The sequence below is a fragment of the Anopheles gambiae genome, chromosome 3 (assembly GCF_943734735.2).
Source record: "Anopheles gambiae chromosome 3, idAnoGambNW_F1_1, whole genome shotgun sequence".
In the NCBI taxonomy this organism is placed as follows: Eukaryota; Metazoa; Arthropoda; class Insecta; order Diptera; family Culicidae; genus Anopheles; species Anopheles gambiae.
In genome coordinates, this window is record NC_064602.1 from 74,918,554 (window position 1) to 75,204,669 (window position 286,116).

General features: G+C 46.0%; 11 protein-coding genes across 33 annotated transcripts; 6 read left to right on the forward strand and 5 right to left on the reverse strand.

Moving 5' to 3' along the window:
* Nucleotides 1-8,782: 8,782 nt before the first annotated feature.
* LOC1270808 (uncharacterized) lies at nt 8,783-10,002 on the reverse strand. The gene is made up of 2 exons (XM_309529.4): nt 9,896-10,002; nt 8,783-9,805 (listed from the first exon to the last, which is right to left on the reverse strand). The coding sequence occupies exons 1-2, from the start codon at nt 9,916-9,918 to the stop codon at nt 8,935-8,937; spliced, it is 894 nt and encodes a 297-aa protein (XP_309529.4). The 5' UTR covers nt 9,919-10,002; the 3' UTR covers nt 8,783-8,934.
* A 13,452-nt stretch (nt 10,003-23,454) lies between these two features.
* On the forward strand, nt 23,455-49,830 carry LOC1270807 (uncharacterized). Of its 4 annotated transcripts, XM_061657665.1 has the most exons (15): nt 23,455-23,783; nt 31,792-34,368; nt 38,250-38,536; nt 39,888-41,678; nt 41,760-41,892; nt 42,365-42,497; nt 42,661-42,802; nt 42,872-43,076; nt 43,151-43,284; nt 43,351-43,480; nt 44,273-45,647; nt 46,209-46,540; nt 46,616-46,954; nt 47,031-47,141; nt 47,214-49,830. In XM_061657665.1, exons 2-15 carry the CDS (start codon nt 32,111-32,113, stop codon nt 47,938-47,940), a joined length of 8,097 nt encoding a protein of 2,698 aa, XP_061513649.1. In that variant the 5' UTR covers nt 23,455-23,783; nt 31,792-32,110; the 3' UTR covers nt 47,941-49,830. The 4 variants fall into 4 exon arrangements, with proteins under 4 accessions (XP_061513649.1, XP_061513648.1, XP_061513646.1 ...); XM_061657664.1 differs by lacking the exon at nt 44,273-45,647 and having other exon boundaries at nt 23,458-23,783; nt 43,351-43,481; XM_061657662.1 differs by lacking the exon at nt 44,273-45,647 and having other exon boundaries at nt 23,460-23,783; nt 38,247-38,536; nt 43,351-43,481.
* A 1,599-nt stretch (nt 49,831-51,429) lies between these two features.
* LOC1270806 (lysozyme) lies at nt 51,430-55,369 on the forward strand. Its single transcript, XM_309527.5, has 4 exons — nt 51,430-51,806; nt 54,607-54,798; nt 54,867-54,940; nt 55,026-55,369. The coding sequence occupies exons 1-4, from the start codon at nt 51,728-51,730 to the stop codon at nt 55,182-55,184; spliced, it is 504 nt and encodes a 167-aa protein (XP_309527.4). The 5' UTR covers nt 51,430-51,727; the 3' UTR covers nt 55,185-55,369.
* Nucleotides 55,370-57,784: 2,415 nt separating this feature from the next.
* LOC5667995 (secreted protein C) lies at nt 57,785-107,884 on the reverse strand. 2 transcript variants are annotated; one of them, XM_061657669.1, is made up of 7 exons: nt 107,713-107,884; nt 99,614-100,527; nt 63,307-63,509; nt 62,800-63,211; nt 62,613-62,716; nt 61,131-61,626; nt 57,785-61,042 (listed from the first exon to the last, which is right to left on the reverse strand). In XM_061657669.1, the coding sequence occupies exons 2-7, from the start codon at nt 99,761-99,763 to the stop codon at nt 60,914-60,916; spliced, it is 1,494 nt and encodes a 497-aa protein (XP_061513653.1). In that variant the 5' UTR covers nt 99,764-100,527; nt 107,713-107,884; the 3' UTR covers nt 57,785-60,913. The 2 variants fall into 2 exon arrangements, with proteins under 2 accessions (XP_061513653.1, XP_061513652.1); XM_061657668.1 differs by having other exon boundaries at nt 107,707-107,884.
* LOC1270804 (lipase member H) lies at nt 75,605-94,263 on the forward strand. Its single transcript, XM_061657670.1, has 4 exons — nt 75,605-75,691; nt 88,658-88,757; nt 88,841-89,253; nt 93,715-94,263. The coding sequence occupies exons 1-4, from the start codon at nt 75,637-75,639 to the stop codon at nt 94,233-94,235; spliced, it is 1,089 nt and encodes a 362-aa protein (XP_061513654.1). The 5' UTR covers nt 75,605-75,636; the 3' UTR covers nt 94,236-94,263.
* A 5,831-nt stretch (nt 107,885-113,715) lies between the features above and the next one.
* Nucleotides 113,716-138,422, reverse strand: LOC1270803 (NAD kinase). 12 transcript variants are annotated; one of them, XM_061660978.1, is made up of 7 exons: nt 128,252-128,493; nt 121,431-122,547; nt 116,635-116,718; nt 116,014-116,557; nt 115,663-115,920; nt 115,505-115,587; nt 113,716-115,424 (listed from the first exon to the last, which is right to left on the reverse strand). In XM_061660978.1, exons 2-7 carry the CDS (start codon nt 122,072-122,074, stop codon nt 115,214-115,216), a joined length of 1,824 nt encoding a protein of 607 aa, XP_061516962.1. In that variant the 5' UTR covers nt 122,075-122,547; nt 128,252-128,493; the 3' UTR covers nt 113,716-115,213. The 12 variants fall into 12 exon arrangements, with proteins under 12 accessions (XP_061516962.1, XP_061516965.1, XP_061516964.1 ...); XM_061660981.1 differs by having other exon boundaries at nt 128,194-128,454; XM_061660980.1 differs by having other exon boundaries at nt 128,176-128,454.
* Nucleotides 138,423-142,282: 3,860 nt separating this feature from the next.
* LOC1270802 (tuberin) lies at nt 142,283-151,211 on the reverse strand. Of its 2 annotated transcripts, none has more exons than XM_061660977.1 (6): nt 150,832-151,211; nt 149,851-150,749; nt 147,095-149,772; nt 143,593-146,266; nt 143,359-143,526; nt 142,283-143,275 (listed from the first exon to the last, which is right to left on the reverse strand). In XM_061660977.1, exons 1-6 carry the CDS (start codon nt 150,902-150,904, stop codon nt 143,000-143,002), a joined length of 6,768 nt encoding a protein of 2,255 aa, XP_061516961.1. In that variant the 5' UTR covers nt 150,905-151,211; the 3' UTR covers nt 142,283-142,999. The 2 variants fall into 2 exon arrangements, with proteins under 2 accessions (XP_061516961.1, XP_061516960.1); XM_061660976.1 differs by having other exon boundaries at nt 147,065-149,772.
* Nucleotides 151,212-151,863: 652 nt separating this feature from the next.
* Nucleotides 151,864-158,066, forward strand: LOC1270801 (uncharacterized). Its single transcript, XM_061661887.1, has 9 exons — nt 151,864-152,074; nt 152,185-152,389; nt 152,460-153,603; nt 153,662-154,647; nt 154,713-156,433; nt 156,514-156,628; nt 157,088-157,335; nt 157,402-157,498; nt 157,581-158,066. The coding sequence occupies exons 1-9, from the start codon at nt 151,965-151,967 to the stop codon at nt 157,929-157,931; spliced, it is 4,977 nt and encodes a 1,658-aa protein (XP_061517871.1). The 5' UTR covers nt 151,864-151,964; the 3' UTR covers nt 157,932-158,066.
* A 138-nt stretch (nt 158,067-158,204) lies between these two features.
* On the forward strand, nt 158,205-159,963 carry LOC1270800 (uncharacterized). 2 transcript variants are annotated; one of them, XM_061661886.1, is made up of 4 exons: nt 158,205-158,424; nt 158,535-158,788; nt 158,860-159,678; nt 159,741-159,963. In XM_061661886.1, the coding sequence occupies exons 2-4, from the start codon at nt 158,658-158,660 to the stop codon at nt 159,835-159,837; spliced, it is 1,047 nt and encodes a 348-aa protein (XP_061517870.1). In that variant the 5' UTR covers nt 158,205-158,424; nt 158,535-158,657; the 3' UTR covers nt 159,838-159,963. The 2 variants fall into 2 exon arrangements, with proteins under 2 accessions (XP_061517870.1, XP_061517868.1); XM_061661884.1 differs by having other exon boundaries at nt 158,205-158,788.
* Nucleotides 159,964-160,110: 147 nt separating this feature from the next.
* Nucleotides 160,111-161,512, forward strand: LOC1270799 (spermidine synthase). The gene is made up of 3 exons (XM_309520.5): nt 160,111-160,344; nt 160,461-161,058; nt 161,141-161,512. The coding sequence occupies exons 1-3, from the start codon at nt 160,217-160,219 to the stop codon at nt 161,276-161,278; spliced, it is 864 nt and encodes a 287-aa protein (XP_309520.3). The 5' UTR covers nt 160,111-160,216; the 3' UTR covers nt 161,279-161,512.
* Nucleotides 161,513-162,210: 698 nt separating this feature from the next.
* Nucleotides 162,211-172,412, reverse strand: LOC1270798 (protein suppressor of sable). Of its 6 annotated transcripts, none has more exons than XM_061661880.1 (5): nt 170,373-171,276; nt 169,474-169,547; nt 168,050-168,947; nt 166,109-167,968; nt 162,211-164,575 (listed from the first exon to the last, which is right to left on the reverse strand). In XM_061661880.1, the coding sequence occupies exons 3-5, from the start codon at nt 168,908-168,910 to the stop codon at nt 163,295-163,297; spliced, it is 4,002 nt and encodes a 1,333-aa protein (XP_061517864.1). In that variant the 5' UTR covers nt 168,911-168,947; nt 169,474-169,547; nt 170,373-171,276; the 3' UTR covers nt 162,211-163,294. The 6 variants fall into 6 exon arrangements, with proteins under 6 accessions (XP_061517864.1, XP_061517865.1, XP_061517866.1 ...); XM_061661881.1 differs by having other exon boundaries at nt 169,632-171,276; XM_061661882.1 differs by lacking the exons at nt 169,474-169,547; nt 170,373-171,276 and adding an exon at nt 171,816-172,412.
* Nucleotides 172,413-286,116: the final 113,704 nt, after the last annotated feature.

Here is a 286,116-nt window from a genome sequence, read left to right on the forward strand (position 1 = left end):
ATATCTTTGGCATTGTGTGTTTGTTTGTTGTAAAGAGCGTGCGCGCGCGCGCCCTCGCGACAAAACTTCTGATTAAACATTTCACAGCCCCATCAGCGTGAATGTTTGGCGATGTTGGAATGTGCTTGTGCTTCAGGGTTATGGCACAGACTCCTCCGGATGGTCCGCAAGAAGCGTGTAAAACGTGGAAGGAAAAAGATATATTATCTGTCAAACACAACGAAACGGTGCCGTTTGTTTGTTTCTATTTGAGAGGCGATTTTTTTTTTGCACCCGCCTGATCCTATCAGCCCATATGTTGGAGTTTGGGAAACCATTAGAAAGGAATTCGGACGAAAAGGTTTCGTATGCTTGGCGTAAAACTGTATGTATGTGTGCCGAAAAGATTAGGTTCCCTTCTTGGCGAAATCCGATAGAAAGGGCATGATAAGGAGAGGGTTATCAGGAAGGAACCATCATCGAAACGGTTTGCTTGAAGCGTCTCTCAAAATCTGATATGTACACAGGATGTCATTTCTTCCAACGGCTTCCAAAAAAAACCTTTAAGACAATAGCGGATTCATCTCGTCCAATTTCACTTTGATCTGCTCATAAATTATATCGGCTTGATCTGATTGATGGCCGGTGGTAATGATGCCTTTCCGGTAAACAAATCTGCTTGATCGTCGACTAGAATCAAGCTTCTTTGGCCTCCAAAAACTGCTTTACACACCTTTCCTACCCTGTTCTTTGCCAGCAGTCTAAGAGCACATTCAGAGCGCACCCGCACACTCACTTCAACTGAACTGAATTTGCATTCACAGTACGCTGCTGCTACACTACTGCTCCAACTGTGTACCGGCAGGTTGAAGTTGAAATCGAGGTTAGTAGTGTTGTGCCAAAGATTGTAAAGTAAGCAAACCGATGATGGCTGGCAAACCAAACTCGTTTTCGTGCGTTGCAGCCCGGACCAAGCGAGAGTGAACACATGGTGCTGTTGCTACTACTGCTGGTGCGGATCGCTGTTCGTGCATGAAACGTCTTCGGGGTTGGGAAGACCAAAATCCCGGCATCGCCCCCCTTACGGTTCTCCCAGTCCGGTAGAGGTGATAAACATGATTCTTCGAAACGCTATTAATAACCAGCTTTGAACCCATCCAGCAGCAGTGTAGCTGAAGCTGCAAAACCTTTTGGATTTCCTATTGCACCACAACGTAACACGTAGCAGCAGCATCTGCATGAAACCCGGTGCTGTTTCTTCATGCCCTGGGGAAGGATTTATGTCTCTCACTCGACTGGCCAGTAGGCTAATCACGCGCACACCGCTTCCCACTCTCGCGCGATGCTTCTCTTCGTAGAAGTGCAGCAAAGTATCGATTATGATCGACATCCCTGCACGTTCTCGAGTCTTTTTTGTTGATGGCGAGGGGTGGACAAGAGAGGAAAGACGATCAATGATTCATCTCGTTGTTCGGTCTCGATTTTGTTTTTTGGTTTTTGAAGATGCAACCCGGGGATACAGTGAGCCGTTCGCCATTGTGTGTTGAGGGTTCTATTTTTAATAATTTTCCTTTTGGAAGGTTAGAGTTAGAGTAGCGGCTGAAAGCGAGTTTTATTTCTGATCGTGACTTCAAGCGTTTAAGTAAGATTGTTGCTCTTTTGTGTGTTTGTTTGTCACAGAATGTAACATATAGTCTTAAGATTGAAAATTCATATATTTTAGTTCCATCATGTCCATCATGTTCTATCATCATGATTTCAAATCAATTATTAAATGTATTCCAATAATCCAATAGTGTTACAACAAAAAAGACAAACTTATTATTCCTTTCATTATTTCCTTTCTTGGCCTATTTGGTAACATTGAGCCGAGAACGATTTTAAGGGCTCGTTTGGGTCAACGCCGAATGTTGTAGCAGCGCATTACGCAACCGCAAAGCGCATAGCCGCTGGTTAATTGGTTAATTTGATATAAAACATCTGCGCTGCTCTCGGTTTCGGCTTGGCCAGGCATGCCAAGAAGGGCAGGCAGGCAAAAAACGCTCAGTCGCAATCGCAAAGAAAAAACGCTACACACACACACACAGAGGCACCCGCGCAACATCCCGGAAAAGAAGAGTACGGTCGTCCGCTGCGCGGCCGGTTCGCCTCTCTATGTGGACCAGCGCGATAAAATGGACCTTTTGGCCCTGTGGCTCGTTTGCACTCTCCCAGGGGTTTTTGTGTATGTGTGTGTGTGTGTGTAAGATTCTTTCTTTCTCTTTGTTTTACCCCGTCCCCGTTCTGTTTGTTTACTTTCGATTTCGAAGGCCCAAGGTTTGGTTGGCCTGTGCTTGTGCCCCCGACGACGAGCTGTGTGCTCGAGTGTGCTGTGAAGCGGTCCTGATTATGCTTTTCGGCGCATCGAAGGTTTGGGTTTTATGCTTGGCCGTGCGTGCCCCGAGAGTGCTTCCCGCGCACAGCGGCAGTAGTGGTTGTGCTGTGTGACTTCTTTACGCCATCGCCACTGCGCGGGTTTTAGCGAATGTGGATGCCAAAGGGAAGAGCAGAAGGAAGGCAAAGTAAAAAAAGTCTAATGTTTGGCCATTCGCCGGCGGTGTTCCATCCTCAACTCGGGGGCTGCGGGGTGCAATAAACGGTTTGCCGGGCCGGAGAAGTTTAATGTTTATGTGGATTGCATTTTTGTACGACCGGTACGACCGAGCGCGGGTCTGGCCTGTTTGTTGGTGCATTATCAGAATCAGAACGACCCGGACGCACGAGCGCTGCTGCTTGTTGTGGCACACAGAAGCGATAGTTTGAGGTTGTGGTTGGACAAACAAACTGTTTTTTCCAAAGTTTTGATCCAGTTAGAATTTTTTTGGGTTGGGGAACAGTTGAGTTGTTTGTTGTTCGTGTAAACGATGTACAATAATTGCTTAATAGTTCATACCGTCTTGTCTCCAACTTGATAAAATGCGCCTTCAATCTGTAGAGATCTACAGCTGAAATAATTTAAAATCAGAACCCGAAACCCCTGCTCGTCCCATGAATTTTTGATGAAACAACTAGACGAAACAGAGAGTGTCATTTGTTCCGCACGTTGCAACTGTCAGGTCTGTGCGGACATTCCACGTGTCCAGAGCAGAGCTCGATTGCCTAGAGAGGTCCAGAAACTCCGAGAGAACGAGATTAGAAATCAGCATCAAATCTTCCAACAGTGTGCCCTTCCTGTCAGTTTCCTTCCCTGACCTGATTAAGTTCTGCATGCCTATCTGGGCTTCCGTTTGGGAGCTTTTGAACGATGCGCCGCACAGGCAGACGCCAGGAAGCATAAAAGTCCATCGCAATGCGGTCAGGTGTCGTACGGTTTTGATATGAACTTTCCAGAAAACGGCCCTGTTTGGAAAGTCTGCACCACGTTTCCGTGCACGTTCTGTGACGTCCGACAAGCAGCCCCATGGTCGGCAGAAACACGTTTTCCGTCCGGAATCGACTGGAGAGAGCCCTTACGGCATACGGAAGGCTAATATTTTTTGCATCACCACAATCACACGATCCACAACACCACATGCCTCGAAGTTGCACCAACCGTCACGTGTCAAGCTGAAGCGGGGTGGAGCTGTTGGTAAAGTTGGCGAACGGTTGGAGAAAGCAGTAGCGTAGCAGTGGAGCTCTCTTGGTTATTCTTGTTTCCAAATGTTCTGAATCTTTACTTCGAAAGTGAAGAAACGGGTGGTCCGTTGAGCGCTTTGTGTTGATGCAATGTTTAGTAGGGTTGGAGGATCTTAAATTCACTGCGCAAGTTATTCGAAACACGTAATCGAAATGGAAGCTACAAACACACAGACCACACAGCATCCAGCAGCAGGCCTGAGGTTCTGCTTCTGCACATATCTACCCAGCTACCTAGGAAGGTGAGGTGTGTTGTCTGTGCAGAGTAGGTAGTCCATATCTTTTTGTGTTGCCGTGCACGTCATCGACTCGGGAAGCGATTGGTGTGTAATTTTACAAGAGCACGGACAGAAAGATGCACTGACGACGGAGTCTTTTCGTGGGTAATAGTTAATGGAAGGTTCGGACATGGCGAAGGTGCTTGTTGACTGCAGTCAGTTGATAGCAATTTCCAAATGCACTGGGAATGCTCCCGTTGGACGATGCATTGGACTTGCATTGGAAAATGGGCTGCCGATTTCTTGCCTTGAAGTATTTCTTCTAAGTCTTGAAGACTTAAAAGTGAAGCTTTAATTGCTGTCCTCTTCTTAACAGAAATTTCTTTAAGTACATTGTTTAAGAGTTTAGCGAACATCAACATTATAATTACTACGACCATTAAACATCGTTTCGGGTTGTTTGGTTTGATAAATTAATAATAAATCCACGATGCATTACTTGTAAACAATGCCCAAACAACATGTCCTCCCCGACCGGGGCGCACACGACGGGGCTTGTTAAACTCTACTCAAGCAAGCATATTTCAGCTTGTCGAACAGAGCACCACTGCAACGAGAGCTTGTTTATCTCACCCAACCCGAGTACATGCCGCATAATTTCGACACATTGAAGCGCACTGTACGAACACGACGACTCCGACGACCCCTCGGGGTGTCATTGCGTCCAAGCACTATGCATCATCGTCATCACAGCACAGCAGTGCACTTCTCTTTGATCAGCTGCTTCAGTCTGTCGCATGGAATGGAAGTGCAAGTCGGGAATTGGGGCCAATATTAAATTTAACGACTTGCACCACACAGTGCGTGCGCATAAATTAGTGTGTTTCCTCTTCGTATGTGGAAGCTCGTTCGCTTCTAAGCAAACTCTGTTAGCTTGGCGAGGGGTGGTAACTAGGTTCCTGTACTGAAACGCACATTCGTGTCAGCTGTTTTCGCTCAACCACGTACACGTGCTGCCATCTAGCGTATTGTAAGGGAAGCGCGACGCGATGCAGCAGCAATTGCCTGGTGGCCCCGACGGCAGCGTGTGGATCTGTGCGTGCCTGATCCCAAATAACCCCTAGCAGGCGCAGAGTTTGTATTTATTCTACCCTTTCAGACGAGTGGAATCCGTTGTGGTTGATGGTATTTTCTGCTACATTTATCATTTGCCTTCATCTTACTTTGCCCTCTCTCTCTCTCTGTCCTATTGCTGGGCACACATTTCGGTGCACGGATGTTGTCCCTTTTCGATGAGTCATGGGATTTGGATGCAACATGAAAGGCATAGGTACAATATCAGATCCTAACAGAGTAACCACGGTGACACACTCCCACTGCCGCTCTGCTCGGCATGCCAGCCGATTGTAGCAATATGTGTGTTGCATAAGCCAACGGGAGACCAAACCGTAAGACGAGATGGGATTTTTGTTCGCTCGGCTCGGCGTAGCACCAGCACTGGCGGCGAATGTAATTATGACTTTTGTTTTTATGTTGATTCGACAAAGCCACTCCACGGCAGCGAAGGTCTTTTAGGGACCCGATCGGACCGAACCTCCCATTTCTCGCCATCGCTTTTAACCCCCCCGGGATGGAGGGAGAGCAGAAGAGAGTGTATCTATGAAGCACTTTGCAGTGAACTTCACTCACTCGGCTCTGTGGCATCCGAATATCATAAATCAAGATCTTTTAAAGGGTGTTCGAGCGCGAAGGTTAACCCCGCTGCCATGCACAGAGAGAGAGAGAGCGAGTGAGCACAAAAGTGACATTCTACGTTTGGTTGACTTTTTACGTCGTTACAGGGCCGCCCCGGGTTCCAGATTTATGGGTCACAATAGCTCCCCAGCCCAAGCCAGTGTGACTCGCTTGCTAAGAACAGAAAGATCGGTTCGTACAGACACACCTACGGGTCGGGAAGGACGGGGTCTTTCTTGATGGCGTCGTTGCGTCTCGCTGGAACGTCGTAGCGTTTGTTGGGACCAAGGTGGAGGAATATGAAGTTCAGCCGATGTATTTACTTTATTGCCACCATTCTTGGGGTGCAACTAGACGTCCCGACGGCTTATCTCGTGCCTGCGTGAGCATGGCACTGTCAAATGTAATCTTATCACTGTTGCATACCTCAAGAGAGTTTCAAAAATGGGCAACTGGAGGCGCTTTGTGATGGCGGCGTGTAGTTTATGGTTTTATAGCGAGCTTTCATCGACGCTGATTCGCCACTCGCCACCACTCGGAGTACAAAGCGAGGGGCTCCAAATAGATGGGATGAATTATTGGTGCTCAGATTTGTTTACGTTTGCTCTCCACATTTCGGAGTGGACGTCGGGGACGGAAGAATGCTTAATGGACCGGTGGGGAGCCTGTGGTCAAAAAGGTTACGTAATTCCAACATTCCGGCAAACTCGCCGCACTACCAATGTTTGGGACAGTTTGCCCTGCTCCTCCGAGTGTGCCGAGTGAGAAAAAGAATTATGGTGTGGACATTGTGGTTTCTTTTTATGTTTTAGCAATCGTTGGTTTGTGAGAAAACAATGTGACCTACTCACCGTGCTGGTTGGCACAGTGCCCACTGCCGAATGGCATTTTCGGCTGTGTTATTGGATGTAATTGTATGTGTGTGTGTCTCTGTTTTAAATACAAACAAACCAAAGCCAATTAGACAGACTGGTGGACAAACCAGTGAACGATGTTTTTGCGACATGTTACGATTTGCTTAACAGCAGAACTCGAATGGAAATGTGTTGTTGAATTGACATTGAATTTCATAACGGATGTGGCTGTATTTTGAGGTCTTTGTTTCGCTTTCAGTATCGTTTTCGATTGCTTGATAAAATCCAGCAAAAAGTGTGCTTGTGAGTTTGGTTAAAACCAAGCGAAACAAGGCGATAGCATACAATCAATCATTGGCCTTTTTACGTCTCCAGCGCGGACTATAGTTAAGCTACCGTATATTGTTTCGACAAAGGGATTGCTTTAGCTTTAGGATAGAACCCTTCCAGCACAAAGTTTTGGGGCGTTGCCCTGGGCTTGGCCCGTTAGGAGTTTAGGTCCACGATCGATCTGACCGCTCGCGCGCTCCTTCGTGCGCTGCTTGTGGAATCTATAATTTCCAGATCATTTGCTGCAGATCTTTTGCTGCGCTTACGCCACGCCAACCTATACTCCTAGATGAGTGGTGCACAATGAAACCGATCCCGAATAGATATATCGGTGCTCTGGCTAACCTATGTTTGGGCGATGGCATACAATAACAATATTCTACCGTTCGGGGTGAGTCACTGCCGCATGTAAATGCGGCGAACGAAGAATTTGCAGACCAGCGTGTGGCCACCGCTTGACTTACCATAATTTGGCAATTACATTTACGGCTAAGCCGCTTAGCCTCTACCGAACTGTGTTGGCGATTAATTTGTGCAGGTGTATGTGTGTGTGTTTGCATTCTATGAATGGAATGTGGTGTCGTGGACAAGTTCAAGCTTTTGCTAAGTGAGTGCGAATTAGAATTTTGAAGTCCAACAAAACAAGCGTTGGTGTTTTCAAAAATTTGAATACTAAATTGATGATGAAGTGTTTGGGATTAATTTAATTTTGTTTTTTTTTTCACGTTAGACTTCTTTTACGGATGATTCCACAAACAACACGCAATAAACAGTGCGTTAGGCGCTAATGCTATGCGTAAGAGAGTATCGAGTATCCGTCGCTTGTTTTATAGACTTCTGGAGACAAGCTGGTTGGTTGTACTTTTATACGATTAAATTTCAAAGCTAGACACAGAACACTACTTTTTACTATTCACGCTCTGCGCTAAATAAGGCCATTTGTGTGCAAAACCCTCCTCCCAAACCTATTCAAAGTTGCACCGCGCGCAACAACGACGAACGAGTGTAATATATTGCGCCATTCGGTGCGAGCAGAAATCGATCGGATTTGCATATTTCTTTATGCGCACACAGAGAGAACAAGAGAGGGAGAGAGAGGGAGAGAGAGGGAGAGAGAGAGAGTCATTCCTTCTGCGACTTCTCAGTCTGGAGGAGGGTGTATGATGGACGATGCTGAATTTGCTGTGTGGTGTATGATACCATGGGAAAAGCACTTTCGAAGCGGATGTTCCATTGGACGGAGATGATTGCAAACTCGGTTCACGTTTTGGATATCGTGTGGAGTGTTGTTGTAAAAAAAACACTATATGGCAAAATAACAATTTATGACAGATGACAGACTCGCTCACATTTGGAGTTGGGAATATTCTTTTGCTTCTCAACAGCATCAGTGAACGTGTGGTGGAGATTGGGAGGAACAGTGATCACATCATGGGCAGGATACTCCTTGGCATTTTACTTGGATCACGTATAGAATGGAGAAAAGAGCGTAAATTCTTTCGGACTATCAAGAACTTTGGACGACAATATGTATTCCTTCATCTCTAACAGAGCCAGACTGTCAGGAATTTTTGTGCGATGACTATTTTGGTTGTTCAGTTTAATTTACGGTAACATCACAGGCGACACTCCACACAGTTCAGCAGGATCTCGTGATGACTCGTCTTGTAAGGGTGTATTTGTTTTTTGTTTCTTTGTGGTGAAGGCTTAAAGCAAATTGCATTTCCATGTTAGACGTGTGCTACACTGCAAGGTTAACAGGCTGCACCTAGGTAAGGCCTACGATCTTTGGCGAATGTAGGGGAAGGTGCACGATTTTTCGAACCACACTTCATTCGCAGCCAACAATGCAATGCACAGCACGTTAATGCTATAGACAAAGAAATTGCTTCTTCGATTGTTCGTGCTGCAGCTGTGACCTCTGTTGCTTAAGAGATCCTGATAAGCTGGTTGATGCGCCACACTCAAGCAAGTGAGATGAGGGCAATAAATCATGTTTTAAGATGCCACCAATCGATTGGACCCGACGGTCCGTCAAGCCCGTTGATCAATTTATTAATGCAGCAGCGACAGTGACAGAAGGTGAAGCGATACAAAAAGCGTGTTTGTGTGTGCAATCGACCAAGAAAAAGAGGGCGCCTCTATTGAACCGCACACTAACCCGTCTAGTAGCAGCAGATTTCGTCGATCGCCGTGTTGCAGTGCTCCTGGTCCTCCGTGTCGTAGTACGCCATCGCCTTGACGCCGAGCTGATGGAGCTGGCGGATGGTGGCGTTCAGATGGCCACACTCCCACCGATTCTCGTCCAGGTAGAGCGTCTGCAGGTGCGGGAAGGAATGGTTCACCTCGCACATGCTCAGATAGCGCAGGCGATTGCGGGCGACGTTCAGCTCCTGCAGCATGCTGAACCGCCACTCGCTCGCGTCCAGCACGCTCAGCAGGTTGTCGTGCAGCAGCAGGGTCGACAGGCGCGGCAGATGCAGCGACCCGTCGGTCGAGATCGTCTGGAGTCGGTTGTTGGCCAGGTTCAGCTTCCACAGCTCGGTCGCCATATCGAACAGCGAGAAGCTGAGCGATTCCAGATAGTTGTGGCGCAGATCGAGCGTGCGCAGGGCGGGCAGCGCCTGCACGAACTCGATCGACTGGAAGCGATTGTAGCTGAGGTTGAGCTCGCGCAGCTGATAGTTCTGCCCCGGCTCGACGATCAGCTCGAAGAAGTAGTTGTGGGACGCATCGAGCGAGCGCAGGTTCGGCCAGAGCACCATCGTCTGCAGGGAGACGTTCTGGATCTCGAGCTTCTCGGTCGACTGGAGCCGGTCGGCCAGCTCCTTACCGATGGTGACGACGTACGTCGAGTCGTCCGAGTGCGGGTAGGTACCGAACGCCAGGTGCGGATGGTCCGGGAACTCGTACTCGGACAGGTCCATCGACTCGACGATGGTAAAGTTGGAGATTTCGCACTCCATCTCGCGATGTTCGCTGCACTCCAGCTTTCGGCCGTAGGCGCTGGCGCCGCAAGCAACCGTCACTAGAAAACTGAACACACAGAAACGAAAAGAAAAGGGGGAAGGAAACTGTCACTACTACATTCAAGGGAGCAGATCCCGTTCACGAATGAAAACCCACCACAACGCGATGTTCCGGGACATTTCTGCGCCCAAGATCAAGTTTTGCTTTCACCAAAAACACTGCACACAGAACTGCAACCAACCTGACCGCACCGGTGCCACGGATTGGACTGGTTCGGGCGGCTGGTCAGCATTTATACTGGGCGAAACATTCCGAATGTCCGCGTGAATGTGGAGCGCGCGCTCATGTAGGTTGCCCAGCGGAAAAGATGTCCCCAATTAGCTGGACAAAGATAAAGCGGGCTAGATATCATTTGCGACCCCCGTCCTCCCTGGTGTGAGTGATTCTTCTTGCTATTTGCAACAATGCGGCAACTTAGCAAGTGCGTGATCCAAGATTTAGGAGTTACGCGATCACAAATGAGCGGTAGAGGGCAACCTTGTAATTTTGGAATCTGTGGCAAATCCTCGCTAACATGGCGAGCTTTGCGGCTAATTTTGTTTTGGCCCCGATCACTATCTTGAAGGTCTTGTGTTTTGGATTGGATTTCATCGCGGGCTGGGACGCTGATGTGATTAGAACACTTCCTGCTTGGTACATACTTTGCCCCGACGTACTACGACCTTTCACTATTTCTGTGCGCACAAAAACGATAAATTTGAGATAAAGGAAATTGCATTTCAAACTTCTCCATAACCTTGCCAGTGTTGCTGGTAGGCCCTTGGGAACGACTGCATCAGAACCGCGCGACGATTGCCTAACAAACAACAGCATTCGCCTCAATCCTCGGCCCGAGCGCCAGCATGAATAGCGGAATAAAGTCCAACTGCAGCGAAGCGAGTGGAGCGAACCGCGTGATTGAATTTAAATTGAAATTAGACACGGCGCTGGAATGACCGTCATGCCATCATGGGTCGGATGGTTGTGAAGGGGCATGCTGCGGTACTTGTAAAAGTCAAGAACAACACGGACGCAAACACATGAGCCGAAGGAGGGAAGTGCACGAACGATACCAGCCAGTGTTTGTCTGTTTGAGAGAGGGAAAAAAAGAGGATTGGAAGGCCATTGAGACGGTTAGGACGTTTTTCTGTCTGGTTTAAATGGGGGTTTGCAGGGCGGTGGAGCAGTACGCAAATCGACATCTCAATCTCGGTGGGATCTGCATCCCGTGTGCATTCTCTCGCCGCTTGTGCAACCGAGATGACGCATAGTTGGGCCGACGTGGCACTGTCATGTTTGACATTGTTTGTCTCCGTCGTTTTGTTGTTGCTGTTGTGGCTATGCCCTGACATGATGAGGTACGGTGCGTGTCAAAATAGAACACCTAGAAACACCAGGTGAACACTTGTGTGGTGGGATTATGTTTGTTCGTTTTGCTGTGTGAGATTGATCGGTTCATACACTTGCCCACATTGGTGTAAAGTATTGAATTTCGTTCCCTTGTAATACATTTTTTGAAGTTTATTTCCTCTCCTTTTTCTTTGCCACGCACTGAGCCTATCTTTAATGCTTCACCATTTGTCTATATTCTGTAAATGGCTATAAAGCCCGTTTACGGGATGGGTCTAGATAAACTATACTACCTTTTAATGGCTTGCACTCGAGGGCTACTCTCGCGACCCTTTAGGCTGCAGTTCGCCACCTTTTACCATTATTTGCATGCTATCGGCAGCAAGCAAACAAGAGTGCACGCTTTGTGTGCGCTCCCCCTTCGCCATTATGGCACTTTCGCCACCGTTCCGACCAACAACAGCGCCGTCTTTAAAAGCCGCGGGGTGGTTTATCATCAATCGGCGCGTTACATCTCGTGCTGCTGGTGCAACAGCGTTATGGCCGCGGCGGTCTTACTGTGTGCTCAGAGTGCAAGAAGTCGATCGCATAAAGCCATTTGTATCTTAATTGAAGTCAATTACCTTTTACGTGGCGCGCGCCCGCGGGGTTCAACAATCGATTAGGTGCGTGCTGTGCGGAGCGTTCTATGTCGTTTTGGCTGTGGTGAGCTGGAATCGGAGTATTCAAAAGTGGCACGTGCCACCTGGCAAACTTTCACCAGAACTAGATCGTGGTGCTGCATTAGCTGCAACAGTTGTGTGGTTATAATCTATTTTGGGCTCAATTTTTTCAACGCCTAAAGGTAGGCTTTGCTACCCAAAAATGGAGAGTGAGGGGGAAAAGGTTAGATTAGGTTTGAATATATGAGGTATTTTACATAAATGAAAGAAAGTGTCTTAGTTGTAGGTCCTATACGTGAATAATGAGTTACAATGAGTGCCGTTTACATCCGTTGCTATCTTCAAACCGGAGGCGCCTATAAGTAGGCTCAACGACTTAAACAAGATGATTATTTAATACTATAGTATTAATTTTAAAATCGTCAATTGAACCAAAACAGATCTCGAAAACGCTTCCGGGTGTTTCCGTATTGCACGACCAATTTAAACGATGAATCATTCCACCATTGTTCGCCGGTACATCGGACACGTGCAGTGTGCCTTTCGCACAAACACAGCTGATTGTTAGCGGAAAGAGCCCGCCCCGGAGCGACACGGTGCAACACACAGAATGCAATTATTATTCCAATTATCACCTCAACCACAAACGGCGAAACAGAGTGAGCGGCTGTACATCGATAGAACGAGCCCGGGAGAGTATATGTTGCCTCCTTCCTCGTCGTCGGGTTGGCCTCTCTGAAGCACTTTGCTGCAATGAAAATAGAGATTTGCTGCACACGGAAGCACGGGGAAACGAAGGTCGAGGAGCAGCAGCAGCAGCAGCATCATAAACGTTTGCGTGCGACGGATCGGTGGATCCCGGTCAGCAGCGAAATCGTCCCTTTTGGCCTCAGCGTCTGCCTCAGCATGGTTAGCTGGTGACAGTTAATAATAAACTCGTTTAATTTATTCTCGCGTGGTCGCTCCATTCGATGGTCTCCCACCCAGCAGGCATCCAGTGTCAGCCAGTGCGTCCTCCCAGCGTCGTGAGCAAAACGGTTCTGCTGCCGGCGACGTTTCGTGTATTTGAGACGGTTTTTGTGATAGTTTGCATGCATTTACAAGCGTCCAAGTTTCGTTCCTCCAGTGATCCCCAACGTGGAACTCTTGTTTCTCTAAATCTCGCCGTGCGCTCTGTGGCCTCCGAATGCCGGGCACAAGTGCTCCAGGAAATGGGAACCTACTCCCCGTGCCTCTCTATCTCCCTCTCTTTCGTACCCTTTCCTGCTGTGAGTCTAAGCACTTCTGTACTTCTGTAGGGAAGAAAACGTGCAGTTCGTTGGTGTGTTACTACTACTGCTGTTTGTGCCCTGCCGTGAAAAGCTATTACGCTTGATTAAGCTTTGACACTGCGGTATAATTCATTCCATACGTAAACATACACACACACACACATGCAGACACGGCATGCAACACTGTCCGGTAGCCAAACGGGGGCTAGCCATGCTAACGGCGCGATTCTGGCTAACGATGTGTAAGCAGCAGCAGCAGCAGCATGACATCACAGAGACCGGAAGAGGCGACCATTTTTTATGCTAGAATCGCTTTACACTTGCAAACCCAACGGCTATCGCTCCGAGAGTGCCCGGAGGGACTTGTCGGATGTGCCAATAAACCGCGAGGATAATTAGCCACTGATTAACGTGTGAAGCAAATGGTAATAATGTAGCTTTTATAGTAATATTTATTCTTTTTATTTAATAAATGCAACTATGTGTTTACAATGTAATGTAACCTTCCATGACCTAACGATCATGATTGTATGTATCAGCTTTGTCGTACAGAAACGGAAGCAATTTCTCTGATTTAATTTAACATGACACTGAAATTGTCCTGTGTAAACGGTTATTCTTGTCTTGATGATCTTCTGTCACGAGCGAAAATGAAAGCAATCATTAGGGAAATCAACTTTCAAATGAATATAAATGACTTTACCAATTTATTCATAAAAAATAGCTTTATGTTGCCCGTATGGTTATTTTTCTATGATGATTTGTATGTTTTTTCTTCCCTACAAAATGCACAAATCACCCGGTATCATGACACAATGAATGTTCTTGATAGAAATTAAGCAAATAATTCACGGTTCAGTCACAGCTGATGTCTGGTGGAATATTCATCAAAAACAGTAAGTTTGTAATTAATAATAATTGACTTCCTTTTGCCTGTCCGCTGATTGCATATGCAATGCCAAATAACAGTGTAGAGGTAACAGAAGCCACAATGGAGGAAGGGGGGCCACAATCTAAGGTGTCCACACTTGGTGTCAGCTTAAGCATAAAATTATACTAAATAACTCGGCAAGCCCGACCGCCCGCCCGGTTCTAATCAAAATGCAAAAATCTTGATAGACCGCGCGACGCTTGGCATGGCGAGTCCACCGGCGATGGAAGGAATGCTTCAGTGTTGAACCTCGCCGTTTAATTAATTAATGCAATCGTGTTCCAATCAACTGCAGATCGGATCACGGAGAGCATGGGTGGGAGAGAGTGCGGTGTGGTTTATTTTTAAACCGCCACCAAGTTGGAGGACAGAGTAGGACAATATCTGTGACCGACGGCAGATAGAATGTTGTTTGCAAGCGCACACGATTGTTGACCCACTGCAGACCGGGAGAGGATATGCATCAACGCGCGTGGGTCGAGCGATATTTTGAGCGATAGATGTAATCGCCAATCAATCAAATCTCGATAAACGTTTCTAATGACACTCATTGAGCGGTACACAATCTGATCTGATTGCACTGCAGCTCTGTGCATCGCAAGCAGTACTTGTTGCTGTTCCCCACACATTCGCTTTGATAAATGTACTGTACCTCTTTGGTCTGGGCAGTTTCGGTGGTTCTGTGGGGCAAACTTGTAATTCATGGTTATGCTTTTAATGGAGCCATTAATGCTCGCAGAAAGGTCCGCTAATGGGCATGAACTTTCGAATCGTAGTTCATAAATTGTTGCTCTCCCGTCCGTTTTTGTAAATAAATAAGAAAGCGTCCCGTGTGTAACCTTTTGCTAAAATCATGCTGGTAGTATTAAATGTATAACTGTTCTTGTGTGTGTTGGTAAAATCTCTGCACTATTGGTAAGCATGCTTTTGATTGTTTCGTTGAGCGGTTGTAAAAAGGGCACTTTAATCCAACTTCTTGTTGGAAAAACAGTAAGCTCTCCGTCTCGGTTGGTTGGTTGGTTGGTTGGTTGAACCTTTCCACGCGCAAGTGTCCTCGAGCGTGTTTTTGTTTATATTTTCATTCCCGATGCTAGTTATGACCCTTGTGCAAGGTGGAGAAAGAAATCGCGTTCCAATCCGTACTCGCGTTCCCACCGACAAGTGTGTACGCATGACTTTTGAATAAAAATCCACGAATCATGACGAGAATTTGATTGTAAGCAGTCCACGATCGCACAACCATTTATTACCATTCTCACCCGACTGCCGGCACTCGAGTCAACCGGGGACGTCTCGCCTCGAAATAATTGCATACTAATTTTGGGGCGTCCAGCTGCAGGACAAATTAATAATCAGCCAACAGCAGCAACAACGACAACGACGACCAAAAAATGCATCATTATTATTTTCTGAGATGTTGAGCACGTTAATTGAGATCGGATGAAGGGAGCAGGCAGCGGTATGCCGTTGGTTAAATAAAAGAACTCACAAAACCAAAGTGGGGGGAAATTCAACACAAATAAAAAAAAACAGTCAACCACATCACGCTTCGTCGGACACCGCTTACAAATTACCAGACAGTTTGCCGACTGAGCCTGAGCGCGACTGAGTCATGGGAAATAAGCGTAGCATTCAGACAATGATGCTGTTATGGAGCTGAAAACGAGGCAAACCCCGGCACACGATGCAACAAAGTAATAGTGTGTACCGTTGATTTTAAAACTGATCTGTCACCATTAGCACACCATTGGAAGGTTAAATTTGACGAATTATTTTCATTTTTTTCTTGCTTGAGGAATTAATTATAATATGTATCGCTGTAAACCAATGCCATCGGACACTCCTTTTTTCTTCCCCTTCGGTAGGCTGTAATTGCATCCGAATCTGCAATCCAAGTACCACTCCCTTGGTCGGTTCAATTGCAATGGGAAATAAGCGTGGTTTTGTTTTAATTCCGGTATCAAAGTGTTCGTACAGATATCTCCTGTCATGGTCGTAATCTCAGCTGTAGAATAAAATGGATGATTAAGCTGGATGAACTCATAGGCAAGTGCAGGATTTTTATGGTCCCACATATCCATCGAACCTGTTCCAGATATATGTTTGATTGGTTTCGATTAAGAATCTTTAATTAATTACCAGCGCACTCTGCTGGCGATCGCCGTTCCAGGCTGTAATAGTTCAGGCTGGCCCCGATTCTGTTTTAATGGCCACAAACACACACACACACACATACAGGTTTATTGATAATTAAATTTGTAGTGCCCGCCACACACCACACACTACCTACATATGTTTGATATTCTGCAGCGTAAAATAACTCATTTGCCAGAAGAATTCACTCTGCATTTGCTTTCCACAGCGCGCACGTATCTGTGCGCCCTCTGGCGGTACGTCCTGTCCTGAGCGCGTAGGCAATAAAATCTTGCAAAACAGTCCAGTTCGATTTCACCATGACGGTCCGGTTAGGCGTGCAATTGCCATTGCGTCGATTACCTACCAAAGATAGGGAATAAACATTCACACGGACATCCTGAAAACTTCCCAGGGGTTACTACTACTACTACTGTGCACACAGCTGCTAAAATGTTGAATTGACCGCGGCTGCTGTGTACAGTAGAACGTTGTGCTGCAACCTGAAACAGTCGTAAATGTCGTAAGCTGGCAAAGGTTAGCACCGGCGGGCGGGCGAGCGAGAGCCCCGGCATTGGTTTATTTTGATTTCGCGAGAAAGATAACAGAGGCCGGGCCAGAAAATCTGGCCAAGTTGCTGCGCTGGGCTACCTTCTCGAGGGAGCATTGGAGCATTTCCGTACCATTGGTGAGCGGTGTGATTTGTGGGAGCTGATCGTCGAAAATGCGGGTTGCAAAATGTGCTCACTCGTAATAATGTTGTATCAATAATGCGCAAAAAAATGGGTTTGCATATGCCATTCGGTTTGGAATGGGTATTGGGTGCAGATTTATCCGTATTCTCAACCCCCAATGATCAATGATTGTTGATATGCTTTTCTTGTTGTGCATATTGTGGGTAACGGAGTGTTTGCTCAATACTGGTAAATAGCTTTTAAGGTATAATGATTGTCTAATTGCTCGATTTGGCATTCAGGTAAATTATTTAACAGTCTGCATACGAACTGATATTTAAGGATAGATACTGAGGACCTTACAGTATCCGTAATAAATAAGCAACACAGTGTATGTTAATTACTGACACCTAAAGAAAATGTCTTAATTTTATTATCCGCCATGAACGTCAAAGCTTTTCATCAAAACCAATTAAAAAAAGTGGTACTTTTAATCGCTGTTTTAGCTTTTCCACTAAATACACCCATTCGCCAAACAGCCAAACGCCTGTAATAATCCGTCTAACGCCAATGATCGTAAATTCAGTGCAGCCCAGAAGCGCGATCGGTACGATTGGCACATTTTGCTGCACTGAACTGCATCGCAAAGGTGCGAACATTCTTTCGCAACGCAAGACCGTACCAGCGTCTGCGTTGCCTAACCACGAACCCATCCGGTGTTCGAGCCTCAGCTCTTGGCGGGGGCTGCTCCGGTCGAGCCCAGCTCGTAAAACATCGAGCCCACGAAAGTCGCGCGAAACCATTTGCATAAAAACGGCCGCATGTGCGCCTGTGTTTGCTTTGTTGCAAGTGAGGAGGCGTCAATGTACCGGTTCCACCGACGGCGAACTACCTGCCCACACGGTTATACTGTTTTTTGTGACTGTCGTTCGACAGGACGCGTGCGAGGACATGAAGGTTCATAGGAATTGCAGAGAGGGTTTGCTGTGGTTTTATGCTGCTGCTATTGGATTTGTGAGGCAAAGTTTGCTTGTAACTCTCTCTCTCTTTCTCTTTTTGTCTCTCTCTTTTTCTCTCTCACTTTCTCTCTTTAACAAATACTTTACTAACTTACTTATCTGCCAACACACGGAACACCTTGTACTCAATTCAGAAGGGAACTACAACTACAACTGCAGCTCTTGTAAGAGATGTATTGGGTGCAGTCGTACCTCCCGTCTGGAATGTGGGTGGCAGGTTCGAACGCTAATGTTACGCTAACTGATGGTAAAAGTAGTCACTCCCTGTTTGTTTTGGACTGTATTTTCCTGAATAATTGGGTCGTTGAACCGCTTCAACTTTAGGTGGCATGATCGTGACGATACATGGAGTAGAGTTGTCTGTGAAGCAACCTTCTTACAATTTGCAGCACCAGATAGTACAGCTTGAACCTGAAGACTGTCTTACGCCCTCTGTCAAGGCACTGGTGGGAAGAAGTAATCAATCATGAATTTTCACCATCACTTCAAGGAAGTGGCTGTTAGTTGAGCTCTTATCTTCCTCCAGCATCCAATCGGAAACGTGTCAATCTCATCTGCCTTGCCACTTAGCATCAGCGTCAGCAGTCGCTGTTGTGCATTGCGTGGTGTTGCATCTCTTACCCAGCTATAATCATCTCGGGTGTTACGCTATTTTTATGCACCAGCTTTGCATTTCAATTACCTTGATGCTCTTACGCCTTCTTTGCCACCTACAACAAGGTAACAACGCGTATAACTTTGCGGATTATCATCAACGGTTTCGATCTTTTTCCGGGCTTGCACATCCCAAAGGGGCCTTTCTTTTGTGGTTGCCCATGCAATCCCATCTGGTGATTTAATTCGCAAGCGATTGACTTACGCGGGAGAGAGCACTGTAGAAATACTCTCGCCCGAACCAGCAAACACTCGGCATCATTTGCGAATTCACGCACGCGTCACGGAACGAGATTGCACGGCGGGCAATGGACTTGTTGGATGCGTTCAAGGCTTCTGAAACGCATTCTGGGCGGTGTTGTGCATCGTTACGGGAAATACGGTGCAGAAGCGGCGAAAGACGTGTGACGCATTCGTTGTGCTTCTTCTCTATCACTACTAATCACGGAATCGTCGCCGGTGAAAGTGGGAAAATTCATACCAATCGTCTTGGAAGAGAGTACTTTAAATGGATCACAAGCGCGCTGCGCTGCATTGAGTTTCCCGATTGATGCAATTTTCCTTTCACTATTTTTCTCCTTCTTTCTGGCATCCAACTTGATTAGCGAGGAAAGTGAACTGCTTTTTTTAAATACAATCGACTCTTCGATATTGTCTGTGTGTACGAGTTTCTTATTGCATTACATGTCGCATTGAATTACGCTCAAATGCACTTGTATTTTTATTATGCGTTATTCAATACCGACGCTCCTCACAGTTGCCATTTACCATCGTCCCTGGGGGATATTATTCGATTTGCACTGTATCTTTGCCTGCTGCGTCTGATTTCAATCGATATGGGATCGAGTTTTGATATCGCCGGACGTATGTGACAAATGAGACAAGCACAGTGTTGCATTACATCGTGTTACGTTTGCATCGGGTGCAAGTAGATGCAGTTACAAGCCCCAGGGATAAATGATCCGTGTCTGATTTGATCTGAACTTAAAACAAATCAAAGAAAACAACGAATGACCATTCGAGTGATATCAACATGTAACATATTATCTTTTTTATAAATGTTATCTAATATTTAATTTCTTTTGTTATCTTTCCAGGTAAGTTTATGCTTCATGCTGACCAAATGAAGATTATCTTCTTCCTTAAAGGTTTTGTAAGTAAACAGTGCTTATCAATGATGCTCTCCCTTTTCAAAACGGCCCTCATGAACCTCGGACCATTCTTTATAAGCCTTCATTGTTCTTAGTCATTGCACTATGTATCTTACGTTGTCGGAAACTCTGTCTCTAATTAAGAATTCTCATCTTGATGACCGAACGTTTGACCGGTCGTGTGCTGCTAAGGAGAAACTCTAACACCCTTCCCCCGTTCATGTTCTCGAAAACAGCCAGGAAAAGCGAAAACACATGAAAAACGCAATCCACTCATACTGCTGCACACCACAAAGTGCAAGTACCGCACACAATCTGCCGCCTCAATCATCGCAACCGCTTGTTGCGTTTTTATTTCAATTCATAAAAAATACAGTAATGTAACACAAATACTAAGCGCTTGGCGGTGTCTTCTGTGCCGGCGCCACTCCACACACGCGCGCACAAACGTAAGTCAAGAAAAAGGGCATCTGCGATGCAAACCAATGCATCATTCGCCATCATCAACTGCGGCACCACCGCGGCAATCAGCCAACCATCATCGGCCGGTTAATGCCGGATTGCCGTACTTCTTGAAGCTGCTGGTGCGCTCGCGCAAGAGACGATCCTCTTGCTCCGCGTGCGTGTGCTAATGAATCAGCGGATCGGTGGCGCTCTCTGGCGGAAAGTTCGGCAAGTTCTAAGCGGTTGTAATACGATCCGATGGGTGAACGCGTTTCCGACATTGTTGCTTTAGTGTCAGTGCAAATGCAGTTGATGATAGTTTGATTGCTCTTTTCATCGTGGGTTTGAATGGTTTATTTGGGCCTGCCTCTATAAAGAGACACATTTTCACGTGAAGCGGGTGAATAAATTAAGCTTCAAAGCTCTTTTTTGTCGGGACGAATCTCATCAACAACGAAAATCATTATACAATTTGGTGCTATAAAGCTGAATAATTGACTGTGCCTGTATCTTTATCCTTTCATTCTGGTACTGTTCAACGGCTAAACCCGGGAAAGATTGATCAAAATGTAGAATCCATCGTTCGAAACTGGACGCCCTTGTAGCAAACGGCAACTGCATTAAATACTCCTCGCATACACAACGCAAAAGAAGCACAACCAGAACCGTTGTTGTGCCTTTTTACCTTTCGGATGGTCAACATAATTTGTGGGCCGATGCAAAGCCGTATACCGTTTTTTCTTCATCTTTTTTTCTGATTTGACGCGTGGGTAGCAACATTTTACGCTGCCAAAAGACGCTGCCATAGCCCCCACGTGGAATGGAAATTGTTTTACCTACACCCGCTCCGCTACTCTAGAACCCTTTTGCACGCTGGAGCTTGTGAAGCTTGTCTCTTAGCCGAGCGGCAGAGCATCCTTTTGCTCGGTTGTAGTTGTTCAGTCGGTTTTTTCAGACCTTGTGGGTGGGTGGATGCGTCTGTCGAAAAGTCCGTTACGTGGATATAAACTCAAATTAACACGCCGGTACGACGACGTCTACGACGACCGGTGACGGCCAGTGGGCAACAGTTTACAACACACGCTCGCTCGTTTTATGATAATTTATGATAAGGGGTCAATGCACATTGCCGCAGCCAACGCGCGCCAACGCTATTGATGGGTGAACCCCGCCATGTCTGCTTTTACTCAGGGACGGAACACAGAACGAACGAACGTACAGGAGTCGACGCAAAGTGCATCTCTTCCGGTTGTGGGCCGGGTCTTCTGGCCATCCCTGCCCGCGTCTGGTGCAGGGTGTGTTGCGACACGATAAGGCAGGAACTGGTTTGCATGAATCAATGCCACGGCTTTGTTGGCTGGCTGGCTGGTGTTGTGTTTACATTGGGCTCTAAGTCATCGCGTGTTACTTTTATTTCGCTGTGGTTCTTCTTCACATGCTACTTGTCTAGACAGACGGCGGTAGTGTGCCGTTGGGTTTGAAAATGTAAAAATGTTGCTCCATGTTGGAATATAGGTTAGCGTTGCTTTCATTTTTTTTCAGATTGTTGTTCAAGGAATAGTCTTCTTTAAGATCTTTTTAATGGTATTGCCCTTGACATAAGGCCTTTGTGAATAATTAACGAATCGAATCTACACAATTCTGATTCCCGTCCCCACACTTCAGAACTTTATCAATCAATATAACCCAATTTAGAAGAAGTATGTTGTTAAAAAAGCAAATCGGAAGTAAAACCAATTAAATTCTTGTTGTCTCATATTTTTATTCATTATTCTATCAGGCAACCAACCGGTTTTAAACCCTTGTTAAGCTGAACTCATTTGAATATGTCCAAGCCTTTCGCCGACCCATTTGTGGACCACATCCTTAATGGTCCCCATTTTCGTTGGGTTTCCTTCCAATAAATGCTCCCCAACCCGCGATCTTCCGGGGCGAGCAATGTAAATAAGCTGCTAGAATATGCTGCTCCTTCCTTCAGACCGTAATATCCGTCCCCGAATTAGCCCGCGTTTTTGGAGCACAACGGACACCAATATTATCCAATTTCCGTTCGATTTGCGTGGTCATTCAAAAGTTATTCAATTAAACCATTCAAAGGGCCTTTGTCGATAGCACAGTTTACACTAATTAAACAGAAATTGCAACAGAACCAGACGCCCGCCGCGCGCTTGCTAAAATGGGCAATGTTAACAGGAAATTCAGCAATTTTGGTATTCAAAATATTATTGCAACAAAAAACCAATATCTTCCTCTCTGCCGGACAATTTACAACACTGGGGTTTTTGCTGTTCATTCATACATTCACCACTGGACATACGGAGAGGAGGCCGGTGTGTGTGTGTGTGTCCATTTAATCAGCGTCCTCACACAGCCACTTCCCGTCCGTAGCGGCGGGGTGCGATGATGGTCCATTTTTATTTACATTTTACTACGGCAAAACGAACGTGTTCATTATCGTTTCGGTTTCCTACCGGACAGGCAGCCAAGCAGCAAGGCAGGCCGGGATTGACAATTTTCCACGTCGGTTACATTGTCCGCGCTGGGATAAATGTATGTATAGCCGAGTGGCCGCGCGAGCGGTGCGCGTAAACAAAACGGCAAAGTTATTTGTTTGAAATGTCATACCACCTCAATCTGCTAATCGCGCAACTTTGTGCACGGCAGTGTTCCGTTTTCTTTCTGTTTTTAATGTTTTTTTGCTGTCCGGTTTGTGTCTGTCTCTTCGATAGAAAGGTGGGGAAAACGGAAAACATAAACAACGAAAAACACGAACTCCCGTTTTGTGCCTCAAGTGCAGCACGAAGGACTTGTCTTAAAGCGTGCGGAGATGAAGGGAAGGTTCGAGCCCTTTTTGTTTTGTTTATGCTACGCTGTCATTTATCTTAGTGAGTTTGTTGGAGCAGCAAAGTGGCCCGTTTTGATTGGTTTCACAGACAAAAGCATGCGCTACTTAATGTGATTTCTGTAACTTACAATCGTTTTATTATTTTTTGTATGGGACTTGTAAAAGAAATAATAAATTCATTAAAACCTCACGAACTTATCGGTCAACCTGCTTCCTTAAGTCACGCCAAGAGACACTTAAATCTGCTCCGCAATCTACCCCAGCAAGAGAGGAGGCTGCCCGTTGAGCCGGGGTTTTTTCCCTCTTCTTCAACACTTAGCAGAGAGTCTGAAAATGTCGTCTACGCTCTGCCGTACTGCTCCACCGAGCGAGAGCCAGATTGAGAAAGGGAGAGCAACCGTCCCACCACATTAGATTTGTCGGCGTTTTGTGGCGCGTTTGAGAGAGATAGAGAGAGCGCGCGCAGTCAGCCCTTCAGACAGCGAGAGAAGGAGCCATTGGCGCGAGCATGAGCGAATTGTGCGTGCACTTTGTTGTGATCACCGTTGACAGATCGAGCCAAGACGCGGACTGCAGCGGATCGCGAAGTCAATCCGCGCTCGCAAGCGTGTTTCGCGACAACAGCGGTTTTTTGTTTGTTTGTTTTGTTCGTTTCGCGTTTCGGTTGCCCTTTCGCGGGTTTATACCGTAGCCTGACGACGGGCAGTGCAAACATCCGAATTTCTCAAGACACGGAAAGTGCTCCTATTAAAGGGAGAAACAGTGTTTTTTTAGTGTGCTAGTGTACTTCACCGGTGTACTTAGCGTGAGACACGAAACAGTGGTACGTGTGCGTGCGTAAAGTTCTATATCGCGGCGTGGTTACCTGCTGGTGGGTTACTTTGTTACACGGTGGCCACTTTGTTATCAGTGACGCTCGGTTCGAAGAGAAGGCACGCAGCAGCATCGATTAGAGCGGTATCGCAATTTTCGGTCAGTTGGCGCCTACTGTTCCTGTCTGCCTGCCTGAGCAGAGCCTGCTGCATCTTATCAACTAAGCTGTCGTCGGCTTTGGACCAACACCAACGCCGGCGACTGCTGGTGTCAGTGTGGTCCGCGCTGTCTAATGCCCGTGTAGTGTGATTGTGAAGTTCGACTGCTGAAATCTTGAGCATCTTGTGTGGTGAAGAAGTCGTACAAATATTTAGAAAGAAATGTAAGGAAGGTTCAGAACAGTGATGTCTACCAACCAGTTCCAGTCCAGTGAGCGAATAACACTTTCACATGCAAATCGAACCTTTTTGGAGTATGAAGTCTTTCATACCCCATCCCACTTATCAGTGTGTGAATTGAAAACGAAAGTTGTACGTCACGATCGTATATTGACACGTTCCCGGGGAACGCTTGATCACCAGCAACAGCAGCACATCATCTCCTCTCCACCTTTTTTTGTCTGTTGCAACGAGCCGAAGATGTCGCCTCTAGGCGCGGAGTGCATCTAATTATAGTACCCCCGGGTGTGCTGCGGAGTCACTCTCGCCGCGCGCACAGCCATGCCGACGACTTGCGAGTCATCCGGACACATCGGCGCCTGTCGTCTTCAGACGCACTATCAGACGGGAAAGATCGGAAAAATCACCACCAAGTTTGTGTGTGTGTCTGTGTGTGGTGCGTACAACGCTGACCGTCGCAAAACAGCTCGAGCGGCTTCTTGGTGGCGAAGAATCACTGCGATTGTGCCAGATATCCAGATACGCGGGACGGTGGTGGAGAGATGCGTTGCCACTGTTTGCCGCCCCGTGATCAAAACATGCACAGCAGAGAAGGAGGATCCCTTCACAGCAAACCGACCGACCGACCGACCGGGCCCATGTTCCACTTGAGCGGTTGTTGTCGCGTGCGTGCCAAGATTAATCGCACACTGCCGCAACAGACGCTTTCTTCCTATCCCTTGCAGTGGTCCTTTGTGGGGCGTTGCGGAGGCTTGGCTCAATGACCCCAAAAACCGATCAATCACGGCGGAAGTCTAACCGCCTGGTTTTGCCCTCTCTCGCTTTTGGCATAGATGAAAGTGATGCAAGTGATACGGTAATGTTATGGATATCTGGTTAGCTGCCAACGGGCCAACTCCAGACTTTGCCATGTCTTCGATTCTGGGAGCTCCTTAATCTGTAAAGTAGCTGCCACTACACCAGACCGAGGTGGTGGTGACGGTAGTTTCGAGTGGATTAATGTTATCGTCCTTCAGATCGATTAAGAAGTAGAAAAGAAAAAAATAATCTGAAAGTGATCAACGATCTCTCACGATATTTTTGCAGAATTTCGCAATGTCTGCCGGGTCTGCTGGTCGTAGTAGTAACCCATTGGCCCACTGCCATACTCTCGTGGTGGCTTTATTGGTCACCCGCCTCTGATCCCTCTTGTGATCTGTAGACACCTTTTGCCCCGCCAAACAACTTCTCGAAACGGCTCTGTGTGGTGGTGCTGCTTGTCGTCGGAGTTTGCTGGATCCAGGAGGTACCAGCAGCAGCAGCAAAAGCTTGCAAAAAAGAGTGTGACTGGTGTCAATTAATTTTGATTTATTACGTATTCGCATATTGTCTGTCTCTGAAACTTACCTGAGGTGTACTCCCGTTCAGCGGCAGGGAGTGTAGATCCCTCGGTCAGAAGTTGGGGGGTGCGATGCACGGCAGCATTTAGCAAAATCGTGAGCACGCTGATGCCACTTGCAGCGCGATGTGTTGCAGATTGAAATTCGTCAGAACCAATTTTGCGATGTTTTCGCAAGGTACTCTACCGAGCGACCGTTTCTCTGCCTTCGAGAAAGACCTCATTTGTGTGCTGGAACATCCACATTGCAGCGACCGTCTCCCGGCATTTGAGGCATCGATCGACCCTTTCCTCCTCAGCTCCATTCAGCTTGATGTTGTTGCATCGTCTAGCGAAACACCTCGGTCGTGCAGTTTAGCGGCTCGTTCGCTTCACAGAACATCATTCCCATCGCTTTTATTTTTTGGAGTGGAATGTAGATCGTGCTTTAAATTTGGTGCGCTTCAAATCACACGCACACAACACAGCAAGATCATTGGCCCTCGCCGAGATTGGCAAACATAATCGCCACATTAAGCGGGGAAGAATGTGGAATCGATCGATCGGGGGTGGGAATCATTGGTCGACGTGGGTCTGTTTACATACCGGCTAAAACCCATCTGTCAAATTGTTATTTTGCAAACGGGGTGCGTCCTCAGAGCATCATTACAACGGCGATCGTGTTGTGTACATGCCGTGATCTCGATCGGGAGAATGCTTCCGATCGATGAATAGGAGGTAAACGAAGCGACGAGTGATTGCGAAATTGCTCACCTTGTTTCGGTGTGGCTGATTTTGTTGTTTGCTCTTTGTGTTGTGTTCTTCACAGTGCTTGAGGAACAAGAATAATAGTTTGTTTGTGTGTAGAGGTTTTGTATGCAACTCCAAACACGCGGTCCATATTTTGCCACTGGCAATGAATTTCCCTTTGGAATGATTTGAAATAGCCAGAGAGATTTATTCCATCAATAAAAACGGAGGAGATGCATATTTTTAAACAATTTCCTTGCGTTTCTTACTAAAAACCAAACCAAGTTTAGCTTCCTGGTTCAAATGCCATCACACGTTGTCATTCATTTCGAGGCATTTGCCATCTTTGGCTGTAGAGGCTATTTCTGAAAGGAACGTTTACTTCTTGGTAATATATTTCTATTCCTGCGATCGTAAACGTTCCGCTGTGAAATACCTTTGTCTTTTCCATTTTTACGACCAAAGCAGTAAAAGTGTTGGATTGACATTTGATTAATTCGTTTAATGATGACTTTTTGCTGCCGTATTCTTGGAATGTACATTGTTTTGGATAGGTGGATTCTGTTGAAAGAACTGCCAACTGTCATTGCATAAGGCGATAACTCAAATGTTTTCTTATTGTTGCAGCTAGACACAAGGGAAACATCTTTGGAATGTTGATCCTCTACCGTGCATTATCTGCCTCAATGTCATTCTTAATCGTTTACAAATCGAACACTAAGAGGTGCATTCAGAGCTATCTCCACCTCAGTTTACATGACACGAGTGAAGCGTGGTAATCTGACACCATTATAATAACGACAAGCACTCGGAGGAGCTACTCCACGCAAACGAGAGCATCCCAAACATGGTAACACTCCTCTGTACGCCACGCGTGGTGCATTTCACGTCGAATGCAACTTCCATCAACCGAACTCCAAATGAGACACACGACGGCGCTGACACCTATAAGGGGCCAGGGGGAGGAGGAGGAGGGGGAAGGTAATGAAAATTTACGGCACGATAAATTTCTGGACAAACGCTTTCAACCAGGAAAATGGTGCATTCCACCCCAAAAACAGATTTCAGTATACAGTCTTTTTTTTCGGCCCATGCCCCGATGCGTCACTGGGGCGAAAATTTGTGGGTCGCGCGTGTTCGTGTCTAAATGAGCTCTGATGTCCCGGTGACGAGGTTGGCGTTTGCAGAAAGACTCCGAGCGTGCGTCTGTGTCTGTGCGTTGAAGCAGGCGCGTTAAGTCTGTCCGCCTCCGAGAAAGTGTGATCACCACGGCCACCATAAGTTGCAGCTCGTCCAGCCTACGACTCGCTATGCGCGCGTGTGGGTCGATTTTCGCCGTGTGTCCAAATGTGTCAAATGTGACAACTTCAACCCGAAGGCCACCACCCAGACTTCGTGGTGCTATTATCAATTTGACGTTTTCGAAAGAAACGCGCCGTTGCCTGGATGGGGGCGGTGAAGGTGCATACGTGTAAATGGTGTTTACTTGCCCGAACTCTTCCTCACAGAGGTCATCCCAGCATCATCGTCCTAGGGTTGGAAGCGTCCAAGGTACGCGGGTCTTAAAGACGCACAATCAGCAATTAGCTGAAGCGGTGCCGTTAGATCCTGCCGCTCCAGGAAGAGTATCGCTGGTCGGTGTGTCCACGTCGGTGGTCGTCCGGCCTGTAATTGCGAGCTAATCAAATACACGATGTTGTACATTTGCACGAATGTTTGAACCCTGTGATGAACCTTACGGGTTAACGAAAAATACAAAAAAAAGTTATGAAAAAACATGATTGAGCACATTTTTTTGGAGGAGACGTGTGGCTTCCCTAATTGTATGGGATTGGCACGCATTTATCAGCGTTTTGATTATTCAATTCATGAAATTCCTTGCGATGTTTTTCGACCTCTCCCATGTCGTTGTTGCTGTCCGGGTTGTACGTAAATCCAATGTCTTTATAATCACAGCCCTGGCTTTGGTGGCTTTCAGTGATTTCCTTATAGTGATAGCATGCAAAATGGCACAAGCAAACGATGGTGGCCGTATGTAGATGCTGTTACTGTCTCGACGTTTACCTACCGTGTCTGAGCGATGGTTCGGTGTCTGGTACGTTTATCAACATTTGAATAATCCTTAATGGAATCTACTTAACTGCACTCTCCACTTACCGTTATTAAAATGTGTCGTAAATAAGGATATGAGCGTTCGATCGGTCGAACAAGGCCTGAGTCTACTGAATAAAGTACCGTGAAAAAAAAAACGGAACATTCCACGCTCTGGCACGCAACCTGCTCAACAGAAGAAACCATAAACGAGCACAAGGTCGATCTTACACTTTGTTGTGGTCTGTTCCCGAATGCACTGGGACCGTCGTGACCTAGAGAGTAGTAGCCAGCTATTGGCATTGGTATCAACATTGGCAGCCTTAAAAAATTACCCTCTAGGCTTTTAGCTAGATATCAATTTCCCTATCAATTACTTCTTGTGGAAAGTAAACACGAAGCACGCAAAATTATTTACATACCACCACCAAACGAACTGCTTTCAACTTCTGAGTGCCTTTCCTTATCAGCATTTCTTTTAAAGAACCCGGCTGAAGATGTAAGTTAAGGTTCTTTCGTAGCACATCGGTTTTTTCCCTATGACAACTGCGACTAATTGCGACCAAGCCGTGCTCTGACTCTCTGTGTCCCGATTTACCGATAAGGAAAGGTCACGGAACCCGGACAGCGAGACGTATTGCCGCCAACGGAGCAAGTCTCTGAACTTCCCGACCTGGGTAGGTCTTACGCATGTTCCCACCTCACGCTGGAAGGATTGACGTTGTTGTCAGTGTGTTGTGGTTGTGCTTAACTTTGATGCTGATAAGCAACAGCTTGTGTAATGTTGCCCTAGCTCGCCAATGTTGTCTCTGACATGTCAAACGGGTGAACTAAAACAACGTGCTTAGAAGACACATAACGATGTTAATGTGCAGCTGGCAGACAAAGAGTTGCTGTCTAGATGATCATCATTGATAGAAATAGCTAATCATCAGTATTGCTGGCTTATTTTGCAAAGTTAGTGCAAACTGCTCTGGGCGTATGCCAAAGAATAGTTTTGTTTTTGCACATCATTTTGCAAACCTGTAAGATGTAAATCTCACCAAAATCTCCCAAACCAAATCCCCCAAAGCAATCGACTGTCGACGGGACTGTTTGTTGCTAGTCTCTCCAGTTTTATCACGGGAGCATGATGATAGAAAGGGAGGAGAGCACAAAACCTGTCATTCGTAAGATGGTCATCGCAGCGTGGCCACCGCACTGTGCTGAACTCATGTCATCCGTCGAACCTCCTCCTCCCATCGCCGGCAGGGATGGTTATGAGTAATTTTGATTGCCTTTTTCCTGCTCTCCTACCAGTGGAACCAGTTTCTGGCGATGCCCACTTTTGACGTAAGCGGTTTGAGCGCGGTCGGTGGTTTTATTCTTTTTTTGTTTTGCTATGTTGGCTTTGGTGGCCGCGCACCATCCAAAAGACATGCGAAATTTGGACCCAACCGGCATCGAAAAAAGTCGTAGTAGTTGTACCCAAAACCCCGCAGGGAAGTTGGGCAAACACTGGCCATGTGTTGGCAAACGGGGACCAACTGTTCCTCCGGGCACACACATTAACAGAGGGAACCTTAAGTAGATCAATCATAATTATTGAATTATTTTCGTAGACGCACCGTTGTAGCGTGTTGGTCATTTAGGCGTTTGCAAAACTTGTTAATTTGCTGCCCGTGTAATCCGTTCTTGTTATCCATCTGGGTACATGCCTGGGACCTGTTTCTGAATGGCCATGGTGTAGCAGAAGTTAGCGCGATTCGAGTGAAAGGCATATTATGTTTGTGTCTTCTTTAACAATCTGAGCTAATGCACACATGAAACAGAATCGGAGCTTACTCTCAACCTAACAATTAGCAAACACACTGACCGAATAGAGGATCCTCCCAGACATTGGGGAAAGCATCTCGCGAACGAATCTTGGACTCCGTGATTGATTGCAAATGCCGTTCCTTCTTTTTTGCCGTCAGGCAAGGGTTACACTCCTCCCTCAGAGTTAGTTTACTTTATTAATAGGCATCTGCTTCCCGGTCGGCGCCCGATGTGATTGACTTTTTGTTTTGTTACTTTCTACTAGAAGCGACTTTATATCGCATCATCATCGTCCACCGGCAGCAGCAGCACACACGTTGTTGAGCTGACTCAAGTAGCGTTAGCTGCGCTCAAGATGAAGGCAAATATTTGATACCGCGCCGGTATCATCCGCTCACCGCTCAGGGTGCTGATGGTTACGGTCTCTGCGGACACCGGCGATAGAATGACTTAATGGCAAATATGTAACATTCCGAGGCAAGAAATTCCTCAGATGCAACGCCAGTCGTAGTGTGCTGGTGGGGACTCACTTTCCAGTTGGGGCGAACCTTATTTTTTAATGTGCCTGTTTTATTGGTTCACAGTCTTTAAAAGCTCTGTGCCTAATGCGCCCGTGTGTTAAGCTTGTTTTATGCTCGTAAAGCAAGACCAGAAATGTAGTTGAAATTATGCATTAAATTAAAGACTAATTTGAGATCAGGTTGTGTTTGTGGGGAACGGCATAACTCTACCGAGGGCTCCAGTTTGTGGACGCAATGCGCGGGATTAAGCGACCCCCAGCACTACCTTCAACTTAATGGGGAATTGTTTCGGAGCGAACAAAATATTCAACGATGAGGCCAGTATTCTCTCGGAGACACTGTATTTAGCGTGTTAGTCATGCAGGGCTCGAAGCATAACCATCGAGGGTCCCCCATTCTATTGTGTACGATGCTGTGAGTGAAGCTTGGTCGACATAACGGCCGTTGTATTCATTTGTTGTATTGAGCAAAATAGCAGGGGCGTTTACCATAATCGGCCGATGGAGGGACCGGTAAGCTATGACAGAGTGGAATTAGCTATTTTTTTCAGTTTCCAACACGGCGCAGTAGTTGTATGGTTTCATTTTTTGCTTATGATCTCGTCGTTGAATTGTTCGGTTTTCGTTCGGTTCAATCAAGCTGCAGCACGCGCTCGTCACCACACCAAGTTCTGTCCTGTTCGATCGCGTTTGAATGGAAACGGTGGACGCGTGGGTGTCTTCAACACCTTGAGCCAAACCATGGCATATATCGTAGCAGCCGCCATGTGCGATAGAATAACTTAGATCTGGTCGCTTCTGAAAGCCTGTTAGCGATAGATCTCTGCCTGAGGCTTATTGCGTCCCAGAGACGATATTTTTGAAAGTGACAGTTGTGGTTAACCTTAGAAGACAAAAAACCATTTGATAGGCTGTGCGGTGTATACTTTGAAGTGGGATAAATAAGAGATTAGATCATTAAAATCTGATTTGCATAGTGGATTCTTGCATATTTCTAGGATTTTTAAGCTCAAATAGGACTGGACTGGAGCTGTGGTATTCACCAGCAATGTTAGTTGACATGATCGTGATCTTCGCTTGTACGATTTCTTCACCTTGAACGAAAGTAAATCCTCATATTTGAAGTGCTATGTCATTATATTCAACATTGCAGTGCTTGAGTCGCGTTGTGTTATAAAACGAAATTTCTTGTTACACGTATGATTTCATCCGCTACCGGAACTTGCCCAACAAGAGACGTCGCTGTATAGTGTGCCATTAATCATAAGCGGTGTATGTGTGTGAGGTGAGAGCTTCCGCGAGGATTAAATCATCGCCCACAAAACCAAGCTTCCAATCTCGACCAGGTTTGAAGTGTGTTCTGAAGTGGTTCTGCCTCGTAAAAGGGAAAGTGCTTACGATAAGCAAAAGAAATATCGGGCTGTGTTATCGCGTAGGCCCCAAATGTGGCGCTGTGAACGGTCGCTACCGCCATGAGTGTCCGGGATATCAGTGGGACAGTGTTCAGCAATCGGATGGCACTGCACGAACGGCACCGGCCGCATCATAATCTTCCGCGCGTCCGCGAATCAACTCAAGTCGGTAGTTCCGCCCAAGACGCAGTGCCAAGAATGTCACCTCCGAGCCCATCCACAACAATGGGCCTAAGCAATGTAGAAAGTGATGCTACCGGACCGGTTGGCGGTGTAGTGATGCGTAATCGGGTGTTCGATCTGGACAAGAATCGCATCAAGTGTAACCGGAACCGGATTTGGTCACGGCCGTCTAGTTTTTTGAGCTTTTTCAAACAGTCCCTCAGTTCTGCGACAGTTGTCAGCGGAGGAGGAGGAGAAGCAGGAGCCTCTTCAAATTACAATGAAAATGTCAACAGACCACCCGGGAGCAATGTGCCACCCTCGAACAGCAGCATTCCACAGACTCCTAGTGAAGAATCTCCCGTTGATAGTGTCGATTCGAAGGCTCCAGCCACTGGTGGTCAGCGCCTAGATCTAAACATGATCCGCAAACTAGAAGAGGAGATTTACAAGCGGGGCCGTGAGCAGCGGCCGGATGCGGAAGCGAAAGATTTCCACGAGTTCTACTTCAACAGTCGGCGACATTCGGGTGGCGAGCGGAAAACATTTACCAGCGACACGTCCGCCTTCAACGGTGACAATCACCGGGCGGTGCTGCTGGTCGATCCGAACGCGCTCGAGCCGATACTACTCAAGCGCCCACTCAGCACGGACGAGACGCGGCTCGTAATGATGATGAGTGATGGTGCCGGTGCGACAACCGGCGACAAACCGGCACAAGACCCCGGGCCGGCATTGCATCATCCAGCGGCGAGCGGTGGCGGAGGCAACAAATCGATCATCATCGTCGATAACTCCGAGTACTACCCGGTGCTGATGCGGTACGACATCAACGCGGACGAAATCGACCGGCAGCAGCAACAGCAGCAGCAGTACCGTCGCAATCGGGCGGAGATGCTTAAAATAGACACTACCACAGGAGCGAGCTCCACATCGTCCGCACCCACCGGTCGGCCGGTTGCGCCAATCAACCTCCGTCGTCCGCCGTCTGGGCCGGACAGTGTAACGACAACGTCACCGTCCGCCGGGGGTTTCCCGATGAAAAGTGACGAAAAGTTGTCATCGTTTGCGTCCTCCTCGCTGTCTTCCTCGTTAAGTGGAGCAACCTCATCAAGTGTAGAGCATCCATCGCCCCAGTCTTCCCTCGAGCTGCACGGACTGGCAGCTCCAAAGCATCGTCCTCCACTGATGGTACCGTCCACCCAGCCAGCATCCGGAACGGGGGGTAGTGGAGGCCGCGGCAGCAAGAAACAGCTGCAACAGCGGACGGCGAATCTGTTCCAACGGTTTCTGCAGCATCGCCGCAGTCTTAACCTTTCCGTGCGCCGTAAACGATGCCGACCTACGCACGAGTGTGCACACTTCAAGAACACGGAAGTCGCGCTTGGCCGAGCGCACTGGGCAGATGTCATCCTCGGGGGCAGTGGCAGCGGTAGCAGTACGGCGTACGGTGGCCACCATTCGCGCTCCTCCGGTAACAAGGTGAAATTTGAGTATCTAAAGCGAATGGCACGGTACGACTGTGAGGCTGGAATGACAAATGGTAGTTGCTACGCTGCCCGGAGGGTAAGACCCAACGGAAGCCAGATGCGTCGCCGTGCCGCTAGTGAGCCCGATCTGGTGTCGCGCACGAACTGGAAGAGCGATGGCTTTGTGCAGCATCTACAGCATCAGCACCGTACGCTCTATTGGAGCACGGGGGATTTGGGCAGCCTCGGACGACTGATGGAGCACGGGAAGAACTTTGAAAACATCTTCGACAGTACTAGCGACAATCTGTCCGCACGGTTGTCCGCTGCTGTGACGTCCAGCTCAAGTTCTTCCTCGGTTCCTCTGTCGGGTTCTGGTTCGTTATCATCCTACACGACCGCTTCTTCGATGGGAAGTACCTCTAGTCAGCGTATGCTCCAACGTCGGTTAGCGAGTGCTCTGCTGAAGTCATCGAGGGAGCATCATCACCACAACAGCAAACCTCCACTGTCGTGCTCTTCTGTAGGGAATTCCGGCTCATCGAACTCATCTTCCTCGTTGGTGGTCAACACTTCCGGCCAGTCCAGCAGTGGCAATATTCTGCGCAAAAAGTCCTCCTCCTTCCGGGGAGTACTGCGCCGCTCCAACACGCCGGACGTCGTCAATACTTGGGTGTATCGCAAAAGGTAAAGGAAAAGGTGAAATGATCGCAGCATATGAGATCATGCTGAAAATTGAAAAGAACCTCACACAGACATACGGTTGACATAAATTTTCCAACCCCCAGGGGGGTTGGGGCTGGGTGAAAATGAATGGTTTCACTTTCACTCCAAAGTTTATGGACTTTCGATGTTTCACTTCAGGGGGGATCGTTCTTTTGCTGCCGACGCCGACCCGGTAACCCTGTTTTCGCTTTCATCACATCACAACACTTGCAAACGCTTGTGTAACGTGTGTGTGCGGGACACAGAACAATATTGCCTCATGGTTTATGTTTCGCTTGCCGTGACACGAACGTCCGGACGGATTATTTTGGATGTCATTCTGTTTTTCGGGGTACTAGAGGCAGAGGCCGTTAGAAACAACCATCATTTTCATCACACACCGTGCGGAAGGATGACATCTATAGACGCGCGGTGTGTTCTTTGTGACACTCTCTCTCTGTGACAGGTTTATTCGTGGTGTTGTCTGTTAGGGTTGGCGTCGGTTCTGTACGACCAGAACGCGGCAGATGGTAGAAATCAATTTTCAACCTCTTCGCAAGATCGACTGATAGAGAGTAGTAACTTCACCGGCATCAAACGGGGTTGCTCGTTGTCTGGTTAGATGGTTAATCGTAACAGACGCTTCTGAAAAAAAAACCCGAATCGACTCTTCCACTTCGGTTCTTAAATAGACACCCTTACAAAGCTAGTACCGTGAAATGGGTCAATAGTTTATGCTGTTGCATCGCGGCCCCGTTTGATGATTGCTTTATTGCAATTTGACGAAAAGCGCAGGGGTGGTGTGGTGTCCGCCCATCCGCGTGAATTGTGACGGGTCGTTCACACGCGGGTTGCGGGTGTATGTGACATCGTTTTCCGAGACGATAATAATAATCCCACAGGTTATTGGGGAGAGCGTGCGTGCGCGCCTGCGTTGGCGACGGCAACACTATTGCACAGATCAGAAAAAAGTGATCGTGTTGATCATGGGAGAGAAAGCTCGTTTGAGGGCGTAAGATGCACATGTTCCTTTGAGCATAATTTGCCGTCTTATTTCACATCCTATTCTAACGATCGGAGGTGTGAAGGTGTTGTAGAAAGGTTCCTACACACCCAGTTGGTGATCCATTTCACGTGATCGGATTATACACGACGTTACTATCAGCGAACGGGGTCGACCTAGGCCCAAATCCGATGCGATGCTTTCGAAACGCGATTTTTGGCAACGTAGAAAGCCTTCACATGCCACGCGCGTTGATTGTTCGTGTTGGAGTGTTGCTCTCCACAACAAGCTCTCACCTACTCCGGCTTACCGACCTGCCTGGTAAGAGAGGCTAGTGTGTTGTTCGACGATTGAAAAGGACAGCAAACGTAGCCAGCAAGGAGTAGTTCCACCGAGAAACAGAGAGGTAGTAAGAAGAAAAAAGATTGCACCGCCGCCAACACGCCAAATTGAATTGCTCCAGCCCAGCACAAGACCCTACCAAAGTGTGACACCAATTCCGAGGCCCTTCCCACGGGTCTCGCAAGCAGAACGCCGATACATTCAATAAGACAAATAATAACACACACACACCGTGCAGAATGGCTACAGAAACGCCAAACGAGCGAAAGAAGACCTGCACTGGTACTACCCAGGCACAAGCATAAGGCTGGCTGCTACTGCCAAACCAACCCCCACACACACACACGCCATGTCGTGCCCGGTCGTTGGTCGTCATATTGCCTCCGTGGTGTGCTGCAGAGTGTTGATATCCAATGGACCTGACGTGGTAGGACCTGGTTTTTTTTTGCCCACGACAAACTGGACCCGGACCCGGTGTTGCAAAATATGGAGCTAATCAAGATCTGCTTTGCATGTACACCCGGTCGACATATCCGTGGGTTCGCCCAATTTCCGTTTCACTTCCACAGCAGCGTGACACACACACACACACACACACATAGCGAGGTCTGGTCGCATATGTCAAATCCTACCGAGCGGTGGTGTCACTTGTCAATGGTGGTTGTGGTGGTGGTGCCGCTGCTGTACCCTCTAAGCGAATGCATCCCCAACGTGTGGTCAGATTCCCGTAGGAACTTGATACGCGATCGTGATAAGCGACGCAATACCCTCGCGATCACTATGGCACACATGTGCAGATGCCTGGCTCGGGTAAGCGGTAAGGTGATAATGAGCCCCTGAGGGAATACGCGCCTTTGTTTAGGAACTTTTCCATTCGCTGTGCTGTGGTGTCTTCTTGTTGGGGCTTGTCGGGCACCTTGTTGGGTCCGAGGTGCGGTTATGCACGTGGAATACCTTGGGAGTCAAATTTCCCGTGCAAGGTGCATACGTTGCAGAAGCGACACAACACTTGTGACAACACTCTGTGGGCCATTCTTGGAGCACTGACAAATCGACACAGTATTGGAATGGAATGTGGTTGCGATGCATCTAACTGGTCGTTCGTATCTCCCCTGTTGGACATTTGTTTTGTATGTGCGGACAACATCATAGCGTACCCGCCAGGGGACACAGGTTATCATCTGCAATTAATCTCCTTTCCAGCGTCGAAATTCGGCAGGTATAGAGAGACTTGTTCTCCACATTCTCCGCTGGAATCTTGTTCGAAACGAGGACGTTTACTTTGCTCCGCTAAACAATAAACATCGCAATAGAAATAAGACACCCGCGCTCCCAGGATACATGAATCTTGATATCCACACACGGGGGGATCTTCAAGTGTGTCGAGTACAACAACAAACTAAACAACAATGTCGATCGTCGTCGTCATCGTGTACCACGGTGCTTCTTGAACATTGTTTGTTATTTCGACCCAAAATCATGCACCGGGGGAGTTGCATTTCGCTTTGCAGTTCGATGCAGGACAGCAAACACATTCCAAAATCCAGCGAATGGTTGATAAATTTGAAACCCAGATTGGAAGGCATACGGCGAGGTACAAACATATATCTGTTTGCATTATTATGACCACCTGGGCCGTTTCACACGGGCGGATAGATTTATTGGTACCCACCGATCGGTGATCGGTGCACAGCGGTTCGATTAATTAATATTTATGGCATTCTTGGCCGCCGTCCCGTGCTCTCTGGACCTCTCCATCTTCTGCTGGTGAAGTAAGCAATGTGCAAAATAATATAGCCGGCCCATTCCCTTTCCCAAAGTGGCGTAAAATGGCGCTCGGTGAAGTTGATATTCTCTCGATATCGCTGATTAGCCGTCCCAAAACCGAACCACTGGCGTGAAATTTGATCGCACGCCTTTTTTTTGTGTGTACACGATCTTACGGGAAGGGGGGACTCGTAATAATGACCGAAAAGAGTGGATACCCTTTTGCCAGTTACCGTTGATCGTTGATTCGCGCCTCAGAAACGGCAATTAGTGTCCAATCGAACGGGGTACGAACTTTATTGGCCCTGTGGTGTAAAATATTCCCGTTTTTGGCACATTGGCAGTACGTTAAACTTCACGCAGAATGTGTGTGCTTCAGCGTGGGAGAGAGGTGATATGGCTCTTTGTTAACCTTGCGCCTGGACGGTGACCCGAGGTGTGCCGCCTATTCGCCTTATCGTGTGCAAAACACGTATCTAAAGTCTCGGCCCTGGCGCATTGTTCATTTGGTGTGATGTCTAATAACCAATCCATTCCAGGGTGAAAGCCCTTAAGGTTCGTTGAATGTATATCGTTTTGAAAGGAACAGGGGTATCAGTGCTGATCGTTTTCGGTCGTGACCGATAAAGAAAGCCCTGTAATTACCCGTTTAATCTTTTTCAAGATATCAGCAAATTTGAATCTTTCATCTACCGAATGTGTAATAACGTCTTTTATTTCCTTCTTCTCTTTCCCTTCCTTCACCAAGTAGCTACGATGGCTCAGGAAACGGTCTAGGAGAGCCCCCGTACCACCGGGGGCACGGTAGTCCACACGCCTCGCCATCGCGGTACTCCTACAACAGCACTGCCAAAAGCCCGCTGCAGCATTGGCGTACGTCTAGCGCCGGTGCGTCCGACTTCAAACGCAACTCACGTCTCCGCAGTTCGGCGAACGCCGCCGTGCCGGGTGCGACCGGGCATCATCATCATCACAACATGGTCGATCTGAATGTGCCGCGTGGCCACTCGCCACACTTCAGCCCGTCCCGACAGACGAGTAAGTATCTCGCAAAAGAGGGAAAGAACGAATTGAGGAAGATTAATTCGCAATGTCCATGTTAGGCACGCGCTTGGTGGCAGATCTTGCCAGGATTCTTTGCAGAATTCGTAATTCATGTTTTCTTTTTTTGCTGGAATCAGTTTGAATTCTTCACAGAGAGTTGATCAAACACATTTTACATCAAGGTTATTCTTCTCTCGAATATCAGGAAGCTCGCAGAAGCAATTTCAATGATTCTTGAACGAGATCATGCATCACAAAAACTATAGTCTGTAGCAAAAACAGTAATTACCAATTATCTGATAACGCCCACAAATTGCGAACTGCTTGAACCCATTGACCACACCTATTGAACTGTTTATTTTAATTACAATTAAATCCTCACTACACCCGTTCACCCGTTAATGATTATAATATGCCCTCCAACGTTTATCGTAGAAGGAAACACTTGTAAAGCACCATCACCTGGGACGCATTTAACAAAAAGTTGCCCCGCTTATCCACCTTTTATCATCTATCGCAGTGAAAACTTTCATTAACAACGCCCGACAAGTGTTTTCACGCTCTCCTTCGATAGTAGCGCTGCTTGGTTGGTAGTTGTGTGATGTCCGTCCCTCGTTTAGTGCGTAATTAAGTGCCCGCACTGTGTTCCCATTTTTCCTGCCATCGTCACACGCGGGCGCGGGCATGCGTGCGTGTACAGGCGACGAACCTCCGTGGCGCTGGCTGGAGATAAACGTTAGATAAACTCACCTCGACGGCTAATTTGTTTTCGCTCGCATAAACCTTACTGTGCCTTGCATTGCGCCAAGATTTTTTTTACCGCGTGCCCACACGCCCATTTGCCAAGATCGAGCTAGCTAGTGGCTCCCAGACACACCTCGAGCTCCAGTACCACTTCGTTTTTCTGCTGCTGCAGCGTTGTCATTGCGCGCGCGCTCACCGCGTTCACCCGTGGATCGAGAGCTTGTCGAAGTAATTAATCTTATGGCAAGCTTGATCTTTTGCCCAGTCTGCAGGTAGCAGACTGATGCAGACTCATTGCATATTTCATTCGAGAGCCCGCTCTGATTCCGACGTCCGTCCCTTGCCTTGAGTCGCATGGTGTACAGCAGAGGCTCATTTTTCATTCTCAAGTTGCGCACCGCCGGACAAGCAAACACAGCGTCCTCCTGCTGACTTTGGTTCGATTTGTTGTCCCGTAAACACGGTTGCTGTCGTTGTTGTGGCTGCTCATTTGTAACCTCGATTGTGCGCTCGATTTTGTCCACATCCCATTCGTTCGATTATTAATACCATGATTTTTTTCTTTGCATCTCTACATCTCTTCTCTCTCATCTTCTTCCAGCACAAACCGGCGACACGCAAACGCTGCACGTCTACCTGCCCAACCATGGCTTCCGGATGATCCGCTTCGACGAGGCGTCGGACGTGCGTCAGATCATCAACCTGATCGTCGGCTGGATGTCGCCGGGCCAGAAGCCCAACCCGCAAAGCTACGCGCTTCGGCTGCGCCACATGCTTACCAAAGAGGTCCTGTGGATGCCACCGGACACGTCGATGTCGCAGGTGATGGCCCACATCTACAACCCGTCCTGCAGCAATGCGGACTGCCCGAACGTGGACAAGAGCACGATCGCGAAGCGCATGCAGCAGAAGACGAGCGGCGCGATCGGGCACGCGAACAGCGTGTGGAAGGCGGAGCTGCGCGTCCGCTACATCCCGAAGAACCTGAAGGAGCTGTACGAGCGGGACCGCACCACCTGCCACTTCTACTTCGACCAGGTCAAGCAGGACTACATCCAGTCGAACGTGCCGCACATCGATCCGGAGATCGCGGTCCAGCTGTGCTGCCTCGGCATTCGCCACTACTACAAAGACACTAACCATACCTCGAACGACCGGAAGCAGCATCTCGACTACATCGAGAAGGAGATGGGCTTCGGCAACTTCATACCGAAATCTGTGATAGATACCATTAAACAGAAGAATCTGAAGAAGCAAATCCAGGCGGGCTACAAGAAGGTGTACAGCTACAGCGAGATGGAGTACATGCTCAAGTTTTTCGACCTCCTCCGCACGCAGTACACGTTCGACCAGGAGCAGTTCAACGTGCAGCTGAGCAGCAGCTGGAACATCCGCGTCGATCTCATCATCGGGCCGCACGTGGGGCTGTCGTACTCGGTGAACCCGCAGGCGCCCCCGACAAAGGTGACGGACTTCGAGAGCATCGAGCGCATCACGACCAGTATTCTGCCGACGTCGCTGACGAAAAGTGACCACCAGGGTGGGCGCGGTGCGAAGGGCAAGGATCAGCCCGATCTGACGAGCTCGTGCGGTAGCAACGCGTCCGCCGGAGATGGTGCCGGTGACAAGGGCAAGAAGGATGGCAAGAAGGGCGCGTCCGCGGGCGCCACCGGCAGCCAGTGCGCGTGTGGCGAGATCAAGACGCAGCTGCGCATACGCGTGAGCGGCAACAGCGAGGACCTGGCGATCACGTGCGATGGCATCAAGACGTCCGAAAGCATAGCCGATCTAGTCGATGGTTACTGTAGATTATTTAACAAAAACGATAACAGCCTGTGGGATCGTACCGTCATACCAAAGGGAGGTGGTGCTGCGGCGGCCACGCCACCGGCCGGCAACAGTGCGACCAACTCGCTGGAAAAGAGTCAGCTGAAGAAAAGCCTGACCGAGTCGCAGACGTCCTCGACGGACCGGCACGGTTCGCGCTCGTCCAGCGCGGATCGGCTGAACGGTGGCAGTGGAGGCGAGCTGGCCGAACCGCCGAAACCGACGCTCAACGAGGACTACGCGGAGCTGGGAATGTGCGACGAGGAGGGCGACTACTCTACACCGGCCGCGCGGGACTATGAGCTCGATCGGTCGCAGATCACGCTGAACGAGATCATCGGGGTGGGTCAGTTTGGGGATGTGCACATTGGGTCGTGTCGGCTGCCGAACAAGTCCACGCTGGTGAGCAAGCTGAACCAGTCGCTCACGTCCGAGTTTGACGAGTACTCGCAGATGGACAACGGTAATGCCGATGCGCAGAAGACGGGCATCATCCAGGTGGCGGTGAAGACGTGCAAACCGGACGCGGACACTACGACGTCGGAGAAGTTCCTGCAAGAAGCATGTAAGATATTGCGGCATTTCTTTTTTTTTTAGGAAGAGCATTAAATTAATCGTTTGTTTTACTATTTTTGTTTTATTTTAGACATTATGAAGAAGTTCGAGCATCCCCACATCATCAAACTGATCGGCATATCCAGCGGTCCGCCGATTTGGATCGTAATGGAGTTGGCCCGCCACGGGGAGCTGCGAGCGTACTTGAAGAAGAACGGTCCCAAGTAAGTTGCGATTCCGAACGGCCCCACAACTTAGTTTACTTCTTTTTGCCCTTCTTGGGCTTTGCGCCTTGTTTCCCTTCTGATTTCGATTCCACATTCGGAGCCTTTGAAGGAACTTCTTGAGGTAGTTTAGAGGTCGGAATCGGTGCATTCAAAAATCCGAGCGGTCCAGCTTGATTGATGCGGTAGCGCCTTTTCTGACCAGCCACCGGCAGTGGATCGTAGTTTAATCGGCTTCTCAGAAACGTATTGCCACGCAGCCCAGTCAGCTGTTCGAACTGTTCTCCGTACCCCCAGACGCACACTTCCTTCGGTTCCTGATGCGTCGATCTTATCCTTTGTTTGGAGGAAATTTCTCCATCTGTGCGCTGTCCCGCAATTAACTTTTCGACGAAAAAGCAACAACTGTCCTCGGGATAGTATCGCTGTGCCATGCTGATGTAACTTTCTACCGTTCTCCTCTTCCTCGCAGGCTTAAGCTGGGAACGCTTCTGCTATACTCTTACCAACTCTCAACGGCGCTGAGCTATCTGGAGTCGAAGAAGTTCGTTCACCGTGATATTGCCGCCCGCAACGTTCTGGTCAGCTCCCCGACTTGTATAAAGGTACGTTTCCGTTGAGTTTACACTACAAAAATTTAGAAATTCCAGAAAGAAAAACGCTGTGTCTACCTTCAATTTGAAAGCCCGAAATGAAATGAATAAAAAAACTGCGAAAGCGATGATCACTTTGATTAATCTCCCTTGCTTTTCCCACCGCTCCTTTCAGCTTGCCGATTTTGGACTCTCAAGATGGGTTGAAGATCAATCGTACTACACTTCCACCAAAGGTATGCTTCCGATCAAGTGGATGGCACCGGAATCGATCAACTTCCGCCGCTTTACAACCGCTAGCGACGTGTGGATGTTTGGTGAGTTTGGTTTTTGCTGTGGAAGCTTCATTTAGCCATCGTTTCACGAACCCCGTTTTCCATTTGCAGGCGTCTGCACGTGGGAGATACTCATGCTTGGCATCAAACCATTCCAAGGCGTTAAGAATTGTGATGTTATCGGTAAGCTGGAGAACGGCGAGCGTCTGCCGCTGCCGCCGAACTGTCCGCCGCGGCTGTACTCGCTGATGTCACAGTGCTGGTCGCTGGAACCGCTCAAGAGGCCCAACTTTAAGAGCGTCAAGGAAACACTCTAGTGAGTAGCAGAGCGAACCACCGCAGTAGGAATTATGTGTGTAACTTAATTGCTTTAATTTGATTACTTTACAGTGAAATTCTGATGGAAGAACGGCACAGCGATTGTGAGACGATGCGCCGGGAGAATCGACGTGTGGCGGCAATGTCCTGGGGTGCTGGAGACGATATGGCACCACCGAAGCCTGCCCGAGGACCTACAATGGGAGGTGAGTGTCCAGAAATGCCTGCATTAAATGCGAAAAATCCACTAACTCCCCCCTCTTGCTTTGCAGGAGATGGTCCCCTCGTGCCGGGCGCACCCCAAACGTACATCGTCGCCCGCGACCCAACCGTGCTGGCGGCGCTGATGCGCGAGAACGAGCAGCGGGGCATCAACCCGTCGTCCTACACGACACCGGCCTCGGTATTTAACACACTAGCCGTAGACTTAGACCCTAACGCACCACCAAACAATACTGATAATCAAATTGCCAAAGAGATCGCTGTCGCTAACCTACCGTTGAAAACCGTTCCCCTACCCGTGACCGAACTGCACAAGCTCGATCCTACCATCGACGAGGCAGCTTCTGCCGCCGCCGCCGCCGCCGCCACGGCTGCCTCCGCTGCTGCTATTGATGGGGCAACGGAATCGATGCCACCACAGCAGCAGCAGCACGAAGAATGCAACCAAAACCCGTATGGTGGCATTGGTGGTGCTGGCAGCGGTGGTGTTGGTGGTGGGCAGCCTCTCCTTTCTGCCGCCGATGGTGGTGGTGGTGGTGGTGGTAGCACCATCGAGATGCTACAACCAAAGAACACAGACACGCTGGAACGCTATAAAAACCCGCAAGATCTTCTTGTCCTGTCCGCCAATAACAACATCATTCATTCCATGTCGCAAAGCTCATCGTTCGCCCATGCCCAGCTCCCCCCTCACTCCGGTTCCCAAATGCTTTCCTCTGTCCCGTCTTCTTCCTCCTCCACCCATGCAAACCCACCCGCCGGTTCCATTCATCAGGCGCATCAAGCGGCGGGTGCGTCCGGGGTCGGGTACCCTGTGCCGTGCGAAATCATCAACGCCCTTACCCAGCAGACCCACTCGATCGAACCGACCTACAAAGCCATCCAGCAAAGCAAAGCGACCGGCGGTGGTGCTGGTGGCATGCAGGCAAACCTAAACCCCCAACTGATGAACAATAATTTCATGCATTCGAACGCTCAACAGCAGCACCAAACGCAGCAACCGTACTACCCGCAGGGCAACTCGATCGTCACCTACCAGCAGTACCATGCGCAGCACCAGCAGGCCCTTGCCGCTGAATACTATCAGCATCAGCAGCAGCAGCAACAGTACGTGATGCAGCAAGCTCAACCGCAACAGGTCGGGCCGAACTACATGCCGTACGGTGCGGCACCGGTGCAAACTGTCCAACCGGCTGCCGGTGCACAGTATCAGCCAGCGGCCGCGTACGTTAAATCACCCCAGCAGGAAGATCAACCCGGTGGTACGAAGACGCGCAGTCTGGAGCGAAACGCCGCCGGTCAGAACATTGTGTCGGCGTACGCCGCCCGCATCAACTCGCTCGAACGGACGCGCCAGATGAGCATGGAGTACGGTAACTCGGTGAAGGCGATGCGCTCCAACTCGCTCACCCGCCAGTACAGCGGTGGAAACCAGTCCGATCTGTACCCGGGCGTTGGGCATGGCGTACGCTCCGCAAGCTTGGAGCGCGGCGCCCAGATGGCATCGGCGGGCACTGTCGGTGGCAACAACGGGGCCGGCTACATGAGCCGGATGGGCAGCCTGGAGCGCAACCAGCAAACCGCATCCCAGTCGATCTTCCTCAACTCGATGAAGGGTGGCAGCCTGGAGCGCAATCAGTCGGCCGCCATCGTGAACGATATGATGAACAGCAAGATCGCGTACAAGGGTGGCAGCCTGGAGCGCAACCAGCACATCCTGCTGACCCGGTCCGGGTCGGCGGTGGGTAGCTTGGAGCGCAATATGCCGTTCCAGAACTATCGCAGCCCGGTGGCGGCCGCCCCCAAGGAGCAGGAACCGTTCCAGGAAGAGATTTACGACTTTGGGGGCGTGAATGTGAAGTCTTGCGCGTCGATTGCGCTGAAAAAGAGCGTTGAGAAGGGTATGCTGCCGCCCAGCTCGTTGGCCGTTTCGCCTGGGTTGCCTCCCAGCAGTGGGGGCGCTAACTTTGCCCTTCCGCCACCGTACAGTTCGGCCAGCAAGCAACAACAGGCGGCTGCGAGTCAGCAGCAGGGCACACCGCAGCGCGCCATGTGGGGCGGAACGGCCGGTGGCAATATTGGCATGCATCAGCAAATGTACATGCAGCAGCAGCAGCAGCAGCAGGGCCCGGTACAGCCGGCAGGACCGATTATTGGCATTGCCTCGTCGCAGCAGGTGCAGATTCCGATGAAGATTTCCCACAGCCAACCGGTACAGGCACATCCAGTGCAACCGGTACAGCAGCTAGCGACCTCGGTCGCTCAACCCGTGCAGCACATTCAGCAGCAGCAGCAGCAACAACAGCAACAAATGGTCGATCAACAACAACAGCAACAACCAGCACAGGTGTCTAGGAATTGCTTTACTCCTGTGTTTTTTTCTGTTTGTCAATCTCACTTGTGAAATGACAAATGTGGCCCAGTATTGCTAAGAAAGATTGTTTTACGTTGTTTGTGGTTTCTTTTTTAATTATTATATTATATCTTTGGAATTTGTTATGCTTTCATATCCATCATCCTTTCATGCGTTGCTTTAACATGTTTTCCAACCTGTCCCACTTGAGTTTGGTCTTTTACATTCTACATTAACTCATAGCGTTTTTTGGTCTTCTGTTCTTTGTGTTGTGTGTCCGATGGCAGCTAGAGCTACTATCAGTTATTGTTTTCCTTCTTTCGTTGTTTTTATGTATGGTCAATCATTTCGGAAGTTTCTTGTGTTTCCGTTCCCTGATCAGTTCTTTCTTCGGTTATGATCATGTATTTAGCATGTGGTTAGCAACTATTTTTTTAGATTTGTTTCTTATCAATATGTTTTGGTTATAACAAAGTAGATTTATGACAATTTGTAATATTTTTAAAATATTTCTTTGCCATTTGTACATTATTTCTAACGCAAATCTTTCCACAGTTGCAGGAAACACAGCAGCAGCTGGAGGAGAAGCTGCGCAAACAGCAGCAAGAGAGCGAAATCGATTCCAAATGGCTACAGCAAGAGGAGAACAATCTCAAGAAACGGCTCAGCTTGATTACGGCCAACGCAGCCAGCATGTCGCTGGACCAGCCGCTTGGGGGCGGTGCACCGATGGAGGGCAGCACGCCGCCCGTAAACGGCGGTGGTTCGTCCCTGTCCGGCAGCTACCATTCGCAGCAGAGTCCACACTTTTCGCCCCAAAACACCATGTCCGGACCGCAAAGTTTGGGTGATCACTATCCCACCACACCGAACACGAGCGATTCGAGGTATGTTGGTTGATTGACTCGTAATTTAAATAAGAGAGTTGAAGTGTATTATCTTTTTTTTCTTCTTCTTCTTAGGCCTCACACACCAGGATCGGGCGGCGGTGGCGGTGGCGGCGGTATGATCAAATCGAAGAGCTCCTCGATGGAGCGCTGCACCACGCCACAGTCGGGCGACGAGAAGTTTGCGGTGAAGAAGGTGGAACCAACCAAAACGATGCCGCTCGATCGGACGAACGATATGGTGTATAATGCCACGACCAGTGTGGTGAAGTCGATCATGGCCCTCAGCCAGGGTGTGGATCGGGCACAGGCGGCCGAATATTTGAATCTGGTGCGAAACGTCGGCTTTGAGCTGCGCGCCCTGCTCGGGGCGGTCGATCAGCTGTCGGCCAACTTTCCTCCACAGCGCTACAAGTAAGCGATTGAAAAGGCGGGGACGTTTGAGCGTAGACTTTAATGCTTATTTTTGCAAAAATTGTTTCATCCACAGGGAAGTAGAGATGGCACACAAAGTATTATCCAAAGACATGTATGAACTAGTTACGGCCATGCGGCTGGCGCAGCAGTATAGCGAAACGACACTGGATGCCGAGTATCGAAAGTAAGTTTCACGATAGATGAGCTCTCTTCCAACTCCTATTAACGCTGTCTTTCCCTTCCCGACTCCAAACAGAAGCATGCTGTCGGCGGCTCACGTACTTGCAATGGATGCCAAAAACCTGCTCGACGTCGTCGATTCCATTCGCGTGCGCTACCCGAACCTCTTCCCACAGCAGCAGCAGCCGCAACAACCGAGCGCACCGTCGAGCCCAACGCAACGGCAACATGGTGCCGCCACCTCAGTCACATCCGCAGTCCATCCGTCCAACACACCCCAAATGTTTGCCCAGCAGCAGCAGCAGCATTCCTTCGATCAGTCGCAACTGCTCATGATGGGCGATTGCTATCAGAATCTGCAACCAAAGCAACCGATGCTGGCGCACAGCTCGCCACCGACGTCGCTCACACATTCCTATGAACCGGGAGGCCTCTCCTCCTACCAGCAGAGCGGTATCTACGACAATGAGTGTATCATCAGCAGCCAGCAGCAGCAACAGCAGCAGCACCAGTCTGTCGAGGTTGCTGGCAAGCTAAAGAAACCGGCCATTGCCGCGAAACCGCCCTCGGTTGTGGCGATGGCCTCGGTGAAGCTGAAACCCGTCGCTACGGGCTCGCTGGACGTACCGGACGCTGCCGGAGGGGAGCTGTACTCCAACGCACCGCACGCAACGTCGCCCGGACCGAACGGTGCCAACGCGGACATTAAGCTGCCCGATCCCGTCTCGTGCACGATCGTGCAGGAAAATTTGCTTGCCGCCAACAACCAGAAGGTCATGGCCACGAACAAGCTCAGCGGTTAGGGTGGTTACACAAAATGCGATCGTTGGTTTGAGATTGCTTCATGCTCATCATACTCATTTATTTTCCCCAATTATGATGTTGTGCGTGCTTTTTGCGAGGTATCTTCTTTTTTTTTAGAAAAGAAAATAGTGAAATAATGAAACTGTACGTGAACACGCAGGCTGATATGGCATATAGAGAACGCTATGGTAGAGAAGAAATGCTCGCTAATATAACCTCTCGTCAGTACAGTACTTGAAATCGAATCGAACTGCTTGGTAAGGTGATAGCTTCTTACCGTACGATAAGCGTAGGATGGATCTAGAAACGTAGAAGCAAACAGTTATCGCATAAAAAGCTGAAATTTCCGGAAACGATGCAATTGTGAAGAGAAACAGAAAGGTAGGAAGAGTCATTTGCACACCTGCCGGACTGCGTGTACGCTAGATATGCTAGAATTAAAAGCATAATTTTATTGTATTAGTTCGGAAAAGCGCTGCATAATTATGTTGGTGTAAGCCTATTCCACGCTGAGGCGCAGTATGACGGCAAACCAATATGATGACCATGATAATAATGACACGCAAGGAGATATCATCGTTTGTGAATGGAAGGGATTTTTTTTACAATAAAAAAGAGAACAATTATGGACAGACATGAAACTTAAAAGCACCTGTGAGCGTGGAGACGTTTGACAAAGAAAAGTGGGAGTATGGAAAGATTGGGCCCTTGACCTTTTGTAAAAAAAAAGAAGCTGCGGGGAATTGAGATGTATTTAACAAACCTTTCAAACATATTTAATTGCATTAACCAAGCTACACCTACAACTGAATAGTGCTTTGATGCGTCATTTGTTCATTTGTATTAACGCTTTCTTTTCGACTTTCTATGCAGCAACGCAACGCACAAGATAGAAAAGAAACGAAACTTTACCCCCGAAAATGGACCATTTTTCGCTAGGAATTGTTTGCCTAAAGAACTAACCAACCAACCAACCAACCAACCACCACTACTACTATTACTACCACCACTGCAAAGACTTACATTACAATCAATAATAACACTACAGAGTGCGCTTAGGTGCGTACGCTAGGGAAGGTAGATACGTTTTTTAAACTCAACTCTTTTCCTACCACCTCTTAGAGTGTGTTTGAGATGCTTTGTATTTCGGTATGTTTTTATGTTCGTAGTGAAATTCGTTCGTTAACCACCGATGTGTGTGTTTTTCGAACGACTAAACAGTGCATTTCCATTGTAAGATTTTGAGACTTTTTATACAGTGTAAGTAGATGCGGGCGGTGGGAAAAATAGATATCGCATAGGAAATGGTTTGCCTTTCTTTTGTGTGGTGTTATCCAACACTCATCTTAGCTTTGCTTTTCGATCTTTCCAAGTAGTTTCAACGATTAATAGCTCTCGTGTTAACAACTTTTTCGTTTTATGTGTTTGTTTTTTGTTTTTGCTTGCTATAGCCAAATAGTGCTGTAATGCTCAGTCTAATTAACACTTATTTATATATCTTTATCGAAATAACACTCCAAATAAACTACGTACGTACGGGAGATTCGTTTTTGTGTTTAAATGTGTGAGCTGTGTGTGAGTGTTTCACCGTTTTGTGTCGTACAATTACATTTAGCCCCCCCAAAACTAACTATTCAGCTAACAGCAAACATATACTCCCAAAAAACTTGTTATAAACGATGCTGGCGGCTTTAAAGGCGTTCGAAAGGGGGAAAAAATACCGAAAAACGAACCTTTTGCAGTAATTAATAACACATTCCAACAAGAGGTGTTTTGATAATAACTCTCTGCTCTGCTTTGCATTACTCTGCATATAGCGCAACGCTTGGGCATAGGAAATGCGCATTTTAATAGCTTCAAAACTCGAGTAATGAACGCTAAACAACTCCACAAGCTAAAAATGGAAGAATAAACTAACTGTATATAAGTGCATTAAAAGAAGAGCAGAAGAATAATATGCAGATAAAAGGATGAATGAATGCAGATTTTTTTTTGTTACTAAACCAGCAAACAAAGTAAATCTCTTTATTGATTAGATCTCATTCAAATGATTTGATATTAATTATTTAACCCATTTCTTTGCGGTGCTGCATCTAAACAGAATCAAAACTACATCACTTAGAGAGAAGCGTTTATCTGGATTGGCTTTGTACACATAAACACAAACTCTATAACAACTTGAAAAGGATAGAAAATAGTATAAATTAATCAAAATACTAAAAAAAAACGCCATGTGGAAACTAAATACTAACAAACAAACTAAAAAAACACAACCCTCCCCTAACACATTAACGTGACATTAACTAGGCCAGCCAAGAATAGGGTGCTTGGGAGCGAAAAGCCATTCCCTTTAACCTCTCTGTCATCCCGTTTTTGTTTTTCGGTAGACCAGCAAGATTGAAGATTGATATATTCAGGAAAATAAAAACAAGCAAATAAACAAAAAACTTTCTGTTAACTTTCACGTGTGAAGTTGGATGTTTAACTAACTACTAACAACAGTGGAATGACGATGACGGTTTAATTCATTGACAGACTAATTCTACTAAAAACATTCACGCTAACTAATAAGCTCCGTTGTCGAAGTGCAGCGCGCACTCGTTCAAATCGTCTTGCATATCTTCATTCTATCTCCGTTAACCAGTTTTATCTTTCCAGCAGTCGAGTGGAATTTCCCAGCACAACAATTAAGTGCCCATCAAAACGGCGTGGACTGCGTACAGGTCAATGGCTCGAGCTGTGGGCTAGGTCATGATCAGCATCAGTCCCCCCTCCCCCCCCCTGGAGAGCCTAAAGATGCAACGCAATGTGCAGTGAACTGCGTGAACAAGGCAACAACAGTTTATTACGCCCACTCAAGGAGGGGTGAAGAAATATTGAGAAAAAAATCCATACAACAGAAGAATACCAATAAGCTTGGTTCGTCTTGGTGAGAAACATGTTTGTTGAACTCTTTAATATATTTTATGATTCTGAAGAATGTTGTGTTCCTGAAAACCTTCATCATGTTTCTGTTTTTGAAATGCTGGTTAAAAATTTTCTCTCTCGCAGCTGATGGTGGCAACTTTCAGCCCCAAAACCTGAAATCAGAACTCCACCCCCTCTACCAAAGAGAAGATCCCAATAATGGACTTGAACTTTCTCGAACCAAGCCAGTTGCTTAGAAAATAGACTCAGTCGTGCGTTCTCGATTTGAATCACGTTCGCACCGCCACAACACACGCAACAGGTAGAAAGCAATCAAGCAACCCCCTTATTTTGGAATAAAATGATCATAAATCGCAGTCCGGGCGAAGAATGCAGTGGAAAAGAATGATCTCTTCCAAACCAGTAAAACGAACAAATTAAAGCTCCAAAGACCCACGAGTTGGTCGCTTGGGAGACAATGAGCCCAACGTCCCACGGAGTAGCTGCTTACCTCAGCGCATATAGAAGCTGACGTCATGATGTGATCGTGATCTCCGTTTAATATGAATGCTTGTAAAGACGAACAAAATCCCGTCCAGCTAGTACGGTTCCTGTTCGGTACGATTAGTGTGCTCGAAAAGCAACGGATGCAAAACACAAACAAGCTCGGCTTGGTGAGCGTGTGTGTGCCTTCTTGAAACGCCCTTCGTCTGCGTTCGAACCGAACGATCCGTTCGCTCGTCAGTCGTGAAGATCATCGCACCCGAAGCGGACGTCTTTATCCTTTCGAGAGCTTTGGGCTTGTTGCGTTGCCTACTTTGCACTGTTGTCGTCGTTGTAGTTTGATCAGTTTGTCGCGTGTGTATAGAGCAAGCCAAAATGGTGCCAAAATCTTTGCTGCTCGTGTGCTTGATCGCGATCGGTGTTAGCAGCGTGCTGGCGGATGTTTCCCACATCGGTAAGTACTGGCAGCGGGGAAATATGGGCACTTTTCTTACTAATTGTGAATGGCACAAGTCATCACAAGTGGTTGGCCGATCTGAGATCGCGGTACAGCTAATCTCGCTTTGCTGCAAGCAGTTGCGGAAGTACAACCATTTGCAACGGAGGATCGCAAAAACACGATAAAAAGCGTGACTCAAGCGTGGCTGATCGTTGATCGGATGACATGCTCTGAGTGCCAAGTTCCCGGAGGGAGTGACATATAAAGCAAGCGTGTCTGTTTGTGTTCCTTCATGCATGCTAATGTGCTATTTGCAGAGTGTGAGAAAATGTGATAAAGAATGAAACAACGCTCTTTGATGCATTCTAACTGTCATCTGCAGTTTATAGAGTGTGATAATTATTTCATCAACAGTCGCCATTCAGATAGAAACACCATTTAAAAGCAATGACATCATGTTCAGTTAACGATCTAGTAATTCTGCTTGTTCTGCATCCTCCTCTGTAAGCACTTAAGAACGTTGCTCCAAAATCTACCCCACGATCGCCACCCCAGCGCTAATGGGCCGAATATACCGAACGAACGCCAAGAACCTATGAAAATAACATAATCACTTACGATAAGCCGCTCAAAGCCGTCTGGCCGCGTCCGGAACAACCGGTTTTTCGCGATTGTCCCGCAATCTGCAATCTGCTTGTTGGAGCAGCCATCCTTCCCTTCCCTTGCCGCTTGCCGCTTTTTAATCGGATCTTGTCGGATTTGTTTACCCGGGCCCCCCCGTTTGTGACCACGCGACACTCGAGATTGACGCTGGCCTTGATTTTTTTATTGTTACTCTTGTTGTTGTTGTGTGTCTGCGGCCAAACCGCAAGCGTTTGCCGGTTCATTGGAACCGGTTCCGGTTCACGCTCGGTTCCACAGAGGCACAGAGACGGAAGGAACTGCAAGGTTTGAGGATTTTTTTGGGGAGGGTAGATGATGGAGAAGGTGGTTTTTTGCCTATTTCGGCATGGATGACTTTTTTGTGTGTTTTTTTATTATTGAAACTCAAACATCGCTTTGGGATCGTTTGATAGGGAGGGGGATGTTCCGTTTCATAACGGGATGGGGTCGCTTCATTTCGGTGCCACGCGCGTTGATGATTAATTGGTTTCGGTAGGACCCTGGGGCTCGGGCCTATCCCGGAGGTCACAGGAGTCAAGGAAATGCCTGCAGGGATTGCTTTGTTTTTTAGCTCAACGTGTTAACGGGTTTCGTGTCGCTTACTTTACACCTCTCTCGATATGAATTGAGTGTTTATCCTTCGCCCATTCTTTTATGATGTTGGTGTAGACTCTTGGAAAACATTGAGGTTAATGAACAGTGTTAAAACCCAATAATCCTTGTGCTGTATTCGGATACAATAAAAGCAGAATGAAGGAGACGGAGTCCAAGCTTACCTTTAAAAGTGGATAATAGGGAATATGACATTACTCCAACTTTATTTCTGTTACAATTCTTTCGAAAATTGACATCTTTGCATTCCTTCATAAAAGATCTTTCTGTGAAGAATTTCTCTGGAGTAGCCTTGGGAATCGTTCCAACATATCCGACATACTATTAATATATCTTCATAGATTGGAATTAGTAATTTGGAAAAGTTTGCTAGAGATTAGTTTCCAGAGTGATATCTAAGAATCTCAAAACCACGGTCCAACAATCAGCATAACTTTACATCTATTATTCCTGAGGAGTACTTAATACTTCCAATCAAGGACCTTGACTCCTCTAAATGAGGAATTGCTAATGTTGTGGCACATCAAAAGTATTTTGGGGAAATACCTAAGAGTCTTTTATTCGTCGCGTTACTCCCAACGTCATGTTTAATACGGATCTTTGCTCATTTAGCGATGGTCTGGATATTGAATTTAACTCGATTCTATCTTGAAGAATCTTGTGATTGGAAGCAAAAAGCCTCGTAAGTAATAATTAAAAATCGAATCTAAACGTCAATAATATACAACAAAATAGCCTTAACTGTCCAACTTCACAGCACGAGCCCAGGTTACGGCCCTGCTTACAATATCTGCAAGGTTGTATCAGTGAAAATCCTATTTAAAGTTGAATTGAAACACGTTAAAATATCACAAAAATACGTGATGTGTAAACCGACATAAACAACCTCATTGGAACGGTTGTTGAACATTATTGCCCACCCTTTTATTACCTCATATTTATGTTCTTGCTTCAACCAAAACGCCATGCGAGCCGCCATACCGTTCTACTTAATAATTACCTTTTGACAGCATGCCTCATCCATCAACAATGCCAGCAAAATCCCTTTCTATCGAAGCTGTATTGATTGATGTAGCTGCTCCTACCGGTTTTAGTTTGTAATCAGAAGCTCTAGGGCTTAGGTGTGCAGGAACTCCACGCTCAATCACCTTCAAATCCGCCGGAGATCGGATAAGCCATCGGTGGGAGACTCCAACTTGACCGATGACGGCATGGAGTTGAATGTAATCATCCATACAGAAGAAGGCACACGATATGTTTTCCCTTTCGAAGTTACTTCGAACGGTGGCCATAAATCGTACTTTGTGGGAAGGTCGTGTGGCCGAGGACAATAGAGAAGCTCACGATTGTGTTTCATTTCCGGGACATCTGTTGAGCTTCGCTTTATCTCTCTATTATCCTCCTGCACTTCCATACATGGTTAGAATGATCGATGTTTGCCAGCTTCTTGGCAGCTTTGCTGATTAATAATCTTCTTATAAAAGCCTTCCTCACACAGACTGATAATAATCATACCACTTTCCTCCCGCGTTTATTCTAGCCCCACCGCAACAACAGCTTGAGGATCCGGTCACCGACGTGTGCCTGTCCTGCATCTGTGAGGCTTCGTCCGGTTGTGATGCTTCCCTGCGCTGCAGCGGTGACGTGTGCGGGATGTTCGCCATCACCTGGGCGTACTGGGCCGATGCCGGCAAGCCCGTCCAGCAGGGTGATTCACCCGACTCGCAGAATGGTAAAATGTCGAAAGGAAGGCAAGAATAAAGTTAATTATTTAATCACATTTACCATTATTTATTGTAGCGTACGCGAACTGCGCCAATGAACCGTACTGTGCGGCCCGAACCGTCCAGGGCTACATGAGGAAGTTTGGACAGGTAAGGATGGGCGGGCGATTTATAATATTTCTTCATCTTAATCTGAGATCCCACAATGTGTTAAACAACTTTGATGCCATTTTAGGACTGCAATGGTGACGGTCGGATCGATTGCTTCGATCACGCGATCGTCCACAAGCTGGGAGGCTACAACTGCAAAAACACGGTACCGATCGTTTACCAGTCCAAGATCGACGAATGCATCCAGCGAAAGGCGAACGAGTACAGTGCGGCACGTCAGTAGAGCATGGTCTTCTCTTTTTTTCTTATTTAATTTGCTAATTTTAATACACATCACGTAAGGCTCTCATTCGCTTCTTTAAAGTCGAAATCTAAAAAAAGAGCATTTATTTGAAGAAAGACATTTCACGTCAACAGTTTTATACATTTTCTTTCGAAATACATAAAAGTAAATCAATAACTGAAAAACGTTTTTTTGTATTTATTTTAAGACTTTAACATATCTTTATTTTTCAAAAAGCTATTGTTTGTTTGGAATTTTGTTTCCTTTGTGTATGTGTGTGTGTGTGTGTGAAGTGTGTTTTACAGTGGAAGTTTTTAGTTATTTTTCGGTTTTCGTTTTTTTTTTATTTTATTTCTGCCGCGCAAACAGTCCTTTCCCAATCTTGGCTGGGTTATCTGTTGGTTTGCACTGACTGTGCTTACAAAATTAACACTTAACCATATGATAGAGAAAAAAAAACATAATACACTCTCCTTCGCCTTTCCGATTGCCGGAACCCGACTCTGCTCAGTTCGTTCTAATCCTGTTGGGCAGTCCTTACTAGCTAAACAACAACCACCTAACAGCGAATACGGCTTGTCACTTTTGTGTGTGTGTGTTTTGCTACAAAAAACACTGACCATTTCCATTCACACCTTCCCCCCCTTCCGCCCGGTCACTGCTCAGCACAACGTAATGAGGCTTTTAATTACATGAAAGCGTCTAACACACGATATAAGCGTAGTAGTAGTAGCATCGATTGTATTTTCCGGAGGGGTTTTTTTCTACGTGAAAAGGATTGTTTTACCTTTCCGCCGCTGAACTGGAAGAAGCAGTTGGAAGGTGAGCAAACCAAAGCGCTTGGAAGCCATTGGAAGCGGTTATTCCACGTACTCCTACCGTTGGGAGGACACAATGCTAATAATACTGTAAAATATGGTGTAGGAGAAAAATTATAAAATGCACTTCATTAATTAAAAAAAAAAACTTTTAATTATTCTCTCGCTGATTTTGGGTGTTTGTGCTCCTGTCTTTATGGTTGGTTTTATAACATTTTTAGGAGGTAGCTTATTTGTTTTGGTTTTTTTTGTATTATCTAACCTCCAAACCCTTCAGTAAAGTTTCCTGACAAATCTACAAAATTCTATTTGAGATTTCAATTTGTTCTGGAAATTGTTTAACGTTTTTAGGCAGAAGAACACGTATAGAGCGAAAGGAACTTAGTTGCAGAACGTTGCATTTGCTGGTTTAGTAGTAGAATAAAATGAGTAAAAGGATTTTTTAAAAGACTTCTACCAAGGAAAGCGTAAAGAGTGTTAAAGGCAGTGCTCTAGCCATGTTTGAAATGTTGGCAATTTTTTGAACATTTTTACTATTTTTATTTAGTGTTCTTTGCAGCCTGCAGTTCTATAAAATCGATTGAAATTGTAGCACATTTGTCGAAAAATCACAAATTATTTTTTTTACAGATTCAAATCGTTCGTTTTAAACGAGCGTCTCATAGACGCATGGAATGAATTCTTTAACCAATTACAGTCAGTCCAAAAAGTATTCGCCTAGCTGAATATTTTACAGAAAAAGGCGAATTATGGCCGCAATACGTATGGGGCGATACAAGTAATGATGAGGTTTGACAAAAGGACCATCAATACACATGTTTTGCTAAAAAAATAAGCATTCAAATAGTGCAATAGCAAACAAAATACATAAAAAACTTTAAAAAAATCGTTTGATGGGCGCACAAAAAGTATTCGTCCATCTAGGTTTTTTTTAATTATTTACGCTGGACAAACACTACGTAGACGTGAATTAAATTTATTACAGTCAGAATTCAATAGTTGGCATGCTTTTTAGTTGAACGCTCGAAAGTTGGCTGACAGTTCAATTAAAATGCATGCACTTGTATGGGAAAACCGGTTTTTGAAAATTTCACAAAAATGTCATGGCCTGCCGAGAAAAAAATCATAATGGAAAAACGTACCAACTAAAAAGCACATATTCAATAGTTGGCAGGGAAACGAAGTTCAACCAGTGAGTTCAGACTGTATTATCAATCTGCTGGTGACTTCCTTCGAAATTAATGCATTTCTGTTGTTTCAATTGCACTTCAAGCGGTCAGAGAGGCACTAAAGGCGGTGGAGTTAAATGATTGGAGCATGATGGTGAAAATCGTATCTTAATCCTATGCATAACCTATCCTACCCATTTTTGAAGGTTACAAAATGTGTGGCCTCGTTCCTTCATTGGATCAGCGTTTGGCCATTTTTCTGACACTAATTGTGTGACAAACTGCCATGTAAGCAGCCATCCTTAACGGTTATTCTAACGAAAGAAGCGGTTTAAAGTCCGAAAAATCAAATTTTACGAAAGAATCAGTGCATTTTGTGATGGCCAATAAGGTCAGGAGAATAGATGGGTCACGTTTGGTTGATGGGGGTCTTGGTGCACTTCATCGCAGCTGGTCATGTAATAACTTGAATGAGTGAGTTGTTACAAAAATATTTTGTTTGAATAATACCATACACAGAAAGTGGCCAAATCTGTTAAGGTGCATCAGATAATTTATTCAGGAATTTATTTCAAATCAGGCTCTACTAACATATTAAATGATGATGAAATGATTCAAATTGATAGGAGACGAGATGGGGAAACATATTAGTGCAGTTTTTAAGAACTTTGAGTCCCAGCTCTGAGAAATTTTACTTAAAAAGTACCACATGTTTCAAGATCAGTCGAGCGGGAGAACATACAGAGCATTGTCATTTGCCCAAAATGATGAAAATGATTTAGTAGACTCTCAATATGATATCAGTTGCCAATTTTCAATGGAACTAGGCCACGTAGTCCGGAAATGCAATATTTCTATCAGAGGATAATTGTAACAAGTCTTGTAGGATGAGTGGATCAAAAAAACGCCTTTTTAAAGGTTCAAATGAGTTCTTGCGTTGTGCAAGTAGTCACCAATAGTCATAAATGCAATAAGAAATAAGATCAGGACATTTTTTGATTCCATAACGTTTGCTTTCATACGCATATTACGCCAAAAGCCTGATAGACGAATACTTTTTGCGCGCCAATCAAATGACTATTTTTAGTTTTTTTTAAATAATTTAGTTAATATTGCACTATTTTAATGCTTATTTTTAGCAGTACGTGTGTATTGATAGTCCCTTTATCAAACCCCATGATTACTTTTACCACCCTATGCCTATTGCGGACATAATTCACCTTTTTCTGCAAAATATTCAGCTAGACGAATACTTTTTGGACTGACTGTAAAAAAAAAATTAAATCAAACACACGCGACACAACTGCTAGAGCACGGCCTACCTAACCGGGTGAGCTTAAAACTATTCTTAAATAGTCTCTCCATTTTCGCTTCCTCTCTGTCGCTCGCTCTCTCTCTATCCCTTGTTCTGTCTGTGTAACGTGATACTAAACAGAGAGCGTACTACTACTACTACTACTACCACTACTACTACTAGTTAACGGACTCTCTCTCTCTTCACCTTTCTTCGTAATGTTCCCACTGTGACCGCCTCGCTGAGGTTTCCTTGTCTTAACTGTCCTTTTGGCAACGGGATAGTTTCATAGTACATAGTGGACCTTCCTTTGAACGGTGACGGTTGCGTGAAAAGTATAAGAAACGCATTACACAGACACACAAACACACATGTACAATACACGCTAATCACACGCATATACACATCGGGATCGGAACAAACAATGGAGTATTGCTGTTTTATAATGGGACGTTTGGTTGGTTTTTGTTTTGTTTTACTTCTTTTATATGTGTGTGTATATATCATCACCTACAAAGAGGATGGGTGGCGACTACTACAACGTATGTGTGTGTGTCTGTGTTTGACCTGAAGACGGTTTTAGAACATGTTTATTCACTTTATTCGCTTTTTTATTTGCTTTATTTTACTCTTCTACACCCTTGTAAGGGTTTGCCTGTCTCTCTGTGTGTGTTGTTTAATTGTTTGTTTCTTGTTTTCGTGTTTTTTTAGTAGCAAAATTCTAAAATGCATTACATTTGCGAAACTTTTCTCGTTTAAGTGTGTGTACACAGGTTTTTTAGGTTTTTTAAAATACTATAACAACAAACTTTTTGCTTCTCTTTTATCCTTTCTCCCTTAATTTTCGTTTCTTTTTTCTGCCACTACTGCTTGTGTACGTTTTGTGTGTTTTATTTATTGTGTATTTTTGCTTTATTTTTGCTTTGGCTACAATTGCGAACCGCACGGAGCTCACTGCTTCAAAATGCTTTTACTTTTGTTTGTTTGTTTGCTTTACTCTCATCACTTAGCTACTTACTGGTTGTTTTATTGATCTGTTTTCGTTTTTATTTTCCCTTTTTTCTATTCTTCTTTGTTTTTCTTTTGCTTTTTTGCTTTACTGGTTTTTGTTTTTGCTTTTGCATTGCTCTCCGATCCGATCTTCCCGATGCGCGCGACAACACTTACCGACCTATCACAGTGAGCTTTGTTGTGTGTACGCGAAGTGTGATCCGTTGTTGTTGTTTTTACTTTTTGTTATGATACCAAAAAAAACCCCGAAAACTGGACAAGTAATAGATTATATTTTGTTTCGTTTCCTAAAACTATTGATTATGCACAAAACTACCACAACGAGAAGTGATAATGAATGCTTAAAATGCTTCAAACGATGGAAGTGGTGGATCGCTTTTAGACCTTCTGCGTACCTGCCTGTCTTGGGTGGAAATGGTGGGAATTGTTCTATTCTATCCAAAACGCAACAGGGTTGAAAGGAAGGGGACATTCTAAAGTATCAGTAAAATAGAGTGAAATTATTTACGCGCTTCAGCATGTTATTTCGTTGCCTCTTTATGTTCACCTTTCTTTGCGCACAAATCGAATCGACTTAGGAACATAGATTTTACACTTATTGCCATTCGCAAGCAGCTTGCTGTTGTTTTCTACTGTTTTTTTGTTTTTTTTTTTTTGTTAACAAGTGAAGTGATAGTGATACACACCAGAGAACTAATACGAACGCTTTGAAACACTTCCCTTTTATCCTTCTTGTTTCTTCTTCCTTTCTTTGATAGCTTGTTTGTTTGTTTTCTTCTTTTCTTTTCTTTTTCTACGTGGGATGAATGTGATATGTTTGCGTGTTTTATCTACTTGTTTATAACTCTGTAGTGAAACTGTTTGCTTTGCGATTTCTGATTTGATATCGCGTTCGGATTTTTTTCCTTACTTTTGCTTTTTAATTAGTTTCTCATAACAATTATTTTGCTTTACAGCTAGTTTTTAAACCACTTACAGATTATGTTTGCTTTTAGAAAACCTCACTTAATTAAACTTTTTACTTGTCTTTCCTTGATTAGCACAATTACAAAGAAAACGAGTACGAAAAAGAAGTATAAAAATAAAATAAAACAAAGAAACCTGCTTCTACAGAGCCCTGGCTGGCAATTGAATTGCACTAAATGAATCAATATGATCCAAACTGTTGTGGTGTATTGGGGGATTGGTTTCGAACGAAAGCGAACGAATCAAAAACCGGCAGTTGATTAAACATGCTGGATAACTAAACCCGCCACAGCGCCTTCTCTTACTCTCTCTCTATCCACAAACTGCTTTAAAAAAAAGCTTCGCTGAAACCACGTTTCACGTCTAATCATGTGCAATTTGCCGTTTTTTTTTTTGTTCAATCTCTTTTGCTCAATTGCTTTGGAAGCTATGCTTTTTTATTGTGTTTTGTTTGCCGTACTCTTCCCCTCCTTACTTTAACCCATTTCCACCTTCGTGGGCAAGCAGCGCCTCCTTTGCCTCCCGCTTGCCCCGCTTCTTTTCCTCCTTCGCAAGCATTTTGGCGAGCTTTTCCTCCTCTTTGGCAATGCGTTTTTCCTCCTGTGGCAACAAAACAAAAGGACAGAAATAGAAAAAAGGGCAAAATTAAAACACACACACACACATCGCTTTTTCTTTATCCACCTACCTTTCGGGCCTCCTTTTCCGCCTTCTGTTTGGCCTTTTCCTCCTTCTTCTTCTTCTCGATCGTTTCGTTCTTCTTATTGTCGTACTTTTCGTCCTGCTTGCTGCCGCTGGCGCTGGTGGCCAACGAGCTGGTACTGCTGCAGCCCATCCCAACGCCACTATCGCCACCCTTGTTGCTGCTACCACTACCACTGCCACTGCCCGCCCTGCCCAGCCCGGAAGGGCCGGCCGTGGCCGAGGAAGCGGACAGTACGCGTGCCTTCGGCGTGGCGCTGTTGACGGCCGTTATGAGCGACGTGGTGACCGGTTTCCCGGTGGCCATGTTCGTTTTGTTGATGGGCGATTTGGAAGCGACTGGTGCGATTTTCGCGTTCAGCCCGAGCTTGGAAGGGCCGGACTTGCTGGCCGGGCCGCCACCGACACCGCCGATCTTTTCCACCGTCATCAGCGGTATCGATTCGACCGGGTTCGCCGGTTTGCCCGGTTGGGTGTAGTATCTGTAATTTTGAGTTAAAACAATATTGTTTTTATTACATTTCTTTTTTTTTTTTAAATGTGTATTTAATGTGTAATCTTCGTGATGCAATGAATTAAGTTCAATTTAGATCCCAATCATTCTAAGGAATCAAGTTTAGATCACATTCCTCGTACAGAAATGAGCTAATCGCAGATGCATCGAAAACATCAAGAAATTGCATACATTTAGGCGCTTTGTCTGTAATTGCGCACAGTGCGACAATATTCATACATTTTTGACTACGTTACCAAAGTTAACCCCGTTTCTAAAAATTGCTCCTCTGTTTCCACTCTCTCCCCCGTAGGAAAACAGCAGCCAGCAACGCTGTTTTAGCACTAATAAGATTAGAAAAATGGGAAATTGTGTGCTGCAAACCACGCGTGCTCGCCACATTTCACGTTGCACTTTGGGCGATGAAAAACAAAATTTGCCACCGTCACCACCGCCTGAAGGGGGGCTCTTTTGGCAACGTGTTCTGCACACACACACACTCACAGAATTATGGCCAACTTTGCTGGCGACAAGCCAGCGGCGGAAATAGCAAGAAACAGGCATTCTGAACACAGGGAAGATGTGCAAAGACACACACAGTTTCATCTCATGTTGTGGAAAATGGAAGAAAAAAAGGCTAAAAACAGCAAATGACAACGTCTAAAGTTGCTCGGAAGAGGAGTGCTCGTGCCCAAGCTCTTGTAAGGATAGCAGTACCGTGTGCGCGCCCCGTAAGCCTTCGTGGCAGAAGTAAAACAAGGAAATCCACTGTGTACCGAGTGTTGTCTTTTTGGGATGGGGCCCAACTGGAACCTCCCAAAAAAAGGTAGAAAGAGCAAAAGAAAAAGCCAACCACTTTGTAACGATTGGCCCAGTGCCAGTCAGATCGCGTGCATAATGCTACGTTGCATAATTTGTTGCTGAAAAACTTTTACGGTGAGAAACTACACCCGTCCCCGTTCTTTGCATACTTACTTAAACCGAGCGCCCGGATTGGCAGGGGAAGGCGTCCGGTGGCGTGTGGGGCTCTTGAACTCAATGATCGGTGGCAACCGATTTGGCATCTCCGGAATACGGCTCTGTTTGTGTGTTTGTGTAGGAAATTGAAAAAAAGGTTATAATCAGTTCAGTTCTTCTAGCTCAACCCACCCAATCCCGTTACCTTCATGTAGTATTGTCCCTTTTTGTGGTAGTGCTGGTAGGCGGGATTGCGCGGCACTGCACCGAGGCAACCGCTCGTACTGCAGCTGCTGGTGCAACCGCCGCCCCCCGCCCCGTGCCGATGGCTGTGGCCGTGCAGCGACCCATCCGTGGTGCCGCTCGTCGACGACGTGGAAGACATACCGGACGTGCCGGACGTGCCGGAGCAGCTGGACATGTTCGAGATACCGGACACGCACGACGACCCGGAGCTCATCGAGTACAGGCTGGCGGACTGGGTGACCCGCGCATCGACGCTGTACGAGCTGGCGGACCCGGGGACGCTCCAGCTCTTGCTGCCCATCGAGTACGTGCTGGCCGAACCTTGCAAGCGCCAGGAAGTCGAGCCCGAGGTAAGACGATTTATTCTCGCTCTGGGTGGGCATGGGGAAGGCAATGTAGTGAGAGTGTAATGGACAGTGTTGTGTAGGCCACTGTGTTGTGGACACACATTTCGTGTATTAATTACCTGCAGATAACACAGCGCAAAGGGAGCAACCGTTGCGCGACGGCACTTTGGATCGTTTTGACGAAGCACCGGCGGCACACGACACGGTGGCCACACGGGGACGTTTGCATCGTTGCCCGCGCATTGATGCAGATGACGCACTCGTCCTCCTGCGATGTTGGCGGTTCGAGTTCGCTCTCTTCGAGCTTGCTGAGCAGTTTTTCCTACGAGAGAGAGAGAATAGAGCAAAGAAAGGAGGAACAATATTAGAGGAGTGTGACTTCAAGAAATTCAAATTCAGGAAGCGTTCTGATTCATAACAAGGATTCTTAAAACGTATATATGCAATATGCATGATATATTGTGAATGATGAAGCTGAATAATATTATTAAAGACTCCTGAACCAGTCTAGACTTTGATGCAAATTCTGAAGTCCCAACAAGTTCCAAAGGTCCAAAGTTCCAATTGCTATTACTGGTACTCTTGTACTAAAAGTAAGTACTCCAAACCCATACTACACTCCTGAAACTGATTCCGGACCCATATCAAATCCCAGCACTGATTGCAAAGTCATAACAGTACTGAAACTCATCATTTGCCCATATCTGTCCATACTAGTGGTGGGAGCTCGGAATCGGACCTACCCAATTCCGATTCCGTGTTCGGAATCAATTCCGGAGCCGATTCCGATGCTGGAATCGATTCCAATTCCGGAGTTGAATCCGGAGCCGATTCCAGAGTCGACACCGAAATCGTTTCCGGAGTCGACTCCCGAATCGATTCCAGGATCGGAATCGGCTCCGGAATCAGAACTTGACTCCAGAAATGGAATGGTTTGAATTGAAATAAGAAGTGTGGGAAGCGAAATAAGTCCGCGAATTGCCATGTGAATAGATCATTTTACAAGTAAATTTGGATTATTTGCCGCTATCAACACATAGCATCATTGGACCCAAACGCCTATCCTATGAAGATGCCGAAACCGACTCCGTTTCGAAGCCAATTCTGATTAGGGAGTCAATTCCGATGTCGGAACCGATTTTGATTCCGGAACCGATTCCGATTCCGGAGCTGATTTTGATTCTGGAGTCAATTCCGATTCCGGATTCGATTCCGGAACCAATTTCGGAGCCAATTCCGGAACCAATTCCTGAGCCGATTCCGGAGTTGGTTTCGGAGCCGACTCCGAAATTGGTTCCGGAATCGATTCCGGAAACAGATTCTGGACCTACTATCCGGAATCAATTCCAGAAAACTTCGGAACTAGCCGGAATCGATTCCGACGAAATCTTCATTATTTCTATACATGTCTAGTCTACATATATCTCAGGTTCATACCGATCATGGAACTAATGCAAAGTTCTTATAGGCTTTGATCTCCATTGATTTATCCTGGAACATCCTGGACAATCCTGGAAGTGATCCTTATCACAGCTGATATTGATTACGAATCAATTTATGTCCTCAAATTGCTTCAGAAATCAATCTGGACCTGGAGCCCTGCATTGCAACCCAAACTGATCCTGAAGGTAACTCAGTTCTGGGATCTAACTCGGAACCATATAGCTCCTATTGCTTTTCTCGAATTCAAATCTGTACTGGAAATCATCTCAATCCTAGAAAAGAATACTAAAGCTGATTCAGAACCTGATCCAATACATTCTTAACTAATTTAGGTTCAAGAAATTATTCTTAATATCTTAAAGACATTCAAAATTTCATAGCTAATTTGTGGCAATTTTAGTCGCTAACGTATTGCAAAAAGGATTTCAATTGTATGGGAAATTCCTCTTGGCAATTTCTACTCAGTTAGTACCGTGTAAGTCTAGTATAAGGGAGCCACTAACATTCGAGTCAACCATTTAAGGATAAGGAACGTCCAAAGGTACTACTAACTGCATATAAAAGGAGCAAAAACGTTACGCTTTCGTTAGAACATTAAAACATTCGATTTCCTGATAGATTCCACCTTCTTGCTTAAACTCTGACATGTCCAATTAAGTATTTGATTTATTAAGACATTAAATGCTCGACCTGCAAAGCGAACAAAAGCGTACTCCTCTGCCCAAGTCTAAAGCCTATGTACCCCCTCAAGAATGTTTCTGCGGGAAATAAGGTGTGTGCATCTAACACCGAAACCTATCCGGTCTATCACTCGCAAACGAACCACTTCCGCACGATAAGCTTTCGAGAAACCATTCACACTCTCCTTCACACTGCACCGGCGACGGGTGTCTCAGCCAAGCAAGTCTAACGACCCCAAAACGAAGGCCCACTGCATGCCCATCACCCACCCAGAAGGCAATTGATTCTTCCAACCGAACGACTAATTATGACCAGTGGAAGGGGGGGGGGGGGGGGGGGGAAGGGTTGCGACCACCGGAGCTTCCTATTATGAGCTCACCCGAGTACGCTATGAGGTGGATAGGTGGGAAACTACTTCCGATTTGGTGGTGCTGTGCACTTCAACATGTGTGCAGTTTGAGGTTGCAGAAGGAAGTCGTCTGTCGTAAACTATCGTTCCTCTGCACAACTCAAGCCCAACACAATGGCACACTACTACGCTGACCGGTCGGCGTGAGTGTGTGTGTGTCGCGGGGGGTGGGTTAGAAAACTTTAGCAAAAAAGGGTAATTGCAAAGCGAAAAACCACAGGACTAAGTTACGACTGCGGGAGGTTAAAGGCCCCCCAAACACACACACACACTCGCAGAGACATACATCAAAGCTAGACGGAAACAATTATTAGTACAGTTGCGGGTCCGCGCCCTGTTTTGCTTGCGTGAAGTTCAATTTTAAACCACCTTGCTAGTGTTGCCCACTTTTTGTTTCGTTGTTTTCGGGTGCGGAGACAACTCCGCGACACACGTCGCACCAGCCCCAGTTTGCGAAACGGACCCGGGCCAGGTTCAAGGCAGTGCAAAATGGCATTCACCCGGGGTCAAACCAACCGTGTGTGCACACACGAGGATCCGTTTGTATGCAAAGCGAACTGTACCGGTTCATGTAGCGGGGCTTTTAAGTGGATAAATGGCCGCACAGATTAGACTGGGAGGGAGGGAGGCAAAATGTCAAGTGGAACGTGTCTGTGCGGAAGCTAAGATGTGTAAAAAGGCGTTTGCCACTAACATTCTTCTAGCCAGTGCACGACACGAACTGTCACGGGGTGCAACTAATTGGTTCCAAGAAGGAGGTACGTAGCAGCAAAACAGCAAAAAAGTGTGTATGTCTCGTGAGATCAATTTAATGATCGCTTTAAATGGCTAAAACGGTTTTGGCATCGGGTGGCGACATCTGCTACCCATTCTATCAGGAACTAATTAAAAGCCATCACGCAGCAGTAAATTAAGCGCGTCCCATAAGCAGCGGTATACTACCGGAAGATGCGACGGTATGTTGACACACTACACTGGCTAATTCGTTGTCATGTTTACACATACAACGCCACGCACACAAATTGATCTAGTACGTCGCGGTGGCGTTTAATTAAGCTGTTTGGTGCGTCACTATGGGCAACATTAAGGGCTTCGTCGACGAGGGCCCTTCTTCACGCTTCTCAATTGACCGTGAATTATTAATTCTTCACCGCGCCATGTACGCGATGTTGAAAGTGAATCACACCCAGCCCCGGGGCTCATTTTCACCGAAACCGGTTTAAGACATACGGAATTGGGGGAGCCCTTTTCCACGTGGCTGGATGTCGTGCACGCGTCTGTGAACCGGTTCGACCTTCGACGAAATCGTTTCGGAATGGATTCTTTTCTCTCTCGCGGCTCGCGTGAAGAAGGGTGCCTATGGCGTTGTGTGCCTAATGCAAGTAGAGCCCTTCTTTGAGGGTATTTCTAATTTGAAATTTTGGCTTCAAATGTTTTAGCGCTGTGCTTGTGATAAATGACTTGATCGTTTGTCAAAACTTTCAACGGCGAGTGACTTACAGTGTAAAAGAATTGAAGGATGGTAAAATTCAATGCAAAAAAGCTTCTTCTAGCGCAGTTTTACACTAAAATAAATACAAAATGAAGGCATTAAACATGCTGAAGGGGGGCAAGCAAATGTTCTAATAGAAAAAGCATTAATGTTCTAATAGAATATTTAGTAGTTGTATTTAAAATCATTTCTTTATATAAAATAGTCGATCGTTTAGCTTCACTTACAGGGTTTTCACGATTTATTGGTCATGATTTTTTGGTGCGTTCCCTCAATTTTTTGATCGTATCCCATAGATTTTTGGTTCATTCCCACAAGTTTTTGGTATTTTCCGATTGAATATTTTCCGATCAATACAATTGGACAAAAAAATCTGGGAAAGGGCCAAAAACCAATCAATAAATCGCGGGAAACCCTGTAATCAAAAATTATACTGGTTTTGAACAAAAAAACATGCAAAAATTCAAATGAGAAGTACAAATAAGTCATTTTTTCTATGAGCTTTGAAACGAGTTAGCGAGCAAACGGTTCAAATTAGAAATCAAAATCAAATCAAAGAATTAGAATCAAACTATAATATCAGACGACATTTTTTCCAATTCCCTAATCCAACAAGACAAATTAATTTCCCTTTCCGTGCTACTGGCTTCACTTCATGCAAAGCGAAACAGTTTTGCCGACCCCTGATCTAGATCATTCCAGTTTCTTTCCAGTTATGTATCGATCAAAGGAAACTGAAACTGTTTTTTTTTTCAATTTTCTCAAACGTTTGGCACCTGTCGAGGGAAGCTATCCCCCCAACCCTTTAACCTGTCAAAACTTCCGTCAATAACGCGTTTGTGTCAATCCCCTATTTCTTTTTTTGACAAACTGATAACCTTCGATCGATCTGTTTGAGCAGTGGCGGCTTGGTGGCGGCGTTCACACCACCGATCTAATCCAATCCTTGGCTAAGGTCAAGTTCGGTGCCACAACACAGACCGCGCTGTAATTGAAATGTATCGTATGTCGTTCATTCGTAGCAGGAGGGAGGGAGAGAAGTAGTGTAAACAAAACCCCCAACTCGTGCTTTTGAAAAAAGACACTTCCTCGCGCGCAAAATGCACTGCGTCATTGTGCGCAACGGGGAGAGTATGCGCAAGAGCACGCGCGAGCACTCGCGCACACACACGAAGCGACGCAAGACATTGAACGCAGCTTTTCATCATGTGGTGATCGATGTTAGCATAAGCTTTTGGAGGGCCTAACACAGACCCAGACGCGAATGCCGAATGCCGTGAAACGGGTCGGGGTGGATGATAACAGAAGCAAAAGAATGTTCTATTTTGTTCGAAAAATCCTTCAAAACGAATCAATAAGTTGTTGATGAGCTGCTGACAGGCCTTGTAAAACGTTTACTATTTACTATACTGTTATAACGCGTTTGTTCATACTGTGCAGGGAAATGAAACAAACGGCTAAACAAATCTCAACAACAAGGTTCGATTTCACGCTCCAACTATTCCGCTCGCCGAACAGGAAGTCTGCCGGTGCGTTATGGTTCTATTGTTTCATCTCAACGGCTTAATGCTTAACCGTCGCTGCGCAGGCGCGACTGCCGTGGCTGTCGGTTATGATCGCTTCTTGCATAGAAATAAATCCCTCCCGGACGCTCCGGCGTGTGGTAAAAACCCGTTCTGCGAACGAATGTAAATGTGCATAAATATTTCATCTTCACGGCAAAAAAACAAAACAACAGTTAAGCTTTTAGCTTGTTTTAACGCGCATTTGCATACGAATACAATGCGAGCAGCAAGGGGGGAATGGGAATGCTTAGAAGCATCCAGAACGAGCGGCTCGTCTACGGTGTGACACTCCTTCTAAATTGTTTTTTTGCCTTCTTTTTGGCAAAAAAAAAACAAACAAACAAATTTTTGCTACATTTTTCAAGGCCGTATGCTAAAATACCTGTTCCTTGGCGCTGAAGCAAAAAGAGGCGCGTCTGTAGTATAGCGGAAATCGAGAACAATCCCCAAAAAAAAGATCATTTCTATTGTTTTAATCTTGAGCTCATTTCGCTCTTGAAAATACATTTTTTTTAGTAATTAAATCATTACAAACAATAATGACATTATCGACATGCAATCCTTCCAGCACCGATAAATCATCCCGAACCGTATGCGGATCCGACCGAAACCGGTTGCCGGGGTTCGGTTAATTGATACTAAACGGTCCGTTCAATTTCTTCACCATTCTTACTCGGGGCCCTCGGGAACGGTCTGACAGGCCAAAAACCATTGCATCACACCTTCTCTGGTCACCTCAGCACCACCTTTTCCGGCACCGTCACGGGAAGTTCCTTGCACTTCTGTCGGTCGGTCGGTCGGGATTCTGAACGGGGCCGACAAGGCGACTTAATTAGCCCATTTGCATGCCGATAACTCCCAACGCCGACGTCAGCGGCGACATCGTCTCGTGCCTTGGTTGCGTGCAGCGTACTGAATCGATCGGTTGCGTCTTTCGGTGCGTCTACGCGCGCAGCACGTGCACACCCGACGGGCAAATGACAATGGAGACATGAGCGCGCTCAAGTTGATTCTGCTCCTTCCTATTGCCCCCCTCCGCTGCAAAGGGGGAGGATTGACTTGCAACTATTTCGGGCGTGTTTCTTCTGGACGGTTCTGAAAAACTTTCTGAAACACTCAAACCGCTTGATTGACTGTCAACCAATCATGGTAGTGAGTGGATTTCCTTTTCACGGGAAGACAGTTATTTTGTGCGTGTGATAAAAGGAAAAAGTGGTTGCCTGAGCAAAATGAGTTTGCTTGGAAAATAATACGAAATTATTTTAATAATATATAATTTTTAAAGTAAGGGATTGCTAATAAGGAATTAAAAGGATGTGTTATCTTTAACACTAATCTTGAATTTATTTGTACAAAATACAGAAAATATTCGAAAATAGAGGAAAAGATGAATGTATAAGATCAAAAGTAAAATAAATTAATGAGGTATATAATAAATTTAGGAAAACCGCAAACTGAAAAAAATACGTTTGAATATTGGATGTCACACAAGTTAAAAAGATAAAGAAATGATAATTAAATGAGAAATGGAACAAAATGCAAAAGAGCAAAAAAAGGACAAACTAAAAAGAAATAAAAATAATAAATCTTCTAGAAACGTATAGAAGACAAACAACATTTATAAATTAAAAAAGAAATCAATGATAATTTGTATTTAAAAAAATATTGTCATTAAGGTCGCGTTGCTAGAATAAGATAATTATTAGACACCAAAGAAATAAGTTAAAAAAAAAACACTTTAAAACACTTAAAACACATTAAAACACTTTTTTTTAATTAAAATTAAAAAAAAAACTATATTCTCTTAGCACATTTCTTTCGTATTTTCATACCTTTCCACTTAATTGCTTTTGGTTTAAGTTTTCCATTTCCTCAAGCTAGCCATAGCTCATCAATTGTGCAAAACTGCTTACCATTAGCTACTTTGCCTCCCCCAGAAGGAATCCAGACGCAAAGTCCCTTTGCTTCCCAGTGTTTTACTGTATGCAAGCACAATAAAACATGCATCATCGTCTAGACACGGGGCCCTGTGTCATGCTTGTTCCCTCCACTAACGGCTTCCTCCCCTCCCAAGCACGTAGTCAGCCTGCCTGGAACTAATGCTTTAAATTATGCTAATTGAAATTAGTTCCAGCCAGTCGATCAACTACATCGGCCCATCGGCTGACAGCTAAACTGTGCAGCCATTTCGACGAAAAACCTACCCCAATGCACACAGCACACACATACATGCCAACTGCCTGGAGGTTGGCCCACTGCAGTAGGAGAGCAAAATCCTGTCCCGATTTTCCCGCGTCATCGTATTCCCCAAGCAACAAGATGCAAGGCGGATGGGGAGACAGTAGAGGCGTCCTGCACGTTTAAAATATGATACCGTTTCATTGTGTTGCGTTCGCTTCCCGTTACATGAGCCCTACACTCCCCCCCACCAATGCGGCAGTGCGATGGGGCGGGGGTAAAAACGCCACCCAACCGGAAGTGATTCACTGACTGCCAGATAGGGCGGAACGGGAAAGCGCAAGCTGGACTGCAAATTGGCTTCACGGCTTCACCGGGGTAAGCTTGCCGACTTTCTGCTGGGGGCGCTGGGGTGAGATAACGCTTAATAACGCTGCAGAACTATGAGCGTGTAAAAGGGCGACGATGATGATGATAATGACGGTGATGAAATTTCGCGGAATATACGTGTTAAATTAGACGGGATAACTGCATTGGTGCTGGGTTTTGGTGTGGCTTCTCGCGCTTTTGTACAGCGCAAGGGAACGAGGTTGAGTTTAGTTCGATTTTTGGCTATGCTTGAACGACACTTTAAGGAATAGATAGAAATTAGGAGCTTTACTACGTCTGTTCTGAGGTTTTTGGTAAAGAAATGAACACCATTTAGATGATTTTTTGAGTGTAAAATGCTTCCTACAGTATTTTATAACAATTAAAAAGACATCAAACGATCTTTTTGTAATATTATTCTTACTTTTCTCATTTAAAATTACTCAACGTAACTGATATTGGTTATTTCAAATATCCTTTCTTGGATTAATTTGCAATATTAATGTAATGAGACAAATAACCTTATTAGAATTTGAATCTTAACTCTAAGTCGTACAAATTTAAAATTGTTTCAATAATAATACTTTAATTGTGCAAGCCAGCCCAAAGTTCGATTCAACATCGATCGATTAATTTAAAGTCGTCTAATCGTTTTAATCAAAATCGGTCTCAAACTTAAGGCTTCAGTAAATCCCACTCGGCACCGATCGACGCCAGCCCGCCGATAAGACGGTGTAGCCTAATCGATTTACAAACGGTTGGCAAACACGGGGGCCGCCATTTCGTAATCGCGCTCCACAAAAGGGTGTGCTCTCATCTGCCCTCACGGCAAGGGCTTCCACTGTGCTGCCATCGTGTGCTCCTGTGTCCTCATCCCAAGGACACACGTGGCGATGTATGTACACACACCACACACCCGTTTAGCGGTCAATGGTCACATCACCCTTAAATCCACTTAATACTTCTGAGCTGTGATATTGCAGAAGGGTTCATTAACAGTCGGCGGCCGGCCGGACAGACTGCATTCAAATGTCTTCCCTTTGCTTTTATTTTTTTATTTTTTGGGAACCGGACTTGATCGCGCGGAGGCAAATCAACGATTTTTGAGTGAGGTTCGTCGCTTTATCACCGATGACCGTGAAAATCTAAGCAGTCGGGGTTCGATCGCTGCTACCACCACCACCCAACGCACCATTACCACCACCCGATCCGACAACCGATTCGATCAAAGGAGGTGGCGGAAAGTGTGACCGACCCGCGCACCAACGCACGCTAGCCGCGTTAGATGCCGCGTCAGTTTCGCGTCGATCGTCGCGCGCTAATGATCGTACTGCATCGAACCCGCTTGGTGCGTGTGGTTACGCGTGCGTTGCGTGCGAACCGGCTATCGGTTTTCTGTTGTGTGTGAAATAGCGTGATGGTGTGGTGATTGCTGAGTGAGTGATGGGCAAATGGATGACAAATGCTTAAAATAAGACGCTATTTGTAGCTTGTGTTAGCCAGTAGACAAAATTAGTGAAAAAATGTTTTAAAATACTTTTTCAGATTTTTTGTTGAAGAATTTGTTCAGAGGTGCAAGAGATGCAAGAGGTCCAAAACCTCTTTAAATAGTAAAATAACAACAACAATTCGTTAATTCAAGTTGAGCACAAAAAATGGGGTTCGTCGCTTCCAGATTCATACCGCAGCGTTCAAGTCTTTTGTTACTCGCTCTTAGGCGATCAATCCACGGCGCGTTAAAATGTGAAAGCAGCCACCATTTTATTTATAAAAACAAATTAAACACACAATCTTGATACCAAATCGCTCGATTACGACAGATTTGCTCGCGTTTTGTGTGCGGGAGTTGTGGCGAAACCGTAAATGGAACCATATTTCCAATTCCAATCCGCGTGCGCGCGCGCGCACCGTTCCGAAACCGGAGAAGCTTCTCGGCGCTTAAGCCAGCCGAGAGGCCTGCCTGACGAACTTGGCACAGGTTCCGGCGATATTGAACTAATTTCATCAACCATAGCGTGGACAGAAGCGCACAACAGCAGCAGCAAAAAAGCCATCGCGCTGCTTTGATGATTATATTTAACCGACACGCAACACCGCTGCAACGGGTGTTTGTAGTACGTGTGTGAGAAGCTTTGCAGCTTAACATTTAATCGGTTTGGGGGCATAAAACATCACACGCATTCTCATCCGATCGCTAGAGAAGAGGCGTCAGCAGAAAGTTCATTGTAACCCACACGGCTCTAAATGGTTGTCATTACAAGACGCGTAGCAGCTGCTGCTGCTGCACCCGACCAAAGATGCAAGTTCGATGTCAACCTGTTTTTTCTCTCTCCCCCTTTCAGCGGGGTCGAGGCCAGGTTGGCACCAAGCGTGCCCCCAAACAAAGCACCTGTGCGTTGCGACAGCGCCCGAAAAAACCTCCCCCCCTGGCGCGTCACTAATCGATGTCACACGATGGATTGCCTGACATTGAATCTTTTTGGAACTGCAGTTGAACATTTTCGGCGGTGGTGCGATCTGCGTTTCGGTCGTGACACTGGCGCTGGTTTGTGGTTTGTGTGTGTGTGTGTGTACATCTTTTTTGGCGGCACGGTGTTTGCCTTCACGGTGGCGGCGACTTCGAGTGCCCGGTGACATTCAGTGTCAGGCGGCGTAAGCGGTTATTGTTTTGATTTTATTCGTCGCGTTTTTCGCTGTTTAACCATCTCCGCGAGCTTTGGCCTGTGTGCACACTGTGCGAGCGCTAAACGAGCTGGTAATGTGGTGGCGTTTGAGGCAGTGTTTTGCCGGGTAGATGATTAATGTACCGGTGCAATTAACGGAATAAATAATGAGCCAGCGCACGGTGCTTGTCTTCGGTTGGATCGAGACAGCGCAAGACAAACGCTCTCAGCGCAATATTAATTCCTTGCAGAATTGTTTTTCGAGCGCAGAACAACCTTGCTTTTTGCAACAAAAACGGCAAGAGTAAAATATTTATTTGCTCACCATTGAAAAACGATTGTACGGTAGCTTCATTTAATAGAACAAAAAAGCCTACAAGTGGGGTGAATATATTGCACACCTCCAATTAAAGTTCCCATCATAGCTTTTACAAATCCCCCAATCGGTCCATCAGCGGGTCGTCAAGCGTAACGGAGTAGGCTAGAAGTTTTCCCCTTTTTTCTGTTTGCATTTTCACTACATTTCCACACACACTCTCACACACACACACTGTGCTAAATGAGCCCTATCGAGCGCAAACGATTAGAATAAATCACACACAGGCGGCCGCCAGCGGTTTAAATTCTCCAAAATTGCTGCAAAGAAGCGATCATTCCGCTCGAGCTCCGGCGAAATGATATGCGAACGTTTACAAAGCAAGAAATTTGTGGAAATTATTGTAGAATAGACCAGTGTGTTTCTGACTCTTTGCAAAGTGTGCGTTTGATGCCGACCGGCACAGTTTAAAATCAACCATCATAAATCTCACGCTCTAAACTTCACTCCCAACAACAAAAAAGCAGGGCAAAACTCATATTTTCGGCACACCAACAGCAACCGAACAGTGCGCTGTCAGTCGGCTGTGCGAGATTTATTGCGGAAAATTCAATTTCAAGCTCTTCCACCACCACCCTCTCGTTTGCTTCCGATGAGAAGTTCCCTTTAAATTGCATCGAACCGCAGTTGCAGCTGCACCAGCACTGTTTGCGTGATCAGCTGTTCGAATGTCCGTGTCCGTGACTGACTGACGACTGGTCTGATTGCTTCAGCAGGCCAAAAACAAACCGACAACCCCAACCCAAGTGCAGTGGAAGAAATTTATTGGTCCGACGCCGTAAAGACGCACCATTTGCGGGGTGATGTTTTTGTATTGATTTTGGGACGCGCTTCTGTCCCGCCGCCGGCACGTACTAGCGCTGATGTTTAATTTTCCAACCCATTCTCCCCCCTCAAAGGGACTTTCAGACCAGGACCAGAAGCAGAAGGACACAAGAACAACGTGCAGCAGACCATCCTGTCCTGTGTGCTCCGAAAAACCCATTGGCATTGGAGGCCAGCAACTGCCAGCGGTGTGAAGTGACGCTTGCTTGTCCTGAATTATTTTCTTTTCCTCGCGCCCTTTCTTCCATAACGCCACGGTGTCCGTTAGAGCTTCTTTTTGTTTTGGGCGTGCGAGAGACAATACAAGTGCCCTGTCTGTGTGTGTGCTTCCCGTGTGTGTGTCTGCAGTGGAACAGTGTCAGTGCGTTTCCGGTCCCTTTCTGTTTGCTGAAGCGTCCAGGTGGTTTTATAGGATAGACAGCAGGAAACAACAACACACACACACAAGATGGTGCTAAGCGAAGGACAGCTGGCACTGTGCACAGTGTTCACCCTATGGTTGGGTAAGTAGTAGCAGTGTAGTTTGTTTTATTTTCCAGTGATTGAAGCGATTTGTGATTGAAACGGGGAAAAGGTCGATCGTGACGGATGGCTATAAGTCGGGGGTTTCCATTGCATTTATTTTCTGTTTTGAATGGTTGCATCCAGCGCGCCATTACTCAAAATCGAACTGGGGGTAATAAAGGACTTCAAAGGGGTTATTGAACTTCTGGAAAAGCCTTAGTTTTTCCTGCAATATTGCCCACAACCACCACACCTTTAGCTGAAGAGGACAAACGACAAAACCGAACGTTGACCCAAACGGCCGCGCCAAAGTCGATGGCCTTTGGTTGGCCAAACATTGCGCCTTGGTGACTTGTGACGAGGGCCCTTACCACGGGGTTACGACAGCCAAGCACACAGCACGCCGTGAAACTGTGTGTCAACAGATATGTCAATCGGGGTGCGTTTTCGCGAAAAGAAAAATCGGTTGGTGTTGGTCTGTTTGTGTTTACCTTTCCAACCTAACACAACCTTGGGCCACTGTCGACCATGGTGGCTTGGTGGCTAACAGTGTGTGGCACACAGTTTTGTGCAGGTGCGTTAATACAAGACTTTAAACACACACACTTAGAGTCTTATCGTCAAGCATATTCCAATGTTAGGTAACTCAAACATCTTGACACGTTGGAGGATTGCACAAATTCTTGGAGTTGTTCAAAGTCGTCTCACGATATGATTTGGTGGGAGTATCTAAAGTGTCTTGTATTCTTTTAGCACGAGAACTGTAAAATTTTGAATTTCAGGAACAAAAGTCAAATATTTTGACATTCATATTTTAGTCGGAACATTGCTCTATACACGATATCAGATCTCTCTGTACACATTATATATGATAACCTTGGCAGGCATAATCAAGGTTTTATAGAAGGAATTACAAAGGATAGTTAAATTCCACTAACCCATCAAAATCCACTTTGTCAACGAATGTTGAATTTCAATTGGAAAAGACGACCAAGTCCTATCTTAATTCAGAAAACTGACATATCCAATGAAGATAAATTAAGTCAGGAATTTGTTGGGTTTTAATTCCAAACAATCTGGAATCCCAAGATCCAGCAGCAATTCAAAATTTGAAATACATAAAATAAGTTCAGAAGATCTCATATCACTCCAAGGAACTCTAACGACTTCTCTAACGAATCATTTAGAATCTCTAATGCCTCAATTAAACCTTTCAACCTTCATTGAATGCTCCAAAACCAATAGGCCAAGGCATCGAAATAGCTCTGTTGTGCCAAGCGATCGCCTTCAATGTGCAGAGTTTGACATCCCGAGCATAATTGGAGTGCTACAAGATGAACCGAATTTTCCTCACAACAATAACGATAATTAATCAAAAATCATCTTCAATCTTGTTTCTACAAACCTACGACGGCACTCTCATTCATTCATCATCACCACCAAGAGCAACCTTCACCGGTGGTCGGTTTCCTACTTCACGCGTGGCTTGAAGAGGTATCCTAAGCTCGATTCGATCTTGACCATCGACAATTGCTCAGTCACGAATTTAAGAAAGCCTCCTTCCATGGTGACCCTGATCAACAACATCAACATAGCATTTAACACACACACACACACACACACACACACACACACACACACACACACACACTCACTCTGTCTCTTCTCTCTCTCCGGCTAATGATCGGTGCATCAATCACTTCCTGCATTTTGTAACCAACCTTAGCGCGGGTTTTGCACGATTCGTAGTGGAAAGCGATGCGAACAATTTGCTCTTGCACCGTATGCACTATTGGTAACGTTGGCTGTGTACTGCCTGCCTACAAAACAAACGCTAACCCTGACCCGTTTCATCCGATCGGTGGTGGATGCTTCAAATGCTCCAAACGTTTGCGAACGTGAATCAGATTCCGCTCAGCTCGCCCTGGCGCGTATAATCGAGCCCGTTAGCCCGAAAAGCCCGTCAACATTGTGCATTATTGTGTTAGCGCCTTTGCAAAATAAAAACCGACCCGATACACAGACCAACCCGAAGAAACGACCGAAATTCCCTCGGCACACATCTTACGCCGGGCAGCCACAGCGAGCACAGGGCAACGGGAAGACACTAATTGGTGATTATCAAATTACTAATTCAATAAGTGCGATGGTGTCACTACTACTCGCTGCGGTCTAGCATCTGGCTGGTGAAGTGTTTATGTGTATTTTTTTTTTTGTTGTTGTTGCCTCTTCTTTCCCTTCCAGCTCACTGTCGGGCGAGCGATGCTGAACGTCGGTCTGCTAAAGGACATTTGATAACCCTGAGAAGAAAAAAATACAATAATTTTGCACAGCTTAGCCCAGAGCCCGGTCTGGTCTGGCTATGCGCATTCATCGAACCATGACCCAATCGGCGATGATGGGATGGTATTTGCCCCTAGAGTATATTATTAAATCTATTAGATTTGATGATGAGTTGTCTAGCGGCCATGCATCATTGCAGTTAGTGCAGGGCGAGATCGATTGAATTAACAATCATGAGCAATCGTGTGTAGTAGCAGGGAAGGAAAACTAGAACAAAATCGTTGTGTATCGTTTGTCAAGAACATGAGTTTACATCTCCAACAACGACCAATGTTTTCCCAATTTTCGTTAATTTTTGAAACACCATTCGAGACCTCTTTCTTTGTTCAATTTAGTGCTCCACTACGCAAAAAGGCTCAAACCTGTGGCATTTTCCCCCACTTTGCCCTTATGACTTAAATGAGCTAATTAACAGCAAACAACAGAGCATTCCAACCCCTTTTCTTCCACCATGTGATAAGGGGCAACATGTGTCATTGCTGTCCTTACTCGATCACCACCCCTAACGAAACCCGAAGAACCAGTAAAGTTCGGCTGATTAGCAAACTTCAGCAGGTGAAAAGAACAAGCATTCCTGGTAGCAAAAAAGGCCGCCCAGTCGGCTTGCAGAAATCACGCCATTTCTACGCACGCCATCGTACGCCCTAAAACTCCCCACCCCTCAAACACCCTCCGCGTGCGTGTTTTATGGAGCTCGTTGTAGCGCGAAAGAATCTCTTCCGCCACTCTCGCAAGGCAAATGCTTCGTCGGCACGCGACAACCGAGCGGTAGCGGGCGGAGCGTTACGAAACGGTGTGAGGGGAGTAGAAGTGAGAATTACGGTTGTAATTACACTACACAGGGGGGTGGAGGGGTCGTGTGTGTATATGTGTATATGTCAGTTAAAATACGTTATCGTTTGTTTTCGATTTCGTTGACCGGCAACTGTCTCGTTTGCTGTAGCGTTACCTAGCGTTACGTGTGAGTACACTTAGTGATGACATCGGCGAACGTTCGCATGTCACTCGTCCGTTTTTTGACTGATGGACAAGCACAGTCAGAGGTTGTTAAAAAGCTTCAAGTGAAAGCTGTGCAAAAGCAACCAGAGAGTATACGAAATAGAACAGAGAGATTTGGCAAGAAGGAAGCGACGAAACTGATCTAAGACTGTAATGAAAAAAAAACGCTTTAATTAAACACTTCATAAACTGAGGTACAAATTGAAGCATTCAGTCACGACCACGATGCACGGCAGCTAAATTGGATCATCCTCATTCGATTACCGTACTCGTACGGGTGCCCCCTGGTATGGTTTGTTGTCATCCTCCCTTCCGAAATAGTAAAGCTCCACCTATGGTGAAATGCCCCACCAAATGCCGCACCAACAGCATGAAGTTCAATGTCAAAACACCCTTGCAAGTCCCTGATCGAGTTAATGCAACAACAGACAGAGGCATGAGACAAAAGAGGCCCCCGCCAGCTCCAGCTCCTTACTGCCCCTCATACTAAGCCAAGCCGGCATGCGAACACTTGCGCCACGGAATCAAATGGTCGGGCTTGGCCTTCGCGAGCGGGCTTATGCTCAGCCCTGCACAAGCCAGTTCAACCAGTGTGCACCCTTTTAGTAGGTCGATGGTTTTGCTGCTTTTGCTATTTGCTCCTCATGCTGAACCGAACACGGTACGGGGTGGGATGTTTTGAATCATAAAGTGCTAACAACCATGTTGTTGGAATGCATTGAACATTTTTAATTGATTGTAAAAAAACACAAGAAACAAACCATTCCTATGCAAAGTGCTAATGACTAGAGCAGAACTGGAAACACTCGGTTACCGGATCACGATCACGCTGTAGACTGGATGACACACGGTTTGCTCGTTTAGAGGTCGCTGACGATTGGGGATCAATCGGTGTGCGGGAGACCATTGCAGCTCATTCGCTATAATGAACCATTATTAGGCGCATAAACATGACTACATGACTGCTAAACACTTCACAACGCGCGACGGCGTCATATCGCACAGACACACACTCACACCGAGCGGCAGCCTTCGCAGGCTCAACGGTCAGGTCAGTAGGGCTGTTCCGATTGATTCCGCGTAGCACTAGCTCATTATTAATGCATTATCAGCCATCAGACAACAACAACGACAGTGGACTGACTTTAAACGCACTGAGGAATCTGGGTATTGGTACCGTGTTACTCAACGCTCATGTTCTTGAAAATGGTGCTAAAAATAGCATTTTTAGCATACGCCGCACGATTGATTAGTATTTTCGCTGTTACCGCGAGGAGCACGTGAAAACGGCGTCCGCGTGCCGGAAAGTCATTGGCGGCCTTCGGAACGAGCAGTGGCAAGAAGGACATCCGCAGTACCGCCCGATATTCGGGGAAGGGGTCAGCGCCCTAGCTGACGCGGGGTGTTGTTCGGACTGACACGTCATCAGTGGGGCGACACTCGCTGGACGGATTGCCGGGTGGCGGTGGTTAAATAACTTGATTGATTACATTAATTGAACGCCAAACTAATGGTGGCACGGGGCGTTGTTCGATGACTCGTTCGTTAGCGCACGACAACGAGAGTGAGATTGCATGAGGGGTGTTGGTGAGGGTTGGAGTGTGATTGGAGAATTATTACGTAAAGTGCGTACTGTGTCGCCCAAGGTCACTATTTTCGAACCATAGGAATGTTAGGAATTAAGCTTTTGCGCTGAGCTGATGTTGTGGGTCACAAGGTTTTTTGTGATTTTTTTTTTTACACTTTCAAAGCTCAAACAGTTTGTTAAAAAAATACTTAAAAGATGATGTGATAAAAATCCTCAAGAAACACTGTACACTTGACTTAAAGTATAAGCAAGAAATAACTTTGATCGAACTAAAGGCAATTCCGATACGATTCTTCAAAGTATTACAGACATTGAGACGAAATCGTTTATAACATGTTTTTACTTAAACTTAGTGGACTTTAACGCTCTGATTGTAGAATTCTCAAAAAAAAAAAATAAATTAGACCAGTTTTGCTAGATTATTTTATCAACTTTCCAAGGCGTTTTATATTGTTGTGCAGTTTTTCGGGAAGTCTGGTGGCAAAGCTCTAACAACACTTCAAAGAAGTCCAGATAATTATAAGCATTTATGGGCGTTTCTCCACAATCTTTGATTAGAAAGCTCAAAAAAAGAAGGTTCTCATTGTCTACTAGAAGTGTTAACTTCATAATGAAAATAGCAAGATGAGTCTGTCTTTCTGGTAGAGGGGCCCTTTCCGTTGTAAGTTCGTAGGCTGAAATTTCAGCCTGTCAGCTGTTTGCATTCTATAGCAGTTTTCGAGCAGCTATCTAAGTGAGTATAATATACAGGTGGGCTTATCTCAAGGTGTATGAATTTAGAAGGCTGATTTTTATCGCTTCTGCTTCTGAATGAAGATTTTAAAAGTATTTTGTGTATTCGTCAAGCCTCAAGAAAGCTTGTTTAAACAAAAGTTTTCACCTGGACTACATACACTTTGATTCTAGATTCCACCACGTGATCTATTTAATGCACCTTGGAGTATCTAATTTTAGCTTTGAGGCTAGAATAATCTAGACTGAAAATTGCAGGCTAGTTTTTTGTGTGGTTTTGTATGGAGTGTTTACATAATTTCAGCCTCCAACTGTCAAAATCTATACAAAAAACTGACTAAAATCGTGAAGGGCCCCAGAATCAGATTATTCCAGGAGGCACTATCAGATATCCTAGAACACTATCAGAACATACACGGAAAACTAGTATGACACGTCTGTACTGACCGGAATTTATTTCTTTAATATCTTGAATCAATGGACGGTGTAGAAACTCCTAATACAGCGCCTACCACAACTATATGGACAGTCGTTTTTCGCGATTTGCGGAAAATCCATAAGAGATAGTTAAAAATAATAAATCTATGAGTTGTGCAGAATACTATTTCACATCTTTGTATATTTTTTTCAAGTTTTTTAAACACATTTTTACACGACTTATGACGAAAAAACAAATTTATGGTCGTACCATAACTATAAAGACACTTCGAAAAACAGGTTTTATGTGCTAACTAACGCATTTAAAAATCGTTCAAAAATATAAATAACATATTCTACAATGGTTTTAAAGAAATACATTTTTGAACGATTTTTAAAAAGTGTTTTTATAACTTATTTTAAGGTTTTACGCAAACCAAAGTATGTAAAAAGTTTTTCAAAAATTATTTTGAAATTGCCATGAGAGCCTTATCAATTTTCTGAACAACGGTTCAAAACTGATCCGATCAAGCGACACAAAAAGCTCAACAACGATTTTTTAGCAGAATATAAATATTTGCTGCCGTTACATAAATAGTTAAGGAATGTAATCCTAGTCTGATATTTTTTTCCTCCCACCGCCCACTTCACCATCGATGTTCTCTTAGACCGCTACAAAGGCGCCCGTAAATGTTTTGGAGGAAGTGTAATGTTTATAGTTATGGTACGACCATAAATTTGTTTTTTCGTCATAAGTCGTGTAAAAATGTGTTTAAAAAATTCGAAAAAAAAGAAGATGTGAAATAGTATTCTGCACAGCTCATACATTCACTGTTTTTATCTATCTCTTATGGATATTCCGTAAATCGCGGAAAACGACTGTCCATATAGTTGTGGTAGGCGCTGTATTAGTATGACAGAAAAAAGCATGGAATTTTCCAATGAACACTGATGTCCAAAATTTGTTCTATTTTTGAGACTTCAGCTTCTAGTTCGTTTGAAAACTTGATAAAACCGTTACTATAAATTAAAAGCCGAAAAATATCACACATACTTACTTCAAAATGTCACAAATCAGTTCGACCTTTAATCATTGGTCCCAAAACCCTCCCCTTTGTCCCCTTTGTGAGAAGTCCACATAAGTCAGGCCGTGCTGATGACATCTAACAATACAGTGTGCCATTACGATACCGCTAGTCGCAATTTCCATTTCCAGACGGGGGAAAAAAGCAAGATCTAATCTTGACTATTTAACCCCTTTGCTTCCGTTGGTACACTTTTCGTTTGACCATTTTTTCCTGTCACCTTCTTTTTTGAGACGGATAAGCTGGACATTTTCCTAGCTTTTCGCACCCAAAAATGTGTGTTTATGTTTACACGAGTGTGTATGTGTGCACATTTCTTTTTCCGTACCGAAAATTCTGTATTGTAATGGTGAAGAAATCGATCCTCCTCTCACTCTCTCTCTCTTTCTCCGTTACCTAACCTGCTTTATATAATCCCAGCAAGGACGGTGAGAAGGCAAACAAACACACTGGCTTCGCTTCGTTTACACCTTCCAGTGAGTCAATCTTTGTCCAGCACACCTCAGGTCGACGCTAAGCAGACAGCAAGAAGCGAAAGCGATACCTTTTTCCGCGTTCTTTTCCTCCCATCCGTTTATCATTATTACCTTCTTGGAACTCGACAACCCCGAGCCAGAATTGATTGATTAAAGAAATCTCATTTGTCTACTGGATTCGGCCTACTAAACAGTAGTAGTAGTAGTAGAGGTAGATTGGTGCCTATATGTTCTTCCTAGGGATTGGTCGCTCCCTCAAAAAAAGCAGCTCCATCATTTCGTCACACTAGATACTGGCCATTCCTAGCAGCCTGATAGTGTCGGTGTCGGTTGATGGGCGAAAGAAAGGAACTAAAAGGTAGACGCACCACAGGACAGGACCTTCGTGACAAATGAGCTGGTGTCGGGCGTCTCCCTCCGATGGGAAAGTTAATTTATCTTTCAATCCGTGTATCGCAACGGAAAATTTGCGTGTGTTTTGTGCCGTTACACTTTCTTACACCATTGGAAGAGTGGTCAATTTTTTGGGAACAGTCCATTTAGTTGTTCTATCCTTTACGTTCTCCACGCCACTCATCCTGTGGGAATACTTTGCCTTGCACAGCGCTCAGCCAAAACCTTGAGCTTATCGATTCACTAATACGTAGTGGTTCGTAATTTGACTGCTTATCGTAAATCTTCGCCAAAGTTGACCTTTGACGTAATGGTGTTCCCATTCGATTGTACGTCTATTCTTCATTTCTGATTAGAAAACGGGCAGCCCTGTTTTCCCCGGCGCCCTTTGGTGTCTGCCCCGAAAATGTCCGAAAACATTCGCCAAGAACGCTATTGACAGGGACGAAGGAGCAGGAGCAGCGTGATTGCGAGTTGGCGTGTTGGATAAACATTTAGCCCCGTGAGTCCCTTCGCCAGAAGGGGTGTTGGAATGTACCGGAAAAAAATGTTCACTACTAAGACACTACTGCTTGCTTGTGGTTGTCAATTCCATTTCTTTTCCAGCCCGAGTAGTGGTGAACTTGTGACGGACTGACGCCGCCAAAATGTAACAAATGAGCTCGCATTCGAACACTACTTTCCTCCGTGTCTAGAGTGACGCTTTCAGATGTTGTGAATTTCTCTGAATTAATGATACAACTTTCAACTTTCCTCCCTGCGCCGGAAAAGATCATCCAACCGTATAAAGCACGTGCGGAAGTAATTTGGAAATGGACGTGAAAGTGTCCATTTCCTGCAACCGCCAACCATTTCACATGTCTCGTCTCTCGGGAAAGGAATCGGGTTAACTGTCACATTGACACCGAAATCTAACCGGCCTGTGTCCCCTTTTTAGGGGATCGCTTCAAAATGGCGATAATGGACCATTTAAATGCGTTGTCCAGCACATGCGACACCGTGCCGACCGGGAAGGGATCGAAAAGGGGTTACACCAACGTCATAATGTCATAATTAGCGGTAAATCCTGAACCTGCTGTCGTCGTGTGTTCCGGTGTGCTAGTGCTGGGCAGTGCGGCCCGAAAGGGAAGGGATTCTCTGAAGACTGCCCGAAGACGATTACTCCAAATTGCGTCCTACACAAACGAATGTGCGAAACGTGCCCACGTGGGTGTGAGGGGCAAATATTTGTTGAACCATATCGCTGCAAATGGTGCTGCTGCTGCTGTTGCTGTTTGCTTTCGAAACTGGATAAGACCGGTGGACGAGCAAGTCGGCTGAGGCTTAGTGTAGTTTGAGCAAATATTTTGAAAGTGATCTAAAACTGATTGGCCTTCGTTTGCTCCGACTGGTCGTTGTTTGCAGTACTTGATAGTATGTTACAATTGGAGCTCAATGTACAATGACACATAGTGAAACTTAATACTAAAAAGATAAACTTTGTAGTTGGCAGGTAATTTTGAAGTTGTTCCAAATATACCTTTTTACTTTCTTCGCTCTCATAAAAACTAATTTACTTCCATCAAACCAACCCATCCGCAATCGACCAGTGCAAATTCCAGCCTGAAAAACTGACCACCCAATTGATCTGCATAATTTGGCAGCACTGGTCCCCGTTCGCTTTATTAGGCACAATTGCCAACACGGGCAGTGTACTGCATTCGAGCACCGATTGTATCGACGAAGGACGATTTCCGTCGCAATACGTTACTGGGAAAAGAACGGGCGTACCGAAGCCCCCCTTCATCAGCGGTACGATGCTTTGCCAGTGTTGCCAAACGGCTTCAAAATACTATTCCAATGCCACCGAGCAGTGAACCAATGGGTGGAAAGGACGCAAAAAGCAAAACGTGAGCGAAAACAAAGTATACACACGGGAGACACGTGATTTCCGGTGTTGTGCAGTTCGTGCCAACTCGTGATTGAGGATGTCCGTAACCGGTTTACCGGTCCGAAGGTACGCTGCTGTCCAATCCAGCACAGCACACCGGCCGCCGTTGCCGAAGCTAAACGCTTTCGACGCCAAAACGCAACGCTCCACTCGGTCTCGCTGCTTTTTCCCAGAGACCGGGGAGGCCGGGGAGGACTAGCGAGCGTTACAAAATGACTAATTTCGGCCGTTCGACAATAGCTCGACCCGGGTGCCAAGAATGGGATTCACCCCAGGCCACCAGCACCACCAAGGGAGGGAGGGACTGGAAGGATGAACGACGGTGTAAAATTAATTTGCATATCGGAAATCGTTAAGCTTCACGCCAAAACCGTTACCCTCCCGCTCTCTTCTTTGTGTTTGGTTTGTTTTTGTGCCTGGGTCTGGCGGTCTCGGAGGCGCTTTCTGTCTCCATCTTCTGCAGGCTTGAAGTTAGCTTTATTGAAAGGGTGGGTGCGAGGAAATGCGCTTCTTTCCGGGGAAATGCGCTAGTTGTTTTTCAACCCGGTCGTGCTGTCACAGCAGCAGAGTATGTTGACCTGTGGGCGGTGCGGGGTTTTCACACTGCATTTATGATCGGGTGTTATAAATAACTTTGATGGGCATTGATGTTATTTTCAATGAACAATTATTTTGATGAAAATTAGTAGTAAATTACAATGCGTCAAATTCTATAATGAAAAAAGACGATTTTCCATTATGTATATCTCAATTTGCCAGTTTGCTCAAGTAAGCGCCTAAAAGTATGCAATGCGCGTTATTTTTTCAACGTTTTAATACTTCTACAAGATACAAAATTCCAGTTGCACTTTCAATCATGAAATCCTATTGGAATAATCTATTGTAAAGATATTGTATACCTTTCGGCGTTTTAAAGTATTTATTTATTTAATATAATAATTTCAACACAATTTCTGGAGGCGGAATGAGCTACAAACCAATCCCGGAGCTGTAGAAATAAGCTACAAAAGCAACGCTAATCCCTTAACAAGCCATCTAAAAAAGGAACAAGTATCAAACATCGAACAGGAACAGTGACCTAAATTCAACATTTGATCCAACAACAACCAACTCAAATCGAAACACGAACATAAACAACAAACATCGAATCCGACCGTTTCGCACGTATGCACTAATGCACAAAACTAACTGAAAATGCGGCACAAAAAGAAAGCTGCCTCCTTTTTTTGCCTTCCAGACACCAGATCCCAAAAGCAAACGAAACACACAGCATCCTTGTTCTCAGCTGTCGTTTCCTTTTTTTTTGCTTTTAAGAACACACCACTGAAAACTAATGAAATGCAGCAAACGATGTGCAACGACAAACCGGGCCTTCCGGTGCAATTCCTACTCCGCCGTGTGCTCTTTTTGCCACAGTGAAAGGCTGACTCAAAATCTAGGTTAAGAATTCATCTTCCAGGCATCTCTGTCCCAAAAAAAAGGAAAACCTATTCTTTGTGTACCTTCCAAAAACCACAACCTAGCCCTAGCTGGCAACAAGCCGAGCGCGAGCACACACACAGGGAAGTGCTTTCGAGCTCGAAACCATCGCCACCACCGACTTTTCCATTGCACTCTGGTGTCGTCTTACCTCAATTGTGGGCGATCGTGACAAGTCTTTGACAGCCATTACGTGTTCCCTTTTTTTTGTTGGTCCTCTGGCTTGTTCCTTTATTAGACCATATTTAGTTGCTTCTTTGCATACCTTCGGGGGGCTGTCCACAACCAGTTCCATAATACATTTTCCATCAACAATATAAAGCAAAGAGAAGACGAGACATAAAAGGACGAGAGAGAGAGAGAGAAAAGCAAAACATGCCCAACGAGCAATGTGTCAGTGCCGCCGTACTTCTTGCTGCAATGGTGGCCCACTTCCGGGGACAAATTTGACTGACGAACACATTGCACGATGTCACCCGGTAGGTGTGTTTATGTGTGTGTGTGTCGTTGTTGGCGACATGTTCTCGATAGATTGCGACAACTGCTGTCAGGTCAGGAAGGAGCAGCGTCGATTGCTTTACCGTGCTGCTGCTGAGGTGATGGTGGTGATGATGTTGTATTTGAAAGTTCCCTATCCATCCATCAATTAATTCGATTACATTGCTCACCACCTGTCAAGATGGAAGTTTTGGATAGGCATCATTGAAGAAAAGCACCTCCTTTTGGTGTACGCTATTGATTTAGGTTCAAGTTAATTTTCCCAATTGACGCTGAACGCAGGTGTGCACAGGAAATACTACTCTGTTTCCTTTAGTGTCTTTTTGCGAAGCAATATAAACTAATTACTTTATCGCTGCTATTTTCAAAGCAGCACAAACACTCCCACTCCAGATTTGTGTACCATATCGGACTATCATATTTCTTGGAAGCAGTATACCAGTCCCCTGCGGCGCCCTTCTTTGCCTGGCCAGGTATAAAAATATAATTAAAAAAGCCGAGCTCCACACCGACAGTTACTCATCGGTTTTGTGTTTTCTTTTTTTCGGGTTCCAGTTCCGTTCCCAATTAGCTAATGGAACTCGTAGGAATGACATTTTGGTTCGTGTTTTTTTTTTGCCTGTTCGTGTCATCATAAAGGTGTGCAGAGGGTGGGGGCTAGAGACCATAAACCTGGAACTGTCCGGCAGTGAAGCCATTTTGGTATGAGAAATTACCTAAAATCACACACCAGACGTACACACAAAAAAACAAACACAAGGGAAATAACAGATTTTTGCAATGATTTGCCGAAAACGATTTCACGCAAACATGATCCCTAATTCAAAAGGGGAATTTACCTGAGGATTTGATGTGTGTTTGCATATAATTAGTGACAATTTATGAACAAAGATAATGCCGGGAGATAGAAATCGTATTAAAATTTGGATGAAATTGCTTCAAACTTTAAAGCGTTCTGCCTGGAAGCTTCTATTTTGAAACCCATCAAATAATTATTTACTTCTTCTTCCTATCCCATCTTCTAGGTGGTCTGCCTTTGATGTACTCGCCGGCGCCCCGCGGTGACTGTGATAATTGCTGCCCCATCCGGGAGCCGAAGGATATACAGTTCTTTCTCTTCACACGGTAAGACCGCACGGTCACCCAAATGGCAAATCCGACAATATGCAACCATTAATCCGTCTCCAAACACCCCCATCCGCACGCAGCCAAAACCCCGACACCGGTGACACCCTGTTCGTGTCGGACAAGAAGCACCTCCGGGCGTCCCACCTGAACCGCACCAATCCGCTCGTCATCTATCTGCACGGCTTTTCCGAGCGGGCGCCGGGCGGGGCGGGCGAAAGCAGCAAACAGATGAAGGATGCGCTGCTCGCCGCCGACGACTACAATGTGGTGCTGGTCGACTGGAGCCCCCTCACCGCGCTGCCCTGGTACGTGAACTCGGTGCAGAATGGGCCGCGCGTCGGTCGCTACATTGCACGGTTCGTGCGGTTTCTGGTGCTGTCCGAGTTTCCGCTCGAGAAGATCCACCTGATCGGGTTCAGCCTCGGCGCGGAGGTGGCTGGGTTCGCTGGCAAAACGCTGAACGAGTGGGGCCTTAAGCTGCCCCGCATTACCGGTAAGTTGGATTGGTTGGGTTGGTTGTTCGGGGGGTTGAGCCGTGGGATTAAACAAACTTGGAAGCAACCGTTCTCGACGATGCTTTGGGCAAGCGGGCAGATTCAACAATGGTAAAACGGCGCCACCGTAAGCTCCGGGAAAGGAAATGGGAAAATGATAAAGTGGCCACCGTTTTCCACTGCGTCCCGGTTCATTATGGAGAAAAGTTCCGGACGGTGAGCAAACTTTGGGGGAAAGGCTATGGAAGAAAAAGAACCTTAAACTTCTTGCGCTACACCACTGCAGCTTGTAACGAAAGTTCATCTGTTTCAATGATGCAGGAGGTAGCATACAGCCTCACACACACACATACACACTGGAGTAGTGGATTTTGTATCGCGTTTTGTTCTCCCTTTCCTTCTTTGTTGCAAAAAAATCAGTATGGAAAACTTTGTTGCACCATAAATAGGCCTTCGTTATAAAGCAAATAGGCTTTTCTCCTTTTTCTTCAAGAAGATTGTGCCTTATTCAGAAGCCATCGCAACAAGCTTTCGCAGATGAGACTATGAAGCCGTTTAAATGTACTTCATTATCCAAAATTACTGCCCTTTCCAGCATAAAAGTATGCAAACTAACTTTATTGTAGTTTTATTAAAGTTTCAGCCATCGCAGTTTCAGTTTCAGTTTTATTAAAGTTCAGTTTTATTGAATTTTTTTCAGCCATTTTAGCCCGTAAATTAGTCCCATTTGATGCTGAAACAGTCCCAAAGGAACCTGTACTAAATATGATTTAGTAAATAGGGGAACAGGAAGCGCAAAGGCCTTGCTTCATATTACTATTGAGCGTTGGGCAAGCCTATGTAAATGATTCTTCTAGATGTATAATACGACCCTCGAGGTACGACTCTTTCGAATTACAATGATTTGCAGATACGACCATTTTGATTTTGACAGTTAAAAGGAATCATTTATAAGGACTTGATGTATTTTTTTTTTTAGTTTTATGCTGATAACCGTTACATACACATTTATAAATTCCACAACTACCCAATCTAGAATCTTTATGGCATGTAAATGACTTTTGAAATAAGATTAATACATTATCGAACATTGTTTTATATAAAATACACGATATCATAGATTTCGACACTTGAGCTCTTCACTCCAACGACTTTTTCGACTTTCGCCTGGGGACATTTTTTTCAATTTCAAGATCAAATACAGTCTTATTTCGTGGATCGCCTGTAGTTAATTGATTACAACATGTTCCCTTATAGCTAATCATATGTAAAGGGTACCAAAATAGTGACATGAATCCCGAAAATTTTAATTCAAGTTTCAAATTCCCATCAAAATCCATCCTTGAAAATAGTTATTCTCTTCATCATCAAAGGACAGCACAAGCTGATGTAAATACTTAGAAAGTATGCCAACTGACAGCATTCGCTCTAAGGGCTTGGTACTTGTTTCGACGCAACGTATCGCAACGCATTGCGTGACGCTCGCTGGTATCTGTTCGCTGCGTTCTGCATGGATATGTCAACACATTTAACAAAGAAAAACATCAACAAACAGCAATACAGGGTTTACCTAGCCAATCAGGCGTCGTCAAAACGTTATCGGTCGCCGTAAATACTTTTTCGGGCGACGTAAACCCTCAATTGGGCACTGTCATTTCTATTTGGGCCTTGTGAAGTAAGAATCGGCCAAAGTACAGAATGAATTGGGCCTACTTTATATTTTGTTGCTTTCTAGCTATAAAATAATACTTTTTTGCGAGTAGTTTAACTGATATGTAAGAAAATTCACTATTTTTAAGTTTATTTACATAAAAAAATATTCAAAATCCTTTTTTAAATTTTTAATTCAACCCCGTACAATGCAATTTGGTTTTATATATTTTTTAATACAATATGTTTGGTGATTTAATTAGGTAAACATTTTAAAATAACACATAATACAGGATTTACCTAGCCAATCCGGCATCGTCAAAGCGTTATCGGTCGCCGTTAATACTTTTTCGGGCGACGTAAACCCTCAATTGGGCACTGTCATTTCTATTCGGGCCTTGTGAAGTATGAATCGGCCAAAGTACAGAATGAATTGGGCCTACTTTATATTTTGTTGCTTTCTAGCTATAAAACAATACTTTTTTGCGAGTAGTTTAACTGATATGTAAGAAAAATCACTATTTTTAAGTTTGATTACATAAAAAATTATTCAAATTCTTTTTTTTTATTTTTAATTCCACCCCGTACAATGCAATTTGGTTTTATATTTTTTTTAAATATAATATGTTTGGTGATTTAATTAGGTAAACATTTAAAAATAATACATAATAAGTTAAACAACATCCAAAATACGTATTTTTAAACAACTTGATGGATCAAACACACCGGAGCGACCGATTAGAGTAGGACGCTTTCATTCTGTACTATGCCCGATTCATACTTCACAAGGCTCGAATAGAAATGACAGTGCCCAATTGAGGGTTGACGTCGCCCGAAAAAGTATTTACGGCGACCGATAACGCTTTGACGATGCCGGATTGGCTAGGTAAACCCTGTAATGCCTCTTATTTATAGGTTCTGATGTGATTATAATGTTAAATTACAACTGTAAAATCATTTCCAGTTCTGCTCAAAACAGTGCAAAGCATATTTTTCGCTTTTTTATTGCATATTGCATACTGACCCTGTTTTGCAGCAATTACGAAATTACTTTCTCTAAATTTATTTTGTTTTGTTAATCAAATTATTTAGTAGTCCAACTAAACGCAAAACTGCGCTCGAAACAATTTAACGTGAAAAAATATCGATTTTCACCCGATATGGTTAAACCATTTTGACAGACGCGTCACGACGTGCGTCGAAATAGAAATTTTTCTACTTTGACGCTGCGTCGTGCGTCGTTAACGCAAATCCCATACATTTTGGCAAAATCGCAACGCATTGCGTCGGAACAAGTACCGCTCTCTAAGAGCAGCTGGCATTTGACAGCTCGTGTGCGTGAGAGTGATGGTGAAAGAAAGACAAAGAGAGAGAGAGAGACAAAAAATGGTCCGATTACAGTATATGCTCGGTAATCCGCACTTGATTGATTGATTTTAAATTCTTATTTTTGTCTGGGTTTATGAGTAAGTTATTACATTACATACGTTTTCATGTTGTAAAAAGAAACCTTGTAATTTAAAAAAAAATAGAAAGATATTTATCTTTTTAATCATAGTACACTATTTTTGACCAAATGATTGAATTTGATTGTCAAAAGTGCGGATTAAACAGGTGCGGATTACCGAGCGTATACTGTACATACAACTTCGCGCAAATTACCATTTTAGATACTCTCAGAAAATAATCATTGCAGCATTGAAAAAAAAGAAAAATCAACTCAAGAAACCCTGCAAAATAGACCACACACAAAAAACTAAACCACAATATTCAGCTTAAGCATCGTGCTCCTCCGTCCCCTAAATCGAATAAATCATAAGCTCGTAAACGGAGCCCAAACCATTCCTAAATTCCGCGTGAAACGCATTCCCAGCCCTACGATCCTCTCTTCCAGCCGCCAGCCCTAGACATCCTATCAATATCATATTAAATCGATCAATCATTAGTATATTCCAACTATTTCGATGGCTGGCTCATCGCTCGGCTCAAAAAACAAAACAAAAGCACTAAATAAACTGCCTCCTGGACCAAACCAAAACCAAACTATATCATCGTTTGTGGCCACTGTTCTACTCTGTTCTGCTCTGTTTGTTTGTGTGTTTGTGTCCCCATCACCGAGAATCGAAACCGCCAGAGCACAGGCCATTTATTTCGCCCGACCGGCAGCAAAGGAAATGACGATAAAAATTTATACGCTATTTATTTATTGCTCGCATTCCATTCGGGCCGTTCCTTTCACCCGCCCGAGGTCCTCTCAGTACAGTAGCAGTGCACGCCGTTTAGCCACCGTCGAGTCCATTTCGATTCGGTCTAGCGTCGTAAGAACGGCACACGATAGTTTGCTGACCCTTTTTTTCCCTCCCTTCGACCTGGCACCTGGATTCCGGGGGACACAACTGCCACTCGATATATATAGTTTGGGTACGAGTGGCGTACGAGCGCCATAAAACGCAGGGTTAAAAAGCTTTCCAGAAAGCGGCCACCTCCCCTCCCGATAAAAGCTTCTTCATACATCGCGCATCGGGCTTTGGGTGGCTAACCCATTACGATCGCGACGTCCAAAACGTTCGCCATCAAAACTTTTGCCGGTGGGCTATAAATCAACGCAAAGTATGGGCACAGAAGGTATCTGGGCTGTTCCTTCCAGACAAGAAAACTAGAGCAATAATCTTGGCGGGAGCAAGAGCAAAACAAGCCGGACACCACATGGCGTTGAAGAACGTAGAAGGGAGGACTTTTGATTAATTGCATTACGGCCCGAATGTGTCCTTCATGTTGATAAGTTCTTTTTTTCTTTCCAACTCGTCCAGGTTTAGATCCGGCCTTCCCGCTGTACGTGTTTGAGCGTGCCTCCCAGCGTCTCAGCCCGAAGGATGCGGAGTTCGTCGACGTCATCCACACGGACGGCGGCCTGCTAGGCTATCCGTGGCCGCTCGGGCACGTCGACTTCTACCCGAACGGTGGCGTCCCGCTGCAGCCGGGCTGCGCCCAACAGGAGCTGGCCAAAAACCGTTGGCTGGGTGTATTTATTGGCTGTAGCCATGCCCGGGCCTGGCAGTACTTTGCCGAATCACTCACCCGCCCGCAAGGCTTCCTCTGCGAACGGTGCGAACCGACCGACGCGCCGGCCTCCGGTGCAGCGAGCCGCTCGACCCGAGACACCAACAACTGCACCATGACGCGGGAAGTGTTTATGGGCATGTACACGGATCGGACGCTGCGCGGTAAGTTCTACCTCAGCACCAACCCGCAGCCACCGTTCGGGAAGAATCTGATGCCGCACGAACAGCAGCAAAAGCAACAGCAACTGCCGGTGCAGCGAAAATCCTAAAATGCCAAAATGCTGCGCCCAGCTTCCAGGTAAAGGCCACAGGCTGGTGGTTGGAAGCTGCCGCGCACGATAGTGTGTAGGTAGGTTTCTTATGCAAATTAATAATAAATTGTAAAATTTTAAACCCAAACACACCGAAAAAAAACCTCATTTGAAGTGGCGCAAGAAAGGGTAAGGGGAATCTATGGTAAGTTTTGCAGGACGTTATGCGAAGCTTGTCGTTTGCTTCCCGTTTTGTTCATTTTTATCAAAAATTCATAGCCCGTTGCCGAAGGTCGGCCCTGGACGGAAAGAAAGTGGAAAGGAAAAAACCACAAGACCACCGTACCTTTCCATAACCACATCATAATGTACGAGAGGCGGCCGGGCCCGCTACATAATGGGCCCCGATTTATCCCCCTCCTTCCCGAGCATTAACAAGGCTGCTCGACTTGCTTCCAAAACTGCCAGCCAGTACCTGCCCTACTGATAGTCTCATTAAATTCTCAACAAGCAAACATAAAAAAATAAAATCTTCGAGAAACGGTTCCCCTTTTTCACATGTCCTTTACGCTTACAGCCGGTTAACCCGTTTTGTTTCATTATTTATTGCCCAACCAACCAATCAGCCGAAATGTGCGATAGCACAAACACACACACACACACACGCTGGCCTCGGGAATGGCACCCGGAAATGAGGTGTTGATAGGAACTGAACGTGTAACGGGGAAATTCATGGAAAAAATTACACTCGAACACTGAGCGCTGTTTTGGCACTGCCACACAGGAAGTGGTGGAATATTGGAATGAAATTGAAGGAAATAAGATGCGAGATGTGATGGTGGTTTGGTGGAATGATGAATTGCGACAAAAAAACGGAGAGCAAAATTGCGTTGCTTATCACGTGTGTAATTATTTATCAGACTGTCATGATGAAGGTAAATGTTCACAACAGCTGTGGAAGATGTATTTATTGGAAATGGAATGATAAATTGAACTGCCGGATAAAGTAGGGCGTTACACGAATGTACTAAATTGCTACATTCAAGCAAAATAACACATTGTAACATTAGCAAAATAGAACTAATTTACTCTGTGCTAAAACCCCATCCCCATTTGGGCTAGCTTCTTTGCACACCACAAATCCCTGTGCTTAATTTACGATAAACACAAATTAAGTCAGCAAACACACCCACTGCGAGGGGGGAGAGAAGACATGCAGCGAACGGGACAAAAATCCCACCCTATCGTACCACCGGAGGAAGTTTATGTCTCCCGCGTGGACGGAAAGAAAGCCGACAGCTAGCATGAGCTTGGTTGCACGACGCTCGAACGCTCCGCCTGACACTGCTGCTGACGAATGACACTTCCCGGTGTTGGGAAGGCAAAAGCAGTAAGCAGCAAGCAAAAAAAAGCTCTAGATGAGAGTTTTCTTTTTTTTCATCCGTCTCTCTTTACCATTCAGGAAAGTCCCTTATTTGTCTGGGAAAGTCGAAAGGATTGCACCAACCAAAAGGGGTTTACGATTTCGTTCGTTCTGTTTTGATTCCCATTTTGTTTGCCACCGGGTGGACTACTCAACGTGTCACTATTTCACTGTAGCGTAGGAATTGTAGCGCTGGGAAGGGTTTTTTCCGGGAATGGGGGTGGTTGTGTTCAGGAAATTGCAGTTTTATTAGTGAAACGAAATGAAATGGAAATGGAAAAATTAAAAGACAAGCGTGACAATAAATGACAACTCAATGTGTGTTCTTTTTTTTGTATATAACGGCAACAATTGAAATGTGAAGCAGTGCTGTGGTCTTAATAGCTGTGGTCTGCCACACCGCGTGAAGTACACTAATGGACATGTAACGCTTCGAGTAACGCTTTGCTAATGGGTTAGAGCAGCTACAGCGCTTGCCCTTTTGATAATCTCTTAAAAAAGAGTATCTTTTGAGGCAGACAGTTTACACAATATTATAAAAGGTATTTAGCTACACAATTGTATATGGAATTTGTTTACATTGGTCATCAGGTGATTATCGTAATGCGTTATCTGTCAGATATTTCACCTGTCAGATGTTTTAGTAGTAATGTTGCAGGAGTCGATGAAATAGTGCATTCAAATAAATCGTTAATCGTTATAAAAGGATTGATTCTATTTTCTTTCGAAGCAAAGCGATGTAACAAAAGTTGTACTTAAATCATGAAAATTATAATTTGATTACTTAAAGAAAAAACATGAAGGAAATATGAACTGTATATCTATAATCCACACACTAAAAAATAGAAAAAATACTTTATTAAAGAACTTTTTTGCGCAAATTATGTGGAACAAGTAAATTGATACACATTTCGACTTCTTTTTGTGACACAATCCAGAAAATAATAATCAAACTTTATGGAATTTATCAATGCCATCGACTTGCCAACAGCATGGCCCTTTCGCTAGTCAGTCTTTGGAGACAACGCATCTCTCAAAATACAAGACTGATTGTGCCGTCACCAAACGGGGCTCAAGACAAACGGGGCTCATTAGCGTAAACGAATGACATCCCATGCACATCACTCCCACTTCCCAGCAAAAGGTAACATCTTTCAACGCCACCCAGCTCACCGCCGTCCGGGCCGTCAGGGTTCGCTCGCTAATGCAGTTTCCAACCAATTTCCAATGTTGCGCAACGTTGTCGGATAGATCTTCCACGAGCGAGCGATCGCATTGCTAGGATTTCATTTCACTAGAACCGGCACTTCCTCGGTACCATTGGCAGTCGTTTGTTTCTCTCCGCGCGCCATCGCGCTGTAATGTTAGATCATTCAATTTGTGCAGCGCCGTACCGGCTCAACCTACGCTCGGCGAGAAAATAGAAACGTTCCAACGGGTATGAACACCGCACCGAAGTTCTTGGAGCTGGAGTAAACCATTTCTAGGAGAGACGGAGCTTCTACTAGATTGAAAGGAGGGCGAAAAAAAGCGACCTCTGCCAACGCAGAAATGGAGAAGAAATTATTTATAGCCCAAATCGACGCACTTGCCACCAATTCCGTACTTTCTTGGTCGTGGGCTTTTGGGAAGCTCGGCTGCACACCGACCACGCACATGGCAAAGGTCTCGTGTACCATCGAAGAAGCAGTATGGGGTGTGTGCGCTATGTCAATCTAGAGCAGCTTACACAAACACTTGGCGAAGAAGGCGAAAACTGGCAGACACAGTGGAGCCAGCAAACATCGACAAATTCGAAAATATTATTATTTATAATGCTTTTTTACGAAAACTTCACCACTTTTTTGGAAAATATCATAACAAGGCAATACATAAACTTTACAAACAGCCTTCATCATGGAAAAATTCTAATTTAATCCTCACTCTGCTCATTAAAAACCACCAAACCTAGAGCCATATCCTGCGGCGACTAATAATTCATATTCATCACACCTCATCGTCATCATCATCATCATCATCGTGCCTTCCCGCACTATCGAGCCTTTGTAATTTCTTCCACCATCAGCGAGAAAAATCCAGGGGTGGGATGAACAATAAAATTACAAATGCAAAACATCGCGTCCCCAAACACACACACCAACAAAGCACCATGAAAAGCGCCGTATCGGGTGGCAGTGTCCCTGCGACACAACGTCTAGCTCCATCGAAACTATACTCCTCCGCTTCAACGGTGCTTCTCATTTCCTCCAGTCCCCCACCACTCGTCCCACAACAGCAACAACCTGCCCACACACACACACACACACACCCAACCCCCTCCAGAGCTGTATACACACAAATGGCAAATATTTACCAAACGTGATTTTTCCCCCCATTCCGTTCCGGAAGCCCATTCGGCCGAAGCTTATCCGTCGTCAATGCCAGGGCGGTTCGACAACGGATTCTCCCAACCCACACGCACGGGATGGCGCAACTTTCACCACACGCCTTCTTGCAGGGAAAGTGGAAGAAAGGGAAGCAGGAGATTGAACGGGATTGGTTTGATCCCGTGGAAGGCAGAAAAGTGGACCGCTCGCTAACGCCGATCAGTGGCTCGTGGCATGTGGGAGGGCACACATAGCACACATGGCAGGCAGCTCGATGCTTTTTCCCATGCTTCTCCTGTTACACACACAGCGGCACACAGAGAGCAGCAATGAACTATTTTTACATTTTCCCAGTACCCGGGTCGGCCGCCCCAGAGTGGGCTGTGCTGTGCCGGGTGCGTCTTTGGTTGTTTCCGGGGGCAACCTGACATAGACGCGGGATGCTGTTCGGCTCTGCTGTTGCTACCGTGCGCGGGTGACGTGAGTGAGAAATTGATTTATCAACCACCAACACACACACACACACACACTATCATCATCGTCAATCGTCAATCTTATCGCAACGGAGACCGGTGTGAACGTCAGCCGAACGAACTAGGGAATGTGCGTCGCGTGTCAAAAACGCGTTCAATGAAGGGATGGGATAAATTACGCTTCAATCTATGCGTTTCGGGTCGATGGATTAGGAAGAAGTACTTTTTTTTCTTTTGCTAAAAGAATGTAAGAGAAGAGAGAGAGAGAGAGAGAGATAGAGAGAGAGAGAGAGAGAGATAGAGAGAGAGAGAGAGACAGAAAGAGCAAAAACGGTTTAGATTTCTTAGAAATAGGGAGCTTTTGTCCGTTTTTAGAGTTTTTTGTTCCCTGATTGATAAGTGGAAGGCATCTGGTCGAAATGGTCTCTATTATGCGCTTGCGACCAAACTTTGTGAAAGTTGATATTTTTCACTTCTTTCCGAGCTTTACATCGCCCTTTCACTCTAAGCTACTGACCCAAAAATCCTTTACTCGTAAATTTGTAGTACCCATTTTCTGAGCGTTTTGAGCGCCTAAAGGTATGCAAAATGGGTTAGTTTTCAATATCTTACTAAGCTACTGTGTTACGGATTCGCAATGCCATACCAATCCCATAATAATATAGCAAACGTTACAAAATTAGTATATAGGGCGGTATTATAATAATCTAATCAAAGTATACCTTTAGGCGCTCAACACTTTTAGTACAACTTATCGGAGATTTGTTACAGGTTTTTGAGAGACGGGACGAATAATAAAACTTAATTGTGTGGTTAAAGCGAATAATGTTCAATTAAATAAAGACCAGAATAAAGCACATCCATCAGTTATTTTATCAAAATAAAACTAAACATTCAAAATTGGTAGCTGATAAATAAAAATGCTCGCAAATTTCATATTTTGTCGCCTAAAGTTAACCAAATGTACTCAATTGAATCACGATTATCTACGTCAAAGTGTTGAGAAAAAACCTCTCAACAGTGTTTATAAATGTTTTTTTTTTTTAATGAATCAGTTTCATTCTCAGGGGGAAAACATTACAATTTCCCCCTTCACTCTACTCAAAAACAAAGAAAGAAAAGCAAATTACTTACAATCTTCGTGTGCAGTGCCGACAGCTCCCGTTCCGTCACGCGCCGATTCGCTGCCTCCCGGCGGCGCTGCCGGAACTGGCTGTATTTGTACGCAATAATGGCACCGGGCATGGCCAGTGCCTCCAGTGGGGATTTCCGACCGAACGGCATGTTTTCGGCCCGGGATGACGTTTCCGTGACGGAAGCAGAGGATATATTTCACCTTCGTGTAAATTTAAATTTACACGTTTCGCACGGAACTGCAAGGGATTTCCCACCGATTTGCACTCAACACCTTCGCTTTCTTTTTGACTACACTTTGGGGGGGAAATTAACCAACAAACACAGACAAACACACGCACACACTGGACGCACCGGTTCGTCAATGTAGAGTGGGACGGGATTTTCCCTGCTGATACTAATTCAATTTAACCTGCCCATTCCCGGAAGCACTGGATTTTGTTGGTAGCCGCTTGCGCTGCCTCGGCCAAATTTGCTGACGGGCTTTTCCTGCTTGCTGCTCATATTCACTGGCGTGACGGTGTGTTGGTTTCGCGAACACACATTACACACTGAGCCATGGAATTTGACGCTTCACATGAAACGACTTTCTTTCTTTTTTTTGCTTACATTTAGGAATGAACATTTGATATTAAGTCGTACTTTTGCACTGCATTATACACATTTACACACTAAAAATATAACACATACACACACACACACACTTACACTCACAAATACTTAGGTCAGGTTGGAGCACTGCACTGGATTAAAACCTATCATTGGGAATTGCTTACGAGTTGTCATGAACACGGGGACGATTTTCGGGACGCTAAATACACTAATTGACTCAACAATCATGGGTTTTCGTTTTATTGAGCATTCATTTTCATCATGACCACCACCACCATCACCATCGATGCAACTGTTTCACTCTGCGGTAGAATAAAGAGAAGAATTTAGTTGATACAATGTGCAGTAATAAAGAACATTTCTAACAAGACATCCCGTGTTCCAACCCCGAAAAAGTTTTACCATCGAAAACATCTAAATGCTGTTACTATACAGATGTCGATGGATTACAACCATCCTTGCCTTGCCTGGGAAACGTTGAGGACTGCGCCAAGGACCACAATGAAACACCCTCCGACACCGTCCAGCGTGTCCGCTGACATAAATCGTAAAATCAAAGTCGCCGAGGGCCACATTAAAAGCGGCAAAGTAGGATTGTTGTACATTTTGTGTGTGAGTGACCCGGTGGACAGCGGCAAAGCAGAGGACTTTGGAACTCCCGCCGGAGTTTGAGTTTGTAGGGCCGGGGCCAAAGAAGCAAAAGCAAAACACACCGAATGTCCCACCACCAATGGAAATGTCGTTTTTTTCTTACCCCGAAATCCATTTCCCCATGTCCCCTCTAATTTCCCTTTTCCCTCTTATCTACCCGATCGATCTCAATCACCCCTCAAGGGGGACACCGGCCAGGGCCCCAGAATGGATCGGTGTGTACGCAACGAGACGCCATTTATGGGTAACATAAACGCTAGCCTTTCGTCCTCCGTCGGTCCTACTGTGTCGCTTTGCTTAACCGTCCACCATCCAGTTTGTTATTGCACACTGGGAATATGGGCTTATGCTGACCAATCGGCTGACCAGCAATACAGCTGAGTGCCGGTGCCGGTGCTGCCTCTATTGACCTTTCCATCGTGCCAGCGTTGGCACATTTGGATAATGTATCAATCGGGCGGCTACTGGCCTCGGTACACTACGGCCGCGGACATTACGCAGCGAAAACACAACCGAACACCCCGACGGAACCATAAAACTGTGGAACCTGAAACGCAGCAATATACACACACGAGCACAAGTAAGTTTAATCCCCGGTGAGTAATGTTTGGCACCGTTAGTTTGTGCACAATATTTCTTGCTATTTAATGTCAAATCGTACCGAGTAAATCCCTTTTTGGTGGCCCGTCCTTTCCCGTCCTTTTGGTGTTTGGTTGACCATTAATGGAATTATCTCGCTGACATTTGCAGCGGAGGCGCAATAAAGGGATACGCTCTGTAAATTTGAACTCATCAGTAGAGTTGTGGAAATAATAAAGGTTGTTAAATCAGAGTTAAATTGAGTATTTTTTGAAAACGAGAAGAAAAAGACGCTCTAACTCAATATTTCAGGCATAGTTCTAGAACTGATATTTCCCAGGGAATATCAAACGTTGCTCTGAACTTTCCATTAAGGTCTTAGTAACATAAAGAAAAGGAAACCTAAAAGAAAACACTAAACTTGCCAAATTGTAGCACCATTGCATACCTTTAGGCGCAGTCAGAAGCAGCAACTCGTCGATTAATATTTTCTGTTAGTTGCTCATTCTTAATTTGAAATTTTTTATAATTTTTTATATTTCAGAATCGATTTTGTAACCACAAATTGTTCTTTTTTGCCTTCTTTTCTATCCCGCAAGCTAAAATCGTTCACAAAAGCGAACGAACGATAAAATCATTTGTTAACTCACTGAGAGGGCAACTCCGCACGATCATAAGTCATTGTGCAGAATAACCAAACACACACACACACACACACACATACGCTCACACATCAAACCCAAGGTAATTCCAGTGTTTTATACACCTCTTTCCCACCAGCCACCTACTGGCACACGTGACACAGCACATAAAATCATGCACTATTTGACTTTTCCAACCGATACGTCGTCATTGCGTCCTCCACCTCGCCAGGCACTTCGCAAACAGGCACCTTCACACCTTCGCACTACAATCAATAGCCCTATGTCCATACCTCTCCTCCCTTTTCTGTGTCTTTCGTACAGCGTGGAAAGGAGCTGCAGGACTCGGGAGGACCTGGATTGGCCCGCTTGCTACACCTTGCGACGCGATGGTGTGCTGATATCCTTGGCTTTTCACAACGTTCGATGCTGCTTCCGTTAGAAATGCCAAAGCCATTCCACATACTCACACACACACACACACACACATTCACACGGGCATGTGGATTAATAGTTATTTCTTTTACTGCTCTCCCTTTGCCGTTGCTCCACCCTGCTGATCCATCCGTATTCAACCCCGTCCTCCGATGGGAATGTACGATGGAAAATCGGCACCAACAAGCTTGGGGAGAAACGATTGGTAGCCACTCGTCACAAAATGGAATTTCGTGACGGTGTGAGTGAGGATATGAGTGTCAAGGTGCCCAAGAGCCTTTATTCAAGTGGTGTACTTCGTGTACTGTTCAATATGTCATGAATATGAATATCACAGCTGGGAGTGTTTCGCAACAGAAGTATGCAATATACTACTGCAAATGATGGCTGAGAAACATGAAAGGTTTTAACTTCCAGAAACACTTTTTGACACTTATTTTATAGGAAAATCTGCCAAATGAGAAGATTGACATTAATGTGTGCTTGCAGAAAGATTACAAAAATGATTTTTTTTTCGATTTTTCCAGCATTATTTCATAACATGATCTAACTGGATTCTCCTCGCACCTGACCCTTACCGCCCCACGATGTCTCAGTAACACCCAACTGCCAACGCGCTGGTTCGTGATCCACCGCGATGCAAATCAGATCCAAATGCCAATAAAATATTGGCCCTCATGTACCGGGCCCGGTGCCACTCGAACCCCGACTCGACTCGATTCCCACGGGGACTAGGCAAGCCAATAGCTTCGAGGAGGTTGAACGTTGACTACTGTTGGCCCTTGACAGCACACACACACACAAACGAAACGAAAACGTTCGAATTTCATTATGTAAAGTGACTACACGTCGGGCACGGGACCTCCAGCAGGTCCACCATATCGGACGGACTACGGATCGCTTTGTTTGTGCGACGTTCTTCGGACGGGGATTTCTCCTCTAGTTTCATATTTTTTCGCGGCATATTGATAAAACACCCGATATCGGAATACACCGTGCGTATTTTTCAGGGGCTGTCGTGGCCACCTTGTCCTGCGATCCAACACTGATCCAATTGATCTCTCTTTGCCACTACTGTCTAGCCAGTATGGTTAAAGGCTCCCTTTGCTCCTGTGCCGTGTTGATTTGGTTTTGGCCATTTTGGTGGATGTGATTTTTATGCTTCGATTGCATGTTTTTCACAATCCATTCGGAGTGGAAGAAACAACTGCTGTGCTAAGCTACTCGAACGTAAACTCGAGTCGATAGAGTGTGTGTGTGTGCGGATATTAAAATACGGTTTTGATGAGTTTATATTTTTTATCAACTTGCCAAAAATCATCGAATTGTGTTGCTTAGTAAACCATTTATCGGAAGGTTTTTTAGTCGACCGCCTAAATGTATGCTAATATTTGAACAATGAACTTCTAACATGATTGTAGTTTACCGCCTAAATGTATGCAATTTATAGTGCAAAAATGCCTTTTTACTGTTTATAGTGAATATTTAAACTGTACTTCGTAAAAAACCAAGCCTTAAGGCTCAATATAAAGAAATATATCTAATTCAGCTAACCTTATACGCCCTTTTCGTCACATTGATTTTACCACTTTTCCACAAGGTGACGTTCATGCATCGCTGCTCGTCTCGCCAATCTCGCCACCATCTTACTGCTCCTCCCCCTTTGCGGAAAGGATTCAGGATACACTATGCGACACTCATTTGGTAGTCTAATTCGGCTCAGCTCCAAGCAAGCGTAAGATCACCGCAGAGTCCGGGGCTTCAATCTGGCCTTCGGCAGTGCGAAAAGCAAAAAAAAAGCAGGCGCACCAGGTTCGCAAATTAGTAACGATGAGCGGCCGAATGTGACAACCGACTGTGGAGCTTTAGTTTTATTAGCACGCATTCATACCGATCGCAAGGGGCCAATGGCTTCGGCTGATGGACCGTACGAGATGGACGGTGTGTGAAACATGAGCTGTGCACAGCTCCGGAACAGAAGCAGTACGTACGGCTTCGAGTAGTGATGGGTGGTTTTTTGGTCTGTTTTAATTAGCTTACAGTAACACAAAGAAGTCCTTTTTTATTTATCCATAGAACGTTTTCTTAGTATATACAAGGTTTTTAGTTATTTACACTCCAGGCCAATAATTAAAGTAACTGCGAAGGGCTACTCAACGATTATTACAGGATTTTGTGGGACTATGACTCTTTCGGGTACGGGAAACTCTTTATTGACTCTTAAGGGGAAAAGAACTTTATGCAATGGAAATTGGACTCGATACAACCGATGTTGGACAAATCCAATAGGAATTTCCAAGGAGCCTGTTCAAAAAGGATGCCATATAGTCCAATTCAGATCATATAAAGTGCACTTCCAATCGGAAAGAGTCTAGGAAGTGTCGCACAACTATGAGAAACCCTGGGAAATCTTGTATCGTTACTTTCTTGAGTATCATTAACATATTCATATGAGCAAAAGTATTCATATGAGTATTAGGAAACATAAATATATTCAATCATTGAAGTTTTTCCTAATCAACTAGAAGCCTTTTTAAATTAACTAGGAAGCTGTTAAAAAATGTTGTTAAATAAACTATTGTTACAGGGTTTCCCACGATTTATTGGTTGATTCCCACGATTTATTGGTGCGTTCCCACGATTTTTTGGTCATTTCCCATAATTTTTTGGTAGCAACCCACGATTTATTGGTCGGTTCCCAAATATTATTGGTCGGTTCCCAAATATTATTGGTCGTTTCCCAAATATTATTGGTCGGTTCCCAAATATAATATAATATAATACCGACCAATAATATTTGGGAAACGACCAATAATATTTGGGAACCGACCAATAATATTTGGGAACCGACCAATAAATCGTGGGTTGCTACCAAAAAATTATGGGAAATGACCAAAAAATCGTGGGAACGCACCAATAAATCGTGGGAACCAACCAATAAATCGTGGGAAACCCTGTAAATGAAAGAAAACATAAACATTCTTTTGATCTAGAAAAAAAGAGATATTCAAGAGGCATAGAATTAAAAAAAATATATAAAAAAAATGGCTAGAGGGTTTCAGTTACTAGCAGTTAGTTCGAAACAAAACACTCCAAAATGTAATAAATTATAAAATTTCTTCTTCTTCAAAATGATTATTATAACATGGGTGTTGTTCTATTGTTCAAGTAATGGAGCAAACTGTCAAATTTCTCGTTGCCCCTCTACTGGTACAACCCGATGAAACACACACCCACTACAAATTAAAATATAATATATTCCTTAAACCCCCACAACCCATCGCTTCTCGAAGGCAAAACTATCCCAACCCTTCTCCACCTCCCGTTTGTTGATTTAAGACACTTCATAAATCAAAACACACAAACACAAACTTTTTTTTGCTCGCGTACACGCAACAAAGGCAAGAGTGATGAAATGATTTTATCCTACATTTAACGTTGTCCCCCTCCCCCCCAAGGGCCTGAAATGATTATAAATAGTGGTGGCTGAAGAAGTAGGAGCAAAAAATACTTCCCACACCCTCCACCGCTGTGGGAAATTAGAAAACGCCCCGGGAAAGTGTCGAACAACAGGTCCGCCGTTTCTTTTGTCTCTAGTCTCTCTTAGTCGCAAAGAGGCAGAAGGCGAGCAGGATAGAGCAACAAAAAAAAACTTTGCATAACAAGTGCTACAAATCGCAGTCGGATGATGATAAAAACAGAGCCTTTTGCGCGTTCTACCACTCAAGAAACTCTTCGTCGGTCCATCAAACTGAAGGAGTGAACAGGGGCAAGACGAATGAAAAGCTCAAGCAGCAAAACAAAAAGAACTATCCACCTACCATCCTACAGCCGCACTTCTCTCCCTGAAGGGATGTGCGTTTATGATTTGCAGAAAAACGAGCACACACACACACAAAAACCTTCAGCTCAAGTACAAGGACACTACGCCTGGAGGCTGCTCACTGTAGGCGCGTGAAGGAGCTTACCAAGAACGGAACGGCTTTTTCCTTCCATTTCCCGTTCGCACGCTTGAATCACACAGCAAGCGAGCATAACGAAGAGACACACACACACACAGGCACACACCGAAAAAATGGGACCACAGCTTTCAAGGATACGGTGGACGGCGGACGATTGTCTTCGCAACGGCCATTGTTGCAGAACAAAAACATCGCTGGACCTAGCAGCTTCCGAGCCGACGGTGGTGGAAAGAACGCCTCGAGGAACAGCACGGCTCTACAGACATCGACAATCGGTGGAATCGTTTCTATCGTTTTAGGTGTGTTTGATTTTTCTTTTGACAACGAAACCGTTTTACCGTCGCAATCAACTTGTGTACGCGATCGAAGCGTACGCACGCTCTGCCTGGAATTCCTGGAAGAGAGGGTGGGAGTGCTGGTACTGGCAAGTTCCGAGAATAATTTCACTCAGCAACTGTCTGTCCGTGTGTGCGAGTAAGTAGTAAACTGTGCTTCCAGCGCAGCTTCCATTTTTGCTTTCCTTCGAACGACCTTCGGACGGGGCGCGTGGTACGGCGCTACGATTGCGCTCGTTGATAGAGCCGAATGTACACACGTTGAAGCGGAGTGCGGGGATTTATTTCCGCTCATCCGTCAAAACGTGAACACTAAACAACAGCACGAACGATTGAAGCAATCCTCCTCCATCCACAAGTACGCGCGTGTGTGTTTGTCCTTCCTGTAGCGTTACCTTCCAACTAACAAATTGCCTACATTTAGGCGCTTGTGAACAGTTTAGCGCAGGCACGCTACACAGCATCCAGCAGCAGTCGGTTTTATCACTTGCCGAGTGCTACAATCCTACTCCGTTGAGTTGTAGCTCCCCTGGCCATTGCCGGAGGAGATTTTCATCCGGTTTTCCCACGCTAGGCGGGCTGGGCTGGGCTCTGGCCCACTGCCCAACTTCACTGCAGTCGACAACATTAGCTACCGTCGACGCTTCATCGAGCCACAGCAACTAATTCGCACATGTATGCACACACACACACACTGGGGGGAAGCTTTTTTGCACACACTCACACACATGTTTTGCGAATCCCCGGGCATCAGGTCCGGCTTCGGGGGGACTTTTGTTACGACTTTTGTGTGTGTTTTTGGTTTTGTCTGTTGTTTATCCCTTTATTTGCTTTTTTTCTCGCTTTTTATCACTCAGCAAATAACATTCCATTCTTACGCGTACGGAGGGTAGAAAGGAGGGAGACGAAGAATGCAGCCCACAGCCAGCAGGGGGAAGCGGATCCGCAGCCGCAGTTGCAGAAACTATTATGTGACCAGTGTACGGGCGGAAGCCAAAATTGACACCGATGATGATCCTCACCGAGGGAACACACTGCGTAAACTGTGACCACGGTCAAAACACTTCCAGCTCGCAGGCATCACTCCGCAACTAGGAGGCATCGTTTGAGAGAGAGAGAAAGAGCAGCATTGTTTTAACAGGGTGCTCACCAGGTCTCATCCGGTTTTTGCTCCCGGTGGCTCTCGCACGTTGTGGAGTTCGTCGCTTCAGACTCAGAGTTGGGCGGAAAAGCTTCCCTAAGCTCTCTTCAAACGCGGAGAGCTTTCACATTGCAACACTGAGGGCACGGTGACGTCGAATGGAGCTCTCAGTAACAGTAACTCACGGGGGGGTTTGTTTGGTAGTTTTCCCTCAACGGAGAATCGCAACAGCAGGATAATCCTGCAACATCTGCACCACAAGGAGGAAAAGCCGTTCTATTTCTCTTTCTAACCGCCCCAGTAACTCAGAGAGCGAGTGTGCAGTACTAGACTTTTTCCGGAAAGGTTCTCACTCTCTCTCTCTCTCTCACACTATCTCATAGTAGCACGGATCTTAAAGAACGCCGCCACACACTGCCCTAATCCCTTGCAATAACATGTACCACACACACACACACAAATACGTGCAAAACCCACCAACACACCAGCGCGAAACAAAGAGCGAAACACGCTGTGTGCGAAAATACAATACGGCCGCCACGTGATTGAGCGCGGTGGCGATGGAGGTGGGGGGAATGGGTGGGAAAACTGCTGTTTTTTCGGCATGCTCACATGATAACTATGACGACAGTGGTTGCTATGAGTGTGTACGCTAGGGTGTGTGAGTGTGTGTGTGGGAAAAAGAGATAGAATTTGGGAGGCAAAGTAGTTTTTCGTGGAAATATCTACCGGAGATTTGTTGCTAACTATGCTACTGCTTATGCTTTATGCCATCCTGAAAGCCATTCAGTTAGCGTGCTTTTAATGATTTATGAGTTTTTTTTTATGAAAAGTTTTACACATTTCCTTACACTTTTATGTTGAATAATTTGTATTAATCTAATATTTTGCAACGCAAAAAGAATGGCTTTAAAATAATCTTCTAACCTTCTTTTTCCATCCATCGCTTTCCTTTTTCACTCTCCCATGCTTACCTGGGCCTGTTATGATAGGGCACGTCACGGAATAAAATTATGCTGCGTGTGGCAGCGCGGGTAGGAATAATAATGAACAAACGAAAGCAGAAGCAGTACGCCGCAAAGCGCTGCAGAAAACAAACTTGTGACGTCAGCAAAACACGGTACGGAGCTTCCCGGCAGTGGCTCCGCTCCATCCAAGTACAGTAAGTGTGCAGCGATATGATTTTTGAAAGCACGGCTCGGCTCACGATGGCCGATGCTCTAATTGCGATTGAGAAAGTGGGCTGAAAGCAGAAAAAAAACCCGCCGCTTATTATCGTTCACATCGTTGTTTGAGCACAATTTTCGCTTACACGTGACAATGTCGCTATCTTTAACACATTCGTGTATGGAAATACTGTGCAGGATAATAAGATAGAGAGCACACCATTTCATTCCTTGCAGAAAAAAGGAGTTTTTTTAATGAAATTTCAAACTGCCCTGATTAATGATAAAACAACGCAAAATGCTTCACCGAATGAAGATATCAAGCTGGAAAAGCTGCACATAACTCTTTCATTTCCCGCTGCCATTTCTATGAAATGCTACCCCGCTCCCCTACCCCGTCACTTCCAATTTCATAAAACCCATCACAAAACTCAGATGGCCAGAAGATAAATGAATGTCTAAATTTTGCGCAACGGAGCTGATGATGTCCAACTTTCATTCGTCCCCGTGCAGGAGCAGCAGGGGAGCTGAGTGGCGAGAACGGACGGGCCCACAGCACAGCATACACCGTCTGCGCCCCGAGTAACGAGTGTTCTAAAAATAGTGCCTGTTGTACGTGTCCTGCCCTTCTTCCGCTCCTAATTGTGCCCCGCGCTGCAAGGGGCTGCATTGCTTTCCACGTTGTTGCTTCTCTGCGGGAGAATGTGTTGCGAAAGGAAGAGCTGCCGGTAAACAGGGCTGCCCCCCCTCCCGTGTAGTGCTCGTTAAGCTCGTTTTTTTTATAACGACCCTCGGTCTCTCCGTTTTACTGGATGCTGCTGAGAAGCAGTAGTTCTTCCGATTCATTTGCTACATAATTTAATGCAACAATGATGAGGGCCGGCTTCGGGTCCACTGACTCCGAGAGCGCTGTGCCGTTTCGGGTTGTCAATCAATGATTCTGGTCTATTTTCTAACTCGAATTACTTCGAAAGCAGCCTTTGGTTCAACCTTATTACTGGCACTATGGATCAATTTTATTATGTTGGAACCCTTCGCTTATATTTAATAATTTTAGAAAATATATTTTTAACCACATGGAGGCGCCTAGTAGCTCACATTTACTGGCATGGAGGCGCACAGATTAATTTTGCATGTTTGATTTTCAGCTAAAACATTCAAACACTAGTTCAAGTGTGTATAAAACATTACAAAAAGTTCAAAGATAATTAAATCGTTACGATTATGGTACCCCTACAAGCGAAAAACTCCACTCATGCTGCTGCAATACGTTTCTGCACTTCACGCGCGCAAGTATGCGGCTAATTAGGGCAATGCAAACATTCCGTATCGTTCCGTTGGCTTAAAAACTCAACAATAAGCCCCACGGCTCAAGCATACTCACACGCTTCTTGCGCCACAAAAAAGCCCTCTAATTATGGCTGCACGGCCAATTAATTGACATGAAATACGCAACAAAACGTTAAGGAACAAACGGCTTTCCCAAGTTTTGTTTTGTCAACCCTAACGTCTACCCTTCGTTTGATGTGTAACGATTGCATAAAGTACGTTGATTTAATCCCCCCTTTAAAAAAAACGCTCCATAAAGTCAAAAGCCGACCCAACTCTCGTCAGCATTAAACCGTTTCGTCCTTCGGATTGCACCAAAATCGACAATCTGCAAAGCCCGAACCCCGGTCAACCCCAAAGAGGCGCGTGTGTTGCGCTTCATCTGCAGAAGTCGATTTTGCCATGAAATATTATCTGCATCACCTTCGCACCTGCTCACTCGAGCACACATCGGTGCCAGTTTGCAGGGCACTTGTAGGCTGTGTACTTCATTCCTGATCAGTCAAACACACTCCAGTCTTGAATGGGGCATTTTATTACTAAGCCTAACCATTTTTCTTTCCCTCCATTGAATAGTTTAAATATTGTTCACAAAATACGCTCCCAATAAGGTGTACAAATCTGCCATAATCCAGCACAGATACATACTCTCACACACAGCGACACAACGTCATCTGCATTGCACTACGGATGCATTCAGAAGTGTGCTGCCCCGGGGAAGGCTCGAAAGCAAACCACAGATGCTGCAGACCAGATGCGACCACTGTGACGTCAGTAGAGGGCTCGCAAAATCCAACGCAACATCTCTACTCCTCCAACAAATCCCGTTTGCGTCTACGTTTGGCTTCATTCGTACGTGTCTCCGCGTGACATTCACAGCTTGGGAGCCACATGCAAGACAAAAACTCAAGCCCAAGCCTCGGCAGTAGTGCGACAGAAATTTCGAAACCTTTCAGTTGGCTTTCCACCCGAAAGCACTTGTGCTGGGAAGGGAAATTAGAAAATAGGGGACAGTTTTATACAATGCAAAACCCCCCATCTAATCGTAATCCCGTCCCTCCGGCAGGCTGTGCTAATGACGTGAAGATTGGATATTGGATCGTAAGGGCAATTAGGTTTGCTTTTTCTTCTTGCTTTTGTTTCGGTGTTCAATTTCAGCACATCAATTAATTATTTACCAGTAGGTCAGCTGTTTTTTAGTTAATTTAAGCACCCCCCCCCCCCCCACCACGTTCCTTTGGGACTAGTTTCAGCACTCTACAATTAGGTTGCAAATAAATTGAATTTAAATTGTACGTTTGAGCATTGCTGTAACAAAACACACATCAACACTCAGTTGCATACCTTTAGGCGCTTAGTAGAAGCACTGCTCGACTACTGCTCGAACGCATCTTGCTTTTGGGGCGTTTTATTAAACTATCAGCCGAAGCTCTCTAACTTTCTACACACTTTCTAACAAAACAACAATCCGAATCGCTCGCAAAACAACTTTCTGCGCTTTACAATACCAAAACATCAGTGAAGGCACAAAAAAACTCATTAATACAATTAACGGCGCAATTTGTGCTCCGCAACCAACAGGAGACGGGAACATAAAACGGAAAAATCTAATTAAAGCTTTACAACTTGTGCCGAAGTGAGTCGTTACGCTGTTCTGCATGCTGACGGCCGAAAGATATGCCTTGCTGTCCTCGGGTCCCTCGGAGGCTTTTGGGGATCGACGCTACGGCGAGTGAGCCTAATCAAATTATTTCAATTAAAGTACTCGAAAGTTTTGTCCCCTGCTCCACCTTCTCGTACATGAAGAACGATTGTGGAGCAAGTTTTTTTCTGGTGGAAAACAGCAGCTCAACACAAAGTCTACGAGACTGCAAAGCCCTGGTGATATCCGATGTAACATGCCAATGCCAAATGAAATGTCCGCATTATCATCCGCAGCTTAACGCGTGCCGCCATGTAAAGCTCATCACTCACACGCACAGGTATGGGAAAAGGGCAGCAGGTAGGAAAACACACGGCTGCCAACAATTTCCCCGCAGCATCCCAGGCAGGTGAACAGAGCGTGGGAAAAATCGAGCAGTAAAGCCCTTGCTCCCTTCATCGATTTTCATCCCGCCCGGTGCAACCGGTGTTGCCGGTGTAGACGTTTTTCTCGCCCGACCAAAACCACATGCCACACCACGCAACGATGCTGCGAAAGGGAGAGAGACAAAAGCTTTCCCCACACACAGCTTCCGTTCTGATATGTACATGTGTGTGTGTGTGTCTGTATGGGTTATTACGCATCTCTCTTTGTATTGTTTTGAGTGCGGTTCTGGGATAGGGTATTCCTGAACCTTCCATCTCATTCTATCCAATCGTTCGAAAGCGTCAACGCAGGATCCTGCTGTACAACGGCAAGCCTCCTTTTTCTCAGCAGATGTGAACCCCCCCCCCGCAATGTCACCAATACAACCGTAAGATAAAAGGACAATTTCGACACGCAGACACGCAGCCTGGTAAACGTGCTAGCGGCTAACATAAACGCTGTGACGTCATTCGACGAAAACCTGTCCGCATCATTCCGGGCTGAGGCTGAGTGTGGTTGGTGCGTATGAACGCCACAAACGCGTCAAACCAGAGAAGCGAATGATTAGGGCAAAACAAAACAAAAACGCCTTCATCAAACCTTTTCGGTTTGGTTTCGATTTTAGCATGCAAAAATACCTGAGCTTTTGCCATAAAATGAAACCCTCGTGGTGCACACGTTTTCTCGCAACCGTTTCCCCTTTCAGATAACAGTGGCGCAGTGTGTCCACATTTCATCCTTTCCACGTACGAGAAAGCCACAAAATCAAGCACAAGCATCAGCAGCGGAGGGGTGAATAATGCAAGCAATTGTTAATTCAATTACTGACCCTGGCGGCGCGGTACAAAAACGTGCTTAGCATAAAATGGAGAAGGGCGAGAACAACAGTAAACGTACCCTGCCCCGTGTTTGGTTCCTGAAAATGCGTCAAACGTTTCTGGTTTGCGTGGAAGCGGATCAAACAACCGAAATTAAAATTGAATAACATCATTCACGAAATTCATCGAACAATCATGACCAGAGTTTGTCTGGAATGGTTTAACGACGCTTTTAAAAAGTGCCATTATAATGAGAAGCCGCATTAACCACGATAAGGCCTTAACCTCGTATCGTATTATTTATCTCTACGTGTTCGGATTTATTCTACGCACTTTTCTCATTGGTCGCGATAGTACACCTTATATTCGCGTTTATTAAATAGTATACTTATATATTTTTCCTTCTGTTCACTTTTTTTGTCTTTTTTTTCTCTACATCCACACGGTTTTATATAAATTTCCTCTAGGGATCAGCACGAATTTTATTCCACGCTTAATCCCCCCCCCCCCTCCCTTCCCTCTATCCAGTAGCGCTCCTTGATCGAATCTTACATTTGCTTGCTTGCTGCGAACCTCGGCAATGTTACACTGTTGTATACAGCACATATACACGCACACTTTGCCCACTTGTCTGGTAGTTTAGTTCCCTATTTTTTTGCTATTTATTACCATGCCCCCTCCCCTGTACTATTTGCCATTAATCACGAAACACTGCCATCCATAATAATATCTACGTCTATCCCATTCCGGTCCTCCTACGCTGGAAACGAAAGCACGGTCAAACAAAACGACAACTGAAGCCTGTTACAGTTTCATTAAAATTTGGTTTATCACTACAAAACATTGTTTTTTTCTCTCTTCTTTTTTCTCCTTTAACCAGCATCACTATACCTTCCCGGCCTTATTTTGCTTGTATATCCTCTCTGTCCGCTCCGTCTGTTGTGTGAACAACGGTAACTGCTTCCTATTTGTGCCTTTGCAACAGACAGAGCGGACAGCGATTGACTGATTGAGCTGGTTTCAAGGACGATTTTCTTCTGATTTTGATTAAATTTTCCATTTGCTATTGATTTGCATGTGGTTTTAAAAAACACAGCGCTGCTTTACCTCAAATAACTTCCCTCTTAAACACTATTATTGAAGCATGTTGCCTTCGGTTGCGCTCTCCTTGAGAGCATCACAAAACTTAACAGAACAAAAAAACCACCGACACTAAACAAACTGGAGGCTACGCTTTCCGCACCATCTAGAGCGCCATTTTCCCTCTGGCCAACACTACGAATATCCCTCGCTTTTCCCAAACAGTGAACACGCAACGGTGTGAAACACAAACCTTTGTTAAAAAAAAAGAAAAAAATCTAATCAATTCTGCAGACAAGCCAACATTTACACATGTAGACACACCTTACAACAACATTACGGCGCTGTCTATTGCGAAAGATCCAATCTCCTTCACTAAAACCACAAGCACACACACACACATCCTTGTTATGTCATTGCATACTCACTAACATACAGCTTCGAAGTCCTCAAAGCTGTCCACACGAAAAATCAACATAAAAGCAAACAATAGTCGACCCCTACTACAACACGCACTTCTACATCACTGCATGAGATCTGCGATGACGTTCCTGTTTCCTTGCTACCTGCCCTCCTTAATACATGAAGGAGCTACAAACACACACACACATACCTGGCTGCCTGGTTCGCTACTTTCGATTGCTTATTATGTTCGGATCACTTTGTACGCCTTTCTTCATTCCGTCCGACAAATTGGTTTGTCGCAGAGTACGGAGTTGTCTCCCCCTAAACAGCTGCGCTTTTGTTCGCCCGCTGCTTTAGTCCGTTTCCACGGACAATGCTTTAGTTCTCGAGGTTCTCGATACCGCGCACGATGTCGTCGATGGCGCTGTCTTCCGTGCCGGAACCGGTCAGGTCGGACAGCTCGTCCAGACACTTCTGCCGCTTGCGCACGTTCCAGTGCAGACATTCGGCGAGCGAGTCGAACCAATCGGCAATCTGATCCTGAGCGCATATGCTTGGCACCGGGTAGATCGAGGTGGTGACGTGAAGGCTACAATGGAAAATAGAAAAATAAAGGAATTAATGAACCGGGGCGCAACTTGGAGACAGTTTCGTTCAGCGCGCGCTTACCTATCGCCGTGCAGCAGCTCCTGGCGATTTCGACCATCAAACGACACCCAAGAGCTGTTTCTGCTGTCCGGTGAGATTGCAATCTACGAGAGAAAGAGAGAATAAATCAATTAAATAGGGGAAAATGGCCCCTAAAGACATTGGTGCACTCAACACACCTTTAGCTCCACACCCGCTGGCAGTACGATGGGCCGGAAGCTGAGCGAATGCGGACAGATCGGCGTCACCAGTATGGCGGGCACTGACGGATGTATCATCGAGGCACCGGCGGCAGCGGAATAGGCCGTACTGCCGGTCGGCGTCGACACGATCAGCCCGTCGCCCTGCACCGAGGTGATGTGCTTGCCGTCCAGAAACAGGTCGATGTTGCTCAAATAAGACGACAGGCCCCGATCTATGACTACTTCATTTAGCACCTGAAACAACATCGGAAGAAGAAAAAAAAGAACAAAAGAATCTAATTATTTCTTTTTCTTTTACGAAAGAATCAAAACGCTATTCACACCTACCAGTATGTTCGTCGACGGATCCTGAGACGATTTAAAGGTGGAGATTTCCTGCTCCGTCTTGTCCTTGCGCACGATGATACACCGCAGCCGGCTGCGCAGCGTGAGGGCCGCGTGCCCCTCCAGCACGTTCGTCACCTGCTCCTGGAAGTTGTCGAACTGGAACGGGGTGAGGAAGCCGAGCGACCCGAGATGGAATGCCATGACCGGCGGGACGGACTTCTGGAACAGCAGCGACGCGTACAGCAGCGTCCCGTCGCCGCCGAGACAGATGATGAAATCGATCTTGTCGGTCAGATCGTCCCGCCCGTCCTTGAACGTGATCAGCTTGTCCTGCAGCTTCGTGAAGCGCTTGTCGCCCGTCAGCAGCGCATCGTCGAGGATGGCCGCCTCCACCCACACGACCATGTGCTTCTCGTGAATCAGCCACTCGACCAGCTGCACGAACGGCTGCAGCACCTTCGAGTCGCGCACCTTCTTAATCACCAGCACGGCGAGCGGCGGCTTGTACCACGTTAACCGCTGGCTCGCTGGGTCCTGTATTTGCCTGCAATTTAGGGAGGGGGCGAAAGAAACATGTCAGTAAGCAGATAACCTTTGAACAAGGAGGGATTGATTACTCACATCACCATCGCCGAGTTTTTCATGATCCGACCGCATGGTCCAAATTGTTGAAACGGGGACGGTGCATTCAAACTTCGCGTGCGCCTGAAAAGACAGAATTTGTGAGATGTAAGACGATTGCATACTTTCAGGCGGGGGTTTTGTTTTGGTGATGTGCTTATGTATAAAACAATTTAAGAGAACAAAGAATAAAATGTTTAAATTTTAAAACGTCCGTTGCGCTTTGTTGCAAATGAAATCAACGACCAGAAAATGATGCACAATCAGATGCTCAGACAGACAAAGAGTTATAGGAAACTTAATCTACGTTCCACCCATGCGATGTCTTATCGATCGGTTCGCCAAAGCAACACCAACATACATCAGCCTTGCTCATTTCCTCCTGCTTAACTCGTTACTGTTTACTTCCTTAGTTACTTTGTTACAGACCACACACCTAAACGCCGTTCAAGAACACACGAACACGGGCCAGGCGATTGCAGTGTTGATGCATTCACTGAGAACTGTTGGCGCACATAACGAGTTGATATACAAAACATGTCAATAATAAACCTCAACAAATCAACGGCAACAACAGAGTAAAAAAGACATAATTATTATAAATATGTCTCTTAAACATCATAATCATGCACTGTTGTAATTAATTAATGGACAAAAATTCAATTTATTCGCCAGCAATTGAGTAACGCAAAGTGGAGCGAGAAATTAAATCAGCGAAACATTAATTGAACTTAATTGTTATTGTTTGTTACGCTTATCGTTTTAAATATAAAAAAAGCAACCCTGACCAGCGACAATCTCCCCGCAGGCGCACAGCTCAACATCCCCCTCGCGGTTTCCTTTCCACTGCCAGCAACCTTACGGCTTCCCCCACCGAGCCACAAGAGAGTGCACCCACATGGGCAAACAGCCACAGCCGAGTCGAGGAGACTGTGCCACCTTCGGAGAGCCGGTGGGGTCATTATTTTACCCCCAATCGAAACGATTAGTGAAATTGTCAGGGCGGACAAGTTTTGCGCCCTCCCTCCGTCTTCCAGTCTCACCCTTTGCTTCAAGTGCGTTTTTTTCTCTTTCGCCGTCTCTTTTCTCGCAATCTTCTCAGCCGTGCGCGATGATCTCGCGAACGTCTCATCATCAAGCGGGGCTTCTTTTCCAGTTCGATCGTTCCGCTCACAGAAAAAAAAACAAAAAGGAAACAGAACCCATGAGAGACCATCTGGCCACACGTTTGTCCTGCCCTGTCCCAAACGCGCGCCCCTCTGCTCCAGCATTTCTGCGACAGCTCAGACACGTCGTTGAAAGACGGAGCGAAATCATTGGAGAAAAAACACAACCTCTCAATCCGTTTCAGCGCCCTTCCAGCGAGCCCCCGCTTAACGACTTAACGTCAACGAACGGCGACGTTTGGCGTGTTTTTTTGCTCCCTTTCCCCTTTCGGGCGCTTAGGACACGGTTCTCCAGTGTGCGCACACTTTTGCGTCATAGCCTTGTAACACCCAGCTTTCAGAAGGCAAATTCCACCACGCTCAGAACGCTTGACGTAATAGCTACAGAGCGACAATCCACTTGCCACCTTGCCTGATGCCTTCGATCGCAGAAAAATGTCCAAAAAAGGCATCTTCTCACAGCACACGGAGAGGAGCTCGGGGAAGGCAGCGTGAAGCATCCTTGAACGCTCCTCCATCTCTGTACCGCGTACGGTGGTTCCTGTTCACGGAACCAAACTGACCTCTTTGGGCGCCACAGGAGCAGCTGATCTTCATCCGCTGGAATATCGTCCTCGGCCGACGGGGAGTAGCCACCGCCCGCACCATTACTCTGGTGGTGGCGATGGTTGTTTTGCTGCTGCTGCTGATGACCGCTACTACCAAACATATGGTGAAGGTGATTGTGGTGATTCTGGTGATGGTGATGATGCGCCGACGGGTGATGATTGAACCGCACCAGATCGGCCATAAAATCATCGTTTTCGTGCATTTCGGCCATCGTTTATTCTGGGTTAGCAAAAGGGCCTTCTTTTTGCTATTGCACTGCAGCAGCACTACCGCACGCCGTGAATAGATGATCAACTATAACTTGTATTTCACAATTCTTGTTGCGTTTGTGAGATACACCTCGAATCGCCACTGTAATGGACCGTAAAACGTAACAAACACCTTAAAAGAGCAGACACCCCAAAAATCCTATCGCACCGAATCGAAACTCTAAGCGAAACACACACACACACTAACACACCCTCCCTGCCTGCCTGCCTGCTATGCACTAAGAAGCGAACGCCACATGCACACACACGGCCTCTGCTGGACACACCACAACTCGCGTGTCTCCTCGCGCGACTACTGACGCACGATCGCACATGCGCACGGTCGGATACCGAGCGATCGCGCGCGGATCGAAGGATCAAACCCAGCCCGAGACCGAGACCGAAGTAATCAGTACACACGGTCACACCAACACACACAGAGATATGGGCTGCACGATCGCGTGCACACACAAACGGACAGACACAGTGTGATCGTGTGGCCCTGCGATGATGCTGCGACTGCCTTTCCAGGTGTCAGGTGTGCGATACTAAGTTGTTTGTTAGATTTTTGCCATCTCATCCGATCCGATGTGTCATATGTCACAAATTGGTAAAAATAAAATATTACTTAAACACTCAAACGATTTATCACCAATACAAATGAAGGGCTCGTTATGTTCATATAGACTTTAAACCCCTAAATGTCCATAACCGTTCAAGTGACTTGTGTAAAATAATTCGTGGGTGTTTCTCTCTCTTCCAACACACAGTGCCAGACAGTGCGTCGAGCCGTCTGGGAAGCACTGGGCCCCGAACGGAGGGCAGGCGCAGAAGAAGCAGGTTAAATTGACGGTAAACGTGTATCTGTGTGTCTGCGCGTGTTCGGCGTCCGCCCGACCGGATCGATCGGACATAATTTAATCGTCCCCACTCCCATCTCAGCCTGGGGACACACTTCACAAGATCGCACTGTCAGGGACGACCGGACACCGAAAAGATGCTGTAGTGCCCCTCAAACCGGCGCCGACTACAGGGTGGTTCTATCAAAGCGTGTAAGTGTAAAACTAATAAAATAATGGCAGACAAATATATGATCATCAATTTAAGCTAAAAACAGTAAAAAGGGAAATTAAAATACATTGTAACAATAATGTAATAATATAAAAATAGTGTTTCATATTACTCTCCCTGTACTTTGTGTACACATTGAAAAGGCAACCGAAACATTAAACTTGTCGTAGTGGCGCGTCCAACCGAACGGATTGAGGCCGAACCTCTGCGCACACACACACGAACCACTGGGAGGGACAGACTTTCCCTTTTTTTTGCTTGCTTTTCATTGCGCACCTTTTTGCGCACAAGAAGTTCACGCTGGTTGGGCAGCCACCTTGAAATACAGGCTGCCAAGAACGAGCGAGGCTTCTCGTCGATAAACACAATTCCCTTTCCCCTTATTTTAACATGCAATGATACTTCACACACACACAAACACCTGACACCAGAGTTTGGTGAGCCATGCACTTAATTAATAAATCCTCACGTTTCGTGCAGTGAGAAATTGTCGTGCAAATGCATATACAATTAGTACTTTTTCAACTAATAATTAACTAGCTGTGTCCATCACTCATTCCAGAGCGCGCAAACTACACAATCCATCACAGTTCGATTTAGAAACAATCCACTTTAGACGAAAAAAACGAATGCACACACACTGATGAATGTGTCAAGTCATGCCCGTCACTTGCAGCAACGATGACTTCAGAATTAGTAGACGTACAACGGCTACTGGCACTCTACCTCTCTACACGCTGACCAAACAGAACTATCGACAACGTACTGCTGGGCACAACTATTTGTACTTTTAAAACATTCAGCAATTCCCAAAGACAATACATAAGATAGAAGATAAGATTTCGCACTGATAACTTTATGCGAAAACTGTCTGTTCATTGTCTGGCTAGTAGATCACTTTTCAGAAACAGGTTTGCAAATAGGGAATCCCGGAAATTCCAACATCTTAGCGAGACCTTTTCTATCGCTGACTCATCGAACGATCAAAACTGATTCAAAATTCTGATTATTCCCAAAGTTATAGAATATCCACTTCACTTGCCTGATCCCAAAACATTCCCCCCAAAGCGAACGCACTCACCTCAATGGGGTAGTAAAAGGCACTTAAACAGAGTACAACATGCCAGTCACAACCTTATCGGTACGATAAACCGTTCGCAACTAACCCCCGCCGTTCGGTGCGGACGTCACAACGGGTGCACATTGGCGCCAACCCCAGAGTGTCCGTCCATGTCATTATCGTCGTTTCGCTTCTTTGTTTTAAGCTTCCAGAAGTTCCCGGTGACATCTAGTCCAAAGGAACCTTCCCACCACAACAGCTGCTGGGTAAAAAAGCAAACATACGCCCGACACGTCCGGGAAGCTTCCGAACCCTTTCGATACCGACCCTTGCCTGAACTGGAATTAATCTATTTGCAAGCGGGGGGGGGGGGGGGGGGGTTATTCGGGGCAAAAGTGTGATCCAATCGCATCAACAACGGTTCGATTGAAGTTGACTATTGGCGTTGATAAGGTTGACCCGGCATGACTTCCTGCAGAAGGTGCCCAAAACATCAAGATATCGCTATTGATCAGTTTCGTACAGTGATCTTCCTGATCCGGATCTAAATAAAGCTCCCACACCTCAACCTCAACAACAACGTTTTCAACGGGGCGTATAAGTAAGGGCTAAGCTGTGTGTTTACTGCGCAACTCCACTTACGGCCATGTGCCGGACCTTCTTCGGCGTGTGTCGGACGAGAAGTAACCGTCGTCATGCAGATGATCGTCATCGCTCCATTCCACGTGTTTGCCTCCTCCGCTACTGCTTGCGTGATGATGCGGCTGCTGGTGATGATGATGATGATAGTTGGATGCAGTCGAGCTGCTGCTGGACATGCTGTTACTACTTCTAATCCTAGGACGTATCACATGACCGCTAAAGTTGTATTGCTGCTGCAGCTGCTGCTGCTGATGGTACGGTCGTTCCATCGAAGCCTTGGGGACCGATCTGCCCAAGGTAGGTCCGATCGGTTCTAGTAGACACCGCTCCGCCACGTTATTGTTCACTATATCACTAGCACTCGGGTGCTTCGCACCGTTCACAGTGCCGTTGCTACTGCTGCTGCCTGTAGTGGTCGTGGTTGGGACCTTAACGGCCCTAAGCTTTGCCGCTTCACGATCACCAAACATTGCTAATGACGTGCTCGACGATGACGCGGATGACGACACTGCTGGTAACGATCGCTGATAATCCCGGCCCGATTCCGCTCCGTGCGTCCACAGCGCCGACAGCCGATACTGTACGCGCTCCTCGAGGCGTGACTGGTGTAGCGTTGCGAGATCTACATCGGAAAGGTAGGCCATACTGTGGGCCGTCGAAGCGTTACCGCAGATACGGAGCGCTTGTGGAACGCTTCACCAAGTTACCACCGAAAGCGCTATTCTTTTGCTTTGATACACAGTTGATGATTTCGCACCGCGTACACTCACTCACACTTCATATCGGCCATTAGAAAAAAAACGGGTGCCCATTCGCACGCACACACATATACACACTGTGGTCTTTGGTTTGGATCATAATAACGGAGCTCGGGGATCAACAACACGGCGGGGTAATCACCGGACTCTGAATGCCGATTGAAACACGCCGCACATTGGCCGCACGGTTTGCAAATAGAATTGCAAACAAAGAACCACTAACAAACACACACACACACTCGCACTGAAAACGGCCCCTTATGCCTTGCTGGGGGTTCTGTGCTTCGGCAGTCAAACAGTCTTATTAATTCGAGTCAAGCTCAGGGAGGAACACCGCACCGGGGTCGTAAGTACGCTCACTGAAACGGATAGAGCGAAGAGACGCTTGGGTTAGGAAAGCACACACACTAAAAAATCACAGCAAGAACGCACAACGGACGACTAATTCATTACGAGACGACGAACTGGCACGACCGAAGAAGCCACTACATCCTCTCCGCTCATGAGCTGATTTCGAACTGGCCAGACCACTCGCTAATCGAATCAATTGAAACCCGCGAACCAGATCAACGTTACGTCACTGTTCGGGATTTGTTATCACCTCATTTCCCTCCAGCCCAGCACACAAAAAGGCGCAATAAGTCCGCACAAAAAATAACCCAAGTCATCCACACGCACAACTGGCCACTGATAAGACCTTCTGTATGTACGATAAGAGTCAGGACTGCCCCCGCATAGTGTGACGGAGGCCGCATTCCCCCCGTTTGATTGATGACGGAACTGTCACCCACTTGTCAGTGGCACAACTTATGGTTGTCTGGAGTGCTCTAAGCTATAAAAAGAGCATCCTCACGATGACTTCAAAGAATACGAACTCCAAGCAAAGTAGAGCGTCGTCTATCGCTTAATCAAATTCCATGCACCTCTCGCACAGATTCTACGAAACCTCAAGAGTGCACACCCGCACAACCACCACCAGCAGCAGCAGGAGCAGGATCTTTCAACCGTTTCTGACCTTGCGTGACATTCCACCTCACACGGAGTGTGTGTGTGAGTGCGGTGCACGATCAAGCAGCATGCAAAGCGGACTGGAGCATCGTGTGGCCCTGGCATACACCTTGACGTGACTTCCAGGCCCGCTATCTGTGTCTGGTGTCGTGCACGAAAAAAACGACACATTGTTACATCAGCAGCAATCAGCAGCAACGATCAAGTGTTATTGGAGGTTTGCCTACGAAAGAGAGATTACAAATCGGCGTCGATCGTGATCGTGTGATTGCCCCGATGCTGTGTGTGAAAGATGTCGATCAGTATTTTGATCGAACGACACATGTAACTGCGCCACAACGAACCCCACCACCATGCTGACATTGAACCAAATGATTTGGGCATCACATCTTGGGGAATTGATTCAATTTGCAAACAAATTTTTACCCAACAGGTCAGCGCAAAGCGAAACACTCACACCTTGTGACCATCCTTAACCCTACCTACGAAGTTACGGCAAAAGACACCAGCAGTTCGCTACCGGTTTGGTGCGGCTCAGCGCCCACACAACAAATCCACACGCAGAGCAGGAAGGTCAGCCGAATTCGGTATCGCATTAGCACCACACAAGGGGCACAATGACCTCCTATGCGCGGTCTACCTTTGTGGTGGTGTTAACCACCCAATCGAAGCGGTTGAAGGTTTCGTTGGGTTTGGTCAACCATTAGAATTGCTTTATGGTACATTTCGGAGCTTTTGAAATTGTTTGCTAACTCCCAGCTCCTCTACAAGAACAAAGAACGATTTTCTGCTTAATGCAACCAAGATGTGTGGGCAGAACCCATTCCAATTTCCTGAAGTAGAATGGCATTAGAAAGGCTGAATTCTTCCTCTCTATCTCTCGTTAGTGCCATTAATCAACAAAACCATCCGTTTTGAAAGGCTCGAATCGAGCAGATGTCTTTTCCAACGAGTGATGGTGCAAAAATTTGCCTAGAAGGAACGTCTGATCTTGATCTGAGGTTCAATCCTCTGGTAATATGCAAAGCAAACAACGTATTTTGGTGTTTATTTTTTAAATCAAACAAATTTTGAGACCTCATAATCAGTTGTTGACACATGATCAGTTGTTAGCTGAGCATTTACCGGTTCTACGCCTTGCTCAAATACTGTAAAATTAAACAATTACTTTGACAAACCCTTAAGCACCATTGGCGTTGACTATGGCGTAAAGCAGCATAAACAAATCTCCAAGAAATCATTATACAAACTTGTCACAAACATTTCTAGCAAACTATAAACAACAAACCAAGAGCTGCCAGCGAAAGGGAGCGTGTTTACTAAGGCAACTCCAACCAATTCCAGTTCAATCCACATTGCCAAGGTGCCCTGCCCGGTGCCTGGTGGCGGGAGCAAACAACAATCGTCTCGCGATCGCGCGCGCTCGCTCGATCAAAGGTCGCAGGCAACGCGCGAGGCTTTGAAAGTAACTTTCTACCAAAGCCGGCAAAGATGTTCGGGAGGGTCTGGTAATGTTTGAGCCTCTTCAAGCGAACCCCTGCGCTAAGCCAAGGGCAGACAAAAAGGCCTCGCACATTACGTAAAACTTCACCAAACCGAACCCTCCGTTCACTACCGTCGTCGCTCGTACGATCATCAAAAGCACTGGAAGGTGAACCGACAACAATCGACCACCATTTACAAACCGACACCTATTTTTCGTGTCTGTGTTTGTACCACCGTCAACCAGCACAAACCAATAGAAACTACTATCCACTTCCTCTCGTGCTCTCGCGCCTGCATTGTCACACCCTTTGCGCTGGCATCGCGATCCAATCGAACAGCGGAACCGCAAGATTCTATTAGCCACTCGAAAGCCACCACCTCAAGGCCCGTGGAGCTGACGGGTAAGAAGGCCATGATGCGCACCGTCGCCGTGATGACGATCGGATGATCGGTTGGACGAACGATCAATCACCACGTAAAGACACACACACACAAATGCAATCAACGCGCCCGCGTGGTGTGGCCTTGAACATCGCACCCAGCGCATGAGTCCGTGGCCCCACCGGCAGGCACTCGCTTAACCGTGACACTCGCGAACCGCATTGACATACTGCTGCCTGCCCGGAGGTCCGGAGATCCGGGCCCCAAAGAGCGGAAGAAGTGTTTGTTGGAGGTTGATTTTGCTCATTAATTTGTTTTGTTCTGTTTTTATCTCGCTTCGTGTGAGGGCTTCATCGCAAGAGGAAAATCTGAAGGTTGTACACATCATCATCGTGTGGCATTATTTCGCTATAGAATTCCAAACCGAAATGGAGTTCACCTAGTGCTTGTGAAGAACCTGCTTCAACAAACTCTAACTCCAATCGATCTCTGTTTTCAAAAGCATTCAAAGCAATTGTAAGCCACATTGCCTGCCATCTGACAGATAAAAGGAAGCCCACAATTTCTCACAGTCAGCTAATGACACACAGTGCTACGGTCGGTCCCCGTGACCATGCAATACGCGTTCCAAAACCCGGCGGGACTGTATTTAAAGTACAAATCCTGCTTCCTCCTATTACAACACACGCCGGCAGCACATTATGCGGTGGTGTAATTTGTGATAATATACACACATAGCACTTAAATTAGCTGTCGAACGGCAGTACCGAGCAGGAGAGGTAGTAGTGCTAGTTAGCAGACAGAGTTCGCTACAGGCGGTCTGTCGTCCAGAAAAACAATTCGACGCAATTAAAATTGTTCGACCATTATAATTTAGAAGAATCTGGACTGAATGCTGAATAGGCTGAAGTGTGCCAGTTAATTGCCTTTGTTGCATGATGTAACAATGACGGGCTTTAAGCACACACCAACGATCAACGACTAACAGGAAAAACGGTCCATTTCATTCATGTAGAAAATATTGTGTTATTTTATGGAAAACTTAATTCTTATGAAGTTTCAGTGTTGTTTAGTCGCTGGACGATTACTCAATGAAATAAATCTTTATATCATACATCCAGCTCCCTTTGTTGGTTGTTTGATGATGATCTGTTGCCTTAAGTTGTGTATCCAATAGCAAAGGCAACGGTAATCCCCACAACAGAAAACATCTCTTGGCCAAGGATGAATGAACCAAGAGAGATGAATGTTCTCTTTTTTGTCCTACCTACAGGTCCCATAAATCAGAAAAACGCTTAATTCCTCAACGTTTCACCGTGTACCCCCTATCAACATTCCTTTGCACCACAGAAAATGCCATAAATAAGGCCATCTAATTGCATTTTCGTACTACGCGGCATTCTGTATACAATTAGTGTCTATCATACACAATAAAACAAAGCAAAAACAACAGCAATTAAATGTGGAAATAAAAGATGCCTTTAACAGTCTAGAGCTACAAATTGCTAACCAATTGTAACAAAAAAGAAATATTTTTGCTCTTCAACTCAATGTAAGTTTGGCTTGTAAAAAAAAAAACACTTCAGAGCTCAGCTTGTTTTGTAAATACGGACGGCTTTCTCTGCTCACTCTCATACGCAAACCGCCCCCTCCAAAAGTTCAATTGCAGCAAGAACTGTAACCGAGCGCGATGCGATATAGTTTCATCCACGCCAAAACAAGATACAAATGGCGCCACACATGCACAACAACCAAAAGAAACCAAAACAGAAACAACAACCCCACCAAAATGGGGCCAAAGCCGCCGCTCTCACTCTCGACCGACGGCTGTGTGTTTTTTGCGTAACCCCTTGCAATAAAGCCCTCACACCAAACCAAATACCACCGCCGGCTGGCCACCACGCCACCGAATCCTTTTGGCCCCGCACTGGTTTGGCCTTTTCTATTGAAAGAAAAAGTCCAACCGACCATCCATCCAGAGCGACCCCGTTAAAAACCATCACTTCAAGATCTGCCCGACCACGTCCAATGAAGAACCCACCAAACGCAGCCTGCTCGCCCGCCCGGAGGGTAAACTCTGACGACTCCGGTCGTTCGGTCCGGTTTCGACGTCATCATCATCATCGTCGTCGTCGTCGTCTGGGAAAGCGTGCAGGAATGTGCGGTATGTACGTTCGGTGTCGCCTCCGTTACACATTCCACGTGGGACCCGTGAGTTGGCAGGTAGCGGCGAGTGAGCTCAGGAATTTCACCGTGACGTCATACTTCGTCGTCTCCCAAAAAACGCGGAACTCCATTAAACCCAACCGGAATTCAAACTCATCCATTAGAATGCTATAAATAGTGCCAGTGGAAGGTGTCTAGCCGGGTAATAGTGTCGCACAAAACACAAAACAAACTGATAACCCACATTTCTATTGATCCAGGTTTTGAAAGGTTCTGCATGTCGTCATGCAACCCCAGCACCTTGCCCAGCACTCCAGAGCAAAACATGGTCGTCTGGGAACATGGTTTTCGTAGGGAGAGAGAGAGAATGCGGTAATTTCAAAACACTCACAACTGACGTCCCCATTTAACGTGTGTCAACGAACTCGACTGGGCGAATGGAAAAATTCGCGTAAGACCTTACCACCTAAATCGTCCCTGCTCTAACCCTCCAACTCCTAGACCCAACGTCCCGGGACGCGTTGTTGGAGTTGGAATTTTTCGGATCTAGGCCACCACGGTGTATAACAAGCCGCGCCATGCTACACTCCTCTGTCGGCTTACATAAACGGGTGCCGAAGTTGTTTTGGTATTGGGCCGTCGACTCGGAGGTCAGGTTTTTGGCGAACGCGCACACATTTCGTTGCTCAAAGCTTATCAGCTTATCAACCAGCAACCTAGTTGGGGGCTAGATGACTTAACAACAGAGGAGTCCCACAGCAGCTTCAGTTGGGTTGCGCCACAACTGTCATGTTCAAAATGCGCCACAAATGTCATGAGTCTATGAGATTGATTGAGAACATCCCACGAGCTGTCATCTTCTTCATTGGAACTTCTCCAGTAAATTCATCAACTTCCTAGTGTCTCATCACATTTGATAGCCTAACTCAATTACACATCGCAGTCACTCTAACGCAGTCACACACAATCACTTTCAGAAACTAGTCACGCTTGCTGTCACCAAAACTTCCTCCTCATACATACTTCCATCGGATCACTCATAAATCCCAAACCCCGAGACACAGTATTTCGCACTTCACTCGCGATATCACCCATGCCAAACACAGCATGGCACACAGCACAGCAACCACCAACAACACCAGGCAGCGGCTTTTCTCTCTCCGCGAGCGTAGTACGGCGCGAGCACCCTTTCCGTGGAACGATCTCGCGATGACTGCGATGATCGGCTGGCTGCGTTCGCCTGATGTCGGCAATGTCGTTACGGCGGGCTGCACGGCAACGGCGGCGGCGGCAGCTGGCGGCGACTACGGCCAGAAAATGAAAGAAAAACAAGCGCGCAAAAACACTGCCACTCACACACCCCGTACAAACCGGGCCGCATAATGTACCCAGGCGCGCCCCGGTCTCGTGGTCGTGGCGGCGCTCAGCACACACAGACACACTAACACGAAAGCCCCCGAAACCCGTGCGCTAGAGTGAGTGCGTGACGCCAGCCAAAAGGTACAACCCGTTTGCTCCGGTGGCTCCACAGCAACCGCCCTGACGGACCCCCTGGCCCCACCCCACACGCTCCTTTCCCGAACTAGCTTCGTACACAATTAATGGTATCAATCACGCAGTCGCACTACAACCCCTTCTCCAAAAGCATCGCCGCTTGTTGTTTTGTCCATCATCCGAGTACATTACACTATTGTTGAGCCACGGCGACATCACACTAAGCACCATGCAGCAATAGGTGGTCCAAAATTCGAAACAGTATTTCAAACATTTTAAGCGCTGTTAGTGATTTCTTGCAGATATATTAAAGATTTGGAAAATGTGTCTAAAAAATACTCCACACCACATCATTCCGCCATAGTGCGCTACACTAACAGCGCAACACGATGCACGTGTGGATTAGTGCAAAAACGCACCGCCTCTTGTGGCGGTAGTGGTTATGGCGTCCCATTGCCCTGCGGTTTGGTTCAAGCATGGAGCTGTTGAATCACCGTCGCCACACACATCTGACTTCATTTGCATCAGCAGTACTTTGCGAAACCACGCATCATGCCACCCGACAGGCGACAGCGTTCGGACGGCACGGAGGACAGCATGACCAAACGATAACTGCATCCCTGATGATGTGTGTATTGTTTACATTGCCGATCGTAGTAATATACCGCATTGCCAGTGCGGTATTTAATCAATCTGCGCAGCAAATGAGATGAGAACACAGAAGCGTTGGATTGTGTTGTGTGACAACAAAGCGAACGCCGAAACGCCGGTGGAAACATAAGCAAAGCGGTACTATTATTAATCGTTCGTTGTAATAAGGGCACCTGTAGTTTGTTCGGGGAACTGTTTCTTTAATTAACTGATCGATCCGGTCAGTTAACGCGACACAGTTCCCAAGCGCGGTGCAAAATAAACAGTTACTGCGAATTATCGAACGGTAGCGAGCTTTATCGACCGTAAAATTATCGTCTGCCTCATTTGAATGCAAATGCAAACTGGCGCAGCGCACGCTTAGGGATAAATCGAAGCCAGAGATGGTGATATATATTACTGTTTTACCGGCGCTTCGTTACGGGTAGCTCATAGTGTGGTGCAAAGAGCGTCATCTCGCCGCATCAGAGGTCATCGGTTCAAATCATGTCTCAAGCAAACACTTCTTATGGAAATGCTTTATAGAAGAATAATTTACGTACAATCATTATAAAAATTGTGATCTATAAGCAAATTCTTTTACAAGAAGTAGTACTTCGTTTAACGACATCGTTACTGTATCGGTTGCTGCTTAAACGCTATAGGGTTACGATTAGTTCCATGATTGAGATAGATTCAGGTACAGTTTTCAAACTGCAATATAAAAGGATTTAATTTCAGGAACAACATGGGTTCAGAATCAAAACTAGGACTTTGACTTGACTGACTAGGACTTCAGGATCAGTTTCAGGGCCGACATACGTTCTAGGTAAATTCCAGAAACGGCATGCATTCAGGAACACAGAGAGGACCGCCGTAGATCCAGTATCAGTTCCAGGTCCAGGTATGGATCCAATTTGTCAGTTACAGAATCGATTTTGGTTCAGTATCAGCTTCAGAAACTGTTTGGGTTCCGGAACAATTCCAGGACCGATATTGGTTGGAGATATTTCCAGGACCGAATGGGATTTAGTGTCAGTTCCAGAACAATTCCATTAACGGTACAGGTTCATGATCAATTCCACATTATGAATTCCGGACCAGTTTCAAGGCTGGTACTGGTAAAGAAACAGATTCCTTTGATGTGTACCTTACATAATAGGCACCAAGGAACTCTGTAACTGGCTAAAATAAACTAATAGTATAAAATAATAAATAACAATTATTAATTAATAATTATATTTTAAACGTTGATGCCGTCCTCCATTTCAAGGCGAAACATTTTTCTACCTATCGCTACATAGATACATTTTACCATTTTGGACATTTGTCTACTAAATCATACCATAGTTACACCTCTATGAACGGCATAAAGAATGCATCTCACTAGGGCAAAGTTATCCATTGTCGTGTGACCGGGTAATAGAGTCCATTTCCCTCCAAATCATTATTTGTGGCCGTAAAAATCAACGCATGCTAGAAACTGCTTGGAAGAGGAAATAGTGGCACCGATACGAGAATGCCTCACACTGTCTGTGTATCGATTGACCTAATTATATTACAACAATTCCAATCGCTGGATGAGTTCGCATAATTTATTATTTATACACCAACCTCCCATATACGTGTCCCACGTACCGTGCGCCATCGACAAGAGTTCAACTTCCACGAAAGGGGGCAATTTGTGCAGCGTAATCGTGCATACACTAGAGATGCGCCCAAAGAAATACCACCAGCTCGAGAGGGACAATCCAGTGGCCAATGATGAAATGTGTTCAGAGCTCACCGGGTTTCACGGATGATGGAAATCGCTAATTTGTTTCAATCACAAGTACACCACACAAGATCGTTAAAGGATCGCCCCTCCCATCTCTCCCCCGCACAAGCACCCGCGCAAACAAGTGGCACAAAAATATGATTTATTTTTAACACCCAAAGACTACATAATACGCGCAAGTGTTACGTACCACCGGGCGCCAAACCATACCGCGCTCTCAGTGGCGCTCAGCAACGTTGGGCAATCGACGTACGGGTACTGCACACCCGTGCTGTTGCTGCTGCTGGGGAACAATTTATTTTGCAGTGGTTGAACGATTTTGGAACGAAAAAAAGCACAACAAACAACGAACCAGGCTAATGTGAAGCATCGGTCTGTAAATTTATTGTGATCACTTGTTATTTTACTCCCTCTCTTCTCTGTATCTGTAACCGATAACAACGATATACACACACACGCGCGCCCGGTTGCATCACGTTTACTACGCGCGGCTCGTGTTACATCTAATTCCCATTGCTAATGATACCGGCACGTCGGTGAACGGGGGGAAATTAGGCACGGGAAACGGGAGCATCATCCGCAGTTGCTGCACCACGCGCAAAGTGCAATGCGCCGGATGTGGATTGGGTTTGGGAGCGCACGAAACATGAATCAAAAGCCCCCGCCCCGTGGCAACAACGAATTCTATGCAGCTGAGCAAGCTACAAAGCCGGTTACCGAACGGAATCGGAGGAAGGGGAGCAAAAAAAGCCAAACGGCCGGAACCGAAATTAATTCGAACGCGGATATAAAATGCTGCATTTCGGAAGCCGGAAGCGTTTGCTCACTAAAAATAGTTTTTTAATCGATTGCTATTGTGAAGGGGCTAGAGGATGTATCTCACAAGCCGGACACGTATGAAATTAATTAAAGCAAAATTTTTAGAATTTCACTTCTGTATGAGAAGCGATAGGCTTACAAAAAGGCATCGCCAATGCATACTTTCATGAGCATGAACGCCTCTGGAATTTAGCTTCAAGTTGACAAATTTCGCTAATATTCTGTGTAAACCTATGTCGCAATCCTCTCGCGTTGTTTCTTCCCTCTTTTCATTGTCTTTTTGGCATTACAACCCATATGATCACGCTGACTTTATACAGACGTGCGTGTCGACGGTTTTGATAGAAAAATCTAATCACCTCCGGTGTTTATCGACACCCGCCATCTACGCCAAGTACCACGTGTTGTTTTTTCTTATAATATTTCCAATCCGTGTAAGATCATTGCGTCCACATTGTTAATAATTTAAAGCTAAAATAAAATAAAATAATAAAATAATAAATAAAACAAACTCTGAACCCCAAAAAAAATTGTTTTCTTCTCTTCACACTTTACCACCTTCCGAATTTAATCTACCTCCTACTCGTTATCTCCCTTATCTGTTATGTTACGGATTTAGAAGGAGAAGGGGTGGAGGAGGTTGCTCACCATTCATGCAGTGCTTCGCGCGTTTCCGCCGACTCCTCCGGCGTCGTGCACGATCCGTTACCGTTCATCTTTTGCGATTCCCGGACAGCAGCAGCAGTAGAAGAATCCCGGGATCAGGCACTGGCCAGGTTGATTCCTTCCCAAATCGGCAGCACACACACACACAGATAGTCGCAGACGAACAGCAACACACAATCACAGCCGCCGTTGTTGCATATTGTTTACTCGAAAGTGTGTCTTGCGGCGATGATGATTATGCTGATGACGACGACGATGATGATGTGTGATGAAGTAGCAGCAGCAGCAGCAGCAGAGTTTGTTTTTGTTTTGTTTTTGCTGCTTCCCTTCTACGTTTCTGTGGCGTTTCAGGTTGCCTTTCTGTCAGCTGTGCACCGTATGTTTGTGTGTGTGTGATGGGGAGGGGATGGGATCAACTTTCTCTCGCTGGGCGTATAGGGGTGTGCGTTTTAGGTGTAGAAAATGTTGAACCAAAGTTCCGAATCAGCTGCAGCACACATTCCACATAGTTTGGCGTGATTGGGCTGGTTTGAGCATGAAGCGTCAACACGTGGACCTTTTCCACAACCCATTCCCGGCTGGGAACTACACACACACACAGACACACGGAAAAAACCCTAGTATCGTCGTACTATCCTCATATTATCTAATGCTGGCTCTCACAAACACGGCATCCACACACTTGCAATTTGAACCGACCGACAATAATTGCATGCACTACACCTTAAGATGCAAATGATGCTTAACACACGCACAGGCAGCCCCAACACACAAGAAGCACAGATCATACGGCTCAAATGAACCAAACTCTTTCGGTCGCACCACGGCCACTCACACCGTCGTAAACCACCCCCACGGTAGAATGCGGATGCGGTGAAAGTTTTAGCACCGAATGCGTGCACTTAACACACAGAGAAACAGAGCACACACACTCACACACGCACACTAGATTGTAACCACAGTGATGATGATTACGATGGACGATTTGGATGTGGCTGCCGGGTCGGATGATGGCCACAGCTACAGCATTGCCTTTTGCTTTTGGATGAGTTTTTTGCGGGATCGCTTTTGAGAGGAAAACGTATTTTCATCTCCTTTTCCTTCCTTCCTTCCCAATCCTAATGCCGGCTGCTGTGGGGAGCACGCACTGTCCCACCCTCCTACCTCGGCAAATTCACGATGTGCAACTGCATGGCCACACACCAACACACAGAGCCACAGGAACCACCTTTCTTCGTCGTGGAAATGAAATACGGGGTTGAAACAGTTGGGCGAAGAAAGCTGGCTGCCAACAAAACACTACCACTACACACAGTTTCTACGCAATGTTTTGCCTTTCTGGTGCTGCGTTCTGCAAGACCCCTGCTTTTTGACAGCGGCCAAATTGGGCCGGCCAAGGTTACTGCAGCTGAGATGGCACAGTGAGGAGAGTTTCAAAACAAACTTGTTTCTGGTATTCTATTTTTGTTTAACGCAAACGGAATTGATCTCATTGTTTTGCATTATTCTGTTACGATGTTATTGATACGATTATCGCAGAGTAACGAATAATAAAAACTTAAAACAAGCAACATGGCTGCCGTGAACATGGATGGGCGTACCTCCTCTACACCTTTTGTTCGTGGAATGTCAAACGTCCTCGTGAGAAATTCAAACGTTGGTTTTGTTTCATTCGACCGTTAAATACGATTTTTGTTGATTTCGTAATTTATTCAATATTTCGGAGTGTTTTAAGAAAGAAAGGACTCTAGATGATATAAATTAACAGTATAACTTAACTCTACTCTATAATCAATTAGAATTGTGATATAAAAATGAGTTTATTCACATCGCTAGTTAATCGCAACTCATGACACGTGTTGAATCAAATGATAGTGATAAAGTTAGAACTGTTTTATTTAAAAATAACTAGAAAAGTCATTTGCGCAATGTTGTTTAAGAGTTGATGGTTCTTTAAAACTTATTAATAAAAAAGTTTTTCAATTCATTTCATTTCAACCCATACAAAAGAAGTATATCGATTCCATAAGAACATAATAAACCGAATAAGCTAAACGTCCGATAAACAGTACACACAGTCGTGAATGTAAATTAAGACATAATTCAACAAAAATGTCTCTCTTTTACAATTTCATTTTTCATTTTCAAACTGTCTTCAAAAAGAAAAAAGAAATAATTCAATCGATCATTTTGTTTCATTTTAAAATAACTCATCATAACCGAGACGACAGCTACAGTCCGCAAGCAGCGAGAGCCAATTAAAACTTAATAAATTTCCTCCTGATTGATGACTTATTATTAACTGAAATTACAGCCCTAGTTGGGCAACACAATTTCAACCAATGTAAAAGGAACCGAGCAATGAATGAAGGGTCCAACATCACCAACACAGTACACTCACCATTCGGACCTGCACGCTGCCACGACGAACCATATTTAGTGTTAAGGCTCATTTCGTACACAACATTAACCTTGTGCGGCCGCAGAAAGCATACACGTGATAGTAGCAAAAAAACGCGTTAAAAAACATGCGACAATCCTGTATCTCGCACGTCGCGAATATCTCGTCCGATTGCTGGAGTGCGTCAGGTTTTAAGCAAAAACTCGCCCGAACACACCTTCAACTCGACTCACTTCCAGAGAGGTTGTGTGAGTTTTTTGTATGTTGAAAGAGCTAGCAAAAAAACACATACGTTGACACACCAACCAGTGTAGGGTGCAAAAGAAACGGCAACGCACCACTTACACAAAAAACACTCCCCAAACCACATATTGAACAACATGCTGACTTCAACTTTTTCAAGGTAGTCCCAAGACCGAACCTCTCCCAGGTGTGCAAGATGGTGCGATCATGTGCTGGAGATCATGCTGGAGGGGGAGATGCTGTGGACGTGAGATAAATATAGCCACTCGAATCCCTCGAACCCAGCTTCCCCACCAGAAGTGCCTTTTAATCCACCCGGCCAGACGTCCAAAGGTCATACCGTATTTCACAAGTGTTCCAAAATAATTCTAACTCTACGAAGCAAAATTACCGATCGAGCAGAGGAGGAAACAATTGAGTAACCGTTTTTAAAAAAGCAATCTGCTCACTATAGACACCAAGACTGGGAGTCTAGAATAGACGAGAGACTTGGAATTCCCCATCCGGAACATGAGCTTTCTTGCTTTGAATAACAATGCGCGTAAAAATAGTCCCAAACACTCATCGAACCTAGCTCTACTTCAAGCTGGCATGTCAGAATGAATGGAGAAGAGGGTGACAAAAAAACGCCACCCCAACACCGCTGTCAACTACCCAGTACGAGAGGAGGTCAACTCTTTTTTTTTCTTCTTCACCCACCAGTATGAATGAATCTCCGGCAGTACTGTGTATTGAATGAACTTCCCAATGCCAATTATTGGCAGTAATAGATGTAAAAATGGCACACACTCAGCCACATTACCTCCCTCCCCATTGCTTTTCAACTCATAAATCATTGACCACTAAGTGGGGCCAAAACTCGGCATCTAATGAGCCGCGATCGCGATCGCCAAGTCTCATAAATTGCCTTTTCATATGATCGATTGACAGTTTGCAGTCGATATTTGCTGTCAATTATGCTTCATTGGCAAGGAAATCGACACGGGGATGAGATAAGTATTACACACACAAAAAAAAACAATTACCTAAGCAACTCTTGAAGTACAGACAAAGGTCAGCAGAGCTGGAGAGGAAGGCTTGGAACAAAGTAAGACTACTTAGGGGCATGATGGGCGAGATCGATGATAAAAACGTGATCGATAGTTAAAAGGCTTTTCAGAGGTTTCAGTTCAGAATGTGGTTAAATAAAAAGGAGAGGGATACATTCAGATACACTGAGTGAGAGCGAATTTATTTCCATATAATTATTCTAATGAGCCTAACAGCCTGAAACCTCACGATCATGGACGTTTTGGGATTAGACGGGACCTAGGACCTTAGGTGCACGTCTATAACTCGAAACATAAAAATAGTTAAAAACCCATGTTGACCGACAGACTCGATGTGCGATCACATCAGATCTTCCCTCCCAGAGCTTGAAGATAGTACACCCGGGGAAAAGAAGTGCATTTATTCTCACGATCACTGCCCGTCAAATCCTTGACATTCTAGAACGAGTACACGAGCGAAACCGCTCATTGCGGAGTGTGTTAGCTGAGGCACTTCAATTCCACTTGAGAGCTTGACACCAAAAATCCCAAACGACCGAATTGCTTACATTCCCCCCACCCAACCAACCGCTGAAGGTGAACACCGTGAACCGCGGATTAATTATGATGTACCGGATGTGGAGCAGCGCACCGGATCGGTGTTGTCGTAAAGAAATTTAGCTGGCAGTGATCGAAGCGAATCGTGTATAAACGCATCTTTACAACAACCATCCCACAACACAATGGCGAGTGGGAATGTCGAACAAAGGCGTCAGCAGTAAACTAATTCTTCCAACCAGCGATCATTAGGTCTGATGCCTGACGGATCACATGGATCTCGGAGCTCCGAGGGAAGCGCTTTAATTAACCTTTACCTATGCCCCCGTTTATGAGGGGTTGTTTGAATAATGGGAATATACGGCTTCTTGGAATGTGTTGCCTCAGCTTGTACGCTGCTGAACTGGTGTTACGTCTACAAGCACCAGATTTTGGAAGGGATCTTGATCGCCGACTCTAATCTGAATGCTTCCGCCGATCATCTCGGCTAATCGGAGAATGCCCTACTTACATTCCGACCGAGCAAATTAACACAGCAGTGCGAAACCATGCGATTCCGAGATTAAGATTTCCAAAACATCAACACTTTCACTTTCAGCGCACACAGCTAAAGCCTCAACCTAAATCTAAAATCCCATTTCAATATGCAAATGATGCTCCAAAACTTACCGAAACTGCTTCGTCTTGTCCTGCAGATTGGTCACCAGCGTACGGCGCAACGGAGCAGGCGATGCACCCGGCGACACATCCTGCTGCTGCTGCTGTTGCTGGGCAACGATCGCCCGGGCAAGAATGAGGTCTTCCTCACGCATTTTGGATTTACCGACTCTTTCACAGACACTTCACAAACACTTCACTTGATTTGGGGGTTTTGGGTAGCAGCGCGAATGGCTTCAATTCCGATCGACACCCTCGGCAAGACTGAGCGCCTCTGCCACACTGCCGCGGAAAATTACTCCTCCACAGGAAAACGACACGCGGAAGAACCCGCGACCCGGACACTGAGCACCTATTGCAATCTATAGCAGGCCACGCTACACTGCTCACACGCGGTCGGAGGAAGCCTGCCTGCTCTAATTCTGTTGTTTGGAGTTGTTTCTTCGTCACTTCGCCGCGACAATACGGAACAAACACCGGAAGCGGCACTGTATATGGTTTCCTTGTTAGAATTCGGCGTTGCTACTGCGTTTTACAACAAAGTCATAGCCAACTATAGAGTGTTTTGACTTGTGTAAATTCTGGAAACACTAGTCATTAAACCGCTCTTTACCAAAGCCCCAACGATACAACGGATGTAAGTGCTCAAACCCCGTGCACCAAAGAAGATCTTGCAAGAAAACGAGTTCTATGCCTACTTTTTGTTTCGATGATTTTTTATGCTCCTTTTTTTGGGGAGGGATGAGAAGAGAAGCAACAGAAAACACACGGAGATCACAAGATAACAACAACAACGGCACGCACGATACAACGGCGCTCTCACGGCGCACGCACACACAGACGCACTCACGACGTTCGCGCAATGGACTGGGAGAACAGGCACGAGCGCGCGCGTGTCCTACGGTCGAAGGTGGTGGAAGCCGACTGAAGTCCGACCGATGGGATTCTTCCATTTTTCTACGTTTCTACCGCTGATCGTGCGCGCTGGCAGGCACTATACCAACACACCGCACCAATATGGCGGTACCAGGCGCGGCTACTAAAGGGCCAGAGCGGTGAAGCTGAGTGAAGCTGTTTGCGCAGAGCGGGGGACCACGGCGTGACTGCTAAAATCTTCTCAAGAGAGACCCAACACCCACCCCACAATAACTCCCCGTCTGTCCAAGTGTGCGCGTCGCCCATTCACACACCGGTCCGGTGCCTTTCGCGTACGGTAAACATTCGCGCGTATTTACAATGCGCCTACGGTGAGCGCGCGCATGATGATCGAAAGCAGGCATTGCGCGAGTAAACTAAACGGCGCGGTGATTATACGCAGTGAGATGTTTATGTTTCTTCGGTTTTTGGTATTTTCTTTATGAATATTATCATGAAAAAAACCTATTAAATTATATTTGAAATCCCCAATTTTTTTGTGAACTATTTTGTAAAACACAAAATACCCAATTTATTCAACTCTCATGATCCGTTACATGATCACCCCATTCATGATGGCGATCGTCTTCGCCGATGTAATATCCCGCCCGATCCGCTCCTCCATGTCCAGCTCCTCCCCGCTGGGATACTCACACTCGGCACAGGACTGCCGGCGTAGGTGCATGATCTGCTTGTGCTTCTTCCAGCACACAATCCCAGCCGTCAGCACGATCAGCATCAACGTACCACCGACACCGTAAAACACCGCCGGCCACAGAATGCTCGTACAGAACGGTAGCTCGTGGTGCGTGCGCCGCAAATCCTTCAGCTCCGTGCTCGTGTTGGCCAGCAGCGCCCCGAACATCTTCCCTACCCGCTCCTTCCCGATGCCAAACCGTCCCGCCCGGCCAAAGATCCACACGTACTCCAGCTTGTTGTGGCCGGCCTGGACGCACGAGAACGCGAACAGATAGTCCTTCTCGTGCACTGCCAGGATGGTGGTGTTGATGGCCGTCACGGAACCACCGGTCGCCGCCGGCAGCTGTGTCCCGCGCGCCTGCAGCTGGAACGGCTGAAAGCAGTGCTCCTTGTGCTCGAGCACGATCGCGTACTTCGACACGTAATGCTCCTCGATCTCGTACCGGTGCGTGAGCAGCACCTCGAAGCGCACGTTGGAGAAGTAAAGAATTTCACCGCGATTGCCTTCGAACGGGCGGATCAGGTACGGCTCGAAGGCGGTCGTTTTCAGAAACGGACAGCGCCCGTACACCATGGTGGCTTGCAAGGGGGCCACCACGGAGGCGAAGACCACCGTCAGGCGGACCAGCAACCGGCACATCCTGTCGATCGGGACTGTTCGATTTGAGTGGTGTTGTTTCTTCCATTCTCGATACAATCGAACCGAAATTAAGGGAATCAAATAGTGTCCTTTGGTGGCGCCGGGTGGTGTAATTAGATCCAACAGACGATTGCACCGATAAGCCAAAGGGCGGGCATTGTATATTAAAAATGACACATGGTGCACATGGGTGGGACCAAAATTGTTGCAGTTACGTTTGAAAGTCCACCATTTAATTGCTAGGTTCGATTGCTTCTATGTACGTCGTGTGATACTGTTAGGGGTGTATGATACATCGACAACCCCCAATACGTCTGGGAGGGGACACATTTCAATTTCAACCTGAATTTGTGCAATTGCTAGATAAGTCTAGATCGTCCCAAGAGCAATGGGGTGAACATTAAAACTAATGATACATCGAAAGCGAGCTGTCCGTTGGTAAATTGAAAAACGTTGTTGTCCCGCTGAAACCCCTTTCTCACTTCAAGTGCGCTGAGGTTGATTAATTGCTCTCCGTATGTGTGTTTGGTTTGGTTGCCCTGAGGGCAGTCCGAAGTTGGGTTAATTGTCGGACCATGCGATGTAATAAATTAAAATCTAGACGTAAACCCAGATTGTCGGTGGTTAAAGTGCAATATCGAAATTGAGTTCTGAACTCTAGTTTAACGCCAAAATAGGCTAGTTACATTTTCCCAGTAACAGGGGTAAGCAACGATATTTCAAAGATCCCTTTTACTCTAAGTTGTGCGCCAAAATAAACGGAGTTGTTACAAACTCAGTTCCAATCAAGATCTTCTGAATGGCCCACTAAATGGCCTATATCCGAAATCGAATCCATACCAGTCTTGAAACTGATCTTAAACCATAACGGTCCTGGAACTGATACTGAAGCCCATATTGGTCCTAAAACTGATCACGAACCCACTTCGGCCCTAGAACTGATACCAGTCCTAGAACTGTTACTGAACTCATACCGGTCTTGGAAGTGATACTGGACCGAGACGGGTCTTGGAACTGTTTATAAATCAGTCTAAATCAAAAACTGATAATAAATCCTAGAACTGGACCTGAAACCCACCACAACCAATCACGAAACCATACCGATCCTGGAGCTGATATTTTGCATATATCGATACTGGAACTGTTCACGAACACTTAAGGGTGATCCCTTAACTGATGTTGGTCCCATATCGAACTAGGAACTGATACTAAATCTATACCGATCCTGGAACTGATATTGTATCCATAGTAGTCCAAGAACTATTACTGAGTGCATATCGGTCATCTATTGGTCCAGGAACTGATATTACATTCGTGCTGGCTCTGGAGATAAGTATCCTAGAACTGATCATGAATCCTGGTCCTAGAACCAATCACGAACCCATACCGATCCAGCGATCGGATCATGAAACTCATAAAGGTCCTGGAACTGATACTGGATGCATCCGGTTCTGGAACTGATCACGAACTAATAGCGGCACTGGCAATCAAATCAGGTCCTAGAACCAATCACGAACCCATACCGATCCTGGAATTAGATAATGAACCCATACCAATCCAGGTACTAATACCGGACTTATAGCGGTTCTAGAATAGATGCAGAACGCATAACGGACCTAGAAGCGATTAAAACCTTATACCGGTTCTAGACCTGATATTGAACCTGTGGTGAATATATAAAGATACAAAACTATACCCTACTTGGAAAACCCCCAAAAACCCATACCGGTCCAGGAAAAGATTAAAATCCCATACCAATCCTGGAACTAATACCAAAATCCATAGTGGATCTGGAACAGATACTAAAGCCATATCGAAGATCAAAGGTCACAAAAGCGATCAGAACCTCATACCAGTTCAATAAATGATTTTGAACCCATATTGGTCCCGGAATTGGTTGGGTCCAGGGGGGTCCCGTGGTACATCCGTCAACACGAACGACTCAATAACACGCCCGTAATGGGTTCAAGCCCGGAATGGACCGTCCTCCCGTAGTGTAAGGACTGACTATCCGGATACGTGATATTGAATAAAGTCTTGAAAGCCTCTATAGGCCGGCATGTCCGCGTAGGCCATTACGCCAAATAGAAGAAGATGGTCCAGGAACCCATACCGATCCTGGAACTGATAATCAAACCTATTACGGACCTGGAACCGATCATGAACTCATACCGATCCTGATACAGCTCCTGATTTTATTCCGATTGTACAACTGTACTTGGATGTATTCCAGACCCGGAACGAATCATGAACCTTTGCGATCCAGCAATTGATTCCATATTTCAACGAACCATCGCTGACGGTATAATTGTAGCATAGGAATTAGTGTAGACATTTAAGCTGAACTTGTACGATGATCTCTTACATTGAAGGGTAAAGTATTATACTATCACAAAGTATTTCAATGTTTGTATTATATTAAAAATGTGCTTTCTAACACAGAAACAATCACCGTGGAGCCTGTTTTCTCAATACTTTTGGCGCACACCCTCTTTCAGGATCGCTTTCCGCTTCCGCCCCTCTAAGGTTTAATTTTTAATATATATATTCTTTATTATTTGTACGATAACAAGTATGCAAACATTATTGATATTATGTCATCAGCTGCAGTCGTGCCAGTGCTTTCGCTTCACTCGCTCTTCCTCCCGCTCGCGATCACCCACACAGAGAGGGAAGCAAAGTGGCAGAGGGAAAGCGGGTCTTTATGCTGTTGACCCCTCCTCCTCCTCTCCCGGTAATTGGAGACGTCCCAGAAATAATCTCTTGGTACACACACACACACAAGGCCCGCCTTCACACGGATAAGAAGCACGAGGATAGTAAAAAGCGCGGGGAGGGAGCTGCTTCAAGCACATAACATAATGATCCGTTTCGGCCACCTCCTTAACACAGACCACACACACACGGCACGTTCGCCTCGTGTTTTAGCGTTGTTTGCAAGCCAATTGCGCAGCCCCTTCTTGCATGATGTAACAAATCACACACGCTAGCAAATGTAAAAAGTTAAAGCGTGAATGAGGGTTTCCCTTACTTTGTTTTGTGTTTTTAGCGGAAGGCGGAACCTCCCCACTTGGAACTGGACCACCCTTGGGGTAACACGTATTGCGGATAATGAAGGGTCACACAAAGTGCAGTAAGGGGGAAATAGATAGAGAGAGAAAAAAACAATAGAGGAAACAAAAAAGAGGGAGGGAAAACAACATAACAAACTGTTTGCGCGAGGATCATCCATCCATCGCCCTGCTCAAACGGTGTACTTGGAGAAATCGTCCACCCGGTAGCTGATGCCGCTGTTGGAGCTGCTGGCGGCCGAGCTGAGATCGTTGGCCGAACCGCCGCCGCCCTGCTGTAGCGATTGTTGTTGCTGCTGCTGCTGCTGTTGCTGCGTCTGCCGCTGATCATCCTGCTGCTGGCCGTACCGGGAGCGGATGTTTTTGATCTTGCGCAACCGCTCCAGCCAGTTCGAGGCGTACGGGCTAGAGTTTTTCGTCTTGAGCGACTGAGCGACCAGGGAAGCCAACTGTTTCAAACAAGGAAATTGAACGTTATTTCGCGCCCTTAAACCCAAAAACTAGCACAAACGGTGTCTCTAACGCTACTCACGTTCGCGTGCAGTGCCATCTGACGGGCGAGCAGCGGTGCCGTATGGTCCGAGACGATCTTCGTTTCGCGCGTCACGTGCTGGGCGATGTCGTCCTTCGACCGGATAAACACGCGGTTACTGTTCAGCTCGATTGGCTCCACAATTACGCAGGCGTAATTGTACTGACCCTGTGTACAAAGCTCAAATTAGTAAGATGTTGTTGAAAAAACACCTTCCCATACCCATACACCTACTCGAATCGTTTTCAGGTCGTACTCCTCGCCGCTCTCGTTGTACACGATCGTGACGAAATCGTTCCCGATGTGCTTCTTCTTCTCGTTGCAGTGCGGGTCCTGCCGCTTGTTCGGCATCAGCGTCGCGACGTGAAACGTCAGCTGCACGATATCGTCCTGGTAGATGTACGTGAACGCACCGTCCTTGCCGTTGCTTTCGAGATCGATGAAGATGTTCTTCTCTTTGGCGTCCTTGATCGCGACCAGCGTGCCGAGGCTGCTGAGAAACTCCGCGTACCGCAGGCTGCCGTACCGGTTCTTCAGTATCTCCGACTCGTTGCCCGCCTGCCCGGGCCCCACGTACAGCACGCCGATCTTGTGCATCTCGAACGGCGGTATCAGATCGAGCAGGGCGATCGCCTTCTCCGGATCCTTGTCCAGCAGCAGCGGACACTCACTGCCGAACTGGCCATGGTGGTACAGCTGCAGAAACACAAAGCTCGGGCTGACGACCGTCCGGTTGATGTGCTCGTTGCGCATGCGCGACACGTTCGCGGCGCTCCACTTCGAGGCGTCGCGCGTGTAGTGCTCCCGCACGGTCGAGATGGTTTTGGAGCGACCGCGGGGCAGATTGTCATTATCATTGCCGCCGCTGCCCATCCCGAGCAGCCCGCTGCCGATCCCGATCGAGCCGGCACCACCCATACCCATCGCCGGGAAGGAGGGCGAAGCGGTCCCCGAGCTCGATTGCTTCAGGTTGCTGGTGTTGCGGGCGATCAGCCGCGGTGAGAGTGGGACCGGCGACTGGGGCGGCTTGCTCGTCACCTTCTCCATCGGCAGCTTGAGGCTGAGCGCGGACGAGGACGACGTTTGCGTGATCGGATGCATCGCGATCGGTGCAATCATGGCGCCGCTCGGCAGGCCGGCGATCGGCCCTTGCTGCAGCGTGTTGATGACTTCGGTCGAGGCGCCGTCGGGACGGGCGGCTAGCGTGGCATCGTCGGCTGAGTGTTGTTTGCGCGGGGCCACCAGCGAAGCCGGTATCGGTTCGAGCGTGTTCGACTCGGGCAGCGAGGTCGTGATGGCGGTCGCTTTGGTCGCACCGAACTCGGCCTGATGTTTGGCCGTGACCGTGCCACGGACGGTCGGTGGCGGTGGTACTGCCGTGGTTTGTGGGTCGCTCTGCATGCGTAGGGCCGTTGGAGGAGGCGGTGTAGAGCCAGCAATTTCCTCCGGAATTGCCTCGCAGCTTACGCCCTTGCCGTAGGTGGACTTTTTCTTCTCCATCACGCCCGTTTCCACGGTCTGTCCTAAGCCGGCGGAAACGACAGAAGTCGTCGCTACCACCGCCGGGTCTCCCGCACCCGCCGTCACAATGGCGGTCGAGTCCATCTGCTGATGCTGCTGGTGCTGCTGTCCGGCGCTTTCCTTCGCTTTGCTCAAAAACTGACTGTTCCACTTCGTACGCATCTCGGGGCTGGAGTTGACCCGCCGAACCGGTTTCCGTGTGCGACCATCGGTATCGTCAAACATCACCTCATCGTTGCCATGCTTCCGACCATTCTCATCGCTTCCATCCTCTTCCCCATCCTCCTCATCGTCATCGTCGTCCGAGTGGCTGGCGTCGTCGTCGGACGCGAGGGCGCCCGCGGTGCTCGACTGCTTGCCGGGAATGTTTATCGGACCCGAACCGCCACCACTAAGCGATGGATCCACACCACCACCACCGGCGAGTACGTTCCGCAGCTCCTCGTCCTCGCTCTGCTCGTGCTCTTCCTCCACCGACGGTTTCTTCTTCGATTCGGTCTTCTTCACCATTTCAAACACTTCATCCGAGATGGACACTTTCGCACGGGGCTGGACAGTCGGAGCCGGTGCTGGAACCGGATTTAGCAGCTCCGAGCTGCCCACAGTCGACGGCTGTAGCTCACTCTCCGGGGCTGCAGCAGCAGCAGCAATTCGATCAACCATCGTCGCGGACGGAATGTCCGCACTACTGCCGAACGGTGTCAGCCCATCGCCACTGTACGAAGGATGGCCGCCCGTGCCGAGCGTCATATAGTCCGGCCCAATCACACCGCCTCCCACGCTGGGCGAAAAGAGCGACGTTAAATCCTGCAGCGACACGTCGCCACCGAGAATGTCGTGCGAAACCTGGCTCTGGATGCGCGTGATCCACGATGTAAAGCCGGTCGGTCGGCGTACGCAAACTTCCGCCCAGCCTGTGCACACGCAGGCACACGGCTGTACCGGCCGGTCGAACCCGATGCCCGACGAGGAGGAAGAACCACCACCACAGACACCGCCCGCCAGCGAGCTGCTCAGCTGCTGCGGTAGAATCAACCGGTTGCCGATTGTGGCCATCAGACCGGGCGGTGCACGCGGAGCGACCAGTGAGCTGGTGCGCTGCAGCTGTAGCTCCCCCCCGACCGGGCCCATCATGCCACCGGGACCGCCGATGGTAGGGTCGGCTGAGTCGGGGTTACTTCCGCGCCGTGACAGTGCCTCCAGTGAACCGGACGAGTAGCCTTCCTGTGAGCCCTGCCGGAAGAAGCGATTGCTGGCGGCGGCGGCGTTGGCGGCCACCATAGGCCCGCCGTGGGCCGAGTGGGGTGCCGTAGGGTACGGTGTGGCCGCGGTCGAGGACGAGGTCGAGCTGGACGTCGTCAGATCGGTGCTGTCCGATTCATTTGCACTGCAAAACCGGAAACGAAACGGAGCAAAACAATCATTAAAGTGGTTCGCTTTGAAGTGGAAAATAATGGACATTTGTTAAAATAATGAGTAATGATCAGGAAAGGTAAAATAAAAAGCAAATTTTGATTACTAAACATACAAAGTTCTTGTTTTGAAAAGATTTGCTTTGATTTTGTTAAATTTGAAGAAGTACTTTTTATGAGGGTTTAAATGATTTTTCAACTTCTACAAGGACTCCAAAATTTAAAAACCGAATTTAAACATATCCGTCAAGCAAGGACGATATTTCTCCCTCTAACAACCATGTTCAACGGTTGACACAAAGTCTCGATTAAATACGTTTATCACAACAGCCGGAACTAGATTTGAACCCACGATCGTGGTCGTTGCAGACCAAAGACTTCACCACGGCAGTAACACACTCGCCTGGCGAACGCGCCGTTAAAACTCAATTACATTCACAAAGCCTACCTTTCTCCCTTACCTTTTATGATCGCTAATCAATTTAAGAACACATTTTCCATAACTTTCCGTTAAACTATTCCTCACAAGCGTGATTTGTACCCAATAGACAACATCGATCGATGCTAAGATCGTGGAGGAGCCAAATTCGGGCCTAATCGGGAGCTAAAATACTTGCATGCAGTTGATGATGATCCGAATCGTAGGACTAGTGATGGGTGGTGGTGGTGGTGGTGGGCGTTCGAACAACAGAACGTACGCGGGGAAGTGGGAAAGCGCAGCTTCCCAGCTTTCCCACACGACAACAAACACAACAACAAACTATCGATCTTACCTACTGTGTTGCAAACTGGCTTTGGTATACCTTTTATTCGACGACGAGGCGGAGGCCAGCGTTAGCGGGAGCCCGTTGCCGGCGGCACTGAGGGCACCGTCCCCGCCGCCACCCAGCCCAATGCCGGACAGGCCCGAGTCTTTGCCCGACGAGGCACTGCTGAACGGTGGCTCCGGGGACAACGGTTGCCCACCGCCGACCGTCGTGGTGGTGGTCGCGGTACTCGCACTGCTGTTCGATTTCGAGAGCAACGCATGGTGATGATGTTGTTGGTGTTGGTGGTGGTGCTGCTGCTGATGGTGCTGATAAGGGGCCATCAGTTTGCTCTGATCGCCCGGACCGTTGGATGCAGTCCCGGCCGACTGGCAGTACTGATGGCACCGATCGCACAGCCCATTCCGGAAGGTGACACCCGAGCAGCCGCTCGTCGTGATGGTGATCAGATCGTGCCCGACCAGCCAGGTCATCGATTGGCCGCCGGACAGCAGAAACTCGGCCGACGGCAGCCGCTTCGAGATGCCGGAGCAGGGCGAGAACGTGTGGCGCACCATAAAATCGACGCACGTGTCGGCCAGCTCGCAGTGGAACCGGTACATGTCGTCGTTGAGCGGTGAAATTGAGTATACCTTCTGCGAGGGCAGCGCGGTGGAGGATTGCGCAATCGATGCCGTTGACCCGGACGCATTGGATGACGCGACACCCGCCCGATGGCCCGATTGTTGTCCCTGCTGTTGCTGCTGCTGCTGCTGCTGGGATTGCTTTTGCTGCTGTGCCTGCTGCTGGATGCGATCACGACGGCGCGAGCTCTGCTCGGTCAGACTGGAGCTACGCTTGCGCTCAGACGAATCCTCGTTCACCTGCGAGAACGAGCGCGACCCGTCCTGGAACGGCACGTGCACGTACGACTCGAGCCCTTGCACGATGAACTTGACCAGCTGGTGGCGCATCGGCAGCTTGCACTTGATGAACCACGCCGCCACGACGTAGTGCGCCAGCGACACGGTGTAGTGGTCGTACCGGAACGGGTTCGTAAACGGCAGCGACATCGCCATCACGCACATATACGTGCGCATGGTAAAGTTGCCGAACCGGAAGCTCGGCACGAGTATGAGCGTGGAGAGGAACTCGAGCACCGGCAGCGCCACCATCTTCGTGCCCGTCATCTTGCTCAGCTCCAGCAGCAAGTCGGCCATCTTCGGCATCAGCTGCTCCGGCATCTCGAGAAGCAGTATCGTCAGCATGCGGATGCACTCGTGCGGCCGGCGCGAGATCAGCCCCTGCTTCAGCGCGTCGATAATGTTCTTCTGCGTGTTCGTGTCCAGATGCTGATGGTACATCGCCAGGCTGGATAGGGCGGGCAGGATCAGCTCCATGTAGTCGGACATCTTCGGCGCCACGTTCGCCGACACCTGCAGCTTCTCCAGCTGCATCTTGTCCGTGTACATGCGGTACAGGGTGCGGGCGAGCGAGTCCACATCGTTGCCCTGGATCAGCGCCTTGTTCTGCATCACGCTCGGCAGCTCGGTCAGCACCAGCTGAATCACCTCCCAGTCCTTCTCCTCCTTCAGGCACAGCACAATCACCTGGCAGCCGCGCTTGATCGAGATCGTGGTCAGATTGGTGGCCGGGATGCGATCCATCGCCTTCGAGCCCGCCTCCGACCCGCCGGCGCCGGTCAGATTCAGCTGGCTCGTCGACTGGCTCGAGAGGTACGGTTGCGGCTGCAAGCTCTGATGCTGGTACGGCCCCTCGAGCCCGAGGTAGTGCGAAAAGCGCACCCGATTCCCATCCTCCGGATCGGGATAGCCGATGTGAAATGAACCGTTCGCCCGCGCCTTCATCATCCAGGCGAAGATCCGGTACCGGATCGTCACCACATTCGCGAGCACGTGCGGCCGCTGGTAGTGCTGTTCGAGCAGCCCGATCAACATGCTGTACACGCGGATCGCATGCAGCGACGGCAACCGGTACAGCTTCACGATGAACAGCCGTATCAGCCCGTCCACCAGCAAGATGATATCTTCCGCTTCCTGCTCCGACCGCACCACCTGATTCTCCTCGTACGGGCGCTGCAGCAGCTTCTCCACTATTTCCAGCAGCTCGATGCACCGCTTCGTCTCGCAGTGAATGGTAAACTCGATCAGCGTCCGCGCGACCGCCTTCCGCACCTCCGGATCCTTCTCGAGCGGTACCGTGCCAAGATGCACGATCACGATGCGCTCCAGTATTTCGTCCTCGTACGCCGCCCGGTTGGCGGTCATGATGCGCTCCAGCGCCTGCACCGCGTAGATGCGCACGTTGCTGTTCTTCATGCGGTAGAACCGATCCATAAACTGGCACAGCTGCTTCAGCCACTCCGACCGAGTGGCCGATATTTTGCTCGCCCGATAGTCGATCAGCTGCCTGACGGACGCTTCCGGCCGCTCGGCCGACACGTGCTCGATCAGCCCGTACACCTTCTCCGGGTCGGCGTTCAGCGTGCCCTGCTGCAGCAGCTGCTCCACCATGTTGAGCGTTTCGTGAAAGTGCGTCACCACGGTGTGGTCGGCCGGCAGCCGGTGTATGGCGAGATTGTGCGAAATCTCCGTCATGATGTCGCAGATGATGTCCCACGTCGGTTCGTTCAGCTCGTTGCCCGACTTTTGTATCAGCCGGTTCATGCTCAGTATCACCTCGTACGTCACGATCACGTGTCTACTTTTCAGTGCCTGCAAACGTTTTGGCAAACCACAAAATAAACCTGGTGTTTGTGTGTGTGGATGTGGTTGTGTTTGGGGGTTACTTACATTCCAAAAGCTGGTCAGCACGAGCGACGGCGAACAGTGCAGTATCGGCACGACGCTGATGCCCCACAGGCCGACGTTCGTGTGAAAGATGGCACCGCGCAGCAGCGCATCGTCCTGGTGGAAGGCCGGATTGTTCAGTATGTTGCACATGGTCAGCAGCGTGGCGTGCCCGAGCGCCGTCCCGAAGAGATTCTTCATAATCTTCCACGAGTGCTGACAGTACGCCTCCTGGTTGACCATCCGGCACAGGATGATGATGAACAGCGTGAGCGACTCGTTCGGTATGATCGCGTAGCAGATGAAGCAATCGAGCACGGACAGACAGAGCAGGATCGTGTTCGTTTCCTGCTTGTTGCACGTCATGTCGAAGATGTACGACACGACGCCGACCAGAAACTTGGGCTCCAGGCTGGCCGCATTGTACTTGATCAGGTTGACGATCAGCTCGAGCAGCGAATCGATCAGGCCGGCCTCGTGGATCGGCTTGATCCAGTCGAGCAGGAACGCACCAATCTCCTTCTCGAAGTGCTGTATGTTCTTCCCCGTCTCGGTCAGCAGCTTCAGCATCTCCAGCCGGTACGAGATGTCCTCCGGCTCGCTGTGGCTTTCGATCACGCGATAGAACTGGGCCCGCATCAGCCCCAGCCGGTCGTACTGGCCCTGGATCAGCCGGCAGTAGAAGGCGAGGGCACACTGGCGCTGCTCCATCAGCTTGTTGCCGACGAGCAGATCCTTCGTCAGCTCCCACAGCGACTGGACCGCGTCCGGCTCGAGCCGGGACGTCAGCACCTGGTCGCCAAAGTCGCGCAGCGCCTTGCACCGCTGCGTGACGGGCGTTTCCGGCCGCAGCTCGCGCTCCAGCTCCGGCGAGATCGGTAAATCATGTCGCGAGCTTGACACTGTAAAGGGAGAGGGAAGACAATCAGCTAGTAGCTACCGGGAGTATGCCGGGGTTCGTTGGACCACAGTGTCCACACTTACCACTGCCCGGCTTGGACATGCGAAAGAACTGCTTGATCCGGGACAGTTGGGTTTCCCGTTCCCTCGCGGCCATCGTGTGCGTGTGCAGTTGGTCGTGCTAGGTCCCCGGGGTCGGGGCAATCCGGGTACGCGGCGTTCGCTTCGACTACAAGCGAGCGGTGGAGCACATTCGGGTAGCGGGTAGCACGGTTTGCGCTTTGTGTGTAGGGCTTGGCCTTTTCGCGAGGATGAGGGTGTATCGTACGATTGACTATTTTTCACCTCTCATCACCACCAAACCCATCTTGATCTTTTTTGTTCTTGCTTTTTTCCCCTACTGAGGAACGGTCTTTTGACAGATTGTCGACGGTCGGATTTGCTCCAGAAACGTCACGCGACAGCTGACAGACAGTCGGGGTCAAGGTGGATAGAGCTGTTGGAATGACGACATGCCCAAGTAGCAAATGTGAAATGAATGAAGTCCAGTTAATTTTTTTTGCATACATTTTGTGCACTGTTTCGTTGTAAATTCGTCAAAAAGGGATTTAATAAACTTTTTAAATTTTTCTGAGTATGTTTCCAGCAATAGCATGGTAAAGAATGCTACAAAAACAATCTACAGGCGGTCCCCGAGATACACGGTACCTCTTATACGCGGATTCGGAGATACGCGGTTTTCAAAATTTGACAATTCTTTAAGCAAATTGTACTGATTTGACACATCAATTTTAAATTGCCAAATAATTTCCGTTTTGATCGAATGTTAAAAACTATTTCAAATGGTTTAAAACTGTTATATTCAGTAAGAATCATATCAACTAATTCATAAAGTAACTATAACCTCCCCCTACTTGCAAAATTACACGAACATTACTGATATTTTAGCTGGAAACCACGAGATTCGACTTACGCGGAAATTCGAGATACGCTGTATTTTGTGGCCGTTTTCGGTCCCCATTAACCGTGTATCTCGGGGACCGCCTGTACAGTCAAACAAGCGCACTCAAGTCAAATTTGTTGTTTGGGTAATGGCGCTCGGCGCCGAACCTTTTTGACAGCTCCGATAGTTTGAAACCAACCGTCAAAACGTACGCGGTATTTGTTTGCGGACAAAGAACGCACTCGGCAAAAGTGAAACAAAATTGCGAAAAAAGATGGATTTAGAGGACAAAAAGGAAAATATTCAACCCCTGCGTGGTGGTAGAAATGTGGAGCAGCTGGAGTACGCGTTCGTTTCTGCGGAGCAATGGGAAGAAGAGCGCAAGTAAGTGGTGCTTTGATGCTCAGCCCACAAGGAGGGATTCTCGCTGGCATCCCAAAATGGAGAACAAAAGGTGGTAAATGATGCGTCTGCTTCTCCTTTCTTCCGAACAGAGTACACGAGAAAGAAATCGATGGCTACGAAGGGAACGATCCGCTGCTGCCCTGGTACGAGTACTTCTTCTGGATGGAGCAAACGAATGTGAGCAACTTCAAGCCAGCCATCCAGGAGCAAGCGCTTCGCCGCTGTGTGCAGCTGTACGAGAACGATGCACGATACATGCAGGATCATCGTTTCATCAAACTGTGTATAAAATATGTAAGCATTCAAAAACATCCCGTGCGTTTGCCTTGCATCTAACTCGCTTCTGTTCTGTAACGCAACACAGATCGACGCTCAACCGTCCCCGGTGGAGCTGTACAACGAGCTTTATCTGCGTGGGGTGGGCACGCTGTGTGCCGAGCTGTACATTGCCTGGGCGTACTATTACGACGCGGTCGACAACTTTGCCAAAACGGAGGAAGTCTTCCAGAAGGGGCTGCGGGCGGGCGCCGAACCAAAGGCCGAGCTGGAACAGGCCCACAAGCTGTTCGGCTTCTCCATGTCCCAACGGTTGCTGCACAAGGACGAGTGCAGCAAGCTCAAGTTCCAGACGTCCCTGAACGAGCGCCGCAGTGCACTGACCTCGCTGCGTACGTCGCGCAGGAAGCACGTGGGCAGCATCCGTACAGGGCTGGCGGTGAAAAGCTACCAGCCCGGCACCGTGAACCAGGAGAACGTTCCGAGAAACGTCGCAACGGGCAGCAGCAATGCCATCGTGTTCACCGATGACGCGGCCAGCGCCGAACCCGGCAGTTCCATCGTTCGACCGTTTTCGAGCGTACACAACGAGCCGGAAAACATCATCGAAGCGGCACGGCTAGCCAAAACGAACCATGCACCATCCAGCTCGTTGCACAAAAAACCATTGTTCGGTTCGCATCAAGCACCGTCGTTCGATATACCGGTGGATAAGGAAGAGTTTAAACCGATTCCCGTGCTGGTCGACAACGGTTCGCGTGGGGTCGTGCTGGGGCCACAGTTTTGCCGCCGAAACAAACCGCAAACACCGTTCGTGGTCGGTATTTGTGTGGGCGATCCGAAGGAACGGGCCATCCCGATGTACGACAAGATACGGCTGTACTGTCGGGCGAAGGAGGGAAAGGGTGAAGTGGGCGAAAGCCGGACGGAATACTCACCGGAGGAGTTGCGCGCGTACGGATACTTTGTGCGCCGCGGGATCGAGAATCGGTTCACGCAGGAGTGTGCGAAAGTGTGGGGCCGTGGGCATGAGGTTGGCATACGGCTGCATCCGCTGCACGTGGCAGAGGCCAAGTCGAACGAGTCAGGCGATGTTGGATTTGAAAATCCCACGCTGAGTGAGGCGGATAAGAACATTCAAACGAAAATCACGGACATTTACTCAAACCCGGGCGAGGAGAAATCGATCGAAGAGCTGCTGGTGGAGCGGTGGTTGAAGGGGAAAATTAATAGTATGTAAAGCAAGTTTACGTTGCGTAGAATATACATTAATTGAATTTTGTTTTTTAGAGTGTATTGATAGACGCTACCAAGACGACATTGACCCGGTGGACATGGATGAAACGCATGTCGAGTCAAAACGTATCTCCATGGGCCTGGCCCGCTTCAGCATGGCACCGAGCGCATTTTCAGATGGTTCTTCCCAGATGCGTCCACGTAAATCAATGTTCCCTTCCCAACAACCCGCCGGGGCTGTGGCGGCCTGCATTCAGGAGGAAACGGAAGAGCAACTCCGCAACAAAAGTGTAACAGCTAGCGAACAGCAGTTCGCTAGGCTGGATCTCGGTACGCGTGGGACAAAGCGCCTGTCGAACGATGTGCTTGAGCAGGAAGTTTTCAAAAAGGAAGACTCCACCCCAACGCCCCTGAAAGCTGCGATCGTGAATGATCGTGCGGAGACGAAGCAAGAGAACGAAGACAGCCCATCGGCGGCACCGGTGGTCGCGTCGAAGAAAATTGAAATCTTTGTCGACGACAGCGACGAGAACGATGAGCGTGATGAGGCGATGGACCATTTTAAACCACCAAACGAAATGCCCCAGCAGCAGCAGCAACAGCAGCCACAGTCGTACTATCCGAATGATACCTGCTCGACGCAAATGTTTAATTTGTTCGTTAAAAACATCAGCACACCCGTTGCACCGATGCGCAAGCAGGGCGGGGAAATTTCAGCCACCGTCAGCACGGCCACAAAGCGAACGGTCGTGTTTACGGACGACGAGCATGAGGAGGAGGAGGAGGAGCGTGAAGTGGGTGCTCCCGGAGCGAGTGCTACGGCGCAAAAGGAGGCGACACCCGTTGCCATTCCGGGCGCCGTCATAAACGACGAAAATGCCGTCCCACTGGTGGACCATTCGACGCCACCGTCCGTATCGTCGGGCTGCAACAGCACGCAAAGCCACAAGCAGCTGTCGACGATCATGGAGCGGACGGAAACCAGCACGGCCTCATCGTCGACGACGGGTGCCGTTACTAAATCGCCCGTTGATACGCAGGTAAATGTCAAAACTATCTCCTAATCGCGTTTGAGTTTCGTTCTTACACAGTCCTTCCGTTTCAGGCCCACTCGCCAGAGGATGTAAATGGCACTGCTTCACGCTTCCCATCGGAATCGCTGTCCAAAGTTGTGTTCCGCGAGCCCGCAGCCGAGCAGCAGGTGAAGCAATCCGTCTTCACGCTACCCGGAGACGAGGCCAAAGGTGGCGGCTTTTGCATACACGTGGACAGTACGGAAACGATGGCAAACATTCCGCTGAAGCGGCTACCGGCAGAAACGGTCACCGTTCAGTCGGACGAAAAGGAAAATCAGCTCATTACACGTGCGACAGGCGCGGCACAGGGCGGCATTTTCCAACTGTCCGAAGAGCCAACGTTCAGTGGGTTTGGTTTTATGGCCACCGGTGGCACCAAGAACGTTTCCCACATGGTGCAGCGCGAGCTGGAGGCAAATTCGATCGCCTCGTTCCGGTTGGGCACGGAGCGTACGAATACGGTTCCGATTCAGCTGGTAAAGCCGCAGCGTACGATACCGGAACTCCTCGACACCCCACTATTGGTACCACCTACCGCCTCCACTACTGTGTCCACTGAAAGTACGATCACTAGCAATGCAAGTACCGTGGTTGCTGCCGCCACCATCGAACAGAAAACAGAACAGTCGCAGCGAACGAAGAACAATTCACTGCTCGATCTACTCGACACAACGTTCTCCCCCCGACCGGCACCCGGAAACGGTAGCAAATCAGGCGAGAGTGGCACAGCAACCCCCAAGGAGGAGGAAAAGCGCAAAGAATGTTCGTTTAATTTGAGCGATTTAATTAAATCACCGCAACCGACCAAAACCAAACCCGACGAGCGTGAAGACGGCATCACAGCCCTCGAGCCGATTGTCGCTCCGTCGCTACCACCCTGCCACGATCTCTCCCTGCTGCCGATGGCTCAGATAAAGGTTGAAAAATCGCTCAACATCGATGCAAGCCTTGCGCTGCCAAGTTTCCACTTTGCCGAAGCTGCACCTCAACCCCCTGCGCCAACGGTTCCCACCGCTCCCAAGGCCACCACTCCTGTGGGACGGATCGTGCTGGATGATTTCCCTTCCCCACTGCCACCGGCCGGCGCAGGCGAGCGTGTCTCGCTGGAAGACATCAACACGATGGCCTTCTCGCTCAACATAAACCACGCGGTCAATTCGACCATCATTCAGGAAGGCTTTAAAACACCCGCCAAACAGTGTCCTCCTCAGCCCGCCGCTTCCCAGCCGCAGCAATCCAAGTTTCGTATCGTTGACGTTCAGGGTGGCGTATCGAAGCCGAGCGACTTTCTAATGCCACCACCACCGATGGCTCAAACCGGCAAGCAGCAGCAGCCTGCTTCCGTCGGCAATTCAAACGCTCACGACGATGGTGCTGATGGCGATGTTTCGATCTACCATCCCCGTCCCGCCATCTCGCAGGATGCCGAACGGTGGGAGGAAATCGACGACGCGTTGGACGATCAGCAGAGCAACGAGTATCAGCACAAACCGATCGATATGGATGGGACGATGCAGCAGATCAACGCCCACCTGGTGCTGGACGATATCGATCCGTTCGAGCGGTCGCTGCTGGAAGCGTTCCTCGAGCGGGTTGACTTTCTCGGCTACATCGCCGAGCTGCCCACGTGCTTGATGGTGAACAAGGTGCAGCCGCTGCGGAAGGATGCGCTGGTCGAGATGGGGGAGGAGGGTGTGTCGTTCAAGGTGCAGCAGAAGATAGGCAAAGGCACTTACGGAACGATTTATTGGTGCGTTGGGCCACGGAAGATGGGACATTATGAATGGGAAAAGATGATTAATGATGAATTGTTTGCGTGTTTCCTTTTAGTGCGACGGAAGAGCCATCGGGAAAGAAGGTAGCCTTAAAGCAGGAAAGGCCGGCAAACCTGTGGGAGTATTACATCTGTCTCGAGCTACGGAGTCGCATCGAAAATCCTGATATCGTAAGTGTGGCGGTGGCAACTTACAAATATCCCCTTAATAGTGCTGAGTTTCATGAATCTTTCGTTGAGATTCATTCATACGAATCTTCAGTGATGAGTGATTTGAATCTCGGATCAACTCTTCAAAGATTCGTGAATATTCAAAGATTCATGAATCTCCAAGGATTTATGAATCCCAAATAAAACATGAATCTCAAGTTTACGCCAATAAGAGAAATAATAAGTGGCTCAAGCTTAATGAATCTTTGGAGATTTATGAATCCCTTGAGATTCATAAATCTTTGAGAATCATGAATCTTACCAACTGAGATTCAGATTCATTCAATCATTTCAAAGATTCATTCAGATTCATTGAATCGTTACAAAGATTCGTTTAGATTCATGAATCTCTCTCGGATTTACCCAACACTACGCCTTATTATAACTAATTAATCACTTTTAATTATCGCTCCTCCCCAGCTCCCTGGCTTCATGCCGATAGATTATGCGATCATTGGCAACAATGCAAGCATTTTCGTGTACCCCTACTCCCGCTACGGCAACATTTTGGATGTGTGCAATCTGGTGAACGGCGCGACGAACCGCAACATGGACGAATTCATCGCCATGATACTGAGCGCACAGATACTGTCGATCGTCGACCACCTGCACAGCTGCCAGATCATTCACGCGGACATTAAGCCGGACAATTTTCTGCTGATGGGCCCGTAAGTGGATGGAACCAGGAATGCCTTTTGTTGACTTTACGCTCAAATCAAAACGTTTTCTTACAGCATTGAGATGAACACAAAGATTCCCTGCGTGCAGCTGATCGACTTTGGGGTCAGCATCGACATGAAGCTCTTCCCGGAGGATGCCAAATTCAAGAAGGTAAGTGGGCCTTAAGCAGAACTTTCTCCTCATATTACGGGAGAATAAGACACATTTTGTTCTTCCTTTCCGTCACCCGCAGGTAATCACAACGGACGGGTTCACGTGCATCGAAATGCTGGAGAACAGACACTGGACGTACCAGCCCGACCTGTACGGGGTGGCCGCCACCAGCCACGTGATGCTGTTCGGCAAGTACATGCAGGTGCAGAAGAGCATCGTCAACTGGAGCATCAAGACGGCGATGCCGCGCTACTTCAAGAAGGTGCTGTGGGAGAACTACTTCACCACGCTGCTAAACATCCGAGACAGTGAGCATCTACCCAACCTGCAGCAGCTGCGGGCCGCCTTCCTGGAGGAGATCACCCTGCACGAGAAGTACATCCAGAGCAAGGTGGCCGAGTTCAACCATGTGCTCGCGACGTGCAAGTGAAGAGCACGTTTTGTTTTGCGGGGAACGGGAGATGGATGCAAAGGTAGCAAAAGCAATGGCGAGCATAGAGAATGCCTTTTTACATATATCTACGGTGTAGCAAATAATAACACATTTTAAGATTTTGACAGTCAACAGTGCTAAACAATTATTAAAATCCGAAGAGTAGCAGTAACGGTTAAAGTGTTTGAATCGAAAACTGGTCTAAACGAACAAGTTGCCAGTCAGTCAAAATTCGTGTGTGCATGTGAGTGTGTATGTGAGTGTGTGTGTGTTTAACTACATTGTCAAAGAGGCAAAACAAAACACAAAGAAACCGATTGGCAACAAACGCTGTTTACATCTTACAAAACCGCTACCGAACGACAGAAACAAAATAAGAAAGAAACATGCAAACACACACCCAAGTGTGTCGGTAAATCAATCATAAAACATATTCATAAAATAGATATTATCACAATGAGACAACTGAAAGAGATGAAAGCTTGGCAATGTGAGTCGAAAGGAGAAAGAGCCATCAGTATCGAATGTTTGACCATCAACCGCTTTTGGTCCATCTTTAAATAATACCAAGTAATGCTCTTATCGTTGGAATGTTGACAGAACAGAACAGCTTCTTCCTTATCTGACGAGAGTCAAATACTTTCTATTAGTGTGCGTGTTTCGTCTCGTGAGAAGTAACCAAACGTTAGCTACCTCAATTACCTTGTCGAAATTGAAGTGAAAATGGACACTTTTGTGGAAAACTTTCACCTCAAGGAGTGCGTGGAACGGATGGAGTATTTACCCCTCGGGCGGACGGGCCTGAAGGTGTCCAAGGTATCGTTCGGCACCGGAACATTCAGTCAACTTTACGGGTAAGGAGATGGTTGATATTAACTTTGTACATTAATTTTAAAAGGTCCCTCTTTGTACACCTCATTTTCAGCAATCTCGACGAAGCGAAAGCACTGGAAGCGGTCAAGCATGCGGTCCAGCGGGGCATCAACTACATCGACACAGCCCCCTACTACGGTCAGGGACGGTCGGAGGAGGTACTGGGACGGGCGCTACGCGCCATCCCTCGCGAAGCTTACTACGTGGCCACAAAAGTGAGCCGTTACGAGCGCGAGTACGACGGAATGTTCGACTACAGTGCGCAAAAGACGCGCCAGAGTGTCGAGCGAAGCTTGCAGCTGCTCGGGCTCGACTATCTCGATGTGGTGCAGATCCACGACGTCGAGTTTGCGCCCAACCTGGACATTGTGCTGAACGAAACGCTGCCGACGCTGGAAGCGCTGCGGGCGGAAGGAAAGCTACGCTTCATTGGCGTTTCGGCCTACCCGCTCGGTGTGTTGCGGGAAATCATAACGAAAGCGCCCGGCCGCTTCGATACGGTACTGTGCTACTGTCGCAACACGCTGTTCGATGATTCGCTGGAGGAGTACATTCCCTTCTTTCGGGAGCATAAGATGGGCCTAATCTGCGCTTCCGGCCACGGGATGGGGCTGCTAACGAACGGTGGTCCACAGCCGTGGCATCCGGCCGATCGGCAGCTGAGGGAGGTGTGTGCGGAAGCGGCAGCGTACTGCAAACGGGAGGGCGTGGAGCTGGGCAAGCTGGCGATGCACCATGCGCTTCAAATGCCCGGTCCGGCAACGTTTCTGGCCGGCATGCAGACGCCCGAGCTGGTGCAGATCAATCTGGACGCATACTTCGAGGGGCTGTCGGAGAAGGAGGCGGACGTTTTGAGCTATTTGAAGGAGCGGTAGGTGGAAGAAAATACGTCCGGGACAGGGTCAGAATTTAATAAACTTTTTTATTTTGCAGCGTTTTCCCAAAGGTGGAGAACAAACACTGGGAAGGCGTTGAGCTGCAGCAATACCGAGCCGCCATGAAGCAAGCGCAACTGGAGCCGAACAAATGAGCCCCCTCCTCCCCCCATCCAAGTCGGCTACGACGGCTGGAGTGATGTTTATCAGCAACGGGCATTTTTTTTCTTCTATTTTCTTTCAAATAAACGTCAAATCGTGCACACCGCATGGAAAAGGGAGCGAAAGAGATGGAAACAAGAACAGATTCCGAAACGTCATCAAAGCCCGGACCCGGGGGCGAAAGAATGCAGGGATGAAGAAGACAGCACTGGACAGCAAAACGGTTTTGATTAACGTCGTCGCCGTCGCCAGTGAAGTCGGTAATTGCGTTGGCTGCTGGCTGCCGAACCGAACGTGCAACAAGTGTCTGTTTGCTTCGTGTGTTTTCTGTTTGTGTTTGCCATCCAGAAGAGAAGAAGAGCGTCCCCAGCCATGAACCCTTCCGAGTGGTTTTCCGAAATTTCCAACGAACTTTGGCCCGGCCAGTGCTTCTCCGTCAAGGTGAAGCAGGTGCTGCACGAGGAACGCTCCAAGTATCAAGACATCAAGATCATCCAGAGGTATGTGTGTATGTGGACGCGAGTTCCACGTTGCCTTTCGTTCCTCCAAAAACATGTGCGTTTTTAGGACCATTATTTCCCCCCCTTTTTTCCCCCATTGCTTCCTTCCTTCCCAGCGAATCGCACGGTGTGGTGCTGATACTGGACGGCATCATCCAGTGTACGGAGCGGGATGAGTTCGCTTATCAGGAGATGATCTCCTTTCTGCCGCTCTGCTGCCATCCGAACCCGCAGCGCGTCCTGATCGTGGGCGGCGGGGACGGCGGTGTGGCCCGCGAGGTCGCCAAACATCCGGCCGTGCTGGAGGTGCACCAGGTCGAGATCGACGAGCGGGTGGTGGAGCTTTCGAAACAGTACCTCCCGTTCATGGCGTGCGGGTTCGAGTCGCCCAAGCTGAAGCTCACGATCGGCGACGGGTTCGAGTACATGAAGCAGCACGAGGGCGCGTTCGACGTGATCATCACGGACAGTAGCGATCCGATCGGGCCGGCCGAGTCGCTGTTCCGCGAGTCGTACTTTGAGCTGGTGAAGCGGGCGCTCAAGCCGAACGGCATCATCTGCTCGCAGGGCGGCAGCTTCTGGCTGGATGCGGGGCACGTGCGCGAAACGCTCGACTACTGCCGGAAGCATTTCCCGCGCGTCACGTACGGGCTGGCCGCGGTGCCGAGCTACCCGACCGGCCAGATCGGGTTCTTCATCGCCAGCCTCAATCCGGTAAGTGGGGGAGTGGTATATTATTAACGTTTATTAGGTTTAGTTTATTAACGCGAGAAAATGTGTGTGTATGCATGCGCAGGAGACGGAGTTCAGGGAACCGGCCCGCCAATTCGAGGACGCAGAGATTGACCAGCTGGGACTGCGATACTACACGACCGACGTGCATCGGGCGGCCTTCACGCTGCCCAGGTTTGCGGCCAAAGCGCTCAACCCGTAAAAGCAATAGTTCCCCCTCGTCCGTTTTTCTACTGGAGGGATGTAAGACTCACAAACGCCCCAAACGCGCCACAATTGTACAACGAGCGATAAGCATTGTTTTTAAAATAGCGATGAAGAAGAGGTAATTCTTTTTAAAGTCAATGCCAAGAATCTGTTTCTTTCTGTTATTTCTCACTCTCTGTTTCTGCCAAAATAAATGTTATTGCATCATGTCCACATTTTTATATCAAAACAATTAAGTTTTTTATTTTGAAAGTTTTGTTTTATTGTACAAGTACACCTTATTTGTAGCTTATTATTCACATTTTTATACAGTGTGTGCGCGCGACTACCCTGTCTTACTTTCTCATACTTAAATTCCATTCCACAGGATTAAACGAACTAAAATACAATTAACAACCCTGCACTGACTAGAAGGACGATTGACGATGGACAGAAAAGTAGGCCGTTTTAACAAATTACCAAAAAAGCGTGTTTTAATCAGCACCATCAGCACCACCCAAGGGTTGCCAAGGGTCACACACAATGTCAATGTGGTGGGGGAAACACGCCAACTGTGCCACCAGTGCCACCCCGCGCCTCCGAACGAAGATGATCTTTTAAACTCCTTTTCCGGGTGTGGGACAACGGGCTGATTTGGCACGATTTTTTTAAATTAAAAAAACGTTTCTCTGATTACGCACTTTTGCTTGTCCGTTTGGTGTGGTCCCTTTCTGGTGTGTGGGGGATTAAAACAAAAAACGAATGTGATTTTCGAATGTGGGAATGTAAAGAAGATTCCTGCACAAAACAGTCTCTCTCTCTCTCTCTCTCCCTTTCTCTCTCTCTCTTTCTTACACAATTGCTTGTTGCTTTTCTGTGTGTGTGTGTGTCGAAAGTTAATTTAAACTTTCACACACACAAAAATAAACGCGCAAGGAAGCACATAAGTATGATGCATATAAATATGTTTTAATAGGTCTTGCTGTCTTGCTGTGTGCGCCTGTACAACAACAACACACAAGTGTTTGTGTTTGTGAAAGAGTTTTGTTGTGTACAGAATTAAAAAAAGAGAACATATTTTTAACCAAAAAATACATTAATCATTTGCGTGTAAATACGTCGTCCTGTCCTGCCGTTTAGCACGATTTAACAATGCAGATAAAACGTGATTTTTTAACTGTCCCTTTTTTAAAATGTGCTAAACCTTTCTCTCTCTCTCTCTCTCTCTCTCTCTCTCTCTCTCTCTCTCTCTCTCTCTCCTCTCTCTCTCTCTCTCTCTCTCTCTCTCTCTCTCTCTCTCTCTCTCTCTCTCTCTCTCTCTCTCTCTCTCTCTCTCTCTCTCTCTCTCTCTCTCTCTAGCTCAATCGTCAGAAACACAGAAACAAGTATAATTGTTTAACGATAGAGTAAAATGATTCTAACCGCTTGTCGAGCTCTCTCTCTCTCTCTCTCTCTCTGTGTCCCTCCAAAACACACCACGATCTGGTTTTTTGGAGGGTGAGAGATGTAGTAGCAACAACGTGCGTACCCCCGCGTGTGTGTGTACCACGAAAAGTTTGATAATTTATTTTCCATTTTAAGTATATAGAAGGAAAACCAACACTCTTCTCTCTCTCTCTCTACACACACTGCGGCAGAGAGGAACTGTTCGTGTGTGTGATGAAACAGTGTTTTGCTTATTATAACAATCCTATATTACTTTCTCTTTTTCTCTCTGTCTGTCTCTCTTCTACGTTTCATACAAATCTCGTGTTTATCCATCGATGCGCGTGTGTCGCCCCTTCTGTGTGTATTCAGCTGAGTAAGTCTTCTTGGGGGAGATGGGGGGTGGCAACAAATCGGCAACAATGCGCTTGTTCCTCCGTCTCCACCACAGGGCGGTTTCGCACAGGAGCGCGGGCACTGGGCAATAAAGCTTTATTAAAAAAAGAGAATCCTTTCTCTCTCATTTTTTGTCTTTCTTCCCTCTTCTCTATTGCTTCGTCGTTCGTCTTTCGTTCTCTTTGGAAGGCGTGTGTTCCTGGGTGTGGATTTACTTTTTCCGATCCATGCGCCGATTGTTGTTGCCATTGTTTCGCCGATTGTTGTTACCCGGACCGCCACCGTTTCCATTGTTGCCACCACCACCACCCATCATCTGTGGCCCACCGCCACCATTATTCCACCGATCGTTGTTGTTGCGGAAGTTGTGCCCGATGCGGTTGTTGTTGCGCATGTTGCGCATATTGTTGCCTCCGCCGCCACCGCCGCCACCCCCATTGCCCTGCACCCACAGTGGCAGTGGGCCATTGTTACCTCCTCCTCCTCCTCCTCCACCACCACCTCCCCCACCGTCACCATCACCGTGTCTGTTCACATTGCCCATCGCAAGGAACTGCTCGAACGGCATGTTGGGCGAAACGCCCAACAGCCCCGGCCGGATCGAGGGAGGCAACCCACCGCCACCACCGCCACCACGATGCTGCTGCTCCTGGTCGAAGGGACCATTCGGGCCGTGGAACATCCCAGGGCCGTTTGGCTGTTGGTGGGGCAGACCACCACCACCATTGCCGCCGCCGACGCCACCCCCAGCTGGCGGCAGTACAACGCCGAGCGGCGGTGGCACGTGCACCGGTATCGGCAGCATCGGCGGTGGAATGTTAGGCGGCGGGAGGGCCGGCGGCGGCATGTTCGGTACGACCGGCACCTCGCAGAACTTGACCGAATCGTCCACGAACACGTTCAGGTAGGTGAGGATCTGCTGCAGCATCCCGTTGCCGCCGAGAAACTGCATAAACTCGCTCAGCTGCTCGGGCGTACGGTCGGAGTTGTGGTACTTGCGCATCTCGGACGACAGGATGGCCAGCTGCTGGTTCACCATGATCTTGTGCTTCGAGCCGAGGTCCTTGTACCAGGGCGACTTTTGCAGTATTGTCTGCACGTCGATCTGGGGCGTCGGGTGGTTATGGTTGTTGCCGCTGCCCGCAGCCGCCGCTACACTCTTGGCGGCCGATTCCTGCTGCATTTCGGCGTGCCGTTTGCGTGGATCTACCCGTCGCCCACCGCTTACTACGGGGGGTGGTGCGGGTTTACTGGCCGGTTGCGATGGTGCAGCGGTAGCGTGCACCGACGGCGAGCTGCCGTACAGTGGCGAAGCGTGTGGGGTGGGATCGGGCGATTTAATGCCATCGCTGGTGTCGCTCGCCCGATCCTCATCATCGTCGCTTGCCAGCCCGAACAGACGCCTTAGCCGGGGATCCTTCGTGCCGACCGGGCGAACCATCGAACGTCTTAGTGCGCCATAGTTTGGCTTCGGCACATCGACCACGTAGACCTGGCGGGAGAGAAAAATCGAGATCGAGAATAAGGTGGGCCGTTTCGCTTTTTTTACAAAAGAAGCGCTTTTCAAATCAGTTTCAAATGTAAACATTGTTATTGATCCGATCAATGCCAGATGTTAATCCACATCAAGCTGATATTTAATTTCCATCAAAGTATTTTGTTGTTTCATCAGTATGATTTTCAACACTTCTATGATCTATTGCCAATAGTGGTGGGAACTTGGAGTCGGACCTACCCGATTTCGAATCCGTGTTCAGAATCAATTCCGGAGCCGATTCCGGAGCCGATTCCGCAGCCGTTTCCGGAGCCGTTTCCGGAGACAATTCCGGAGCCGATTCAGCATTCAGAATCGAATTTGGAGTCGGAATCGACCTGGGAATCGCAATTTGCGGTAACGGAATCTGAATTGACTATCAATGCTTAGTATCATTGGATCTAAACGTCTATTCTTATGAGGACGCCGAAACCGACTCCGATTTCCAAGCCGATTCTGATTTCGGAGCCTATTCCGATTCCGAAATCGATGCTGATTCCGGAACCGCTTCCGGAGGTGATTCTGGAGCCGATTTTGAAACCAATTCCGGAAACTAGTTCCGGACCTACTATCCGGAATCAATTCCAGAAAACTACGGAGCTAGCCGGAATCGATTCCGACGAAAACCTCATTTTTCCCATCACTAATTGCCATCGTATCTCATCAAGATTTGTTTCGAATGTTAGTTTCGAATTGTTATTCACCGCGTGCAAAATCGATACTCATCGATCGGATATTTCAATTCCATCATATTAATTTTTAATGCCTTCAGCATGATTTCCAACTCATCACAAAGAGCTGTCAAAACTCATTCCAGAGCTTCAGACGTGTTGAAAGTCGTGCTGAGGAAATTAAACATTATGATGATGGGGGAATGAATTATCAGATTGATGTGGATTAGCATGCTGCAGCACGTGGTGAATAACAACGTTTACTTTCGAAAGTGACTTGTAAAACCCTGTAAAGATTCAGTTCTTTCGCATGATTTTCAACACGCCTCTAGCTGGATTGAGTTTGACAGTTATTTGTGATGTGTAAAAAACGTGTGTGAATCGGAATTTAATTGTGATGCCAATGCAATATGTGCCGGCTGTTGAAATACATTGCAGGCGGTGAATATTGATGTACACATTCGAAAGTGAGTTGGAAACCCCTGTAATCAGATTTTTGCTTTACACGGCACATTAAGCTAAAACTAAACCTTCGTCCTTTTCTTATTGGTACTCTCTTTTGTTATAAAAATGCCTCAAAATACATGTAATAATGATTTTGAAAATCTTATACAAATCTTGGTGAGATGCGGCTTCAAACCCGCTCTGGTGAAAAAACGATGGAAACAGACCTTTAAAGTGTTGAAAATCATGGTTAAGAAATTAAAAATGATTGAAAATGAAATATATCAAAGTGATGTGGAATAACTTCTTGCACGTGGTGAGAAACCATGTTTTACATTCGAAAATGGCTTGGTAAACAGTGTACTTGTGTACCTACCTTGTAGTGAATCGGTGCATGTGAACCGATCGACCCATCGATCTCCGTGGCTGGCACGTAGTTGGCCATCATCGATTTGAACGGGAAGCCCAGCTCGCTCGACGCTTCCCGCCCGGCAGTCGTCGCCGAGTAGGGATCGTCAATGTCCAACGGAAGCGAACCGTATCGGAACGGTGCCGACGACGACGACAATGACGTCACGGGAGAATTTCGTCCACCCCCGTCCGACGGTGATGAGGCGCCGGCATCCGAATCGCACCAATCGTAGATCGAGGTACCGCCGAGCCGCTTGGTCGCGGTGGCTGACCTGGCGGACGCTTTCGTCGTCGTCGATTGTTGCGAGGAAGCTCCAAAGCTTTGGGCAACACCACCAGCACTGCTGCTCTGGGTCGAGTCCGCCATCGAGGGTGTCCAAATGTCGGTCAGTGCGTCCTCCTTTGCGACCGGTGACGGTGATCGATGCGATCGGGGCGACTCACCGCTTGACAGCTGGGCCAAACTCTTGTCCACCGCGGTGCTGCCAAACTTCAGTATGTCCCCGAGCCCCTGGGCGTAGTCAATCTTGGGCGGTATCAGCGGTGGAAGCAGAAGTTCTTCCTCCTTTCCAGCCCCACCAACCTCGTCGGATTGCTTCTCCTCATGCTCATCAGACTGCTTCTTCTTGTCCTCCTCCTCCTGCTCCTCTTCTTCCTCTTCCGCGATGTTGATCTTGAGATGATTCTCATCATCGTCATCGTCATCGTCGTCCTCGGGCGGGTCGTTCAGCAGGCTGCTCGCCGTGGCGACCGCATCCAGGTCCTCCTCGTCCAGATTCGAGTCTTTGATGTACTGCGAGTAGTCGACGGTGGGCGGCTTCGGAAGTACCAGACCGGGCAGGACGAGGCTTGCGGCGGTCTCGTTGTTGGGTGGAGGCGCCACCGGCTGCTGCTGCTGCTCACCACCCATTGGAAGCACACGCATGTCAACGTCCTTCTTGCTGCTGTTCTGTTCGTTGCTATGGCTACCGAGGAGCGACTCTGCCACGCCCGGCAGTGTGCGCAGGTCGAGATCCTTTGGCTTTTCTGCCGGAGCTGGCGGAGGGGCTGGCGCTGGAGCTGGGGCTGGTGCTGGGGCCGGTGCCGGTGCCGGCGGTTCCCGCGGTCGTCTCCGTTCGTTGGCGACTGCCTGCCGGTGCGCATTGAGTGCGCGCACCTGCAGATCGTGAATCTGCGTAATGCTCAGCCCAAGCTCGTTCAGCTGCGCCACCGTCAGCTGGCTAATTTCGTCCAGCGTCCGTATGCCCATCTGCTCGAGGTCGTTTATCTGGGCCGCCGTAATGACGCCGGCGAGCTGCATCGTCATATCGCCCCCACAGTCACCACCATCGTGCGGCGGTTCTCCGTCGCTCGAGCGGCCGCCCTCCTCCCAGCGGGACGACCGGCGGGAAGAGCCGTGCTTGGGGCTGTGCATGTGTCCACCACCGCCACCGCCACCTCCTCCACCCGGGACCACATCCAACAGGGAAGGGATTTTCGAATCGTGGTGCTTTCCACCACCACCATACCGCTCCTGTAGCTTCCGGTGCGTCGCGTTCAGCATGCCGATCGCGCTGTCCCGGCTGATGCGCTGGAAGCTGCCCAGGATTTCCTGCGGCGCCGTCTCGAGATGCTTCAGCAGGATCGCGCGCAGATCGTCCGCCAGCGGTTCGCCGTGGCTAAATAGACACTTGTCCTTCTCCTTGCACTTCATGCCCAGGTAGTAGTACTTGCACGGGAAGTCCTTGTGCATGTACAGACACTTTTCCCGCTTCGCGCAACAGTCCATCAGGTAGAACTTGCACAGCTCCATCTTGCGCGGTCCCGTCGGGCGATGCTTTTCGTCCTGCAAGTCAAGAAGATCGGTCAGTCAAGTCGGTCCACTCTCAAAGCGTCCTCTCTCTCTCTCAATTATCGAAATACTTACATCCGAATCGTCCCGCTTGCGCTTCCGGCCGTCCCGGTTCGATTTGCCATTGTTGTTGCCCCTGCCCTGGCGCGCCTGTTTCCGCTTCTTCCGGTTGTACTCCCGCTCACGCTCTCGTTCCCGTTCGCGCTCCCGATCACGCTCCCTCTGCTGCTGGTGCTGGTCCCCCCGGGGGCGACGGTAATGGCCGCCGTCCCGATCGCGCCCACCCGCCGACTCGTCCGACGAGTAGTGAGTATCGTCCGCCTCCGAATCGGACCGTCCCGAATCGGCGGCCCCTCCACCACCACCACCACCCCTTCCCATTATGGCTTGCTGTGGGCTGCTGCCCCGCACGTTGAGCATTTCGTTCTCCAGATCGACATCGTCCTCGTCCCCGTCCGGATCGAACCGGGCCTGCTTTCCACCCTGCTGCTGCTGCAGCTGGTGCTGCTGTTCGCTCCGGTTCGCTCGCTTGCGCTTGCGCGACTTCCGGCTGGACGGTGTATGCCCGACCGAATCGTCTTTTTCGTGCCCGTGCGGCACGGACGAGGGCATCGGGGGCTGCACGCCGTCCCGTATCAGTGCGTTCGCGATCGATTGCTCCACCTTCATCGTCCAGTCGTCTACGACCGGAGCGGGCTTTTTGGAGGAGCGTTGCTGCGGTGATTGCTGCTGCTGCTGCTGCGACGGCTTTGAATTCGCTTTCCCTTCACCATCGCTAGCGACGGAGGGATGGTGCTGGTCGCCCGCCTCGTACTCCATGTAGTCGACCGGTTTGGGCGGCATCAGCGGTGGATCATCCGGCCGCCGTACCGCCACCACCTCGTCCTCCTCGTCATCCTCGATCTCGCCGTCCTCCAGATCTTCCGGATCGCTCATGTTTCACTGGTTTGCTTTCGCTTTTTTTTTGTTAAATCTAACCGAAAGAGAAAGATGCAAATGGGAGGGAAAATTGTAAAAAAAATGTGTGTCATGTGGATGAGGGGGCAAAACTACATAATAACATCTAAAGGGAGCATATTGCTGTGGCACCACAATACGGAGTGGGTGAATCATGACAATTTCTACACAATCACAACAATCATTACGTGTCCCTCCACTTCTCTTCCCACTAAGCTGTAATGACCCGACTCGACCAGCCCTATTACTAATGCGCTATTCATCGCTATGTGGCGTGTTAAATTGATACATTAACCGCTGCGTAAACAACATATTCCATTCAACATCATAGCATTATCATCATCATCATCATCATCGGCATCATCATCACATTATCATCATCATATTCATTGGATCATTCCCGGGACGGGCAGCAGAGTGGTGTGCATTTTCATGCAAGGCAGTGGAGTGGGAGTCATTTTCCTCCACCCTTTCCTCCACACAGCCCTAAACACAACAGAGCAACCAGCTAAAGAGGAAAAAAAAAGATGGAAATGTCATACATGGGACTCTGGATGGTGTTGGAAGATTTTTTTCCATTCAGCGGGCGCTAAACCAACATTTTGCTTACGTTAAGCTGAAAATAAAGTGTCAAATAGATGAGATTAGGTGAGATGCTTCCCCGAATGATTGAGTCATGATTTGCGCAAAAACTTATTACCACAGACTAATAAGGGGTTTTAACATTTACACTGTGTGTGTGTGTTTTTTTTTTCGTCTTCTCTTGTAACCGGTGGTGTGTGGGGGAACTTTCTATTTCTTTTTATCTTTACTACATCATCACCGTACCCGGGATGTATTGACAAAGCATGCACTTTTACTGCGCCTACTTCTCTGGAAGGCGCAATAGAAGAGAACATATGTAATGTTCTAGATTTTTTTCTTCCTTTTTTGCCAATTACATGTACGTTAGTGTGCGTGTGCAGCACTACTGTGCGGCGCCCGCACAGAGAGGGGAAAAAATGAACACGCGCTTTGAAGGAGCGAGAGAGAGCGCGCGCGTATGTGAGAGCAAGAGGGAGCGCGTGTTCATTTCTAAAAATAGCTTCAAAATTGGGTTGTTAACAGCGCGCGTCACACACCAATGCATTCGCAAGAAGGAAACAAAAATGGAAAAAAGAGGGACATCGTTTTTTGGAAAAAGCATGGTAGAGCCGATTAATCAACAAAAAAAAACAAGTAATGGAAAAGTACTCCAAATGCTGCGTCATGTCCCCCATATGAAGGTGTAGCGATAAACACCACCACCACCACCACCAGCAACAAACAGCAGGTGGATATAAATAATTTCACTGATATTATCGGCACGTGAAGCTCTACATATTAAAATATAACCTGCGGGTACCTGAAGGGAGGGACGGGGCGTGATGGGGTTTAAGATAAAAATTGGTTAGATAATTACATGCTATTACTGATTTACACTGGTTTTGTTCTGCAATCAAACAACAGTAAAGAGAAGACAAAAAAAAAGTCGCCTTTTTCCAAGCTTAGGCACGGATGCACACGGCCGTGCACGCCGTTTGCTCTCTCGTGAACTACTACGTGAAGCGACGGTGAATGTGTGTTGAATTCGTTTGTACGTATATACGAGGGAAAGGGACGGCCGGACGGGGAAGAGCGAGAGTTTCTCCACACATCATCACACTGTTTCGCACACACACACACACTGCTACTACTACTGCGCGCCGCCTGTGGGTACTTTTCGCGTTAGCGACGTTATTGCAATGACCGATGCCTTCAATACACTGACACGTACAGACGCGCGCGCGCACACATACACATGAGGCAATCAAAAGGTGGGGGGTGTGTGTGCGTGTGTTTCATGGCCCTACTGCCGTCGTCTGGCTATTGATCTATCTCGCTCTAGCCTACTACGTTTCTTACAACGGGCCTGTGCGCTTCTCGGAAATAAAGATGGCGACTACCTGACACGGAGTTTTCAATTCGTTTCTCGAAAGTCGTCTCTCCAGTAGCCACAGAATGACCATAAAAATATTCTATCCCTCTCGCTCTCTCTCCCTATCTACCTGTCTGTGCTTCGCTAATGCTATCTCGCTTCAGTGCACTGGGAAAGGGGCCTTTTGCTGCTGATGGGGCAACAAAGAGCTTTAAAGGAAGGCAATTAAAGAATCCTCCATCAATGAATTTTACTGCACACAACAAAAAAAACGGAAATATGATGAGCCAAAATTTTATGAGAACTCCTGATTTGTGCGAATTTAAACAGAAACTTTTATCACTTTTTAACCAGCACCCTTTTCATTTTGCGTCTTTTCTTTTGCCTTTCGTCTTGTGTACCTTTTTGCTGAAGCTGAAATGGCGTTTTTACCTGTTTTTTTACCTGGAACGTTGTGTTCCGAGAGGAGCTGTTTAAAAAATTAAAGAAACCACAAAGGTTAGCCCATAAAAGCCAATTGATTATGCCAACTGCTGATGGATAATAAAAACCACCTGGTGGTCACAGGTGCCAGAAAAAAACAGTCGAATTTTGAGACCGTAAAAAGCGACAGAGTCACACGCCCAAGAATCTACGCACATACACACTCATACACACACGTACACATACGTACACACGATTGCCCATGGCCCATCTGAGCAAATGCTCCAGATAAGCAGCCAATGGATGTGGAATTACCATTTGGAGGAAATGAAATTTCACATCAATTGTGGAGGGCGCTGGGTTGTGTGTCGTCGCCCTCGTTGGCCCTTACCCTTCACACCAACATACCACCCTCACGAAGTGAAAGTATGTGTGAGTGTGTGGAAAGAAGGCCAAAACGAGGCTACTGTTTGCTACTACTTGACGGGTTTTTTGGTTGCAGATTTCCCTGCAGTTGAAATATACCGTATTTTCAGTTCAGTTTTTCGCTCAAACGCGCTTCCCGTTGTGGCCTCGGTGGGGATGATGCTGCACACTTGTTCTTGACCGAGCCAAATTGCAACTCTTCATGAGATAGAGGGAACTGTCCTCCCTCTCTCTCTCTCGCTTTTTGGGTTGACCGGATGATGGAGGGCGTTGGCTGGCGTGTTCCGATATATATAATTTCTTTTGCTGACGTCGCCGTCCTACGTCGTTGTCGCCTGTTTCTGATATGCTTTGATTTTCGCAGCGAAAGTTCAGTTCATTTGCAACATGGCGCGTGCGGCGGCGGCCACCGTATTTAATTACCGTTCATCGGTCATTTGGTACACGGTGGGACGGAGGCTGAGAAAAGGCGGCTTTAACAATCGATTAACAATCGAAGGAAAGGAATACGCTTGTTTGGGACAGTGTACGGAAGGAAAACGACTTTGCTTGCTTTTGTGGTGTGCGCTACGACGACCGCATTTGTTTCAAACAGTAATATTTTTTGTTCCGAACTACCAACCTCGCTGGGGCGAGTTCACGTGAAAAACGATGCTCTTTGTCTGAGAAATTCTTTTAAAATGAAGCAGGCCGAGCAGGCTGGGCTGGGTTGGATTTGCCATTCGGCGAGAAATGACGATGTGGGAAAGAATGCAGCAGAGTAAAAGAGACAACGATAGAGAATGAGCTATTGCTGTCTCGCTTTTTCCAACGCGTTTTAGCGCCACGAGGAGGGAACAGAAAAGGGCACTTCAGCCCGAGAGCTATAAACGCACCACGCTGAGCAAGAAAATGAATGTCAAGCAAGCGGGCCCGCTGCGGCCGTTTTGAACGGACCGTTGCACTGTGTAGGAAGTTTGTTTTTGTGAGCAATTTAAACGCAAAAAAATGGTCGGTTGTTGTGTTTTCTTTTTATCCTGTTTTCGGTGATATTAAAGTCAACGTAATTAAGTGCTCACATTGAGCAATGTACATTGTGAACCAATATCATTATCGCAAAAATTTACCAATTTGTACCGGCGGTTTGTAGGAATTGGAGAATATAACACCATCGAAGCTTTCTGTAATTTAAATTAAATTTGTTGTTGTTGTGCGCCTTTTTGACATATTTTTAACGAGTTCGGCAAGGTACTTGTATAAACAAACTTGACCAAACGGGGCGACCCACAGTGCACAATGGGACATGAAAGCTCATTGTCACGAGGAAGCTTGATTATCGAAAGCTCGCTTAAAATCCTTGCAAATTAAAGCATAAATGCACGTGAACACAATAAAAAGGATGATGAGCTGCCAAAGTCTCCGTCTGTGCATCGGTGCGCGAATGAACATAAATAATTAATAAAACGATGAGATGACGTAGGTTACATAAAGCGAAGAAAATGCTGCCCCGTTTTGTTTTGCATCGGTTTAAGGGGGTAGTGCACTGTGAACGCTAAAAAAATGTTTTTTTATATTTCGATGTTTAAATTTTTTGTTTTTTTTTTAGAAAAAACTACTAACTGTCATTGGAATTTTTTTTTTTTTAAGGATTAAATATTTGTTTATGTTACATTGCACTTATTGCAATTTACAGCACTTTGGCATACATAATGCTGTTGCTCATATATAAACCAAAAATAATTTTTTGAGTCTCAAAAATGCAATAAAAAATAAATATAATCAATTATTCCAATGCATTTTGTGACTTATTTTTAAAAACAATGCTCAACTACTGAATTGTCAAGTTGCCAGTATGTCGCTTTATTTGAAATTTGAGATACATTTTTAACATTTTAATGTTAAATATTTTAATGAGAAATATTTTAAAATGTATTCCATCAGAAATTGAATTCCAATTCTTCATAAAAAGATTATGCGTTCGATAGCAAGAGCATCGTATTACAACCCTCCCATGCAGGAGCGCCCTGTACTGGATCAAAAATTGAGCAAAACTGTTCAAAATGAGTTATTTAAATGAAATTGATAGGACAGCATTATGTTCATGGAACATCGTTCCAACCGTTTGATTTCATCTCCTGTATCCTCAACTTACAACGCCACAGTCAATTTACTTGCGAGAGGAAGCTTCAAACCACATAGCCAGCAGATGGGATTAGCATTTCGCCAGTTTTACACGTTCAATTACACTTTATTCTAACTGCTTACCGCTGTGCTTGCGGTAGGTTTTACATTCTTTCCGGTTTTCCACCCAATCTTCTATTTTGCTTTTTATCATCAAAACGCCCACTAAAACAACGCACTGTTTTGTACTTTTTCTTTTTTCTTCTTCTTTTGCTCATGTTGTTGCTGTGAATCGTGTTTCGACTGACTTACTTTTTACTGGCTTAAAATTAATTATTTATCTTTCGCATCAGTTTACTCCCACTTCCCAGGCGCTTGTCAGTTTTTCGAATCTCGGCAGAAACGAGTTGGAACGAGCACCACTTACAGCGCCACCGCTCTGAAATGCAGCGGAATTTGCTGTGCTGTGAGGGAATATAGCAACAAACGCTAAGCAAAAATGAAAACGAGAAAAAACTGCCCTCCACACGTTTGCCCCAAAAACGCTCGGAACTAACTCGTTCATTCGTTTTGTTCAGTCGCTTTTGCGAGCTTTTGCTGCTGATTTGTTTCGCGTCGCGAGGTTTAGCTTTTATTTCACCCAGAACCTCCCTCCCATTAGGCCTAGGTCAGGGGGACACGCGACCAGCCACGGTCGGCCTGTTTTGCGGAGGGATGACTTTTGCCTATGATGTTTACGCTATGTGTATGGGGCGATAAGGGCAAACAGCGGAGCGAACAAAAGAAGGATTCCACCCCGAACCACAAAAACACCCTCTCCCCCCACCACTCTCCCCGGGGCGTTCAAATCCGGTGGGTTTGGAGGGCGTAGGCTGTGCTGTGTTTACGACCAGTAAGGAAGCAATTCAATGAACGCTTTATGATTCGCTATCTGTTTATTCTGGCTCTCTGGTCTAAAGTGATCTAGCTGAGAGTGTGTTTGTCAACGGTCGGGCCAAGCTGAGGGGCAACCTCACGCCCCTCAGTTATGGTATAAAGGATTGGCGGCAAGTTTATGATGGAGTTTTTTAGGCTTTATTGAGGTTTGTGTGATGATCGTGAGAGATGGACGGGCCAAAAGAACAAAAAAACTGTCACAAGAAACAGAACGGAAGACTTGCAATGGAAGAAGACGAACAGCGGGAAGGAAAAGACGAATTCATCACAATGGTTTATTGGGCTGGGCGAAAGGCCACCCATTCGGTAGGTGTTGAAAGGGCTGTCGCGGTCCAGGGTTGTCCTTTTTTTTCGTTGTCGTTTTTGTTTACAGATTGTCTCATGTTTTGGGCTATAAATTTTAATTCAAACCATTTGCCTTTTTCTTTTCTCCCCCCTCTGGAAGCGAGGACCGGAACTGTGCGATAAATTGGGTCTGCATTTTGATAGCGAATGTTGGTACTTGTTTTATTATTTGGAGTTGTCTTTGCTTCATACTGTTTACACTATTTAGAGGACATTTTTGCATCTCTTTTGAGGAAGCTAAGGGAATAATTTGACATATATTAGATATTTATGTACATACATCAGACGTTTAGAGTGAGAACTTAAATAAATATTGCAATATATAAATAAAATTGCTTTTGGATCTAGAAATTCTGTAACCAACATGTTTAAATTTGTGCATCATAGATGTTTTCCCTATTAAATAATATAATTTAATTTAAGATTACGAAACGCCTAACCAATAATACACTTGCATTCGACTAAAGATTGCATTTGGCTTGAACTTGTGAAAAGTTTTCTTGCAAAAAACTCATTTTCATATTTAAATTTAATATGGCCATTAGATTTAATGACAAACAAGTAAACAAAGACATCTTTAACATATTTAAACTGAGACAAAAATTATAAGAAAATGTAAAAGAACTACCACACATAAACCAAAAGAACAGAGTATGCAACCATCACACTGCATATTGCATAGTTTCAGGCGTTATGCCCGGACGGGCGTGAGGCAATATTGTTCGGTTACCAAATTCCTATCATGAAGGGATAGTGTAGTAGTATTGTGTCATTCGGAGTTGAATCCAGGGACTATCCGACTTCCACTCTGAAACACTGAATCCTTTCAACTGAAAACTCTGAATCAAAACCGGATTTCGCAAATCCAGATGAGTCCAGAAGCATCTGAACGAATCTGGACGACTTCGGATGACTACGGATGACTCCGAGACAACTACTAACACTTCTTAAAATTAGCTTGTTTGCATTTATTTGAAATCATTCAGACTCGATGACTCATTGACTGACATCAACTAGGCAACAAACATCAGAATCAATCCACCTATTAGAAACACACTTCAAAAGCTTGTTTCTATTTTATATTTAAAAAACAAACCCTACACCTTCAACACCACTTTTGACAAACCATCTGACAAACGAACGCTATCTCACACATCCGCCACATAACCTATGCAAGCTTCCAATTTAATTCAAGCACATTCATCATGTTTATCATAAACGGACATATGTGGGCGATATGTGGCGTCCCATAAATCGTGGCGCGATCTCGCCATCCGGCACTTTGGATTAGAATCCGAATAACATTTAAAATGTAAACACGCGTCGTTTGATAATATTTCGTTGTTCCGCCAACAAATCCCCCTTTGGGTCGTTTGAAATGATGAAATAACCGAAAAAGCCACGAGACCGACCAGGATGATGCCTCGTCAGTGGATCAACCGTCACGGATTAGAGATAAGTTAAATAGCTGGGCTCTGGTCTGTCTGCACAATGGTCTGCGTATGGTTGTGGCGCATCGAAAAATCGCAACGCAAAAGGACATTCAAATTCTAATCCGGAGCCGCATAGCCGGACGTAGTTAAAAGGTTGTCCCTCTGGTTTGTGTTGCCGCTGCCGAATTTAATATGCTGACAGATGACGGACGGAGCAGAAACAAAAGCGGATCATTGCCGCGAGTTCGCAAACCTCGGTCGGTAACACGCTCTGGCGGTAGGAGAATTTATCACACGCACTTGCTTTGCTTACAGCGAACACTCACGTCCGCGGAGGGATAGATTGAAAAGTAGTATTATTTAGCATCAATTTGGCAAACCGATGATGGAGACGATACGTGACACTAAAGGTGGGGATTTTGATCGTTTTTTCGGTACCTTCAACTAAGGTCTAACGTTAGAAGAAACACATGCTTATTGCGACCTAATTCCACTGTTAAATAGTACGAGGTTTCCCCTCATCAAATCCACCACACTCAATTCAGATCCACTCGGCGTGTGTGTGTGTTTGTCCGCTTTTCAAGGAACTGCGCCACAGCGCGCCCCAAAAGGTATCTATCGCGGAACCGCGCACAAATAAAGCAAAGTTTCGTTACACTCTCTTATTAAGGGAAGCTGTTGGCCTCCTGGGGGAGACCCATCACTACCCCACACCCTCACTGCACGGTAATGGTCGAGAGATTCGTGCACGGAGAGGCCGTGCTTTTGCCGAAGCACAGTTTACAAGGAACTGTGGGTGGTTGTGGTTGCGACGGTTTAATTTATCTCCCTGTTCCCTGTTTTTCCCTAAATGGTTCTCGGTGGACCCACTGCCACTGCACGTCCGGTCTGGTTCGGTGTCCAGCAGAGAGTTACCTCCCCCTCCCCTCAAAACCGGGCGACAAGGATTTTACGGGAATAAATATTGACACGCTGTTTGCTAGTGATCTGGAGGTTAGAGAAGGAAACGAGTGAGCAGGAAACATTTTCCACGAGATGGAATTGGCGCAAGGAAACGAAATTCCACGTAAAATGGTCCAGCGGGGTGGAGGCCACCAGAACACTTGGTAAGGAAATGGATGTAAGTTTGTTGCGTGTATGGCAGGGGTGAGCAAACTGTTTAAGAAAGGGAGACAAACCGAAGGAATTGAAGTTATCATAGGATTGGTACATTAATTTTACTTTTTTACATTCCTAGAGCAAGCATATGATGACGTGTTTTGTTTCTAAATAATTGTTTGAATATCTTAATTAAAAATGCAAATCGTCGTAATTGACAGCCCTATTGTTTATTAATGTATCGTAAAGACAGTGTTTTGTATCAACATATAAAATAAATTAAAGACAAAACGTCAAATATTTCATTATCTATGGCCTAAAGATCATAAAAATGTCAATCTGTTCACGTAAACCCTGTCAGTTTGATCGTGATCGTGAACGAAATAAGCAGTTCGTTTGTAAATTTTGAAGCCTTGGTCTCGTCACGAGAAGTTTATAAATATTGGTAGGTTTTGTGAACAGTTAATATAAAAACTAAAAGAAAGCTACACCAAAATGCGGAAAGAAAACATTATATAGAAAGAAATCGTAATATTGAATATTGGTGCCATGACCAGGATTCTATTTAATACTTTGAACTGTACTTAGACTATTTTAACGCTTGAAAAATGCTACAGTAAATGATGTTGGTCGAACAGCTAAATAATCAGTCATAGCTGACTTTAAATAATGTCTAAAAAGGGTATACTTAACTATTAATTAGTCCATAAATGGTTGCAAACATTTTGAACATAATGAAATGAGCTTATCTTAAATTTAGCAAAAAAAACGATCCAATTCCATAGCTTGGTGTTGGAATAATAAATGAAAAGCTTGTTTGTACTTAACTCAACAAATAAGGCTTGTCAAACAAAAATGAGATTTAGAAAGGCAAAATGAAAGTCCAGTAAGCTTTAAAAAAAGTCCAAAACTTTATTTTAGGATACATTCTCTCCGTTTTTAAAGCAAATTACTGCCAGAGCATTCAAGCTTGATCAAAACTAAACAAATTAAACAAAAAACATTTCTTCAAGGCCTACTATTTTGGATTCATTTGTAAATAAGATTTACAAAATCTGCTACAGGTAGGCCTATAACAGGGACTCACCTCGTGGCCCAGCCTTTGCCGACCTCTGACCAAAACAGGGAAATGGGCCGCTTGTTTAGGAACCGTCTTCCGGTCTTATTAGTTTTGTTTGCAACGTGTCAAAAGGTGTGCCGAGGCGGGTTTTGTCGGGGCTGACCTCTTAAAATATATGTCCCTACGTGTGTGTGTGTGTGTCTCTGTGAGCGTACCGAAAGCTCAAGATCACCCCAAAACCAACCCCCCCCCCCCCCTCCCCAAAGCCATCGCGCGTGGGTGGCACCAAAACCCACAACTTGAAATTGGAATGTCACCTTCTCACGGGTTAGCGCACACAGGCAACAGACAAAAAGAAGTTGAAGCACGGACCCCAAAAACCCCCACCCTTTAGGGGTGTGTTATTTGCACTTAACCTCACTTTTAGCATTGTCATCCTACCGTGGCGTTTTGGGCATTTTGGTGGGGGGAAAAGGTGCACAAGGTTGACCACCATCCCCTCGCAAAGCCGTGGCAAACTGTGCTATTTCCGGATTAACCGCGGTCACTTCTACTACAGTGTGTCCATGTGTGTGTGTGTGTGGTAGAAACACACACACATGGATGAACGCCCCAAAGAAAGATAGAATTAAACAACTGGCAGAGAGAAAGGATACAATGTCCGTCCGTCCTTCGCTCCACGCTGCACGAAAGCAATCATCACCATTCCAATTGGAATCGTGCCGAAATGGTAGATGAACGTTCAATCCCCCGAAACCCACGCGCTGGGACAAGGCGCGAGGACGATCCCACGAATATTGGTTGCTATTTTACTGCCACAAATCTAATCCTCGCACCCCAGTCCCAAACGCAACCCTCAGCCCTGCAGGTGTGTTCCGTTTCTGCCGTTGCCCCAAAAATCCACCGCCCCCCGAGAGTGCGCGAAGCAGAAATTGAATTTCATCTGCTTGAACCGATCCGAAATGAATTACTTTCCCTCCACCGCCCTATCCTATCTTCAAGCGGGATGAGGGGAGGGAGAGGGGGGGGGGGGGGTGGATCCATCTCTGCGGCCCCACCCCAAGGTCCACCGAACACAGGCTCTCCTCACAGGGCGCTAATTGTCCATCGTAGTGTGAGCGCGCGGTATTTGCGATTGGTACAACGGATTGGAAAGCAGTGGTCTTGTGACCCCCCCCCCCCCCTCCACATTCCCTCTCTTGGGTAATTAGCTCGTCATGCCTCGCTGCCTCGCAGGTGTGTGCGCAGCAAAGGGATCAATGTGTTGTGTGTGTGTGCCTTTCCCGTTTCCCACGATTTTGCGTGAAGTACGTGACAGCTCTTAAGCAGCTGACAAGTGTCCGGTGGGAGTTTCGGTAGCTGCTTCCCTGTTACAGTGGATCGTTAATCGGAGGGAGGGGGGAAAAGTGGGAAATGGGGAAAATACCGTATCACCTGCTCTCCTTCCCCAGAAGCCCCCCCTCGCCCACCACCAGGGTTGTGGTGATGAAGTGCTGGGCGCCTCCATTTCCGAACCGAAACAGCTGTTTCAATTTTTGTGCAGCAGCGCTGTAACGAAAATTTAATTTTCCATTTCGCTGTCACTATCAGAGGCTACAAAACAGTCTGTCCTCTCCCCCCGCAGCAGGAGCAGGAGCGAGGGAGTTACGCGATGGGACGGCGTCACGTCACCACGATGGATGGTGAAACTGTCTGGTGAACGGCACTCTGGGAAGGCAAAACAACAACCTGGAGGCAAAAGAAAAAGAAAACCCTGCTTCAGAAAGAGGAAGAAGGGGAAGGGGGTGAGGTGCGGTTGGGAGAAAAACGACCCAGAAGGAAACGTACAAATCGACGAATCGATAAATCTCAATCAAAAGGAATTCAATTTAGTTTAATTCAATACAATGCTGGAGCGTTTTCTGCGGGAAGGAGCGGGCGTGTGATCTGTAAGCACTCCTCCCCCCCGCCCCCTGGGCTGGTCTGGCGTTTGAGAAGAAATAAGGGAGGATCGATCGAGAAGAAGAAGAAGAAGCAAACCTTATCCTGTCCTTTTTCCGTTGTTCTTTTTTTTTCTTCTCCTCTTTCACGAACACGTTACAAGCGGACGATTGCGAACGGACGCGGCAGATTATCCTGATGTATCGTGCTTCATTTCAGTTCGTGTTATATGTCTGTGAAGGGAAGGAAAAAAGGGAGCTCGAGAGAGTGGGACATTCTGACTGCATCGAGATTACATCTGTTTTTGTTTACCGTACCGGACGGGACTGCAGGATTTCTTTCCAATTGCTTGTTAGCAGCTAGTGCAATTGCTTTGCCAGTAACGCAAAGGGATGAGGATTTAATTTCCATCCCCAAAGCCCGGTAAACAATGGCAGAGAACGTGCACACGATGACAGGCCGGGAGTTTGAAGTAATGATTTAAGATCGCTCGCTCACTCGTCGTCTTGCCGAGGTTGATTAATGGAGGCGAGGCTTGGGCCTCTGTATGTCCTGTTTATCTCGGTTCTTGCCACGGTTGTTCAAACAGTTTGCCCCGCCAGTCCAGCGAGCAGCGCACTGATTGGACTGATTACTGCATGGCTGTAAATAAAGTTTTCCCCGATCGAGGATCGATATTACGGGTGGCATGTGCGCTCATGTCTTCCGCGAAACAACGCGATATTTGGAGCGATGGCATAAATTGTGTGCGTTTCGGACGGATGTACATTACAACTGGTCGAGCGTTAATAAGCGAGGCGGCTGCTGGTGCACATTGGCCATTGCAAAAAGCCCCCCCCCCAGCCCCTTTCCCACGCCATGCACGTGTGTTTCCGCAAATGTAGCAATAATTCTGCCATGCGTGCCGGGCATTTTGAATTGCGCGATTTATATATGCACACAAATGCAGCGTGTGCGGGTAAAGCGCATCCAAGCGTGCTGTGGTAGCCCATCGCATCCGTCGTGGTCGTGGTATTGGTGAGGTGAGTTTATGATGGATTTGGTGTTGCTCTTCTGACGGCTTCTGTGTACTCAGATTATAGTTAAACTCATCGGTGAGCGTTACTATCGCATTAAGGAAAGGGGTAAAGTAAAGAATTGGATTTGCAGGGAACTGTGAAACAAACACGAAAGGTTTGAGCGGAGGAAGGAGTTGTTTAGTTTTTGCCAGCAAAAAACCCCAGCCAGTTAATTATTGAGCGCCGAAAATGATAATGTATATTTATGTAAGGATATACTAGGAATCACTTAATTAGTGTGCCTAGTTTCGGTGCGTGTGCAAACGGATGTGTTTGCGAAAAGTATGTTTTGTTGCTGAGCGAAATTCTAAACTGTCCTAATTTACCGGTTGAGTGATTTGCCGTTTTTTGGACATGGTAATTCCAAGTACGGACCAAACATTCTTTGGTCTTTGATAAAGGGGAAACGGTGTTTGAAGGGGTACTGAAATGCATATAATGTTGTAGCTACTAGCAACGATAGGCGCTATTGAGTGTAGGTGGTAGAACATTTGGTGTATTTATCTGCAACAGCGTAGTTGCCGTTCCCACCGATAAGAGAGAACCAAAGAGAACAAGAGAAGTTGAATTACGTATTTTAGGATATGGATTGCTGCTTGTCCGGTAAATACAACAGAGAGTTAGGTTTGCATCAAATACTGTTCAATGAGATATCTGTTCGAGATAACTTACCGCTAATGAGTGATAGTTGAACTTGAAATGCATGAACATTATGCTAGATCTGCTACTGGAGATAATGTTGTCATCAGCTTCACAATCTACATTCGAAATCTTCTTTTGCTGTTATCACCACAGTTGTCATCGATCTTGGTACCCTGAGTGACGTACTCTTTCACCAACTGTTTATCTAAAACGGTATACCAGTTTCATGCTCGTCGCCTTTAAACAACGGATCTTAAGTATCCGGAGTCTGCCGGGTAGACGTCAAGAAAATCTTTAAACCTAACTCTACTTCAATTGAATTCTGGTCTACGATCAGGCCTTATTACTAAACTACATATGACAGGATGAATTATCATTTGGTGACTGTTTTAAGTGATAACTATATCTATAACTTTATCTGGAAGAACTGTCGAGCAACTTAGTACCGTATTATTAACACTGGCATTTTGCTGGCATTTTGCATTAGCTTTTTGCGGAGAACACAGTACAAGATAAGAGAGCGATGAGAGCGTTTCATTCTGTGAAACGCCGTTTAGCCACCGATGACGTCCTAGCATACTGCTTGCTGAGGAAGGGAGTCAGTGTTGACAGCGTAAACTGGCTTTCTTTCAAAGTGAGAGTACCGGCCGCCCTTCGTGACGCAGCACTCGCCCCATCGTCCTGGCCTGTCGGTATTGGTGTACGTGAATTTGTACAGTCCCGTCAACGAGAGCATGGACACTCATCGTCACCAATCACCATCAAACACCGTTCTCTCACACGCACACCTGTTGTCATCGATCGCCGTTCGATGCCTCGCACACCAACATCCACTGTCTATCACTCACCGGCAAACGCATCAACTTCACAGGCTCAAACACTAACATCACCACAATTGGGAGAACACACGCTGAATGACACCACTCATGGTCCTAATTCAACACTCATTGACGGCCCGCTTTTAATTCGCCGCACTTCCAACACCAACTTACAACAGACCACACTTGACCGTTTCTTTCACGAATAGACGAACCTCTGTTAAGTCTGCACAAACACCTACCTGTTTTGTTCCTGCTGCTAATGCGCTTCGCACTGCCCGTTCCACTGCCTCTGTTTACTATCAAAACGTGCGGGGACTGCGCACGAAGGTCGATGAGTTTCGCCTGTCGGTGTTGGAATCCAATTTCGATGTAATAGTGCTTACGGAAACCTGGCTCGATCCTAGTCTACCTTCGGCTTTGCTGTTTGACGATAGCTTCCGAGTCTACCGATGCGATCGTAGTGTTGACAACAGTACATGTTCCCGCGGTGGAGGTGTGTTGATTGCGTGCTCTCAGTCTCTGACGTCACGGGAACACACAACGGTGCATCCTTCGCTTGAGCTAGTGTGCGTTGTAATACAACTAGGCAATTCCCGACTTTTCATCATTGCTGCATACCTCCCGCCTAGACTTGCCGCAAATGCTGCCACGCTCCGTGAAATCGAAAACTGCATTCGCTCATTATGCTCAACTATGCATCCCGGAGACGGTTTACTCCTGTTAGGAGACTTCAACCAACCTCTCGTCTCCTGGTCAGCCGCTCAGCATGATCCGGATTTGCCATTTCTGCATTATGAGCCACGTACGCGATCGGCTCTCTCCGCTCTGTTAATGGACGAGATGCATCATAGCGGACTTTTCCAGATCAATGGTCATCTTAACACCAGCGGACGCGTCTTAGACCTGGTGTTTGCAAATAATGCTGTTGCTTCTGTTTGCCTTCCGCTTGAACTTTGCCTCACCCCGCTGTTAGCAATTGACACCTATCACCCTGCGCTTGAGTTGGCCATCCCGCTACCACGAGAGGAATCAGCCGTTCCTGCGCTAACATCACGCCTTGACTACGCGAGGACGGACTTTAACAGGCTCCTGCCGATGATCGCCTCGTTCGCGAATGTCTTCGATTGTTCCCGTTACGCCACTCTTGACCTCGCTGTGAAAGATTTTGAGCGGTTCATGTTGCAAGCCCTGAATGAATGCACGCCGGTGAAACGACCTAAACGAGGCCCCCCTTGGGGTGACAGAACGCTGCGCAGGCTCAAAACGGCTAAAGCTGCCGCGTATCGCGATTATTTGTTGCGTAGGTGTCCCGCTGCATTGCGCAACTATAATACTGCGCACTCTCTCTATCGGCGCTATAACAGGTTCCGCTACCTGGGGCACGTACGGCGTACGGTTTTGCGCTGCCGCGGCAATTCACGTGTACTGTGGAACTTCGCAAACAATCGTCGGAAATCCTCTGGTTTTCCTAGCTCCGTCAGTTTCAACGGGCGCAACGGCAACAATCCGTCTGCAGTATGTGATATTTTTGCCTCGCGCTTTGCCGCCACCTTCCTTCCAGCTGTAACTGATGAGAGGCAGATAGCCGACGCATTATCAAACGTACCGGTGGATGCTATGGCCCCAAACTTGCCGATCATCGATGAGTATTCAGTCTCGAAAGCGATTGACAGGCTGAAATCTTCGTTTGCTCCAGGGCCTGACGGGATCCCGGCTTCCACGCTTAAGCGTTGTGGCACCACCATCGCGCCAATCCTGGCCTCGATTTTTCGCGACTCGCTGCGTTTGGGCATCTATCCTGCCTGCTGGAAAACTTCGTGGCTTGTTCCAGTGCACAAAAAGGGGGACAAATCAAATGCATGTAATTACCGTGGCATTACATCGCTTTGTGCCTGCGCTAAGGTCTTCGAGCTCCTGGTGTACGAACCTCTCCTCGCAGCTGCCTCGAACTACATTAGCACAGCTCAACATGGATTTGTCCCTCAGCGTTCAACCACCACCAACCTGGTTGAGTTCGTTAGCCTCTGCCACAGGACCATCGATGCCGGCTCGCAGATCGACGCAGTCTACACGGACATCAAGGCTGCCTTCGATAGCGTTCCGCACGCCTTGCTGCTCGCAAAGCTCGAAACGCTTGGTCTGCCCGTGCAGCTGCTGGCCTGGATGCGCTCCTATCTTGCTGGTCGCACATACTGCGTGAAGATGGGACCCCATACGTCGCGCCGTATCGATGCTTCTTCGGGGGTGCCGCAGGGGAGTAACCTTGGACCGCTGCTGTTTGTCATTTTCCTGAATGACGTAACACGGTTGCTCCCTCCTGACGGCCACCTATTGTATGCAGACGACGCGAAGCTGTTCCTGCCTATCCGTGACCGGTCAGACCAACTCCGCCTTCAAGCCACTCTAAGTGCCTTCCAGTCATGGTGCTCTTTGAATGGTCTTGAATTGTGCGTCGAGAAGTGTGTTGTCGTTACGTTTGCGAGAAAGCGGTGCCCCTTAGTGTATGACTATGCGTTAAATGGATCTACCATTGGTCGCAAAAGCTGTGTCACGGATCTAGGAGTGCTCCTTGACGAAAAGTTGAGCTTCCACGACCAGCTAGAGCACGTTGTCACTAAGGGTAACCAATTGATCGGCTTACTAAAACAAATAGCACGAGACATCACTGACCCGATATGCATCAAGACGCTATATTGTGCTTTGGTGCGACCAGTGTTAGAATACGCTTCAGTAGTATGGTGGCCTACAGCTGCTCGTCCCCTAGCTCGTTTAGAGTCGATCCAGCGCAAATTCACGCGGTTCGCTTTGCGCTCCTGGAGTGTCCAACTGGACTATGAGGGACGCTGTGCGTTGCTTGGCATCGAGACGCTGAAGCAGCGGAACTGTAACGCTCAGAGGCTGTTTGTCGCGGGACTTCTTGACAATCGGATCGACTCGCCCGCGCTTCTTTCGAGGCTCAACATGTATGTCCCGCCGAGATCGCTCCGAGCTAGATCGCTACTTGACGTGGAGGAACGCTGCACTCGCTTTGGCTCCTCTGATCCGTTTATTCGTATGTGCCGTGAGTTTAATGTTATTTGTGATCGTCATCAACCTGACATGTCGCGCACCGCATTGTTAAATAGTATTCGTGTCGTGCGACCTTTTACATGTTAATTATGTTACTTAAGACTAAGCGTGACAAATGAATGACCGAAATGTGACTATGCTAATGTAAATGAATTCGCTTCAAGTGGGCCACTTGCGGTCCGTTGAATTTTAATTAATAAATAACAAATAACAAATTGGATTACGATCGTTCACTTTCTTTCCGATCCTCACATACGATGCTGCTTCTGCAATATGCGTTCTTTCTTTCTTCCCTCTGCAATACGCTCAGCTGAGAGTTGCTGAGAGACCAATCACAAAGAAGGAGAGTGAACAAAGCTGTGATTCCAAACCGAGCCACACAGCGCCCAGAGTGTTAAACTGCACGCTAGAGCATTCTTTTGAGACATTCTCTCTGATCTGTAAGAGCTCCTGCTCCAAAACAAGATTTACAATAATGCTTGCCAGGTGTGGTTATTCTTCAAAATCTTCTGAATTTCAGCAGTTGGCGTCTCTGCTGAATCTTGCTGCTGATATCTTTGTTTGATGTCACCACTGTTCCAATATCGCAGAGTTCCTCTATAATTTCGAGGTTGTAGATGCCTTCGTATGAAGGTATTAGGCCGTCGTATCTTGTCTTAGACCTCAGAGAACCCAACCTTGTTAATGTTGAACTTGAACAGAGAGTATAAGCTTCCCAGGGAAGTGATCCTGCTGCACGATGTTCTATAGCTGTCTCCGACCTACGTTGCCGTAGGTCGCCTAGAAGACTATAAGTACAGGTAATACGTCCAAATCTGACGAAACCGTTTTAGCCGCGTTCGAGAGAAAGATGCTCAGAAAGTTTCTTGGCCCCGTATGTGAGGAAAGACAATGGAGGAGCCGTTAGAACGACGAGTTATACGAGATGTACGGGGACCGTACTGTCGTGCAGCGTATCAAGCTCGCGAGGTTCCGGTGGGCTGGTCATGTTGTACGCATGAAAACGGACGATCCGACCCGTGAAGTCTTTTTAGGTCGTTCACAAAGACAGAGGATGCTTGGTAGGCCCAAATTGAGGTGGCAATATGGCGAGGAGGCGTCTTCCATTAAGGCCGGAATAACGGGTTGGTAGACGAAGGCGCAAGACCGTGAGCGGTTTCGAACACTCCTGGGACAGACCTAGACCGCAAATTGGTCGTAGCGCCGGATAAGTAAGTAAGTAAGTTACTTTGAAGTTTGAACCAATTCGCTGAAGAGTTGATTTGTAAGATTTGTAAAGTCTCTTGAATGATTATGTTCCTAGAAGAGTCCTACAAATGCACCCACTTCAACAGATGACAGACGGCAAGCAGAAAGGCACGAGCTCATCTTGATAAAACCTGTATCCACATGACACATAAATGAAATTGAAAATACAGTTAAAACTCTCATTCCCGATCGTAAAAATAAGATGCCTTCCGGTGAAATTCTTGTTTAAAAATGTATCATCACTTAGTGTACAAAAAAAAAACTAGCAAAAAAGCATCCCCAAAACTGTTGTAGAAGAAATCGGTAATGGATACCATCCTTTGATGTGCCACAGTTATATTGGAAGCTGCAGCTGCTTACAAAACTACTGGCAAAGCGAAAACTATTCACTTCACAAGCCAGGGAGCAAACCCGTGGAGTATGTCACCCAAAACCCAAATATTGCCCCCGCACGAGGGCGTCGTTTTCGCCCCTTCGCTTCGCTTGCCTGCCCCCTTTCCGCCGCCTTCGTTTGATGTGCAAAACCATCATTTTTACGAAATGAGAACGAATTGGATCTTGGTGACAGCTTTCCCAGGTCTCAGCTACAAAACTCTCCGCTTCCGAAGAAAGAGAGTGACACACCACAAAAAAGTCGTAGTTTTTCCTTATTTATCATCAAAGAGCTTGCTCGTGCACAAACACACTTCAGAGGGGTTTGGGTTTGATCGAAAAGCGCGAAAATCCCCGTTACCACTGACGTCGTCGTTGGTCGATCGATCGATCGACCGATGAAGTTGAAGTTGATTGGATTTTAATGAAAAGTGCGAGAAGTAAGCACAAGCGATTGTGAAAGCGCTCCCGTTTGTCACAGTTTGTCTCCAGCTCAGATCTCCGTTTTCGGTCAGGATGCCAGCTCGGTTTGGCCAGCAGTGTTTACCTTGGTGGCCAATTTCCCTGGCGTTTGATGGTTTGCTGGTGTTGGCGCTGGTTTCGTTTTCGTTCAACTTCGCCACCAGCTTCTCCACCAATCCACTCAGTAAAATGTATTTTGTTCTGCTGACGTTGGTACTTTGTGTGCGTTTCACAAAGTCAGCTTCCCATCGGGGGTGAGCATTTTTCCTTTCCCGGAAAACATTAGAGCGCAACATTCCATACCTCATTCCACTTTCAATCAAAACCGTCGGGAAGGAAGAAAAGAATCGATGGCAAGGTCGATTGACGGAACTCTGTGGAAGTGGGAGCGAGAGAAGGTTCTGACTCGGTCGGTGGGTCTCTTATGCCAACCGGTTTCAAATGGGTCGGAAAATCGTTCACCTTAAAGGTGTCGGAATGTGAAAGGAATGTGCACTTTAATTGCTTCTTGCTGGCGCGGTTGGTTAGCGCGGCCCAAAGCCTCAAAGCGTCCCCGGTGTGGTGCGTGGTGTTAGGAGCTCGATGTATCCTGTATGCACACACACGAGCACACACACACACACACACACACACACACACACACACACACACACACACACACGGTGGATAGGTGTTTGCCTGTGGGAGTTTGTTTTTGCCCCCCTTCCCCATCCTTCATCTCCTTTCCCGTTCACCCCAGAATGCCCCAGAGGTCTCAAGACATGAATATTCAATAGGGAGGAAGCAATAAACAACATTAATTACCGCACCGTTTTGCAGCGCGCATTTGCCAGCGTCGTCGTCGTCGTCCTTGCTGAGGCCGTTTTCTTTCGACTGGGGTGGGCCCTGGGGGACACTACACGTCCCTTCTCCCAGCGTGGTGGTGGTAGTGGGGCAAGATGAAGGGTGGCAAAGGTGGCAAACCGAACGCACCAAGCAGGGCGATCCAACGCCGCTTCATGCACGGAGGCAATATTGCCCCGGATATTGATGGATGCGTTTATCCTTTTATCTAATCCAAACAACACAAAGGTGATCCGACGGATCCTGTTGTGAGTTTCTGAGCCCCTGTGTATGTGCTGAGAAGCTGAGAAGGAGGAATATCATCACCTCGACGGTACGTTGTGTCCTGGCTGATACGTATCCTGCTGATTCTGCTCGGAACACGGCGGCCAAACTTTTGCCCTGAGACATGGTTTCACTTTGTTGTCGTACCATCGCTCGCCACTCAGTTGTCTATAATCGACGGCGATGGTCGTCAAAATCGATCAGGATGCGCTTTTGGGCCGGGTGTGCCAACACAATGGTCGGTTGTGGCATGTGAAAGTAAATTGGATTATTGCCCATTTTCTGTCGATAATTAACGAGCTCTTTTGGTGGCCCGTTGCTCTTATTAGCTGTGTTGTTGTGTGCTGTCTTACGGCGAAAGAATGATATGATTGAATTTTGATGAAACATTTCTAAATCCAAAATGGAGAGAAATTTACCATATTTTGTACTCCTTAAATCGTTTTAAAATTCTCCAAAAATGTTTGAAACACTTCCCTTGAGGACCTTCATTTTTGCACAAAGTTCAACAGCTCAAACTTATTTGCCACGAAATGCAACACTATTCATTCCGCTTGTAGCTATTTGGAGAGGAGGAGGATTTTTTGTTGTTACTGTCGTAATCCCCATCACCTTCCAACACGTGTTAGTTTTCTATTCGATCCAACATCCATTAACGGTGTTCGACTACGATCGTCAGGAACCGGTAGCGTAACGAAATAGGTCATCATCCTGCTGTCGTTCAGGTCGAAACACGCCACCACACAGGCGAACACCGAGCACACAGAGAAGAAGAAGAAGAAGAACGCAGGCAGGGGTCATTCGGGGACTTCATTTACATTCTGTAATTTGGTCGTTTCGCGAGCCCTCTTCCCCCCTCTGCAGACCATCGGAATGGCAACCACGTAGCTCGTTCGCAATCATGCCCCTCCACGGGCGCTCGGTCCCCTATTTCATGTTGTGTGTGTGCGAGCCGGTGTATCGAGTCGGACGGAGAACGTTCGATAAACCCGAACAGAGTGGCTGGAACCTCGTCCGGGTCGTACCGATGCGTGCAACAATGAGTTTGATTTCGATCAGTCTCTCCTTCCCCGAACGGTTTTTTGTCCCGTTGCCACGTTTCCACATCGCGCTTTGCTAACCGTTTTGTGATTGATACTTGTATTACGAAACTCCCGCTGGGAATATTTTACCGGCCAGTTACCGGTGCTGCTGGTGCTGCTGTCTGTCATCCTTGGGATCGACAGTGAATATACGGTTTTCATTCATACGGTTTTGCTTTTTTTGGTTTCGTTATTGCTTCAGCTTTGCTTGGCCGACAGATTCTTCTTAGTAGTACAGGTGTAGGTCGCTTGTCGCGAACGGATTTCAATTATCAGGAAGAAACGTTCGGGGACTGAGAAGTGAAATTGTGGCGTAAGTTTCGTTCGTTTTTTTTTTCACGTGCGTAATTATTTGATTCTTATTAGAGGAAGATCGCTCTTGAGTTGATTTTACCTTTTTTGTTAAGGATGTCTTTGAGGATGCCTTTCGTTTGCTATTTTGTAATAAGTTTAAGTGGCTATCTTGCGGTAATATCTAGTACTTCTACTGCTTGGATGTAAAGAAGCTATTCTAGAATTATAAAATACCACGTAGGAGTACCACGTAAGCCTAAAACATCAATTTTAGCTTCGAAAGGAAATAATGATTAATAAGGGAGTCGATGTTGTCCGGCATTGGAGCCCTTTCCGATTTAAGTTTGTAGGTTCAAATTTCAGCTGTTTGCATTGTATAGCAGTTTTCAAACAGCTATCTAAGTGGGTATAATACACAGGTGAGCTTATCGTAAGGTGTATGGATTTAGAAGGCTGATTTTTATCGCTTCTGTTTCTTAAGAGAGTTTTGATTGAGAGGAGATTTTACGAGTGTTTTGTGTATTCGTCAAGCCTCCAGTAAGCTTGTTTCAACAAAAGTATTCACCCATCCTGTCAAAAAGTGATATTCAAATTTGGTTATGAAAAACATGCTATGAAACCACCTGGACTACATACACTTCGATTTTTTATTCCATCACCAGATCTCTTTAATGAACCTTGGGCTAAATGTAAACACCACCTTGTTTTGCCATTTTTCGAGCAGGCACTCAAATCTAATTCTAGCTTTCTAGGGCTAGAAAGCTCTAGACTGAAAATTGCAGGCTAGTTTTATGTGTGGTTATGTATGGAGTGTTTATATCAGCGGTTGGCAAACTTTTGAGGTAAAGGGCCAAATTTACTAAATGATCGATTACCGCGGGCTATAAATAGGATTTTTTTTGCGCTTAAATTATTACATTATAAAATTGTAGAAATACTAGAATTCATTGATAGTATCGGACACTGCGATAGTTGATAGTGTTATTTTTTTGTAATTATATCGGTCAAACAAAGTAGAAAAATTGGTAGCTGCTATTATTAAATCGTAATGTAGGATTCATATGTCAAAGATCTGCTGAAAAAATATCGAGACAAACGTACTTTTAGTAACTATCAAAACGCTTTTCGAACAAGTAATGTCATTTCAGGCAAATTGAGAACTGATTCCTTATAATAATACACTTTTACAATAAAAATACTGATCGAAGAAGAAATTATTATCACGAGAAAAATACATTGATCTTTTTCACTTTTACTAAAACTTTGTCTTAACGCATTGGCGGAAGTCAAATATCTCTCGTCGTAAAGTCGCATGCAAAACTTTACATTAATTTACTGAAACCAGACATTAGTTTATCTTCTCTATACAAAGTTTCGTATGCCACTTCCTCCATTCTTAACGACTTATTGTCGCGTTGAAACAATGTTTTTATTGAGTAATTTGTTTACGAATAGTTTCTTCCAATCTTTCCAAATCAGTCGAATCCTTTCGCGAGCCGGATTGAATGTTCCGGCGGGCCACATTTGGCCCGCGGACCGGACTTTGCCGACCGCTGGTTTACATGATTTCAGCCTCCAACAGTCAAACTCCATACAAAAAACTGACTAGAATCGTGAAGGGTCCCATTGTTGTAGCCTGTGCATTCATTAAGTAGACCACTATGTGCTCGAATAAACAAGTTTTGCTTATAAAAGCAATCTAGTTTATTTATTTACGGTTGATGATAACTAATGTAAAATATTGCAAATAAAAAAGCATGTTCCTGTTTTCTCCTAAAAATAGCACAAACAAGCCGATTTTAAGCTTACATTTAACCTTTTTGCACAAGTTTTGCTAAAAATAAACCTTCCAAGTCCATCTACGATTCTCCACCATCTTGTCGCACGAGATTGCCCTATAAATATCTATCCATTTATGGGATTCCTAGTACGTCGTTAAGAGGTGTAGGTAGTTGGGCACAAATATGTTATTGACTGAACACGTGCATCGTGCCCAATCTTGTGCCGAAGATCAAATGCCGATGGAAGCAAAGGAAGCAACGGAAAAAAGGATACAACTGCATGAATAAATGAATGAATGTGACCCTGAAAAAAAGGTTGTTTTACCGTTCGCTGGCATACATATATTCTTCGATACGAAGAAAATGAAAGATTAATGAAAGATATGGTATTTGCCCACCGTTACTAACGTCAGTAGAGCAATGGGGTAGAGCTTTTGCAGCTATTTCGATTATATTAAAGAGCTCTATTTCTATTGATGTCAACTGTGATAGATTCAAAATGGTAGTGAAACATTTGCCTCAAAGCAATGTTAACTGTATTACGCTAAGTATAAACATAAGTACACGCTATGACACATAAGAATTATTTCTTATTAGGCTTGCAAATACACGAAAAATATAATCCAGGAAGGTTGGTTATTGATGTATTACTTCCATTTTTATTATTTAACAATTACTTCAAAGGAATAATTTAACATGAAAATAGACGAACAAAACTACAATTGAAAGATCTTTTTCATTACAAAACCTTATTCGGAACTCCATGATTTACTGTCATGTGAGTTCCCTGTTAGAAAAAAATACTATTTTTCCTAGTTTTTCAGGTACGAATAAGCCTTCTCGTATAGATGTCAGTTCAGAAAATGGGGAAAAAACCTTTCCAATTCCTACTTCATCTGGAAGCCTCTTAGCTTATCCCTGTTTCGACGAACTGATACGCAACTGTACAGCATCCATTAGCGCCATCTAGTGGATTGAGGTATCAACCCTACCACTATGCTACCATACTACTTAAAGGGTAATGATGCTTCTTTACTACGTAAAGGTTCGTATTCTTCACAATATTTTTATCGTTTGCACGGATTTTTCCAACACTAAACCGCCATAAAATCAACAAGCCATAAAACACTTCACGCGAACTTCAAACAGGATTTATTCGTTCAAATCATTGCCCAAAACCCATCGAAACTAAACTAACTAAAAAGGTAGCTCGATCGTCGTGCTTGAGCCAATTGAAAATTTAAATTGAAGACGCAAAAACTTAACCGTCCCAACGGCTAACGCCGGGAAGTAAACTCCGTCGCACTAAATCGAAACTACCGTCCGTAGAAGAATAAGTTTTCAACCCACTGTGCCGCCAGGAAGGTAATATCCAGGTTCAGCCGTACGGTAGCTACTCTGAGCTCACTCACTTACTCAGTACTGTGGGGCGTTTTTTTGCCCCCCCTCTCCCAGTAAGACCGGCTCGGTCGGGCAAGATTGTATCGATTTTCCCGAACTTAACTTTAATAGACATACCTTCACCACAGGCAACTACCGTCCAGAGACACATGCGAACACATACACGCAAAGGTAAAGAGGGAGAGTAGCGGCCCTGTGGGGGGTATATCCCACGTCTATTGCAAGTCCTTTTCGTATGCATCTTGCCAGATTGTGGTGGTTAAGTGTCGTTTCCACCCATTCCCATTCGATTGGATTTTAGGAATTTGGATACGAGTAGGTGTGTGTGTGTGTGTGAAGGGCGGCAAAAAGTTTGCAAATAATACTGTCCCGGACTGACCAACTGGGGCCGGGTTCTCAGTAACAAAATTCTCCCAGCGCAGTGACCATTTATTACGTCCGGATGTCCCTTTTACCACACAATGGGCGAAAAGGAAAAGCGGACAGTAACGCCTTTCCCTTGTCATCGTTGTGCCCGGCTGTCCTTTGGTGTCGTTGGCGCGTGACTTCGAAACTCGGCGGATATTACCGAAACCACCCGCGCGTGTTTGTGTGGTTTCGGTACACAAAAAAAAACAAAACAGAAAAAGCTTCCCGCGAGATGGCGTATGCGTGTGCGAGTTATGTACTGTGGGTTGGATGTGGATTTGATGGGGTTTAGTTGCTGCCACAAACCCCAGCATCATGTTTTTTTCCGTTCGCAACAAAATGTTTATTTTATTCCAATAAACATTTTGTGTTGCTTCTTTTCTTCTTTTCAACCATTGCAAGTGGAAGTGACCGTGACGAGGGAGGAAAAACAATGGGAGAAATAGAAACCCTACAACAGCACCAGGTACCAGGTCCCTGAGAACCTCCTCGCGCCGGTCGTCGTTGGTGGTCTAAGTAGCCTGTGTTTGTTGCGAAGGTAGCGTGTTTGTACTGTGTGTATGTGTGTGTGTGTGTTTGAGTTGGTGTCTTTATTTCTTTTCCCAAACCAAATAGGAAGCTGAGCTGCTATAAAAACGGTAAGGGGGTGGCAGGAGTTAGACAAACCAAAACCACCGGATCGTCCGGATACCGTTCCCGAAGACTTACTATAACGGCGGACAGGGTGATGCCATTTGCCGTCCTGGCGCTCTTCCAAATGGGCATGTGTGTGTGTCTGTGTGGTTGTGTGTGAATCGGTAAGAGCAAGTCTTCCGCACCACTCACCATTTGAATGTGCAACAAAACCCAAAAGCAACCGTGAAAGAAACACGGAGCACAGCGAGCAAGCGGCAGAAGACAGATGGCGCGCAATGGTCGTGCACACGCCTCTACGCCTTATGCAAAGCATTCGAGAAGCATTCGTACACCGTCACTCCTCGCTCCGCTATTGTTTTTACAATTGAAGACCAACTTATGAAGTGCCGAGCATATAAAGTGCGCCAAGCACCCCTCCCCACCTTAGTAGTAGTAAAAGAAGCAGACAAAAGGAGAACGACTTACCTTTTGCTTCACCGCACAGTTTACACTCCACGTGACGGAGGAGTGTGCGAGCGTTCGTATACGTTCGCGCGCGGGTTGGCAAAGGCTCCCTAGATGCTTACAGATATCCATTGCAAATGCGCTCGAGAATGCAGAATGCAGCAAACGCAAGGGCTGGGCCGTGCATACACCATATGGCACACACCCGACCCGGACGACCCGTACACACGTACGTACGCATTTCGGTACGGGGACCGGTGCATGAGAACACCCTCATATGCAGATCCCGGGCCCTCCCCCTCGGTGACTGGGTGAGCGACTTTAAATAGGACAAATATAAATGTACTAGAACAAATAGGCACTTTTGCATGAGGTTAGTACCCCGGCTAAGGAAGATGGAAGGGGACAATGGTACGAACGAACTTTCGGAGTGTCTTAGGGGAGTTTTCTTGCGATTGTAGTTGCGGCGCACACACACACTTTTGGTTGGAATGGCTTTTTAGGAGCACGGGCGCGGTTTTTTGGGTGACGCCGCGCCTTAGCAGGCCGTGATCGATGAATATTACACCTTCCATTGTGTTGCTGTGTGCGGTGCTCAAGCTGGCTGGCGTCGCATTTCGTAACGGGTTTCCAGTTTCACGGTGCTTTCACCTATCGGCGCGCGGTGCTGGTGAACATTTGTTAAGCCATCACTTGCCTTTTTCGGGGAGGTGGAGGGGGCCAGTGGGTTGTTATGTATGTTTTATGAACTGTAAGGTTTTGCACGATGAACTCCTCGGGGGAAGAGGGGGGATAAGATTTTTGGGTGTTGCCGGTGCCGGGGACAAAAAGGCTGGGCTGAAATGGATTCGGTGTAGCCGGCGTGGCAGCTGTGGTGACGATTTCAATGGATATCATTTTGTATGCTTATCTCAAATTTTGCGAGAGTGGTGTGAAGTTAGCTGGTAAAGTGTGATGGTAATATTTTATTTAAATTACTCATTGTGAGTTCATTATTTCATTTCATTCTTCTTCTTCTTCTTTTTCTTCTTCTTCTTTGGCACAACAACCGTTGTCGGTCATGGCCTGTCTTGTACCCACTCTAGTGAAGTGAGCTTGGCTTTCACTGACTTATTGTAACCATCAGTCCTACGTATAGCGGCACGGTCTATTCGGGTCATGAACCCATGAGGAGCATTTTGTTAAGTCGTACGAGTTGACGACTGTACCACCAGACCGGCCATTATTTCCCATTATTATTCTATTGCAATTATTATACTAGAATTTCATTATTAATAACTACTCTTACAGTGTTTTCCAATAGAATAAACAACGTTTGCCATTGATCCTAACACCCTTGATGAAAATGCCGTAGTGCAATACTGTAGTTATCTTGTGTTTGCTTCTAACGTGATAAATGAAGGATTTTCCTTCCTTTTGATTGTTTCTTTTTGTTCATTTTATAGTTTTTTAGTTGAGTTTTTGTTATGTAGGTGTTCTACTCTTTATTTAAGTTCTATTTTTACTTCTATTTTATCATTTGCTTTATTTAATACTGTTCCTTGGCGCACTTTCTTTATTTGTATTATAATTTACCAGCACACTTTTTTCCTTCTTTGTGCTTTGCATATTTTTTACTGTACCAAAATATACTATATTTTATTTGATTTCAATTTTGTTTTTTTTTGTTCATTTTATAGTGTTTCAGTTCAGTTTTTATAATGTAGTTGTTCTACTCTTACCTTTGGGTCACATTTTTACTTCTTATTTATTGTTTGCTTTCTTTATTACTTTTGGTTGGTTCTATTTCTTTATGTTTTTTTATTAATCTGCTTCCTTTTCCCATTCTCTGTATTACACTTTCTGTACTCACTGTACCAAAGCATACCATATTTTATATACTTTCTCTTTTTCTACTACTTTGTATTCAAGGGTTTTTATTAATTGTTTCTAAGTGTACTTTATTTTATTTATTTTCTTTTTCCCCTTCTTAGAATTATACGCCCATTCATTCAATGTGCAATAGAAACTTTTTCATTTAGTTAGAGGGTTTCCTTTTGTTTCGCTTTTTTTTCCTTTGTGAATGTTTTAGCAACCGTTTGATGATGGAAACATCGTGTTATGGAACCTTCAAACACTTGTCTTTGTTTTCGGACTTGTCAAAAACTTCACACACATGAACACACACACACACACACGCGCGCACATAAAACGAACTCATAATTAGTTTTGTTCTTTGCCAAAAACAAAAACTACGAAATGAACAAAACTGTTCCCTTTTGCTTTAATCTGGTGCAAGTTTTTCGTTGCGATGATCGTCATCATCGTCGTCATCGCTTGTGCGCCGGGCGATAGGCCGTAGTGTTTTGCACATGCTTTACAAAACAAAAAAATATGCGAGAAGAGTATTATCTTTTTCTGTCTCTTTTTTTTGCTGTTGTTTGTGAAAATAGGAAAATGGCTCGATGGGAGGGAGGGTTTTGTGCAGTGGAATAAAAACTTTTCCAACCATGGCAAAACTGGTTGCGCTGTGCTGGTTTAGGAGGACGAGGACGAGCTTGCGCGACGAGGTGTGGTGGTTCTTCGTCTTTCACGCTTTTTGTTGTTGTTGTTGTACCGTTGTTCGACTGTGTTGTTGTTGTTGCTGTTTGTTTGCTTTAAAACATCGCCACCGTCATCATCATCATGCATGCACATGCATGAGCGCACGGGCATGGTGATAATGGTGGTGTTTTTCTCCTTCCACACTGGACGCCCCGGACGCTGGCGCAAAAGGGGGAAGTGTCCGGATGCTGCTGCTGCTGGTGCCGTTGCCGTTGCCGCTGTACGGGTTTCGTAGTTTTTCGGAGAAAATCTGAGAAAAGGCAAACCGAACTGGAGCATGATTAATGCGTACTTAACGTTTAGTGTTTGTCCAACGGTGCACAAAACTTAAACAACATGGTGCCCGGCGCCCGGTGTGTGTGTGTGTGTGTGTGTGTGTGTGTGTGTGTGTGTGTGTGTGTGTGTGTATATTAGAGATGGCATGCGAAGCGGGGCTACAGAACTGCGAGAAAAGCGTATTGTTTCCCCTTCGGCAGGTTGGCAGCCGGGTGTTGGGTGTTGCTGACGAGCAGCGTATGTGTGTGTGTTGCACAATAAGGATAATATCTCGCTGTAGTTCTGAGTAAGTAGGTTGGTTAAATGAATCCAAACTGCTTCAGACAAAATGGTTATGAGAGGTTAGGGTTAATGTTGGCTGTTGGTGTGCTCTACGTTGAAGTTAAGCGAACAATGCATAAAATGTACAAATTGTTGTGTGTTTTCGTTGAATTTCGCTTACACCAGAGGCGTATCCGTGTTAGTTGTTTAAATGTAGGCATACGGCTCTGTGAAGATGACTTTAATAGCACACGATTTCCATTTAGAGATGTAGACTTTGGCTGAAAGTAACTGAATAATATTCCATTGAATGATACCTAAATAATCTTTGTAGTAAAATGTAAGGCTTTGGGAAGGTTTTAATCTATGTCTGTTTGAATTTACATTGATATATTATATTTGAAATATATTTTATTATGGCATGAATTATGGGATTATGGTACCGGGATTAGGACCAGACAACACTTGAAAGCTAGAATATAAACAGGGAAATAGATGATGATTAGATGAACTGCATAATGAATTACAAATGAACTCAAACGGACAAGTGAATACACATTAGCAAAGTGAAAGCTCAACCGCCTACACGCTATTTCCTCATATTCCCTAAATATCACAATTTTCCTCTCATTTCACACCCTATCCTACTCTTTTCACCCCTAGAATTGTAATTTTCTACAATATCTGTATAATTTTATCAAGCAAAGCTTTTGAAATAATCCAACACTGGGACCTTTCACGATTCTTGTTAGTTTTTTGTATGGAGTTTGACAGTTGGTGGCTGAAATCATGTAAACACTCCAATTTTCAGTCTAGATTATTCTAGCCTCAAAGCTAGAATTAGATTCGAGTACCTGTTCGAAAACACGGTGTTGTTTACATTTATCCCAAGGTGCATCCCAAAGAGATCACGTGGTGGAATCTAGAATCAAAGTGTATGTAGTCCAGGTGGTCTTTTTATAACCAAATTTGAGTATCACTTTTTCACAGGATGGGTGAAAACTTTTGTTCAAACAAGCTTTCTTGAGGCTTGACGAATACTCAAAACACTCTTAAAATCTTCATTCAGAAGCAGAAGCGATAAAAATCAGCCTTCTATATTCATACACCTTGGTATAAGCCCACCTGTATATTATAGATAGCTGCTCGAAAATTGCTATACAGTGCAAACAGCTGACAGGCTGAAATTTCAGAAAAAGGAACTTACAACGGAAAGCGCCCCACTATCAAATTTCTTCTTCTTCTTTAGCTAAACAACCGTTGTCGGTCAAGGCCTGTCTGTACCACTTGTGGGCTTTGCTTTCAGTGAATAATAGATTTCCCCCTATAGCAGGATAGTCAGTCCTACGTATGGCGGCACAGTCTATTTGGGACTTGAACCCATGACGGGCATGTTGTTAAGTCGTACGAGTTGACGACTGTACTATGAGACCGGCTTTTATTAAATTTAGTATTGTTTTTTATTGATTTTAAGAAAATTGGCGAAATGTTTATTACTTATTGTACGTTGTGCTACATCTTACGAAATATTACGACGTCATGCACGAAAATGTGTGCCAGTTGTGTCAGAAAATGAGGTTTCTGTATTCGATACATCGTGTTTGTAGTATCCAATCGAATTTTTTTTTTAAATCTGCGAGAGTCGCCCGAATGCAACTGAGAAACGAACTCACGACCTGCGGTTTGCACGATCAAACACTTTACCACCGTGCCATGGAAGGCTTGACTTTTCAAATCGCTTAAGTTTGACCTGTTTCGATTACAATTCACCCCACAATGTCACACACAAACCATTGTGCTTCAGTGTCAGCTAATCAAGTGCAGCAAATTGAAAGAGGAAAAGTAAAATAAAAAACGAAAACTCTCATTAGTTTATAACAAAAAAAAGGGTCAATCACTGCTTTATCTATACCGCTTTTTTGCGCCCAAAATTCCACACAGAAACCTCATAAGGAGGGATACCGCGTTGAATAAATTCATTCAGTGCATTGTTTTACCCATTGCCCATCAAAAGCCATTATCAGCAATCAAACAATGTCGATTTCACGCGAAGCAATTAACAATTTCCGTCACTCTGACCGCGTTAGTGCAGGAATCGTGGTGAAAAAAGAATGGCTCATTTGTCTCACCCATTGTCCCGCCCTGAATTTGCAGTGCCCGCACACAACGATCAAGTACGGTCGGGGCATAATCAAACTGAACAATACTCTAAACTTTCCCCCACCCGTTGCCCACTCTCTATTGATTAGTGTTTTGATTGCAAAAAAAAGCCGCGCCCGATAATTGCAGCATCGATGGAATATATGAATTGTGTGGTTCCATAATGTTTGCTACCAAGTTTAGCGCATAAAAAACCAAACGAATAGTATGCGCGAGCCTGAACGAAGAGGGAGCGCAACAGCAACGACCCTCCAAATGAAACTAACGATCCTTTCACGACCGGTTTCACCCCCTTCCTTGCGACCCATTCACCCACATTGCCATTTCGCCGGTATCAAATCGGTATCAATAGGTATAATAAAATAGTGTATGCAAATTTAATAAGCATTATAAGCGAATCTCGTACGAGAAGTAATTAATGGCATTTACGCACATTAATTTCACGCTCGCGTAAAAACGTTTGTTTCAATAGTGGCGCGGAGCTGGTCGAGCTTTTTAGTACAGCGGACCAACGACCGCACGCCCCATGGAACGCGGCGAATCAGCCGGCATAAATCAGCGGGCAATTGTGCGACCAATTTGCCACCCAGTGGGGATCGGGGAGGTGTGTAACCACCAGTGAGTGCGCACAGAACCGCGTCACCGAAACGGAATCCGTCATCCGTCAGCTTGTGTGTGTGCGTGTGGGGATGGGGACGTGGGCCCTCTCGGGGGCTGTCTGTGACTGTGTTGAAATGTATTGGATACGAGCGCGCGCGATCAAAAGGACCGAGCGTGTGAAGGCACGCGCGTTACTAATTTGTTGAATAATTTATGCACTTTTTAACCTATTGCTCTGGGCCACACCCTGCTGGTGGCGGATCCTTCGCGCTTTATTGACCTGCTCCTGTTGTGGGTTGTGGCAGTGTGTGTGTGTGTGTGTGGTACAGACCTCACAATGTTTTCGATGTAAATTTAATGGCAAAACCCGAACCGAATCATACACATCAAATAATATTCAAACACATTCGATACAGGGACGGGAACAGTACACTTTCCGGTGGGATAGTATAGCATGTTTTACACCTTCCTCGCGTTTTGTACCAGTATTGCTTGGTGCCTGGACTGTTCCAAGTGCTAAAACTGCATGCACACACACTCACACCCTTTAAACAACCATAATGCATCATTCTATTGCGCGAGGGCAATCGCAATCGGTTGCGGAATGTAATCACGAGCCTGAATGCGTGTGTACCACGGTGTCACGATGCCATCGCGGTTAACAGTGGCCGTGGCTGGTTTGCTGGAGGCGGGCTTGAGTTTAGTAAGCGAAGCCCAAGCCGAGCTGGCCTATCGCGGTTTTGCAGACACATCGGTACGGGGATCGGTTTTGGCACACCGAATGTGACCGAATTAGCTCAATTGCATCCAGGGGGCCTAATGGGTGCGATGGGGAAAGAGTCCACGCTGTCCCGGTTGGCGGAGGAGCGGACACCCTCGGGGTTGAGCATGATAAATAAATTTGCCATAAACTGCCACCCGGTGGCGCTTGTGGAGAGTGGGTTTTGGTGGGGATGAGAGTAAAGGGGAACACTAACGAACGGCTCCCAGTAGCCCTGTACCCTGGATAGGGTACGGGAGTGCTATAGAATTTATAGGTACAGGAATCAGGATCGGTGCTTAAATTAAATGCCTTCTTGTGTTCCTGTCCGAAATAACCCGAACCCACCCTCTCCAAAACAGCACGATGATGGGCAGTTTGGGATTCCGATCCCTTTCTCTCTTTCTCTCCCCCCTTTCTCTCTTGTCACTATTTCATTGGGCATGTTTTATTTCGATCGAGATGTCGCCCACCCGATTTGCTCCGGTATTTAGCATCGGTGTGTCCAGTTTTAAGTGGCAAACTGTGGGAAGATACATTGCCGGGTGTAAAAACTGATTTTAGGTAATGATTTCATATTTATTGCACCCCCCGAACATTAGCAGGCGTCGCGTTACATGCAGTGGGAATCTAATAGGGCGTGCACGATCGATCATTCGGTGTGCTGCGTTACATTGGTGCGTTACTAGGGATACAGGTCTAGAAAATGCGTTAAGCGTGTCTTCATTTATGTGAAAGTTTTCAATTTGGTTTCGTTTCAAGCTCAACATTTAAATGCTAAATGGTTTGATAATAAAGAGACTCAACAAATTATGCGTATAAAGCTCGTATGGAACTTCATGTAGAATGAGAAGTTTAAAAAAATACTTAAGCAAAAGGTCACCTTAAACATTTGGTTAAGAGAATCAATATTGTATTGATTAGAGTTCTATATTCTAACTCTTGGACGTTATGCTCATTAAAGCTTTTTGGTAAAAAAAACTGAGATTTTCATTAACAAAAAACAAGAATGAAGAATTCACACAAATTGTTGAGTTAACTTTCTTCTATTTGGCGTAATGTCCTACGCGGACATGCCGGCCCTACATAGGCTTTCTAGATTTAATTCATTACCACGTAACCGTATAGTAAAGTCAATCCTTGCGGACGGTCCATTCTGGGCTTGAACCCATGACGGGCATGTTATTGAGTCGTTCGAGTTGACGACTGTACCACGGGACCACCCCAAAATGCATCACGATTAGACATAAAATGTGCATTTAATGTGCTTGTGCGCTTATACTCATTTCTATCGCTGTATTACTTTAAAAACTTTAAAAATGTAAGCAACATTTATTTCGTTAGCTTTTTTGATATTCTTTCAATTCATTTTAATAAGCTTTCAAATAAAATATGATTTTTCCTATCTAACGGAAATAAATTTCCAAATCAATACTTCCATTATCAACCACAAGCCCCCCCAAAAAATGTGTTTTTAAACGCCATTTAAAATTACATATGAATATGTGTGTCCCCGCACATCTAATCACCTCCACCTTCAACCCCTTTATAAGTACTTCTATGGGCTTGTGTGTGTGTGTGTGTATGCGATGCAACCGTAAAACCTGTACATCAATAAATCATAATTATTGGTAATTTCCAATTTGGATTGGATAATCATTATTCATTTCTAATAATTTCACGCTGGAACGCTCGCCATGAAAACGTCGCTTCCCGCCGGAGAAAGCAGCAGCACGGGAGGAAAATGGGAGGTTTGCGGTGTGGTTTTATCAATAAATGATAAATGACAACCACCGCTCTGGACATTGTTCCGGGGGTCAGAGGAGGGAGCGTTGTTGGGAATTAAACGTTCTTCCTGCAACTCCTCCTACAACATGGTATCCATTGGGTTACAATTGGGCAGCTTGGTTCTATCTTACACCCCGGTTTGGTCCAACTCGTCAGGCTCGAAGCTTTGTTTGCTTAGCTATTATTAGCATTTTGGGAAAGGAGATTTTTCAATTTGGACTCCGTAAAGACACAATCACAGGGTTGGGCTGGAGTTAAGCTTTCGCCCATTTGTGGAGCAGGTTTGATAGATCTCAGGGACTCACCTGCTAATGACCGGTAGGCCACTAATTTACTCGGCCCACCGTCCTAACATCCGACCAACCGACCGGTTAGCAAAGTTTTACCGCTACCGTCTTCCGTCGCCAAAACTAATAAAGGAAATAAAATCAGGGGGCTGAAGGGTCGTTTTTTTCCTCCATCCATTTGCTCCTCAAATCCATCCTCCTCCTGCAGGAGATTCTTCAGCACACACTCACACAGTCACCGACTAAAAGGAGCAAATTTGTCAACCCCTTGGAAGGAGATTTGGCATGGACGAGAATAAATTCTGAAGATCATGCTGTCCGTTCAGAGGGAGATGGAGGTTTGCACCGGTTTGCATCAATTCATCAACGAGAAGCTAAGGAGGAAGGGACGAAGCTGGAGGAGGGAGCTAAATCTGGTTGATTATAAATTTTGCTTTTAAACTTTAGTCCCAGGGTGAATAAATATTAAAAAAAAAAAACACTACCACACAGAGCGGTCAGTCGGTTCCGGTCGGTTGCAGCTGAATGGAAAGCGAGCGAGTCCTTCATTGATATGGCGGTAGGGGGCGATACGGAGGTGTGTGTGTGTGTGCGTGCGGGGAGTTGTTATATTGTAGGGATTTTTATCTGACCGTTAGAGTCACTATCTCTATTGGTCGAAGTTTGCCCCATGTTTCGGACCTGAAAGAAGGGGTTTTGGAGAAATGGAGACACAGAGAGAGTGAGAGAATGAGGATCGTGTATAAAATATGACAGTCAAATAAGCTTGAATAACTGTGGAACTATGCAGTTTCAGTTGCAGATTTATGTGATTGGGATATGGTACGTTTTTTCTGCCTCCACCACCTCTTTATGAGGAGAGCGAGTGTGACACTAAAAAGGGAACATAAAATCGTACCAACCGGATTGGTGGTGGAGATTTTTAACGTTTTACCACACCACACGAACACCATTTCGATGACGATGATTATACGTCCTGCTGCTCCTCGCTGCCTCGCTCGGGCTGCATTTGATTCGGTAGCGATGGCAACGATGATGATGCGAGATGAACGAGCTAAGTACACATGGTTGCTGCCGTACGTATATTTATTCGTCGTTAGCAATTTGGTGCGAGTGGAAGTAAAAGATCGTACACCGTGCACCGTGGTATGCCCGGCTTACCTGCCGGACATTTCATGTCCCTTGAACGGGCACGTGCCGGAAATTTACCGACTTTTTCTTGGCACATCCAGTTTATGGCCACACTGCTGTGCTGTGACACATTTTTATGTGTGCTTTGGAACTCCCGCAGCCTAAAACCGGACTAGGAGCGATCGTGTATGCATGCCCGCTTCCTTTGCCTGAGCTTGGTTTGGTGCGGCAAGATTTCGGTTTTTTGTTTTTACGTATGCCTCAACCATTTCAACCTACCGAATGATTTTACCATGGCGTGGATTTTGCGTGTACAATCTGTGTGTGTTTTCATTCAAACACGGTGTTTATTTATTGCATCGCTGGCTGGCTAACGTTTAAATCCGTTCCGTGGTGGGCTCCGCTCTGCATACAACACGCTGTTCATCTTGCTGTCGGACTGTTTCCCCTTTTTTGTGCAGTATTTTTCTTTGCATTGTTGGTTGACAATTGCTTTGAAGTGGAAAATATTGGCATTGTTTTCTGGGGATGTATCGCTAGCGATTCGGTATGACGATCAGTAAAATATGGAATACTTTAGGATGGATGACCGAAGGACGTAACACAACAGAAATACATAGCGAAAGAGAGGAAAAGAGAGAGAGAGAGAGAAGAGAGAGAGAGAGAAGAGAGAGAGAGAGAGAGCGAGAGAGAGAAACAAGAACGTTAGGAGAAAAGCACTTTTATGACACTTCTGGGAGACGGTGTTGATGAGGCTCGATCGCACGTTCGGTGTTGTATTAATCCCGAAACTTACCATAAGACTAAATTTGGTATCTCTCTGTGTTGGATTAAATTACCCAATAAGACTCGCTAACGATTCAACATTATTTCAAGTAATTAATTGATAAAATTCATGGCTGCATTAAGTATTTTTCCATATTGTGCAGCTTTTCGGGCAACAAAAGTCGATCGATCGATTATTTAGGAAATCTCATACATCCGAATCCCGACAAACACTGCCAAATGGATTGGAATGTAAGGGAAAGAAAAACAGTTGCCTTTTTATAAATAGTAAATCGTGCATGATTTCTACCTTTTTGTACGAACCGGATTTTAACTGTGTTTTGTTTTTCGAAGGACAATATTTGTGTATACCTGTGCGCATTCGGCAGGGGCTTTAAATGGTTTCGTTAAATTGAAAAGCCAGCATCATAAAAGCTTCTCCCCCATCACGCTCGTTCTGGTGATGGATTTAAATAAACCATACTTTTGCAGGATTTGCTTTGCACGTGCAAGGGATGTATGCATTCCATAACCGAAATCCGCCCTAGCGTATGGCATTGTAATAGAGCAAAACACACACACACACGCACACACTCTCTCACAAAAAATGCCGGCTTTATCATTTGAGCCTCGGTTGATCATTTGAACGTGAAAGCAATTCAAAAACTATTTGTTCATCGCTGTGTTCCTGTGGAGGGAAATGGAGGGATAGGATATAAAACAAAAAAAACTGGATCGTGGAATGCAAAAAAACGTGCCCGTTTGGCCAGCACGAAATTCCATGCCAACGGCCCTAAGGGTAGCTTTGCTCGGACTTACAGGTTGAAATTCGTTGTTCAATTGCATCGTATCGAATTCATGCGCCTGGATTTTAGGTGGTGGTTGTGTCCCCGTTTTTTTGTGATTGTTTTGTCCGGCCTCCCAAAGGATCTATCGCCAATGCAGCGTTTGGGGCCGCTGTTTGACCGCTTAGAAATGCCCATGTGCATGAAAATGAGAGATAGAGAGAGAGAGAGAAAAAAAACCTACAGTGAAGAGGTATAAATGTGCATAGTTTCACTGGCGATCAATGTACCGAGTGCCCAGCACACAGGGGATTAGTAGAAAAGAGTCACAAAAGCATCGGGCAGAGCTTTTGCAGAATATTCGCATCCTTCCCCGTGATTTTCCCATTTCGTAGTGGAAGTGGAACACATACATACACATACACACCAACGAAAAAAAAAGGCATTTCCCCCTCAAATCCGGTCCGATTTGGCACGTAAATTTTGCGTTTGGAAAACGGGTTCAGAGTGGAATGTTCCGTGTTTTTTTTCTACCGTGAAGCTACCGGTTTTGGTACAATAAATGTGTTGTCATCGCTACAATCTGCCGGTGGTGCAGTGGAGTTTGGCTGTATTTCAATTAGGCAGCAACGATTCCCGTGTAATTGTTTATCGCTTAGACGACGACGCGGACGACGAGGACGGCGCGCTTGAGTAGCATCTAAAAGGGAAAAGTTTGCGGGAATGTTTTCTGGGGAGAAACACAGACACAACAACAACAAAACAAGGGAATCAAGTGCTGTAGAGAAAAACACGGCTCGGTCGGATAAACGGATTACGTGTTTGGTGCGATAGCATGCTCGTGTGGCCGCAGTTTATTGCATGCCTTGGAAAGTAAGCGTGTTAGCAGAGCTGCTGAGCAATACGAGACCGAGCGGATTGATTGATTTTCCTATGGCGTTATTTATTATTATGGAGAAAAAACACCAAGATAGCTCCTATAGTATAAGTGCTTTTTGATTGGAAATGTGGAATAAATAGGGGGATAATATTTTCGATATATTAGCGTTACTTGGTCATAAACAATTGTGCCTTTTTGGAAAGATGTTTTACCCAGAATATATTGAGTCACGATGTTTGTTGAGGTAATGATAGGCAATGATTTTTTTTTATTCAGGAGGAACGGTCCGAAAAGGCCGTATTGCTTAAGAGTAGAGAATACAAATGTAGTTCATGGCGCTACAATTCATATTGGCTAGGAGACATTTCCTTCTATGAGCCATGGAAGGGCACCTTATCCCGGGTGAATTCGGACGGTTTGGTTTTAATCTATCCAGTCCATGATTTTGTGGTCCATGTTTGTGGAGCGTGGTGAAGGTCTACATCATTCGGATTTCGAGGTTGTCTATCCGTTCAAATAGACATAGAGCGACAACGTCGCGCGCGACGAAAAATAGCTTAAATTTCACTCCGTGTAGATCTATGTAGCTCATTTCACTCAGTCAACCAACTTGTTTTATATTTGAAAACACACAAAAATAGGTTAAAATGTGTTCAAATCTATTTTTTTGCGTTTGGCATTAATCTGGTTTGTAAACAAACTAGATAATTCGATTATTTCGGATGAAGCAAAAATGTCGCGCGAGACGAGTAGCTCTGTTTGCAAAATTGACGCGCGACGTTGTCGCTGTATGTGTATTTGAACGGTATTACAGTTCAGTGTTCCAAATGGCATTGCGGGGGCTGTATCGTTTGGATTTCAGGCATTTCGTTACATCCATCTATCAGAAGTGGTCCGAGTATAGTCCAGTTTAGTGGCCTAAATCACATTGCGAGGGTCTGTATAGTTGTAGTTCTTTGAGTGGTGGTCCGAATGAGTGGTCCGACGGACATGGCGAGGGTCTGTATCGTTCCAGTTATCTAGTAAATCCTTGCAAGAACATCGTTCAAGCAAAGATCTTCTGTCTGCCGTCAATGCCGATAACTCAGCCATACACATTGCACTCATTCATTTTTACATTCATGCATACATTCTATATTCTAATATATCCCGAATTGGAATATCAGTACATTTTCTCAGTCTTTCGACCGCGTCCAGCAAAGCGGGTCAAGCAGACTCGTATTCCACGCAGGACCACAAAAGATGATGCCGTGGAATCCAAGCCCGCAGCCACATACCTTGGAGCCGACTAGTCCTATACGCTGGAGATGTGCATCCAATGCGAATTGATTAGACCTATGTCTAGACATCATTCGAATGAACGCACGATCGCCAGGGGTGTTATGGAACCAAGGCTTCAAGCTTACACGAGGAGTGATTGTATACAGAAACCTTCCGAGTTCATCCGAGTCCCACAGATTTTGCCAACGTGCCATGCAAAACGCCTGTGGGGCCTGCAAGAACTCATGAGGAAGGATAGGCCTATCAAAGAAGCACCCTTCTGCAGCTCTGCAGAGTTTTCTTGTTTGACACTGTTTTCCGGCTCAGTTTTCAATGTGAACAGCATTATTCAAAACTTCCAAGATGTTTTTAAACAGCTGTCATTAATTCTGGCTGTGTCGAAAATCCTTTTGAGATTATTGAATAATGCCGTTTACATTAGAAACTAACCCGGAAAACCGTGTAACTTCTTCCATCTACTCCCAAGAAGTTGGATTATTTGCTGTAGTAACTGACAGGGGAGGTACAATCGTCAACTCGAAAGACTCAATAAGGGGGTTTGCCGAATCAAATTCCAATGTCTATAATATTTTTCATTGCTTGCAAGATGTTCAACAGCATTGAAATGTTGTATTTGCATCACAATGAAGTTTTAGTTCTTCCACATAATTTTCAACACGCCCCAAGCTGGATTGAGTTTGACAATTCTTTGTGATGCGTTGAAAATCATGTGTAAGAATTGAATTTTTAATTACGATGTAAATTGACAAACACCATTTCACAACTGTTGAAACACATCGTGGAGACGGACTTGGAAAACCCTGTAACATGTTCGTCATGGGTTCAAGTCTACAATGGACTGTCCCCCCGGAGGAAAAACTGAGTATCCGGTTGCGTGGTAATGACTTAAATCTTGAAAGCCTGTATCGGCCGGCATGTGCGCGTAGGACGTTACGCCAAAAAGAAGAAGAGTTGACATTTGAGGAGTTTATAATCCCTCAATTGGAGAAAGAACTATAACCCTTTTTCTAATCATGAATCTATGTCTACCTGTAAGCTTTAGACGCCTTTTCTTATTTCTAAATATTAAAGGCTTAAAAAAATGAAGTGTCATAGCTCATAACCAGTGTCTGTAATGTTCACGGTTTATTACAAAACGTGATTCAAATCACGCCAGGCTGCAAGCATGTTAACTGCCGCGCGGAAGTGCTTTGTAACGTGTAGGTAATTGTTAATTGAATTTAACGCATGACATTGTCCTGTTTTGCATCATTGTCATCTCGTGCCCGCCATCAGTCTTTTTTTGTTGTGCTTCTTTCTTTCATTGTTTCTAGCTTTCCTCATAATAAACTAATTGCGTTTCCCTTTCATGCATATGTCCCCAAGCGTGTGAATGTGTGCATGCAAAGCGTTAGCATGTACTAAATGGCGTTACATGCAGAACGCTTACCGTTTTCCCTTTTTGTAAGTTGGTCGCTACTGAAAAAGGAACATCAGCAACGGTGTTACGGTGCGTTTGAACCAGCTTCCTGGCACACCGGGGATCTCCGCCGTCCGTCAGGTGGGTTCTGCTTTGCTAGTTTTGCCACTGCTCTCTATGCCCTTTCCCATCCTATCTTTAGCCACAGACACACACACACACACACACATGTATAAGGAACCGTCGGGCAGCCGGCGGATATCAGATCCGGAATGGGTTCATCGTCGTCGTTGGCGGCGGTGGTGGTGGTGGTGTGGCAGACGCGGTACCACGCGGTAAGACAGACGAGCTGCCGAGGTCTAGGTGAAATAGCAATTACGTTTTATGCTTCCCGCGCATTGCTGCTCTGCCCTTCCTTCTGTTGGCCTTCTCTTTCAATTATGTTCATTATGTTCGCCTCTCAATTAAGCAGTCCCGCCACATGCCACTTCCTTCCTACTGCTCGAGGTACGTGCCCTGCGCACCTTGCGGCTTACCTGTCCAACATCCCTCCCTGCTGTATTCTTCAACACCTTATGCAGCGCGTCGGTTCAAAAATCGCACACCAAAAGGAATCGGTGGCACTCACGGCTGGCTGACGCTAAGATGCTGCCCCGGCTGTCGAGGCCTCTTCACGCTTTTGCGCTCTGAAGTTTAAGCGCTGTGAAGACGATTGTAGACGATTTCACGCGTGTGTGTGTGTGTGTGTGTTTGTGTGTTTGTATGTGGCGGACTTTGGCTGGTCCCGCACGTTTCCCTGCACAACCAGCTCCAATACTTCTTTGCGCCCGGGATTGTTGTTGAAGATTTACCACGAAATGACGCAATTCCAGGGACGCGAACATTCCCTTCCCTCCCCTACTTTCCCTCATTATTGGGCAAAGATGAAAGCACCACAGCACAAGCTTTTGTTTTTCGGGCCCTTTTCCGTTTTGGGGCTGGCTGGCAGGCTGGGCTGGTGGTGGAAATTTACTCTCCAAGCTTGCACCACACCAAATCTAGAGAATCGCGTGCAAGAGACTAGAGCATAAAATCCTTTGCTAGCTGGATGAAGGGAAGGAAGGGAAGGAAGGAAGGTATTCTGGGGCTGCTACTTAACCCCACGGCGAACGGGGAAATGTGTTAAGGAAATGTATGGGAACCACTTGACGGAATGAGTCGATCCGGCTCGGTCCTTAGCATCCGACCGGTTGCCCCCGCGGTACACAAAGGTCATCGCACGTCCCGGGCACGTCCTGCGGACGGTAAATAGGGTGGAAAAGTTTTCTTCTATTACTGTTTGCTTCAGCTGCTGCTGCTGCTACCAGTTCCCGCTCCAACCGCTGCGTCCCATTGTACTAAATTACTGATTTTATTTGTAATTCACATAAAAACAGAGCCCTTTTTATTTTGATTACCCACTCCTACACCCTCCACCACCCATTATCCCCTGGGGGGGTATCCTTTTGCTCGGAATTCCCTGCCCTCTCGAACTGCTCTTCCCCGTCCAAACAAGTGGACTTGTTTGTTGTTTTGCAGCTTTTGTAAATCGAGATGAGCAGAAGGGCGAATAAGCGGAAGTGTGTTCGAACAAAAAGCTCCAGCACATCAGCACACAATGATCGCTCCTGTGCGTGGCTGTGTGTGTGTGTGTGTTTGGGTAGGTGAATTGGGGATGATGTTCCTGAACAATGCCCACCGCCGCCCGAAACGAGCCTTTAGGGGAGGCAAACGAGACTGTGGGAAATAATCGCTTGCCGTTGCGGCAGAAGCGGCTGAGCCGTCAGGTCGGTCGGTCGGATCCATTTTGTCGATAGCCTCCGGGTGTGGCTGTGAGCCTTGTGTTTTCAGCTTTATCGCCTTATCCATCATGATGGCAATCCTTGGTCCCGGTTGTCATTGAAGCTCTCTCGCCCTACCCCGCGCGGTTCAACGTGCAAAGCTCGTCGTCAGCACTTCGGGCGTTTGACATGGCTTGGTTTTGATTTTGGCTAACAAGGCCGCCTAGTGTTGGAGTAATTGTAAGGCATCAATGTGTCATGCTGTGGGTGTGGAAACGTCCAAACTTCCACCACTCTTCGCGTATGGGAACATATGGTGCGGCAATATCCAATCTCAGGTTCAGTGTGCAGTTTCCGAAGATCGTGTACGGAACGTTTCGGGAGTAAAGGGCGCAAGGAAGTGGGAATTTTTAATGTGCTTGAGTCTTTATTGAGTCGTAAAGGGTAAGCACTTCCCTGAAGAACACTCCTCTCCAGCCATCGCTTCTAGTCACTTGTTCAGGCGGTATCCGGTTTTCCGGTGGTTTTGCTGAATAATTGTTCAATTGTTGCACGGCTTGTGAGGCCAAGAAAAAGGGGGTAAATAATTGAAAGAGTCTCGGTTTGGTTTTAAATTCGGTTTTGAGTGCACAGTACAGGGGGGCATATAAACGGGGGCATGGTTCAATGTGAAGAATGTATGTCAAACTGAATAATAATAATAAAACATTAGTTATTATTTCGCTAAGCGGAGTAGCCGTTATTTGGATCGAAATTGAATTTTGGGTACCCATTTCGTTGAAATAAATATTATGTTGTTTTATTGCCAATGTGAAAATTTACATTTTGATAAACCCAGCTTAAGCTCGTAAAATAAGAGAAAGGTTCTGTGTTTCAAATAGGCACCAACAGTTGGTGGAGTTTGTGAGAGGTTGGACTGCCATGTGTGCCATGTGAATGAAATGATTCTAGATGACCTAGGTGGTAATATTCTTTACTACAAAGTTACCACCTAGACAGAAGATATTAGAAGACCCAAGTGGAGATGGATTGACTATCCTACCGAAGATTTGTAGCAGCAGTTGATGTTAATAAACATCAACGATCCATTCTATTGCTGACCATAACTTTCAATGATTGTCAACAGAGGGCGATATGAAAATGATCTGAGAAGAAGCCGATTCCTCTTTGTCCGAAATAGTCAAGGCAATGATCTGTGGACACATTTACCCCAAAGTCTGAGAAAGACAATGGTTTGTTTTTAGGGTCCACCAACGAAGCATTAAAAATAGACGAAGCCTCAGGAATGATTGCAATATTGGCCTTTCGCAACAATTGTATGTCCTTTGCACGTCGTTAACGTTGTGAAGATGTTGACTCATTGGAGTACATCGGGTTCCAAGTAAAAGTTCAAGGACTTTATGCCTTTCTGTAGCACTGAACTTCAGAAGCAGGATATCTAGAACACTGTGTATTGCAGCTCTTGAAACTCCACTGACAAATATGATACGACAATGAACTCCTGAAACTTGGAAAGCTATAAAAACTCTGAAACTTCTTGTGAATCTTCAAATTAACATATGGAAGTGGCACCAAATGTCCATTTAGGAAAGATATCCGTACCTCGGTACCTCAGGTGCTCTTGAATTGTTTGCTGTCTAACATTTTAAGCACATAGCAAAAATTGTAATTTCAACCGTATTGTAAATGATCTTTTTCTGGACAATTTGTCGGTGACCACAGTAGGGGACACTGTCATCGTAAGGATTCGCCTTCAACCGTCACACAGAACCAGCGTAGCAAGTGCTGTAGCAGTGCTGTAGCAGAGCAATCAAATAATTCCCTCATTCATTACACGCCATGAAATACAGCCCGGTGGTGCAAAAGCTGTCCCCTCCTACCATCATTAAACTGCAGAGCGAGCTGCACACCGAAAAGAGTAACACACGTTTGCGAAGTGTGGGTCGGTTCAACTCAACACCCGCTTGGTTGGTTGGTACGCGTACCCCAGATGATGCTGCCGAAACGCAGCAATGCAGCAATGCCGCCCATCGTTTGGTGATTATGAATGCTTGTTTCAATGCTTTCGGAGAATGTGTGCACCTGGTCCGTCCGCTTTTTCTGCCTGCATCGAAACGGATGGGGCGCTAGATAGATGACGCAAGCGTTGAAAGGCACGCTCGTCGAACCGTACTGCAGTGGAATTGAGCGTGTGCCGTCCAGGCCTGCAGGTTTTAAGCTCTGCTTGCAAGCATGCTGAATAGGAAACCCTGAACGCATCGTTGCTATTGCTGTGTGAACGGTTTGTCATGTTAGAATGATTTCTATTTAATAAGTTAGCTGTCTATTTTCGGACTTTTACACCGACTTCAAGCAACATGCACGTTCGGTTGCGCAACCGTTTACCCTAAATTACCCAAACACATGTAGCTCAAACAGGACACACACACAGCCTGCTTGCCAGCTAGTGTTTGTTTCGAGTGTTTCTAGGCGAGTGTTTAAAATGTTTCTTTTGCTATTTCGATATTTGCATTTATGCTTCCTTTCGGCTGATGCTCCAGATGCTGAAGCGTGTGTGCACATACGACCCCTCTCCCTGCGTACGTGTACGTTGCTGGTGCGTTTTCTCTGCGCAAAAGCTTCTGCCAAATGTGGGTTGTATGCGGTAGGGCCAAACTGTTCCTTAACGTGCCGCGGTATGCCCGTCGTGCCCAATCTTTCCCTCCCCATCCCCTCGGCCAGCGGTCTTGCCGGCGAAAATTGTGAAGAGTTTGAAATTTGCGGATACGGTTGAACGTGACTTACATGGTTGAAATCTGTGGCAGCCTACCGCTCCCCTATTCAGCCAACCAGCGTAACCAACCGTCAGCATCAGCATCAACGGCTTCATCAGCATCAATATTAGCTGCCGTCGTTGCTGGTCCAAAAGTTTATGCTTCAGCTTTTGGCCGGCACGGAATTACGTAACACCCGCCCTGAGTACACCACCTCCAAAAATGCTCGTTCCCGGTACCACCGTTACATCGGTAAAGGGTTTCATCATGCGCCCGTTCTGATAAGAGCGAAACACACACACACACATACATACCATACCGGTAATGTGTGCGATGGCACACAGTACGTCTTTCTCTTGCCGTTTGCTTGCGAAATGGATGCGATCGTCAAGCGAGATTCACGAGTTCAAGTTTCTATTTCCGGTTCCCGTTGCTGCGGATGATGCCGGTGGTGGTGTCCGGCACCCCGGCCCGCCGGGCAAGATGACATCTTCCCTCAACAGTAAGCCCCGCTCGAGCTCGATATGGGCAGGGCCAAATCCCCCTCCCCCACCCGGAAGCATCCGTGGAAGTTTCCGAGCGAGGCAAGGAAATTCGTACGACATAATTGTCACACAAGAACTTCTGTCTGCGGTGTTCGGTCTACGTACAGTTATCTGCGTGCAGCGCAGGGCGTTGGTTACCGAAGCAGCAGCAGCAGCAGCAGCAGACTCACTGCAAGAGTGACGGGGTTTCGTAACGAGCAGACGGGGAAAAATTGCTGCCCGCTCGTCCGCTGCTTTTGCCATTTGCCATGGGAACGGGCGAAACAACCACCCGAACGCTCCATACCAGCAAAGCCATCGTTTCTTGTGGTCATTTCTGAGCCATTTTGCCAACTGGTTCGAAGTGAAGGGACACAGAAAGATTGGATGGTGGAAGTAAGCCGTCGTCTTGACGCGTTGGTAAGCTTCTGACTCTTTCTCTCTCTCTTGTCCTGACGTCGTCGTGCAACTTTGCCAAACCACAACCTAACCTCCGATCGGGTGGGAGGGCAGGCAGGATCAACTCTTATTATGTTACCGCACTCGTCGCAAGGCTGAAAGTTGTCCCCGGAACGCGTTGCCCTGATGGGAAGGAGAAACCGCGCGGGCATTTGGCAAGATTCTTGCAATTCGGGGAACTTGTTAGCTGCCGAGACTGTTGGGCCAGGGCCTGGGAATGCTTCATGCTTCGGTTGGGGAAACTTTTTCGATACACACACACACCCACCGAATCTCTGGTCCTTCTTTCTTCTCCGCGGATCCACGGATCGAAACAGCGCGAGAAAAGACACAACAAAATTCTTCCCTTTAGCCTGAGAGAAGAGGCATTGGATGAAGAAAAAAAACATGAGCACTATAGCAACACGCGGCGAGTAAAGGTAAGGTTGCAGCACGAAACATTTGCCTGTCCCGAAAAAGCAAAGTTTTATTTTAATCAAGCAACGAGCACGATCTCTTCCCACTGCTCCAATCCCCTCGCACGTCTACCACGGGGGGAGGGAGGAAGGCAAAACATCACACGAATCAATTCCGAAACTAATTTAGTGACTCTCGGTAAATTGAAGATGCGGCAACTTTCGATATCACTTTATAAACGGCTCGCTGAGCACTGGTGATTGGGTTTCTTTTTCGGAGAGCGGGAAATTTTTAACATTTTGGGGCACGAGAAAGTCACCAAGAGCCGATTCATTCTCTTCTTCGCAGAACTTTGAGTGTTGAAAGTGTGAAATTTTTTGGGGGAGAATACAGGCAAGCAGCGTAGAACGAAAACATCATCATGTTTGTCGCTTATTAGTGATGGATGGGGAGAGTTGAATTCGTTTTTAAAGGTTTGTGCTCTTTGTCTGATTAACCTGGGTTCAAAACAGCAATGTAAAAAAATATTCTACTAACTACCCGATACAGGAATAGTCATCTTCAAGAATTCTTTTCCAGCCCAACCGGTTGATGCTTTTTAATGACTTACTGGAAATAGAGATCTTAAGAAGATTCTCCGAAACATTTACTACTCTAACCCATTCGCAAGCACCACTGGGCTCATCGGAATACAACAAACACCCGGAACAGATGGAGTGGACAACGCGCAATACACCGTGATCTTGTTATCCCATTACAAAGAGCTGTTAATGATTCACTAATACGTCTTCTACCTAAAGAAAGATATACCGTTAAATAAAGGTGGTTTAAAACTGGTGGAGGATGGTTCTCTTTTGCTTTCTCCCTATTATCATTACGACCCTATTCGGGGAAACTATTATGATGTTTAGTAAAGCGTTTAGAATCTTCCGATGAGTCTACTTTCATTACTAATGATGCATAATTTAAAACGGAAGGACATTCATTAATCAACAAGGTTTAGTAGAGGAGGGATATTGGTTGAAGTGATTTTAGCACAGTTCTTCTTACTCATATTAATTCAGGCAAATTTAGGGGGGGGGGGGTTTCTGGGGTTCTCCTAATTTTGGAATGTTTTTTTCACTCTCTCGTGCAGCTCTCTTCATGTGATGCGTAGTAGACCCTTTTTGGGCATGATCGTTTGAAATCCAATAGGAATTTATAATGTACAATAGGAATTTCCATTGTTTGCTATGATCTGTCCGATCGTTCATTCAGTACAGGCGACCCCCGAGATACGACTGTATTTGAGACCGAAAAAATGTCCCAAAGCAAGGCGTAAGTCGAAATAGTCGTATGTCGAATACCTGTGAATATAAAGTTAATAACGGAAGTTGGAGAGTCAAAATTAATGATAACGTGTATTTTATTTAAAACAATGGGCCTCATCGCGAACGAAAGTCGATAACGGAGTGGATAATTTAGCCGATCGGTTAGCAAAATTCCAATGTTATCCAATTGCGTTTTCTCAATCAGAATCTTCGCTAACCGATCGGTTTGGCAGTGGAGTGGAATGGTGTTTGCCGCCATAGCAACGTGGTTAAAAAGTCGAGCAGTGGGATATGCAGTTGAAAACTTCATATAAAAAAAAACATTTCAGTCGGATAGCCATATCTACTGTTCCACCCCAGTTGATATAACAGTGGAAAACTAAATAATATTAATAACCATGTTTCACAGCTCGCAAAAAAGGATGTTTTATCGCTGTTTGAGTTATTTAAGATGTTTTATCACTCGATTTAGCTAAAATATTATTTTTTAGAAAATATAAATTTACCTGTTTTTTTTAATAAATAATCAAAACACATAAATTTAGGTTTATAACAGGTATCTAGTTTTTATAGTTCAAGCTAAGAAATAAGAAACCAAAAAAAATCCTTTTCTGCTAATCCTTCTCTTTTATCCAACCTTATGTTATGGCCTTATGGCATGTTAGAATCGGTTCCGACACGTAAATACAACGAGATTGAGAAGACCAGTATTATCACTAGGTACAAGAAATTATAAGCAACTCATATCCGTTGGAGCGGCGAGTTCCGGTCGGAATCGTTTGCGTTGTTTTGCACCTATCGAAGGTGTTGTGCCTACTTGTACCTTCCGGACTATCCCCAAAAACTCAGGGTCGCTTATGGAAGGGTACAGCCCGGGAGTGTTCGGATTGACACACACATCGCTATGTTCCACGCCTCGTGACAAACGTGTCACCCAATGAATTTTTTTGTTCATCCATTTAAACGAATATGTACACTTGAATAGCTTCTCTTCTGAATCACATACATTACAATTTTAACGTAATTATTTTATTTTTATCAAATCTGACGCAATCATCATCGTACGTGAAGCACACTCATTGTCGTATCAAGCTCACCAGTCTTCAGTGGACGGTCCTTGTTCAAGGCATGGAAACGATCGTCCCAGGTGTTGTGCAGGGAGAGGGGGTGGGGGGAGATTTCATCTCTTGGCTTTGAATCAAATACACTTTAATTTTTTTCTTGGGGGAGTGGGGGGTATTGGTCGGAATCCCTCATATATGGGCCCATGTAGTCTTTGAGTCTCTTCGTCCATGGAGCCTCTATCGTTCATGGAGGTCCACGATGAGACTACTGTACACACCATATATGCTGGACTTTATATCCACGGAGCCTCCTGCGGCCAATCAGTCCGCTTACGGTTAAATCCGCAATTGCGGAGAGGGCGTAGTAGGTTTATATTTAAGTAGCCAGATGACTTGGAGGCGTCAGTCATTAAGGCCAGGATAATAGACTGGCGAGGGCGAGAGACCGTGAGCGGTTTCGGACACTCCTTATTGCACGGAATAAGTGTACCGCGTTGTTTCAATATATTTTTGCACGAGGGCGTAAAATACGGACGTTCACGGATCCAACGTTCGCGGTGGCTGGAGTTGATGGACGCACATGGTATATGGCACAGGACAAGCGTCAGTGAAGGTGGCAAGCTCAGAAAGGATTCAAACCTCGTCCTCCAGTTCATACGATTTTGTTTCAACTAGACTTGTTCAGCCTACAACCCGTTTTACACTTTACCCGGATTGTTTGAATAGGCCTACAGTCAGTACTGTCTAAGGCCTGGGGTGGATTCTTCACTAGATGGTCCGTAAATAAGCAAAATTTACTATTTTATTCATTCCGCTAAACAACACCTCTAAATGTAAACAAAAGTTTGATTGACAGATAGGCAAAATCAATGGCTACTCGAATCGGAAAGAGTTATCCACCAGTGGAGAAATTATCCACCGGTGGAGAAAATTATCCACCGGTGGAAAATAAATTCCACCGGTGGATTCGAGCAAATTAACCGATGGGATAAATTTTATCGACTTTCGTTCGCGATGAGGCCCAATGTTCGATAATGTATTGATTTTACTCTAAAAGCCGTTTACACGTTATAGTTATTCCAGATTGAATAGTTGGGGAATTTCAATGACAACTTTAAACCGTCAAAATAAATTCGTCCTATCTGCGAATTGTCGTAACTTGAAGGGGTCGTAACTCGGGAGACGCCTGTAGTTGGTTAGTTTACTGAGCAACGCAAATGAACTAGTTCATGTGATGCGTAGTAAACCCTTTTTGGACTTGATCGTTTGAAATCTAATTGAAATTTCCAATGTACAATAGGAATTTCCAATGTTTGCTCTGATCTGTCCGATCGTTCATTCAGCAGTTGGTTAGTTTACTGAGCAACTCAAATGAACTAGTTCGTTCTTCTAAACGGAATTAGAAAGGCAGTTCATAGGAGGTTCTTTGAATTACTCAATAACTTTCGTGTTCTCTTATTTCTCTAATACTGGGTTCACTGTAATTATTAGGTTCTCTGATGCATATCTATCTGTAAATAGGCTAGCTCATTTCGAAATAGCGTCTCATTTCTAGTGCATACCTACTTGTAATCTGATTGTGGAACTACTTCACAGTAATAAGTTGACTTCATTATCTGTCCTTTTCCGATGTGTGGCGGTTCGGTATAATGTTGTAGAATTAGAATTAGTTCCAGGCAAGACATAATTAACTTTCTGTGAAGCCTGTCTTTTGCGCGGAGTGTTTCATTTTGAATTTTCTCGTACATTATCGAGCCATCATTAAATGAATATTGCAGAAATAGCCGTTTCGCTACAATTACACAATTCAAGCAAACTGGATGCTCACCCACTACAGTGGAAATTGTATCATACCATCCCCAACATGGCCATCAAAGTATTATTATCAAACGACAACTAGTGCGGCTGTAATTTCTTCCCAGGAAAAAAGGATATATCGTCGCTCAAAACCGCAACAGAGTTCGCAGCAAAGCTGTCGGGTTCCTTTCCCATAAGCTGTGTGTGTGTGGCATACATTTCAAGTGAACGAGATTTTAATTGAAATGACAAAACCGATGCTCCCGGATGGTTTTGATCGAAAGCAATAATGTAGAGTGCACTTTTGCACGGAACCTAAACTGACGTTGTGTCATGTCGATTTGCAAATGATGAAATCTACTTACGGTTCAACACTGTTTGACGTGCTGCTTGTTTTCACGTAAGAAGTTTTATGATTGCACTCCGCTTAATATCGACTATTGTTTACCTTCTCCGAGTGTCTTTACGACCAAAACGGCAGCGAACACACAGTTATAATATGTTGTGAATATTCTTTCGCGCTGTATTCATCATCCTTCTTCCCTCACTGCAACAAAGTCAATTCCAATCAATTGTTACAATCAACCGTTTTGACCACGAGTGCACTTTCCCCACTCTTCAGCAAACATCGACCATCGGGCTGGGGCGTTACGTTGCCGCGAAGGTTTCGAATTTAGTGCAGCATCGTTTGCACGCACGCTGGATTTAGAATAGCGGCCAAATTATGCTCTCCGTTTGCCACTAAATAGAAGAACATGAACACACACACAAAAACGTGGCCACGTGGATGGTCATGGTTTGCCTGTGTGCCTCAAAGCCCCACAGAAATGAATGTTGTGTTTCGTTCGGATGTTGTTATTTGTGTTTTTTTAATGTTTCTTTTTGGGGCAACGACCAGCTGGGTGTGCACAGAACGGTGCGAGTGTCCCCGCGAGCATGTCGCTGTGGGAGCTTTTCTTAACATCCACCCTACTCCGCACACAAACCCACACACACACACACACTTATGCGCGCTCGGTACGTTTCGCACGCTTTTGCATCGCTTGGGAAAATTGTCCCCCGCAACAGGACCACCAGGCACAGATTGGGTGTAAACGGATGTTGCGAATGTTTTTGCTACATGTGTGTGTGTTTTGGTTGGCTGGTTGGTTGTCTGTATAATCACATCCCCTTCTCCCCCTCCACCACCCCTGGGTAACATCTTTACGGCGAAGAAGGAACCAACCAACTGTCCGTCGTTACTGTTATGCCTCACTCGAAGCTTGCACGAGGAGATCGTGCTTGTCAGGAGTTTTCCCATCGCAAACCGGTGTGTCTATGCTTGTGTGTACCCAGTGTAGCACAAACGAATGGTCCAACTGGCTCACACACACACACACACGGACACGGACACGGACATGAAGCAGAGGAATCGAGTTACTCTTCCCAGGGCGAAACAGAAGAGCATGTCGTAATGGTTTTGGTCGGGTGCAGAACGCAGAAGGAAAATGGCAAAAATGTATGCACATGCTTTCGTTTCGTTCGTTTGCGTTTTTTGTTGCTCCCTCCTTCTGCCTTCCCCCTCCCTGCCCTTCCCATGGCGCAAATCTAACAATCTTGCGCTATTGGTGAAGGCGAAGGGAAAACACACGCGAACGGACTGGGATGGCGGGGGGGGGGGGGGGGGGGTGAATATGCTCGTTGATGTACAGGACAAACAGGTCCGCTTCGGTTCGCTCTCCGAGGGTGTCTGGGCCTTGCCTGGGTGGGTTGGGGATGGGAAAAAAGTTGAAACTGTCTTCACAAATGAAGCTCGCACGCGCTGTGTCGTAGCAGCAGCAGCAGCAGCGGCGGCAGCAGTGCGATATTTTGTGATGATTCCGAGCAGCTTGTCAGAATTTTCTGATCAAGTGAACATTTTCCCTGACACTCATGATCAAACCATTTGCCGGGTAGAGCGCAGTAGCTTTTGGCTTTGTGCGACAACGAAGCATTTCGAGGAAGTAGGGTAATTTTATATTTTTACTTAAAAGATGTTTTACGCGACGGTTGCATTATTTTTATATCTTATGTAAAAAATGTAAAATATTAAATATGAATTACTATTTTAAATATTTTTTTTATTAGTTTAAAATAACTGAATTCTTTTATACACTTTTGGTTTACCAAAACATCTAATTTTTAGTATAAAAAAAACTATATTTCCGTAACTGTAAGCTTTTCGATCGAAGAAGCCCATTCCGGTTTCCACCCTACCTCCACTAACCAAAGCTCCTTCTCTCGCTGACAGAGTAGAGCCCTTTCGCCGGTTGCTGTGATGCGAGTAAGAAAATTCCTTCCACCACAAAAGTGCAGTTTCGTCATAGGAAAAAATGGTCTTTCGCCGTTGCTGGTCGTGCCCAATCGTGATCGTGTGCCCCATCGGGGCAACTAACGTCTGCGTGTGTGTGTGTGTGTGTGAAGGCAAAAGCCATATAGCGTGTCAGGTGTTTCCCATCCCAGCCGTACAAGCAGCACCACTTGCGCTTGCCACACGGGTGCCAACGTTGTGTTTGCCGCTCGCGTCATGTTCCGTGGGGTCTTAATATCAATTTTGATAAGTAAATTTTCCGTCATTACCCTTATCCGTGCGGGAACAGAGGCTTTGCTTGATTGTACTACACGATGTTGGGCCATCAGTGGCCCCGGTTGCTGCGTTTCACCGTTGCGGTGCGTCTTCTCGGTGCTTGTCGCCGTTGCCGTTTCGAGCCAGTAAATGGTGACGGTTGGCAGGCCGGAATTAGGCTTGTTTTTCTGCCGGGTCGGGTGCCTGGGACGGAGACGAGATGGGTGGTAGTTTTTCTTACGATAGAGCAAAGGCACACGGGATGCGAATTCGATTGATCTGGCAACCAAGGGGAAGAACTGGGCCTGGGAAAGGAAATGTGTTTTACGGCATCGTTAGTAATTGCAAACATTCATCGTTGCAAACGGGAAAGACAACGCTGTCTTTGGCGCAAAATAAACAGCCCAGCGTTGGATGATGATGATGATGACGATGTTAGAGCACAGATAACAGTTTGAGGGAAATGCAGCTAAATGTGCGCTGTTTATAATACAACTGTATCTAAGTAAGGTAAGCGTGCCTTTGCTGGTGATTGTGCACTGAGATAAAGCTGTTTATCATTGTATTGTATTCCTACTTAAAAAAGTGTATAAATGATAAATGGTGCCATTTTTTATATGAACTGATGAAACATTCAGTAGTTTTAGCATATTATATTCCAGTTTATGCATATTTTGTTATGTTTCGGTGTCAATAATCATAATAATTTAATAAATTGTTCAAAATTTTCGGCTTTTGCATTATTTCTTCTAATTTTTCTTTGCTTTTTACGATAAAATGATAATTTTAATCATTATTTATTTATATTTCTTCTGATTTATATTTATTTAACTGATTTTTTGAACTGAGTTTTTTTGCATTCAAGAAGACGTGATTTGAGCAATCAATACGTTATTTTTAGCTTTATCCATCTTCAGTAGATCTTTTGCTTAAAATCCTTAAAAATACATCTCCAAAACTCTCCATTCTGCCCAACACTAGAATGGCCAAATGCTTTAAAGTCGCCCTTGTTTTCGCATTGTAAGCAGTGAATAATCCACCCTCATTTGCTGACTGACCCTTAACGATGGTGGCGGATCGCTGGATTTACACAATCGTACCCCGCTATCCGCACCATTACGTGCCAACACCTGCCAAAGTGCAGTAGTAAATGAGCTTTTATGTCTCGTAACATTTCGCGAGGTTCACGAACCTCTACCCTTCCCAGCTCATTTCGCCATAACTGACCATTACGTTGACGAATCGTTTTGCTTGCAACTTAATTGGTTATTTATGCGATTGGATTGACACATTATGTGCAGTGCGGTTGGTAGAGTTGCATATTTAATGGGATTAATTGCCTATTATCCGTGCATTACAAAGGGAGAGAGGGGGGGGGGGGGGGTCCAGTAGCAGAACGGCAGATGTGTAATGTACCTCCTTCGAAATTACACCCAAACACAATTTAAATTGGTGCCTGATTTGCCTACGGGCACAAATTCAGTGGCCGGGCGCTACTTGACTTGCATTTTTTGTCTCCTTTTTGTCCTCTCCCTCCTGTAGTTCATTCCCATTTACGGACTGCTTCTCCAAGTGGCTGAAGGCGCGTGATTGCGTGTCAATTGTGAAACGGTAGCAATTGGGTGGGCAATCATGTACGAGGATGTACGGGGTAGGAAAACTAATGGTTCAATTAGCTCACCAACTGATTCGCACCATTCGTCAGGCGGTGGAAAGCTCTCTCCACCTTCCATCCCACCAAGTCGCTAGAAATGTTGAATGACCCTAACGGGTGTGTTTTTCATCTTTTGCTTGCTTTGTTGCTGGTTGCCCCGCCAAAACATATTGCCACAAACGGAGATGCGGATAGCGTGGGTTAACAATTGCCAGAACCGAATGCGGCTGTCAGGACACAGCGGGATCAAACACAGAGAGAGAGAGAGAGCGAGCAGCCATTACCGTGCTAAAGCACTTGCGCGTCTTGTTAAATTGAGCCAACCTGGAAAGAAGCGAACGTACCATTATGCGGTGCAACGGCGTCGACAAGAAAAGGGCACACACAGAGATAGTAATTGGGACCGGGAAGCATGTGCGGGGAAGCAATAGAGCTGACCGCACCGTTTCGCACACAAGCCCCGTCCCGTGCGTTCATGAGAAATTCCCTTTGATTCGGGCACCGGTTTGACCGTATGTGGCTGCTACTTTGGCTTAGCCGAGTGCTCGATTTTCTCGGATCAAAAACACACAACCGGCGCGGCCAATAGCAGACGCAATCGAGCAGTAGTGGCACACCGGTCGGCAGCCATTCGCTTAATCCTACTCTGACGCACACACACACACACACTGACCGGAGCGGTAAACGTAGCGGACGTCAAGGCAAGCCATGCTTTACCGGTTGAAGCCAGGGTTTGAAGGTGTGTGGGAAAACTGTATGTGCGTGTGTGTGTGTGTTCACAGGATGCTGGCAGGTTGTATCAACCGGTGCCGGTGACAGGTGTGCAAGTGAAAGGAAGTGAACACGGCGAACGCGGCGGCCCCCCAGATCCGCAGATGTATTATGCAAACTCACATCCACATCAGCGCTGCGTGTGTGTGTTTTCTTTTTTTTTCGTTTGTTTTTTCTTTCTTTGAAGCTATCCGTGGCCATCGCTCCCTTTAATTCCATTTTCCAAAACATGGCCGAACACGGGGTGCCACTCTGTCCGCTCATCGACCGGTGCGGCGAAACATGTCGGGTTCCGTGGAAATTCGGAGTGAAATTGGTTCAACGGATAAGAAAAATATATATTTGCACACTGATAGCCGAGATAGTGCGGGATAGCTTCCGTATATATACGTGTGTGTGTGTGAAATTGTGTCGAGTGGTCCGAAATATAATGCCGAATTTATGCAACGTGAACTGAATTATGGAAGCGAATGCTGCGCTTCGCGTGTGCTGCAGTTACGCGCGGGCAATGGTTCCTGCTGGCACTGGAAGAGTGGTCAGCACAACGAAAAAAAGAAACCACCCTGTCCCTGTTGAAAGCGAAACAGAATGGGATGAGCAAAAAAAATCACACACACACACACACACACACACACACACACAAACGCTGATTCAGGAACCCACTCGGCCGGACAACCTGACGTGCGGCTAACACGTGGTCACACTTTATCCCACTTTTGTACCCACTGTCTGTGTGGTGCAGGTTATAAAGGGTGAAGGGTACTGGGTGTAAAATAAAAAAAAAAGAACTCCCGAATGGAGGACACAAGCACACACTTCGGGTCAGTTTTGGTGTTGAAAATTATGGAAGTCGATAGCCCACAAAAAAGCTCTTGCACTAACCTGAAAAGGTGAAACGGGCACTTCCATAGGTGATACAGGCACAGAGGGGTAAAGTGGTTACTTGCAACTTGCAATATTGGTATACTACGCGTATGCTTGCAAATGGCTCGATAATTTTTATTTCATTTTTTTGCTGAATACATAGTCACTTACATTTGTTACTGGGCGTAGAGAGCCTTCGTCCATCAACTGGAAATAACTGAACGGATTGATCAGTTTTCGATCGTTCTTTCCATATGTAATTCATACTATGATATTGTAAAGAATCCTCAAAATACTATTTTGCACTTCAATGCTGAGGCGTTATCCATCAATTACGTAACGCAAAAAATCAAATTTTCGGCCCACTCCCCCCCCCCCCCCCTAGTGTAACTAACTGTAACGTTGGAAGAAACTCCCCTCCCCCAAATTACGTAACAGACCCCTTACCCCCACCCCCCCCCCCCCTACAAGAGCTTAGTTTTTCAAACAAAATCAGATATTTTTTGTGATTTTTTATTTTTTTCATTCTTGTGTATTCACAAATTGAAAGAAAAAAACAAAAACAACATTACAACATGTTTTATTTTTATATACTTTTCTTTATAAAAGTTATCCCATGCAGCAATCAAATCCAAAAAGATTGCTCATAATCGGATCCTCAACACAGTTTGCAATGTGATTGTACCGCATTCATTCAGCTATCTTCCTAGTCCTCCATATATATGTCCATCTTTCCAGAAATGTTCTATGGCTTTAGATGTTGTCTCATCAAATCGGTAGTGTTTGCAGGAGTTTCGGCTGCATTTTCGATGTATTTATAAAAATACGAGCAATGATCAACTCTGACGAAAAAACGGCTGACTGCATCAATTACATCTCCATCGTTACTACAGCGATCTTGTGTTAAGTTTTTCAAACATTCAAACATCAAATTTCAAATTTAAACATTTTTTTGCGTTACGTGACAAAAGTTAAACTCCCCCTCTCCCCCATGTAACAAATCGTAACGTTTGATGGCACACCATCTCCCCTCCCCACCCACCTCAGTAGCGTTACATAATTGATGGATGACACCTGATACATGTTAACGGTCGATTCTATCGTACGGTTGACTAACTATGAAAGTCGAGCGTCGTGAATACAGGTTATGAGAGGCTAACGTTAATTGTGCCGAGGATTTCAAGGGCAACACTCTTTCTCCTAAGCTCGAGACATGGGACCGATTTTCTACCTTCGGTCAATCAATTACGATTGCGCAAAAAATGCTTATTTTATTGTAAAAAATACATTTCTAGTGAAAGAACAAGTCCTGTTGAGGTCGTCTCAAAGTGCACTCTAATTATATGCTTCAGTGTTTGCCAGAGCTACTGATGCTGTAGACCTCAGTTTTAGCCGTGTAATCTTTTATTTTGATTTCATTTTTATGGGTAACAAATCTTTGTTAAATAGGGTTTTTTAAGAACATTTCATAACTAAAATGTAAAATGTAAAAGGTTGAACTTTTTTCTAGGAGGAATCGTTCAGAACGGTCGTATTGCTGATTTTTTTTTCCAATTATCAGAACCTAATGTTATACAGGGTTTTGGAGTCAATTTTCAATGTCAACAAAATTTCCCATTGCTTGCGAGATGTTATTCAATAGCTGTCAAATTATGTATTTGCATGATTTCTGTGTTCTTTCACATGATTTTCAACACGCCCCATGCTGTATTGAGTGTGACCGTTCTTTGTGATGTATCGAAAATCGTGTGTAAGAGCTGGAATTGTATTGTGATGTCAATGTAATATATGAATGCTGTTGAAAAACATTTTGCTGACGGTTTACAATGAAATCCCTGTGATTAATGAAATTCATAGAGAGCGGAAACAACTGACTTGTCATGCCCATTTTACCTCAACATCCCTTTTATTTAGTTCCATTGCGGAAGAATACAACAAACTCGAGTGTCCCATAAAGCGCTCCCTATGTCCATCACTCAGCCAAAACCGACTGGACTGTGTCCCGAGATAAATGAAGATGAAAGCGGCAGCAAAAGTGGGCAAAAGTTGATGGTCCTATGTGTGCGAGTGTGTGTGCGTGTGATTTGTTTTGTTTGATTTTTTTGCCATAAAGTAGGGTAGCGTTGGTGTCATGGTTTGCTATCGGTCAGACCAACACCACACCCACCATCACCAAAACGCCATTAGGCGGATAGTGCACCGATGTGTATGGCGGGTGGATTTTCCACCGTGGAAAAATCGACGTTTCGTACAGCATCCCAGCAGTGCCTGCCAGGTGTCCGTCCAGGTGCCCCGGAGCTATTCCTGCACAGCCACATGATCTCGTTTGCGCGTGATGGATTCATGGCAAACGCGAGAAGGAGCGAGGGCATTTCCGGTCTGGAAAGCTCTTTACCACCAACACGCATCCTCACAACTCTACGCCAACTCGGCACCGTTGTCGTCGGGGACAGTTAGATATCATCGGCAGGACTCCACCCGTAACTAAAGCCCGTCCCCGGGCTCTCAACGCTCCCGGTTGGCTTCCGGTTTTTCGGGTCGGTGTTTTGCTTGTTTGGTGCTTTCGCTCCGTACGCCCTGTGCATTCTATTTGCCTTTTGCCGTGGTACACTCTTACCACACACACACACTCTCCCATTTATGATTAAAATCTGGGCTGACGGACGAAATGATATGTGAATAATTGATTCACATTTTGTGGAGCATTTTAATGCAATTCCTTAGTGCTGGCGGTGAAAGGGATGCTTTCCACACACACAAACACACACACCCAGACACATGACACATGGCTCGGTGTCTATGTGCATGACAAATGTGGGACCGCTGGACTGTATGCGTCATGCACGGAAGTCGCTCACCGATGGCGTGGATGGCCATACCCCGTTTCCTCACGGTAGCTTTCCATATGCAAAGCCGATTCCGAGGCCATTTTGGTCCCGAGCGACATTCACAGCGCGTGTGTGTGGAGGGGGCGGAGAGAGGAAACCCGTCGTAAAGTGAATTTTACCTGGGCACGTCCGGCCCATGTACCGCAACGGTGAGGTGACGGATGTTGAAGGTTTGAATTTCAAACTCACTATTCCACAATAGAAAAGGGCCCATAGTTTATGAGACCGAGCCAAATGGGAGGGTGGTTTTGGGGTGGTATGGTGGTTTGCTGCTAGTGATTTGTTGTCCCTCGTACGTGGAGTTGTCAAGTAGCTGTGGAGTGTGGCCCTTTTTTCATTGCTTTGACTCTTCCCCGGGTGAGTGAAAGCTTCCACGACAAATCGTATGACGAAAGTGCTGCCAAGCTTGTATATGAGAAACAGGAAGTGGGCTAGAAAAAGAAACCCTTAACAACCTTGCCAAGGATGTGACAGCTTCCGGAGGACAGCAGGATGGGGAGCACAGCACCCTACGGGGTCCTACGGTCAGTTTGATTGATGGTGAATCAAAAGAGCACCGCCGCTTCTTGGAGCACTTCGCTCACGCGAAATAATACACTTTCCTCAACTGAATAATAAAGCATATTTTGTACGAGCAGCAAACCATCACCAACCACCTTGACCAACTTTTCGTGACTTTGTGGCACCCGACCCGACCGGTGTGTCAGGACCGATGATACGTTAATGAATGGCGGCACACACTAAGAGGATTTTAAGGTGAAACTTTTCACCAGCAAGCAGCTGGCAGCCGTAGCAGCAGCAGCAGCAGCAGCAGCCGATCGAGTAATCGGCTTGCGGGGAGGATTTTTCAAACCGGATTCATTTGCATCACGAGCTAAATGCGTCTGGTAGTGAATTTTTAAACAATCTTCATTTCTTGGTTTTTGTGCTTCTTTGTTTTAAGAGCGCTAATGAAGCTTGCGGCTGCGTGCGATGGGAATGTTCCGGTTGAAGTTTAAGATGAAGTTTAAAGCTTTCTGGCAAAATATTATTGCAAAATCGTTGCGAAAACCTTTCTTTTACGGCAACAAGGGAAAAGCTCACATGTTTCAAGGCACGTTGCATGACCAGATAAGATTAATTGCGTTTTTATACCTCTATGAAATGATGGTTTAAGGCTCATGAATGAGTGTTACTTAGGGCATATTGAAGGTTTTTTCCCGAATTACTTGGATTTTTATTGTAAAAGTTTAACATTTTATTACTTCTTTGATTTGACAGAAAGGTATATCTTTTGAAAGGGTTTAGTCTTGTAATCTAGAGAGGTTTATCACATTTTTGTTCTTTACCGCAAGACCAAACCGAGTAAATTCCACTCAGTGATATAATAGTTTTTAAAGCTGAACGAATCTGACAGGTAACGCTTCAAGTAACGCTTTGCGAACGAGTTGGAGTAGCAAACTTGGGCCTTGAAGTGATTTATTTTTACGTTTAACATTTTCAAAATGGAGGAAGTTGATGAACTATTGATCAAAAATTAACAATATACTTATTTTTTATGATCTCATACTTGCCTACGAATATATAATCTTTTCTTCATTTTAATTTTTTACAATTTACAGGGGAGCGCCGTTTATACGGGTACCTTTTATCCGGCCATTCGTTTATCCGTGCTGTTGAGAAATGACAGTTCAATACAAAGGTGACATTGCGTTCTGAGGAGGGTATATAAAAAATCGGTTATCATAGCACATGAGCATAATAAAAAACAATATAAATCATAGCAAAATTCAAATATTATCATTGGAAAAACATGTAGTTGATAATTTTTAATTTTTATCAAAACAAAATATTTATTTCCAAAAAACATAAGGAACTTGTGATTAAATACATAATTTGACTCATTATTCATGTTATTCGCATATTCGGGCGAGATCAAGTCCCGATGTGCCCGGATAATCGGCGCTCCACTGAATGTAGTTCTTTAAAGAGTGACGTTGAAAATAAATTGGAATCTAAAAGAAAGCTCTTTTATACTTCTTCTCGTCATTGAAATTCGAGCCTGTTTGATGTTCATAGCGTGTCACCTGCCCATTTCTATAGTAATAAGTTTGAAGTATAATAATTGTACTAAGCTTTTCATTCGACTTTTTAACACCACCGATAACATTCTTCACACACACACACACACACACACACACACACACACGGGATCACCGGTTCTTGGACAAATCCTGAGCTCCGCTCCTGTTGTACACAGCTTTAAAGAAGAGCGATTGTAGTAGCACAAATCGATTTCTAAGCGCAAAAGATAAGCACAATAACACTAAATCGAAAGTACAAACGCTTCCAAGGAGGTGGGCTGGGAGGGCTTTTGTGTAAAGCTTAATGAGCTTAGCTCGATTGCCTATTTGAGGGGATCAGCGCCGACCCGGCCGGAAGCGGCACGAACGAACGGACGAACGAACGAGCTCGATCTCGAACTGTTTTCGTCACCGTACCGTTTGGATTTGGGTGGTTGGAGCAGCATCGCAAAACCAAACCTCCGGTCCACCGGTCCCCCATTACTGAATTTCAATTTTATTTCAACACAATAACATCGTCCATCGGGGCATGGGCGATGGAAAATGTTACCATTTCGTCCATCTCTGGGATTGTAGCAGAATCAATTTTACCTTTGTGTGTCCCACTCCACGGAGAGACGACTCCCCTCCTTCACCATCATGCGCACACGGGCACTTTCGCTTCACTGGAGCATGGTGCGCTAGTTCTTCAAAGCATTTCTTAATTAAGCTCCCGCTCTCCATGCATTATGAGCCTTACGGGCGGATGACGGTGAGTTGTTGCCGGGGTGCTTCCGACAATTGGCAATTCGATAGTCGTTTCGCAACAACGGAAAACAACGGCAAACGCACCTGGAAAGCAAGATGTGTTACGGAGAGTTCGTGCTCGCATGCCATTATGATCCTTTCTTTTTGAAAAGTAAATGGGCTTACTAGCACCGCCAGACCACGACCAGGACCGGATGGGAGAAAACAGATCAAACCCAGGAAGCGTTCCTAGAAGACCGGGCGGTAGGGGAATGGGTGGAAGATTATTGAATAAATTAACCATCTGCCTTATGAAGGGTCTCTCTTAATTTCTTCCGCAATTTTCAATACCAAAGACATTCTCGTTCGGAATGCCTGGCACAGAGCTGAATTCTCCGATGCCTTCCGTGCTGTGCGCTGTGAATGTGTGCTCGCCAGGTGCGAGACATTCAATATCTTCCCATCCGGCGGCAAGGCGTTCCGTGAATTGCGCACAGTGAAGCAACCAATCGAACGGAAAAGGTTCACGGCAATTGATTCAAAGAAAAGTGATTATAACAACGATAAGGTTCATTGGGCGAAAGATTAAGGGCACTATGGCGTTGGTGCCATAGCCCCTTGATCGGGTGCAAAACTATCGGGCATCTCTCTCTCTACCCGTGGCTACCCCGTGTGTACCGTGCATTACAGCAATGATATCGAAAGGCTTACGGTTTATTGTTTTAGTTTCATCCGGTTTTCGGTGGCGCTTGCAACCAAGGTGTGTACCGTGGAGAGGAGAAAGTTTTCGCCACCCTTTTTCACTGTAAGAAGGTGAAACGTAAACGGTTCGTTGCTGCTAACCTGTTGGAAACGGCCGCACCTAGAACACAACGGCGCCGTGCGAAAGTGTGAAGAATTTTCCCAGCAGTTCGATCTTCGGGCCTGCTGTGAGTAAGTGGTGCTGGCTACGAATTGTGAAACAATTCATTGAAAAAGCGTGCTCATTTAACAAGTTGAATGGTGCTTTCGCGCGATGAGTGGCCTTTAAACTGGTGCTGGTATAATGATGTAGCAAGTAACACTTGTTAGTGGGTAAAGTTTTACCGGGTAAAGATGGGAAACAAAAGCTTTTGTAAACGCGGTTCGGTACATGGCACTTGAGTACAGATCTTTGGAATGGTAATTCGTGGCGTGAATCGTTTCCCAGGAATAACCGGTGTAACTGTCACGGGAAGTAAATGTCACCTGGCTACAGTTCGTTAGCCTTCCAGAAACCACTAAAGCCAGCATGAAACAGGGGTTCATTGGACTGTAAAGTTACTGCTAAAATTACACAGTTGAATACATTGATGATGGTTCAACATCTTCAGTACGTTCCAGGGTTTAGGGTCCAGTGCGGACTTAAACGAGGGGTTTTCGGGCAAGTGAATACTATTGAAGTTGATGCCGCTGCTTTATGGTCAATAACTTGACAAATAGCTCCAGTCACTATTAAATCGCAGATCAATCCCTTGTAAATTTCCTTGTGTTGTCCTAATAACAGGTTATTTTCGTTTTTTAATAGAATGTCACTGCTTTCATGTTCATCAGTTGGTTCAGACGTACGTTCATCGTTAGTTCATCATGATGTAGTGATCTTTGAAAATAACTACATCAAAAATGTGTTAAAAAAATGTTGGGATCATTCAATTCAACTCGTTCGCGGTAAAGATTTAACTCAATCTTCTACCATTCATCAGTGATCACACGTCATGAGTTCACATAAGAGATGAGAACATTAACTCTTTTCAGTGAGTTGAATCAGAGTACGCGAAATTTTATTCAGTATCAAATCAAATAATTAATTTAGTGATTATAAGTTCTCATTTATTGCAACATTACACGAACATTTGCTATATTTTGATTGAAAACTGCGTGATTCGATTTCCGAATTTAGAGATACGCGCTTTCTCTGGACTTCCATTAATAGCGTAGCATTTAATTTCAATCGCAATCCCAATCCCAATCCCAATTGCAATCGGAATCCTAATCGAATCGCAATCCCAATCTCAATCCCAATCAGAATCCCAATCGAATCGCAATCCAATTCCCAATCGCAAAGGAATCTTTTACGGCTTCAAATCCTACAAACGGGATCCGATCCGTTCGAATCTTTCTAGGCATTGAATCTTCGAATCTTCCGAATCCTGAAACTACCAACACTATAAGAGTTTACCTTCACCTTTGCGATTCGACTCACTGTATTTGCCAGAATGAGACTCATCTTTTTGGGATTTCAACTCGCAAAGAGTCATCTCTTTACAGCTTTTACAATCGTTTACAGCATAGCTCGCTCTTCAAAGATTGTACTCCCTGAATCAATGTATTACACAATTTCAAATTGATCTGTAAAAAAGAAGAGCAAATATTGGGAAAATTCAAGACTTAACTCAACCCCTCGTTCTGAACCAGTATGCCCAGCATTATAATGCTCTTCTTAGATAATATTATACATCGATCACTTCAGCGTAGGATTTTATTATCACACTAATAATACTAAGTAGCTTGTAGCAATCGTCACGGTCAACAGACATTATAAAAACGATTCAACAAGCACACTTTCAACTCAACAACTGCACTGTCAGTTGAAGCGGTATAAAACCAACTACCCTTAAAAGGGGTGTTATAAAATTAGCTAATTTCGAAATAAAAACACAAACTTTCCCAAACAGTCCTAAATAGTAATTTCCAACTCTACATCTTCCGTTTAGTAACTCCTTCCCGGCCTCCTACTCGCCACCCAGCAACAAAAGCTTGTCGGGCAGGCAATTGTACTTAATCGTGTTTCCATTTTACAATTAACAGCTCACAGCGCCGTGTCCGAAATATCCCTTCCATCTTGCCACTGATTCCGAATGCTAAATTTCCCAGCAAAATTGACGAACGACGACGACGTGCGGTGCTCCGGTCCAAAAAGGAACCGTGCCGCCTGGTGCTGCCTAATATCTCCATCTTCATTATGAAAGGAACGCGGGGAAGAGGGGGCTGTTTGCACGTAAATTGAGTTCGAAAAGCGAGTCCACCGGTCCACAAATCCGAAAAATATTCCGTTTGATCATTGGCCACGGGAGGCGTGGGAGACTGTGTTGGCTATGGATGGACGTAATCGAGAAAAGCTTCGATCGAAAGGCACCGTTGGCTCACGGCTCACGGTGCGAGAGCGTTCCTTGTTTCGTCAGACGAGTAAGAAAGCTTGGTTTGGAAGGAAACCAGCAGCAGCAAGTGTTGGACGTGTTGGGTAGATACACCCAGGACCAGGACGGGTGGCGCCCTGAAAAAGTAGCAGTTTTACAACATTTTCCCGTTACGGTGACGATGTGCGATGGGCGGTGGTACAGGTTTCCGTAAATTTGATAGGACTTGTTTTAATTGAATTCGTTTTGGCTCAGCTGGCAGGCAAGAGCTTTGTGTGTTGGAGTTAGTGCTGCTGCTACTACTACTGCTACTACTCCTTTCGAGAGTTAGTCAAGCGCTTCTGTGGGTCCTGTGAGCTTACCGAGGAGCCCGAAAAGGGAAATAAATTAATACGAAAGCGTGCTGCACTCGCCCGAGCTCTCGATGACACTCGACTTGCTGTTCAGTCTGTAGGAGTCAAAGGAGGAGGAGGAGGAGGAGGAGGAGGAGGAGGAGGAGGAGGAGAAGGAGGAGGAGGAGGAGGAGGATTTTTTCGTTTGTTTCTTCTACCGATGGTGTAAGATTCCGATTTTACAGCAACGAGACGGTACTCACGCGGGATGGTACCCCCGGACAAATCCGTTTAAATGAAACAAGATTCTTATGCGCTTATTACTTCGCCGTTGAGGGAACTCAAGTGTAATGCTATCAGCAGCTTGATCGGCGTACGTCTATTTTTCCGTCTTCTGTGCTGTTACTCAACGTTTGATCCTTTCGCTCCGACAGCCCGCTTGCTTTCCACACCTCATTTGAATGTGAAAGTTGATGAATGTAAACGGGGACGGTGAATTGTTGGTTGGCATTTGCCTAACCTCGTGGTAAGGAGTGGACGTACACGTTCACCGAAAACACAAATACAAACACAACGGGAAACGTGTGCTCGCACGCCCACACACACACACGCACACACACACGGCCCCGAAGAGCGAAGTTTGTGACCCTGATCGTGACGTGTGTATCGTGTACAATTAAATCGCAAAATGCGCAACCGAACGTGGCACGTGGTGTGGCGTAGAAAAGCGGTCGAGAAGGGGGAAAGGGGGGAAGGAGAGAATACAAGGAGAATGGGACGAAGACTTAGTTCGAGTCTTAAGCTTGCCCTCCCGCAAAACCCGGTACGGTTTGTACGATCTTACGCAGCTCCCGTATAGGATAAGCGATACGCAAAGGAATGGGATGGGAGGGGAGTTTCCTTGCCTCCCCTCCCCTTCCCCTTTGTAGATTCACCATGATCTCCAGGCATTGGGGGTCGGATAAAAAAGAAGAAGAAGCAAACCGAACGGTACGAAAGCGCCAAAGCGCTGGGAAAAGCTGGGAAAATTCAAATTGAATAATTCATGTTATCATGTTGATTCAGCAAAAGCGCACACAGAGCCCGTTGAAGCGAAGCAGCGCTCTACTCGACTCGACCCGGACTGGCACACACACAGTGGCACAGGGGATGCGGGGAGGTGCTGTGTGAAGAATGGGGATGGCAAAAGTGTAGCGTTTTCCGGGCGGAACGGAAGCGCCTTGTGAAGAAAATTTCGGAACGCGTGGAACGTTTTTTGGAAATCGTGGAGTGTGGAACGAGAAGAGGGAGATGGTGGGTGTACTCTAACGGAATCATGAAATGTTCCCGCTGCGTGCAGGATCATCCAGGCACGGAATGCGAATTCGAATACTGTCCCCTTCTTTGCCTCCTTTTCCTAGGTTTTTCCCCTCCCGAACCCGAAGCTCGTTTGTCTGTTTCGCTGTATTGCAGTTCCCGTTGCCCTGTACCGCATCTGGTTGTACCGATCTCTGACCGGTCGGATTGCAGCCCGGGCAAGTGCAGCGGGAAGGTGCTGTCGGTGGTGCAACTGCAACACTGCTCTGCTAGCGCATGCAGCGGAGGGGCCAATGCCGAAAATTTTCATTTCATTATACAGTTTGGCCGTAAGTAGCAGGGCAGGCTCAGCGTCAGTAGCAGCAGCAGCAGCAGCAGCAGCAGCAGCGGGTCTGACAAGCTGCGTTAACGCCATCCTATCCGGCATGTTGATATTGCCATTTGCTCCTTTCCTTTCCTTTCTCTTTTTTCGCATCAGCACCTCTCACCCCCCCCCCCCCCCCTTTCCCCTGATACCGAGCGGAAGTGTACACCAGCATACACACTCGCTGCCCTTGTGCGAAGGATGCAGCTGGCGGCCAATTTGTGGCGAGCGACAGAGCCGTAGCATCACATCTGTCGAAAGTGAAGACGTTTTTAATTGAAACTTGAAAACACAACACCCACATTCACGCCCACACTCCCGCTTTCCCTGGAGTGCTGCAGCATACAGTTAGTGTTTTTATCGTTTGGGTTTATTTATTCGTGCGGAACCTCTTTTCGATACCCCGTTGGTGTTACTGGAGCGTGTTTTAAAGCGTGCCTCCATTGTACGAGCACTACGAGGTTCGTTTTGTCGTGACTAATGGGGTGGTGATGGTAGGGGAACAGGCGGTTGGCTACGCTTCCCCACAGGCCAACCCGAGGGGAGGGGGCCCTGTTAAATTATAATGATCTGCAATCCGAACCACATTTGTTCGGTGGGAAAGGGAAAATAGCGACAAAAAACAAGACGAAAAATGCAAAATAAGTGATACCGGGGCATGGAATAAAAATAATGCAAACATGAAACTGTATCAAGTAAACAAAACTACAACAAAACGTAAAATAAAGACAGAATGTGTGTATTAAATGGGGAAAAAAACAAAAGCAAAACAAGAAAAAAGGAGAAAAAAGACACAACTCAAAATCAATTGAAAAAGGAAAAACGCAAAATTTCATCGCATCGAAAGAGGAAAGTGACAGAAATTAAAAATGTAAAAATCTCACCCCCAGACACACAGCCACACACACACAGATTGCCACAATACAGCTGCGCTGCTGACTCATTATTATGCGTGGAATGATTTTTATTTTTCCACAAACCCACTTGCCACTGCCACCGTCCTTTCCGTGCTTTGTTTGTTGTTGCGCGTTTGGTGTGGTTCTTTCTCTTTTTATTTTATTTTTGGTTGTTGTGTATTTCCCTTCCGAGAAGGAGGGTCCTGTTGTTGCGAGCGGGCTGCCCGCAAGGCTGCCGGAACGCCGAAGGGCTTGCCGAGGTGTTGAGCAATGGATCGACGGCGTGTGTGTGTATAATTTTGGTTTAATTTTTTATCCCTACGGTCGATTTTTGTTGTGTCCGTGGTTGTTGATATGGCTCTCTCTCTCTCTCTTGCTCTCTTTCTCTCTGTTTTTACTGCTTGTTGATGATTCCATAGCATTTGGAAATGGATCGGCTGGCTTGCTTCGATGAGTGTTCGGCCACTGATAGGAGCCGCGCGTGTGAACTTTTGCTCTCCGATATCATCCATCCCAGGCAGGCTGTGGCCACCATCGAGCAGTTCATTCCGCGCCCAGTGTGGATGAGTGGTTCAAGCTACTTCTTTCCCAGGGTGACAGTAGCATCATACAAACCAGTAGCAAAAAGAGGATGAATAAAAAACGCCTCGCGATCAGAGGACATATTCACGTCCCATTTCCCACTTTAGCTGGCTGCAATCGCGTGCCGAGATTGTTTCAGTTGTGTTGATTTTAATTTATTATTTTGCAACCGTTTGCAATTGCATTTTGGCCCTGCTGGTGCTGGTGCAAGCAGAGCTCTGCGTGCATGAATATGCAATTCTGTTCCGCCCGAAATGGCGGAACATGGCTAAAACGGGCGGGATTACGATTTGTACTCTCGTGGTTGCGCGAGCCCCGTGCGCGTGATTTACTAATGCGTGTGTACACGTGGCGTGGGTTTGCGAATAAATCGGTTTGAAATTATATATGCCGGTGACATTTGGCAACGAAAACATAAAGAATAGAGGTTAGTGAAAAGGGGATTAAACAAAGTTGAGATATTGTTGGTGGGTATGGGTTTAAAGTTTAGCAATCGGTTGTACGCTTAACAGGTTCGACAAAGAGGATCTTAGGCGCAATAGGTATAGAGCCTTGTGAAAGCTCTTCATGCCGTATTTTGTGTTGAACTGTCTTTCATGAGAGGTTTATTTCATTTATTTCATTTATTAAATTCAATATCCACCATCAAGGCTAAATTACGTAGATTTTCAACTAATGAATAGCTAACAAATAAACAAAATCATTTAGGAAATATTTAACCTCACTAAACTAGTTCTGGCCAAGCAAAAAAAAAAATAATAAGAAAAATATAGGTAGAGCGTAGAGACTATCATAAACTTAGAGAAAAAAGAGAGTAAAAGAAATCTAAGAAGCAGAATTAAAGAAAAAATAGAAGAATGAAGACGATTACGGAAAGAGTTTAGAGAGGAGTCGAAATCAAAGAGATAGTAAAAGTGGTTGAACAACCTGAAACAGGATAGAAGAGAATCATTGAATGTATAAAGAGTATGACGTGCTTCAATTGACAGAGCATCACGAGGACGAAGAGAACGAGGGGGAACATACAGCTAGATGGACGAGAGTAAATCGGGATCATCAGTAGTAGAAAGTAATAAGCCACCAGTAAAACGAGCTTCAAACACTTGGCGGCGGAAGCTTAAAGAGTGTAGATTGAATCACTGCAATCGCGTTTCATAGGTAGGTAGTGAGGCAGCACCGAACAAACGACGAACAGCAATCCTGGTAAAAAGGCGCTGAATGCTTTCAATTCTCGAACAGCCATCAATAGTAGGAGGATTCCAGATGATGCTAGCATATTCAAGAATAGGCCTTACCTCCTATTACCCGTCCTTACCTTAGAGAACAGTAAAAGTTTCGACAGTAAAAGGATAGACACAACACGAGAGAGGTACGAGTTGGAAAGAGTATAGTTAAACAAAACAGGAGAAAGAGAGTGAGAGAAAGAAACAACAAAACACGTTTCAAGACACAGGCGAAGTAAATTGAATGAACACCAATGAACAAAAGCATTGAGGTAATGCTGAAGATTCAAACAATCAGAAGAAGAAGACACAGGTAAAAAGATTTTGATATCATCCGCATAAAGGAGATGACCATCAGGAGGTAAAATGTAATATGTTTGATGACTGTTACGGTCGTCATGTGGTATGTTTTGAGATAGTCCCGGTATGTTCGATTTTGGGACGGTTGCCATGTAGTAATTTTGAACTCGCGTTGGTCAGGGTGACCTTCGTCATCGTTTGCCGAATTAAGTAGAACTGAGGTGGATACTGCTTCGAAGCGGACGTTCGACACTTGATCGTCCAGGCGATCATAGAAACCTTTAGGAGGTTTCCCTTACTGGAAACGTTGGAGTTTAGAGGCCTTACCTTGGGCAGGGGGACATATCTAAACTCTTTAAATGAGAACTCGATAGATGTAGGATGGGCATAGTCCTATCCTGACAGTCCGAACGAATCTGACCTGCCATGATCGGAGTTGGTTTTATTTATACTCAAATGAAGTTAAGAGTTTCTCACATTTGGTTCCGGGTTGTATGTTGGAAAGTTATTGTTTTCACTAAGCTAGTTACGTTTGTCTTTTGTTGACAAAAACAATGGTTCTTGTCACTAAGTTCCTGTTTTGGGTGTAATGCTTCTACTGTTCCTGCTTTGGGTTATAAAGCATAAACTGTTCCTGCTTATGTTGTACGTTTCGGTTGGTTCTGTTAAATGTGTCACAATTGTTTTTATATGAACGGTGTAGCCTGAGCTCTTCCGGGTGTGTATGGTATGATCTGATTTACTGAATGTGTTATAATGAATGTGTTACAATGGTGTGACTTGGCTTTCCAAAGTGTGTTACTATGTGTCTATGGCTGATAGTGTGTATTACAATATGTTCTGTATAGCAGATATGCTACAAAGACATTAGCAACATCATCGATGAACAAAGAACACAGAAGTGGGCTTAGCACACAACCCTGAGGGACACCTGACGTACAAAAATACTCTTCAGATAAGTACGGACCGGGTTAATCCCTGCAAGATCGATTACTTAAGTATGAGGACTCTTCTTCTTCTTCTTCTTTGGTACAACATCCGCTGACGGTCAAGGCCTGCCAGTTACCATACCAGTTACCAGGATAGGATTCAGGACTTGAACCCAGGACGGGCATGTACGTCGTACGAGTTGACAACTGTACCACCAGACCGGCCCAAAGTATGAGGATAGTCAGCTAATAATACCAAAAAATAATTCCTGGAAGTCGCCAAAACATCGTATGCAATATTTCCAATGCTTATTTAAATATTGGTAATTATTTGTTGAATATAGATCACCCAATGACAGATTTTAGGCGTTACGATTGATAATATTGAAATGTATTGGTTTGAAATGATGAGGTACTGAGCTGGCCTTAGAAACCTTGTAAAGAAACGTAACTCAAGAAACTGTCTGCATACTTATAAGCTGAAGATACGTGATATGAGATGAATTGTCAAATCCCCGAAGCTTTCAAAAACTATAATAAAAACTCCCAACTATTGTTGGATACCATAAAGATAATCTTGCATCATTCGAAGTAATATCCTTCTACCAGTTGGTGGAAGTATGTGATTCAAGATTGATGACCCATCAACATCAATTACGTACATCCGTTATAATCTTCGTATGAATTTGTTCTGGCGCAGTAATTAAGGCTGTAAGATATACTTAGCTTTAAGAATTCCTCGGTAGCATGTCCATAGGAACTTTTTGTCATATTCCAACTTTTATGGATACGATTACTCATACCGACTACGATATTTTGATGCATCGATGTTGTTGGAAGCCTAACACTTTGTAAATGATATTAGAAAGGTTATTAATGTTGAATATAATTGATGTTGGGTGCGCAGATACTTACTAAGGTCTGAGAATAATGATAATTTTGCTAAGTCGTCCTAAACAAATATTTACAGTTCAATTCTAATTCAATCAAGATTGTGTGAATCATTGGAAAAGAAGGTGTCATTTGTGCGAAAAACTTTTCAGATAAATTCAGATTAGATATTATACTGAAGGAAAGTTAATTACTGCTTGCGAACAGAAATGGCCATCTAGCTCAGTCGGTACCAGGAACGTCACTTTAACTACTTTCCTACTGGCCGCTCTTTGCATGGATGACACACCGTACCAAAGAAGTGTGGGAAACAATTAAATCCGAATTACTTACGAAAGCCTTACGGAAACCAAACAGACAAACACCAAAACAAAAAAACTCAGGGAAAAAAACCTCTTCCCAGCAACCGACAGTCACTTAGAGATGCACACTTTCCTTCCCACATAATGGTTACACACTCACCCAAAAAAAAGTGCTGGCAGCCAAATCCTTTTTCCCAGAAGCAAGTGCTCAGCAAATCAACCGATAAAGTCGAACCATCTGTGAGTACGTTTGTGCTCGCGCGCGTGTGTGTGTGAGCTGTCCGGGTGGGTTTAGGATTTGGTGTTTTGTTTTCGACCGATACCCAATCGAAATGCGAACTGTATCGGACATACGGCATCGGAATCACATACACACGCTCTACGCCCATCGAACCGAACCATTCCCATTCGAGTGTCCATAAACACTCAATGATGACGGCATTAGAGCGGCAAAGGCTCGGATCCGACATTACGGGCAGAGGAAGCCCGGTTCCGGTAAGACGATTCCATCCTTCTGCTCATTGTTTTTGCCCCACGCTCGCTTTCGGAAGTGACGGGGAAGCGTGGTGCAATGATAAGAGAGAATTAGTGGAAAGCAGTATCTCTACATGCGATTAACGTGTTGCTGGGATGGATTTCCTTTGCGCCCCTCCGGCGTAAGGCGTCATCCATTCGGTTTAAGCTTCAACCATTCTCTTTGCACGGTGGTTGTTACATCAGCTCTGGCTGGTCTGTTGGGGAGGGGGGTTTGGAATTTACGACTCCACCTTTAGAAACACACTGCGTCCTCCGCACACTGGGGAAAGCCACGGGGTCAGGGGGTTGAATGCGAGCGATCCTTTAATTCTTTAAATTATGAGAAGGATTACCCGGAAAAGGGGATTACCGTGTCGTTTGTTTAGTTTACATTAGGTACTTTTCGTTCACTACTTACTCTACTGCTGCGGATAATGCGGCGGGATGCGATGATTCGCTTAAGCAGCTGTAGTACGAATGTAATTGAGTTGATTGTGTGCTAGTCCGTGCCGGTGCTAACTTTCTATCCCCCGTTTCCGCGGTGGTGAGTTTTGCGCGGCGCTTGGTACGCGTTTGGCGAACAAAGCAGGCACACTATACCCTTCAGCTCGTTGCCATCCCGAAAACACGCGCATACACACATCCATCATACGTGGTTCTTCTTCACTTTGGCATTTTGGTTAAACAGAGTAGCCTACTTTGCTGTAGGTACTGTGATGCGCAGGATTGGCAGCCAAAGGGATTGCTCATTTCGACTGATGATGAGGCTGCTGCGAATGCATGGCCAAGCACGGCCCGGTCCCGGGTTTACCGGGTGGCAGCAGTTCCCGAAATCATCCATTATTCTTCGCTCGTCAGCAAACATACACAAACGCTTCCTACGCAGCGGCGAAGGATGGCGAATGTTTGTAAAGTCTGTGGTTGACATGCGCCTCCAGACGGAGCTGCTGTGCTAGCTATACCTCACTCGCGGGAAACGGTACGGCAAGCACACGGATGTTTTCTTAGCATTAGAAACAATCAACACTGGATGGAGCGATGGATGGTTGGTTGTGGGAGGGGGGGAGATAAGTATGTATCTTCTTGCTTTTTTGTTCGTGCTGAACGTTCCCGTTTCGTGCGCGTCTTTTTGTGAGTCGACCCCTACACATTTGACCTTAAAGAGTTAGTGAAATAATGTTAGCTTCTATGGGGCTGATAATAATACATCAGCAATGAGACGTGTTTGTTATTTTTACCGTAATCGAATATTTTATGTTTACTTCTTTTATTTCCAACAGACCCATCATGGATGGCGCCACCGATCATGGAAATAGATGGTAGTAAATTATAAATAACACAAGCTATTATTGTAGCCTTCAATAGCGCTGTTTTGGGATGGCTACTGTCTACTGCTGCTGCTGCTGCTACTACTACACAGTGCAAACAATTACCATTTCGTCACGCAAAACTTCCTAAAAACATGCGATCCTGCAGCCTCGAGGGCTTGTTTGCAATGTATCGAAATAGCAGTGTGATGGATGGCAGCATGAGTTGCGTGTGTATATGTGTGTAACCCGGCACCAGATGGTAACGCAACGGGCTGGTGCCGGTAGCATTATTAATTAGCTACCGTGTCAAAGGCCAACCAGGGAGCCAACCAGTGTGCCAGCGCAAAACAAGCCTTTTTTGTGTGTGGCTCGAGAAGCGAAAATAGCAAAAGTAGCAAAAGTGCGATGTTATTTCCTTTTCGAAGATGTAGTATATTCTTAGACGTGGTCCTTGTGACGTTATATTTAGAGGGTTCTAGCGGGTTCTCTATTCAATGTCAGCCTTTTCTTAGAAAGCGTTTCTTTTTGGCATGGTGTGTGCAGTGTGCTGCTTTGTCTGAACATGATGATTTTCGACATGTGTTATCAATTGGGTACAGATTGAATTTATACATATTTCTGGTGGTTGTGGTAACTTACTTACTTACTTATCCGGCGATACAATCGCTTTGCGGTCTTGGCCTGCCTCAGGAGTGTCCGAAACCGCTCACGGTCTCGCGCCTTGGTCTGCCAGTCCGTTATCCCGGCCTTAATGGCGGACGCCTCCACGCCATCTTGCCACCTCAATTTGGGCCTACCACGCCTCCTCTGTCCTTGCGGACGGCCTAAAAAGACTTTACGGGCTGGGTCGTCCGTTTTCAGGCGTATGTTCATGCGCCCAGTCCACCGGAGCCAGGCGAGCTTGATACGCTGCACGACAGTGAGATCGCCATACATCTCGTATAGCTCGTCATTATATCGGCTCCTCCATTGTCCTTCCACACATACGGGGCCAAGTATCTTTCTGAGCATCTTCCTCTCGAACGCGGCTAAGAGGGTTTCGTCAGATTTGGAGAGTGTCCATGTCTCAGAGGCGTATGTGAGTACCGGTACTATAAGGCCGGGCTACATTGATCGTACTCGCAAGCGTAATTTTGATTTTCACTAGCGCATCTGGCGGCGGCTGGTGGAAGCTTTTTTTGGTCATCGAGGGAATGGACCTGCCGGATCTCAAAATTAAGTAGTTTTTCCATCGTTTTCTATTGCAAAAATGGATGCAATGCGTGCAAGACATGTGTATCTACGTTTTACAAAACTTTTCTCCTCCGATTTAAGTAAAAAACATGGAAAATTAACGTATTTTCTGGAGCGGCTCCAAATTGTTTGACAAAATGCTTCGGTCAGCCGCCGCCAGATGCGCTAGTGAAAATCAAAATTACGCGTGCGAGTACGATCAATGTAGCCCGGCCTATATAGTCCCAGCTTCGTCCGTCGCGACAGGTTCTTTGAGGTGAACTGATTTTTCAGGCTGTAGAATGACCGGTTGGCAGCTAGCATCCTTCCGCGCAACTCAGCTTCCATGCTATTGTCGTTGCTGGCCTTTGACCCAAGATAGATGAATTGTGGGACGACTTCAAAAGTGCGTTCACCTATCTGCACGTCACGCCTACGTAGATTGTGATTATTTATTGGTAGGCCCGCTGATGTTGCCACCATCAGTTTGGTCTTTGCCTCGTTTATCTGCAATCCGAGGTTCTCTGCCGCCTGCTCGATCCCTTGGTAGGCTTTTAGGATCTGGGTTGACTTATAGAAGATGGTTCCCGTAGTCTCCACCCTCGAGTCACGGATGGCCCTCTCTAGTGCCAGGTTGAATAGGAGACAAGGTTGTGGTAGCACCTTCTCCATAAAAAAATGATAAAATAAGGTTTCAATTAATACCTTTCCTCACCAAGTGCGCTAAAAATAAACAAAAAAGGTGTTATCCAATAATTACGTACTATCTTACATGATAACAATTGACACCCTATGTAGCATTATTTTATTTTATTTATTTATCCGGCGCTACAACCGCTTTGCGGTCTTGGCCTGCCTCAGGAGTGTCCGAAACCGCTCACGGTCTCGCGCCTTCGTCTGCCAGTCCGTTATCCCGGCCTTAATGGCGGACGCCTCCACGCCATCTTGCCACCTCAATTTGGGCCTACCACGCCTCCTCTGTCCTTGTGGACGGCCTAAAAAGACTTTACGGGCTGGGTCGTCCGTTTCCATGCGTATAACATGGCCAGCCCACCGGAGCCTGGCGAGCTTTATACGCTGTACGACAGTGAGGTCGCCGTACATCTCGTATAGCTCGTCATTATAGCGGCTCCTCCATTGTCCTTCCACACATACGGGGCCAAGTATCCTTCTGAGCATCTTCCTCTCGAACGCGGCTAAGAGGGTTTCGTCAGATTTGGAGAGTGTCCTTGTCTCAGAGGCGTATGTGAGTACCGGTACTATATAGTCCCAGCTTCGTCCGTCGCGACAGGTTCTTTGAGGTGAACTGCTTTTTCAGGCTGTAGAATGACCGGTTGGCAGCTAGCATCCTTGCGCGCAACTCAGCTTCCATGCTATTGTCGTTGCTGGCCTTTGACCCAAGATAGATGAATTGTGGGACGACTTCAAAAGTGCGTTCACCTATCTGCACGTCACGCCTATGTAGATTGTGATTATTTATTGGTAGGCCCGCTGATGTTGTCACCATCAGTTTGGTCTTTGCCTCGTTTATCTGCAATCCGAGGTTCTCTGCCGCCTGCTCGATCCCTTGGTAGGCTTTTAGGATCTGGGTTGACTTATAGAAGATGGTTCCCGTAGTCTCCACCCTCGAGTCACGGATGGCCCTCTCTAGTGCCAGGTTGAATAGGAGACAAGGTTGTGGTAGCACCTTCTCCGTAAAAAAATGATAAAATAAGGTTTCAACTAATACCTTTCCTCACCAAGTGCGCTAAAAATAAGCAAAAAAGGTGTTATCCATTAATTACGTACTATCTTACATGATAATAATTGACACCCTATGTAGCATAACTAAGTGTAATGTAATATCAACCCTTGGATGACCTTTTCATTTACGTTCCGTAACAGATTTCAAACTTTCCTTTTCTCATCTGTAACACATTATTTGAATACAAGAGCTTCTGTGCGTGCTACGTAATTAAGGGATGATCCCTAAATAGATTTTGTTTGGAAAATTTTGGGTAAAAAGAGATTGAAGAATATGTTTATGTTGTTTTCTAGTTTAATATCCCATAAATGTACCCCATAATGTGTATAATCCCATAAAGGACTGGCAGACGAAGGCGCGAGACCGTGAGCGGTTTCGGACACTTCTGAGGCAGGCCAAGACCGCAAAGCGGTTGTAGCGCCGGATAAGTAAGTAAGTAATCCCATAAATGTGATTCCAAACCTCAAAAATATCAACATCTTTTATATGATTTGACGATAAGTACGAATGTGAATGTGGTATTGCAACTTGTTTCGACATAAAATATCGTCAATTTTTTCCTCCATACAAGCAAACCATCATTTCAATATGTAATTTTATTCTAAATAGTAAAGGCAAGCTTAAAACACGGCAAGCTAGCAAACGAATAAGATATTCCTTTTAACTGAAACTAGAGTTGATCCACCAAAGCAGGAATTATCTTCTTTGCATCGTATTTCCCGTGAGATATGAAACCTGTTCGCAGCAGCTATTCAATCAGTCTGTTTTGATTGAAATTATTAAATGATGTTTTCCTATGTAAATGATGATGGAGCAAACCCGCAAAGGAATTTTGGTTCAATTTCCAAAACCTATCTATCTTTAAAAATAATGCAAAACCCAGCAGTAGTGTGGTCGGCACTTGTAGCACAAACCACCGTTTGACACACACATCGAGCACGGTGTAATGAGCTCACATCATAATTAGACGATAAATATGTTTCGGCAAAAATCCATCGCCATCGAACGAGCGAGCTCGCTTCGCAAGACGATGGGAAGCGGGGAATTCTTACGTCTTCAGCTTGCAACCGACCAAGCGCGCTGTACACCTGTAGTATCCGGCTAACCAAAAAACCGAAGCAAACCTTATGAAATATGCAATTTAATTTGGCTGCTCTCCCATTTGGGAATTGCTTCAACCGTGTGGTTGGCGGTTCGTTCGCGCCGTATTTTTTTCCTTGTCTTCCTTTACCTTGCGCTAACGCGTACATCGCGCGTGTTCACTATCGTTCATTGTCAAAAAGGGGAAGGTTATTACCTTCTTCGTTTTTTTTTTCTTCCTCTACAGTGTCTTTAAATTGTTTAGTTTGTGGCGTGTGCTGTGTGCTTGGTGGAAATAAGCGATTTGTACCGTGCTGTAAATTGTAACCGCGGAAAACCAACCCATTCCAACGCCGCCGTATCTGGCCTCCGGTGTTTTCACAATCCTTATCCCGTGAACGTGTGAACCAATGCAAGGATGTGAAAGGATTCAGTCGATTCCAGCGTTGCCAGGGTGTGTACATGTCGACGTCGTCTGGAATTTGTTCGTTCCGCTTGTGTGGATTTTTGGCGCTTCGACAGTGCGCAATGTCTCGCCAAAGGAGAGGGGGCCTTGTTTCAGGTCCTCCCTTTTTTTGTCCTCTTCTTTCGATCTGGAGCTCGAGTGAAAGTCGAGAAAGATTAGATTATTTATCGTGCACTAATTATGACACCAGGCCGATCGTTCTGGGCTGAAGGCACGATGCCGCCACCGGCATTGGTGGAAAGCAACGTGTAGTAAGTATATACTACGCCCCGGTAGCCCTTCACCGGAGGGAAAATGCTGTCAGAAGTATTCATAAATATTGATGCCAAAACGAGGGAGCGAGTGTGGGGAGTGAAAGAGGTGCAAGGAGATAGAGAGCACGGTAATGAAGCCTAGGACGAATGGTCGATAATGAGACGTGCCTTAAGACAGGGACGCCGGCTCGAACTGCTGACGAACGACGAAAGCACACGCCCGGCACAATCGCGGCGGGCAGAATTGATTGAAGATGACTTCATTCCGACACACCGTGGGGAGAAGAAAGTTGCCAGGGCCCAGCAGGGGCTGGTGTGGGGAGGTGTGAAAGAAAATAAATGTCTCGTGCCGACATGAAACCGGCGCGAAATACGGAAGGACGGGTTTGTCTCTGGTACAATCCGCCACCAGGCCAGCCACTGCCAGCGGATGACGGATGGAGCCTTGGGGTGGCATGGGAGCGAAGTGGCAATTCCCCGTTGTGGGGCTATCCTGTGGCGAGCTTCGCAGGACAGTCGGCGGCGCAGTGAAATGGCTTCGGCGGATCGTTTGCTGCGGTACGCCAGTGCTCGCCGGCATGATTTGCATTCCATTTTCATCCACTAATTACTGCGAAGGATTCCAATGAAGTGCCGAGCCTCGCCATTGGTGTTGAGCGAGGGATAGTGGAGATACGGGCAGATAGGCTAGCGTAATGGCGTAAATAAAGTACCACTTTCAGTGGCCGGGTTTTCAGTGTGCAGGGGCGGGAAATGGGGGACGACCGCCTGTGTGATAATTGTGTTCGCGTGCATACTTTTCGGGACGAGTGATTTTTCAAACCGAGAGCCTCGCCGCGGGCCACACGCCCGGGACTAGGAGCTAGGATAGAGGAGTGGGAGTCAGCTCCGTCCCTTCCACTGCAACGTCAGCAGCGATGCAACTGCGTTGGAGCTTCACCAGCTCCACTTGTGCATCGTAATGAAGATAAACATCAGTTATGGTGGATTGATCGAATTATTGATGATGTACCGATGAGCAGCTGTCCGATTTGCTCTAGCGACACACACACACACACACACACACACACACACACACACACACACATTACCGATTAACTCTCAACACAGCGGTCGGCATGACTGATAATGTTGTAGTTGGCGGTTGGGTCAGTTTGGAGGTTTCGTCCCACACCCTTCATCCACCAACAGCACACCGAACGCCCAACGGTTATTTTGCTTTCAGATTTTAAAATGTAAATGGCCCTCGGGTGTGATGGGGAGACACGGGTATTTTTTTACTCTACATTTCAGCTTTAAAGAGAAAAGCAGCATACATATCAATAATAAAAAGGATGCATTTTTGCGGTTTTGCGCCTTTTATTCCGGGGAATTTTGCCGGCGTTTGTTTGAGCTTTCTGGTAGATGAAAGCTTAGTAGGATTTAAAAACCGGGATCAGAACAAAGAGGTTTGCTTGCTGATTGTTTGGGCGTGTTTTATGGTCAATAATTACCGTCATTATTGAACATTAATACGCATGGGAAATATTTGAAGTAATTTTGAACGGCAAAGGTGGAGCAAAAAAAAAACGCTATGGAAAAGCTATGGAAGTCACCGTAGATGAGGTCATTCGTGTTTTAAAGCTCTTCTATAGAGGGGTTTAAAAAAATTGAATAAAACTTGTTCATTTGAATAAAGGACTATCCAAAGCAATTTTCAGGCATCTTTAAAATTCAAGAGCCGCATCAAGATAAACAGATTCTGAACCATTTCTGGTCGTTGTACAGATTCAAAATCCAAGCCGATTCTGGGACTGATAATGAATACCGAGCCTGGAAGTGATGCTGGATTCATATCGACCCAGGAACTGAACATGAAAACTCACCAATGCTGGATCTGATCCTTAATCATTACAAGTCCTGATACTTTTACTTAACCCATACAGACCTTATTACTTTTAAGTACTCCATATAAGTTATGAAACTCATCCTGAATCCATACCGGTTCTTGGAGTGGAAAATGGAATCCACATTGAACCTGAATCAGTTTCAGCTGATACTGTACCCATGCTGGACCTGGAACTGATCCCAAACCCACATCGGTTTGGTAGCTATACAGAATTCATAAAGGACCTGGATCAGTTAGGGTGTTGGGGGCCCTAAGCGTTAAAAGGAGTGGAGGCTCCCGCTTGATGTCGAGAGAGGGGGGGGGGCATATTGTTGCATTAGGTTTTGAATCAAATACACTTCAATGGTTTGCTCGGGGGGTGGGGGGCTAACTAGCATAGAAGATCTTGCTGAGACTACTGTACACATTGTACTATATGCTGGAATTACCATACACGGGGCCCTCCGCGGCCGCTCAGTCCACGCACCGTTAAATCCGCCACTGACCTGGATCTGTTTCCAAATCCTTTCCGATCCTTGAGATGATCTCCTGGAACTATCTCCACACAAATCCTGGAACTGATACTGAACCAAACCCTGTTCTAGAAATGATTCTTATACCGGTTCGGGATCTTATCTCATATGCCATATTGGCCCTTAAACGGTATCTGTCAAAAAAATTTATGTATCTTGATGACTCATGTCATGAATCGCCCCAATCCGATATCTACTCCGATTCTGGTAACTGATTACGCCTCCATCAATCGTCAATGAACGATTGTTACATTTGGTTTTTGTACTTTGCAATGATCATCAAAGTGATTAACTATACTGACTCATCAAATTCATCTATGTTTGAATCTCAGCTAAGATCTTAGCACTGCAAATGTCTTACCATAAAGTTGATGTTGGTCTTTGGGTAAAACTAATTTCCTAGTATGGTCATGGTGCTCCCCATTCACCTATATAGTGGCGCATAAAATATAACCGTTGTTGCTCTCTTTCTCTTCTCTTGTACTAAAATTTCCAGGCGTTTACCACATAGAATGAGAGAAAGAAAGAGAGAGAGAGAGAGAGAGAGAGAGAGAGAGAGAGAGAGATAAGAAAAAAACAACCACCAAACCAATAAACTTCCGGGCACAAAATGTACATCCGAAAGTAAATCAATGACTTTCAGCACAACTGTTAAAAATATAAATTCTTTTGCTTGATTTATGTATCGCCAAACGAACGATCGAACAACAAAAAAGGGCAGTAAAAAACGATCATCGCAGCATCATCGCACCCCACTCGCAAGCCCGCACACAAAACAAAACCGTAACGCCAATGTGTCCGACATTGCGACACGCCCGTGACTCAAACTCACGAACCCAACTACGGGGGTAAAGGAGGGTTTGGAGTGCACAGGGAGGAGTAAAATAAATTAGAATGATGATGCAAACAACCATTCATGTGAAGCAGACCGGGATGCGTAAACTGTCAACCTCGCTACAAAAGGCCAATATTAACTTTACGGCCAACCGACCCGACCGACAGGACCATTCGAATCGTTGTCGTCGTCAGTGGGGGGCTGAAAAATGGTGGCACATGCTACCCCCCCCCCCCCTCCCCCAGGAACACGAAATAAAAAATAAAACAAGAACCACTCTCGGGCACGCTTCCCTGCACTCGGAAAATGCTACGGCCGAGCAGGGCACAGACGAGCGCCGGCCGTCGGTCAGCCGTGAAACCGATCACTTCCTTTCCAATCACGTGCAAATACAACACACACACACACACACACACAGAGAGAAAATTGTCTTTTTCCGAGATGATGGGTTCGCTTTGGTGGAAAGGCAAAAAGGGTTTTTCTTGTCGGAATGGTGTATTTTGTTTTGTTTTCGTTCACCTCTCGCTGTATCGTTGTCGTCTGCGACCGTCCTGCGATGGTCCCGCTGGTAGGAGCAGTAGCAGGTAGTAGGCCGTTGTGTTGCGTGGGCTGATTTTGTTTTCCTCTGCCCTTTCAAGGGGAAATCTTGACGAATTTTCACGTCCCATGCCTTTGACAGCCAATTGTCAAAAGCCAAAACCGGTGGATTATTTTGTTCGCCTGTTTGTCAAAGGGTGCTGCGATCCGAGGCCATTTAAGAAGCTTTCAAAATCAATGGTTATTGGTGTGTTGTTTGCCCTGGTACCAAACCGAACGCAGAACGCATTTCTTAAACGAGCAATAAAGCCATTTCATAGATATTGGGGTATTTTTTTGTCGGGCTCCTAAATAGTGACTTTTTACATGAAGCTTCTCTAAATAGTTGATGCTTTGTTGTGTGAATTCCAGTTGCACTAAAATCCCTAATCGAACGTGAGCTTTCCGTACAAAAGCGCCCCAAGCTCATCGAATGTTCTGTGAAGAGATCAACACATCGATTCGTAATATTTATTCCGCTTCCGTACGTGTGCTGCTCGTTTCAAACGACAGGAGGAGATTATCCCGTTCGTTTCATGCAGAAAACGGGATGTAATTTGGAAAATTAGTCCCTTACCTGGAATTAGCGCCGTTGCCGTTGAACGGGAACGCTGCACATTGGACAAGGTTGTAGCAACGCACGTTCGTATGTCCGGATGTACGCGGATCGGCATTAGAGGGCGTTGAGTAGGTTCGATTTAGCACCATTTCCGAAGGATTTGTGGCCAGATCTCGCGACAAAATTAGCTTTTAATTAATTCGCCTGTTCGCTATCATTGTTCGATATCAAGCGTCCTATATTCAGCCAACAGCAAAGGACACGCTTGATGAATCGTACCTTTCGCACGGGCTTGTAATACTTTGATGAGCGTATATTGATATTGACCCGCTATGGATTATGGATCGAAAAATCAATCACACCCTTACGGTGGGCGTGCGTTGTCCTGGTTTCGGGTTCTTTTTTTGTAACAAAATAAAACGTAAATCCAAACGGCTTTTGTATGAAATGAAACGAAAACAGCGCTCATCATTCCACTCAAAGCGGAAGGGATCGAAAGTCGAACATCAAAAATTTTCGCAGCGCCGGCACAAATAGGTGTACAAAACCAAATGCGAGGAGGAAAAAAGACACCAATCAGCAGCACCACCACCAATACTACCAGCTGGAGTAAAATAACGAATACGTATGTATATATATAGATATATATATGTTCAATTGGGCACTCGCTAACGACCACGACGTGAACCTTTTGCCACCGTTAGCGTTCGCTCCGTGCGCTTGTGTTGCAGTATTAATTAAGCTAATTGGTAGCGAGACGAGGCTCCGTGTTCGGTTTTTAATCGGATGATCATAAATAATGAATCATTTAACGATATTTGACGGCTTCCGGTACTGCCCAATGCCGACATCTATCTGCTGGTGGGCCTCAAAGGGAAGATGTGAAGAGACGCCCGCGGAACGTTGAACCTCAACCCATTACTCTGCCAGACCCTCAGTACCCATGCAAATGCGTTGGTTGGTGATAGAAAATTCGCTCCACTTTCACACAGCAGGGGAGGAGGGCCAAAGGAAACGAGGAAATGAGCTTGTTATTTTCCCACACTTGACCCCGGACCGACGGAGCGGAGTTTTCGGGGCTCGAGTGCTAAAAAGCTCATCGACGATTGTTGCTCGGGCGAATTATTTGAATGTGCGTGCGCACTCGAGGTTGAAAAAGCGGAGTTTTTGCACGCACCAGCTGGGATGGGTGGCGTGGGAATGGGATGGATGGCCGTGGGAAATCGGCTCCAGCAAATAGTTAGTGGAGGAGGTCTTGCACACTAATGATAATTCGAAATGAATTAGGCTGATCCTTAGCCTTATCAACGGGTATGTGTGTATGTGTATGGTGGGCTTTCGTCCATTTAATCGTGCCTCATCATCACCCCGGTCCGGGGCATTGGCGGTACCAGCACCAGCAGCAGCATAATAATAATAATCATCATCAGCATCATCATCCTCATCGAGCGTCACACTATCGCGGCTTATCGCGGTTGATAAATTATCGTAAGCGTAGGCTCAATCCCTCCACCCCTTTCTTCTTGTCGACGCGCCACGCGAACAATACAGGAGAGTGAGCGGATGGAGCTGTTGTTTGGTGGTGGAGCTGCGCCTGATGCATGGTTGATGGCGCTCGCGGGCAGGATTGTTTTGTGTTGTGTGCTGGTGAAGCGTGAAAAAACTAATTTAAATCCCACGCCAGTTTGACACCGAGCAGCAGCTCGCGTTTCGTGCAGCGCTCTCAGTGTCTGCTCGGGAGATGGGATTAGGACGAACGCACGTGCTGGGAAGATTGGAGGAGCGGGACACACATTACGAGCATGATTCTATATATTGCTAATGAAGAAAACGGATCTATTGAGCGAGCTATGTGTGTAAACGTGTGCGCTGAAGAAATGGGCAAGAAGGGGTGAGTTTAAACCAAAATAATTAAAAACGCAAAGTGATATTTAATGAAGGCCTTGTGCTAAATTTAATTAAAAGAAATGTTGATGAGCGTGCTAGCAGCCAGAGCACTTAACTGTGTGAAGAAAGAAGAAGTAAAAATCATTTCAATTCAAACGAATCTTCAGCTGCAAAACATTTTACTTTTGAAGCTTCATAACGCGTGTCCAATGGAGCAGCGTGGTGGTTTATGTGCTAGACTGACTAGCTCTTGCAAGACAGGACGTAGATAGATTCTCACTCACCAAACTAGTGTCGGGAACGATGCCACTTTTAAGCGGAAATGAGTAATAATATAATGTTGAAAATCTGCTCTTTCTCTTAATTTCCATGATTGTGTTATAAGTATTTATTTTACAGAATTTTAACATTTAATAATAATAAACTGTCCAAAGTCCAAACACTGAAGGCTGAAGGGCTAAAGACTGATGAAAAGAAGATCGTGTAGCCTTAAGGTGAAACAAGAACAATGTAGCCTAAGAGTAAAGAACAGAGGCAGAATTGTCGAATCTAGGTTCAAATGTTTGCTATAATCCAAAAAAATTATTGTGATTGAATTGCTAGCCAGTCACCAGCCATCGCTGGAAATGACTTTTTGGTGTGTAGAGTTAAATAACTCGTCGAAGTTGAAGACGTTGAAGAGTTAGTTACGATTATGACTTACAATTGATTCAATCCAATAACATTGAATTATTAATCAGCGTGGAGAGGTAGCTCACTCAACGAAATTTGATTCTCTTGATTTGATTTGCCATAGCAAATTTGCCACAATTTAAAGTAAAATGCAAAGTAAACTACATAACTGGTGTTTGGTAAACGCAAATAAGTTATATTAACTCTTGGAGATTACTTAATGCAGCTTACTAACAGCAATGTTTTAGCGCTTTTTGTGTAATTTAATGCAAAGTCAATGCATCCTTCAAGGCTGTAAACAGTGAATATGTATTTTTTTTATCTTCAATTGCAATATCATTTCATACAAATTGCCTCTTGTGAACACATTTTTGAAATCCCAGCTAATAGACTTCATCGATTTTACATCTATCAGCCCTTTCAAAACGCAAAATAAAAGTCCTCATTTTCTACCCACTATTGTAACACTATTGTCGATGGGAAAAAGTCATCATTAACTACATAATTGCTATGTTGTTGCTTTCATCTCATTTGACTGTAATTAATCACTCACTAACAAAGGCGCAGTTTTTTTTAGGTGTGTTGTTCTACTGCGAATTGCGAAACATTGCACAATAGCAGGCAAAGGTTGCAACCGGATTGCATTGCACCGTCCCGCTCCGCACCACCTTACCGTACCGGGTGAAGTAAAACCTAATGAATCGTTAATTCCTTGCTCTCCATTTTCAACATGCAAGCGCTTTTGCTCTTTCCAGGGGGGACGGGAAGCGACCGGAAATGTTAAATAAACGACTTTACAACCGGAATAGGTAGAAAAATTACATACACTCAGCCACCGCCAATTGCTCACCCCCCCCTTTGGCTGTGCCAGGAAGTGCCGCTGAAAGCATTCGGATTTATGCGCCGCTTTGTGCTAACGTTTAACAAATTATATGCTATTCTAGGGGAGCTCCCGTACATACAACAAAAGAAAAAAAAAAGCTGGCAACGATTTCAAATGCGCTATTCCAATCATTCCGTCACAGGCAGTTGGAATAAATTTAATCGATACTCCCTCATCACGACCAACGACGAACGACGAACGACGAACGACGACGACGACGTGCAGCTGCAGGAAATTATGTACGACAGGTACACCTGCTTCCGCGACTCTTCCTCATTAGGGTAGGCCAAGGGAGGGACCTCCCCAACTCACCCCGCGTGCACGTTTCGGTCGAGGTGCAATGCTAAATGCCCCGACTTCCTGGCTTTAACTAAATGGCCAGCAGGATTGGTCGGTAAACCGTGACGTGCATGGCGTGAAGTGAAAATCAATTTTCACACCTCTCAACCTCTCTTGTTCCCGAACGAGCAGCACCTCATAGAGAAAACCGAGAGAGAGAGAGAGAGATAGAGGGAGAGAGGAGCTAGAGAAGTCGACGAAGGAAGGAAAAATTTTCATGTTCCCTGGACATTATTATCCCTCAGGCGGGACTACAGGCCCGCGGAAGGTGGGGCGAAACGCCACGAGCCCTAACTGCACCGGGGCACAAGTCTTGGTACAACACGCCACGGCGTTGATTGAAGCTGGGGAGGAGGGTGTAAAAGCAACACAAAAAAGGGAAAGAGAGAGAGAGCGAGAGAGGCGTGCAGGTGGCAAAAGAACGGACCGCAAATACTAATTCTCTCGCCCACGCTTCACACCTGCACATTAAGGTAGCAAATGAAGGTGTGTGTGTGAGTTTGTGTGCAGCAAAAGTGTGCAGCAGCGGGTCTGGTGAGTTTTCGGTTTGCTAAAGTTTTCTAACATTATCTTCCGGTGTTGCGAAAAGCGGGCGGAAGCGGAACCTGCCACATACACACTCCTTCTCTCTCTCTGACGCTCGCACTATGGCTGATGGTCGGCTTGGGTCGGGTTGGGTGTGGGTTGGGTCAGGTGCAAGGGGCAGGAAATTACCATACTTTAGTAAAGTGTTGCAACTTTCGCTTCCGGGCCTTCGCCCGACTCCCCCCCCCCCCCTCTCCCCTCACCAGGTCCCGGTTAATGTTGTAAACTGCCAGTCCGGTGCACAGGTAATGGGATCCTCCCGTTGCAAGTTCTCCGAGGGTTTTGGGTTTTGGTGCACGTGCCAGCGTGCCAAGCTATTTGTGGGCCGGCGAACGCCTTCCGCGGGCCCTAATGTCATCACTCATTACGCGATACTGCAGCCAGCCAGCCAGCCAGCCAGGGTTCTTAAGTGGTTGTTGGGCGCTTTGGGCAGCGATAAGTTTTGGGTGCACACCTTTTTTGTCCCCTCTGGTTTGTTCATGGGCTACCTCACTGTGTTTTGTGTGCCCTTTGTGTTTGTGAGCGAAATTTGCTGTGATGGTAGCGTTTGTTTTTCTCCGCTTGAAATGCGGGTGACACCTCCCGCTTTTGTGGAAAGGTGGAATTCAATTTTCGCAATACAAAGAAGCAATCAAACTGCATATTCATTGCAGTGCTTTCGTGTGGTGTGTGTGTGTGCACTGCAGTATAGGAAGCGATCGACCTCAAAACTACGAGTTCACGATGTCTCGGCAACATCGAACCGATGATGCGGGCTTTTTAGGTGTGTGTGTGTGTTTTGCCACACTCGCCAGACGGTGGTAAAGTGCGAAAAAGCGCCAAGAAAAGGGAAGCACAACAGGAAAACACACAAGCTCACCAATAGACAATACATAAGCGATGAAATGCACGAGTTGATAAGTGCTTCCGAGAGAAAACGGGGACGGAAGCCGTTGGCCAGATTGAAGTGGCATAAAGTGTTGCACAGCATTGAGCACTGGAGCCACAGGACAGGTACACTAAACAAATCTATTTCATGCACGTCTCGTCGGTTCGATTCGTTTGGTGATGCTCGTTGTTTTTTTTTGTTTTTTTTTCGTTTGTGGAAATGGTTATTCCTTGTTGCTACAGCTGCATCAAACGGGAAACTCGAAACGGGAAGTATCAAGCGTTTGCTTCATTTGTTATTTCTTTCCAAGCGCACATTTCAATTTTGCTTGCTACAATCGTGTCAATTGCGCAAAACTGTTCATTCGTACCAGGTGACACCTTGTTTGGATGATATTTACATTTTCCACCCACCATGCAAGGATGATGGATCGCGTTAACACTCAGCAAACATCCCTGCCAAGAGTGTTTTGCCGATCGCATCCAATCCAGGCTCGGTGGTAATTTCAATCTTCCTCCAATGCGGCAGATCGAACAGGGAAACAATGTATCGGAGAAAAACAGACACAGGAAAGAAACATTAAACCACCGTCGGAATGGTAAGCCCTCGTGCGTCAAAGGACTCTTTCCTATCTGTGGATGACATTTTGTAATCTCTTGCAAGTGTGGGAAAACTCAAAATGCAAAAAAAACAAACGTACTGGGAGCGCCTTGTACCACAACAAAAGCAGCAAAATGATACTCTGTAGTCCCTTGTCTGGTCTGTTGTATCGTCTAGTGATGGGAATAATTAAATTGTAGTCGGAATCGATTCCAACTAGAACCGAATTTGTGAGGAATCGATTCCGAATAGTGGGTTTCCGGAATCGGCTCAGGAATCGTATTCGACTCGAGAATCGGAGTCGGCTTGTGAAGCAGAATCGAAATCGGCTTCGGAATCAGAGTCGCCTCCACTATCAGAATCGGCTCCAAAATCCAATTCGATTTCAGTACCTCCATATGAATAGATGTTTGGGTGCTATGCAGCGATTTCCGGGCCAATTCCGATTCTGGAGACGATTCTGACTCCGGGGCCACTTCTGGAATCATAATCGGAGTCAGTTACAAAATCGAAGTCCGTTCCAGAATCGGAATTGGAATTCCGGAATTGGCTTGAGAATCGACAACATAATCGACTCCAGAATCGGGATAGGAGTCGGTTCCAGAAACGGAGTCAGTTCCGGAATCAGAATTGGAATCGGTTTTAAAATCGGAATCACTTCCAGAATCGGAGATGGTTTCAAAATCGGAGTCGGTTCCGGAATCTTCTTCGGAATTGGCTTGGGAATCGACTGTGGAGTAGGAATAGGAATCGGTTCCGGAATTGGATTCGATTCCAGAATCGGCTCCAAAATTGATTCCGTTAACGGAATCGGACCCGGGTAGTTCCGAATCCGAGCTCCCATCACTAGTACCGTCCCGGAACAAATGATCCAGCGGCGTTGCTTCACGATCGGCACAAGGACCGGATAGTGATTGTATGAAAGCTATCCGATGGAAAACCACAACCCGAGCTCAAGAGTAACATGATTCATTCGGAAAGTAATTTCCACACATACACACGCACACACGCAGCTGTCAGAACGCATCCCTGCTTTGCATTGCCGGTTGTGCCAAGTGGAACGGCGAACGGCACAATGGCATAAGGACAGCCCACAACGGCGCTACCCCGGCTACCAGCATTCCTCGACGATCACGGGTGCGTGTTTGAATGTGTTTTTAGCTTCATTATTCTCGTGCTGTAGATGGGATGAAGACTCTTCCCCCTCCCTAAAGCTCGCGCGGTCGGATACAATATGTACACGGGTAAGGTATTTGCTGCTTAACGAAGCTAATTGAATAAAAACCAAAGAGCGCAACGAATGCGAAGTGACTCTGAGCCGGGGAGCGGGCAAGGTGGCTGGGAAAGTGGGGCGAAGAAAGGCAAAGGAAAAACAGCCTCAACCATTTCCCTGTTTTGCCACGCCCCGGGGTTGGGTTTTTGCAAACGATAGACGACGTTAGTTATTTCCGCCGCCTCCGTTCCGTCGCTTCTAATTCCCCGAGACAGCCCCAACTCGCACGCTTTAAAAAGCATTCATTCCGTTCCCTCTTCCTCGCCCAGGCGGTGCAAACGTGCGGAAGGTCTGCAGTGCTTTTCCTAGGCGCACACCGCGGGGGGAAGCTGTGAGTCGGCCGGCGTGCGTGTTAAAATTTACCAACTCGAGATCGGATATGTCACGCGGGAACGCGGGGTGCGTTGGGTTGGATGAAGAAAGGGGGAGCAAGAAAAAATAATCTTCCAATAACGCGAACCCGTTACTGCTTATCGCTCGGTAAAGATAATGGGCAAAGAATCTGCTCAACACGAGCGCCGTCTTCCGCGTGCGGTTATGCTGCAAACGGAGCGGTTCTAAATAATGTTATAAAAATAAACGAACTGTTACCGCGTTCGCTTCCTCTTTCGCCGTTAGAATGATTTGTAAACAATGCGAAACAAAACGCAGCAGAAAAGCTTAATTTGTTGTGAGCGATTAGAAAGGGATTTATTTTCGGTCGAAACGCACATTCACTATTGAAGCGATTAAACGTGTCGAAAGTGTTTAGGTTACACTGCTCTTGTCTCAAACAATCAAACCATTTAGTTCTTTGTTTAGATGTATAGAATTAATATTCCCGCTATGGCGTGCATTTTTCCCCAGAGCGCCTAAAGGTATGCAATAGTGTGGCTGAATAAATCAATTTCCCATTATTTATGGCTTCGACACTCCATTTTTTCGTTTTTAACATTCGCACTGGAAATGTATCCCCACGAAATGAAAAATGACATCCAGAAAGAGAGAAATTTCCTTTTTTCACTATGTTTGTTGGTGGAAATTTGAGCTGCATGGAATCATCTACGCGTGAACCAGTAATGAAGTTAACTGCTGGACCGGGGTGTGTTTGTTCCCCCTCTGCTTCCATCGTCAAACTAGCAGAAGCAAAAAAAATCAATTGTGCGTCAATTTCAAACCATTTTTGCAACCGAAGCGAGTTTCCATTCATCCATCCTTCACCGCCCTATATCGTCACTCGACTGTTCGCACTGCACTGTGCGCACAGCGTGCGCAATCATTTGCATTGAGCGATTGAGTTAGGGAATTTCGGGCTCCCACGATGGGATGGGAATTTGGGGAAATAGTTACAGTAGCGCAGTTGCAAGTTTGTGCTAGTTAAATTTGCTTTTGCAATTTGCATCCATTAGTGTGTGTGCGCGCGCTCGGGAAAGTTGGATAGAAGATACGCTTGAAGCGTTTTTGTGAATGATTTTTGAATGATTGATATTGAATTGAATTGACATAAGTGAGTAATGGTAAATGGTGGATTTGTATTACTTGTGAGTTGGCTGAAAAATGTTAATTGAGCTCACATTTCACAACGTTCACCTTCAAGGCTCGCCCGTCAAGGTTAGACCTTACCTGATAGCACCGGCAAAATGGGGAAGCTTTTTTACTCATCTCAAGAAGATCCCCAATTTTCTTTACCAAACTGCTTGTTGTCAAAACCTGCCACCAAGCGCTGCGCGTGTTTTCCCAGCCCAAGCGCAGCTTTCGTGTTGCGGATTGTTATGTCTCCGCCTTCCGCCGCCTTCCAAAATAAAGCTAACCTTTTGCTCCTCGCCGGCACATTTCGCCCTGTCATCGGGCGGTGGTGTGTGTGTGTGTTGCCGCGAGAAACAAATCCCGTACGTGAGGAAACTCCCGAACAGTACTGGTGCGCGCACAAGCACGGGAACGACGACCGAAACCCTCCGGAGCCTCCCCCGGTTTGGTTACGTTTCCAATCGAGAATTAACGTCATTTAAGGTGATGGTCGTTTAGAATAAATACGTTACGCTCTACCGTTCTACCTAGCGGCCACAATACGGCCACGGTATGCAAATGCTGCGCTCAACCGCTTTTCCACTCGCCGGCGTTAAATTATCTATTCGATGACGGTGACGGGCTGGCTTTAAACGTGTTGCTGAGCTGAGCAGGGCATGTGCACTGTTTGGGCATAATTGTTTGAATTTTCACAACAACGCCAACTACTCCGCATAGCGTTGCGTGAAAGCTTCACTTGATACAAGCGATACGTCGAGCTTTATGAGGCCACTTAAGGATAGGACAGAAAAGGCGGGGAGGAAAACATAAGCCGACGAGTTATCCGATTTGTTTTACTCGCCTCACCACTCAAACGAAACACAAAATCTTTGGCCATAAACATATCTGAAGCACCATCCAACGACCAAAAAAGAAAGCAGACATATCTCATTATATGCATATCATTACGAAAGGCAAACACTGGTGCACACACACACACCCAACGAAACGGGCAGCAAACAACGCTGCCCCCGAAAAAAACGAGGGTATAAAACATAAAATGGAGAATGTATTTTTGCTCATAAAACACGAAATTCAACCACACAACGGCGAGCGAGCTGCTCTCTTCCATTCCGTGCACCGTGACCCCCCTCGCTAAGGGTATTCAGTTTATGGCACACGGTTGCTGCTGTGGTGGCCAGCCGGTTTGCTGCCCTGCCTCCACATCTTGATAGTGTGCCAATGGTATGATAAATATAAAGGAGTCCCCGTTTGTGTGTGAGTATGTTTGTAAAATTAAATATTCATTTGCTAGTCCATTAAGCGATTTTTGAATTAATTTCGCAGCTTTCCAGCTATGTGTGTGCACGTGTGTGATGGCCATGTGAATGCTTACGCGTCCCGGGTAGATGTTGCTGATAGTGCGATTGATAATGCATTTTTCCGGGCGCGTCCGAATAGTTGTGGTGCGGACTCCCAGTGGCTCATTGTTTTTCGTTGCTCTGATTGAAAACAAACACGTGCAGAGCTGGAATTGTATTGAGCAGGAATGTGATAAAAGTTTGTGCTCGAACGCGACATATTGGGACGGTGAGAAAATGGTTGGGCGTGCAATTAAAAATTAACCCCGAACACATAATTTACAATTATGTAAATTTGCTTTTTATTTGTTGGGTATGCATGAAGAGGGAACAATCGGGTGAGCACTAGTGATGGGTAAATTCAACAAAAATCCGGAATCGCTTCCGAATGACTCCGCCAAAATTGGAAGCGGTTCCGGAAGGTAGGTGCAAAACTCCGACCTCGGAGCCGTCTGAAGCCGTCTGGAGCCGTCCGGAGCCGTCCGGAGTCGCTAGTCGGCAGCCGGAGCTGTCCGGAGCCGTCGGAGCCGTCGGAGCCGTTGGAGCCGTCGGAACCGTCGGAGCTGTCCGGAGCCGTTAGTCGTCAGCTCGAGCCGGTCGGAGCCGTTGGAGCCGGCTGGAGCCGTCCGGAGCCGACGGAGCCGACGGAGCTGTCCGGAGTCGGTCGGAGCTGTCGTAGTCGTTGGAGCCGACGGAGGCGGTTGGAGCCGTTGGGGCCGTCGAAGCCGACTGAGCCAGTTGGAGCCAGTTGGAGCCGTCGGAGTAGTTGTAATAGTCGGAAGCATTCTGAAGTACTTAAATTTCCCGATATTAGCAATGATTTCATTTAAAAAAACAGCTCACGAATAAAAAAAAAGTATTCTTCATTCATTGATATGAAGCTTTTTTGTGTGTTTTTTTTTCAAAAATAAAGTCAAAATAATTGTTTGCTCCGTATATATATAGAAAAAATGAATTAAATTAGGAGGTCAAGGAGCAATAGAACTATGACGGGAGGTGGGTTTGATAAAATACGAAACAACGAGGCAGACGAGTGTAATTATGGCAGTTTTGCACGGTTGTTTACATCGACTAACGTGTATGGTTTGGGCCGCACTTGTTTTTTACCGAATAACATGACGGCACATGGACAAGACAAAGAGTATAACTATCAATCATCCGTCCATCTTTTATGAAAATAAAGATCAATAATAGTTTGATTCATATTTTTTTCCTATATATACGGAGCAAACAATTGTTTTTGACTTTATTGTTTAAAAAAAAATACAACACAACATGAGAGCAATCAATGAAGAATACTCTTTTTTACTCGTGAGCTGTTTTTTTAAATGAAATCATTGCTGATATCGGGAAATTAAAGCGCTTCAGAATGCTTCCGACTATTACAACTACTCCGACGACTCCAACTGGCTCCAACTGGCTCCGTCGGCTTCTACGGCCCCAACGGCTGAAACCGCCTCCGTCGGCTCCAACGACTACGACGGCTCCGGCCGGCTCCGGACGGCTCCAACCGGCTCCAACGGCTCCAGCTGCCGACTAGCGGCTCCGGACGGCTCCGGACGGCTCCGACGGCTCCGAACGGTTCCGGACGTCTCCGAACGGCTCCGAACGGCTCCGGACGGCTCCGGACGGCTCCGGGCGGAATCGACGGTTTGAATTTTTCGGAATCGGAGCCGGAGTAGCAATGCTCGGAAGCGATTCCGAGCCGTGGGTGCGATTCCGGTTACCCATCACTAGTGAGCACTACCGAGAAAGCGAAATGGTGAATTGGTGGTTAGTATTTGGTTTGTGCGAGTGTTTGTGATAAAAACTGATGTATTTTTAATGTTGGATTGTTTGCAGAAAGGAAAAGTGATAAATTTTTAAAATTATTTTCAACCAACACACTAACATACTAACACAAACACACACACGCATACATGGGAAAGTATTTATCTACGCTATCAAGTAACCCATATAATAGCACACAAATATCCGCGGGTCGTTTGAAGCAGCTTATCTGCCACTGTGGCCCACATGAAAGCTCTTGAACAGGGAAATCGAATATATATTGTCAAAGGGGTTTGCTTTTTTGTTGTTGTTGCGTATCACACACGTGTGTGACCATCCGTTGTCTAGATGGGGTCCATTTCTTGGAAGCCCCGGCAGCAATCTGCTATCCAATCTGCGGGGATGACGACGATGATGATCTGATCCCGCAAAGGGATCACATCGGCAAACTAGGACAGGAGGGTAGGAATACTTAGAGTGGTGAAGAGGAAGAAGAGGAAGAAGAAGAAGAGGACGAAGCGGAAGGGTAAAAAGACTGTCGGGCGTGTGCAACTATTGCATAAGTCTCATCCTTCATTAAATTCCAAACCGAATGTAATACTGTGTGTGTGAGTGCGTTTGTTTGGTTGGGCCCCAACACGAGATGCTTCCGAAAAGAAAACACGTAAAAGACGCGCATGGTTTGTAGCAAATCTGAAATTCCAACAGTTTTACGAGCCAAAGCTGCCTTCTTTTTCTCCACGGGCGATCTTCGGATGTATGCATGAAAAGGGGCGGAAAGCGGAACGCGTTTACCTCTCAATCTTGCAAGTGCAAATAGAGGAAACTAAGAGAGACGGATGAGCGGAAGTGGAAAAAAAGAAGAAGGAATAAGAAAAAAGAAACAGCAAAACACATCAGTTGATGCGCTTCCCGTAAAAAGGGGATCCGAGGAAGTGTTTTTTTTCTTGCTGCCTTTTCTTTTCTATCGCATTTATTCAAATGAGAAGCAGTTAGACGATACGAGCATATCGAGTGCTTTCGTGAAAAAAAAAACGCTCACCCCATACCCTCCTCTCGTGGGGAATGAATCCATAAGCTGGGTTTATATGATGCGATGAATTTAATATTACTGCAAAAAGGTTGGAAATACATCTCCAAGCATCGGAGAGAAAGGGTTGTTGTGCGGGCGAAACGGCAACTGTGTCTGTATGCTGTGTGCGTTCGGGAGTGGAAAGGAAGGACGGAAAGAAAAAAAGCTCTCCCGGGGGGACAATCGTAGGAAATGGGTTCGGAAATGTTAGCTACCACTTCTAGCTAATGCATGCATTTTAATCTTCATCTGGGGACGTTTGACGAAGGCCATCGCTCGTAGCTCGCCGTACGACTACTCGCCGGTCCCGTGCAAGAAGACGTACATACGTTACAGGGTTTCCCACGATTTATTGGTTGATTCCCATCAATTTTTGGTGCGTTCCCATATTTTTTTGGTGCGTTCCCACGATTTTTTGGTCGTTTCCCAGAAATTTTTGGTCCATATGTATTGATATCCAATCGGAAAATATCAATAAATTATGGGAACGAACCAAAAATTAATGGGATACGACCAAACAATCGTGGGAACGCAACAAAAAATCATGGGAACTGACCAATAAATCGTGGGAAACCCTGTATAGTTATAGCATCTTGTCCGTATTCCTACCAGTTCTGTCCCGTGCTTCCAAGCTTCGTTCCTCTCCCACGGGCGAGGCGGGCGAGCGCGATGGATTGGAAAAGGTTTAATTTAGCAACCACTTGTGAAGCGAATGTGCACGCTGAAAGGGAGCTTTAGTGCCTTAGTGCCTTGCTGATCGTGGTTTGATTCAATTGCTTTGCTCTCTTCCTTTCCCCATCCCCGAAGGGAGCGCACCCGAGTGCACTCAAACATCGGCGGGAGATTAAAACGGATTCCCAGCCGCGTGCCCAGTCGGTAGCTTGCAACTCGTACGTTTTGGATCGTAAACAACACGGGTGCTTGTATGGATGGTTTCGAATTGACACCTCGGTTTTAACATTTCCCAACGATCGATCGCCCGAACGGAAGCCGGCGCTACGGCTGCATGACAATAAAATACACCATCCGTTTTGGAGCGCAAACGGGGTGGGGATTTACCAACCATATTATGTCAGTTTGCACCACCGACATGTGAAGCCCACGTTTCACAATTTCCGTGAGCGAAGCGATAGGAATTCAACATTCATGAAGCGTTCGAATGCGGTCGGATAAGATGCAAAAGTTATGGCAGAGAGCGACCCACTGAGTGAAACGGATCAGTGGTGGTAGATGCAGTGAGAAGCGGTGGAAATTGAAAGTGATGGAGCGATTGAGTGTTTTTTATTATTATTTTCAAATTGCATATTTTACAGCCCGTTTCGTACGTATGGGGTGCAAGGCGAGCAAATGAAAATCTCATAATCAATATGAGCTGCGAAGAGTAAATTGAATTTCTCATTGGATTGGTGTTTGGTTATGCTATTTGGCTGAAGCTTTGAAAGCGTGCAGCGCCTAAATATATGCAGAGCGTTTTAGAGTAAGGTTTTTTTGATAATTTACTTTGCACTCAGACTGCATATGCTTCAAAAGTAATTAAACGTTAGTAAAAAAACTTTTTCATTACATTACTTATAAATTGCATACCTTTAGGCGCACAATCGTAAAGCTGTCAAGCGTAGATTTTAAACTGCTCCATGTTAGAGGGCACCACCGTACTTGATAAATTCTCAAAATTTGTAATTTTAAATTATGCTGATATTAGTTTGCCCTTCCCTTCTCTTCTATTTCCACCCACCTAGAAAGATAAAGCGGCGATGATAACAGCTACAGTTGTAGTGCGAGTGTGTGCATAAATTGGAAAATTACTTGGAATATTAAATTTTTGCCAATTAAAACAACACAAACAACGCTTTCCAGCCCCTTCGGCGTTCCACTTTTTACCGGGGGTACACCGAGGAAACGAGCATATCAAAGTGAATGAGTGGCAGAGCAAAACGATTAGCCTTTCGAGGGAATTATTGCCCAGACTTAAGCTGGCAGATTTTCACCAAACAATGAACTACACTGGTGCCGGGCTGGCTGGTGAAAGTTTGTTTCGAAACCCGTCTTCTCATAACAGAAGCGAGAGTGTTTGAGCTGGTTACATTAATTGGAATTAAGGTAGGGCAATGCCTGCGAGGCAAGCCCGCCGGCCCTTCGTCGCTGAGGCTGAGTGGAAGCAAACTGCACGAATAGCAATGTGGCTGTTGCTGCTGGGCGTATGTGCCAACGAAACGGGTGCTTGAAAGATGAGCGGAGCGAATTTTGAAGCAGATCTAGTTTGTGGTACGAATGCGGATTAAACCCAGCGCAGGAAGCTTTGGGATATTGGATTGAAATTTTAAAACTTGGACAATTGAGTGAACTGTGCTGCTCTGGGAAAGGGGGATATTGTATCACGTTGGTGCAGCTACCTTTTATCGGTTGGTTGAATTTGTAAGTGAGTTGCTTGAAGGTAGCACAGGATGCTCAAAAAAGGACATTTATACTAAGGTTTAGCTGGAATGAAATGAAACAGGAGATAAATGTGTTAAAAACACATATTATTCAAGGTATAATTGTAATGTAAAATGGCATACTTCAAGCAATAACTAATTTCAAACTCTGCATTCGCACTGCTTAGTAAATTGGGAAGAAAATGAATTTAAAATACACAAAGCGGCGAAGCAATTTCCGGCGAACATTTCAATGGAAATCAATGCCTATAGTCTGCCTGTGCAAACCACAAACATAAAATTTTACAGTGCCCTTAAACGTACGTGGCTGCTGCCAATTGTGCTACTTTCCTTTTTAGCTGCAAACAATCTCTAATCACAAGCATAACCACAGCCTGTGTACGCATTCCAATAACCGACCCATTGAAGCGCACCGAGTCCAGGGATAATATTCCCAAAACTCATCCCGATTACATACTCCGGGCTTCAACCAGCAAACGAGTGTGTGTGTGTGTGTGTGGCAGCCACATATTCGTATGTGAAAGTTTGGCCCCGGGAAGGGGGTAAACGACAGCCAACGTTCACCTTCATCCGGTCGCAATCGTTTCGGATGACAGTTGGGGGCATTTTTGGAGCTTTATGTGACTATCATAACCATATCGATGGGGCGCGCGCGTAAACACCCGGATGTCACCGCGTGCTACGCATTGCACTGACAACTGTTCACTACTGCGCCTTTTGCCTATTATACCCTCACCCAGTGTGGAGTAGGAGGACACAATGTGGTACACGTGATTGTCTCCCAGTTTATCTCGCTTTCCCGGGATGGTGGCACGAAAGTTCTTGATGTGCCCGCGCCGTACCATGCCGTCCCGAAAATGGCATCATTTCGGGACCTTATTTCACTTTCCATCTTTTGGGCGCGCGGGTTTGTAATGGGACGTGAAAGTGGCAGAGATTATGCCATATCATCGAGCTGTGGAGAGAGAGAGAGTTGGGCTGTGTTTGTATTGGATAGAGTGAAGACAGGAATTGGGAAGGAAACCGATTTGCAATCGCTTTTTGTTAACATGCGTGAGCGTCTGTGCGGTTAGGGAGTAGTGCCTCGTGAAACAAAAGCCGTTGATGGTCGATGGACGTGCGTGATGTTAAGGGGATATTAGGGTCTAATAGCTGCACAGCTGTGTAGAACATTTGTTAGCGTTGTAGCTCAAAAGGTAAAGATGTTGCTATTCCTTTATAGAAGTAGGATATTTTAATGCTTTAATATGGCTAGCTAGAGCTTCTTCTTCTTTTTGGCTCAACAACCGATGTCGGTCAAGGCCTGCCTGTACCCACTTGTGGGCTTAGCTTTCAGTGACTAATTGATTCCCTCCCATAGCAGGATAGTCAGTCCTACGTATGGCGGCGCGGTCTATTTGGGGATTGAACCCATGACGGGCATGTTGTTAAGTCGTACGAGTTGACGACAGTACTACGAGACCGGCTCAAGGCTAGCTAGAGCTACTTAGGTTAAATTGTTTAATATCGAGCTTTTTTCTTCCTATTTCCCAACTCACTTGTAGTTAAAAACGACGATATGTAAAGTGTATTGCCTACATTTAGGCGCTCTCACAATTTCTTATTAATTGAAATAGACTGATAGACACTTAAGACTTATTGAAATATTTAGTTAGAATTTTGAGATATCGTGGGCATTATTACAGGGTTTCCTACAATTTATTGGCTAGTTCCCATCAATTTTTGGTGGATTCCCATATGTTTTGGTGCGTTCCCACGATTTTTTGGCCGTTTCCCAGAATTTTTTGGTCCCGAATTTGTATTGATATCCAATTTGTATTGATATCCCAGAATCTCAGAATTTGTATTGATATCCAATCGGAAAATACCAATAAAGTATGGGAACGAACCAAAAATTTATGGTATACGATCAAAAAGCCGTGGGAACGCACCAAAAAATCATGGGAACTGACCAATAAATCGTGGGAAACACTGTATGCTTTTGCGTCTCTTGTTAATACTAGGAGTAAGGACTAGTATGTAGGACTATCTTAAGGTAAAACAATAAGAAGATGGTTTTTTTCTTCTAATTTTCCCAATCTACTTCAAATCAGGTAAAGATGTACAATCCAAATACACAAAGCGTTATAACAATCAGGTAATTGAGACGAGGTCAATCGATCGGAACTAATGTATAATTTTGTGAAATATTGTTACAAAACATATCAATAAATTACTTACTTACTACTTGTTAATACTAACAAACACCAGTAATGCGCATTGCCTATATTTAGGCGTGTCCTTAACTACTTGAGTAGTGTTTCTTTGAGCATTACTATTATTATCTTCTACTGCTTAATTTGAATAGTTCCTGGAGCTCTTTTCTTCCAATTTCCCAACTCACTTGTTGTTCATCACGATGATGTGTAATGTGTGCATTGCCTATATTTAGGCGCCCTCTTCTAATGTTCTACGAGCACGTGGGATGATACTCAAACCACCCACTGTGAATGTGTTGCGTGTCTAGTTGAGTATATTTTAATGGTCCTATGCAACAAAACACGTACCTTCAACAGACACAAATGGAAAGAGGCTGTGAAAAATCGATCGGCACAAACAACCACACGGCCACTTAAAAACATCCTTTTTCGTTGAAATCGGAATTAGTTAATAGTTCCCCGGTGATATTTGCCGGAAGAAAAAAGGGCTCCGGTGCCCATGTCACCGGGGCCGTTTCTAGGTCAATTGGACCCGTGGGAGGCGCAAGCGAGCTCCATACGTGATAGGCTTTGCCAGCCTCCGCAATCCAGCCACGGACCATCAACCCCAGTCCGGGCGCACACGTCCATGTGCAATGGAAATGGCAGTAGGCAGCGCAGAGTGGAGAGGGAGAAAAAAATATGTGAAGCTTTTTCCATTGTTGGTAGGGAATTTACACACACATACACTCACACATGTTCACCCACAATTCCCAATCTCTGTGTGTAGTCGTGCTGTGAACGTGCGGTACGTGAGAATCTACATCTAGAGAGTGCCTTTTTGCCCTACCTTACCACCGCTCCGGCCCTGTTTTCTCCCGCTATCGAGTATTTCGGCTATCGTTTCCCTAAATCGGCTCCAGCGGTTGTACCCTTCTGCCTTTACCGGTTGAAAATCGCAGTGAAGCTTGACTGTAATTGATGTCAAAATCAGAAACCATCATATACCCGCTGGAGTCGGAGCGACGTCGAGCCTGGGCGCCCGATCTTTGTGCCCGGGTAGTTGTGCCGCCGTACGGCAACTTTTTGGCCACGGTAGTTGTGAAATGAAATGAATGGGAAGCTTGATTGAAAGCTGGAATTGAATCAAGTTGCTGGAGGAGGTGGCGTGCCGGAGCAAAGGGAATGTTACACTCTACTCATTCTCTTCCTTTTCGCCCTCCCTTTCTCTCTCGCTTTCGACCACCCTTCTGTGAGTCGCGATGTTTAGCAAGGGGGCCTGAATGTTCCTGGAGCTGCTGAATCGATCTGATCTGCATGCAAAAGGGTACAAGGCTTCCTGTCCCGTCTGTGGCGCGACCAGTGAAGCTAAGGTGAATACAGCAAATCAGAGCGAGAGAGAATAAGATATAGAGGGAAGCAGCAAGTATAGAAAAAGGGAATGTGCAGTAGCAGCAGCAGTTACGACAACATTCCAGCGTTTCCGATTCGCTTGGGGCGGGTTCGATGGGGCAGATTTTCGCGTTTCCTCGCACCGGGGGCGGCAACCCTATTTGCGTTTTGCTATTGAACAGGCGTGAGCGAGACGACGAAGGATCGAAGCACACACACACACACCCAAAAATCATATCCACACACCCCAAACGGGAAACGGGGGTTGGTGTGGAATCGAAATGTTCAATTTTTTGTTGTTGCTTGCTTCCCTCTGGGCGACGGAAATTGGATTGCTAAATAAAGTGTTGACGATGGTAACGGATCGAAATGGACTATTACTGGGCATGGGGCGCGGGCAAGCGGTTCGAATTGAACGACGGAACCCCTGCCTCTCGAAAAGGGTTAACATTTTCCCAATCGCTTCGGCCGGGGTGGCACCCCATCGTGCCCGACGGTCGCGGCCCGGTTAGGTGCAAAAAGTAAGTCAAAGTATTTTGATGGTACATGCAAATGGGGTTGTTTAGGTTGAATAACCGAACATGGATGAAGAGATGCGGAGGGAACAAAAAATACAGTCAGGCTAAAGCTTTCCTCGGTCTGACCGAAACAGCTGGCCCGGTCATGTCAGCCGGGGCGAGTGTGTAGTGTGAGCGTGTACAACTAAGATGGACACGTGGTATAAGAGATCAACGGTCGTATACACACACACACACAGGGGTATTCACAATGCACACAACGAAACGCACACCTTTGGCCCACGCACATTGCACCGTGAAGGGGGGGGGGGGGGGGCGACTAAGTGTGTAGGCGGATATGTATGTATGTATGTGCACAAGCTAAAAAAGCTCTTCCATTAGCATGCAAAGAGACTTTAGTTTGTCCTTCGATTGGAAGGACGTCGATTGTTGGACAAGGGGAGGTTTGAGAGTAGAGTTGCGTTTCTCAGGAGCACGAGGAGAGGGTGGAAGCAAGTGAGTGAAGAGGCGTTGCCTGCTTTTATTACTGTTAGTGAGAGAGAAAATTCTATCTACATGAAACATGCATGCAAACCTCGCACGAAGCAGATTTTTACAAAGGATCGGTTGTTTTTTTATGTGTGTTATGACTGTCGAAGTAACATTCCAAACGTTTTAAATGAGAAGGTTGTTGTAGGGTAAAGCTTTTGTTCGTTTTTTATTCTTATCTTTGTGTCTTATCAGTTTTTTTGCAATTAAGAAAGCATGTTCGTTGGCATTTTATTTCTTTTTATGTATGTAGTTTTATTTAAGTTATTTTGCTTAGGCAAATAAATTCACCACACAAAAAAGTATATTTTTTCATAATATTTTTACTTAATAAAGGAATGACATACAATTCTTACATGAATGTTCCTGCGATAAAATTAAATTATTGAAAATTCCAATCTTTGTTGCAGAAACATTTATGAGCTGGATTGTATTTTCCACGCAAAATTGACAGTTGCATCTACACACAAGTGATGGGCGGGTCGACCCGAACTTATCGGGTCGGAACCATCCGTAACCGACCCGGAGTCGTTCGGGTCGACCCGAAAGGTACAAGTAGGTTCAGTAGGTGCAACTCCTCCGGTAGGTGCGAGATAACATAAGCAACTCCGACCCGTTGGTACAGCGGGTTCGGGTCAGGTCGAGTCAAGATACGTTCAATCCGACCCGACCCGAACTCGTTGCACCCGCGGGTCGTATGTGATTCCGACTCCGACCTTGCGCACCCGCTGCACCCACGGGATGGAATCGATTCCGACAGGCTCACACCCGACTCAGGATCGGGTCGTGAAATGAATCATATGACCTACCACTACTACACGCCTTAATTCTTTTGTCTGGAGAAAACGGCATAAAATGGCATAAAAATACAATAAAATCCAATAGTTGTGCTATATTCTCGAAGCTGAGTTTTAAATTCAATGTGAATTTCGTGGAAATTGCTTCGGATTTTGCTCACGAAATGTGAAACATAATTACACATACAAAGCTCAGCTGACAATAGGTTTTGAACTCACACAGCATGAGTTGAGCTTAAGACTGTGCAGTTGCGTGCGACACCGCAAGACGATGAGCATCTCTACCTTGACGTACAGGTTTCATATTGCGTTTGACATTGAGTCTACCCCGCTTTGCTTCGCTTATTTTCGGGCAGTCAACATATTTAACGCAAGCTTAAGCACACCGTTTCACCGCGTAATTATAAATGCTAAACGAGTTTCGGTGAATTATCCATTTCCGGGAACACAAATCCACCAATCAACTTCCGCATTGCTCCGAAGGTCGTGTCGGCTGCTTCCTTTGGTTCCTATAAGCGGTAAGCTATTCATAATCATTTCGGTTGAAAACTTGATGCGAAAGAGGCAAGAAGCAACCAGCTTTAGGAAAAGCAAACTGTCAAACATGTCAGCCGAGACGATAAAAGTGTAGTTAAAAACAGTTTGTAAACTTTCGCTGCTCCCCATCTCGTCAGAGCCTCTCATCCTCTCAAAGTTCAATGTAAAAACTGATTTTTAGTGTGTATGTGTTTTTTTTTTATATGAACTCATTTTGATACCCATTCGCTTGTGAAAATATTATTTTTTTATATGAAAAGAGTATTATCGTTCGAGCCAGGTATGGCGAAACTCCCCGCTTTCCGAACGAATTTCGTGGAAGCAAAGGAAAGCTTGTCTGATGCACGCCATGTATGTGCTGCACGATATCAGCGAAAAACGGCAAATGGGCTGCTCTGTTTTTTTCTTTTAACCCGTCACACTGTCTGTTGACTGTCACGCGAAAAGCTGTAGTTTTCGAAACTCCTCATCCCAGCTCTGATTCCACGGCGACACGGTACCACCACCACCACCGTTCATTATGGAGCGTTTTGTTCATTCACACAGCAAAAGCCATTCTTTCCGCTCAAGATGAATTCGCGTAGATTGTTTTTATCTCTTCACGGCTACCATCCCCTTCGCGCCGCCTACTGTCAAGACGATCTTTCATCCTTCGGTTTGCATGCATTCGCCTTTCCGTGTAATCAACGCAGCTGCAGACATATCCGCGTGCCAGCGAGCGAGCGGAGACAAAGTTGTAATCAACGCGAGCCTTCTTTGCCGGGCTGCAGTTTGTCTGCACAAAGCCCAACCGTTTGCTACGTCGTTACCTTTCCGGCTGCTTTTTGTGTGTGTGTGGGTGTGTGGAATTTTTAATTGGCATCGTCAGCTCTCCCTCTCTCTCCCTCTCTCTCTCTCTCTCTCTCTCTCTCTCTCTCTCTCTCTCTCTCTCTCTCTATATCTCATTCAAACTCCAGCTAGATACGAGCGGCTAAGAAAAGGCTGAAGAACGCCGGCGGTCGGGAAAATGGGGTTTGAGTGTAAAAATGTGAGATGTGCGATGGAGTGCACCAACCAGCAGGAACAACCACAGCAAGCGAGCAAGATTCGTGCCTCGGTGACGGTGGTTGTGATGGCTGGGGCCACCGATCACTCCCCTTAAGCGGAATGCCGCAGAAGAAAACCCCGTACTGGAATGCATTTATGCGGACGTGATGCGATCGGTGAATGGGTTTGTGGTAGACAGAGAGAGAGAGAGAAGGTTGGAACTTTGCAGCGAGTACATGTGTGTGTATGTGCAGTGCGAGAGCGGGGGAAAATAACGATATTCAGGAAGTCAATTTTTCTCTTCAGTCATTCGTTGGCGATTCTAATAAGCACCTTGCTGCGCCATTTGTAAGGCCAAATGCTGGCTTTGGTGCTGGTGTGTCAGCGGTGCGGTGCCGTGCCAGTATTCGTGCTTTATGATGGTGCATGAAATGTGATGTTTCACTTTTACGTGTGCAATCGTGAATGGTGTTTTTGCAAAAACCATATGCTCCCGCGCAGTTAGTTAGCTGCTCATCAATACTGGGGCTCAGCACTCGGTATGAAATTATGACGAAAATTAGTGAAGCAGCATGAAGATTTAAATGAAAAAGTACTTTCATACGTTCGAGATTTAAATTACAGTGAAATCTTACCTGTATACAAGCACTCTTTTTGGCCTATCATGTATAAACATTTTTTAACGAATAATTGTTGATTTTGGAGAAGTACTTTTTTCTATTTTTTATGAAAAACTCTGGCCTCGATTGCATGGAAAGGACTCAATACGGAAAGCTTCTCAAATCTGTAATCCTTTGATTTGAATTTACTTCTAGTGTTACTCTCACATTTGCAGCTGTTTCAAAATAAAACCAAGGACTGTGTAGGAACGAGGTCAAGTAATGTAGAAAGATTTGACAAGTAGCCAAAAGTTCGTTACAGGTAGTTTGACATCTAAAAGTCTTTTTCGATTCAAATTTTAATTGTGATAAAAATGATAAATCGGACTGGTGATCACAAGAAAATCGTCAATTGGTTATTGAATGTTTCACCAAATGTATCGATGCCTCGTTTAATGATAATGGTTTTAGGGTTTGATGAGTTTTCCCGGGCTTTCTGCTGTCAAAAGGCATCCAAGATGGCCAAACCGATTTTGGATAATACTTGACCTCGGTCCTACACAGTCCTTGATATAAACCGTTAGATATGCGTTTAGTATATATGTTTGAATGCTGGTACGTCTATCTCTTGCAGGCTCGTTTTTAATTTTTCCAATGTGAAATCTCCTTTTTATGCAACAGTTTAAACTTATTTAAATTTTACAGCATCCTGTTTTAAATGTTATATAAGTTTGCTGTTTTTTTTTTAATTTTTATTAAAATTAAATATTCAATTACACATACCAACAGATTGAGGTAATTGGATGTCCTATACGACATATTCCAATGTTTTGCTCTGCACCCGTCAATAAGACTTGTAGGATGCAGCTTCACCAAACGCACGCACCGAAAGATTGGTGCAATAAACTATCGTTATGCTAAAACCGGCAGACAACACGTTCGGAAGGATGCCGAAACATGGAGTCTAACCCCCACCGAAAGACGTGTGTGCATAATTTATCGCCCAGCGCGCACATCAATACAAACATTTCAGCAATGTCCGAGCGTAGTGCATAATCAGCTTATGTAAATTTATGCACCCTATCGATTAGCTTGTCATCGCATCTAATTGAGGCAGTAAATATTGATGTCAAATCGAGCCACATCAAACATGTTCGGTGGGTAGGCCGGCCCAATCGTCCATGCATGTATGTGTGTGTGTGTGCGGTTGCGAGATGGTGCAAAATTAAGTTCAAAGTCAACAGCCGCCGCTCGGTTTTGGAAAAGGGCACGAGTCGCACACCACACTGGTCGGTGTTGATTTTTCCCAGCGTTTGGTACAGTGCAATGCACAGGGGCTACACGTGGTTGCAGAGCTACACAGTTCATTGCTGATCGAGAAGCACGTGTTTCTCCTTACACGGTGTGATGACGTTTGGTAAAATCTGACCATTAGGTGGGAGCTCTTGGTTCGAGAAAGGTTAAACGTTTAATGGGGAAGTGGAATGTGCAGACGCGGGGAAAAGCGTACAGTTGATGCCTCGCCGCTGTAATATTGAGCTCATGATTTATGTATTAAGTTGATGAGTGCGCCGATATTTCCCAGCATGCTCGATGGTGTGTATTATTTGAATTGCACATGTTTTGTATCCGGAGCTGTAACAGCCTTGTGGTGGGTTGATTACAAAATTGTTAGTTGGAAGCAGATTTGCTCACTGATCATCAATCGTTCTAGGAAACTCTTCATTATTGGATGTCTGTTATATTGCGATTAATTTGCAGGTTCGTGCTATTTCTTTCAATCATGTGTACGTGGGAAACAAATATGTTCAACAGTATTGCTTTGGAGCGATGTATGGCCACCTTACAAGCACAGCTGATGATACACAAGCCTTTAATCTTCTTCTTTGGCTCAACAACCGATGTCGGTCAAGGCCTGATTGAACCCATGACGGGCATGTTGTTAAGTCGTACGAGTTGACGACTGTACTACGAGACCGGCTACAGCCAAGCCTTTAATAGTCATTTTTAATTGTACAGCATCATGTGTGACTTCGGATCATCCATAAATTACGTAACTAAAACAATCATGATCATTCCAACTAACACAACCTACTTTAGCACTAGAGTTAAGACTAAGTTAAATCTCTCTATCAATCTCTCTCTCTCGCTCTCTCTCTTTTTCTCTCTCTCTCTCTCTTTCTATTTCTTTCTCTTTCTCTCTCTCTCTTTCTCTCTCGCTCTATCGCTTTGTATCATTGGCCGGGAGTACGTGAATTATACACCTGCGCCTTGTGCCAAACTGGGGGTCGCTGTACAACACCTTCTTGATGGGACATGCGTCTGACATCCTTCTAACATGCTTCAGCCATCGCATCCTGCCAGCCATCCTTCACCGACAAAACACCATGCTCGAACACACAGCCAAAGATGGTCCGGAGGATGTGTCGTTCAAACACGCCCTGAGTGTTTGTATCCTTGGCTCAGATGGTTCAAGATTCATGTCCATTGAGGACCATCGGGTGAATCGATGTGCGATATATCTCAGACAGATTAGTGTGGTCACGAAGTCTTCTGGATTTCAGCAGCCAGTGAAGACCCTGATGCCGTTGTCCGAAGTAATGACCATCCCAAGATAGCAGCACTCCTTTACCACCTCGAGATTGTTGCCGTCAACCAATACACTGCTTCCCAGATGGTCTGAGTCTCCGGCTAGCAGGTACTTCGTCTTCGTTGCATTGATGCGCAATCTAATTCTTGCTGCTTCGCGCTTGAGTCGGGTGTACGCCTCACACACCTTTGCTGATGTTCTGCCGATGATATTGATGTCATCTGCGAAACCAAGAAATTGGAGAGACCGGTAGAGTATCGTGCCACGGAAGTCGTTTTCTAGTCAGGGTTGATGTTGAAGAGCAGGCAGCAGAGTCCGTCACCTTGCCCCAGATCGCTGTGAGATTCGAACAACGATAAAGACCATTGACCAGAATATCGGTTATCGATTGAATGTAATAAAAAATTGGAAATATTTTTAAATGTGTTCCGATATGAATCATGAAAATGTCAAATTGAATGGAAATTTTATCTCTGAAACCTTAAAATCATAAAGCTAAAAGTGCTTTTTTCCAAAAACTATTGATTCGAATAATTGAAGGATCTTGAATATGTTTTATACTTTACGCATAACGCAACGCTAAAAGATACTCTTCCCTCTTCCTCTGTGAGCGTTACGCAATTTATGGATTGACCCTTACTACAATACACGTACAAGTATTTGACAATATATGCGAATTACTATCATTACAGCTTGTAGGAAAATGCAACTATTTTTACGTATTTGAAAATTGATAACTATAATATTCTTGTCACATACAGTAAAAAATGACTTGTGTCAGGTGAAAAAGAAATTAACATTCACATGATACTACTTAATTATGAACTGTGTTAAATGATCTACCCGATTTCATGGAAAATTCGATTTTTACTGTGTTCTTGATGGCCCTCTTCGATCAATTGAAAGTGAGTCCTTGGTATTTAATAAATAATTTTAATTAATCTACTCACCAGATTCAATCCTGGCTATTCAGCGAAAATCGGTACAACAATACGATACGAACAATATCAAATGCCATATAAATGAAGGCATACAAATACCGGCACACAGTCAACAAGCTGTGTGGTACTGCATTCTTGCCCGAGCCACAATGCCGCCCACTTATGAATCCACCATCAAACGAATCGAAACCCTTCAATGTTTTAATTTTCCCGAGCATGAAAAAGAAGAAAAAAAAACCCTATCAGAATGCGTGTCCTGTTTCTTCCCTCGCTGAGCATAAATTACACATTTCTTCCCGTAAACTTGCTTGCTTGGTGGACGATTTACCTAAACCAACAGCAGAAAACCGATCGCGGTACCTACTCATTTCAAGGGAACGCATTCCCGCCCCAGTTTGCCTCACACAGCACAACAATGCTGACTAGTTTCGTTCGTCATTCGTCATTATTTTCATCCACCTTTCGGCTCCACCCATCCAAAGCGGGGGGTTTGAGTGGGTTGACGTTGTTAAGCACGTTTTTTTAGAGGTGGAAGTTGTTGTTGTTGTTGTTGGCGATGGTGATGGAATAAATCAGTGCGACATAAAGGTGTGATGGATTGCCAAACCCCGGGAGACGTGGGGACTAGATGAGTGGCTACAGCAACAGCTAAAGCAAGCATACTTAACAGCGCGCGCGTGTGTGTTTGTGTGGTGCGTAAAAGGGAAAACCGTCCGCTGATCGTAATGGGGTTGCGCGTGTACAAACCAATACGCCAATCTAAATTGATTCATTCCCCGCTCGGTTGCCGGCGTGTCGGTGACGCAGTGGGCGAGCGGTCGCGTATTGTGATACGCGTTGTTCGACACCTACATCCGACGCACACACACACATGGGTTACAGCGGCATGTTCGAGGCTTATTCGGGGTATCGTTTTTACTCGCACTTCTAATCGCCTTGTTCCGTAGCTCATTAGGTATGTAGAATTAGGTGCTCGATTTCTTAATTCATCACCGAGGTGGACGGCCACACGGCCGTGCGTGCGTGCGTGCGTGTGGAACGAGGCGCAACGAAGAAGGACGCACCGATTTCTGTGCGCGCGCGTTTGTGTGGCTGTGTGTGGGATTTCTTTTTGTGCCTTCCAAAGGAGAGTGGATGGTGGTGGAATTAATCACGCAACGAAGCGAGCTAGATTTTCGGGGTAGGATTTACCTTCCACCCATCACCGCCCGCCGCACGCCCAAGGGGAGCCGTGCGATAAGGAAGGCGCGTGTTAATTGTGTGCGTTTCTGCCAGCTGTGGTGCGCCCGGGCATGGGTCGCCAGTGCCCTACAGGCGACTTGGGGTCGATCCCTTTTTCTGGTCCGGGCGCTTTGAGTGTGCGTTTTTTTGTTGTTGTTGTTGTAGCCCCTTCTTCGTTATGTTATTGAAGAAAGGGAAAACCTTTACCCGGGGAGACCCTTGATCCGGTCGCTGAGTGATGGGGGCGCCGGGGTGGAAAGTATCGTTTATGGTAATAATTCCCTTTTTTCGATGGATTAGACCTTTTTCACCCCCGGATCCCTCTCCCCCGGTTTCATGGGAAGCTTTCGACGCTCGTTAGCAAAACTACCAAAATTTCTGTTGTTGTTCTTTCTTTTGCCGCGAGTGGCCAATCTCTTAAAGAAAAACCCTCCATTTTTATTTTCAAGACAAAAATCTCCCATCGCTGATGTATGGCGTAAGCTACACGGGAGTGCTTTAGAGAAAGAGATTGAGAGTGGGAGGAAAAAAAGGTTTACGAGAAGGTCAACCGAACCGAATAGATGAAGGAAAGTGAACGTATAAATAAAAGCAAAACAGGAAAGCAGGCCGATATGGGGGGAAAACAAAATGATGCAAATACACTTCTTCACCACACCACACCAGTACGTTCGTACGTCGCAAGAGATCCGTCATTATGCGGGGCGGTTGCGAAAGCGTAATAAACGCAGCACAAGCGGCAAGCAAACTGAATTGCGCACACTGTTCTTACTCGCACTTCACACTGCCTGCCTTGGTGATTGCGCTTGTGAAGCATTTGACGGAAAGTGCGCGCAACCCGGGAAGCAAATAAAATGTCCATTTCACACTTGTTCCCGAACACGGTCCTTCCGAGCGCACTGGGTCGACATGTCGATGGTTGGGAAAATCGATACATTTCCAATTTTCCTCATCTTTGTGAGAGCGGGAAAGAGATTGGGAGCAGAAAGACGGGGAGATGGGAAGGTAATTGGCAGCGAGAATGTCCTTCGCTCCTTTCGATCACTTCGCGCAAATGAGGTTAGTACGATTTGCTGCGGGAAAGGTACTACACCCAACGCGCACGCACGGGTGGGAAGGAGGATGAGTGGGTGAAGTAATGGGATCTGGAGGGTAGGGGGGGGAGGAAAATCAACACACTTCTCACGCTGCTGCTGCTGCTGCTGCTGGCTAGATTCGAGCAGTGATTAGAGCCAGTGTTGTGTTCATTTCCACCCTGTCCGGGGAAAGGAAATGAACCTTTGTGCGTATTTGGCGGTGTGTTCCTGTTTTTTTTTTGTTATCTCGGAAAGTGTCAAATTGACATACTTTACAAACGTAGCAGCGTGTGAGAGCGTCACCAGTTTTTGCCGTACAAAATACAAACATACAGACAAAGATAGTAAACAACATTGAACGCACAATTAAGGCACAAAAGGAATGATGAATTAAATAGCTGAGGACAGACATTTAATAACAGTGTAGCAGCAGGCGGCAAGCGTACAAATTAAATCCTCCATTAACCTATTCATATTTCCCCCCGGTTTAAATTGCTCCACCCAAAGCAAGGACACACCCCTCTCTCGCTCTTACCGCATTTGTTTCGAATTAATTACTCCACAAAACAACATCCCTCTCGGCCCCGGGAAAAAAGGATCTCCGAGCAACGGCTACAGCTCGAAGCTTCCGAACGAAGCAGGCGCGCAGGAGATGATTTGCCATTTGAATTGCCCGTTTTTTTGTTGTTGTTCTTTATTCTGCTGCATGCAACGCCTTTTTCGCATCTCGCAAATCGAGAACCCGGTACACATTTTAGCCTGCCAGTACACACGAGTCGACTGGGTTCGAGTGTTTATTTGTCATCCTTTCCTGTGGGGGGGTGGGGGGGGGGGGGGAGGGAAAAGCCTTTGGCAGAAGAAGCTGAAGAAAGGCCGAACGGTGTCTTTCCCCGTTAAGGGTTTGGAATCGGGTTCAGGCAGGGCAAGCTTGGATGGGAAATAAAATGGTATAAACAGTGCAAAACAGAGCCACCGCCTCTTCGGAAATACGGTTACCGGTGTGGTGTGGTCTGTGAGGGCGGTAAAGAAAGGTTTTGCTGCCATTTCGATTTTCTGGTGTGCTACGTGGAGTGTGTGGTCCCTTTTTGCTGGCGGAGCTTGGCCCTTTTTACCCCCAATCCAAAATAAAAACAAGCAACAAACCCAATCGTTTGCCACAGCAATGATACACTTCTGCGAGGGAGGGGGTAGCTGTGCGTATCCGTGGCGTGAGGATTCTTTTATGGGCGAGAATTAGGCAGCAGGTAATGGGGTGGATGGGAGTAAGCAGCATCCTGCCCGGCCTCCACCCACAGATGACTGTGTTAAAGAACAGATAAAAACGAATGACTGACTTGCCGTTTTCGGGTTAGGGGCTCGGTTGCCTTGGAGAAAGGATCGGGCTAACCTTTGCCCAGAGCAGCAGCAGCAGCAGCAGCAGCAGCAGTAGCAACATCAGCAACACTGGCAACATTTCGGTCTAAATTCACACCGAACCTAGCATCCCCCCACCGGCCTGAAAAGAATGGGACACTTGGGAGTGCCGGTTTCACCACCATTGGCCTTCTCCTTCTCTGTACAGCCATTTCCAAGTCGAAGACGCTTTGTGTGTGTGTGTGTTTCGAGGCAGGAGGCAGGCTTGCGGTTCCGGAACCGGTTCGTATCGGGCACGTTCACTTCACCTGCCCGTTTGCTATTAGAAAGACATTATGCGTTTTATTTGCGTCGGGTTGCTTCCACGGTTCGGTTGTGCTGCTGGTGCGAGAAAGGCGCGAACGCTGTCCCGGGGCGTGCCAGTGCAAACGGAGGCACACACCGTTAGAGAAAGTGGAAAGTGGCATGATGCTGCGGCACAGTGCGATCGTTGCGAGGACATCGGTGGACAGAATGGTGTAGCATTGTGAACAATACCTTTGACAAAATGAAAATAAACTAATCGGTTTATATTCTTGAGGCTTTTTCCAGCTTCATATCAGAAACAATTAGGAGTTTCTTGTATCATGAGTCGGATGTTGGAGTTTCCTGGAATCAATCTATACTTCCAAACTTATACTTTCCTAATTGGATGACAATGACCAGGTTAAAGATGACTACTTGAGGTACTGACCATGCTTTTCTTGGAACATAACGGATCCTGTTCTTAACGACATTTTTGAAGTTCTTAGAGACATTTGATGATTGTAACATTAAACTACAACGATAAAAATCCGGAATTCTACGACTTTGACGATCTTCCTTTACAAATACATTAGAATTTTACAAGTTGCTACAAGTGTTATATTAGAAGTTGTCTCAATGAAGTCATCTCGGTACGATTTTGTGTTGATTTGTGTACAATAGTTCACTTTGGAGAATACAAAAGGGAAAGATCCTTGATTGAGTTGCTTAAGACCTCTTCATCAGATGATCTGATGAATTGCGTACAATATAGCCAATTCCTGCTTAAAATTAGATTGAAGAATATAAGAATCAAGATTATTGGTATGTTTATAAACCAGTAAAACAGTAATGAAAGACATTCATTCTAGAATTTGACAAAGTTAATTTAATTCCAGATAATATTAAGGGTTATTATTGAAATCGAAGTATCTGAACTTCTAGTTGAAGAATAACTGCATGCAACTGTCCAAACTTTGGAGAACATTTCCTTAGACTTGAATTTAATTGGAATCAGCATATAATTTGCCTAAACGATAATAGTTTAACATTTATTTAACATGATTTAACCACATTGTTAGCATTACTTATATTTATGAAGATGAGTAAATAGAAATATTAATTTTCAATTGTTAATTTTACTTAATTTAGACTTAGACTAAAATTAAACTGAATATAAAGAAACTCCAACCAAATTGACCTAATAATGCTCTTACAAACCAAACTCACCAAACACACTGTTCATTTTCTGAGTGCTTAGTGTGTTGAGCCTTCCAGTCGTATCCGTAACGGGCCCCAAACCTACCTGGGTGTGTGTGTGTGTGTGTGTGTGTGTGTGTGTGTGTGTGTGTGTGTGTGTGTGTGTGTGTGTTCCCCAGTGATTGAAGGTTATGGCAAAGCGGCTTAAGCAAAGTAAATCGGGTCACGGCAGTCTGGGGCTGGGCTGCAATCTGCCACGGGAAGGAAGGCGCCAAGGTTAGGAGGTTATTGTTATCAGAAAAACCGACCCACCTGTCTGCCCTGCATTCATCCCTCTCTCTCAGCCAATCAGCCGTAAAGGCCGCCGTACACCGTCCTCAGCTTTCTTCCCAACAATGCCAGTGCCGATACTAGGAAGTGAAAGGTGGTAGAAGAAGAAGATGCCACAAATCGCCAACAACAGCATCAGCAGCAGCAACAAACAAAACTCAGTCGGCAAAATAAATAGTAAAAAACACACCACACACACTCATACACACACAGTCTTACATCCGGGTTCGGGGAAGTCGAAGGCGGAAGGATAACTGCCTTTTCTTCCCGTTTTTCCACCATCATCGCCCGTTTTTTTTACAGACACTCACACACACCCTGATTAATACCCTTTTTCGGGACAGTGCGGAAGGTGAAAGGAGGAGGAAAGCTTACGGGGTCGGATTTGGCAAACAGGATTTTGTTCGCATTTGTGTAAAGGTTCGTTTTGGATCGCTGTGGGAAAACGAGGAAAATTGGAGGAGGGATTGAAGCGTTTTGTCGTGCCCGGACGCCCCAAGAGCGCACCGTGCACGTGCGCTAATGTACATACCAATGATACACACAGACACAACCGTCGCCACCACCGTTGATGACGATCGAACTCGACGCTTCGCAAACCGTCAAAGCAATAAAGCAATGAATCAATATTAGATTAGAATCGACCGCTTAGTAGCTTCATTGCTTATTTGGTTGACGCGTTCGCGAATCTCTCCTTACCTTCCTTCCGATTGGGTGACGATTGGAGCAACAGTACCTGTGCTGTCAGGATGGAGAAGGGGGGGTCAATCGAGAAGCCGTTATTTGCGCTGGGAAGTGTTGATTAAACACCTGGGGTGGTCGCGATCGCAAAGAATGTGAGAAAATAGCACCAGCAATGGCGGGATGGAGAGGACCTTTCTTTTCGCATAAAAATACTACTCCAACTGGCACATTTCAATTTACGTGCGCTCTCCGTTCCACAGCGGTTCAAATTTACATTTGGAAGATGCATATGAAATGTTCAAGTCCGTCTTTCCATCCTCCGTGTCGACCCAGAGCGGCAGCTCAGAGCAGTCCGATTTGCAGTAAAATTCG

Bases quoted from the DNA above. Each gene is read 5' to 3' on its own strand.
- LOC1270808 (XM_309529.4), bottom strand. From the start codon at position 9,918: ATGTCCCGGAACATCGCGTTGTG. The intron at 9,806-9,895 runs GTGGGTTTTCAT...CTGTGTGTTCAG, and splicing joins TCCCGGAACATCGCGTTGTG to TTTTCTAGTGACGGTTGCTT.
- LOC1270807 (XM_061657665.1), top strand. From the start codon at position 32,111: ATGAGTGTCCGGGATATCAGTGGGACAGTGTTCAGCAATCGGATGGCA. The intron at 41,679-41,759 runs GTAAGATATTGC...GTTTTATTTTAG, and splicing joins GAAGTTCCTGCAAGAAGCAT to ACATTATGAAGAAGTTCGAG. The intron at 43,481-44,272 runs GGTATTTAACAC...CATGCATTCGAA, and splicing joins TCCTACACGACACCGGCCTC to CGCTCAACAGCAGCACCAAA.
- LOC1270806 (XM_309527.5), top strand. From the start codon at position 51,728: ATGGTGCCAAAATCTTTGCTGCTCGTGTGCTTGATCGCGATCGGTGTT. The intron at 51,807-54,606 runs GTAAGTACTGGC...CGTTTATTCTAG, and splicing joins GGCGGATGTTTCCCACATCG to CCCCACCGCAACAACAGCTT. The intron at 54,941-55,025 runs GTAAGGATGGGC...ATGCCATTTTAG, and splicing joins ACATGAGGAAGTTTGGACAG to GACTGCAATGGTGACGGTCG.
- LOC1270804 (XM_061657670.1), top strand. From the start codon at position 75,637: ATGGTGCTAAGCGAAGGACAGCTGGCACTGTGCACAGTGTTCACCCTA. The intron at 75,692-88,657 runs GTAAGTAGTAGC...CCCATCTTCTAG, and splicing joins AGTGTTCACCCTATGGTTGG to GTGGTCTGCCTTTGATGTAC. The intron at 88,758-88,840 runs GTAAGACCGCAC...ATCCGCACGCAG, and splicing joins CAGTTCTTTCTCTTCACACG to CCAAAACCCCGACACCGGTG.
- LOC5667995 (XM_061657669.1), bottom strand. From the start codon at position 99,763: ATGCCGTTCGGTCGGAAATCCCCACTGGAGGCACTGGCCATGCCCGGT. The intron at 63,510-99,613 runs GTAAGTAATTTG...TCTCTCTCGTAG, and splicing joins CGGCACTGCACACGAAGATT to GAAAAACTGCTCAGCAAGCT. The intron at 62,717-62,799 runs GTAACGGGATTG...ACACACAAACAG, and splicing joins AGGGACAATACTACATGAAG to AGCCGTATTCCGGAGATGCC.
- LOC1270803 (XM_061660978.1), bottom strand. From the start codon at position 122,074: ATGGCCTACCTTTCCGATGTAGATCTCGCAACGCTACACCAGTCACGC. The intron at 115,921-116,013 runs GTAGGTGTGAAT...ATGTTGTTTCAG, and splicing joins ATCCGTCGACGAACATACTG to GTGCTAAATGAAGTAGTCAT. The intron at 115,588-115,662 runs GTGTGTTGAGTG...TTTCTCTCGTAG, and splicing joins CAGCGGGTGTGGAGCTAAAG to ATTGCAATCTCACCGGACAG.
- LOC1270802 (XM_061660976.1), bottom strand. From the start codon at position 150,904: ATGGCCGCGAGGGAACGGGAAACCCAACTGTCCCGGATCAAGCAGTTC. The intron at 150,750-150,831 runs GTAAGTGTGGAC...CTCCCTTTACAG, and splicing joins CATGTCCAAGCCGGGCAGTG to TGTCAAGCTCGCGACATGAT. The intron at 143,527-143,592 runs GTAGGTGTATGG...CTTTGTACACAG, and splicing joins ACGACCTGAAAACGATTCGA to GGTCAGTACAATTACGCCTG.
- LOC1270801 (XM_061661887.1), top strand. From the start codon at position 151,965: ATGGATTTAGAGGACAAAAAGGAAAATATTCAACCCCTGCGTGGTGGT. The intron at 152,075-152,184 runs GTAAGTGGTGCT...TCTTCCGAACAG, and splicing joins CAATGGGAAGAAGAGCGCAA to AGTACACGAGAAAGAAATCG. The intron at 152,390-152,459 runs GTAAGCATTCAA...AACGCAACACAG, and splicing joins TCAAACTGTGTATAAAATAT to ATCGACGCTCAACCGTCCCC.
- LOC1270800 (XM_061661884.1), top strand. From the start codon at position 158,658: ATGGACACTTTTGTGGAAAACTTTCACCTCAAGGAGTGCGTGGAACGG. The intron at 158,789-158,859 runs GTAAGGAGATGG...CCTCATTTTCAG, and splicing joins ACATTCAGTCAACTTTACGG to CAATCTCGACGAAGCGAAAG. The intron at 159,679-159,740 runs GTAGGTGGAAGA...TTTATTTTGCAG, and splicing joins TTGAGCTATTTGAAGGAGCG to CGTTTTCCCAAAGGTGGAGA.
- LOC1270799 (XM_309520.5), top strand. From the start codon at position 160,217: ATGAACCCTTCCGAGTGGTTTTCCGAAATTTCCAACGAACTTTGGCCC. The intron at 160,345-160,460 runs GTATGTGTGTAT...CTTCCTTCCCAG, and splicing joins GACATCAAGATCATCCAGAG to CGAATCGCACGGTGTGGTGC. The intron at 161,059-161,140 runs GTAAGTGGGGGA...ATGCATGCGCAG, and splicing joins TCATCGCCAGCCTCAATCCG to GAGACGGAGTTCAGGGAACC.
- LOC1270798 (XM_061661882.1), bottom strand. From the start codon at position 168,910: ATGAGCGATCCGGAAGATCTGGAGGACGGCGAGATCGAGGATGACGAG. The intron at 167,969-168,049 runs GTAAGTATTTCG...CTTGACTTGCAG, and splicing joins GCAAGCGGGACGATTCGGAT to GACGAAAAGCATCGCCCGAC. The intron at 164,576-166,108 runs GTAGGTACACAA...CTCTCCCGCCAG, and splicing joins ATGCACCGATTCACTACAAG to GTCTACGTGGTCGATGTGCC.